The 279,527-nt window shown below is 45.4% G+C and overlaps 20 protein-coding genes across 38 annotated transcripts; 10 read left to right on the top strand and 10 right to left on the bottom strand.

Moving 5' to 3' along the window:
- Window positions 1-7,687: 7,687 nt before the first annotated feature.
- Window positions 7,688-19,457, bottom strand: ubtd1b (ubiquitin domain containing 1b). The gene is made up of 4 exons (XM_079293425.1): window positions 18,745-19,457; window positions 12,758-12,985; window positions 12,500-12,657; window positions 7,688-12,355 (listed from the first exon to the last, which is right to left on the bottom strand). Exons 1-4 carry the CDS (start codon window positions 18,824-18,826, stop codon window positions 12,050-12,052), a joined length of 774 nt encoding a protein of 257 aa, XP_079149551.1. The 5' UTR covers window positions 18,827-19,457; the 3' UTR covers window positions 7,688-12,049.
- A 598-nt stretch (window positions 19,458-20,055) lies between these two features.
- Window positions 20,056-31,307, top strand: mms19 (MMS19 homolog, cytosolic iron-sulfur assembly component). Its single transcript, XM_079293757.1, has 31 exons — window positions 20,056-20,143; window positions 20,612-20,660; window positions 20,981-21,081; window positions 21,255-21,340; window positions 21,530-21,604; window positions 22,092-22,161; window positions 22,981-23,109; window positions 23,245-23,306; window positions 23,598-23,684; window positions 23,804-23,878; window positions 23,991-24,068; window positions 24,526-24,664; window positions 25,181-25,335; window positions 25,410-25,479; window positions 25,855-25,980; window positions 26,086-26,167; window positions 26,309-26,406; window positions 26,511-26,672; window positions 26,817-26,972; window positions 27,077-27,176; window positions 27,327-27,429; window positions 27,685-27,762; window positions 27,840-27,966; window positions 28,058-28,164; window positions 28,300-28,356; window positions 28,452-28,638; window positions 29,009-29,091; window positions 29,205-29,369; window positions 29,606-29,665; window positions 29,830-29,930; window positions 30,275-31,307. Exons 1-31 carry the CDS (start codon window positions 20,059-20,061, stop codon window positions 30,303-30,305), a joined length of 3,084 nt encoding a protein of 1,027 aa, XP_079149883.1. The 5' UTR covers window positions 20,056-20,058; the 3' UTR covers window positions 30,306-31,307.
- A 79-nt stretch (window positions 31,308-31,386) lies between these two features.
- Window positions 31,387-36,915, bottom strand: zdhhc16b (zDHHC palmitoyltransferase 16b). 3 transcript variants are annotated; one of them, XM_079292644.1, is made up of 9 exons: window positions 36,812-36,915; window positions 34,361-34,953; window positions 34,096-34,184; window positions 33,977-34,005; window positions 33,699-33,832; window positions 33,270-33,355; window positions 33,064-33,187; window positions 32,835-32,905; window positions 31,387-32,355 (listed from the first exon to the last, which is right to left on the bottom strand). In XM_079292644.1, exons 2-9 carry the CDS (start codon window positions 34,929-34,931, stop codon window positions 32,239-32,241), a joined length of 1,221 nt encoding a protein of 406 aa, XP_079148770.1. In that variant the 5' UTR covers window positions 34,932-34,953; window positions 36,812-36,915; the 3' UTR covers window positions 31,387-32,238. The 3 variants fall into 3 exon arrangements, with proteins under 3 accessions (XP_079148770.1, XP_079148769.1, XP_079148768.1); XM_079292643.1 differs by having other exon boundaries at window positions 34,361-34,957; window positions 36,812-36,913; XM_079292642.1 differs by lacking the exon at window positions 36,812-36,915 and having other exon boundaries at window positions 34,361-34,555; window positions 34,641-36,672.
- A 533-nt stretch (window positions 36,916-37,448) lies between these two features.
- On the top strand, window positions 37,449-46,298 carry vps35l (VPS35 endosomal protein sorting factor like; the record flags this gene model as incomplete). Its single annotated transcript, XM_079292893.1, has 30 exons — window positions 37,449-37,465; window positions 37,899-37,998; window positions 38,207-38,389; window positions 38,604-38,723; window positions 38,801-38,825; window positions 39,087-39,166; window positions 39,567-39,695; window positions 39,809-39,893; window positions 39,976-40,032; window positions 40,145-40,241; window positions 40,418-40,465; window positions 40,682-40,775; window positions 40,865-41,065; window positions 41,192-41,238; window positions 41,416-41,527; window positions 41,709-41,825; window positions 41,903-41,956; window positions 42,053-42,133; window positions 42,223-42,285; window positions 42,362-42,447; window positions 42,564-42,644; window positions 42,893-42,956; window positions 43,321-43,419; window positions 43,496-43,573; window positions 43,711-43,825; window positions 44,028-44,167; window positions 44,327-44,492; window positions 44,629-44,747; window positions 44,867-45,016; window positions 45,162-46,298. 30 exons carry the CDS (start codon window positions 37,449-37,451, stop codon window positions 45,258-45,260), a joined length of 2,907 nt encoding a protein of 968 aa, XP_079149019.1. The 3' UTR covers window positions 45,261-46,298.
- A 193-nt stretch (window positions 46,299-46,491) lies between these two features.
- get4 (guided entry of tail-anchored proteins factor 4) lies at window positions 46,492-54,703 on the bottom strand. Its single transcript, XM_079292952.1, has 9 exons — window positions 54,554-54,703; window positions 53,583-53,661; window positions 52,958-53,039; window positions 52,201-52,350; window positions 51,728-51,866; window positions 51,264-51,404; window positions 50,888-50,963; window positions 50,330-50,402; window positions 46,492-49,673 (listed from the first exon to the last, which is right to left on the bottom strand). Exons 1-9 carry the CDS (start codon window positions 54,691-54,693, stop codon window positions 49,582-49,584), a joined length of 972 nt encoding a protein of 323 aa, XP_079149078.1. The 5' UTR covers window positions 54,694-54,703; the 3' UTR covers window positions 46,492-49,581.
- Window positions 54,704-66,873: 12,170 nt separating this feature from the next.
- On the bottom strand, window positions 66,874-69,863 carry mrpl38 (mitochondrial ribosomal protein L38). The gene is made up of 9 exons (XM_079293903.1): window positions 69,769-69,863; window positions 69,164-69,352; window positions 68,882-69,013; window positions 68,579-68,781; window positions 68,367-68,439; window positions 68,237-68,282; window positions 67,571-67,729; window positions 67,274-67,410; window positions 66,874-67,134 (listed from the first exon to the last, which is right to left on the bottom strand). Exons 1-9 carry the CDS (start codon window positions 69,851-69,853, stop codon window positions 66,998-67,000), a joined length of 1,161 nt encoding a protein of 386 aa, XP_079150029.1. The 5' UTR covers window positions 69,854-69,863; the 3' UTR covers window positions 66,874-66,997.
- Window positions 69,864-70,307: 444 nt separating this feature from the next.
- trim65 (tripartite motif containing 65) lies at window positions 70,308-75,679 on the top strand. The gene is made up of 8 exons (XM_079293040.1): window positions 70,308-70,380; window positions 70,857-71,308; window positions 71,456-71,551; window positions 71,804-72,034; window positions 72,205-72,373; window positions 72,473-72,562; window positions 72,785-73,002; window positions 73,748-75,679. The coding sequence occupies exons 2-8, from the start codon at window positions 70,859-70,861 to the stop codon at window positions 74,054-74,056; spliced, it is 1,563 nt and encodes a 520-aa protein (XP_079149166.1). The 5' UTR covers window positions 70,308-70,380; window positions 70,857-70,858; the 3' UTR covers window positions 74,057-75,679.
- On the bottom strand, window positions 74,083-80,295 carry wbp2 (WW domain binding protein 2). Of its 2 annotated transcripts, XR_013772942.1 has the most exons (9): window positions 80,073-80,295; window positions 78,973-79,081; window positions 78,663-78,798; window positions 78,471-78,563; window positions 78,203-78,349; window positions 77,958-78,080; window positions 77,686-77,762; window positions 76,914-77,078; window positions 74,083-76,620 (listed from the first exon to the last, which is right to left on the bottom strand). XR_013772942.1 is itself a non-coding variant. In XM_079293041.1 (8 exons), exons 1-8 carry the CDS (start codon window positions 80,129-80,131, stop codon window positions 77,031-77,033), a joined length of 792 nt encoding a protein of 263 aa, XP_079149167.1. In that variant the 5' UTR covers window positions 80,132-80,295; the 3' UTR covers window positions 74,083-77,030. The 2 variants fall into 2 exon arrangements, 1 of the variants encoding a protein (XP_079149167.1); XM_079293041.1 differs by having other exon boundaries at window positions 74,083-77,078.
- Window positions 80,296-82,266: 1,971 nt separating this feature from the next.
- On the top strand, window positions 82,267-93,314 carry unc13d (unc-13 homolog D (C. elegans)). 3 transcript variants are annotated; one of them, XM_079292922.1, is made up of 33 exons: window positions 82,267-82,354; window positions 83,468-83,524; window positions 83,613-83,669; window positions 83,760-83,867; window positions 83,967-84,026; window positions 84,205-84,271; window positions 84,586-84,766; window positions 84,851-84,895; window positions 85,331-85,402; window positions 85,487-85,556; window positions 85,627-85,731; window positions 85,839-85,931; window positions 86,042-86,142; window positions 86,894-87,011; window positions 87,564-87,685; window positions 87,778-87,868; window positions 87,953-88,009; window positions 88,104-88,201; window positions 88,597-88,648; window positions 88,744-88,874; window positions 89,041-89,158; window positions 89,254-89,406; window positions 89,500-89,595; window positions 89,680-89,886; window positions 90,019-90,093; window positions 90,173-90,252; window positions 90,371-90,485; window positions 91,236-91,307; window positions 91,384-91,467; window positions 91,558-91,678; window positions 91,770-91,893; window positions 91,989-92,209; window positions 92,412-93,314. In XM_079292922.1, exons 1-33 carry the CDS (start codon window positions 82,295-82,297, stop codon window positions 92,522-92,524), a joined length of 3,324 nt encoding a protein of 1,107 aa, XP_079149048.1. In that variant the 5' UTR covers window positions 82,267-82,294; the 3' UTR covers window positions 92,525-93,314. The 3 variants fall into 3 exon arrangements, with proteins under 3 accessions (XP_079149048.1, XP_079149047.1, XP_079149049.1); XM_079292921.1 differs by having other exon boundaries at window positions 83,760-84,026; XM_079292923.1 differs by lacking the exon at window positions 82,267-82,354 and adding an exon at window positions 83,124-83,204 and having other exon boundaries at window positions 83,760-84,026.
- On the bottom strand, window positions 93,306-100,134 carry unk (unk zinc finger). The gene is made up of 15 exons (XM_079292925.1): window positions 99,911-100,134; window positions 99,175-99,384; window positions 98,111-98,287; window positions 97,865-97,995; window positions 97,147-97,282; window positions 96,943-97,060; window positions 96,763-96,847; window positions 96,353-96,654; window positions 96,176-96,241; window positions 95,834-96,017; window positions 95,619-95,720; window positions 95,339-95,524; window positions 95,083-95,264; window positions 94,688-94,948; window positions 93,306-94,501 (listed from the first exon to the last, which is right to left on the bottom strand). The coding sequence occupies exons 1-15, from the start codon at window positions 100,057-100,059 to the stop codon at window positions 94,346-94,348; spliced, it is 2,445 nt and encodes an 814-aa protein (XP_079149051.1). The 5' UTR covers window positions 100,060-100,134; the 3' UTR covers window positions 93,306-94,345.
- A 578-nt stretch (window positions 100,135-100,712) lies between these two features.
- On the top strand, window positions 100,713-102,744 carry LOC306794750 (histone H3.3A). The gene is made up of 4 exons (XM_079292943.1): window positions 100,713-100,760; window positions 101,564-101,701; window positions 101,832-101,985; window positions 102,070-102,744. The coding sequence occupies exons 2-4, from the start codon at window positions 101,574-101,576 to the stop codon at window positions 102,196-102,198; spliced, it is 411 nt and encodes a 136-aa protein (XP_079149069.1). The 5' UTR covers window positions 100,713-100,760; window positions 101,564-101,573; the 3' UTR covers window positions 102,199-102,744.
- A 98-nt stretch (window positions 102,745-102,842) lies between these two features.
- On the bottom strand, window positions 102,843-105,259 carry LOC306795512 (uncharacterized protein). Its single transcript, XM_079294044.1, has 11 exons — window positions 105,215-105,259; window positions 105,000-105,035; window positions 104,794-104,846; window positions 104,545-104,677; window positions 103,831-104,045; window positions 103,717-103,762; window positions 103,548-103,613; window positions 103,406-103,465; window positions 103,235-103,317; window positions 102,989-103,083; window positions 102,843-102,901 (listed from the first exon to the last, which is right to left on the bottom strand). Exons 1-11 carry the CDS (start codon window positions 105,236-105,238, stop codon window positions 102,867-102,869), a joined length of 846 nt encoding a protein of 281 aa, XP_079150170.1. The 5' UTR covers window positions 105,239-105,259; the 3' UTR covers window positions 102,843-102,866.
- A 2,399-nt stretch (window positions 105,260-107,658) lies between these two features.
- Window positions 107,659-112,018, top strand: LOC306795135 (butyrophilin subfamily 1 member A1). Its single transcript, XM_079293514.1, has 10 exons — window positions 107,659-107,775; window positions 109,408-109,501; window positions 109,590-109,688; window positions 109,757-109,864; window positions 110,029-110,187; window positions 110,393-110,533; window positions 110,749-110,800; window positions 111,134-111,160; window positions 111,346-111,372; window positions 111,454-112,018. The coding sequence occupies exons 2-10, from the start codon at window positions 109,439-109,441 to the stop codon at window positions 112,011-112,013; spliced, it is 1,236 nt and encodes a 411-aa protein (XP_079149640.1). The 5' UTR covers window positions 107,659-107,775; window positions 109,408-109,438; the 3' UTR covers window positions 112,014-112,018.
- Window positions 112,019-114,784: 2,766 nt separating this feature from the next.
- On the bottom strand, window positions 114,785-141,793 carry itgb4 (integrin, beta 4). Of its 4 annotated transcripts, none has more exons than XM_079293511.1 (42): window positions 141,760-141,793; window positions 136,278-136,360; window positions 135,568-135,650; window positions 134,894-134,992; window positions 134,552-134,756; window positions 134,369-134,465; window positions 134,071-134,242; window positions 133,513-133,776; window positions 133,346-133,435; window positions 133,082-133,201; window positions 132,056-132,223; window positions 131,872-131,948; window positions 131,562-131,767; window positions 131,093-131,196; window positions 130,905-131,000; window positions 130,607-130,739; window positions 130,319-130,444; window positions 129,635-129,753; window positions 129,514-129,547; window positions 129,173-129,367; window positions 128,951-129,054; window positions 128,806-128,864; window positions 128,279-128,302; window positions 128,019-128,167; window positions 127,682-127,861; window positions 127,363-127,511; window positions 127,042-127,249; window positions 126,612-126,929; window positions 126,288-126,457; window positions 126,007-126,187; window positions 125,160-125,297; window positions 124,889-125,071; window positions 124,666-124,794; window positions 118,956-119,171; window positions 118,718-118,864; window positions 118,215-118,349; window positions 116,959-117,108; window positions 116,604-116,792; window positions 116,330-116,485; window positions 116,035-116,199; window positions 115,009-115,128; window positions 114,785-114,921 (listed from the first exon to the last, which is right to left on the bottom strand). In XM_079293511.1, exons 2-42 carry the CDS (start codon window positions 136,351-136,353, stop codon window positions 114,791-114,793), a joined length of 5,865 nt encoding a protein of 1,954 aa, XP_079149637.1. In that variant the 5' UTR covers window positions 136,354-136,360; window positions 141,760-141,793; the 3' UTR covers window positions 114,785-114,790. The 4 variants fall into 4 exon arrangements, with proteins under 4 accessions (XP_079149637.1, XP_079149636.1, XP_079149638.1 ...); XM_079293510.1 differs by lacking the exon at window positions 141,760-141,793 and adding an exon at window positions 138,179-138,531; XM_079293512.1 differs by lacking the exons at window positions 115,009-115,128; window positions 141,760-141,793 and adding an exon at window positions 138,179-138,531.
- Window positions 141,794-143,720: 1,927 nt separating this feature from the next.
- Window positions 143,721-157,336, bottom strand: sap30bp (SAP30 binding protein). Of its 4 annotated transcripts, none has more exons than XM_079293066.1 (10): window positions 157,234-157,336; window positions 156,605-156,741; window positions 155,568-155,612; window positions 152,092-152,131; window positions 148,329-148,417; window positions 147,321-147,412; window positions 146,961-147,073; window positions 146,805-146,863; window positions 146,047-146,137; window positions 143,721-144,431 (listed from the first exon to the last, which is right to left on the bottom strand). In XM_079293066.1, exons 1-10 carry the CDS (start codon window positions 157,325-157,327, stop codon window positions 144,250-144,252), a joined length of 942 nt encoding a protein of 313 aa, XP_079149192.1. In that variant the 5' UTR covers window positions 157,328-157,336; the 3' UTR covers window positions 143,721-144,249. The 4 variants fall into 4 exon arrangements, with proteins under 4 accessions (XP_079149192.1, XP_079149193.1, XP_079149194.1 ...); XM_079293067.1 differs by having other exon boundaries at window positions 143,721-144,428; XM_079293068.1 differs by having other exon boundaries at window positions 156,632-156,741.
- A 9,956-nt stretch (window positions 157,337-167,292) lies between these two features.
- Window positions 167,293-177,731, top strand: LOC306794890 (cerebellar degeneration-related protein 2-like). Its single transcript, XM_079293133.1, has 6 exons — window positions 167,293-167,499; window positions 172,702-172,814; window positions 173,253-173,401; window positions 173,494-173,658; window positions 173,784-173,991; window positions 174,342-177,731. The coding sequence occupies exons 1-6, from the start codon at window positions 167,421-167,423 to the stop codon at window positions 175,110-175,112; spliced, it is 1,485 nt and encodes a 494-aa protein (XP_079149259.1). The 5' UTR covers window positions 167,293-167,420; the 3' UTR covers window positions 175,113-177,731.
- Window positions 177,732-179,398: 1,667 nt separating this feature from the next.
- On the bottom strand, window positions 179,399-181,073 carry mrpl58 (mitochondrial ribosomal protein L58). Its single transcript, XM_079293141.1, has 6 exons — window positions 180,904-181,073; window positions 180,667-180,691; window positions 180,515-180,574; window positions 180,337-180,419; window positions 179,962-180,131; window positions 179,399-179,874 (listed from the first exon to the last, which is right to left on the bottom strand). Exons 1-6 carry the CDS (start codon window positions 181,063-181,065, stop codon window positions 179,790-179,792), a joined length of 585 nt encoding a protein of 194 aa, XP_079149267.1. The 5' UTR covers window positions 181,066-181,073; the 3' UTR covers window positions 179,399-179,789.
- Window positions 181,074-182,031: 958 nt separating this feature from the next.
- On the top strand, window positions 182,032-188,455 carry daglb (diacylglycerol lipase, beta). The gene is made up of 15 exons (XM_079293986.1): window positions 182,032-182,661; window positions 182,745-182,896; window positions 183,301-183,475; window positions 183,571-183,838; window positions 184,023-184,145; window positions 184,237-184,364; window positions 184,540-184,666; window positions 184,786-184,869; window positions 185,529-185,606; window positions 185,718-185,798; window positions 186,016-186,143; window positions 186,333-186,401; window positions 186,798-186,870; window positions 186,949-187,202; window positions 187,525-188,455. Exons 1-15 carry the CDS (start codon window positions 182,567-182,569, stop codon window positions 187,718-187,720), a joined length of 2,031 nt encoding a protein of 676 aa, XP_079150112.1. The 5' UTR covers window positions 182,032-182,566; the 3' UTR covers window positions 187,721-188,455.
- Window positions 188,456-189,067: 612 nt separating this feature from the next.
- On the top strand, window positions 189,068-216,043 carry LOC306794660 (C-Jun-amino-terminal kinase-interacting protein 4-like). 8 transcript variants are annotated; one of them, XR_013772934.1, is made up of 31 exons: window positions 189,068-189,808; window positions 195,153-195,273; window positions 197,077-197,147; window positions 197,700-197,797; window positions 201,174-201,321; window positions 203,092-203,175; window positions 203,995-204,430; window positions 204,537-204,630; window positions 204,819-204,943; window positions 205,472-205,529; window positions 206,609-206,761; window positions 206,887-206,941; window positions 207,153-207,283; window positions 207,874-207,930; window positions 209,251-209,427; window positions 209,601-209,730; window positions 209,887-209,976; window positions 210,268-210,429; window positions 210,518-210,689; window positions 210,852-211,061; window positions 211,554-211,710; window positions 211,904-212,032; window positions 212,119-212,199; window positions 212,299-212,366; window positions 212,471-212,619; window positions 212,797-212,968; window positions 213,057-213,170; window positions 213,483-213,716; window positions 213,871-214,002; window positions 214,074-215,402; window positions 215,437-216,043. XR_013772934.1 is itself a non-coding variant. In XM_079292798.1 (30 exons), the coding sequence occupies exons 1-30, from the start codon at window positions 189,509-189,511 to the stop codon at window positions 214,190-214,192; spliced, it is 4,224 nt and encodes a 1,407-aa protein (XP_079148924.1). In that variant the 5' UTR covers window positions 189,068-189,508; the 3' UTR covers window positions 214,193-216,043. The 8 variants fall into 8 exon arrangements, 7 of the variants coding, with proteins under 7 accessions (XP_079148924.1, XP_079148925.1, XP_079148927.1 ...); XM_079292798.1 differs by having other exon boundaries at window positions 207,874-207,927; window positions 214,074-216,043; XM_079292799.1 differs by having other exon boundaries at window positions 209,257-209,427; window positions 214,074-216,043.
- A 28,622-nt stretch (window positions 216,044-244,665) lies between these two features.
- LOC306795031 (protein Tob1-like) lies at window positions 244,666-247,979 on the top strand. The gene is made up of 2 exons (XM_079293359.1): window positions 244,666-244,856; window positions 245,858-247,979. The coding sequence occupies exon 2, from the start codon at window positions 246,010-246,012 to the stop codon at window positions 247,009-247,011; it is 1,002 nt and encodes a 333-aa protein (XP_079149485.1). The 5' UTR covers window positions 244,666-244,856; window positions 245,858-246,009; the 3' UTR covers window positions 247,012-247,979.
- Window positions 247,980-279,527: the final 31,548 nt, after the last annotated feature.

Below are 279,527 nucleotides of genomic sequence, written 5' to 3'. Positions count from 1 at the left end.
AATTATCAACCAACTCTGTAGTTCCTCTCTGCTGCACGGGGCATTTTAACATCTTTCAGACTCACGCTGTGTTCTTGTGTCACAGTTTTGGTGTTTTTGTCTTGACTTCAGACACATCTTAATCATTGGGTACATCCCAATTCTCTTAATTGCATCCAGGTTTCCCCCTCACGCGGAATCGAGAAGCGTCACTTGAAGCAAAGTCTTTTTTTCTGATGACGGTGGAACGGCTGATCACAGCTGGATCGGCTGTCAGTCGGCTTTAACAGCTGGAGAGACTTTTGATGGAGTTTGTGTCTGCAGACGTGTGAATACTAATACTGATAAAGACACAGTTATCATCACTTCCAGAGCAGCAGTGCTTTCTCTGTGCAGCCTGTAACCTGCTAACATTAATTCTGTATTCATACTGTGTACTGAATCTTGCTTAGAGGCCACAGGATCGATTTGTACCGGCAGAATACGTTTATATGATTTATTCATTATTTACGTCTGTATTTATTGATATTCTGACTGTAAAATCAATATTTAATAACCCAGAACATGATTATAGTATCTTTTGAACACTGGAAAGTATCTATAAGGCTAGATGTGTCTGGGGAAATCGAAATGATGTAACTCATATCAAAACAGGAATTATTAGCCTCACTGAATGGAAATGACGATAAATGATGTAAAAGGTGTTTCTTGCCAACAGACAGACTCTCTCTCTCTCTCTCTCTCTCTCTCTCTCTCTCTCTCTCTGACTTTAACTGTATCCATAACAACAGATATTGAATGAAATATCAGATTATGAAAAGTCAAGTCTTTCTAATAAATGAAGAAAGTTGTTTGTAGGCCTTTTGTTGTTCAGACCTGCAATGAACATGTATTTTAAACAAATGGTGAATCAGAAAACAAATCAGATATAAAGCTGGAGAGTGATACACTTGAGTTTAATCTGTGATCTGTCTTCAGTCTGACATGAAACATCAGTGATTTTTTGCCTGATCAGACTGTCTTCCTAGTTTGGCCTCCCTTTGTTGAAGTGAGAAAACTCTTTATCTTACCTGCCTGTCTATAAGTCAACCTCCCACGAGCGGCTTTGATTTAGCGGGCAGCTGTTTACAGTGAGAAACCCCAGATAACCGCGCTGTACTCTGTCTGCGCAGCACCAAGATAAAGGAGACTGTCTCCATTTCTTCGGCGGGGCTTTTGCAAAGGTGCGTTCGAAGAAGACCCAAACAAAGGGGACATGTAACCGCTGTAAAAGGAAAAGGTAAGAATGAATACAACCCACACATTGTTGTTATAAAGTCACTTTGTGGGCGTCAATGGAGCAGCCACTGGTCAAAAACGGTCAAAAAAAAAAGAAAGAAAGTGAAGCAGCCAAAGAGCCAGCTCTGCTTCGCTCAGCACTGAATGGAATTACAGTTCTGTGATGCAAACGTGGCACCAGGAGCTGCCCTCAACTGCCCCCCTCCACACACATCCCCCTCCTCTTTGCTTCCTCCCGCTTCCTGCCAAAGCCAACGTGACCGCTCAGGCCTCAGGGGCAACTTGTGTGGCACAGAATGCCCACCTCCACCACCAGCTCTTCATCACCTCCTCCCCTCACATGCACTCAGCAAAGCTCTTTCAGATGCAGCTCCCTATATCTCCTTGCCTTTATTCATCCGCTATCTCCAGTTCACAATCTTTGACATATTCACAGTAAAAACTCCATGAAGAACTTCTTGGAACTCACGGAATTGATTCTCTACAGCGGCAAACTGGGAAAACAACATTGTTCTCTTGAACTATCTGTGTTGCCAAATGATGAGCAACTGGACTCTTTTGTGAGGAAACATTGATGGTCAACCAGGTTAAGTTTAGTTGGACCCAGACTGTCTCCAGTAAGAATGATCATACCGTAACAACTTGTGTTACCGTGTAACCCCCTGACCAGGAAGTGGGAAGAGCAAGAAATATAAACAAATAGAGCACAGTTTGTTCCAATACTCCCACACACGTGCATGCGCACACACACACATATGGAGCTTGTTCGCCAACAGGTGACGTCACGACGACTACGTCCACTTCTTATCCATCCATGTCTGTGAATATATCACATACTTTCTACCCCCTGCTGCTTGCTGTCTGTTTAGAAGACTGCACAGCTGTATTTTAAGGAATCTGTATCTGTTAGCATACAGTATCAGCATTGATCAGCTGTTTGGTATGTGATCACTTTACACATGCTATGCAATATGAATATCTATGAAAAAGTATGAACACTAACATCACTCAGGGTAACAGGTAACTGTATTGTATAATTACACTGGGTCTCCAACTGGTGACTCCTTATATTCTATTATAACTTAACTCGTCTTTCTAGCTTCTCAAACCCAGAGATGCTCTCAAGACATTTATTTCAAGTTATTCCAAGTCCGAGCCCCCATCTTCGTTTCAAAGGTCCTGCAATAAATGAATGAAAACTTAACCCCCACCCTTTTCTGACCCCCAAACAAATCATTTGTGTACAATCCCTGAAGAGTTTCTAGACTTCTCCATATACTACACACACCACAGGAACCAGAACACCAACCGTATCCAGCGCTTTAGAGTTTTTGGAAAGAACTGTAGACGCCTGAAAGTATAAAAACACAGAAGACACGACCACAGACAGGGAGGGCATGAAGTGACCAAAAATCAGGGACCGGATGCAAGTCTCACATTTACATGGTGGACACATTAGCAGGGCAGCCAGGACACACAGTCTGCAGTATTTTATGCTTCACTGGGATTTGTTCTCATCCTACAAATGTGCTCATGTGCAAACTTTCCCTTTCCAAATGTATTATTCGTATTGCAGGCCTGGTTTGCATTAAGTCCCCATACCCAATTATCATGCTTATTTATTTCTCATAGAGAGTACATGGAGGAGAACTCTTTGCCTCATGAAATTTCATCTGGCATTTTACCGCTGTAATCCAGCGTGGACGTGATGAAGAGCCTCGGGTTTAGCCTACATGATTGTTTGAACCATGTTTAAACCACTGTGTTTTAGGTTGCGACCATCTCTTGTGTACACACATTCTGACATGTGTATCCAGCAAAGTTACATCCTCAAACAGCTGTTTTCTTTTGTGACCAAAGTAATGCTTCGTGGGGAAACACACAGTGAGATTACTGGTTTCATAAGAAAGTCGGTAAGGAGCTGTCACCAGAAGAGGAGAGAGAGAGATAGACCGAGATAAAGAGAGTGCTGGATCTGAGTAACACCATTTATATTTATAGTCTGAGGAAAACAACCATAGGCTGAAAGAAAAGTGCAAGTGTTGTATGACTGAGTGGAAAATGTGATTGCACACTCTGGAAGTTAAATCTCACTCAAGCCTTAACACACACACCAAGCCGAATCATATGTAAATACCGTAACACTGAGTACCTCGTTGTTCATGGTACGAGTCAGGTGAAATACCATCAGCTGATTATAAGAAAGAAATGAACATCTGTTGTTCACTCCTGAGGCAGCCTTCAGCCCGTTTCTGTCACTGTGTACTGTAATCTCACTCTGATTTGTCCAGTTTCCACAAAATTGAAGCAGTAGTTTGACATTTTGTGAAATACGCTTTGATTTCATGGTGAGAGATAGATGAAGATAAGATTGATATACCACTCGTGTTTGCACGGTAAATGTGCCGGACGGCTGCCTGTTTAGAATAAAGACTGAAAACATGTGGGACCAGCTAGCCTGGATCCGCCCAAAAGCAACTCAATTTGGCTCACTAATTAACTCATTGGATCTGGTGTAATCCCCAGGAAAACCAACATCGTTTGGTTTTATGGGGAGTTATGTGTCTGACAATTTCTTGGCCAGGCGCAGTGACTTCCTCGACTTCTGTCATTGCTGTGGGGTTGCCAGGCAACCAGCGCAGACTCCACTGCAACCTATATTTAGTTTGGCTACCCAGCTGCTGGCTTCATCTTCAGCGCACCGGACACGACAGTGATTTCAAAAGAGAAGAGTTGTACGAGTCGCATTGTGCACAATGTATTTCCTTCAAGGTGATCCTGACATTCTCTCTAGCGGCCGCCAGGGGCGACTCCGCTGCAATGAAGCCCGATTTATAGACGTCTATGAGAAAACGACTCTACTTTATTACCCCAGTAAACATCGTAAATTGTGAAAAAAAAGTGCGTTTCCCAAAGTGTCAAAGTATTTTTGCTGCTGATATGACTAAGACCTCTAGCTTGTATTAATTTTTTTTAATTTATTATACTATATTGATCCCGTTAAGGGGGAAACTTGTCTCTGCATTTGACCCATCCCTGTATAGAGGGAGCAGTGGGCTGCCAATGACAGCCGTTAGGGGCTCAGTAGATTGCTCAAGTACACTCATGACACGTCCCAGTCGAGGATCGAACCGTTGACCTTGCGATTACCAGACAACCCTCTTAACCCGGTGAGCCACAGTCACCCCCATAGAACTTTCTCAGCCATTGGCTCGGCTCCGGACGCGGTGACGTGCTCTGTCAGGCCACGGGTTGATCAGGTTTGAGATTGTAGTTTACGGTATCACATGACTCACACTCCATCGTATTACGTGAGGTTTAGCAGAGCACCAGGTGATTGTTGGGTCAGTGGATAAGAGTCTGGTGAGAGCAGGAATCCAGGGATTAGCTTTAAAGCCACCATAACTCGCCCTGCGAGCACACGTAAGCATGCAAACACACAACACACAGCAGCCACCAACCACTGTGCTGAGAGGAAAGCGCTGTTATTCAGGACAAAAGTCTGCCTTGCATAACAATCCTCTGCATTCAACCCACTAAGAGCACACACTCCCCTCTGCTAAACATGACTCATGGATGATCTCCAGTTCCTGTAAACCAGAGGAGATTACTGTAGGTTCACTTACATCAAAAGTACACATTACACTGAAGCAACACTGTTCCAGGCGCTCTTCCCTGTGGAAAACATGACCAAGATATATCGGAAAGATATTTCATTTTGAGCCGTTTACTGCTGCTGTGAAACAAGTCATGTTGAAGTTTTACACAATCACAATCATCAACAGCTAATTCATTCTTCTTCTGTCCGGCACAAAGTAACCAAATTAAAAATCTAGATTTTACACAATGTGCAGTGAGTCAGTATGTTTACTTTGAAGAAAAAATGAGGGAATACTGAGAGAAGCTGTAAGGTGGTTGGTCATGGAAAGACATTTGAGCTGTGCCTTTTCAACTCAAACAGGGCACGGTTGCACAAGTGGCAGCTTGAAAGAGAGTTTCGTCACTCAGAAATCATACAGGGCCATCACTAAACTAACTTAATTGTTATTTCGGTGCTTTTTTGGGATAGGGGTAGAAATTCCACTAATACTGGGGAAAATGTAAGTCAGTGCTCCAAGCTGGAGACTGTCAAGATTTCGCTGGCCGTTTTTTTTTTCCCCCAAGCCGCAGCTATCTGTTGCCAGCTCTTTGAATATTACATAGCACTACCACCTTTTTATGATCCATTGAAACACATTTGTTTGCCAATCTGTCCAAGAGTGTCCGGCTGCAGACCTCACATCTTGGGACCCAGGTCTGCCCGCCAATGGATGGAGAGGGTCCCCCAGATCTAAGATCCGTTCCGTTAGCCTTTTTAAAAATTATTATTTAAGAATGTCTGAACTGAAAGTTGTTTTTCAAGTAACACAAATGAGCTGGACATTCTTTCTTTTGGTTGGTTTGTGAAAAGAAACACTTTGCTAAATAAGTTGAATAAAAAACACGCCTGGCCCGTGTGATGTTAGCCTGTTAGAAGCTAACCTGTTACTTCAGCTCTATGAATCCATTTGAACAAATTCTTCAACAATATATCCTCTGAGAAGTGTGCTTGAACCAATACAGCCTTCAAAAAGTGTGCATTCAATTGATTATTATATGTAAAATAAAGTTTTCCTGCATATATTATCTCCTTCCTGCTTTGTCTGGATGAAAAGGTAACAGTACCAACACAATATCACCGTACACAACAAGCTAACATGACCCATACGCTTACTAGCATTTTATGTTAGCATTATCTTTTTCCCCCATCTTGCTAATATTAAAATGCAAATATAAATTACAAACATCTTCATGAAAGACTGACGATAATGTTGTTGCTCAGTAGCACTCACTTCAATAGCAAACATGCCTACTGACAGCTAGCTCCAGCTTAGCTTGTGTGCAGTAAGCTAACGGTCAGCGGTAGCCGAACCCACAGAAGTTGTAATTACAGCCGATAAACTGGGACTTTCCAACTGTGAAGGGGAACGTGGTGCTCGTGTCCAGCGGGGGTGAGGAGGAGATTTGCTGGCAACTCCAGCTTTCTTTGGTCTGTTATTATTTTTACACTTCCTGTGGTTGCAGACTCTGACAACTGATTTTTTTTCAGTGTGACAAGCTGGGGTTTTTCTTCTATATGCTGAAGACTCTGTCTTCATCGCTGAAGTTCATCTCTGTCTAACGAATCAGCTAAAAGGATTCATTTCACACAGTACAAAACAGTAAGGACAAATTAAATGATATATAGATTAAAGGGGGAGGCAGGATGCTCAATCTTGGCCTCACTGTACCAGTTGGTGCGCTTAAGCCCTGTATTTTATACACAATCTCCTAAAATTGCAGTCAAAATTTGCGGTTCATCCGGGAGGATTGGTGTAAAACTCTTATGTGTCCACCCTGGTGGTTTTGCTGCACACAGGAAAAAGTGCCAGACGAAAGAAAATTGGATACATACACCATGATGAGGGAGTTTTACAAAAAATATTGAGCAAGATCAAATTGCACAACCAAGCCCGGGAAAATGCAATGTCCAAACCCCGCTGTGGCGTCAGGGTCATCCTGGGTCTGTCAGTGGGGGGAACAGAGTTTAGAATAAGGCTGACTGGACCGCAAACACAGCTCTCCCTGTGAAATCCCACCGTCAAGAGGGGCTTTTTCCAGGCCCGTGCGCCACAACCCTCCGGAGAGCCTGTTTGCAGAGACTCAGCGCGAGAAAGAGACTGCTTGAGAAGTTCCCCGTTCATGTACAGAGAATATGATATTAGTTGCTGCAGAATGTGCAGCAGGACAGTGACAGTGGGCAGTATTTTCACAGCACAGTACCAGCAGAGCGAAGCCTCTATTGGCCATTTACTACCACAAACTACTGAGTAAACATGAGCGCAGTGGGTCCATGTTCTGCTGACGTCCGACATGATGAATTGAACAGTGTTGTGTTATAGAAATGATCACAACCATGGATGCACCAAAATGCATTTGGGGAAATGTAGGAGCAGTTTTCTCAGCACGTGCGCTATAATTCACTTATTTAAGCCTGGAAGTGCAGCTCCAAAACTTTGCCTTTGTGAAAAAAAAAGAGACTTTTCCGTGGTCCATATTTTCCCTCATGTTGGGCACCGCTGCTTTCAAGGAACACACATCTGTAAACGATCAGATTCCGGCCTGAATATGTTATAAGATAAAACAAACAACGCTGTGTGTGTGTGTTCCATCTCCTTCCCTCCTCCCACTCGCATCCCTTACGCAAGAGCAGAGCGCCATCGTGTGGTGAAGATACATATCTTTCTCTTGCGTACAGATTCATAACGCCACTTTATGGCTCATTTGAACATATTTCCGGCGCTTTTATTCAGGAGGAAGGAGAATTACTGCAAGACAATCCTTTTTTTTCACACTAAATTTTATTCAACGGTTTAAAAACATGATTGAAAACAATAATCAGCATAATAAACTGCAGGTATCAACAATCATCAAGAAATGTCCATGTCACGATTAAATACACAGACACCTAACAAGGACATTTTGAAAAACAGGACTTCAGAAACAGGTCGCTCCTCAGTGAGCGCGCGATGGGTGTTCTTATGGGAAAGCCTAATTTGACCGCAATACCTTCTGGGAATTTGAGTTCAAGGAGAGAATCGACGCACGGAGCGGTACTGGTTGTCATGTAAGCATGAAATAAATATTCCCGACCTAGTATGGCTTTCACAACCAGCTTCAAATGCAAGTCAGTTCCACCAGTGTACCATTTAGGAAAAGTCGAGTCTTACATGTGCAAGTAGAAACGCGTGTACATTCTAATGAGTGCAGGACAGTAATGGTTGATGGTTTTCTGTTTGCTCCCAACTGTGTAAAACAGTAGAATACTAAAACTGACAAGTGAATGAAGAAAGAAGCAAACTCCTTCCACTGAGAAGGAAGAAACGAGGGAAGGAGAGGAAGCATTCATGTCTCCTCTAAACGCTCTGAGAAAGATAACTTCTTGTGAATCTTAACTTTCCCTTTAGTCTTTGCTCAGATGAGAGGCGGAACTTGCAGGCTGGGCCAGCGGGCTTAAACTGTAATTTAGACAATACATTGCTGGAGACACCCTGGAGTGAAATTCACAGCTTTAAGGGAGCTCAATCAACACAAGCGAGCGCAGGTGCACCGTCAGCTTTTTCAAGGCTGACAAATGAAAAAGGTAAGATAAGAAAAACAGCTGGAGGAAATAACAGATCCTTTCTCCGAGTGGTTTCTGTCTCTCTCCAGTCACTGTTAACTGGAGGTTGGAAAGGCAGAAGGACACACGAGTCCGGTCCTAGATGTGATCCACTAAAGCAGAATCTGACCGTCAGTGTAACCAGGAGGCTCTGTGGAGTGGAGAAAATCTGCTTAACTGGCTACTTGAGATGTTATTTGGGAGAGAGCTGTCCTTCAACCGATTGTTCATGGTGGGGTTGGACAAAACCACCTCATCTGGTCCAAAGCACATGTAAGGGAAACAGCACAATCCCTCTTTATTGAAGATGATAGGGATGACAGGGGCCAGAGGGACGCCTGAGAGTTCCTTGAGCCCCGTCAGACTGCAGTAATATGTTGGGCCACTGCTCGGGACTAAAGCGAGTGGAAACTCTGTGCGAGTCCAGCGACAGACACACATGAGGACGAGCAGCCCACCACAGCTCAGGCTGTAAGAGGAGCCGCCGTAGACACGTCGTCAACAGACCGAGGCTCAATGACACCCGACCGCCACAGCAGAGACGCTAAATACACGCTGGGAGGAGAGAAGTCGTGTGCTTTTAATGTTTAGATGTTTATTCTGCGAAAGGCAAGAGCCCACCTGAAGACGACAGCTTGGAATACATTTCAAAAGTGACAAAAAAAAAAACATGAACATTTAAAAAGGGCTGACGGAGGCACCTGATTATCAGATCACAGCAGGCTTTTGCACCTGTGGATCTGTGGATTGACATTTCTTTGCTGGCAGCTGGTGCTCTGTGAAACCTGTAGCGTCAGAAGAACACAACAAAAACAAAGTGAGGTCGATGTCTATAGTATTGCACATACAGAGAGAAATGCTGATTCAAGTTTGCGTACAGCGGCTGTGAAACATCCCCACAAGAACAAACAACGAAAGGGTGATTGTGATCAGCCTCAAGGCTGAAACTGGAAAAGTTTTGAATTCTTATCTAAACATCTGCGACGCGGTGAGCTGTGGCTCAGGTTTAACTGATGGCTTAAACCCCCCCCCCCCCCGATCATACTGCTTGAGAATTGTGCGACAAGAGCGGTGAATCAAAACAATGAGCATCAAGCTACAGACGAGAGTACAACAGAAACACAGAACAGGATGTACTCACAGATCAGGTCTGCTTCTCAACCTTGAACCTGAATCTCAACCTTGAATCTCTAGTCGGGGATGTAACCCGAATGTGGCACAAATAGAAGACGCAGAGTAAAGATTAGAACACACGTGGTTTGAATTCCCTTCTTTGAAAGTTATAGTAGGTACCTTCAAGCTGTGCAATTCTTTTTTTTTTTTTAAAACATGATTTTGACTTGAAAAGGTTCACAACTTGTTTGATAAAAAAAAATCCCAAAAATGATTTTAATAAATTAAGATTCTCAAATTCAGTCGAATCATTTTGTTCTAAAAAACGCATGTCAAAAAGTGCAGTGGTTCATGTTGGACACATTCAGGCACAAAGAGCTCAAGATGAAAAATACTAAATGTAAGATCCAGAACAACAAAGAACACGGAACAAGACGTCTGTCCCGACAGATTACATTCTGTCAAGGACACGTTCCATCGGGACGCTGAACCGCCTCAGACATCTTGGAAATTTCCAAACTTGAAACGGAGGGAATTTGTTTGACCCGTTTCCAGAAGAAAAGCTGGCATGGAGTCAAACCGTGGGATATTTTAATGTTCACAGTGCTCAGACAAAACATCTGATATGTCAGACACATGTGATGGGGGGGGGGGGGGAGATATCTAAAGTGTGCCAGTTGAGCTGCAGCGTGAATGTAGCCACGATGTTTCACCACGTAGACCCTCAGGCCTCATGGGAGCTTTGCCTACGAGCGGCCGGCGCAAATTCAAGGCAATTGTGTTCGTGTCCTCTTGGCAGCCGCCGGAGGAACAAAACTCAAAACAATTATCTTCACCGTGCAACGACGATCAGTCACTGCAGCTGTGCTGCTATGTACAGGCTGAAAACACTGCTCAGTGTCAGACCGAGAAACGGGCAAAATGACTTGTTCAAAGACGAAAGTTCATCTTCCATCTTTAACTTCATATTTATTTTACTCAGGCAATGAGCCACTTCCCTACCTGGAGAACTCACCTGACAGGTTTTTAAAAAAATAAAATAAAACACAAAGTGGTTCATTTGAATGCTTTGTGAACAGCGTCACTCCACCCAAAAGGTCTTTGCCTCTACACAGCGGTACAGTGATCCCAGTATGCTGTGAAATTATACTTTTTTTTTTTTTCTTTTTTAAAAAGGTGATGACATCACTCGTCCAGAAAGATGTCTACGTTTAATACTTTCAAATCATAGCGTCATCTTTTTTGATATCGACACTGAAACTAAAGACTTCCTGTGCTGCCGGCTCCATTGAGAACCAACACCCGAGTCTACGGCGCTTCCCTCTCATTGTGTCGGTTCACCGCTCCACGTGGACTCATCTCGCATATGAAACATGGAGGCCATCTGTACGCTGGCGAAGGGAGTCAGACAGATCCATAAAAAAAGGAAAATGAATACTGGATTTACATTCATCGGGTGGTGAAAAAAAGAACGAGCCCGAAGCAAGTGAGCTGAATGTATCAGGGCTGTGTGTTGCTGCCCCCTAGAGGACGGGGTGGGGGGGGGGGGGTCATTAAGACCATTATTCTTACATGGGAGAATACTCTTTCCCTTTACAAAATTACATGATTGACTGCAAAGCTATGACCGGGGAAACAGTCTCGTCTCCGTGAACCACGTCAAACTGCAACGTCATCATAGTCGGCAAACACACATTACTCTCGCCCCAACGCGCACGCCAGATGTTTTGTCTGTAGGATTCATGAAATCGTTTTAAAAAAAGGCAGCGGTTATAGCTTGGGTTGATCTAAGAGTTCCTCTAAAAAAGTACAGAAGGCTTAAGCCTAGCGGTAAAACTAGCCGGACAGTAACCCTTTTTTTGTTTCGTCTTGTAGAAGGCACACAAACTACCACGAAAGTATAGTAATAATCTTCAAAATGTGCAAAAAAGCTCAGTTTACATCGTTTCCTCGAGAAAAGAAAGAAAGAAGGAGAAAAGAAAAGTCTCAGTATCTGCCTTCCCCTCGTGTTTCTGTGGAGAGGAGAAGTCCACGGGCGTCCTATAGAAATGTGCTTTAGAACCACACTCAGGCCTCTCTGCCTCTGCGTTTCTTCCATTGGCACTTAAGTTAGCGTTAGTGCAGATTAAAATAAAAAGTGCGGAGTCTGCACGTGCAGCATGATGTGCACATTCTGTATGTGATCGAAAAGGCTGCATGACAAGAAGTTCTGCTTTTGATTCGAGATGGTTCAGAGAGGCAGGGGGACGAGGACCAGTCAGCGTGGTGACTGGATCCACTTAAAGAGAGAAACCAGCACACCAGACAAAATACAATGACATGGCAGATTAACGAGAGCAGCACTTTCATGCCCCGCAGTAGTTTTGTACCGCCACGGTACCATCTCAAAAAGTTATCCAGAAATAGGAGGCAGCTCTGGTCTTTAAGTGTGCGCCGTCCGCCATCCTTCCGAGTCCTTGGTCATTCAGACGTAGACGTAGGCGAGGAGGCGTCAGCGGTGGGGGTGGCTGTTGGGGTGGGGGTGTTGGTGGGGGACAGCTTGGGGCCTTGGAGGGCCTGCGGATTGACGATGACCTGGATGACAAAGTCCTTCTGGATCTTCGTGTCCTGCAGCCGCGTCTTGTCCGTGAGCAGCTTCCCGGAGAAGAACCAGCGCTGGTGGCCGGCGTCAATGTCCTCCTGGGCCTGCAGCTGCTTCTTCAGGAGCCCGATGGTGTCGGCCATGCTGGCGCTGAGGCGCAGGTCCGTGCCCGTGGACAGCCGCACCTGCAGCGGACGGGGTAGCGTGAAGATTAACGGCGGACAAAAAATACATAAATAACTGAGTTTAATTGGTTGGTTACCTTTAAAAAAACCTCCCAATGACAGAAACAACCAGGCGAGTCTTTAAGGATGCTTGTGTCACAGTACCTTGAGCTGGAACTCCTTCTTAGGCGCCACAGCAGGTTCGGGGCCATCGCTGGGGTCGTCGTCGCTGCGCTCTGAGATGAGGTTCACAGGCGGAGCCAAGCAGTAGACGGGCAGCTGGTAGCGGGTCCCCAGTTCGTCGTAGCACTCTGCGAGAGTTCCTGCAGAAGGGTGTCAAACAAAAACATGACTGGTTGTATTTGTCCGAGACATTTAAGCTATGTAATGCAAGATCCACGCCCTTTTTTCTCCCGTCCTCACCGTGTGGCAGCGTGATGCTGGCCCCATCCACTATAGCCTGGGCCAGGTCGTGGTCGCTGCCCTCCAAGGCCACGGCCGCGGCTTTCAGGGCGTCCCAGATCTCCTTGCGGCCCTCGAAGGCCGGCGCCGTGTCCCAGAACTCGTCGCGCTTGCTCCGCAGCTGGCCCTCGGTCATCGGATAGTCGCTCTTCCACTTGGGACGGTCTTTCTTCAGAGGCTCGTTGCGTCCTGCGATGGGGGGGGGAGCCAGTCGTCAAAAACTCTGCGATTCCATTTGGTTGTTAAAACGGTCCACAACAAGTCACTTTGGATAAAAGCGTCTGCTAAATGACTGTAATGGAACAAGTGCGGTACAGTACCCCCCTGTTTCCCGGGGGACTCTTTTGGATATTCATTCATATCTTCATGCATATCATAAACAGAGCTGGCAGCAGAGAGAACCGCTAGCCGTCACCAGAGACGGAGAACATCTCACCCCGCACCGCCGCGCTACGTCACCCTCATCTAAAAGTAGGTCATTCGGAGTTTGCAATATGCATGAAGCACGTGTGGCCTCAACCTTCCTAGTAACCTTAACGTTGTTTCCCACCATTCAATATTAACACAAGCCCAGTCCAGCACTTTTGTTAACGGAGGCCCGAGGGTCACACAGAGCATCAGGGCAGGGAACTAACATTTCTGATCACCATTCAGTTAAACATCTTAATACTGAACCAGCAATTTACCATACCTGCAATTGTCTAGTGTGGCATTTCCCACTATGGAGTGGTCTCGTGTAGGGCTGGGCGATAAATCGATTTAATCGATTAATTCGAATGTGTGCTTTAAGGCGATGTGTTTTATTGAAAATCGAGAAAATCGCCCCCACCCCTCCCCCCCGTTGGGTTCCCGTAGTAGAGTGCGCGCGCATTGTTTACAAACTAAAACAATGGCGGCCAGCAGCTTCACTGCTGGCCGCCGCCGCCGCCACCTCACAACAACAACCCAGCATTTTGGAGACATTCACCAACTGTACTCCGCATGAGAAGAAGAGTGCCCGGTGGAAAGCCATCACGGATGCAGTCGCGATGTATATCGCAAAAGATATGGTGCCCATATACACCGTGGAAAAGCCGGGGTTTATTCACCGTCTCAAAGCTTTGGACCCCAGGTACGTGCTACCAAGCCGTAAACATTTTTCTGACGTTGCCTTGCCTCGGCTGTACAATAGTACACGCCAAAGGATCTCTGCGGAGCTGGAGGGGATGTCATTCTACTCCGCAACAACTGACCTGTGGTCCAGCAGGTTGACCCAGACACCGATCCACTTGACTGGTGGAAGCGTCACCAACTTAACTTTCCAAGGCTAAGTACTTTAGCAAAGAAATACCTCTCTGTGCCAGCTACAAGTGCCCCCTCTGAGAGGCTTTTCAGTGTGTGGGGGGGGGGCATTGTTACATGCCACCGTGCATGCCTGAAGCCAGAGGTAGTAGACAGGCTTGTCTTCCTGGCAAAAAATATTTAGAAAAAACATGCACTACTGTTTAATACTGTTGGTTATGTTGTGAATGCACTTGATTTTGTTTACATGCACTTATTTACTGTGCAAAATATGTTATGTTGATGTTAGATCAGATGTTGCACTTTTGAAAATGTGAATGTTAAAGGGTCATATACATTTTATTTCATGCTGTGTTTGTATCAGTGTATTCAGTTAGAAAAGCTTACTGTAAAAAGTTACATTTGCACAGTTGTTTACAATGGAAGGCTACTATTTAATGCCATTTAATGTTATGTTTAATTAAATTTTATATTTAAATGATTCAGGCAAACAAAAGAGTGACCAAATACTTTTTGTATACTACAGGCACCTTTCTACAATGTTCAGGTTTTGTTTGCACTTTATTTTTATCAACCTACTTGGGAAAATCATCACAAAATAAAAGAAAAAATTGTTTTCAACAGCTTCTGTCATCTGCAAAAAATTTTGGGGGAAAAAAATCGATTTAAATCGTGAATCGGATTTTTTGTAAAAAAATCGGAGATTTTTTTTTTAGGCCATATCGCCCAGCCCTAGTCTCGTGTGACGTCACAGTTTAGCTGTCGGCCATGTTGGAGTACACACAAAGCCACTGGCATGCACGGCTGAGTCGCATAACCTATCGGTGGTGAACTTTTGTGCTGTCTTTGGTTGTGGCAGCAGAGCTGATAGAGACAAGAAATCATTCTTTCGTTTGCCAGCGGTCATTACACATCAAGGAAATGACACGAAGGAGCTATCCAAGCGACGTCGCGAGAAATGGCTGTCACGCATCTCTCGAGATATAAAGGAATGGAATTTGGAGTACACTCGAGTATGTGCGGATCACTTTATAAGTGGTCAGTGATTTTATTTACAAATTCGTTTGTGAACAGTATTTAATGAAGGAAATATAAATTAAACTTGGACATGAGAAGGTTACCGAAGCTTCATCGGCCCGTGACAGCAGTCGGTGCCAGAGACTTGTCGAGCGTGTACAACAGGCGAAACACAGAGATGCAGCCTCAGCATTGCTTGATATGAGTTTAACGTCAGATCATATATATATATATATATATATATGTATATATATGTATGTATATGTATATGTATATATATGTATATGTGTGTATGTATATGTGTATATATATATATATATGTATATGTGTATATATATGTATGTGTATATATATGTATATATGTATATATATATGTATATATGTATATGTATATGTGTATATATGTATATGTGTATATATATATGTATATATATATATATATATATATATATATATGTATATGTATATGTATATGTATATATATATATATATATATATAAATATAAATATAAATATAATGTGGGGGGGGGATGAAGTTAGTTGAAAGTGAATTCCTACACACACGCACACAATGACATGCACGTACAATGTAAACAAACACACGTGTCTGTTTGCGCTGAGTAAACATTGAATATTGCTAAATATCGGACCAGATCTGTATATATTTACTCTTCCAATGACGAGATGAGAATTCTAGACGACCGTTGCTTTGACGTCTCGGACCCATCCACTGACAAACTGATTATAAGCGTCGAGCCCTTTGTAGCACTCCAGCTCGTCTTTTGTGTAAGGACTGGGGGTGTTCACGAGATACGTGTAGATGTTGGCGTAGTTTACCGATGGAAGATAAGTAGGATCGGCACTGAAACGATCTGCACTCATCGTATAGGGATCCAAGTTACCAATAACCTTCAATTTGGCCAGGTAGCGAATCTTTGATGCACTATCCAGTGATTCAAGGTATGGTATTTTCGCCGCACTTCCTTGTTTACTCTCCGCCATGTAGGATCTGTATGTACTCCAACATGGCGGACAGACCTCGTAACTAAGGAGATCGTGACGTAGGTGAGACCACTCTATTGGTAGTAATCTGAATAGGCTGACGTGAAGTCCTATTTCTTTTTTTTTTTAAATGGTTGTTCATGTATTAAGAAACATCTTTAGTCTAACTTTATATTTGCAAACTGAGAGGCAGAGACGCCACTCACTGAGGAGTGGAAAATGAAGAGTATGAAGGACACAGCACGCATCCAAGAGGTTGCGTTTCTGTTTACACCAATTATTTATAGGGCAAGCGGCTTAGGAGGAGTAATTCGGAGGACACGGGGTGGTGTAGGATTAGCACCTGGAGTGACGCAGAGGGGCTCCCTCACTACCACTCAGCCAAAGTGGGAATGGACGTGTGGCGTCTACGAAGACGACAAGTTGGGTTTAAATATCTATCCTAATGTGGTCCATATATAAAGACACACAGGTACACGCACACAAACTGGACTAAAGGTTTTCAAACTGTGAGACATGCAACTTACGATTAATTTCATGATTCATTAATCTGACGATTATATTCTCGATTAATGGATTAACTGTCTGCTTTATTAAAACATCAGAAAATAGAGAAAAAAAGTCCATGGTGACGTCATCAAATGCCTTTCCAGTTTACTGGAATATAAAAGCCAAGGACAAGCAGCGAACGCTGCCATTCAAGAGGCTGTAACCGTTACATGTTTGAGTACAATAATTGACTGATCGTTGCAGAGCTAAACTCGGAATGAATCAAATTACGATAAGACAACACTGCACAAAGAAGTGGCAAAAATTTAAAGTATGGAAATAAGTGTGCCTCGGTGGATTGCGGGTGTGTAAAGCGGGCCGTGACTACAGGAAGTGATTCAACAAATAGCCCATCGAAACACAGACACAACACTGCAGAACAGACGCATGAAGCAATAGCCGGGTGTCTTCATCCAGCTGGGCTCATGAAGACAGCCGGCACCAGAAATGAGTCATAAACAAAGTACGGGGATCAGGAAGTCGTCTCCAGGACGCGAACACAGCAACAAGCATAGGTGGCTGTTAGAGGATTACCTGCGTCTGGGAAAATAAAGTGTCCTTGGCCCTGCAGAGACACCCAGCAGCCCTCTCACCCCCCCCCCCCCCCCGCATGAGGCAACTAATGAGCGTGGGGGTGTTTTTCTGTGTTCCTCTTTAAAAGCAGACATCAGTGCCCACAGTGGAGACACCACATGAGCTGTTGTGTTTGACGTCTTCCTCTCACAGGGCCGTCTGCCTGCATGAGGGTGTGTCAAACAGGGCCGATCGGGTCCCGTTAGAGAAACCCGTCAGTGACTCAGCGGGACATGATGCGACTTGTTCTTTTTGAATGAAGCGTGGTCTAGCAGGGAGTGGCTGTTGATACCAATCAGGGTGGGGAATCACCACGAGCCGCTGCCATAAACCCAGGGAACCTTGGCCGTGAAGGCTCAAACTTTAAATAGTCCATCCGTCGGCCACATTGACAGGAAACGCAGAAAGACTAATTATTTTGACGGTCATATTTGAAAAATCTATATCAGATGTTCATTTTGGAACACCGCCTTGTGGCCCGGGGGGGGGGGGGGGCATCTAAATCCCTGACACTGATGCACAAAGCTGGATTCATTCTCCACGTCTTGGCTTTCTGAGCAGAGATGTTGTTTCCTCATCTTCAGTGAGTTTATTACGACAACATTCATAAACCTGCTGCAGGTCTGTTACTCCTCTAATAGTCCCAATAAGCAACATCACCGACATTGTTGTCTGGGGTCGAAACTATGCAGAGATTCAGAACGTCTGCCAGTTCAGCCGTGCGGCGCCTGCGTCCCTCAGTTTAGTCTGGTTGCACGTACAACATCTGCTCTCGCTAAGTGCTGAAGCAGCAATCCAAATTCCATCCGTCAGTTTCAAAGACAAGTGCAAGAGGACAAAAAAAACATGGCAGCGGGCCAGTGTTTATCTCTGGAGGAACGTTATCTTCCGGGAAGGTAACGAATGGAAACGACCGCCCCGATGTGAACGATCCACAGATCAGCAACTCCGAGAACCGGCGTTACCTTCCGCTTCAGTGTTGCCATTTACAGTGACGGCAGACTCCTGCTTGGTCACTCCGTCCGCATCAAAACGTCGGTGCGATACGGTGTTCACAGAGCCACCATACATACATGCCACTTGTGGAATAGCCTACCGTCATCAGATTAAGTGCGAGGCTTGAAATTGGTGGGGTGAGCAAATTGCAGGCCTCACTATAGATGCGATGTCAGGCAAATGTAGGCGTAGAAGGCGTGGGTGAATTGGGTAATCTCTGAATGCAGATGGATCCCTGACCATGGAGACAGACACCCTCTGTCCTTCTGCTTAGCGGGCAGTCGGTTTCTCCACACAATAACCTCAAAAGGTGAAACCCAATCACAAGTGGTCACTTGAGATGCATCGGAGTCAGACGGAGGGAGTGAACTGCAGCTGGACACCATTGAGTCTCCACCACCTTCTTACAAGTGCTGTGCTCAACACATGCAATTAAGCAGAACTGGACAGTTGTGCGTGATTTTTTGCAATGCCTTCACTTAGCATAGAAATACATTTGGGTGGATATGACACACGCTGGTATGTCTTACCTCCACGTCCACCGTTCCTGGACGAGCCTCGGCTCTGCGTGTCCTCCCAGCCTTCCCAGTACCTCCCCACGCATCCTCCCATGGTTCAGAGGGCTGCGGATCGTTTCCAGGCGTCGCACTAGCTGAACAGGGGGCCCATCGCGGCAGAAGACGGTGAACCAGGTCCGATGAAGAGGACGGGTCGCAGGTCCGATGCTGCAAGCCTATAGGTCACCCGAGGCGGCGGCAAGGACGGGAACACGCGGATGTTTAATAGCGATGAACGCATATATATATATAGAAATATATAACTGTTATACCATTAAGATCTAGGCTTACTATGCGTTTCCTCTTTACGTATGAGTGCTGTTTGAGTGTGACACGACCCCACGAGACTCAAAGGCTTCAGTTACAAGAGTTTGACAAATCGGCGAGCAACCGAACAGTTTGTTTAAATGTTACAATACAAACTGCAACATGTCAGTCGTCTAACTTGCCTGCTAAATTGGTCTAGTTGTGAAATGTGAAGTCCAGCGTTCCACACAGCGCGCACCTTTTCCTCGCTAACAAGCTAACAGGGCCAACCAGCTAACGACTAGAACACCAGTAAACACAAACTTCCGCGCACTCGTGACCATTTGCATGTTGAGTTTCGTCCAAATGCGGCTGATGGTCGCAGCTTCTCGCAGACGTCCGTATACCACTTCAATTCTTTGCTGCTGTTTCCAGCTTGTTTTTCTTTAAATCCCCCCAAAACGTTACTCCCCCTCTCCGCTGGTAAGAAGGTGACGAGCGGTGGAGCTCGCGCAGCAGAACTTTTTTTTTTTTTTTTTTTACGCCTGCGCGTAAGTACGCAGGCAGGTGCTGTGTTCTCTTACGTCAGGACGAAACGCAATTATGAATGGGCGAGACTGCGAATATATTCGACACTGGCGGATGTATCGCATAGCTACTGTGTTTCTTGCTTTGAATCATATTTTTCACGATTCATTTAAAACTGCAAACAGTACAAGAGCGAGAACACTGTGCTTCATGGTAAGGGGAGACGGCGTCAGGAAGTACCTCACGAATATCAGTCTACCTTTTGCTGAGTTTTGGAATTCTGACTGCACCTGAAGGCATCATCAAAAACTAATGTTCGGTTTTCATTTCAACGTTCAAAAAACATTTCAGTTTCAAGCAACACACGCCTCACGCAATGGCCTCTGCGTAGCATTGCATTGTTCGATAACAGCCCTGTTTTATAAAGGCTTGTGTACAATTTGTCACTTTTGCCTTTCGTCTCGCTCCTAACTTTTCGCGCATGCGTGGTCTCAGTTGAGCTACAGAGGCACGATGGCTGCGGACACCCTGCTGCTGTCTCTGGTGGAGGAATTTGTCTCGGGACTACAGGACAGCAAGGCCAAAGACACAGCAACATGTAAATATGTCTTCCTCATATTTGCTTCGACACTTTTTCCAGAACACCTCGTTGCGAAAAACACGCCGTCGAAGCTTTGCGGAGCTGCCGCTTCAAGGATGCGCAACACGGCGTGGATGGTTAACGAGCTAACTTAGCGCCACAACATCCTGTGTGGTGTCACAACCTCATGAAACAAACACACACACACTCACTGTATCTCACACTTGTATCGCGGTAACAGCACACACTTAATGTATCGCTAACGTTTTCTCGTAATGCCATTCGACTAGCAGCGTGCTAACTAGCTGCTGTGTTTGTGTCCGAAGCAAAGCATCCTGTCAATGAACTGTGGACCTTTGAACCCGGCCGAGATCGTCAGTTAATCTGCAGTTACGCTGCTACCACTTGTTTTCTGCGCGTGTTTGTAACTGGCGATCTTATCAGTGCTGTGCTACGATTCACTCAACTTGGCTTTCTGCTGCTCAGGTGTCAAAGATGGACAGTTTACAATACTGCAGCTGGTGGAGGCGCTGGGGTAAGCTAGCAGGATGTTTCCGACATTACAGCAATAACATACACAGTAGTAGTATGACAACAAAGTCCCTCTGTCTGCTGTGCTAGTGTGTGTTTAGACAAGGGAGGTGGAAGGAATTGAATAGTGATATTTAATTGAGCCAATGTCACCCAGCTAAACAAATACGAGGTCTTTCTCATGAATGGTATTCATTTTCTATAAATGTAAAATTGTATCCACCCTATGTTGCGGTTTCCTATTCATTGATAATCATCACATTGCATACTCTTGTGTTGCTTTTGTATTAATATTTGGTGATGATGAACGTCTTCCCTGTTCAGACTGAGCCTCACCAGCGCCCAGCCTCACACCCGAGCCAGAGGAGTCCAGCTGCTCTCTGACGTTTTACACGATTGCTATGGAGGTCTCACCGAGAGAGAAGGTGCACATCTGCTCCTATGTTTTGTAGATCATCCCACTCTCTTCTTTACACTTTGTTTGTTGTTGTTTGTTAATTGGGTGCAAAACCATCACATACTTGTTGGCTTGTTGGGCTGATAATATATTTTAAAAAGCAAACAAATCAGACCTCTATCATGTCTCTGTTCTCCCCAGTGGAAGTGCTCATTGCCTTCTATGAAGACCGTCTCAAGGACCATTACGTCATCACACCGCCTGTTCTACAGGGGCTCAGAGCGCTGGTGAGTGTTTTCCTCCGACGGATTTTCAGTGACGACAACGACTGAAACATCCTGCAAAAGATGAACTGACTGCCACGTTTGCGCGTTAGTTGCTGCCTGGCAGGTTTGAGCATCCTTTTGAGAAGCTCTCCAGATGTGAGCAGGGAGACCAACCTGCACGTTGTGTGTTTTTATGCTTTTTCTCCGCAGACAAAATGTACAGTGTTGCCTCCTGGCTCAGCTGTGTCCATGCTGAGGTCTTTGTTCCAGGATGTGCACGTTCAGGTGAGACTTGACACTGTGTTATGATTAAGATGTCAAAGTTGTAGCAAGCCAAATTTTATTTTAACGGACACCGTTTTTTAAGTGCAGGCCGGGGATACAATCAGAGGAACATTGCTCTAAATCGTAATCGTTGAGTTTATTCACGAGGAGCAAAGACAGCTGATCAACCTGCTGTACAAGTCTATTATTCATCTGCTGCAACAAATGCGACCCAATCACGTAACCGGCGATCAATGGGCCGTTCAAAACCAATGAGTCAATCAAACGAGAGTCACTCAAATGGGCCATTTAGGAGACACACAGCCCTGATGTGTGAACTCAGCCTTCAAGCGTGTCATGATGTTGTTCTTTCTTTCCCCTGCATGTCTGCGAAGCACTTCCTCTTCTATTCAGTGTGCTTTGTTGGTAACCTTGGCTCATGAAAGTGTTGTTTAATTCTGGGTGTTGTGGGTAAAGAGCTCACGGGGCCTGTTCCTTTTTTCTCCAGTCGTTGATGCTGACCGAGAGAGCGTGCGTCTACAACATGCTCATCAACCTCATGGCGACCAGAGAGGCCGGTAAGAGATGAGTCTGAGTCGCCGTGGCTTAGTTAGCGGAAGAAAAAACAAAGCTTCTGTGTTTGAAAACGTAGGAAATCCAAAACAGCAGAGAGAGAGTTTAGAAAGTCAGAACTCTCACTAGTTGACTTAAACTCTCACCAGCCCTGTGATACAGGAGAGTTGTGACAGCTTCCTCTGCTTTGTTTGGCGGTCGAATGATTTGCATGCACTGCAACATAGACATACTGTACCAGAAGCAGATACAAGACTGACGGCGATCGTGTGTGGCCGCCGGTATTTAGAAAGAACACTGCAGCATGTGTGATGGAACAATGTGACCTCTCCTCTGTCTCCCCGCTGAAGTAGAGGAAAACACAATAATATCACTTAAATAAGAGCTCACTGTGTGTATCCATCGATGAGACGAATCCTCTGAGAAGTTCATATCTGGATTATAGAATCCTCAATGTGGAATATTTTAACTCTAGTTTGAGTCTCACAAACATTAGACCTCAGATTTTGGAGTAAAACTGAATGATCAGCTTTTCATGTGATGCTGAGTGCTGGTCACGGATTCAGTTGTTCTTTCCCTCCATTTATAACGCAACGTATCATTTATTGTGCCGAAGCAATCTTCAACATACTTGTAGCTCACGCCCTACATCCTAACAACTGCCTCAGCTTTTCAGGAAGAGGTATGTGGTGTGATGTCTCCAAACTGGCAGTTGTGAAAACTTGCCGCCACTCTTCACGCACTACGTGTAAAACCAATAAATCTGTCTGCCGTCTAACAGCGCACCCAACCAAACGGTGTGTTCCTGGTTCACTTGTCCACAGAGCTGAAGGGTCTGGGGGCAGACTTTGTGTTTGGTTTTGTCCAGTCGATGGACGGAGAGAGAGACCCTCGCAACCTCCTGTTAGCCTTCCAGATCGCCAGGACCATCGTCCTCCGAGGGTACGATCTAGGTGAGAGCGCATACGTGTGCACATTCAGCGTCTTCCTCTGTATCGCTGTCCCTCTCGCACACGATTGTGTTACTAGCCGTTGCACAGTTTCGAGCACGACTCTTATGTTGTTCATTTCCTGTCCGCTGTCCTCAGGTAAATTCACAGAGGAGCTGTTCGAGGTGACGTCCTGCTATTTCCCCATTGACTTCAGCCCCGTGAGTCCCTGTTTACGCAGCTGCTTTTTGCCTGAGAACTGCCTGAAAGCAGAGCGAGAGCAGCAGACGGAAATGTCATCACCGACTTCCTGTGGCCTCAGACTAACTCTGTAAAAACAACAGTGCGCTGTCGGCCTCCTTGTCTGCTCACGTACATTTCCCGTCTCTACGTCAGTGTGTTGACTCAGTGCTGCTAACATGACGTGGGATTTAGGGACATTCTTCATGAATACGTGAAGGTTTATTCATGGTTTCTGTGTGTTTTCTCTTCTTATTATCCATCCTCCTCAGCCTCCCAACGACCCCCACGGCATCACCAGAGAGGAGCTCATCCAGATGTTGAGGGACGTCCTCACTGGGACGCCGCGGTTTGCAGAGGTAGGACGAGGACCCTTTACATTTAGCTTCTTGGTGCAACGGCGGCCTTTTTTTAGATAACGTCATTTTTCGTTAATACGGCCTAAAGAGAGTTGTGTTTATTACTTCCCCACCTCCAGTTCCTGTTGCCTCTCATCATTGAGAAACTGGACTCGGACGTTCAGAGTGCCAAGCTGGACTCGCTGCAGACTCTGGTGAGACGTCTCTATTAATCTCTACTCTTTCCCTAACGTTTGTTCATGTGCAACGTATGAAGTTGATGCGAGGTTTCTTATCTTTCTCATTCCCACACTGGATACGTTTCAGGTGGCTGGCGTGTCCCAATATGAACATAAGGACGTAGCGGAATTCCTGGAGGGCCTGTGGGCGTCTCTGCGCAGAGAGGTTTGTTTGAGATAAAAGTACACAAACCATTAATACTACTTGGGATTTCATTGGGTATTCATGGCGTCTTAGCTCTGTTCAGAAACATTTCAACATCTTGTTGTGTTTTTGTTCCGTTTGTGGAGATGGCATTCTGCTCGTCTTTATTGCTAGGAATGAGAAACAAGAAGCGTCTTTTAAAGCTGCGTTCACATGAACCAACTTTATGCCTTTATGTCTTCAAACAATAGAACTGATACTCATCAGTATTTACTTTTGTTCTTAACAAGAGAAGAGATAAAAGACTCTCGCTGAAATCACTCATTTCAATTTCAAAATCAATCGCAGAAATGTGTCAAAATACTCTTTTTCATTCCAGTTCGACCGCTTAGATCAAAGTAAACAAACTAGATGTCAGCGCCTCTTTGTGAATGTGAAGAGCCATTTAAAATGTCCCCCTCTTGTTGTTTCCTTGCAGGTGTTTCAGACGTCGAGCGAGAAGATCGAGTGTGCCGGCCTCGCCGCTCTTACCGCGCTCACTTCCTGTCTGTCTCGCTCAGTCCTCAACTCTGACTCTGAGGACTCCCTCAGCACCTTCCTGGAGCTCGTTCTCAAAGGTGAAATGTTGTGGAATCGAGCTTATTCGCACACGAAAACCGTTTTATAGGAAGGATGTAAGAACTCCAGCAGTGTATGAAACATGTCGAGGGAAAGGTAGAAAGGCCGTGAGAGTGGTAGCGGTGAAATGCATGAAAATAAAATAACCTGCATTGAGTGACTGAGGCGGTGAGAGGGTGTGCAGATGTGCAAAGGGCTGAACTAAATAAGAAGTTAGTTAGAAGGTTAGTAGATGGACAGGGAATTGTACCAGAGTTTGTTTAGTTCTCTTATTTCAACCAGCTGCTTGCACACTGCTGTCATGGTAACTGTGAAGGAGATAATGAAGGAGACGGGAGACGACAATGAAGGAATGAGTATTTTAGTGTTGCCTGCTCTTCATCCCAGGGAACCCCTCTCTTCTTTTTGAATCTCTTTCTTTGATAAAAGTCACGAACATACCAGTTTAATGCAGCGAGTGCTCTCGTTCAAAACATTTCGTTGTTTTTTTTACTGAATGTGTGATGTTGTTCCAGACTGCAAACATCACCTTTGTGAGCCGGACCTGAAGCTGGTGTGGCCCAGCGCCAAGCTGCTGCAGGCCGCCTGCAGCGCCTCCGACAGGGCGAGCCACGTCATCACAGACGCCGTCACGCCCTCTCTCATCGAGCAGTACAACAGCAGAGCGCAGGTGAGCGAGCACAGCTGACACCCACAGGGTTGGTTGGCTTTCAAGTTAAGTTTTTAATTGAACTCTTTGTGCAGTGTTCCCACAGACGGACATTGCTGGAGGTGGTGCAGCGGTTTGTTCAGTCAGTGAGAACCTGTGAGAACGGTGAGTGCCGTTTATCGTTGTTTTAACACCAAGAAATTATGACACAAATCATCTACTTCTACTGCAAAGAACACATTTGTTTTGTTTGTGGACTCTGAGAACATCTGTATTCCTCATCTGTTTCACGTCATTGCTGTGAGTGTGTTTGTGTTTGAGCGTATCCTGTACGCTGACGCGTATGAAAAGCTTGCTGTAGTTTATTGTCTCTTGACATTAAATCTGTAATCTGTAAATATACTGTGATAGTCCGTCATAAAGGGACTATTTGCTCGTTATTTTAATGCTGTACCTGTGTTTAGGTGCTGTTTGTGTATAACCATGGAGACAAAAGACAGGATTTGAACTCTTCTCTTCTGTTTCATCCCTCCACATTAGAAGAGAGTGTGTTCTCAGCCTTCCGCCCGTCTCTGTGCAGCATGGTGTTTTCAGCTCTGACGGAGACTAATGCCAGCCTGCAGGTCACGGCCACCTCTGTGCTCACCTCACTGGCGCAGCACACAGGTGAGATGCGATAAACTCTTCCATCCGCAGCCTGCAGCTGAGTCGGGTGTAGTGCGACATTCAGCACTGTTTCAAATCTACCGTCTCGCTCTCGCTCTCTCTCAGGCCTGCTGTTGGACTCTGATGTTGAGCTGGCTGTAGATCACCTGACCAGACTGTTGCTGACGGAGGAGGACCACAGAGTCAGGTCAGCTTCCATCTGCCTCTCCTCTGTCATCCTGTAATACTGTGTTGCTACCGTCTCTGCTGACTGGTAGGGTAGTCTCGGGACTACCCTACTGAACATAAGTAGTACCCGTCTGAGTCTCTGTGCTGTTTCTGCCTCCAGCCTTGCTGTGGTGGAGTGTGCCGGGGCCTTGGCAGGGTTGCACCCTGCAGCTTTTATCACGAAACTGATCCCGAGACTAAAGGCGGAGATGTTTTCTGGTAAGTGAACGCACTAAAAGCATGACGTACGATGCGAGATCCACACAGAAATATACAGATACTGATACTTGTGTTTTGCAAACCTTCTCCTCTCCATTGCTCAGAGCCCATGGATCAAAACGACAACGGAGCAGCTCCCGAGAAGCATTCCCATCATGCAGTGCGGCAGCGCTGTTTGTCTGCTCTGGCTGCGGTGTCCACTCAGCCCAGTGTTGTCCAGGAGAGCACGCCTGTGCTGCTGGAGGTCCTCAGCTCAGCACACACAGGTACATCGGCGTGGAAAGATGGCTTTGGTTGGTTTGGTATAGATGACACCTCCTAGCCGATACTTCGTTGCATCACATGACACACACGTGTGTCCCAGGCTAAGGAAGTGCAGTTTTAGATGAATGCGTTTCTTATTTTCTCAGGTAGTGTCGTTTTCTCCGTGGAGGAGTTGGTGTCGGCGTGTCACAGCCTCCAGAGAATAGCCGAGCAGGTCGAGGACTCGGAGGAGACGGGGCGATGCTTCCATGACGTCATCATCCCGCGCCTGCTGTCTCTGGCGCTCCAGGCAGCACTGCAGGGTGAGCGGTCCTTCGACAAAGAACACTCTCCCCTTTGACCTCGGCTACCCACATCACTTCAGCTGACATTGAAACATTTCGTGCTTCCTCTTCATGTTTGTCAGGCGAGGGGTCACCTGGTCGTCGTAGTCCTCTTCTGGAGGAGGCGGTCCTGTCGGCCATGGTCCCTGTCATCAGCACTTCCTGCTCCAGGCTGCAGCCCACGTCAGTACAAACTCATCCACTCTTAAACATAAAACTACTAGTTCCTGTCTGTTTCTCACATTTTCTTATTTCTCAGGTTTATTGAAGCACTATTAAGAGCGTTGTTAACGAGGTTTGTGCGGTTTCCTCTGGGGGTGTTTCTGTCGTCAGGCTGGCGGGACAGACGGCGTCGAGGGCCGTGTCTCTCTTCCTGGATGGCGATGTTTCCTTTTTGCCCGACAACTCGTTCCCTTCAAACATCCAGCTGCTCACGGTTTGTACCTACACGGATTTGTGTACACGAGTGAGTATTTTGTGGGATTTTATTTAAATATCACACCCCAAACTTCTTCATCATTGCCTCACTGTGCGGTTTATGATAATCAGATACAAAAACACTTGAAGACGGTGTCATAATGATGCAACTGTATTGCAGCATTAGTTTCCCACCACTCGTTTTGATTATCATGGCAGCAGTTTTTAATCTCACTGTAACTTAAACAGTGTGATGATTGTGATGTTTTCCCAGAAGCAGCCGGGGGACTCGTGGAGCCGGTCTCGGATGGTTTGTCTGCTCCTGGGATGTGTGTGTTCGCTGCCTCGCGGTGTGAGTCTCCACACTTACACAACACTCTATCTTCTTTCATAAACGCAGCTGTATTCTAAGTGCTAGGTGTCGTTCAGGTGGAGGTGCCTCGGTTAGATCTCCTGATGACGGAGCTGGAGGAGATGAGCTGCACCTGCAGCTACCCGCTGGCCTACACCTCGGCTGCAAAGTGCTTTGCTGGGCTGCTTAATAAGCGACCACAGGGTCAGTTTAGGGTCTTTATTCAGTTGTTTTATTCCCTCCAAAACCGAGAGCTTCACTAAAAGTCTCCGTGATGGTTTGGTTTCTTCTTCAGGCGATGCTCTCGACAGCCTCATCCAGAGGACCATGAAGAGAGCGTGTAGTGAGCTGGACTCTGCGTCTTCATCCGTACGCACTCAGGCCTTCACCCTCATGCTCTGGGTAAGAGTCCCACTGGTTTGTCATTTTACCGTCGGCTGTCAGTCAGTCAATGAAGTTGATTGGTGACTTAACAGAAGTGTGTCATGTTATAAGTATAAGAAGCAGCAGGTGCAATAAAGTTGCTCTTGTCTCCAGGTTGCCAAGGCTCTGCTTCTCCGATACCACCCTCAGTTCACAACGCTGACTGACAAGGTAAAAACAGCAACTATGTAATATGCTCTATTAAACACAGTTGGACCTTGTGTTCTAATAAAACAAGGATAATCCCCCCCACTGTGTTTCTGAAGCTCTTCTCTCTGCTCGATGATGCTGATCTGGGTCCGGCGGCAGCAGACGGCTTCTGGCTGCTGATGAGCGACTCCGCCGACATCCTCAACCGCGGTTGCCACGCCGATGTTCGCATCATGTACCGCCAGCGCTTCTTCTGCGAGAATTCAGCCAAGTTGGTCCGGGGCTTCAACGCGGCGCCGCAAGGTACGAGGCTGAGGAGATCATCCAGACGTCTCTCTGTGCTGATGAGCACATAAACAGCACTTCAGCAGACAAAATGTTTTTGTTTTACACGACTTGTGTACGGAACAGTTCATCCTTTATTTGTTCATTGTTATTACCTTTGTACAACAAAAGCGTTTTATTTGATTCTACATTTTATTTATTTTTTAAAGACCACATTATTACATATAGTTTGTAACCAAAGAGGCTCAAAACCTCAAACACTTGTGGAGTGTTTGAAAGACATAATGTAAAATCTCCAGAAGAGAACAAATAAATCAGCCACTTGTTATTTAGCAGGTTTTAGATACCTAGGTACCACTTCAATGTTATTGATCTGTCTCCTCTACAGAGAAGAAGCCCAACTACCTGAAGGCTCTGTCTAACATTGTCAATAAACTGCCCAAGCAGGTTCAAGTCACTGAACTACCAGCGGTGAGTAGAGAGCAAACCGCTCATTTTCAGATGGTTTACACTTTATTAGAAATGTAGAGCACCTGGGAAATGCTCTGCATTAATGTGTCCCGTTGTCTTTTGTCCCGGTCCAGCTGCTGTCTCTGCTGTTGGAGGCCTTGTCGTGTCCGGACCAGGGCGTCCAGTTGTCCACGCTGTCCTGTCTTCAGCCCGTCCTCGTCGACCCGCCGCCAGCGCTCATCCAGCAGCTCGAGGCTCTGGTCAGCAGGCTGCTGGCCCTCACCTCCAGTCCAGCCATGGTTAGTGAGGCGACATGATATTTTATATGTTGTATTACTGTATGATGCATGTGCACCCACGTCTCAAAAGAGCTTCATGAAAGTGATGTAAAAAGAATGAACTGACGGAGAGACACCAGGCAGCTCCTTCCTTGTGTTAAAGGTGCCGCGCTGTCTTCATTGGTCTGATGAGCCGCTCATCACGTAGCATGAACGTGTCGAGTCGCTCTGACAAATATTTTGTTTGTCTCTCGCAGAGCGTAAGGACGGCGTCGTTGCGTTGCATCCACGCCGTCTCCTGCTTCCCCGAGCACGAGGTGAAACTCAAAGAATACTGCATTATTAGATGTTGTTTAATACATTCTAAAGATTTCCATTAGAATGTTACTATAGAATAGAAAATATTGCTCTCCCGCAGATTTCTTGAGACTGTATTGTTATTATTTCTGTGGTTCCTTTTCGACATGCTTTACTGTTTCAGGTGTTGCCGTTTCGGGCCCGGATGCTGCGAGCTCTGGCCCGGCCTCTGGACGACAGGAAGAGGCTGGTGAGGAGGGAGGCGGTTCGGGCAAGAGCGGAGTGGTAAGAGAGCGGATACCGCCGTTCAAGGGACACGCTGGAGGAGATTTAAAATCACTAAATATCACATTTGTCACGACAGAGTTCTTCGTTTCTCTGGTGTATGTGCTTAGCGACTGTCCCACTCATGCCAGGTGTTGACATGCAAAGGAAATGTAAATAATCTTAGGACACAGACAAACTAGGAAAGGTTGTATTCTCTTCAGAAGTGGAAAATTAGCAGATAAACGCCCCAAATCTTAACGTTCTGTTCTTTGGAATGCATCTTCTTTGATGGTCATGTGCCAAATGAACAGTTTGTAGTTGGCTCGTCACAAGAAGGTGTCTCTGTCTCGTCTTCCTCACAGGTTCCTGTTAGGAAGTCCTGGAGGAAGTTGATTCTGCTCCTCAAACACAGCCCTAGTCTCCCATCCTCCCTAAACCTGGAAGAATACAGATGTGGGAAAGTCAAAACTCCTGGACCTGGTGCCAAGGATCAAAGCTGCACAATCCACACAACGGCTCTCCTCGGTGCCCCCCCCCACACACACTCCCTCTTTATCCTCCCGACTCATCTTTTCACCAGAACCCCTCCACCCTTCTTCATCTTCATGAACGCACAAATGCGAGTATGTGGAGCGACTGGGAGCATTGTCTAAGTGAAAAAGAATGTTTAATATGTTACACACCACATGGACGTTGTTGTCTTTCTCACTGTTGGAGAAAATGGCACATCAGTGCATTTTAACATCCCCCAACGTGTTATCTCATAGTTCAGCTGTTAAAATACTATTATCAGCTGCTTTCCTGCCAATAACTAACAAAATAATCAAGACATTTAGCATTCTTTTTGCAAGATTTTTGAAAATTGAATCAAACTTGTTTGGGTCTAGTTAGAGTTCTGAGATTCTAAATGGCTGTTGTTAAATAGTTTGTGTGAACTCCCGTACGAAGAGAGGAAACACCGTACACACACACACACACACACACACACACACACACACACACACACACACACACACACTCTGAATGATGATGATGATGTCATAAACTGTGGGGAAAACATTTTCAGTTTTTTTTTTTTTTTTTACTTCGTAACCATTTTGACGGTTTCGGCTGTTGAGTCCTGGAAACATGTGGATGTGCCAATTGTCCGCTGGCTCACAGGGAGGCGTGAATCAACGCATCACACCTCCACTGAGATCATGTGACATAATTAAATACCTGTCGAGGTCAATGTACGTTACCTTAAGATTGTAAGTTATGTGAACAGGATGACGAACATCTGCGTTGTATTTTTTGCAACAGCTGAACAAATATATCGTAGTTATTGTCGAGTCATTGCTGACTTTGGACCTCTCACCAACTGATGCCGAGGAAATAGAGTATTTAAGATGTCATTAAAACCTCTCTTTGTAAAAATGCCTTTAATGTCATTTCTTTAAACGTCATGTGAAGAACTTCAAACTAGAAATAGCAAACTGGTGTTTTATTAAAAACAGACAATAAATCAAACTGGAGCTCAGCTCCCATTGGTTACACACATCACAGCTGCATGTCATGTTTCTATGGCAACTACAGATGCAACCCGTCAGTAAGTTAATGATACAAACGTGTTGCGGTCAAAAATCTGGTTATATTTCACAGTGCCTCATTTTAAATACTGACAACCAAACAAGTTCTTTATCGGTAGTGAACCTTAAAACATGACAATTATTTAAATAATATCAGGACAAAATCATTGAAAACGTACCCCACATGAAGAAACACTTGGGTTTGTCCTCAGCCCAAGAACACAGTTCACATGAACAATGGAAACTGAAATAAAAACCAGACGGTCTGACCTCAACTCTCTGAACACGTTTACCGCCGTCTCATATCTGAAAGACATTGACAATACGACGGCGGCTCATTCTAGTTTACAATGTGCTGCGTTTGACACGCAGCACCTTTAATGTGCCGTACCTGCAGACTGCGGTGTCCTCCGATGCTTCCCGCACTACCTCGTCTCACTAAAGAGGCTGTAGTGTTGGTGCATGACTTTCCGTCAAAGAGAGACGCACATAAGAAGTCTTTGCGGGAGAATGGCGTCGTCTTCACAACTATGCTGGCCAGCAGCACCATTCATGAATCGAATTAGCGCTGCAGTCGCGGGGTCTAGTGAGACCTACAGCTGGGAAATGATAACGGATCCTAGGAAGAGGAACCACCAGTGCGTGTTCCCAGTTTTAACAAAGCAACAACAACCTGTGTCTATTTGTGAACCTACAAAGCTTCCCTTTCCTTGTTGTATGACTGTAGCAGCGGGAGCTTCTCTTCTTTCAGACGTGGTTTAGCGTAAAAGGGTCAGATGGCCATGGGGTCTGTTTTGGTGAAGGTAAAGTCCCACTTGACGCCGTCCCCGTTGGGAAGATGGCTGGAGGGCAAGAGGACCCGCGTGAACCAGTGACTGAGGGAAATGGAAGAACAAATACGTATTGGCTGAAAACAGTTCATGTTGTTGTCAAAGGAGTCCGGGGGCTTTGAAGAGAGAAGGGTTCACAGCGAGGTCAAGCAGTTGCTTTGACTGTGGATAAGTTCCTTATACGACCTCACTTTAAAAAATCCAAACTATCCACAAAAGGTTTTCATGATGAGTTTGACCCAGAGATCACGTCATGTTAACGTGCCCATATTGTGAGCAGCCTCTGGCTCCTGAGCCGAAATGCCCTCAGAGAGCAGTGAGCTGAAACATCCTGGGATCAGACCTCAGTCCGTATTCCCAAGCATGACTATTTTCGGCCTTTCATGGTCCTAATGTGTTTACTTTCTGTCACTACCGCCTCTGTATAAGGAGTTGTGTTTCACCGCAGTAACCACAGCTCGGTGCCAAATCAACTGCGGCCGAAACTCGAATGAGAACATTTTCACAGTTTAGGAAAAACCCACCTCCTTTTCTCCACACCCAACAGTAACCTCCAGTTGTTCACTGGACCGTGATGATATGGATTTTTGAACACCTGCGTTAGAACACAACAGAAAGCCATTTTCAATGTTGTATTTTTATACCAAATACTTCCAGAGTCAACAATGTCATTTCAGTTTTTTTTGGTCTCAAAATGTACGATTGCATGCGCTCCAACTGGTCCAAAGCCGCTTTGCACACGAGTGTTTGTACCTTGCCCTTCTCCCGGAGTCTTTTGGCCTCTTTGTTGTTGATGTGACGCTCCACGCTGGTCTCTCCTCTGCTGATGAGGATACTGTGCCAGAGGGTGAGTCCTCCAAGAGCGACAGACACCGTGCTGCGTGGAGGACATGATGCAACATGATGCTATCAGCCTTGATCTGATGATTAAACGGGGGGGGGGGGGGGGGGGTCCTTACCTGGTCAGCACCCAGAGGAAGATGACACTCTTTTGAGCGGTGGTCTCGGTGTAGGTGTCGGTTGGAGGAGGGGTCTGATAGTATCTCTGCAGGGGGACAGGAAAAATAGTCATGCTTGCGAATACGGACTCCTTTCAGGTCTGATCCCAGGATGTTTCAGCTCACTGCTCTCTGCTCACAATATGGGCACGTTAACGTGACGTGATCTCTGGGTCAAACTAATTGGTATTCAAAGCCCAAAGGTTGTTTGTTTACCAGCCGGTGCGTAAACACCTTTGACATAAGAGCGTCCCGGAGCAGAAAGCTGAGCTCCTTTGCATGTCTCCAATTTCTCCTTTCATCAACCGAGCCCGTCTCGTTCTGACGTGCTACCGTGGGCGAGACGGTGGCGACGCCTCGCCCACGGCAGAGAACGTGTCCCGGCCTCACCTCTACCGCGGCGTAGGCCTCCAGGAACAAGGCTTTGCTGCTGACGCTGCAGTAGAGGCAGCCCAGCGTCATGTACAGGCAGAAGCAGAAGAAGTAGCGCTGGTTGAAGTGGCCCACGCAGTTGTTCAACCAGGCTGGAGGCGTGCTCAGTTCAATGTGTACAAAGATGGTGAATCAACAAACAAAACACTGGAATCACTTTTACAATCGAAAAAGAAAAAAAGCAAACAGAGTGAAGCGTGCCCATGCATTCTGTGTGATGCTTGTCGGAAGGATACGACAGTGGTGGTCCATCTTCAAAACACAGCTGCAACATAAACAATTCACCATGAGGGATTCTTGACATTGATTTTAAACTGAGGAACTGCACATGAGAGTTGTTATTTGATTGGCTTACGTGTTGCAGATGCTGCAGTGGTGCGTCCTGTGCGGTTTGGGAGTGATGCATTTCTTGCAGATGGACACTGAGGGAATATGAATTTTGTCCTAAAATAAACAAAAAAACACAAGTGAGGAGGATGTATTGTTGACAATGTTAAAATAAACAAACAAAAACACCTCTGTTTGTCCAACACCACTTGGCAACAACAAGCGTGCATCACTTTTTAGTGTTACAAACACCGCGTCAGCATTTTCCCTTCGGCCTATCAGGAGTTCAGTACCTTGGGCGAGTGTCCTGGCGAGGTAGTGGTGGCCTTGTAGTAATGGAAGACCACCATGATGAGAAGCCAGTGGCCACAGCTCAGGTGCCAGACGACCCAGTGCAAAGGGTAGGTGCTGAGAATTGTGGGTAGGACGTACAGGTAGATGATGACCACAACCGAGGTCATCAGCAGTACGACGAGACAGACAAACACCTGAGAGAGAGAGAGAGAGAGAGAGAGAAGATGTGAGACAGGGAGGGGGGGGGAGGACAGGGAGGATAGAGATCCAATGGCTCACCGCTCCGAACCAGCGGGTCACATTGTCCACGATCCAGTAGACGGGTTCAAACGCGCAGTCCAGCAGAGTGTCGCTGTTGGTGAGGCTGTTGAAGTACAGTGACTTGAGCAGCAGTCTGCTGTAGCTCCACAGCTCCAACAGCCGGCCGCCGGTCCGCGTCCCGGTCGCCCCGCCTCGGCCTCCTCTCTGCGGGCGGCACTGGCGGAACCAGCGCAGAGCCAGCCTCATGGCCCGGGAGAGTTGCCACCTCCAGGTGCTGCTGCTGCTGCTGATGATGCTGCCCGTACGCATGCCACCACCTCTCCTACACACTCTGCCTTCCAGACACACACACACACACAGACACACAGACCAACAGGTGCAAACGCAGGCCGCGTAAAAGAGCAGGTCTTCGTAGCGCAGCCTGACGGCCGCAGAGTTTTCCGGCGTCATCGCTGCCGCAGCACGGGGGAACCGGCACTCCTAGAAAGCACCGGTATCCTCTGTGTGACACACGACCGTCAAATAAAACAAGGCACGAGCGGCCAGGTATTGAGCTACGCCCCCAGAAATGATGCAGAGTGGTAACCCTGTAAGACGGAAGCGCGACGGGGTGAATATCTTAAGGAAATAAAGTAGCTACCCGATCCAGGGCATCATTTCATGAGAGGATTGGTTTCACGGATAAGGCTTGTTCAGGTTCTCCCAAACAGGATGGCATGAATAATGAGACGCTAATCAGGGACCTTTAGGAGAAAGTAAGGCCCGTCAACAACTTGCCCTCTTTCGGTGCCGTCAGCTGCAACTTGACTATCCTTAAAAAAAGTAAGTGTAATAAGTGATCTGTCATAAATAATGTAAATGTGACACGCGCCATCTGTCGAGGTCGCACACGATGACGCTGTTTTCCTATCGTCATTAAAAAGGTGCTGAATGCAACATTAATAAATCATGATGAACACCAAATTAATTGGAAGCAGAAAAGAAATGGATCAAAAGTTAGGAATCGCCAGAGAACAAGTTATGTTTAGGGCTGTAACAACTCACCAATATTCTCTTTTTTTTAACTTTTGATTCATCTGCAAATTATTTTCTTGAAGAGTCTTGTAATCAATCGATCTCATTTGGCCCATTTGACATGAGACATCTTCAGAAATGCACACAGCATTGTCCCAGTTCTTTTGTCTGACTGACGGTCCAAAGATATGAAGAATAAAGCACCTCATGCAGCAGAGCCTCCGCTCGACGAACTGGGAACCTTTGATATTAATTTGCATATCATATTCAGTGACAGACAGAACACAGCAGGGCACCGCGGTCTCTATGGCAACCCGCTGCCCTGAATCTGGTTTGAGAAGAAAGGAGGATCACTGTGACTCAGTCTCTCTCAAGAGGATCAATTATCGATGATAATCATCACAATGTTCATGCAAATGCATGAATCATCTGAGAGCCACATGCTGGTGTTGAAGTTAAATGGACATTTTTCTGTATTTTATAGACTCAAATATGAATTGTTGACTAGAGAAAACACAGACAGTCTTATTTATGACGAAAACGTGTTGCTTCGAACCCTAATATCATGATTTATCTATTGTAAGTCATATGTTTCCCAGTCTAAATAGCCACATTACAGTCAAGCGGTGCAGCTGTTTGAAGCTATATAATTTAACCGAGTGAAATGAATACAGAATTCCACCATTTGAGCATGAATGTGACATTCATGACCCCCCACCCCCCGGGTTAGATCGTCCACTCCTGTGGGTTAGATTGGATACTGAGTGAAAGCCCCAACAGCCACAGCCAGACCACAGTTATACTGTACAAGTGTAACATGTGTTATGTGGTATTTTGGTTGTCAGTAGCCTACATGCTATTGTCTTTGAAGCGCTTAACCAGCAGAGAATGTCACCTTTGTAGAAATGCAATCGAAGACTGAGATAATTTGACAAATCCACATTACGATAGTTCCCACTGACCGAATGATTAATACTATTCGGTTTCATAATCTTGTAATCTCTCAAACAGTGAAATAAAGCATCCATCCCTTTGCTCCAATGTGTCCTGCTTTGCTATTTGCTGTATCGTTGCTGCTAGCTGCCTCCAGCTACCTACAACCCGCGCACAGTGGAGTCATTTTTAATAAATACAGCTCTCCGACTCGTACTAAACTCGACATTGACGTTCTGTACCTGGTCAGGGGAAGTGTGCGGACAAGTCTGCAGCAGTCCGGTCAGGTCATGGTCAGGCTAAACTGTTAGCCATGGTCTCCACTGACTGCAGGAGAGTTACCCACAGCAAAGAGCGGCGGTGTTTCCGCAGATCGTCTATTGAACAAAGCTTTCACTCAGCAGTGGCAAGTGGAGACGTTTTCCGGTTAAGCTGGTCACTAGAGAACATTTTAAGTTAGTTTATCAGTGGAGGGTCAACTACTTGTTACACCAAGGTTAAATAAGTTTGGTTAAGAAACTCCAATTTGCACGTTATACAACGTAAAGTTCCTCAAAAAGGGGTTTAGTGCCCCAAAAAATAATTCCAAAGTGGGACCTCTTCTTCTTCGACTCGTCGGTGCAGCTTGCTTGAGAGCGCGCAATGTGTTCTGGGTAATGAAGTCGTATTTTGCTCGAAGGGTTCATTAAAACGTATCTTAACTCACGCTGTCGTTGTTATAAGTTTAAAATATCATTCTGTCATGTATTCACAGTGTCAGTCCTGTATGACGACAACAATTCATATTCAACAGATCGCCCATTTGAAACCAATAACGGCGCATTCCCAAAAGTTGGCATAACCAGGAAGTGCTGAGGTGTCATGTGATTGTAAAAAAAAATGGCTGCGGTGCAGTGGTAAGATGTTCTTTTCTATTTAAAAAAACTCCGTTTCATCAACATACACTTCCTTAAATCGTGTATTTTAAGTGCACATTTAGAACGTTCATGTAGTATCGCGAGCTGCATTATAATGATCGTGCCAAATGAAATTGCAACCTTGTTTTTGCAGGTTGTCAACATAACACTACCAATCAAATGCAGAATGAACAAGTGGTATTATAGCTCTGGCCTTGAATCAAATGTCCCCTTTGGTTGCATTCTGGCAAAGCCTATGCTGAAGTGTCAAAGTTGTTAGTGTTAGCATCAGTTGCAACAGCTGTAAATAAACAGTGTGCTCTCTATGGTGAGTGTGTACAGTGAGAGACCTCAGACTGCCAGTGTAAGCGCACCTGGTGATTGGAAGCTGGTGCTGAATCTGGCCTCCTGTCTGTGTGTGTTGTTTACCAAGGCGATCCAGCGGACGCAACTATGACGCAGAGCTGCAGAGGTGCCGTCCTGACGCTGCTCTGGTTGAGTTTGGAGACTATCACCCCCTCAAACCCATCATGGTAGACATTTCATCATACACCCCACGGTCACAACATCACAGCGTCTGCACCCGTTCCACCGTCAGCATAGTTAAACACAATCTATTATGTTATTTGGCAGAAATTACATTCAACAGTTCAGGTTGTTAAAAATGCGATTCGGATGTTTCTTGCATTTACTTTGCTGTCCCTGTTACAGCGCTGACCTTCCCTTCTCTTCTCCACCCAGGTGACCGATACAAAGACCCGCCGCGGGGCTCGTAAAGGCAGCACCTCCTCGTCCTCCTCCTCTTCCTCCTCGGTGCCCCCGGACCCCCTCAGCTCCCTGCTGGACGGGACCGACCCCCTCTCCATGTTTGCGGCAGCCTCGGCCAGTGAGGCTCCTGCCATGTCACACAGCGCCTCCACTGGGGTTTGTAACACTGAGACAGATGCTGTTCCAAAAGCTTTTCTGCTCTGATTTCTTTAATTTTTTTTATATGAAATTGCACGGAATAATTGGAAACATCCGCTTTTGGCAGCTTGGATACAGATTTAGTCAAACTCTATTTACCACAGCCAGAAGTGGAAATAAGATGATACCCACACCTGTTTGTTTTTTTTAAGGAGAGATGTTGTGCTTCCAGGATCTCGGGAGGAAGAGGAATGAGAAGGAGGAAGAGGCGGTTGGACCGGACTTTGAGCCCTGGTTGTCGAAACGCGGGGAGATCCTGGCAAGGTTCACCACCACTGAGAAGCTCTCAATTGTGAGTCGTCCTCCACAACAGCAAGTTGCTCTGGTTCTGTGAACTGAAACCTAATTCCAATTTCTTTGTCTCCACAGAATCTTTTCATGGGTTCGGACCGAGGTAAGACCCGCATTCGTATTCATCGTAACAACTTCATTCACACTTCACTCAACAGCACAAACTCACACACGCTCAGTAGACACACACAGTCAGCCACTGGCTGGTGAACACAGGGGGCCGAGCGGCCAAAGAGCCAGATGTTAGCCGTGTTAGCCGTGTGAACTTAATCAGGCCGTAATGTGTCAGTGTTGTGCAACACAGAGTCTGTGTGTGTCTTTACTTTGGTCAAACGCTAACACGTCACTCCTGTTGTCGCCGTAGGAAAAGCCCCGAGTCCAGGATCCTCCGCTGTTTCAGAGAAAGTTCGAACTCGCCTGGAGGAACTGGACGATCTGGAGGAGGTACCTTCTTGTCTAAATAGCAAAATCATCCGTCCCCAAAATGCTCTATTACTTGCGTTTGCATGCATACACCGTACGTACTTTAACGGCACACTTTGACTGCCTCTGTTGGTGCTTACACAAGCTGCAAAAATCATCAACACAATAGATTTTCATTGAAGTCGACATCATTCTAGCTAAGCAGACAGAATCCACATGAGAGCACCGATGTGTTTTGGACTGACTTGTTTTTGTGTGTGTGTGTGTGTGTGTGTGTGTGTGTGTGTGTGTGTGTGTGTGTGTGTGTGTGTGTGTGTGTGTGTGTGTGTGTGTGTGTGTGTGTGTGTGTGTGTGTGTGTGTGTGTGTGTGTGTGTGTGTGTGTGTGTGTGTGTGTGTGTGTGTGTGTGTGTGTGTGCGCAGGGTTCCCAGAAAGAGCTGCTGAACCTCTCCCAGCAGGATTACGCCAACCGCATCGAGGAGCTGAACCAGTCCCTGAAGGAGGCCTGGGCCTCGGACCAGAAGGTGAAAGCCCTGAAGATCGTCATCCAGGTAACCCAGCAGCAAAACCTTCACGCTCCTTCAGTCACATTAACCACCTCGCTCACCTCTGGATATAAGAAGAAAAACAAACATAAACACTGATCTGCGATCTGTTTTCCAAGTGCTCGAAGCTTCTGTCCGACACCTCCGTGATCCAGTTCTACCCCAGCAAGTTTGTCCTCATCACTGATATCCTCGACACTTTCGGTGCGTAAAGAACACCTCGTATCTCTCAGTTCAGTAAAAAAAACATTGCTCGTTGTCTGACTGCAGTCTCGCTTGTCTGTAGGCCGCCTGGTGTACGACAGAATCTGGACCATGTGTTCAGACCCACGACCGCTACCAGGTACGGAGAAGACTCTGGAAAAATGCAGTCAAACCTTTTTTGTTGTTTGTTGTCAAGCTTCTGAGGTGATGGGTGTGTATTGTCCCGTGTCTGTCTCTGGCTCCCTCCTCAGACTCGTTCACAGTCGACGATGTGAACGACACGGCGAAGGAGACCTGCCTCAACTGGTTCTTCAAGATCGCGTCCATCAGAGAGCTCCTGCCCAGGTTGTATCCTTTCCCCCCCCCCCCCCATCAGCAGTGCGTCGCAGCTTAAATCTGCTGATACATCAGTTTGTCAGAGAGCGTCTTCTACATCTTACCTTTGTCTCCGTGACATCCCTCGATCGTCAAAGACGCACTCCTTACCTCGTGTCGAGATTTGACTCTTTGACCGCTGCGAACAGATACGTCGAGGCTGCCATTCTCAAGTGCAACCGCTTCATGAACAAAGGGTTCGTTTTGTTTCCCTTTCAGGTCTACGCACAGTGCGTTTAGCTTCAATGTTCTTTTGGTATTTCTTCTTTACTTGCTCCAATTCTTCAGTTCAGCAATGTTTTGTATCTGATCCGTCAGAATTACCTTTTGGATGGTTGTTTGAAAGATTTGGGGATGTATCTGTCACGACGGCCCAACAAAGTAGTCCCCCTCTGTCCCTCCACCCTTCACAGCGGGATTCAGGAGACGCTCCCTCGGTTGACGGCCATGATCAGAGGGATCGGAGACCCCCTGGTGGCGGCGTACGCCAGAGCTTACCTCTGCAGGGTGAGACATGCTCACGTCTTTCCATTTTTCTCCCCTGATTCTGAGCCCCCCCCCCCCGGCCCAGAGATAACAGTGCTCCTTCCCTCCAGGTGGGCATGGAAGTCGCCCCCCACCTGAAGGACAGCCTGAACCGCAACTTCTTCGACCTGCTGGGCGCCTTCCGGCAGATCAGCAGCGAGAGCGTCCAGAACCAGCTGGTCCTGCAGAGGGTGGAGGTGCCCGAGTACCTGACGCTTTATTCGCCCGCCATCAACTGGATCCTGCAGTGCATCGCCTACAGAGCTCCAGAGGCACGCAGTCACGCACCGTTTTACTAGAACCTATTTCGCTTCATTTTTTCAAACCCAAAGATATCAAATGACGGCGTTTTCAGTGGGAAAAGTGTGTTTTTAATGCTGTTTGTGTTTCCACGTCAGCCTCTGCTCACGGAGATGATGGAGAGATGCAAGAAGCTGGGGAACAAGTGAGTGCTTTTAAAGACACTCATAATGAGGTGGATTTCATTGGGAGGCTTCTTTCCTGTTGGTGAAAGGTAACGTGCTTCTGAACAGGAAGTACACGTCAGAAAGTACACGTCTTCATGAAATAAAATGTCCCTTTAACCGCAAAGATTACAACGTGTTCCTGTTTCCCCCCACAGTGCTTTGCTGCTGAATTCAGTCATGAGGGCGTTCAGGCCAGAGTTTGTCGCGGCCGGAGCCACCGACTTCATCGGGATGATCAAAGACTGCGACGAGGCCGGCTTCCCAAAGGTCAGAGGGCATGAACACGTGTAATACGCTGGTCCAGTAAATGTAAATATGTGAAGGAATATTACAGCAAACCGTGGGAGGTTATGAAGTTTAAGTCTCCTGTCCCAATGAGGTGTGGGTTTAAATAGTCCAAATGTGCTGAGAATATAAAGTGGAAGCTTGAGTGTCGTCCTCTCTCCAGCATCTGTTGTTTGGATCTCTGGGTCGCAGTCTGGCCTGTGCCGACCCCCCAGAATCTGAAAGGCTGACGATCCTCAATGAAGCCTGGAAGGTGGTCACCAAAGTCCGCAGCCCCCAGGTACTGTAGGAGTGACGACGCTGCTCTCACACAGGCGTGCACATTCAGGCGATGACTGTGTCTGTGATTGTATTTAGGATTACGTCAACTGTGCCGAGATCTGGGTGGAGTTCACCTGCCGACACTTCTCCGTGAGTAAAGCGCCGCAGGGAGGAGTTGTAACACTTCTTGTTCCTTAAAGTTCCCCTTTTCTTATTTATTTATTGTTTTTGTCTCTTGGCCCTCAGAAACGTGAGGTCAACACCGTTCTGGCTGACGTCATCAAACACATGACCCCTGACCGGGCGTTTGAGGATGCTTATCCTCAGGTTAGCAGCTCGTTGGCGAACGGGACCATCCTGCCTCCTCCTGCCGTGCGCTCTGTGGTGACTCTTGTCTTGTCTTGTTCCGCCTCCAGCTGCAGTCAGTGATCAGGAAGATCCTCACCTACTTCTACGACTTCTCCGTCCTCTTCTCCATGGTGAGCGACCGCCTCTTCAAGACGCGCACCGCCAAAAAGTTTATCGTTCCACAATGTCGATTTTTCCGTTCCCCAGGAGCGCTTCCTTCCGTTTCTAGACATGTTCCAGAAGGACAGTGTGAGGGTGGAGGTGTGTCGATCCATCATGGAGATCTTCATCAGGTAAGAGCCACCTCAGAGATGGAGTTTGATGAATGAGATTTATCTGCTTTGTGACAAAAAAAACAAACAACAAAATTACAAATGTTGGACTTCTGATTGGTCTCCATCTGCTGCAGACACCAAGAAGAGCCCACCAGGGACCCGGTTATCCTCAACGCCATGTTGCACATCTGCAAGACCATGCACGACTCTGTCAAGTAGGGTATTTGTGTGTGTGTGTGTGTGTGAGAGAGACATAGGGGCTCGGGGAATTTGTTATTTTGTCATTATTTCAAGAATAACTTTGATTTGAGTTGTTGTCGGTGATTTGAAACCCCTTGTTTTCTTCTTAGTTTCAGTTCTTTAAATGTAGATTGTAAACACGGGCAGATATTTCATCTGCCGTCTGTTGACCCGCCCCGGCAGCAGCCTTCCCTCGGTCAGCTGTTTGCTCTCTGTATTGCAGCGCTCTCACTCTGGAGGACGAGAAAAGATCTCTGGCTCTGCTGATCGTCGGCTTCACCCGCATGGTGAGACTCCTCAGACCTTTGTCTGTGCTTTAGAAATAAGGCCGGTGTTATATGTTGCTCACGGTCAACAAAACCAACGATTCATTCGTAACTTTTACAGTAACATTACCAAATGGTTTCTTTTTTTAAAGGTTAAATGATTTCCTTGAAAAAATCTTTAAAAGTCAATAATGGAGCTATATCGCACAAAGGAGTAAACTGTACCGACAAATATTTCTTTTGAGCTCTAAATGTTTGGAAAATGTTGTGATTTTTGACCAATGCAACAGTCAATTGATGACTATCTTTGAGTAAATCTGTAAGAAGTCTTTTCTCTCTTCTTGACGCTCACACATTCTGTCTGTGTGTCCGTCATCGTGTTCAGGTTTCTTTTGGTCGAGACTTCGAGCAGCAGTTGAGTTTCTGTGTGGAGGCGCGAGCCACCTTCTGTAACCTGGAGTCGGTGCTGGTGCAGCTCATTCACGTCAGTATGAATCCATGTGTGCGTGTTCCAACGTTCATGTGCAGCATCCTCAAGTGTTCTCCCTGTCGTTTACCAGACGGTGAACCAGCTGGCGATGGAGACCAGTCGGGTGATGAGAGGGAGTCACTCCCGCAAAACGGCGGCCTTCGTCAGGGTGAGTGGACACGCATCCGATCACTGCAGGCCACCGCGAGATCCCACGGGATGAGATTTCAGCCGCGGCCGAGTAACGTCGGCTTCAGATGTCGGATGCTTTGACTCAAGGACTCTTATCGTTCCTCTTTCCTCCAGGCGTGCGCTGCCTACAGTTTCATCACCATCCCGTCTCTCAGCAGCATCTTCAGCCGTCTCAGCCTTTATTTGCTGTCTGGTCAGGTTGCGTTGGCAAATCAGTGTCTCTCCCAGGGTGAGCAGCTGCTTCCTTTCACATTTTACACGAGGTGTTAGAATTCGGGGCGCATTCAATTTCAGGTCAATTTTCAGCAATTCTTCACGTTCTTTTTTTGTCTATTCTTTCCTCTTTTCCTTCTTTATTTTCTCTCCTTTTTTATTGTTCCCTCGCGTCCTCGTTCATTCCTTGCTGCCTCCTCCCTCTCTTTTCCCTCCAGCGGATGCTTTCCTAAAAGCAGCGGTCAGTCTTCTTCCGGAGGTTCCTCGCTCCATCAGCGTGGAGGGGAAACATCGCTCTTCTGAGAGCTTCCTGCTGGACTTCATCAACAACTTCCTGGCTACGCTGCTGGTTGTCCCGGTAAACACAATCCCTTCCTCAGCCTTTTTAGAAGAGAAATATGAGGAAAATGATCTAAAGCGGAAAACCAGCAGCTCAGTTAGGAGTTCCGATGTGGGTGTGAGTCGAAGGAGATGAAGTACCAAACCAACATGTGCGTGAGTGTGAATGTGTTTTCAGGACCATCCGGAGCATGGCGTGCTCTACCTAGTCCGCGGTTTGCTCAACATGGTGCAGGATTACACCTGGGAGGACAACAGTGACGCCAAGGTGCGGGTCTACATCAGCGCTCTGCCCCTGCTGGCTGCCATGAGCCAAGAAGCATACCTCTACTCCATCCCTAAAGGTGCATGTACACACACAGCGTCATTGGAATATCTTCCATACAGTGTCACTGTTCCGCTGTTGTAGTGGTTTGTGGAGGGATTTCCTGTGAGCGTTTTTCCTGCAAAATTGATCTTTTTCGTCTTTCCTGGTCCCAGTCGACTCCAATGAGACACTTTACGGAGGAGACCCCAAGTTTCTATCGGAGATCAACAAGCTGTGTGAGACTCTGATCGGACAGATCCTGGACCATCTGAAGACCCTCTGTCGGGACGAGGTGAGGCAGAAGCGGCTCACTGCCACCAGCGAGACCGTTTTCTTTTTTCTCATGCTGCACCCAGAAGCTGATTTCTATCGAATAACGAAAACAACCACCATCGTTTTGCCCTCTTGCAGCAGAGCACACGGCGTCAAGGTGCCGTGGCCTTTTCCCTGTTCGGTGTCCTGCTGGCTCATGGGGACCTGAGGAACAACAAGCTGAGCCAGCTGGCCGTCAACCTGTGGAACCTCAGCCACAAACACGGGCACTGTGAGACTCGAGTCTCAGTGAGTTCACACCCACACCTCCAACACATTCGCCAGGTTTCTCAAGCAGCTGCACCCAGAACTCTTTGAATGTTTTCTGCACTTGGTCCAGATGACGGTCTCAATCATTTCAGTGAGCGCAGCCCGTCTCCTCTCTCTGTTCCAGGGCAGAACCCTTGAGTACATCAAACACCAGGCTCAGCAGGCTGACATGAGCCACCTGTCGGATACGGTCCAGAGGCTGGCCCTTCAGTCCTGCACCTGAACGTCAGCCTCCGCAACCTCTGCAGGATGTTTGTGTAAATAAAAGATAACCAGAAGCACAAAGGAGGAGAAGAAAACATGCCTGAATGCATTTTGCTTGAGGACACTTTGTGAATGTTTTGGCGCATTTTAGCACGAAATATTAACAATAGGTTTGGACCAATATAAAATAACAACGATAATTGTAGACTGAAGTTACAGAAAGAGGGTCTTATGCCATTTTGAAGCCTAAAAATAGGAACTACTTGCACACTGTTATAGGACAATTAAATATGTGTGTGTGTAGCTTATTTTATGTTATAAGACTAAAATGTGTTAATGCGTTGTGTCCATGCAGGTGCTTATGGGAACCTATCGCTTCTGCTGGACTAATTGTGAGGTTACCAGATGACACCACAGCAGAGTAGCTTTAACTGTTTAGTGTTCTTCTGAGAATGGAACCTCTTCCGGCCATCTTAATGGCTGTGAACTGCAGTTAAACTAACTATTGTAGATAGAGGTGGAGCTGCTATTAAAACTAAATGCAAAACATGCAAATGCCTCGCGGTCCACACGGATACCCGGTGCATTAACATGTCTCCTGTCTCCGATGGACCTATCCTTTCATTGTGTGTCTCTTGCAGTGCAATGCCTCACTTCTCTCAACTGTGCAAACATGAACAATACATGTCTACAGCTTCAGGGCTCACAGTAATTAACAAGTAGGTTAAAAGATGATAAAGATTTTGAATTGTAACTATTTATCTCTGTGCATTTTTATTCAACAACAAATGCACTCATCACTTATCCATCTCGCAAAAGCACATTCTGGTCATGTGCCAAATCCAATCCTCTGTATTGTAATGTTTCTTCAATTGTTGCAGAACTTCCCTGTTGTATTTAAACTGTAGCTTATGAAACAATAAGCTCCCAGTTGGCCTAAAAATATTACAACAGGGGTTTAATTAAAGGTTAAACAACTGAATGTGCTTTAATCAGTGTTTTAACATGCTGTCCTCTTCATCCATTGGAATAAATGAACATTCATTTGTGAATGTATTGAAACACACAGTATGAATGTATCTTTTTTGATTTGTTGTACCAATATGTTGCTATTAAGTATCTTATGAACTTAATGTTTTTTTTTGTATATTTTCTTTAATCCTACAGTCAAACATACATCTGAGCAACCCATGCACTTTGTTAATGCGCACCATGAAGCCATGCAAAAAGAGGACAGGACAATATTTGTTTCAAGACATTCTCAAACTCTTCTCAGTTGTAGTTTATTTACTTAATTAGTGAATCATTGACGAGGCAAACACTCCCCTTTAGTAAAAACCAAAAAATATTATCAAAAACAAAAGCAAACAGCTGTAACGTCAGACAGGCCTTTGGTCACACACCTTTTTTTGATTCTTTTTGTTTTACTGCCAGACGATGAAAGGACAATTCTAACAAAACCGACTTTCAGGTTGGCAAAAAAAAAAAAAGACGTGACAATCGACACTGAATAATAAAACTCTTGGTATGCGAGCAGAAGGGCATGTTCTGTCATGTTGTTTGACGGATGGATGTCTTGGGAAATGTGTACTGCTGAGCAACCTGAAAGTCAACTGTTCTCGGATGAGCTTTAAAGCAGGGGTCTCAAACGCATCTTCACTCCGGCCACATCAGCATCACGGTTGTAACTAAGACTGTGTAAATGTAACTACTCCTAACATATTGGTAAATAACTGTCTTTGCATTTGATTATTGTTTATTCAAGTGTAAAAATATTGTACATGCAGTTATATGAATGTACAAATATATTTAAGCACATTTCTGTTATAACTTAAATCCTTTTAATTTAGGGTTAAGAAACCCACATTACTCTATCAAAGATCAAACTATTGAAGAAAATATCAAAGACAAATATCAAACAAGTTATTACAATAACTTTGTTCAAAGCTTAAAATCCTTTCAAGGGTGCGTTTGCACAATCCCACATGAAGTATTTCATGTGTTTTAAAGCCACGTTTAAAGTAGTCTTCAATGTACTCGCAATACATTTCCATGTCAAATGTACAGTAACCAGCCAAAGAGCTGCTTCTATGTTTAAGTATCTCATCATTATGACTTTCTAGCTCATAATTTCGACTACGGGGATATTTTTATTATCAAGTCTAACTTTAAAAATAAAATAAAAAATGTAACTTTTTTTTTGCTGGTGGATTCGCGGGCCACATAAAAGGACGTGGCGGGCCGGATTCGGCCCGCGGGCCGGGAGCTTGAGACCCCTGCTTTAAACGGTAGACCGCTGTGATTTAACGGAGACGCCTGCACAAAGAGCCGCTCAGGAGAAATGGGACTTATGACTGAAACACAATAGTTAAAACGGAGTCTTTAAATATGCATTTGCATTTTTCTTCAACCCCTTGACTGCCACTGTCTCTTTCTCTGCGTCTTCAACATCAGACGCAGTCACAGCAGAGTGCAGCGACAGCACTATTCTATCCGTCCCTCTGCACGGCATGCCAAAATGGCCGATATTAAAGTTTATCAAACAAATAATTACGTAAATGAGTAAAAAGTTAAAAAAGGACCCAAATAACCTGTTACGTACTCAACAGCTAATATTCATTGGATTTCGTCATCCTTTGTTTCAGTGACGTGTTTCCTCATTAATAAAGGAACCCTAGAATAATATTCCCGAATCAGTTCATTTTACCAAGAAATGATTTTGTATATTTAAATGCTTTACATATTCAAACTAGTATCTTTTTCATTTCTTATTTAGTATTGGCCACTTTGGTGTTCAGTCCCACACAGAAGTCAATAATTACTCTGAACCTGGACTTTCCTGGTATTAAGTTTAAAGTGGACTTCAAAGGGGGGGGGGGTATAATCCTTTAAGATTATCTGGAGCACAGTTGAGTCTTTTTACCTAAAATTTGAATCCTGAAACTGACAAGACCTGGACTGATGGAATGTCCCTACGAGGACAAAAAGATGCTGAAGACTGAAATATGTGAGAAAAGAAAGCTGTGAAGAGGAACGAGCAGCGAGTGTTCTGGGCTGATCGAGTGAACACTGATGAACAGCAGCTATTGTTTAAAATCACACTTCTGATTGTGCACTGGCTGAACTGATGTTGGGGCTACTGATCCACTTGTTTAACAGGAAGACAAAAAAAAAAACGGAATGCGACTAAAGACTAAATCAGAAACGGTAAACATCTGGTTTAGATATTAGCATTCTGTAACATAACAAGCTAAACTCACTCCAACAGAAGCTCTCGTTTGTATTTTCAAAGATCACTTTACAGACTTTAACTTTTTATTTTTCACAGCGAAATGCAGACAGGAAGCCAGAGCCGACAAACAGTAGGTGCTTTAAACACTGGTGGACAGTTTGACTTGGCAACTGTAAAAGAACAAAAACATAATTAAAAAGCCAAAATCAGATTATTGTTGTTGTTTTTTTACACAATTCCTCTTGGGGATGCAAACGGCAGCAGTTCAGTAAGTGCACAGTAAAAAGTGGGACCTCTACAATAGAGCTATTATACGTCTGTATACAGACAGCTCTACGTCTGCAGTAATCCACTGAAATAGAAATGACCGCCACCACTATGACCTGTGGGCTTGTTTGGTTGAGATTCAAGGTGCAAGATGACCTCCGATAATGACTGTCGTCTTTTTGTCCATATACTGGACAAAGAGATGAGAAACCGTAAGACGGCATCGACTACAAGTATTTGAATTTACGACCGAAAGAAGAGACTGTTAACAAGAACGTTGCTGAAAACTGCAGCAACAGCAGGGCTCTGATCGAGCTCCGTGTGGCTGTCTGGCAAACAAAAACAGTTCAATACTTTGAGCGAGTCGAGTTGACTAAACCGTCTTCTAATGACGTCATCGTTATGAAGAAGGTGTTCTGGTGACGCTACCCTCTCCACCGGGAGACTAACCTTCCCCGGCTCTTTGGAGCACGTTGTCACAGGGAGAGGGCAGTTTGTTATCTCTCAAAATCATACACCCCACACAGAGAGCAAGAGTCCCACACTAACGAAAGCAATGATTCAAAGAAAACAATATTATAACCTCACAATAATGCAACACGGGAAGAGGTTGCAGTTTGGCGCAGTCAGTCCCGGCACTGCTCAGAGGGATATTTTGGCAGCCTGATACTTGCTCTGATTTTAAGACTGGGAAGGGTTATTTTTTTGGAAACGGCACGCCTCTGAAAACACAGACCGGTGCCATCGCCCAACCCTTTGTTGTGGAGGTGAAGGAGGGAGGCAGCGTGGTCTTCCTCTCTTTGTGTGCGTGTTCGTTTGTTCTCTTTGTCCTGGGGCCGGCTCAGTCCAGCTCTATGGGGCTGCTGTCCTCCTGGGCTTCGTCGGCCGTGTCGTCGTCCTCGCCCGAACCCATCAGGCTGTTCAGCAGGTTTCCTGCAGGACGCGACACAGTGATCATCACGCTGTGCGTGCAATCATTTACACTGTACGACAGCACTTTGTGCCGAGAGCTTCTTCTGAAGGGTGTTTAGATATCATGTGGAGCATTTGAAAAGGAATAGTTACACACATTGCATTGCAGACTGACAGCACTCTCATGTCTGTAGTGAGAAATGTATCGCTGGAGCTAGCAGCCAGTTAGCTTCGTTTAGCATAAAGACTGGAAAGTAGGGTTCCCCCAGTCCAGCCAGCCTGGCTCTGCTCTAAGGTAACTCCTCGAATGCTCACTACAAACTCACATCTCCACTCGTTGCCTACAAGACGAAAGGAAGTCACTGCATCCAGATAATATTTAGCTCCATATTTTCTGTACAGACATGAGTGGCGTCCATCTTCCATCTAACGTTTATCAAGACAGCGAAGGAGCATATTTCCCAAACTAATCATTTAATGTCTTCAATAAACCATCATACATCAATACACGTTTGAGTATTCAATAAATGTAATGCAGCACACCTGATCTGTGATACCTGAGGGGTTTAAACTTGTGATAAGATCATACAGGGAGCTAAATGTAGTTCATCTTACAGACGACCAGTAAATTATGTGAAAATAATGCGCTCCAACGTACAAAGCCTTGGTTCACTCACCTAGCAGTCCACCGTATGATGGAGACTGTTTGGGTGGAACACCAAAGAAAACTTGTCCTATTCTGTCGAGATACTGAGGAGCCAGGAAGTTGTCCCGAGGAGGAGGAGGTAGAGGAAGACAGGGTTGTGAATAAGAGGGTGCAAAAGTACAGCCGAAGACGTGTTTACATGTTATTACGCCCCCGTCTAGTCTACAGCTAAGGGAGGAACGTGTGCCGGTTAAAGGCCACAGAAAATACACAACTACAGATAAAGCGTGACTGACAATATCAAGGGAACGGCCTCGACTGGTGAAAACAATCCCACTTACTTCAATGTACAGCTATTTAGCTAAACCCCAAACAATACAGGTATAACAAATACGTGTCCATCTATATCACTTAAAGAAACAATATGCAGCCCCAGCAAAAAACACACTGAACTACAACTGAAATATTTCATCACAACACATATAAGACAGAATTATCCAACCATTACACACACGGTGAAGTCCCTTTACTTAATGCGTGGTTCATGGGAGGAAGTAGCTGACCATCAAGCGGTATGGTTAACACTCACCTCATTATACATGGGGTCCCTCTTCAGGGAAGGTTGATATTGCTCACATAACACTGTGAAAACTGTTAATTTACCCCTAAAGAAAGAAAGAGAAGGAGGCGTTCTGATACTGTACATTATTACACTCAAACAAGTTACTGCTGTGAAGTCTGGAAGAACAAGCTCGGCAGTGGTTCAGACACTGTTGTATACTGTCGCCTCACTACATGAAGTCTATAGTTGGCTTTGTGCTGCAGTAGGAAGTCAGCTAATGCTAGCTGAGGTGTCTGTACAGATATCCGATAATACATCACAAGACATTAAGGTCATAATTATACACTAACAATATATCTATACCTGGGGTCTTGAGTGTTAACACACAATAAATCAAACTTACCCATCCACTGCCAGCAGCAGAAACCAGATAAAGTTTAGTAGAGGCTGGACGAAGGGAGGGCCCTTCTCTATGGACGGGTGTTTCTCTGTGTACGTGCTGAACACCACAGAAGCGCCGTTTTTGTTCTTTAAGCAGAGGAACCTGTAGGGCGGAGGATCAGAGAAGAGAAGGACAGAAACAGAAAAAAAAGGGACAAAGACAAAAGGAGACGATGGGAAAGAAAATGTGACGGAAAATGGAGAGAGCGAGACGACCAGAGACACAGAGAGATCAAACACTTGAAAGAAACTGCAGCCAGACGGACAACAGATATGACAAACATACTGGAGGAGGATGCATCAATACCACTCTCTCTGCTGCGTGTACAGAGTCGGAATGCTACACCTTAAATTTGCTGACATAGAAAGTCATTTAACCTTTTACATTGCGACGATATCAAAAGCAAACATTGCCGTTTGACTTACTGTAGGACGGCCTGCGCCACAAACATGTCGACCTCGCTGCGGAAGCCTCGTGACGCCGAATACTCCACCAGCATCTGTGCACAGCCCTCACCGTCAGACGAATGCAGGAAGTGGTAACGGGACTCACTGTAGTTTTGCTCTGGAGACACAACAGGTGAAGGATTGAATCGTCTCCATGACATGACCCGGGGAGGACTCCGCCAGACGTTTCTGCGCTGTCGGCTGAGATGGACAGCATAGCGCTGCAACACGCGTCTTTTGCTTTAATTAAACGGCATTGATTTTAAGTATTCCGTTAATGTTGTAGTTTGTATTTTTTATTGAATAAGAAGCATTTTCGAAAAGGTTTAGTGTGTTTGATGCACGTTTGAAATCCAGAGCTGTTATGAATACCAAAAACCTAATACTACACAATTAGTTCAGAATAACTGAATGCGTTATTATCCTCTACATTTAATGAACTAAATAATTACCTTTCCACAAGGTGACAGCTAGCAGCTGGTGTAGTTTTGGGTGACCCAACTTGCCGGGACCTCCTGTGGACCATTTCAAGGCTCGGGACACAAATGCGACTCTCTCTGGAGAGTTCTGGTCCATCCGGCTGAACAGCTCAGCCAGGTTTTCTGCAACAATCACATATGCAAAGACACACAACCCCAACAGCATCAGAGGATGTCCCTTCTATGCCCCTCCGTGGGAAAGGCGGTCTTCTCTGAAAGTCACGACAATTTAATGCTGCAGTATTTATATAATTAAAATTTAAAAAAAATTAAAATTTTAAAATTTTAAAAAAGGTATCACATCACAGACTAGAGCTGTCCCAAAGAAATCCAGCATATCTCTAACAGCATCAAGGCCAATCAATCGTGGATCTGTATTGGCCATGTATGTAAAGCCCAATCCATCACCAACTGCGCTCTGGGTATGCCAGCTGTCAAAAATGCCTCATCGTATTAAAAGACTGGTACTGATTGATCAGGACATACTACTGTAAATAATGTACATCGTTTAATGTACAGAATATCTTCATACATTTCATTCGTCTTGTTAAACAATATTCACTTACACAAAAAGCTGAATTGTATCTTTCAGAGGCAACGGAATCAATTTTGAAAATTCTAAATGCATGTGCTTCTTATTTGTGTAGCTCTTGCTTTGGAAGGTACTGTATGCATGTTTAACAATAGCGCAGTAGCAATACGATGGCAATGGCTTAAGGCTGCCACTCACCTAATATTTCATCTTCGACTTTTGTCTCAGATTTCTCCAACACCTCCAGTACCAGCATGGACAGGTCTGCTGCACTGTTTTGCTGGAGATGAAAACACAATTAAGTGTATCTTTGATTCCATCATTTCTAAAGAATTGGATATTTTTTGCAAAAGCAATTGGCAGCTGGGAGAATAAGCTTAATCAATCATTAAATCATGAATTCCATCACCGAACTAGCAAACTGGTGTCTAACGGATTCCTGGCTTAATTTACAAGCACAATAAATTCTGTCTGGATGCTTACATTAAACTACTACTCTAAAAACAAAGTGTATTCATAGTGTGACCAGTAATAATCTGATGTCAACATCAGCATTCTGCACACAAAGATGGACTCCATACAAAAATTATTCTTACATGTGCGGTTTCACTTGTGAATCACAAGCTTATAGACACTACTCTGGTATTACAACTATACTAAAGTAGACAAATACTGTCCATCAACAATACTGCTTTAAACCATGATATTATCGTTCCCCTATCTGCTATGTGTACATAAACAAAGTGGACACTTTAAAAGCAAAACCTGCCATGGGACATAACAGGCCAGCCAATCGAGCAGAGATCACGTGCAGCATGTATACCTGGTTGTAGCTGAAGAAGAGTAGAGCGCCGTTGTGCATCAGCTCCCTGGCCTCGGCATGTTTAGCCTGCGACATGTACCTGAGGAGGGACAGGAGCGTCAGCAGCATTACACACGAGATAACGGCTGCTTATCAAGATAGACACAAGCCTTATGCATCACTCAAGACCCTCCCTGCATTGGGCTACAAGATAAGATACATGCACGATGGTTTCAATGAATATATAACTTTCTTTGACACCACAGTTCAGCTGCAGCATTTTTAGACTCCCCATCGGGCCCGTATGAGATAATTCCAGGAGATACTATTGTAATTACCAACGTTAGTCATGAGAAAGACAATGACGAAGAGGTTAATAGAAGGGTAACAAACTCGCTCTCTGATACAGAGGATTAGCTTCAATTGGATTGGATTCAGAACAAATCATCTGCGTTATTAAAACTATGCGTCAGGCAGATAAAGTACAATACATACATAAATATACGAGGCAGGAGGCAAAACATGTCTGACGTTAGCCATCATAGTTCAGACTGTGGCGGTGCAGTATGTGGCTAACTGGCTAAATGCTAACACAGCTGGATAGCTTCAACACACGTTTAGGTTAACAACGCAGTTAACCGCTATATTCTGTTAATTTAACGTTACATGTGAAGTATCTTTTCCGATAACGCATAAACACGGGTGCTTTGGCTGTTGTAATAGCAGGTCTGTCATTAGTTGTGCTGCTAAACACGTAGCTAGCAAGCTACTTAGCAGTAGTTAGCAGTCCCATTCCGTGATTATAGATTGACAGCACAAGTGTTCACACAAACCGACGGACCAAGATGAGTGGGTGGGTCCGCGGTGAATTCAGCCAATCACAAACGGACAGACGTGTAAGCAAGGTTGACAGTGGAATGATCTGGAACAGACAGGCCCCAAAGCCAAATGACAGCTACAACTGCACATATTAACACGAGACGAAGTCTTACCTAAAAAATAAAGTCCTGTACATCTGATGCGCTTCATAATGATCCCCCTTTTCTACACTGGCTCGCAGTTTTCCTTCAACCCTCTGTACGCCTCCACGGTTTCTGGCACTGGAGCACCTCAGAGACTCCTGCTCCGACATTGTTGCTCCGCAGCAGCACTCGAGCCAAGTGCTTTCAGTGGGAAACCGGAAAGCTATAAACAAAACAGACCCTCCTCGCTTGCCGTAGCCGGTGTGTTGCGGTTATTTGGTTGAGAGGAGTGTGAACCGCACAGTTCATGAAACCTTGTGACGGCAACATCCATGCCATGCACCCTGAAGGCAGCATCGTTATAAGGGGTTGGGGAAAATACAATTATTTTTGGGTTAGTGAGAGATCCCGGTCATGGTCATGATCATCTGGCTTGATGAGGTGCGTTTTAGTTGTCTCCCCCTCGAGCCAAGCATTATTCGTTCCCTATTATTCAATATAGGTGAAATATTTAGGCGACACTATTCCGTGTGTCAGTTTATGCTCTTAAAAAATCACTAATACTTGTATTAATAATTTTTACCTGCCATGTAGGGGACAGTGTGTCAAAAACACGCACTATTTCGTACCATTTTAGCTGAATTCACACTGTGAAACACAAACAGTTTCTTATCATTTACAAATATTTAGCATACTGTCGGCTACTGTCAAAGGTTTAACTACTTAATTTTAAATCATTCCACTGATTGTAACACTTGTAGAGCTGGGGCACCCACAACAGACTGGTCAAATCCAAGAATGCAAAGAAATTACAGGCATGGTGATGTCACAGAGTAAACTGCTGCTCCCACTGGCCACGTCATGCACCATGAATGATGTTGTAATAAAGACATGAAGAGATGAAGAGTTATTTGAGAGTACTTGCAGAGGATTACAGATGATGGAAACATTATAAAGGTCAAAGACAACCTTATTTTTGAGGTTTTACACCAAAAAGATATGGACTCATTCTAGGTGCTGAAAATCTTTTCTACAATAAATATAAACATGACCCCTTATTTCTTACCCTCACAAGTTATGGAAAATTATACATGAAAACGAGACATTGAACAATTTGCATCTTATTTTGTGAGGGGTCTGCAGTGATCTTTCCAGCCCGTTTCCTGACTCTGGAGGTGAACAAGTCCAGGATGGAGGGCAGGCTGGAACCAATGATCTTCTCTGCAGACCTGACAATCCGTTGTAGTCTGTTTCTGTCTTGTTTGGTGGCCGATCCAAACCACACAGTGATAGAGGAGCAGAGAATAGACTGGATGAGGCTGAGTAAAACAGGACCAGCAGCTCCTGAGGCAGGTTGAACTTCCTGAGCTGGCGTTTCATGACCACAGACGTCAGGGCGACGAGCCCGTAGTCATTTAATCCTGTGATGGAGGATTTCTTGGGGACCGGGATGATCGTGGAGCGTTTGAAGCAGGAGGGGACTTCACACAGCTCCAGTGATCGGTTGAAGATCTGTGCGAAGAGGTGGGTCAGCTGGTCAGCACAGACTTTCAGGCACGAGGGTGACACACCGTCTGGGCCTGGTGCCTTCTTCATCTTCTGTCTGTGGAAGAGCCGACTCACATCCTAGTTGTTTAACTGGAATGAAGGATTCCCTCAGTGTCATCATGACTCTATGGGGATGTCAAAGAGCATTATACATGCAAATTAGGTGTAAATAGCATGAAACTGGCTCCTTCCAATTGCCATAAATGAATGTATGAACTGATTGATTTTTAACGTCATCAATAAAGTTTTATCACTTATATTACTGGCCCCATAATTTCGAGTTATTTCCTGCAAATTAAGTGATTTGTAAAAACGTTTTTTACAAGAAAGTATATAATACAACAAATATGGACACTTAAGTTTTTACTTTAAATTACTGTAAATTACAACTCAATGAATATTGACTTAAAATGACAAGTTCTTTTGAAGAAATGCCAGCAGAAACTAAATCAACACAACTGTTTCAGCATTTTGTCTCTGTTTTCCTTATTACCAAATGTAAAGGTTAATTAAAGTGTATTTTATTTTACAACAGCAATACTTTCCAAAAGTGAATATGTGTATCTTACATATAATTAACTATAGGTGCAATAAAGTATATATTTACACTGCAGTAATGTGCATACAAGCACAATGCTGCACTTGAAGACAAAACCTAACCTTGGAATCCTTCACGTCCATTTTGTTCACATGCGTTCTTACGATCACAAATCTCTGATGTAACGTTTCATCCACTGAGATCAAGTCCACATGTGACTATGATGAAATGACAAGCTTCTTTATTACAGATGGCGCGTTCGTAGCGTTAATTGATGGACGCGCACACACACACATCAGCAAAAAAGCATATTCAGTCTTTTACAGATTAAAATGCTCATCAAAGTGTGGAACATGTCAGAACAAATTCACATCAGTGAGTTACTGATGTTCCATTTGTTCCCCGTTTATAGTTAGCCTAATATTATTTATATTTAAAACAGCAAATTCTGCTGAAGTCCTTCATGGGACTTAATTTCATTGTAATCCGTATAAGAACGTTTTCTTCCCTTGGTTCCCTCATTATGGTCCTTTTTTGGAGATGGTGTCCTTCAGGATGCCGTAGTAGAAAACCACCTGAGGGCGCAGCAGTGCAAGACATGCCAGGGACAGAAGAGTTGCAGCAAAAGCCTAACAAAATTGTAAACTAGAGACTTTATTCTTTTTAATGACCTTATTAGACTGGACACGCAGCGGCCGGACTTCGGCAGCAGGAGGACGGCCACAGAGAGTATGCGTAAACCAACCAGGTGTTTATTTCACAGACAACACAAATACATAACTCTTCTGTAATCCTGTACATTTTTCCACTGCTTGACTACAGTACAGAATCAAATCCCAGGATGCAATTTGTCAGACCCCATTCGTCTTCCCCTCCCCAGAGAAATAAGGAAACCAAAATATCATTAAAGAAGTTTTATTCAAAACAGATATAAGAGTACGGACAAGCAGAAAGACGCTACCGATTAGCTGCCGCCGTCAGCCAGCAGGGAGCCGTTGCCTATCAGGCCACCATCGGACAGGAGGGAGGCGTTGCCCTTGGGCAGGAGGCCGCCGTCGGCCATGAGGGAGCCGTTGCCCATCAGGCCGCCGTCGGCCATGAGGGAGCCGTTGCCCATCAGGCCGCCGTCGGCCAGCAGGGAGCCGTTCTCGTTGTTGCTTTCAACAATAACTTTTAGGGAGAGAGCTGATGCCTCAACATTCACTTCATTGGCTTCCACTTTCACTGAAATAAAGACATCCGATGTGTCACATTATGACACCAGAAACCTGAGCCGTACACAAACTTGCATTTTTCCAACAGAGTTCAGCAGAACCTGCTCACCTTTTTTATACTTTCTCACAGACATGGCCTCACGTGAATAGTGAAGTGTGAGGGCCTTCTTTATGGAGGAGAGGTCATCGGGAGGCAGATCTAAAGTACAAAAGAAATTTGGTGTCAGGAAGGAGGTCAGAAAATCTCAAATGTTAAAATAGTCACCAACATTCTTACCTCTCATTCTCCTCTGTAGCCCGTTAGCGCTGCGTTCAGTTGAGCCACCAACAGGCAAACAGGAGCCTATGGACACAGTAGTTTCTGTTCAGCAAATGTTTTTGCCGTTTGATTGCACATAAGACAAACTTGTCACCGCTAAATGGCATTTCAGGAATGAACATACCTAACTTTAGCTATACTCAACTACCAATTTATTGAATACAAGCGTCAAACAGAACAAATATAAATACCTTTGGTCAGCCAGACAGTCAGCACACAAATAAACAAGGCCCAAAAAGCTCCCATCGCTTCAGTCACCAACAGGAAATGCTACCTGTTGCCACATGGCAGGTTAAATAACCCCATCGTGCAGTTATCACAGCTGTTGCTGATCAGCTCTAATTGGCTCTCTCTTCAGAGAGTCAGTGCTAGTTGAGATGCAGCCTTTCCTGTGAAAAATACTATACAATCTATCAGATCATAAAACTCTGAGAATGTTGTATTTATGAATTTGATGACTGTTTTTTGATGTATGTTAAGGAGCAATCATCATTTTAAATACAATCTCGCTTTAGGTCCAAACACTGACAATGTTCCATCAATGGGGAAAATGGAAGAAGATTTCAAAGACACCCCTCCTTTTCAGACAACTAGTTGCAATCAAGGTTGTATTTGGGAGATGACTATAAAAGATGAACAGCTTCCAACCCAACACACTCTAGATTTCTTTGCAAAATGAAAAGTCTGGCCAAAACAATTTATTCTGATTTACAATACTTCAAATTTTGCATTTCTACTCTACATGTATTCATCTGCTAGTTACTAGTTACTATTATGTCAGAATAAAAGACTGTCTATCACCATCAGCCACCGTCATTAGAATCAAATGTATCCTCTCTGGACATTGGATACATGTAGCTAATTCCACAGCAATCCACCCGATAGATGTTGAGCCACAATGCAGTTAGCGTTAAGCTATACGTGTCAACTTACAAAATATGATTATAGATATTATAACCCTGCACACAGGTATTGTCTGATTAGAGCTCCTAATGTTGAAGGAGCACAAAGCTATTCTGGCATTTATGTGAGGTCACCAACCTCCATGTACAAGCTTTGGGGCTCTTTCTGCATGTGCTGAAGATAAGATGTGAAGCTGCAGGCCTTCAAGGTCAGTAAGCACAGAGACACCTGTGCTCCCAGTTGACCACAAGAAACATCTGCGCTGTATAAATATTCCGTGCAATAAAAAGTCTGTATATAAAATATTTTTACTTGTTTAATGTTCCTGACCATTTATACTTGTTTTTACTAAGTCTCTTGTTTACACCATCTACTATGCTGCAGTAATCCTGTACATTTTTCCACTGCGGGACTACAGTACAGAATCAAATCCCAGGATGCACTTTGTCAGACCCCATTAGTCTTCCCCTCCCCAGAGAAATAAGGAAGCCAAAATATCATTAAAGAAGTTTTATTCAAAACAGATATAAGAGTACGGACAAGCAGAAAGACGCTACTGATTAGCTGCCGCCGTCGGCCAGGAGGGAGCCGTTGCCCATGAGGACGCCGCCGTCGGCCAGCAGGGAGCCGTTGCCCATCACGCCGCCGTCGGCCAGCAGGGAGCCGTTGGACATCACGCCGCCGTCGGCCAGCAGGGAGCCGTTGCCCATCACGCCGCCGTCGGCCAGCAGGGAGCCGTTGCCCATCACGCCGCCGTCGGCCATGAGGGAGCCGTTGCCCATCACGCCGCCGTCGGCCAGCAGGGAGCCGTTGCCCATCACGCCACCCATGAGGGAGCCGTTGCCCATCACGCCGCCGTCGGCCATGAGGGAGCCGTTGCCCATCACGCCGCCGTCGGCCAGCAGGGAGCCGTTGGACATGAGGCCGCCGTCGGCCAGCAGGGAGCCGTTGGACATGAGGCCGCCGTCGGCCAGCAGGGAGCCGTTGGACATGAGGCCGCCGTCGGCCATGAGGGAGCCGTTGCCCATCAGGCCGCCGTCGGCCAGCAGGGAGCCGTTGGACATGAGGCCGCCGTCGGCCAGCAGGGAGCCGTTGGACATGAGGCCGCCGTCGGCCAGCAGGGAGCCGTTGCCCATCAGGCCGCCGTCGGCCAGCAGGGAGCCGTTCTCGTTGTTGCTTTCAACAAGAACTTTTAGGGAGAGAGCTGATGCCTCAACATTCACTTCATTGGCTTCCACTGTCACTGAAATAAAGACATCCGATGTGTCACATTATGACACCAGGAACCTGAGCCGTACACAAACTTGCATTTTTCCAAGAGTTCAGCAGAACCTGCTCACCTTTTTTATACTTTCTCACAGACATGGCCTCACGTGAATAGTGAAGTGTGAGGGCCTTCTTTATGGAGGAGAGGTCATCGGGAGGCAGATCTAAAGTACAAAAGAAATTTGGTGTCAGGAAGGAGCTCAGAAAATCTCAAATGTTAAAATAGTCACCAACATTCTTACCTCTCATTCTCCTCTGTAGCCCGTTAGCGCTGCGTTCAGTTGAGCCACCAACAGGCAAACAGGAGCCTATGGACACAGTAGTTTCTGTTCAGCAAATGTTTTTGCTGTTTGATTGCACATAAGACAAACTTGTCACCGCTAAATGGCATTTCAGGAATGAACATACCTAACTTTAGCTATACTCAACTACCAATTTATTGAATACAAGCTTCAAACAGAACAAATATAAATACCTTTGGTCAGCCAGACAGTCAGCACACAAATAAACAAGGCCCAAAAAGCTCCCATCGCTTCAGTCACCAACAGGAAATGCTACCTGTTGCCACATGGCAGGTTAAATAACCCCATCGTGCAGTTATCACAGCTGTTGCTGATCAGCTCTAATTGGCTCTCTCTTCAGAGAGTCAGTGCTAGTTGAGATGCAGCCTTTCCTGTGAAAAATATTATACAATCCATCAGATCATAAAACTCTGAGAATGTTGTATTTATGAATTTGATGACTGTTTTTTGATGTATGTTAAGGAGCAATCATCATTTTAAATACAATCTCGCTTTAGGTCCAAACACTGACAATGTTCCATAAATGTGGAAAATGGAAGATTTCAAAGACACCCCTCCTTTTCAGACAACTAGTTGCAATGAAGGTTGTATTTGGGAGAGGACTATAAAAGATGAACAGCTTCCAACCCAACACACTCTCAAGATTTCTTTGCAAAAGGAAAAGTCTGGCCAAAACAATTTATTCTGATTTACAATACTTCAAATTTTGCATTTCTACTCTACATGTATTCATCTGCTATAGTTACTAGTTACTATTATGTCAGAATAAAAGACTGTATATCACCATCAGCCACCGTCATTAGAATCAAATGCATCCTCTCTGGACATTGGATACATGTAGCTAATTCCACAGCAATCCACCTGATAGATGTTGAGCCACAATGCAGTTAGCGTTAAGCTATACGTGTCAACTTACAAAATATGATTATAGATATTATAACCCTGCACACAGGTATTGTCTGATTAGAGCTCCTAATGTTGAAGGAGCACAAAGCTATTCTGGCATTTATGTGAGGTCACCAACCTCCATGTACAAGCTTTGGGGCTCTTTCTGCATGTGCTGAAGATAAGATGTGAAGCTGCAGGCCTTCAAGGTCAGTAAGCACAGAGACACCTGTGCTCTCAGTTGACCACAAGAAAAATCTGCGCTGTATAAATATTCCGTGCAATAAAAAGTCTGTATATAAAATATTTTTACTTGTTTCATGTTCCTGACCATTTATACTTGTTTTTACTAAGTCTCTTGTTTGCACCATCTACTATGCTGCAGTAATCCCGTACATTTTTCCACTGCGGGACTACAGTACAGAATCAAATCCCAGGATGCACTTTGTCAGACCCCATTAGTCTTCCCCTCCCCAGAGAAATAAGGAAGCCAAAATATCATTAAAGAAGTTTTATTCAAAACAGATATAAGAGTACGGACAAGCAGAAAGACGCTACTGATTAGCCGCCGCCCAGCAGGGAGCCGTTGCCCATGAGGACGCCACCGTCGGCCAGGAGGGAGCCGTTGCCCATCAGGCCGCCGTCGGCCAGCAGGGAGCCGTTGCCCATCAGGCCGCCGTCGGCCAGCAGGGAGCCGTTGCCCATCAGGCCGCCGTCGGCCATGAGGGAGCCGTTGCCCATCAGGCCGCCGTCGGCCAGCAGGGAGCCGTTGCCCATCACGCCGCCCATGAGGGAGCCGTTGCCCATCACGCCGCCGTCGGCCAGCAGGGAGCCGTTGCCCATCAGGCCGCCGTCGGCCATGAGGGAGCCGTTGCCCATCAGGCCGCCGTCGGCCAGCAGGGAGCCGTTGCCCATCACGCCGCCGTCGGCCAGCAGGGAGCCGTTGCCCATCACGCCGCCGTCGGCCATGAGGGAGCCGTTGCCCATCACGCCGCCGTCGGCCAGCAGGGAGCCGTTGCCCATCAGGCCGCCGTCGGCCAGCAGGGAGCCGTTGCCCATCAGGCCGCCGTCGGCCATGAGGGAGCCGTTGCCCATCAGGCCGCCGTCGGCCATGAGGGAGCCGTTGCCCATCAGGCCGCCGTCGGCCATGAGGGAGCCGTTGCCCATCAGGCCGCCGTCGGCCATGAGGGAGCCGTTGCCCATCAGGCCGCCGTCGGCCATGAGGGAGCCGTTGCCCATCAGGCCGCCGTCGGCCATGAGGGAGCCGTTGCCCATCAGGCCGCCGTCGGCCATGAGGGAGCCGTTGCCCATCAGGCCGCCGTCGGCCAGCAGGGAGCCGTTGCCCATCAGGCCGCCGTCGGCCAGCAGGGAGCCGTTCTCGTTGTTGCTTTCAACAAGAACTTTTAGGGAGAGAGCTGATGCCTCAACATTCACTTCATTGGCTTCCACTTTCACTGAAATAAAGACATCCGATGTGTCACATTATGACACCAGAAACCTGAGCCGTACACAAACTTGCATTTTTCCAACAGAGTTCAGCAGAACCTGCTCACCTTTTTTATACTTTCTCACAGACATGGCCTCACGTGAATAGTGAAGTGTGAGGGCCTTCTTTATGGAGGCGAGGTCATCGGGAGGCAGATCTAAAGTACAAAAGAAATTTGGTGTCAGGAAGGAGCTCAGAAAATCTCAAATGTTAAAATAGTCACCAACATTCTTACCTCTCATTCTCCTCTGTAGCCCGTTAGCGCTGCGGTCAGTTGAGCCACCAACAGGCAAACAGGAGCCTATGGACACAGTAGTTTCTGTTCAGCAAATGTTTTTGCTGTTTGATTGCACATAAGACAAACTTGTCACCTCTAAATGGCATTTCAGGAATTAACATACCTAACTTTAGCTATACTCAACTACCAATTTATTGAATACAAGCTTCAAACAGAACAAATATAAATACCTTTGGTAAGCCAGACAGTCAGCACACAAATAAACAAGGCCCAAAAAGCTCCCATCGCTTCAGTCACCAACAGGAAACGCTACCTGTTGCCACATGGCAGGTTAAATAACCCCATCGTGCAGTTATCACAGCTGTTGCTGATCAGCTCTAATTGGCTCTCTCTTCAGAGAGTCAGTGCTAGTTGAGATGCAGCCTTTCCTGTGAAAAATATTATACAATCTATCAGATCATAAAACTCTGAGAATGTTGCATTTATGAATTTGATGACTGTTTTTTGATGTATGTTAAGGAGCAATCATCATTTTAAATACAATCTCGCTTTAGGTCCAAACACTGACAATGTTCCATCAATGGGGAAAATGGAAGAAGATTTCAAAGACACCCCTCCTTTTCAGACAACTAGTTGCAATGAAGGTTGTATTTGGGAGAGGACTATAAAAGATGAACAGCTTCCAACCCAACACACTCAAGATTTCTTTGCAAAATGAAAAGTCTGGCCAAAACAATTTATTCTGATTTACAATACTTCAAATTTTGCATTTCTACTCTACATGTATTCATCTGCTATAGTTACTAGTTACTATTATGTCAGAATAAAAGACTGTATATCACCATCAGCCACCGTCATTAGAATCAAATGCATCCTCTCTGGACATTGGATACATGTAGCTAATTCCACAGCAATCCACCTGATAGATGTTGAGCTACAATGCAGTTAGCGTTAAGCTATACGTGTCAACTTACAAAATATGATTATAGATATTATAACCCTGCACACAGGTATTGTCTGATTAGAGCGCCTAATGTTGAAGGAGCACAAAGCTATTCTGGCATTTATGTGAGGTCACCAACCTCCATGTACAAGCTTTGGGGCTCTTTCTGTATGTGCTGAAGATAAGATGTGAAGCTGCAGGCCTTCAAGGTCAGTAAGCACAGAGACACCTGTGCTCTCAGTTGACCACAAGAAAAATCTGCGCTGTATAAATATTCCGTGCAATAAAAAGTCTGTATATAAAATATTTTTACTTGTTTCATGTTCCTGACCATTTATACTTGTTTTTACTAAGTCTCTTGTTTGCACCATCTACTATGCTGCAGTAATCCCGTACATTTTTCCACTGCGGGACTACAGTACAGAATCAAATCCCAGGATGCACTTTGTCAGACCCCATTAGTCTTCCCCTCCCCAGAGAAATAAGGAAGCCAAAATATCATTAAAGAAGTTTTATTCAAAACAGATATAAGAGTACGGACAAGCAGAAAGACGCTACTGATTAGCCGCCGCCCAGCAGGGAGCCGTTGCCCATGAGGACGCCACCGTCGGCCAGGAGGGAGCCGTTGCCCATCAGGCCGCCGTCGGCCAGCAGGGAGCCGTTGCCCATCAGGCCGCCGTCGGCCAGCAGGGAGCCGTTGCCCATCAGGCCGCCGTCGGCCAGCAGGGAGCCGTTGCCCATCACGCCGCCCATGAGGGAGCCGTTGCCCATCACGCCGCCGTCGGCCAGCAGGGAGCCGTTGCCCATCACGCCGCCGTCGGCCATGAGGGAGCCGTTGCCCATCACGCCGCCGTCGGCCAGCAGGGAGCCGTTGCCCATCACGCCGCCCATGAGGGAGCCGTTGCCCATCACGCCGCCGTCGGCCAGCAGGGAGCCGTTGCCCATCACGCCGCCGTCGGCCATGAGGGAGCCGTTGCCCATCAGGCCGCCGTCGGCCAGCAGGGAGCCGTTGCCCATCACGCCGCCGTCGGCCAGCAGGGAGCCGTTGCCCATCACGCCGCCGTCGGCCATGAGGGAGCCGTTGCCCATCACGCCGCCGTCGGCCATGAGGGAGCCGTTGCCCATCACGCCGCCGTCGGCCAGCAGGGAGCCGTTGCCCATCAGGCCGCCGTCGGCCATGAGGGAGCCGTTGCCCATCAGGCCGCCGTCGGCCATGAGGGAGCCGTTGCCCATCAGGCCGCCGTCGGCCATGAGGGAGCCGTTGCCCATCAGGCCGCCGTCGGCCATGAGGGAGCCGTTGCCCATCAGGCCGCCGTCGGCCATGAGGGAGCCGTTGCCCATCAGGCCGCCGTCGGCCATGAGGGAGCCGTTGCCCATCAGGCCGCCGTCGGCCAGCAGGGAGCCGTTGCCCATCAGGCCGCCGTCGGCCAGCAGGGAGCCGTTGCCCATCAGGCCGCCGTCGGCCAGCAGGGAGCCGTTCTCGTTGCAATCAAGGTTGTATTTGCTAGCGTTAAGCTATACATGTTATCAACTTATAAAATATGATATATTATAGATATTATAACCCTGCACACCCACGGAGGTGTTTGCAGTTATTGTGTCTGATTAGATCGACTCATGTTGAAGGAGCACAAAGCTGGGATTCTGGGATTTATGTCATCAATCTCCATGTATTAATGTGTCGTGATGTTTGTATGAAAGCTTGCGACGCTTTGGGGTTTTCTTTCCGTTTGTGCTGACAAGATTTGAAGCTGCTGGAGCCATTTAAATGTTGACAAAGTGGTCAACCTTTGACCTCTATAACTGTCAATGCAGACTGCACCAGAGTAACAATCTTAAATTGAGTCGTCCTCACAGCTTACCATACCGTGGTATTGTGTTTTATCTTATACTTTAAGGACTCTATGATGAAAACCACAAGTTATACTCCTCAGTCAGTCGGTACATACAGTCAGGCAGTTCACATGAACATGTTGACGATGATAATACTGTAGAATTATCCCAATGAATGATTGAAAGAGAATGAACAAAAATTCAAAAAACAAACCTTGGCATGTTTTGGGTTTTAACAGCGTATTGAAGAGGCATGTTGGCCTAACTTTTCAGCATCAAGAAGGGTTACACTGTCCAAGTACAAGTTCACATCCCTCTTCCAAGGATGCTCAATCCTCTAAATCTATCATTTCAACAACAGAAATTATATTTTCAAAACAGGTTAAAAATATTCTTGGAATACTTTTGCCAGACATCTCACAACTTTTCAATTTGGATTCTAGATCCTGGGCTTGTTTGTATCACACGTCAAAGGATTACACTTAAGCGTGCACTTAAGTGGCAGTTTAAGAGTCAAAAAGTTTGTTTGTTTGGTGTGAAGAATGCAGCACATTTATCAAGTGACATCCTCACAGCGAAGTGTAGGAGTAACATTTAAGAGCAGTTCTGTGGCGATCACGTCGGCTCTGCAGAAACAGTCAATTCGAGACAAGGACCTGTCGGCCACATTGCTCATGTTTTTATTAGGTGTATGAGAAAAAGTAAAAGTGAAGGAATTATATCTTTCACTTTAAAGGGTAGTATTCCCAAGACCTGTGAATACATGTAAATTATGTGGAGTTCCCCTTTAAGTCCAAAATATCTGTTGTCAGTTTCCAACTAAAACACAGACATAACATCCAACAGGACTAAAAAATAACCTCATTCGCAGGTTTTAACAGAATTCAATCTCAGCAGTTTAAAAAAAAAAAAGCTTTATTTTTATTTAACATAAATAAGCAAACTGTGACATTTGCAAGGAAATGTGTTTTCTCCACTCTGTGAGTGCGTGTGTCCTTATCAATATATTCCATAGCTGTGCTTCTTTCCATCTCTGTATCTGTCCAGGTAGCGTAGGGGCTGTCGATGGGGGTATTTGACCTGTGGAGGGTGGTACACTGGAGGCCGGATGAACTCAAACACTGGCTCCCTCATGTCTACAGGGAGAAGGAACAGCAGAGAGGCTTCATGGTTACCAGACATGCGCACACACAACCTTGTTGTCCTAAAAACTCAGAAAGGAAAATGTCAGAAGACCAAAGTTGCGCTCGGTCTGTGAGCGTTAGCGTGACTCACTGAGTGTGGTGTGAAAGGTGTCGGTGACGGATTCGTCCCACTGGCACTGGAAGAAGGACAAGCCTGCAGGTGTCATGTTGTCCTGGTGCTTTCTGTAGAAATCCATCGTCTTAAATGAGCGATCCACCAGAGAATGGCTACGGGGGAAGAGCCACACATGCTTAGTGTCTAAGATGCTATACAAGAACATGCACTAACACGCCTTAATGTTATGCTTGAGAATACAGTTCATGATCCTGTGCAGCAATGAGTGTACAAGTACATGTGAATAATGCGGTTATATTTCATATAGCTCACCATGGCGACGGCCTGACCTCCTCCTGGAAGTTGATGGGTCCGTCTTGCTTGAAGAGGACATAGATGTAGCGGTGGAAGCCCGTTCCTCGTGCAGGGAACGGGGGCATGTAGTGACACAGCTCTTCCCCGGCCTGCACTGCTCCGCCCGGTATGTTCCCCCTACAGAAACACAGGTCGTTTAAGGCGGTAGTCGTTGAAAATTCTTTAAATTGCATTTACTCCCAAGAAAATCTAAATCAATGGATATGCAAATGCCGTCAACGTTTCACTGTTGGCCACAAGAGATCTCCTGCTTCCCTGAAAAGTCCACTCTTAGCGTCTGTGCACCGGAGGTTTCAAGTTTCCACATCGCTCCGATCACACCGTCAGCTGCATACTGGACCAGGATTGGCTCCCAAAATCCTACTTTAAAACGCTCTTCTAGTTTCCAACCCAGCACTTACATTATTATGCACAGTGAAGCTCAAATATTCAGTAAAAAATAAAACTAAAAAAACATTTTGGGGACTTTTATTTCAACTGAAATTGAGCATGAATTGAAAAAAGGTAAATTGATGGCAACTGTAATTTATGTTTGTCATCAATTATATAATCACATTTTTAAACCTGCCTGTAAAAAGAACTTGTGCTGCACAAATTAAAGCACAGTTGACTTTAAGTACTCACACTTGCCAGTGGACGTATTCTGCCTCGTTATCCAGAAGATGCTCATCTGAAAAAGACGACATGTTTTTTTTAGGCGGCCCGTACATGTCGATTCATTCCTGAAAGGCCTCCTGTTGTAGCTGACGCTGACCTGGACAGGTGAGCAGAACGGTCCACAGGGAGCCCTCCTCCGCATCAAAGGCGATTTGAGGGACAGAAGCTGCCTAGACATACAGAATACAGGGAGGGGGTGACGTGTTGGAGGACGCAGACAGAAAGTTTAACTTCAAGGGACCTTGGTCTTTACAATATCAATTACAGGCTATATTAGAGCCCTGTAAAACCGCCAGTCCATTTACGTACTTCTGTTGGTGTCAGCCGATTCCCATAATGCACTAGACCACTGTTGTCCTGGCTATAGCAGACCCGGAGAGAGACTTGAGGAAGGAAATATGCCATGGGGAAGAGATCCCTGAAGACTCCGTAGTGGTCGGCCAGTCTCTTTATATGAAACGGACCGCTGCTCTTCTCCCACCTTTCCTGCACTCGATCCAGAGGGATCTTAACTGGTGGGGTAAAGATAGGGAAAATAAGTTAACGAATATATTCACTTATCAATTAGAAACGCTTTGGTATTCCTCGTATCGTCAAAGTGTGTCAGCTTACAAGTTCGCAGACGACAAGCCCTCTCCAGCTCCACGTTCTTCTTGTTCTCCTTCATCACCTGCTTCCGCTCCCTCGCTTCTTTGGTCCTGCCGGGTCGATAGTACGGAAGTCCAATGTCCACTTTCTCAGCACCTGCAAACAAAGCAAAACCCTCATTTGCATTGTTGACTTCACAGGTTTCCTCTGGGACAAAACACAATTCTTGACCAATCGTTTTGCCATTGACAAGTTCCCACCACTGGAGAATCCCCGTCAACAGCAGGTCCCTCCTTCGTGTCTCACCGTGCTCAGGGTCAGTCCTTTCCACGTAGCTCTTGTAGGTCTTCCACCAGGCAGGCTGGTTCTTTGCCTCCTCAGCTTGTTTTAAGTAACGCGTGTAGCTGCGATACTTCTCTACTGACTCCAGGTTTTGAACGTCAATCTCGTCATTAGGCATTGGACCCAAAGGTGGTACCTGCCTGCAGAGGAATGCTGTCGTGTGGACACATCCCCACCAGTCAGTCAGTTAGTTAGTTACACAGCACTTCCGTCACCTTTCATGTTTGGTTCACACTGGCGGTTTATCACACACAATATAGGATGCTATTTTCTTGTTGGTTCTTGTAAGTAACCGCTATGTGAGATAGGTAACCATGTCAGTACTGACATTCACTATTCCCGAGCTGGGTTTTGTATCTTGTTCTTATGTTTCCCTTTCAAAACAATACACCACGTTAAATTGTCTCATTTGTCTTTGTCAGTTCGCGAAATGTCTTTCTCCACAGAAGAAGAAGAGCAAGAGAGCGTGGTAACGGATGTAACCTGTCGTACACGCAATACTGAATGGAGCCCGGACACGAATACCGGAATGTGAACATAAATAGAATTTAGCAATGTCGTTACAATACCTGTCGAGACAAATGTCCTCGCATTATTGACCCCTAAATCTGTCCCAGTTCGCAGGGCAGCGACGCAAACTGTGCGCAGCGCCATCTTGGAGTGATTTATTTTTCTTTTTTCCCCAGAAGATACGGTGGCCGAGAGAAGCAAAAAGAGTCCGCGCAAACGTAGCTGTATTTGTTTTCTGTAGTATTGACAAACCGTAGTCTGCTAGCAGACACTAACGACAACATATTATGTTACATTTTCTGTATTTTAGCACACATCTATAGTCTGGAATCAAAAACAGAGCGGTATAGTTGTGGGTTTGTGATAATAATCAGTTACTTTATACCAAACAGATTTGTCTGCAATGTTACAAAACAGCAAATGAATGGCAGCAGACATGTTACTGTAAAAAATATAACACTGTAACAATAGCAGTGTTACAATGTATCTCCGTGTATTACATGGTAGTAACAATGTAGTTAGTGTTAGACTCTAATTAAATGCGTTTCTCAATTTTCCCAACAGCGCATGAAGGCATCATTTTTGCGTCTGTCGTCATCAGGGAAGCTTCGTCTGACGACATTCAGTGTTCACACAAATGCCGTGCACGAATGTATTTATCTGTTGAGAGGGTAAGGCAATATATTGTGTCGTTTTATATGATGTATAGGGTTGTGCTTAAAAGTGAGCGCTTATTTACAGTCGTCACCAGACTGTTGTGACGTGTTGACGATTATTATTTGTCCCTACGTTCTACAGCAGCTAACGTCCACTGACCTGAATCCAGGCTAATGTTAGCAAACGTTAGCTCTTCTTTCTATTTGGCTGAGTTAATGTGCGTTACCATTTGGACTGAGCCTTGTATCGCTGCTTGTCCGTGGCTTTGATAACTGGCACTAACAAAAATTGGGGCTGTTTAATTGTTTTTTTAACCCTTTTGGGAAAGTCCTTCTTCATAAATGGCTTGAAATGTGATACTAACCTGTTAATACAGACATAATACACAGTTATGTTACATTACTGTCATGGTGCACGCATACGATACACTTATACATTGGAGTTCTATCACATCATGACCAACCTCGTCCTTCTGCTCTCTTTTTCACAGAGATGGCTGCTCATCCTTCAGAGATGGAGTCTCAGAATTCAACCCTGAACTGCATCGTATGCCTGGAGCGTTTCCGGATCCCCGTCACCATCCCCTGCGGTCACACCTTCTGTGAAAGGTGCATCACCGTTCACTGGGACACCAAGAGCAAGGCCGATATCGGACCTCGGTGCCCAATCTGCAACGAGGAGTTCGCCACCAGGCCCATCCTCAAGCGAAATGTGTCCATGTCGCTCTTGACGGAGGCTGCAAACAGCACCGGCCCCTCCTGCAGAGAGTCGCTCATGAGGGGAGGCGAAGGGGCGAGACCCATGCTGCTGTGTGACCGCCATAAAAAGCCTCTGGTTTATTACTGTCGGCAGGACAAAATGTCCGTGTGCTGCGAGTGTGGCATCTCAGAGTGCGCGAATCACGAGAAGGTCTTGTTGGAGGCCGAAAGGGAAAATCAAGAGGTAAAGTAACACGATGCCGCCACGGTTGTGTAGCTGGTGTTGTAACATGGATCGCCGTTCCATTCACGACTCACTGCGGTATCAAAGGGCACTGTGATTGTGACTGTGTGAAGTGTCCAGTCTGACTCTGACGTGTGTTCTTTACAGCTGCTGCTGGAAAGGAAGAGTAAGGAGGTCGGGAAACTCATCGAAGAGACGAAGAAAAGTATTGTGGACTTGGCTGAGAATATCAATCAATCTAAGGTAAACAACGTCACAAACGTTTCCCTCTGTGAAAGTGGGTCCAAGGCTTAATCCAACTCCTACTGTGTGTTAAAGTGATCCCACTGTGACTTTTCATCAAATGTTTTTCAAGCGGTGTTTACTCTGACCTCCTGCTGCTTTTCTCACACACTATCTGGGAAAAAAAGAATTCGGGCTGGACACCGTTAACCACATGAGGCCAAGTTCCTCAAAGCAGGCTTGGGAAATGATTCTCCACTTTCCAATCAATAGGTGACCCTTCAGCAGACTTCTTCCTGGGTCAGTGTCAAGTTCTCCTCCCTGATTAAAACACTGGCTGAGAAGCAGGTGGCTACAGAGATCTTCATTGAGGAGCAGAAAGAAGCTGCCATCGCCGAGGCGGAGGCACGGCTAGCTGAACTCGAGCAGCGCTCCCAGATACTGCGAGAGAGCCAGGGACAGATAGCGGCGGTGCATGACCTCTCTGATACCGATCTCATCAAGGTTTGTACCTTTACGCAACCATTTGGCTCAAATGGAAAGACTGTGATGTCACACTACGGCTATATTGCACTGAAACAGTGAGATGCCCCCCTATCTGCTGACATAAGGAGAGAAGAACATCAACTGCTAAACCATCGAGGCTTTCTTTTCAAATGCATATCTCCTCACAGGAATCGATGGTCCTAGAAGTTCCACGTTTCAAAGATATTCCCACAGATGTAACGCCAAACCTCCCAGAGCGATTGAACGCCGTCACCGACGTCCTGAGCCGAGTCTCTAAGCTGGTGTTTGAGGACCTAGAGAAAGCCGTGAGCGCCGCCGTGGGTCCGGACGAAGACGGTAACACGATGTTTCCCTCGGTGGCAATTTAGCTTGAATTGCCAGCGGTTTGTTCCCCGTTCTTCGCTCTGTGTTCTTGAACTTGTCTTTGGCCTCCAGGTTTTCCTCAGGACAAGAAGCCGATCCTAGCTGTGGTTCCCAGTCCAGCCACTCCGTGCCACCCGGGTGGGAAGGAGGGCCTCAGCGCTTGTAAGTCCTTAGTACCAATTATCAACCTGACTCTCTGGTTCTTCTGGATGTAATTCATGTGCAGAAGCGCAGCAGGGCAATAAGCTCCAGTGTTTGGATGACAGCAATGTTATTCCTGTGACCATAGATTGACTTTGTAAGTCGAAACAGAAACGCACGCTAACACTGTGGATACATCTGTTCCCGCTTCAAACCATCTCATTCCTTTCTTCCGCATGACAGACCGGTGCGCTCTGACCTTTGACCCCCGCACGGCCAACGGGCACCTGTTTCTGTCCCAGGAGTTCCGGAAGGCGGAGCACCTGACCTCCGGGCCACGCCCCGTCCCGGCTCATGAAGCGCGCTTCGACCACACGTGGCAGGTGCTCTGCTTTCAGGGCTTCACTCGTGGACAGCACTACTGGGAGCTGGCGGTGTCCAAGCCCTGGGCCTACCTCGGGGTAAGGAGCCTCGCGTGTCGTGTGTGTACGCTGTTCTTTTGAGAGCGGTTCATTAAAGCTCCGATATTCAGGAACACTGGCCGAGTTGAACAGGAATCACGATCTTAAAGGGTTCCCTCCAAAATCAAACATCCATGTCTTTCCTCTGACCCGTAGTGCCATATATCATGCCATGTTTCGGTGTGAGTTGCCAAGTGTGCCGTAGAAATGTCCACCTTCTCTGAAATATAATAGTAAATATTACATATAATAAATATGTTAAATGTATATTTGTTTACATGAGCACCAAAAGGACACAGGCAGCGCTGCTCCAAAAATCACGTCCAGTGTGAGCCCAGTGTTGCAATGAAAACCCCGACGTGCATACAGTTACACGTGGAAACATTCGGGTTTGCAGACGACGCGACTCCGTTTTCCAGAGCCAGTAGTTCTGATTTGATTGGCTGATGGTCATGGATGAACGGGGGAAAGTCTGACAAACTTCATGGATTACAAACAATTATAACTGAGTCAGTTAAGAGGTACAGTTGCTAAAAAAGTATTTTGCAGGTGAAGCTTGTCTGAAATCTGCTGAGTGGTCATTTTGGAAGACCCAGCCATTGCCCTTTTGTCATTAATATTGGCGTTGCTGCACAACAGGGTAGCACTTCATTTCTGTAGGTGATCATCTGACTTTTCCTCCAGGGTCTGCTTCCTTTGTGAGGCACACAATTCACTCCCCCCCCCCCCCCCCGCTTCTCATCAGGTGACCTACGAGACCATCCCCAGGAAGGAGAAGGGCAAGCGGTGCATGGTGGGTATGAACGAGCTGTCCTGGAGCCTGCAGCTGGACCAGCATCAGCTCAGCGCCTGGCACAACGGCCGGCGGGAGACTCTGGCCGGCCTCTCGCAGCACAGCCGCATCGGCATGCTGCTGGACTACGAGGCGGGGACGCTCACCTACTACGGAGACGGGCAGACCAGGCTCCACGCCTTCCACTGTGCCTTCAGCCGGGAGCTGTTCCCCGCCTGCTGGATAGGTGAGGGGGTCAGCGTCACGCTCTGCTCCACATGAGCGGACTCATAAAAGGGAAGAAGGGAGCTCAGTAATGAGAAGCACTATCAAACACAGGCACTCCCAATCCCCTCAACTCAGCGTGTCAGACTATTGTACTTTCACGACACAAAATTCATTTTCCTTGTTTCACTGCAACACACATCGTTATAAAATCCATCGAGGGATTAGTTAGAAACCAGAGAGTACAGTACGGCGCCCGACTCTGGTCACCTCTGAAGAAATAGTTCGTTTTTGGGAGATGTGCTTCTTCGCTTTCTTGCTGAGAGTTAGATGAGAAGATTGATACCGGGTGGTGAAGAAGCTACAGCCAGTAGCCGGTTAGCCTAGCTTAGCATAAAGACTGGAAACTAATTAACGCATTACCTGGCAACCAGTGGAGACTACAGGAAGTAGAATAAATAGTCCACAACCTTCCGTAAAACTACAACCTGTCGTTTTTACACTTTTCTTTCAACGAGTTAAAATCGGTGAGCTTTAGAGGTGCTGGTTGGTGACTTTTGTTACCCGTTAGGACAGAGCAAGGCCAGCTGGTTCCAGTCTTTAAACTAAGATTAGCTAACGTCTGATTGCTGTAGATTTATATTAAGCTGACACACTTGAGTTGAATCACTCTTATCTCAGCCAGGAAGTGAATAAGTGTATTTCCTCCAGGCGTCTCCAACTGACCACTGCCGAGTTTGTTTATATCAAGTCTGCTCTTCTAATGTGGGGATGGAAATAGATGAAATCCTGCCTGGGCTACACTGGCACACACATATAGCCGTATGAGAAAGCCAGAGACCTTCTTGCATTGCTGCTAGAAGCCATTTCTTGAGGAATTCAGTAATACATCACCCTTGCTGTCTGGAAATTCTGGTTCTACTTGAATTTTTTTAATGTTATGTTCAAGTACTGGCCTTCAAGTGGAAAAAAAAAAGAAAGAAATTGCTCATTGGTGCACAAACCTTTCACAACTTTTTTGGTTTCTGGGCAGAATTCCCCCTCAGAACGATGTGAGCCAGTTCATAATGTGCATACGGGACAATAAGCCACAGCAGGGTGTCGTGAATATAATTCATTTTATTCGACACTGTCCCTTTAAAAGTACAACGCCCTCTGTTGTACCATGAGCACCGTAGGTGGGCTGAACATTACTACTGAGACTACAGGGCTGAGAAAGGATCTTGGGATTTTAGCACGAATGCACAAACGAGTCGCCGGCCTGTAGTTTTAAACCGTTGATGCTGAAAGTGTTGTGATGGAATCTGCTGTAATGTACAAATGTTTTTAATGGACTTTGGCCTTTTAAAAAAAAAATCATGAGCACTTAATGTGCTGAATAGCTGTGACTTTGAGGCACTTGAGGCTCAGGACGTCATGCGTCAGGATTTGGGAAGCTGCTGTGGATTTGCACAAGTTGTCCGAGACGCAGACGAGGACTACCGACTCGGAGAAGGGAAGAAGCACACTTCCAATGCTGTTTTAGCCTCGTGGCATGAAACATAACCCCTGGTGCAGACTCTCGAATATGTTTATGTTGAGTACGCTGATGCACCGCGCTGTGTTTTCAGTGGAATAACCATCAATTTGTGATTTCGCAATGCTCGGTGTAGAAATAAAGGCAAAGAAAGTGTTTTTTCACATGAATCAAGATCCATTTAATAAAATCCAATCCAATGCATACATGCATGAGTTGAGATCATGCTTTGTTTTCCGTACTTGAGCCATTTTACATGAATTATTCAATAAATTAGTTTGAAATAAATACAGAGCTTTATTATTATTATTATCGTACACACAGCCATGACAGAGCGAACAGGAGCCCGATGCATAGCATTCTGAGAGTGCAAAGAATCAGCCACGGATGTGCCACAGATACAGGATACAGATAAGTGACGAAGGAGGATGGAAGCGGAGAGACTCCGATACCGAGGTGCTCAGATCAGATTTAAAGACCGACCCCAAACTGGGAGGAGTCAAGACCACAACCACAGGAAGTAGAAACAGTGAGAAAGATCTTGTTCGTTTCTACGATGTCTAAAATGTACATAAGAAGAATGAGAGGTGAAGCAGGCTGGCGGTGAGTCTGACCATTTGTTTTCTCAAAATGTTCAGAGGCATGACAAAACAGGAAGTGACATCATTGGGTAACTGCTCTGCTCTTGCACATTGTAAAGATAATCCCTCCTGGCAGTGCGGCCGCCCTCGCTCTCTGCTCTAATCCAGGATCAGGGATCGACTGCGTGGGCTCGACGCCGCTCTAATCTTTGTGGTCCTCTCGTCCACTGAAACACGTCAACGCAGACCAGGCGGCACTGCAACCCGCTCCCTTTACAAAAGTTCGTTTTTCCTCTCGGTTAGTGTTCTCGAGAAAATATCTCATTTTGAAAAGTCAACATATTAAACGCCTGTACACACAAATAATAGAAAAATAAAACACTGCATTCAGCTGGCCTCTGAATAGACTAATTAACATTGTTAGATCCATTCTAGTTTAATAGACAGTCATAGAAAAAGTCTAAGTGAGTGTCACAACTCGGCTGAATCTGAAGTTTGGAGTGGCGGTATGATTCTTGGGACACCTGCAAGACAGTAGAATGGTAAAATAGCTCGTCAGGTTACAAAGTTTTTGTCAACCACATTGAAGGGAAAAAAAGCCTCTAAATCCAGAACAACCCTCTTGTTTCCCTCAAAGGTCGCGACCAATACTTCTTATTTCCATCAAGTAAAAGGTGCTTCTGTAGAGAATGGAAAATATTACAATATAGGAATAATTCAAATGAATGTGAGAAGGTGTAGGCTGAGGTGGGAAAGCAATGGAATGAAAAGGTGGAACCACACGGACTGAGTTGGAAGGTGAGAAAGAGGGACCCACGGTGAAAAGGAAAACATTGGCCTTCCTGATGTCCGGTTAATGGAATGAAAAACAAGGTGATCCAGTAGGACAGCGATAACAAGAGACAGAGAGCAGTGAGGGTGACATCAAGCAGGTCTACTGGTTCTTCTTGTCTTCTGGTGGGGAGTAGGGAGGAGGCTTGTCCTGTGGAGAGAGCAGAGTTATCAGTGAAATCTGGTCTGCACTTGCTGAAAGGGCCACTAGCTGGCGCTCGATCGCAGAACTCGAGGAGGATCGATTCGTTTCACTGAGCCATCCACAGGGAGGGTGCTTTATGGGTGGGAATTACAATTATGCAACTATTGAAAAGGTCTTTAATAAAAGACCAGAAACAAATCTGTCTGTTTAAAAACGTTCTATTGTATCTTGAACGCCATCCATTCAAGCATTGCAAAAAAGGCCCGTCAGGTCGAGAGCACCTAAAAAGCACCCGAGCGGACGCCATCCCTTTATTTCTAGCGCCATCTGCTGGAACACTCCAACACCACAGCTTCACTGATGCTATGCATTTGTGATAGCGCACAGCTTTAGACCGTTTCCCAGCCTTCATTCAATTTGTTGCTCCATTAACAAATGGAGAAACGTAACACACACTGGTCACTCTAGAAAGGGCACAAGTGGCAATTCAACAGCTACTGTGCAAAAGGTGAGTGATGCTCACTAGCTCATACTAATATATAATAAATAAATAAGGTGGTAGGTAAATCAATGCAACATCAGATGTGCAGCAGAGTGACGGAGAGACGCCTACCTGTGGCAGGTACACATGTGTAGGAGGCAGTGTGGCTCCGCTGGCGCTGGCTGCTGCCTCGGCTGCTTTGGCCTCCGCTGGGACAGAGAGGAGGAGTTTACGATCAATACCTGGGATATATTAGAGGACTGAAGCTAAGCAAGCCTGAGGTACAAAGGGTGGTATAATGTGAGGGAGGGAAAGGGAATTAAAAAGGCATTGATCATTGGCTGATCAACGCATTAACACCTGGAGTCAACTGGAGTCAGAGACTCTTTGCCAGGGAGCCTCACCTGCTGCTGAGGAGGGGAGGTCAGGGTCGTGGGGGGGCTGCTGGCCTAGAGGAGCAGAATAAGGAGGCGGAGGTATGTAGGCCGCAGACGCTTCAAACGCTGGAGGGTTGGGGTAGAATCCACCTGGATAGCAGATGCACATAGCTGCAGATTAGACCAGCTATACACTGAACACTCTCACACGAGTTGAAGGAGATTTGTATCCAGGTGACAATGAGAACGGCTGCGATTATTACAGCCCCTACCCGGTGGAGGAGGGTTGGGGTAGGAGTAGCCGGGTGGAGGTCCAGCAGGGTACATCCCGTTAGCAGGGGGAGGAGGGTAAGCGTAGGCCCCGTTGGCCATGTAAGGGCATCCACCAAATCCAGCAGTCACTGGTTGACCTCTCGACGCTGCAAGACACAAAGCAGCAAGAGAACGCAAGACATGAAGAAACAACGGAGACCAGTCCGCCAAAACATCAGTACGATAACAAGAATACAAGCTACTGGTAATGTGGCTTTGGAAGCATACCCTGAGCTGCGACCTGCAGCATGTACTGGCCAAACTCTATCGCTCCTCCAGCAGCAAAGATGAGCTTGAACATAGCACTGCCCTCCCAGCCACCTGGAAGCGACAACACAAGGAGGGAATCCCTGGAGTTACTGTGTGCCCCACAGACTAACAGACGCAGAAGACCACATATACCTGCACACATATACCTACCTCCAGGCTCTGAGCTGACGGTACCCTTGATGTAGTTAGCTCCCAATACAGGTTGCTTGATCTCACAGCCCTTTATTAGGTAGAAGGGCATCATGAAGGACTGCAGCGTGTCCCGCCCTTTAGCCACAAAGATCACCTGAAAGAAAACAACAGCAACTAACATCATCTCAGCACTCACCTGAACCCATGAACCCCACTCCCTTATGAGACTTGGGGAAAGCTAAACAGATTGTTGTGTACAAGCTGTCAACGGTGGCAGTAAGAGGCTGTGGCTGAATCACAGATAGCACATCTGGGTCATGTCTCTCACCCGGTATGGAGTTAGGTAGATGCTTCCCTTCTTGCTCTTTCTGAAGGCTTCAGGCAGACTGTCCGCATCGCAGAAGACAAGCTCCACGTTATCATAGTTCATCAACACACTGGGGACAGAAACAGACACAATCAGTGGATCACACGATGATTTCTATCACCTCCTTTTGTCAATGTACAAAAAATAAATAAAATGTATTTGACTCAAACACCACAACCATAATCTTTCACTTTAAACAGCTTAACACATTAGATCACTGGGTTATTGTGCAACTGTCCAGTTACTAAACACGGCCCATGAGTTGGTTTCAGCAAACAGAACCAGCGTAAAAGGATTAGGCCATCAGTGACAGGGCTCACTACTGGTTCTGGGTGAGCTGTAATGTGTTTATCATTGCGCTCCGCTATGTTCGAGAAGCATCTGTCACCGATGTTCACGTAAACGACTCGCTGTGACTTGGTCTGGACGGCGCAAAACAAAACAAAGGTGTTATAGTAGCGCGGGACAGAGGACAGGCGGCAATGCAGCAGTTAACGCTCCGGCACAGTTACAAAATGATTCAGTAACATCTCGCCCTCGACAGGTTTGTCTAAATGTAACGTTTCACAAGTAAACATGGATGCAACCACGCGAAGCCTTCTACAGCTGAGCGCAGTGACGCTATAACAGGTTGAAGGCCACGAGTCCGAGACCCCGGTTCCGTAAGAAGCAACCCGAATATTCTGTTAACAAACATGGCGTTTTAAACATATATGTGTATGTTCGGTGTCGTTTTGCACTGATCACAAGCCACTCTTCAATTCTGCCTATGTACCATAAAGCACTTTGTTAAAATGACAATTAACGTTATATAATGACAGAATTACACCAGGTTGCATGACAAATAAGCTAACCGATGCTAAAAGTTGCCGTTTGGCTGAAGTTAGCGCAGAGTTAGCGGTAGTTAGCTGTCGTTACTGGATATAAATGTGGAATTTAACGTTAAAGTATCTTCTCCGAGGAAGTTATCAGAGACACGTGTTTGTCTTTAGTTTTACATGAGTATGGTGTGGTCTGTCTAGTTGACGGTAACCGCTAGCTAGCCCCGTTGCACCCGCTACCTTTCACTGTTGTTGATGATGACTCCGCCGGACTCCGAGTGGTTCTGGTTCAGAGTCATGTCGACCGGCCTCCAGACTCTCCGACGACTAAAAGATGACCGGTTGTGTTCCTCTGCCAGACAACGTATCTACGGGCCTTTCTGCCGCCTCGGTAGCTTTCCTCTCTGCGTTGATAACGGTTGTTGTGAAAATGCTGCTCGGTTCTGATGTTGGTGCACCTGCCCTTCCGCCATTCGCGTGAACCGCCCACCGTGTGACGTCACGCGTCCTTAAAAATGAAATGCGTTTACCTGTTTGTTTTTTTTACAGTCTGTTGTTTCTTGAAATAAAATGTGTTTTCATTTTTCTGAAAAAGTACCCATTATGTTTATTTAATAAATAGTGAGTCAGTTTAAAATGTATTCAATGAATGGTGAGAAATAATGTGTAAGGTGAGTTAAACAGTCAGAGAAGTCTACACCGAATACACCAGTATTATCCTGGAACCTTTATACACTTAATATTCTGGAGGGATATTTTGAGCATTTTACAGACACAGATATGGACAAAGACATGGACATATTGTTTTCTTTGCGCAGTTGTTAAGACTACTACTATTTAAAAAATAAGAAAAAGAAGAATGAAATTTGTAATTTGTACTCACAGTTACACATTCTGTTAATCAAATAGGAAAAAAGAGAGGCAAATGATACTGTGTTAACTTACATTTCATGTAAACTTTAAAATATGCCACAAAATGTTTCCTCGTAATGCATCTGAATACATTTGTATGTACCAAAGTTTCTATTCTGTATGTGTGTTTAAATGCATCTATTTTTAGTTTGACAAATATCGGCGCATAACAGTTATTGATATATGTTTAGTGCATATCCAGTAGAACGCATGTGCCTCTTAAGTAACAGCTCTTCTCAGAATGAGTCAAGGAAAGGAGAGCAGTCAGGTTGCAAAAGTACCCACGTGCTTGTGAAAGATGCAAGAAGATGCAACTTCATGGCGTGGGTTGGCAAACAATAGTGGAGGTCTTTGTCTTTCTGGCCGTCTCTTTGTCTCTCTCTGACACACACACGGTCCCAACCACAAAGTGGGACTGAATGGAACTGACCTTTTTCTGTGTAAAATTATATAAAAAATGTAGAGTAAGTTGTGTCAAATTGAGTGGGTTTTGGACTGATGGTCAGACAAAGCAAGCCATTTGAGTATGTCAACCTGGGCTTTAGAAAATTGTTGCGGCCATTTAAAAAACAAAATTTCAATCAGACATTTTATTGACCAAACAATGAATCAAGAAAAATAATCAACAGATTCATGAATGATGAAAATCGCTAGTTGGCGCCAAAATCAAAATAAATATTTTCTATTTTGTTGTCATTTTCCAATAAAGATTCCATAAAGATGTATTTAACATCCTGCTCTATGCAGCTAAGAATTCTCACTTTACATTTGCAGTATATCTTCGATTTATATTCTTTTACATCAATACACTCACACTACTTTTTTTTTAAATGGTGAAGGGTTAGTGTAAGAGCCAGCAAAATGAACGAAACAGAATCAAAAAATGTATTTAAATGCGTATAATACATGTAATTGGTCATAGAAAAGATGATACTGATATACATACAGAAATAAATGAATGAAGAAAAGATATTGAAAGCCTTCGGATAAAGATGTATGTGTCGATAGATGTGTCTGTAATTACATGTTAGAGTATTGACAGACTTTACATCTCAGTGCAGTGGCCATAATAGTTTCATGGAGTAAATCAACTTTGGAACAGGATACATCCTGAAGGAACACAGGTAGGGCTAACAATACACAACCCGTCTCATGTTACACGTTTCATTCCCTCATTCAGCTGCAGTTCCTCATGTGTCGTGTCAGACCTCCACCGAGGATTTAGATTCACCACGGTCCGTGATAACACTGTAAAACAATAAGCTGGGCACGGGGATAAACAGTCGGGGTTTGTGCTTCAGCTGTTATTTTAGAGACAAGATAAGATAATCCTTTATTTTGCATCCAGACACAATGTTTGGGGGAACCGAGATGAATAAAACACCATAAGTCACAGTTATTGACGCTACCACCTTCTACAGGAAGTGATGGCTTCCGGCTGCTGTGTGATAGTTCATCGAAACACACAGCTTCCCCATATCACACACACACACACACTCACACTCAGAGCACAGCAGGCAGGAGCCTGGTTGTCAAATATTACCATCATCATGTCAAGTCAAAGCGAGCCCACCAGCACAGGAGACAATCTACTGCAATCACCTGCACAGGTAAGGACTACCATGCACTTGTATGTTTTGATAGGTCTAAATCACAGTACATGTTTGTTTCATGTTGGCTCTCTGACTGCCAGTTGCTAACCACAAGGTTCTGTGACGCTGTGGTGACGGGCCAACAGGATGAAGCTGTCAAGTATATTCGTCCATTAACTTCTTTTGCTCTGAAAGTGTTCGTTTCTCACGCTTTCAGCTGATCATTTTCTTTTCTTCTTTGTGAAATCCCCCAAAATGTACACTTGTCGGATGGGCTACAACAGAGTTAAAAATCACTCAGAGACACTGAGTCATGTTTTCCAAATGGCTATTTCAAGATGCTGTGACTATGATTCATAACTGCTGTGGATGTATGCTTGGATCATATGACGCAGAAGTGTTTTATCACGGAAAAGACGGCGTGTGTACACTGTGTTTGTGTGACGTTAAATGAGCACACAGCAATTTGGTTGCTGTATGCAAACATTATGAAAATTGTTGTGTGTGTGATGCAGTTGGACACAGGTGTATTTGTATTCTTATTTGTTTGTAAGATTCCTTAAAGGTGAATTCCCCTGTTGTGATATTAGGTGGGTTGTTGCTTCAAAGGCACTTTCATGATCAGCAAGAGAGGAAGTCCCTTACAGGGGGGGGGGGCCTTATCTGCAATCAAAAACCCTCTTGAACCAAGTGGAGGTATTTTAAGGTTTCTTGCATTGTAAAGAGCCGATGATGGGATGAGGTCACCTTTAAATACCCTCTTCACTCACCAATGCACTTTGACATCATGATTCCGCTCCCTGTATTTTAAACATCAGCACCTGTACCGTCTGTCTTCCAGGAACATGGCTCGTCAAGACTCAGACAGGTAAAACACACCAGCCGCTGGCTGCCGCCTTCAAGCAGTGGTTTCTGTCTGTGTGTCTGACAGAAGATGTATCATTGTTGCAGGAAGGGTCAACCAAAAGACACTGTTGCGTTGCATTGTGGGAAATGTAGAATCCAACGTTTTTTTGGAGCTGGGGGTCAAAAGTCCACTGATCTGTAGTAACTGGTGTACAACATGTGAAGTGAATGGTATGGTCCTGTAAGTAAGTGCTTTGTCCCGGCTGACTTTCTTTCTCTTGTCAGTTGTCGCCTGGCAATGTACGAAAACTGGGGTTGACGAGGAAAATGAGAGAAAGGAGGGTAGGCGACACTCTGGACCTTCAAATGCCATCAAATCAAATGACTCTGACAGAACGGTGTAGAAAAATGTTCTGTTCTTCTCCTTTAGGATTTCAAGGAAGATGAAAACCCAGAAGAGAAGGCCCGGAGACACAAGGAGCTTGAGGTATCGCCATTCATGTGCTGTACTTCACAGAAATAAACGTGGTTGTTTTTTCCCAAACCGAGCTCTCACTCTGTTTGTTTCTGTTTAAAGCTGAAGCCTCTGTATAAAGAGCTGCTGTACACCGTCGCTCATAAGATGGGTAAACCGTCGTCAACCGAGGTCTTCACAGACAGCCAGCTTCACCAGTACATCCGGGAGGTTAACACTTTGGCTTCACGCGTTACAGATAACACCGCTGCCGTGTTGTTGCATGACTGTTTACGTCGATTCTCTCGCTCCGTCTGTCCTATCTACCAGGCTTTCACTATGACGGAGTCAGAGCACAGCAGCCTGACGGAGAAAGTGCAGCGCACAGAGGTGAGAAAAAGGATGTTTGCTCCAACAGCGAGCCCTAATATCCATCTGTAGCATCTTAACTTTCCACCAACTTCTGTTTAGTTCACCAGTGGCAGAAATGATGTCATCTGCCATGTTTGAGGCTGCAATAAGTGTCTGTCTGTGTACCAACATATCTAAATAGCTATGTCCATTTCAGCCTCCAGTATACTGCCTCATGGCCACTATAAAGGAAGCCAAGGAAATCCTGGGAAAAGACATCAGTGGTGAGGATGAATCCGAATGACTCAGCCACAGTTATGTTGACATCTACTCAGTGGATTGCAACAAAATCGGGTGCTGACATTCATGGTTTCCTGATGCTACCCAATGATATTGCCGTACCTTAATAGAGTTACTCTCTGCAGATGTGTTTCTGTTCTCATGTGGACATTTCATCTTCTCCTTTCACTTCATGTCAACGGTCTGCGGTCTATGGGCAGAAGTCTCTTGCTACCTCTGAGATATGAAACACTGTCGTGGTGCAAGTCATCGCACTCTGACTTCAGTCTACTGCAGATGTTGTTTGTGTGTGGAACAGGTTTCAGCGACCCATACTGCCTGCTAACCATAATGGAGGACGAGGAAGAGAGTCGGACACGCCGGTCCAGAGCCAAACCCTCTAAATCTATTCTAAAGGATGCCGTATCCAACGACAAAATCTACCAGTCAGACATAAAGAAGCAGACTCTGAACCCCATTTGGAACCAAACCTTCATACTGTGAGTCTAAGTGTGTATTTGCTGTATGCCGGGTGAACCAGGTAGAAGTTTGTTTTTCTCATTGGGTTCTTCTTTTGGGTTTAGCGAGTTCGAAGACATCGCCGATGCCAGTTTCCATCTTGAGATGTGGTGAGGAAGACATCCAGATGAAAAACAACCACAAAGACACGCAAAACGATGACAAAAAGGGACAAAACACCACGGGCAAAGAAACCTAGAAAATACCAGAACAAAGACAAAGACACTCAAAATGACTTCAGAGAGACAGAAATTGACTGGGCAAAACTACAAAACTACCAAAACAATTAGAAAGTGGCACAAAATAACAACTACGACAGAAAAAATGACGACAAATGGACAGGAAATGACAATACAGAGCCTCAAAATGACACCACGGAAACCGCAGAGAGATGTTTAAAGACTACAAAGAGACACAAAACAAGAACAAAAAGAGGCTGAACAACGATAATATCTGGAGACGGTGGGGCCTTCTGCATGTCTGTGCCCAAGGGCCCATCGTCTCATAACCCGCCCATGACCCTAACAGTGCTCTTTTTGTTTCAGGGATAAGGACGAAGAGGTTTCCCTCACTCAGAAACTAGAGGACATCAAAACCAGCTTCAACAGTTTAAAAAGGTATTAACGACACCATCTCTGTGACCCACACACAAACACATGACCAAGCAAAGCAGGTCAACTTTCCCACTTGTACCTGTTTAGGATGATCAAGGATGCCAAAAAGGAGAAAGGCACGGACGACTTTTTGGGGAAGGTGGTGCTAAAACTGCAGGTAAACGTTCACATTCTGCTTTTTGACTCTTCTTCCCAGTCGAATGCTGATTTGCATCATCTCACTTTAGGATCTCCACTGTACTGAAGACAACTGGTACAATCTGGAGCCCAGAACAGAGACGTATCCTGACCGCGGCCAGTGCCACCTGAACCTCAAGTTCATCCATAAAGCGGTAGAACTAAGTGCATTCATGGCCTCCAGTGAAGTTAATGACGCCAGCGTAACAGGTGACACGTTGGGCACAATATTGAAACTGGATTTGTGTTTCGTGACCGACAGAGAGACGGGACGCTGAGTGCCGGTCGTAACGCTTACATCAACTACTGTGGGATTCTGCAGCAGTTTGTTCAGGCTTACATCTCCAAGCAACAGGTAAAAGGACAAGCACGCACTCTTTCCTTTCAAAAAAAATCCCCATTTGAGTCGCTCACTTTTCGTTCTTCCTCCTCAACTGCCCCCGTCTCGTCTCGTCTCCCTCTCAGAGTTCCGCTCCGTGGAAAGGGGCTCTGTGTGGCGAGGCGCAGACTCTGCTGGAGCTCTACGCCACGCAGAATAACCTCTCACCCTTTCTCCAGGACCTGGCGTAAGCACAATGTTAACATCTCGCAGATTTATAACAGATCATATGAGACGACACCAGTGTTTAGACCGGTTTGTGAGCCCTGTACACACTGGAAAGAATTGAAAATATAGAAAATGCAATATAAATAGACATTATATTGCTTTTCATTCTTCAATATTATAATACATCAGCTTTCAGTAGTATTGTATGAGTTGATATAACATATTTTTACAAAGTAAACCACACATTATCGATACAAATATTACCTAGAATATTATCTCAATTTTCGTTGGGTGCCGTGGAATCTTGCAAATGTCATAAAGAGCACTGAAAGGAAGCAGAGAAACGTGATCTTTTCACAGATTATCTCGCTCGTGTTCTACTGGCAGGATATAGAGACAGTTTGAGCAAATCTGACAAAAAGTTATTTTTACTGAAGTTACGAACAGCAGCTTGAAGCTTTTGCGTTCTGCACATTTGAGGAGTTCTGCCTGATGTAAAGCACAGCAGGGGAACGCCGTCTAACACAGCGTCGTGCACCAAATATGATTACACTTCTTAGAATTGGCATTCAAATTTTGAAAATGGTGTTTGTTCATATCCACTTGCCAATACACATCAATGCACATGATGATATCATGATTGCGGTTTGGAACATGTCTTCCAACTCTTTGCTACCACAGCGCCGTGTCGTCTTTCTGCTGCACGTCTCAGTGAGAGAGTGTGTGTGTGTGTGTGTGTGTGTGTGTGTGTGTGTGTGTACCTCCAACAGGAAGTGGGTGGCTTACAGCAAGCTGTACCAGAGTTTGGAGGTGGACTCGTCTGTGCTGCTCCAGCAGCTCACCAGCGTCGAGTACCACTGGCATCAGCAGGAGCTGCCGTACCAACAGGTACGAGCGCTGGCGTCACCGTCGGGGAGGAAAGTAACGAAACACCTTCAGTCAAGTAGTTTGATCCTGTACTTTAACTGAGTACTGTACGTCCACTTTACGCTCCTTTAAACTTCTACTCTGCAACAGTTGAGAGGCAAATGTTGTCCTTTAAAAAAAACAACTCTATTTGTTAGATTTCTATAATTACTTGTCAATTTGCGGATGAAGATGTGATCTGTTGATGAAATAGGATCCTTGTTACATATTGCACTACTCAGATTCGTACAAATTAGACCTGAGTAACGTTCAAATGAAGCGTACATGCTGCTGTTCCACCAACAATGACTCAATAGGTCAATAGGTGGCCATGAAGAGCATTTTATTTTGAATTCTTGAGTATGTATGAATACTTCTATTTACTTTCTTATTTCTCTCACATCTTTTTCACTGCTCTTTCACACCAGACTTTCCTGGTTCTATTCACTAGAACGTAAAAAATAAAAACAGAAACAGGAGTTGATATGTAAGCATGCATGAGATTGTGGTAAAGGTGTTGCACTCTGTTTACAGAAACAGGAACTCGGGGACTCTCTTCATGGCTTCCTGCAGTACGGACTGTGTCTGGTGGCCAAATACAGAGACATCTTCCTCCCGACTCCCAGCTCCACTCCCAAACTACACACACTGCTCAGGTACACCTGGTTGTGTTTGAACGGGAGTTTGACATGCTGGTTGGGATTGAACACACAGATTAAGCAGTACAGGAATGTGTTTTTTGTCTCAGAATCTTGGTCCAGATCTGTAAGACTCAAGCGTTTCAGAAACTGAACCCGGCTCAGTTTGAGTTGCACGATGAGATCACCGATGCCATACAGGTCAGTGGTAATACTAATGAGAGTGTTACCATCAGTATGTGTACCAGAAGCCTTTAATTCCTCATAATATGGCTTCTGTATCAGACAGGTACACAGGAGTGGTTCACCATCAAAAAGGGTTTGCATCAGCCGATGACTAAGGTGAGGACAAGCACAGGGTGGAGGGCGATATGGTTTCTCTCTTGTATTTTACAGGACTACGGTCACATTGTTTTTGCACGATGCTGCCATACAGGAGCTGTCAGAGACCGTGAGCGCCCTCTCCAGGTTGATTGTTGAAGTGCAGGAAGACATCAAACACAACAAGGACGTCTGGAATCGGGTGTTTGTCAGGTGGGGTGGGACAATTGGAAGGACTGGAAGTACCGGCGTTGACTTCTCTTCATTAACAGACAGACATTTTGACTCGGTGTGGCCAATACACATTGATCATGGCTGCGTTCCATTCGGGTCGGTCTGGAATCACTGGAGCACTGAAATGGAACGAGGCCATCGTTAATGTTACTCATTATTAAACCTGTGCTTTTCCTGCGAGAACATGTCAAATTCTCAAATTGGGTTTTAATGGATGAGAGGGAATTGGGTGGCAATATTAATAAAGTAAAAAAATAAAAAGTCCTGTTAAATCCTTTAGTTTAATGGTATTAAAAAAAAAACATCAAATCTTCCAAAAACAAACAAACAAGCAAACTAAGGTGTATTTTCTAACGTTTCTCTCATTACTATAGTGCCGTGCAAGTGGATGTGTTCACTGTCACCTACAAGAGGTTTGACTCCTTGGTACGTGGCCTCAACCTTCGCTCTTCTGGACAAACCTCTTTCGAATCGTTTGGTCTTGCTTCATATCTTCTCACCTGATTTTCTGTCCTCCGTAGCTTGCAAAGGAAGTGAAGGAAACCTTATCCCTGATTGAGGGTCAGATGGAGCAGGCTCTAGCCAACAGCCTGTTTCCTGTGTACCTGAGCCTGCAGGCCATCCACAAAGACAAGGCTTTCTTACAGACGAGGTCAGTTATCAGACTCGCATCACAATCAGCAGCACTTATTCCAAGTCTTTTCCTTCCCGACAGTGCTGTCCCCACTCCTGTAGGCCCTTCTCTCTTTGGCCAGACGAAGCTGAGTTTCACACTGAACAAACGTCCAAATGTCAGGAGTTCTTACTTGTTGTTTCAGGGGATCAATTGAGTTGACAAACTTTCAAGAGGGCTTCAGAGAGGCTCTGCCCCACTGGCTGAACCAGGCGTTCAGCACGACTCAGGACAGGGTGGAGAGGGCCGTGCAGGTAGACCAGGTAACACTCGTGATTTTGATGCTTTCCTATTATGATGAACGTAGTATATTTCATCCACAGGTAACATCATCATATGCTTTAAACTCTCCTCTCAGCTCCAGCCCCTGCAGTCTGGTGCGGTGCCCATAAAGCACAGCTCCTCAGCAGTGGACCTGGTGGCATGTATCCAACCTGTCTGCCAGCTGTGGGAGCAGCTGTCCTGGCCCGACCCCGAGGAGGCCTTCATGCTCATGGTCAAACTCACCGAGGTACAGTACGCAGCCGTCGACTTGGGCCCAATCGCATGCTATTCTGGTCACATTATCTGAGTGAGGGAATCTTTGCTTTCTGTGTGTTTTCAGGATGTGTGCAAGATCGTGGTGAACTACTGTCACACGCTGAAGGAGAGGGTCAGGCTGCTGTCCGAGAAGTCCGACCACGGCAGGGCCATCAACATGGTCAGGAGGCAGGCCAGGAGAGGGAAGAAAAGAAACATTTAGTGGTATACACCAAACACATCTCCAATCGTCCTCTCTCCGTAGTTGTGCGTGGTGGTGAACGACTTGGAGCACTTGCGCTCAGTGCTGAGCCGACTTCCCACACAGCTGAACTGGGCAGGGCTTCGAGACCGGACCCAGAATGTGATCGGGGAGAGCCAGTTCCACAACACCCTGCACTCACAGCTGCAGCAAGCCCAGGCCGTCCTCGGCCGAGAGATCCGCTCCGCTTTAGATACTCTCGGGAAAAAGGTGCGACATTTAACACGTGGCATTTGATCGTCAGTTAAATCCTTAAAAAAAAGAAACAACACGATGATATCGAGTCGAGAGAAAGCTCTTCAACATGACCTCTCCGATCTGCCTTCTTGTCTGCCCTTCCAGTTGAACATAGACATCGAGACTCATGTCCGGAACATGTCAACCAGGCGGAGGATTCCCTCCAAGTCCACGGAGGATGTAGGCGACCGTCACTGCCAGTGCAACACAAATACAGATGCCTTTTGTGGATGCCTGATATCAGCCTCTTCTCTTTTAGGCCGCAGACCCTCTGATGCGCTACCTGGAGCAGGAGCTGAAGTACATGAATGAAAACCTGGTCCAAGAGAACTTCAACAGGTACACAGGCCGCGCGTCACAATTCTGTCATCAACCACGTCGATTTAATCCAGTTTCCCCCTCTGCGCCGCTTCATCAATTGTGTCGCGTGTTTTGTTTTTTTACCTCTGGTGTCCAGTCTCCTGACTCCTCTGTGGAATAACTCGGTGAAGATCCTCTACCAGGTGGCTACTCAGCATCCGCAGCAAGGAGGGCTCATGGTGTTCTGCCAGAGGCTGCTGTACACGCTGCAGGTCGGTCCTTCGGCGGTGTGGTTGTCTGAAGCTGGCAGGGCAGAGGAAAGCGTTTGTAGTGAATTAGCTTCAGCTGTGAATGAATTCCACTTAAAGTACCAGGTTCGAAATTTCAGGAAATATGCCAAGTCAGCTTTAAAGTGCAGCAGGGGTGAGATATTGTTTTTAGGCCAACCCCGGTTTCCTTGAGGGGAAAAAAATCCAATGAGATTTTTTAATTGGATTCTTGCAGAAAATAAGATCTGTGGCAAACAACAGGTTCGTGATACTTACACAATTTGGTCAGCAAGATAATCTTTACAACTTAACACCACTATTTATGATTCATGAAGCATGAATGCAGTCGGCAGTAATAAAAAGCTAACGTCAGGCTATAAACGCCATGTAGAAACACAACAGCGGCGTAATGGCGGACTAGTCGGCGTGACGACGGCGTTCGGTGATCTCATTTAGCCACTTGTTAGCAACCGGCTTTATGAGGCATCGAACCAAAAACTCATTGCCTTTGAGACGAGGGAACCAGCTATTTTATTCCTGCCCGGTAGGAGACTTTTAGCTTAGCTTAGCATAAAGACTATGAGCGGAGGGAAAGAGCTAGCCTGGCTCCGTCCAAACGTCGAATAAATCCACGTCCCAGCACCTCTAAAGCTCACAAATTCACATTTTATATTGTATTTCTTGAATCTGTACAAAGACAACATGTTGTATGAGCTTCGTGGTACATTATATTGTGTGCTGTGTGAATTGCAGTGCCTGCAGCAGTGCTTCCTCGCTGAGGGAAACGGGCTCCCGCTGAACACGCTCCACTCTGAGGAGTACAAGGTGAGAAGCTAAAGGCGACATTTCATTCAGCCGTGTGACAATACGCTTCATTCACATTTCTTCTTTCTGTGTCCAGGCTCTCAAAGTTCACCTGACTCACAACTCTCTGAGCAGCTGGCAGCTGGTGGAGAAGTTCCTTGAGAGGAAAATATGGGAGCAGGTGAGAGGCGGGAAACGCTCCTCCGGCTATACGGTAAAACTCATGCTGGTTGTTCAACCTTTCTCTCTGTTTCTCCCGTATGCGCGACAGAACGTGAACAGTTCGGAGAAATACGGTGCGGTCACCCTGCTGGCGTCCTACAGCAGGTCAGACCAAAGACTCAGAGTCGAGGTGTTGAGTGCGGTCAACCTGTTACCAATGGACTCCAACGGTATGACCATGCAGAACAGCTGCAGACACCAGAACCATTACAGGTGAATGCAACCTCTCCAGAGGGCCTAATGCTTCCATGCCTTTGCCAGGTCTCAGCGATCCGTTTGTGCAGCTGTGTCTGGAGCCGAACCACGTTTTTCCCGAGGTGGAGCCTCGCTGCACTCGCATCAAGAGCTGCGATCTCAATCCGCTTTTTGACGAGGCCTTCGAATTGTAAGTTGTCAGTCTTTGTGAACGTGTACAGCCACGCAGATGTTTTTGACCTCTCTCGTCGCCATCCTCTGATCTCTGCCTCCTCTACATCACAGTCTGGTGTCCCTGGATCAGTGCCGGGCTCCGGGGGCTTGCCTGATGATGACAGTTCTGGACCACGACACCTTGAGGACGGATGACTTTGAAGGCGAGGCCTTCCTGGCCCTCAAGGCCATACCAGGAGTCGCTGGGGAAAGTGAAGGAGATGTACTCAGCTCACAGCCAGACGCCATCCCTGCTCAGATCCGACTGCCTCTAATGCACCCTAAACCTAATGGTATGATCCGTCAGCGGGTTCAGACCAATGAAGCAGGTTTTCATTTGATCAACCTATTAACCAAAGGGGTCCAGGGCAAAAGGATGACCCGCTTTGGACCCTATCTGACTCCAGATGCGAGATAATTGTTGTGGTAAAAATATATATTTTTAAATGAACTTCAAGACATAACCTAATCCTGAACCTGTCTCTCATTTTCCAGAGGACAGCATTCTGATGTTACTGGAGTCCAGGAGAGGAGAGCGAGAGGCTCAGGCCTACGTGAAGAAGCGACGGCAGCGAGAGAAACAGTCCCAGGAGGGGATTCATCCCTAACAGACACACAGACAACTTCCTCCTTCCAAAAATATACAATTTATTTGTAATGATCTGTACCAAAAACAAAGAAATGTCCACTCAGAAAGAAACACTGGTGTCGGATGAGTCGTGTGTGTGTGTGGACAGTATGCAGAGCACGGGTTTACCAAAGACCATCACAGCGATCATGAACACTTTCACATCTGCATTTAAACCCCATGCACCTCACACATCTGTCTGCTTCCTGATGTTTGGTCTAATCAGTGCAAGAGTATGGCATCACTTAACTATGTGTATATATATATAATATATATATATTGGAATACATTTGACACACTGAGAAATGTCAGATTACTACAAATGTAAAAAAAAAAAATGTTGGCAGAAACCTGTCAGACATTGATTTTAAACAGAAAGTGGGCGGGGTTATAACAAGTTTACGTCTGAGTTGACATGAAAAGCTTTTAAGTAAAATTAAAAAATATATATAATTTCAAAGACTACACAAGTTGACTGAATACATTTGCTTTGATTGTGTTAACATGCTTTCCTCTTCCAGTTTATGTCGAGGAATATTAGAGAAAACCTGAGAGTTTGAAAAGAGGCCATCTGTTGTAAATTTAAACATATTACTACATTTTGAAATGTCAGTTATCCAACAGTAATTGACCATTTTAGGTTTCTTTTGCTCGAAAAAACGATGGAAAAAAAGTGTAATTAAAGAAGAAATCATGATTATAACCTTGACGAGCATCGGCAGCAGACTGGTGTGACGCCCCCCCCCCCCCTCCCTTCCCCCTTTTTTGTCTGTAGCAACACAGGATCATTGTCTGGATGATGCTGACTATGCACTGCAAGTGTTTTCACTCTGACCTCTTGATTCGGTTAAGACCGCTCATAACCCTGCTGCTAATCCACCGTGTCATCCATCCACCGCGAAGGTTTTCAAATCTTTGCTGTCAAGCAAATAAATTTGCCTCTTTTCAGAAATCACAACAGTTACTCGCGGTGCCCTAAATAGGATGCAAACACGCAGCAGAGTGTGCCACAGTGATTCAACCACTGCAGCTTTACATTCACATGTGTTCTCACAAAGGATAATCATCTCATCCATGGCTCCTGGTTTACGTCATTCTATATGGCACACACAGTTAGTGGGCTTGCTTAAGTAGAAAATAGCGTGTAATGTAGATTGCTCCCAACTCTGGATGATGATTATTGTGGTTTATGAGGACTGTAGATTATCACGAGTAACTGTCACGATTTCCAGAAAGAGACTGAACTGTAAAATGTTTTGGAGTTTTGAGCACCAAAAACCAAATGCCTTCGACCTTTTTTGGTGACAGCAAACATCTTTAAAACCTCCGTAAATCACACTGAGGCTATCCAGAAGCCAGATAACACTCCGGAAATGTTCTTTAGGGTGAGCTTATACTTTAAAACATATCAAAATATGATTGAGAACAACGTCTGTAAATGGTTTATCGGCAGGGTTAGAGAAGAAATAACAGCAGGTCTTGAAGTTATTTTCACAAATCCAGAACAGGGGTAAAGAACAGTGTTGCTGGTCAAGAGCATTAGTAAAAAGGTACTGGTGTTCCGCAGGTAACCACTAGAAAAATTATTAATTCTAAATTCCACATTAAGAGCTTTCACTTAGTGACCTGTGCTGGTCATTCGTCTTCAAAATACAAAACCAAATCAGCGCATGTGCTGTCACCGCATCATACAAATGACCTCGACATGATTTCGAATGGCGGTTGAGATCCAAGGCTGGTGTCTGTGGAATCAGGATCGACTGGTTTGGAATCTGTGGTGGTCCGGGGGGGGGTTGGGGGGTCAAGAGAGCTGCTGCTCCAGGGTCTGTTCGGGGCAGAGCGGGCACTCCGTCGAGGCGGAGCAGCTCTCACACTGTAGTCCGTGGCCACAGGTCAGGGACACCGAGCCCTGCTCGCCACACGTCACACAGCACTGTCTCTGTTTCCTGTACACCACCTAGCAAAGCGCAGAGCAAACGTCGGACGATTAAGGGGAACGAGACACAATGTTCGCCGCTATTCTGTGAGCAAAGTAAATCTAAAAATCCGTGGTTGAGGAAACAACTGAATCAGAACCTGTTGAGGTTCATACATGTTTGGGTTTACCATGCGGGTCTCACGTACATGCACGTCGTGGCATTACCTGTTCCACAGCGTGTAAGCAGCTGCAGAGCTGAGCCTTCAAACTGAGGACTGACTCCAAGGGCAGCCGGTGTAGCAGCTGGAGCTGATGCAGTGCTAGATGGGGGTTGTCGCCGCTCCTCAGGCTCTCCAGCGCCTCCTGCAGGAGAGACGCCTGTCTCTGCGCCCCCTCCTCGGCCTGCTTGGCTCTCTCGGCCTCCATGGTTAACCGCGCCGCGTGGGCTCTCGACTCCTCTGCGTCCGCTTTCACCGCGGCCCACGACTGCAAGACACGGAATGCTCATTTGAAACTGTAATGAATTCTACCCCAGTCGTTGCAAGGTGTATAAACACGCGGGTGTTTATTAACAGCACTGTCACAGACGCGTGTGCACACGTGCCCCGCTACCTACCTACCTGAGCTGTGTGTCTCCAGCTGTGACCCCACTGCTTCAGGGCCCTGTGAGCTTCCTCCAGCTCCTGCTTGAGCCTGGAGGTCTCTGCACCGGGGCCAGAGGGCAGGAGGGTGGGGGGGGTGCCGGGGGAGCCCTGGCCGGAGGGAAAATGCTCCCAGATATTAGTGCTCATACCGTTCAGACCTGCAAAGAAAAGAATACATATAAGCAAAGTCATATTATCCCTCACTACCCCACTCTAGCCAAATTCTGCCAACCTAAAGAGCTGTGGGACGGTCCCAAGAAGGTGCTTTCTGATTGGCCGGGTTGTGACAGGTGAGTAGAAAAGAACGGCGAGGTGTGCGGTCTGATCGGGGGAGACGGCGACGGGGAGCCGAAAGGAGCGGAGCTGCTAAAGGAGCCGGGGATATTGACTGGGGCAGAACTCTGGAACTGGCTTCCTCCTATAAATGGAGACAAATAATGAGTTATGTTTATGTCCATGAGGACACGGCTGAATGTTGTGTTCATATTTGCATTCTTGTGTCCTTGAAATACCCAGCATCACTCCCACACTGGGCAGAGCAGAGCTGCTCTCCAAGCTCCTCTCCAACACCGACACACCAAAATCATTCAGGTCTAGATCGTCCAGGGCTGACTCTATAACACACACACACACACACACACACACACACACACACACACAGTTATTTTAGACTTGTATCATCACAACCGTTTCAAATGTGGATTCAGAATTTCTGCACATCACCGACCGACGACTGACTCCACGGTCTCACTGGTGGGGTAAAAGGGCAAGGCGTTGGCGTTCATGCCCGACGAGATGCCGGACCCCGGGGGTCCGAGAGTGGCGGGGCTGGGTGGGGTGGCGGCCAGACTGGAAGGGATGCTGGAGGACAGGCTCAAAGGGCTTCCCACGGGCAGAAACACCAACAGGTCCTGACGGAGAACAAACATTCAACGTGGTTTTTGAAGGAACGAGTGTTACGTTTATTCATGCGTCCTTGCAGCAAGAATAATATTAGCAAGTATTAACAAGCTGGAAGAATTTAGAGAGCATAAAAAACAAAACAGCTTGAGTTTGAGATTCACTTTACCTGTTTGCTTTGTACTGTTGCCAATTCCCAGTTGCGCTGCTCGAGAGCAAAACTTCTTTGCTTCGCCTGAAACCACAAGCAATATAAGAGTGAATGTGCCATTTTGTAGGAACTTTGACATGATTCAACAGGTGACTTTTCTCATCTCAATCCCATTTCTTCGTCTGTCCTCCTCACCTGATCCTCCCTCTCAAATCCCGGCGCCCTGCCGTACCCTCCCTCTCCTGCCCAGGGAGACAGAGGCTCCGCTCTCTCGCTCATGTCCTCGCACAGGGACAGAACACTACCCAGCAGGCCGTGCTCCGCTATGCAAGGCCCCGCGGGCAGGGAGAAGGGGTCCGAAACAGAACCAGGCCCGTGCCCCATATTGTGTCTGCTGGGACTTGAAGAAGCTTCCTGGGCAGGAAGAGGGTCTGGAGGTCTGGGGGGTGGAGGGGAGCTTGGCGAGGGGAATGGGGGCTCCTCTGGAACAAAGGGCCCTGGAGGAAGGTTTGCAAAGCAATGACGTCAATCAAGAATATAATGGTGAATCGTAAACTGAATCATCAGACTTGAGAGGATCTTAGGAATGTATGATGAGGACTTACTTTCAACATGAGCAAAGGCACAGAAGGGCCCTCTGGGACAGCTGCCACACTGCTGCATGTCATTACACTTTGTGGATTTATAGATCTGTGACAAACGGCAGCAAATCAACACACGTTGACATTCATCTCTCGTGACTTCTGGTCTAAATTCTATTGAGGTCTTTGCTGAGGCAGACAAACCTCTGGGTGGAACTGCTGTTCGGTTCTCGTGTGGCAACACTGGCATCCCTCTGCTCCCTCACATTTACTGGGATCCCCCCACTCCTCACTCTGTTTCACAGCTGGACACGGCAACGCTCTGCGGCAGCAAACAACACATTTTGTGAAACGCAATCGCAACTGGGCAAAAACCAACGCCACCATCGTCAGATGTTTTCCTTTTACCTGTATTTGTGCTTGTGCGGGCTGCGCCTCCTGTCTTTGCTGTTGTGGTAGTACGGACAGGCGTAGCCTTGACGGCACAGACGAGGTGGTTTCTTACAGAGCTCCGTCTTGTAGTGGGACAGCACGTAGTTGTTATCTAAGGAGTTGAAACACAAGAGACGCAGAAGGAGACAATGAGGCGAGCAGATGATCAAGAGTCACCTGATCAGATGATTCACAGTAAAAGGATCGGAGATCCTTCAAACAGGGAAAAAGGACTGAGGCTGTTTTTTTTGTTTTCTTTACTGCATTTAAAGGGTTAAAGGGGAAGACCACCTTAATTAACCATTACCGTGTTATTCCCATGGCCTACAAAGGTTCAACCAAAGCTGTGAGCATGAGCTACTCTCTCTCAGGTAGGAAGTGTGGAGCTGCTCCACAGACGATGAGTGGGAGACCCACAGACGGTTTGATTTTTTTTTTAAATATATGCACGAACGCCATATTTCTACTGTTTACCTCGCAATTAAAGATAACATAGTAGCCACTGTGTAGAGTCTTAGATATCGGTGCACATTTTAGCATTCGGATAAGCCTCCACACTCTACAGTCAGGGATCAGTTACTCAAACTGGACTTCCTGGTTCATATGTCATGTGTCACCGGTGCCCGTCAGCAACACGTCCAGTGTGGACACGGGGCTTTTCTTCGGCCTGAGCGTTAAAGTAAACCGGACTTACCTTGCCAGCGTGGCTCCTCACTCAGTATCTTCTCTATGAGGGCCGTGCTTGCCGCCTGTCCCGACTGTCCGTCTCCTCCACCTCCCTCTGTGGGCCCCGAGCCTCCCTGACACTCCATTACCTGCACTTCTCTGGGAAATTCACAGTGTAAAGAGATCCCCGTCAACAACTACAGCACCAAATAAAGAAACTGATAGGAGGTCAAAGGTCGATTGGTTAGGTGGTGAAATTAATTGATTTTGGCACCTGATGTCATAAACAGGGCTGCGCAGGTCATGTGACCCGTGGGCAAAGGCACAGTGGGAGCCGTTTTTGCTACAGTGGCCTTTCGCGTCCGTTTCATGAATACACGATCCCGTCTTGTAGTAGCGGAGGTGGTACCTTCGCTCTGTGTCACCTGCTGTCCGATGTAGAAATGGGCATCTGGAACACAGAGACAACATGGACACAAACGTAAAGACACGCAGTTCTTTTGCGGCAAATCATTTACAGTATGCATACACAACATTGTATGATTCTTGCCAGAACTTACAAATACAAATAGCACTTAACTTTTCCTTTATAAAGTCTGTAATCAATTCCCACGCTCTGTAACTAGGCATTTTAAGACAGAAGCTGGAAGAGGAATCTTTCGCAATGTTCCCGTAGCGCTCCACCAAGTGGTTCATTGGCACGTATCGTAGAGATCACACCTCCCTCCATCCTTTGTTTACATTCCCCTCGTCTGTGATCGTCACCAATAGGGTGTCAAACAGATCATAACGGCTCTGCACATTCAAGTCTAAAAGAATCATACGGAGTGGGAGAATGGCTTTGTTCAGGTGCTAATGCTCACTGTGAAGACTGTCCTCCAGCTCCACTTGTAACTGAGGACAGGGTGTGTCCTCAGCCGTCTTTCACCCAAAAGGCCCTTTGACATGCAATTTTCCACCCAGCCTGGTGATTCACTTGAGCAATTCAGGATTCAAATGTAAAAGCGGACAAATGTTACGAAATGAGACATAGACAAGGCTTTGGATAGCAGCAAGATTTAACCATTGAGACCAAGTAATTAACCGTAGTTGACTTTTATACTCAAATACCCACGACAAAAAGGGAAGCGGTGTGTAATTCACCCAGACGTATCACACTCAAGTCGCCATTTTCATCTTCCCTTGTACAGTGTGGGCCGGTTTTTGCAATTCAGTGCAAAAAACAAGACTAACACAGAGGTCCCTGATAGTTTATGTTGAACGCGAGGCTCTGTTGAGGGAGGCTCGTGATAAGCAGAGCTAACGCGATGTGAAGCGGCGTTTGTACGTCACACTCACTCATCTCCATCAGGGCAGGTGCCCGTTCCCTCGTCATATTTGGTACAGTACACATCTGGGCTGTAGTTGAAGGTCCCGTCCCGCCTGCGGATGGGTCTGCGGCGCCGCTGGTTCAGGAAGTGCCAGTGGAAACAGGAAAAGGGCCTATGTTGTGTACACTTGTGCTGGACGAACAGGGGGCACTGCTCAGTTCTGAACTCCTTCAGGTATCTGGGGGAGAGGGGCGCAACAAGAGTGAAACACATTTTTTTAGAAAGTGTAACCGCCTTTTGAAGTTTCTTAAGCAAGTAACAGTGTATTTATATTCATTTACAGTGTATTCAATAGCATTGCTCACAGTGATGCTTTTCCGAGTGATCCCTATATGTCTTATTCTTCCTCTTATTCTCTGCTACTGTGACAAACGTGGTCCTCCGGAAAGCTTACATGCAATGTAACTAAACTTCCATTAAGTCCATGCAGCAGTGAGACACATTCACAAACTTAAACGGTGCTGTGGCACAAAGCGTGTAAGAAACGGCTACTCTTAGTGAGTACGTTAACGTTAGGCCTCTTTTATCGAGACCTGCTGCAGTTAATAAGCACTTTATCGCTCAATAGGCTTGGCCCAGTCATGTTAAAGAATGTGAAGCTCATAACTCACTCGTTAAACACAATTCAGCTGTGGTTTGGCGTAAGCAACTACACGTGAGGTTGTGTACATTTGGCATGCTAACCCAGCTAACTAGCTACGTACGTGTAATGTTGAGGTTTCTCGGGCTGCACGTTCAACACGGTTGCGGGAGACGTCGAGCCCCCAGCGGGCGAAGACGAAGAGGACGAAGAGGGTCCCCCGGTAGTCGTCACTGCCGAAGATGGCGGGGGCTGTGCGTGTGTTTTAGACATTTTTACCCGTTTGAAGCCCGACAACAAGAAGCTTGTTTTTAGCTTGCTGGCTAGCTATTCTTACTAGCGTCTAAATCCGCATTCTACAACGATGTGAGCTTGCGCAAGGCAGGAGGAAGTAGTAGCAGAGGGACAAGCCGGAACTGTGGGGCATGAAGTCATGGCTGTATGAACAGCAATGATAACTTAACTAATGTTTGTGAAGATCTCGAGACACGTACGAGATTAGATCCTTCACTGTGACACTGCATAACAGAGCTACATACTCATGGGTTGTAGAAACCTGGGGACATTAAAATGTTCACTTGTGTAGGTTCTTCTTCTTTTTTTAGGTTGGCGATCAACGGTTTAGTGCATTACCGCCACTCACTGGTATGGAGTGTGGATCAGAATGGCTAGTATTTACAATATATATATAAAAAACTCCCATCATCTCAATAATATTATTGTGTGTATAATACTGAAAATTGTCCTCTTTTTATCTATTTGTCCAAAGTGCGCTTTTCGCTCGTTGTGGTTTATTATTTGCTTTATCGTATTTACTGGCTGTCGCCACTGACGTATGTGAACCAATGAGGGCGTAGTGTTTCACCACCATGACGTCACGACACAGTACTTATACTCGGCCTCAGCCCGCTCTCGTCACATATTGTTTAACAGCCACAAACCGCAACTGTCTCATATCGACCGACGGCCTAAAGGTAAATATCACAATCTTACCCTGTCGATAATGTAACGTTACGCGAGCTACTTGTCAACAATAATGTGAATTGTATTTGCGGTTTAAGTTTTTGTTTACAGGCATTGTTTGTCAAAACAGGCCAACATGGCGACATGCTAACGTTAGCGTTAGCTCGACGTAGAACAATGGATTATCTTGCAGTTCATGTTTTGGACTTGAATGTCAACGTTGGCTCGTTAAAACGAAACTAGACTTAGTTCACGAGTTTAATTACTAGAGTAAACCGTCGAGATCGAAGCCGGATATTGCATACAGAGACAGCTGATGAAGCGTTAATTGTGTGTGTGTGTGAGCTAATGTTGCGCTGAATTGATGCAATGTCGCCTCAGGGTGAAATGAGAAACTTATAAAATGGCGAGGCCGAGAAGCCCAGGCTCACTGGCTTGAGCTGTTAAACGTTTCTAGGACCGAGAGTTTTGACTCTGATGGCGTCTGAATACGTGAGCGCATTGTAACTTAAATGGCCACGGCGCCAATTTCAAAACAACTAACTGATATGTGCTCAACGCTGATATGTTTATTGTGCTTTTATTAAGGCCTTACTTGCCGTTGCGCTGATTATGGCGGTAGAGCGTAACGTTACCGGAGCAAACACGACGCCTCCCAGTGGTGCAGCCTGGGGGGAGGGGAACTATTAGCCTGTATGCTAGGCGGGTTAGCATCTTAGCTTGGTACTCAACGGCTTGTTGCTGCTGCGTGAGCACGTTGCCGAAAACCATTGCGACCGAATTTAATTCCACTGGTTATAATTTTCATTTTTAGCAAGCACGAGATGGCACGTACCAAGCAGACTGCGCGTAAATCTACTGGAGGAAAGGCGCCAAGGAAGCAGCTCGCTACCAAGGCAGCCAGGAAGAGCGCACCGTCCACTGGAGGAGTGAAGAAGCCCCATCGTTACAGGTAGGGTGTAATGACTGCACGCCACAAACCCTAATGTGTGACATACAATCTTGGTTCCCGTTTGTCATAATATTTGACTAAATTAGTGCTAATACTTATTGTTAATACTGTGCTAAAATCTTTTGTGTAGACCTGGAACTGTGGCTCTGAGGGAGATCCGTCGTTACCAGAAGTCCACGGAGTTGCTCATCCGCAAGCTGCCCTTCCAGCGTCTGGTCAGAGAAATTGCACAGGATTTCAAGACAGATCTGCGTTTCCAGAGTGCAGCTATCGGAGCTCTTCAGGTAAAAACCCAGATCAGTCATAAGCATGTACGTGGGGCAAAGGTAGTTATGAATCTAATCATTTTTTCCTTTCTCTTTCAACAGGAAGCCAGCGAGGCTTATCTGGTGGGTCTGTTTGAGGACACTAACCTGTGCGCCATCCACGCCAAACGTGTCACCATCATGCCCAAAGACATCCAGCTGGCTCGTAGGATAAGAGGAGAGAGGGCCTAAGCGGCAAATTATCCTATTTATCGTACCATTTTTGTGGACATTTTATTTCTTGGGTATTTTTTACAAGTTTTCTTTGGAGGTTTTTGCATTTTAGATCAAGATCGATCATTCCGCAAGCCCGGGTACACTTAAGATAGTTGGAAATGTTGTGCAGTTAAGAGTGTCTTGCCTAGTATTCCATCCATTGGGTCATTACTCCAGCCATCGCATCACCCTTCGAGCTCATTGTGGACATCAGGCTCCACCTTGGAATGGGAGTTGTCTAAGGGATAAATTCGTCACATCTTCTTTGGGGGGGTCCAGGGTCTCTTCACCCGCCTACCACTCATCACAAAATGCCAGCATGTCCTGCTCAGCCGGTCTCACTGCAGTGTCGGTATCTGTTGATACTCTACACTCTGTGACTGGGAGCATGGCACCCCGCCCTCCTGTATTTTTCTGGACTGCTTTTTAAATGTTTTTCAACATAAACCTTGGCAGCTACATTTAATACTATTTATGAAAATGTTGTCGCGTGTCTTTCTATTAAAGGTCTATGAGTAGAAAGCTTTGTGTGCTGTAGTTCATTGAAATGAATTTGTGGAGATAAGTCTGTAATGTAGTCTTGACATAAACTTTACATTTATTTACAACCAGACATGATGCAGGACTTTGACTTCACTGAGTCGTCATACAAACCACTCTGTATGCTTGAAGCCAGTAGCTGTAAGAAAACACATGGGCATACAAACATCTATTAGAATGTAGGTTACAATTTGCCTCCGTAGAATGCACAGCTGCTGTTCCTCACCAATACGGTAGACTATCTCCTCACACTCCTTTGTGCTGCTTGCTCTGAGTGCAATGCAGCAGAAGCCTGTGGACTGAGAGGTCTCTGGGGAGTCTCTGTGAAGCGAGCCAATCACACGCTTGAATGAGAAACTCAACCAATGACAACAGACTTGATGGCTTACGTATTGCATCACATGTCTCTATGGAGACCTGTGACTAATATGGCTGTGGGATTGAATGTGATAGTGGCAACGGTACTACTTACGCCATGCAGAATGCAAATATTGTGTAGTCCGGTTGACCAGATCGCCCTACGCATGACATCTCTGGGTAGTGGTGCTCAAACACCTGATTTAAAAAAATAAAAGCATTGTTCAATCTGACCATGTCGCGCAATAACAAAGACCTGCTGAACAAGTAACAATCGCATGCTTACCAATTTACTGTTTCTGTCTGTGCACGTCAAATGTGTTTCCTTCACTGCTAAGAGCGCGTCCTGTGGGAGAAATTACACTGAGCTCATGTTGACGTGTGCTGTAAGCCAATGTGCCCTGAGGCGGCGTGTGCAATAACATTACCTTGCTGGGCAGGTTTTTCTGCAACACTTGTATAATGGCGAGCTGCAGCACCTCTTTGCCCCCACGCTAAGAAAGGATAAAATCGGATATTGCAGCAGTTATAGAAAAGACCAGCACAGCTGCAGAGATTGAACGTGTATTTAATTGTAAAGCAGTGGTGATTATTTACCATTCCAATGTTTACTTTTCCCAAGTACTGCACGGCGTACACAGTCCTGTTGAGGGGTAGGTCAGTCAAGAGTACACCTAGCAGAGTCTTTCCTAAATTTGATGGCCAACTTGCCTTCTCTCTTTGGGGCCCTGTAACGGAGAGGTTCTCTGGTCCTTGGGGGGTGACTGCTGGGAGGGAGCAGGACCGAGCTGCATGGTGGGGTTCTCCGTCCTCAGGGCCCGCAGGAGCTTGACAAGGGGCCGGTACACTGTCCCATCCTGAGCCCGCCACCGCAGAACACCGATGGAGAGGGGGCAGCCCTTCAGCCGGGAAAGAACCACACCTGCCTGGGAGAAACCGAAAACCAGCAACCAATCGTGAAGGCTTGTCCAACAGCAAATGTAAACCCTTTGAGAGCAGCAGGTGTTTTTAAATTATAATTACTGCAAACTCCTATAGCGTTTGTCAAGGGTGTGCCTGGCCAGTGTCTCATGGGTTCACGAGAGAATGCACAGAGAATGTGAGCTGTACTATCTGTCTCCAAAGGCATTCTCATTGGTACTCATTGGTTCTCTGTGCATAGAATCGAATGTACTAACAGAGACCTCACACACCGTCATAACGGACCTGTGTGACTTGTTTTTTTTGCACCTGTTTAGAATTTAATGAATGTCCTCTAATTACATACTTATAAAAATGATAACGTGTAAGTTAGTTGGTGCAACCTAGGGAGGTGTAATGGAAATAAGTGCTATAGGAATTATTAAAAAATAATACCAGCTACACTATGGTGACATAGAAACAGACGTGATGTCTATGAGCCTTATGACTTTAATATAAGGATACCTGTTTATTCTTGGAATTCCTCAGCGAGGTGCCGTTGATCTCATCAATGATGTCACCAGGGGAGATAAACTTGTCGACGTGAGCCTGACTGCCGGGCATCAGGTCGAGGACGAAGATGCGCCCACTGAGATACCTGAGAGGCAGACAGAGACGGAGGGAGGTGATGCAGCCGGTTGGACGGATGACTATATATGAGTAGATATGCTTGATGGATAGGAAGTACTTTGTAGAGCGGCGGACGATACAAACCTCAACACCATCCCCAGCTCCCGACAGGGCACCACTTCATATGTCTCACACACCTGGAAACAAATAGAAACAATCAAACGACCGTCTCTCACATTCTGCTGATCATCTCTCTGCATCTTAAAGTTCCCATTGCGACTAAAATCCAGAGTAATATTCTTGTGATGCTGAGTGTTCCGAAACAATAATCATTGTGTTTTTTTTATTACCGGTAGGAGCCAGCTCTCATCCAGAAAACTGCAGTTCTGTGTAAAGACACCAGAGGTGAAAATTAGTTTAGAGTCGTTTGAAATCAAAATTATTTAACAGACAATGTCGTGTTATATTTTGGAGGAAAATCCTGTGTGGCTTGAAAAGTTTGAAAAATGTTTCCTCAGCGCATTTGCAATTTTTAACGGCATAAATAAAAAGGAGCTGAACTGACCTCCATGTCCAGTTTGAAGTCCATGTGAGAGAGGACCAGCAGCAGCGACATGAAAGGCTCTGGAAGGGAGAGAACAGCGGTGATGATGCTGGACACCGGATGCCAGCGGTGACAGGAACTTCCCCAGCTTTGCTCAGCGTTAGGTGAACGCAATCAAGTAAAAAGCCTCACCCATAAATTGCTCATTCCTGAGGATTGACACTTCCGGGCTGTACCACTGGAGGGGAGAGACACAGTATGAACTGAAGAGAGACACAGTCTGAACTGAAGCGGTTTCAGTCTATGAGTGAGACTCAGCCGCAATGGGCATCTAACAGTGCAATAACTAAATATACTGTATCACAGAAAATGTATCTGACCTCCAGGACTCTGGGTGTGTGCAGCAGGTGTGTGATGAACTGTGGCAGAGCCTTGCGGACGAGGGCCAGTCTGAGCAGGTAGCGGCCCCGGCCCTGAGCTGAGAGCAGCTTCCTGCACACTCTGGTCTGCTCCACCACCAAGGACAAGGCAGACAGCCTGCATGCACATCAGCACAGACAACGGCTATTAGCAAGGATTGAAATAGTGCTATTTTTGTATTGTTTATTCCGGTATAAAGTATGGCGTTAAAGCCAGTTAATCTAAACAGGATGTTGTTACCTGCCACAGGCATCTTGGCGAGTGAGCTGTTCAAAACACTGCCAGTAGTCTCTGTGCACCAGACTGAGAACTGGTTCTGTAGGGAGAGCAAACATGCACTCAGTCCGTACTGCAAAGATGTACTTTACATTTATTATTGTGTTTCTATAAAGATTTTAAAAATACATCAAACTCTGCCCATAGTATTGTGTTTTACAACCACGCAAAGCATAAACTGACACCCCAAAATATGCATGCCAGGTATACAAGCTTGCAATATAGCAATTTGCTCTCAGCAATATGTATCGCATTGGAATAAATAAACATCGAACAAAAAGTTCAGAAATTATTGTTTGGTAGATTATTTCTCTCTTGTAAGAAATAATCTACCAAACACTAATTTCCGAACTTTTTGTTCGACGTTTATGTACAAATGTGGCATTTTTTCAGGTAAGTACATATTATGGGATACTAACGTTGGAGCCCCTTCCTGAGGACCAGCTCCAGAAGCTCACAGCAGGAGGCGAGGTGAGGGTTGGTGTTTGACACAGTCCCGCCACTGGACTGCAGGTTCAGGACACACACTGGGAGGGGAAATATAAAGAAAAAGAATTTGAATGTCGATCTGTTGCATGACCAAAAATATGCACATTTTTCATTTAACCTGCGTGGTCATCGACATTGCACACAGCAGTGAGACTACAGAAGATGCTGGGCAGAAGATAAAACGGACTGAAAAAAATAATAACATGTTTTTTTTTTGTGTGCAACAGAATTAAAACTCAAAGTCGTTTGTTTCGGCAAGCATTTCGGCATAATACGCGCGGATATTAAGCAATCGGCTGCCTCCGAAACATGCATCCAGTATTAACGAGCACGTTTTTATTGTGCATTCCATTATAAATCCCTACCTTTGAGAGTGCCGAGTAGCGGGTCTTTTGGAGCCATGTTTGGTGCACCAGCTGTGAGTCAACAGACACACGAAGCCTCCTGTCATTAAAGCACAGCGACACGCGCTGTAATTCTACTTCCGTGAAGGCTCGCTACCTGCCACAGAGAGCGGGGGTGAACTGGATAAACCACTTTAGTTTGTGTTTGAAATAAACAACGTAGGAGGCGTATAGACGCCCTCTGTGCCTCGAAATGAAAACGTATCGACATATGAAGTGTTTATTGGCTGTGGCGACGTCTGCTTCCACACCTAAAAGCGGTCGTGCTGCCTTCAGAGACTCAGTATAAGATATACAATGTAGCCGTATATATCAAAATGAGCGCGGTTTATTTGCTAATGTTTTATGTTAAACTGAAAAGTAGCTAACACAGAGCTATGCTTTGCTGCAGAGGCTTATTACATGTTGTAATGGTTGTTGTACAGGTTTTTGGGTTGTTGTTTTTTTTACAAAAATGTAGGACTGTTTAAAGAAAAAGTGAAGTAACGTTAGGCCTATCCACCACCACTACAAATTCACAGCTAATTAAAAGAATACATAATGATAGGCTGTATAATACATTGCTTGAAGCTAACCCACTTTCTTTTTATTTTAGCTAACCGCCATAGGCACAAGACATCGTTAGCACGAGATAGACATTGTCTATTGGCTAATGGCGCTTCAAACTGTTGACTGAGAGCTTGTAACGGTGCTAAGTTTTGTCAAACATAAACCAAAAATAAATATACAAGACAGACTGTGGGACTACCTGGCAGGAGGTAACGTTATCAGTGTGGGTGAAGCTATGGCGGCCTCTCGCGGCTCTTCTTTCAAGCTGCAGCTCGGTGGCAGATAAGAGCGCGCGCTCCGTCTCACCCGCCTCAGAGGCAGAGCGGATGCAAGCGGCGCATCTCCGAAGGAGCTCGGAGCGCCGAGTGAGTCAGAGTTTAGCGAAAACATCTCCGAGGAGCTGCGCAAAGTTGTCTGCGGAAAAGAACATTCTCCCATAACAAGGTCAGACTTTAGCCTTTTTTTTCACAAAACGTTCATTTTAGCAGCTGCCTCTGGGCGTAATTAAATCACAATGAATTGTCTGCGTGTTCGTGGTTGTTGCCCATCTTTGGAAAACAGTCTCATGCGCACGAGAAATCTTCATTCGTAGCATTTGAAAATGACACCTTTTGACGAGGGAACAATAGAGACTAACCCCAAAATGTAGATGTTGATATTTTAACGGTCTGTCAGATATTATAGAATAATACGTTCCCTATTATGTGTTATGTTTGTTGCGCACGGTGTATTACGGTATTGTTTTGACGCTGGTCTGTCAGTCCCAAGATAGAACGTCTATACGTGGCTGTGTACAGCAATAGCACCGGAGGTAATCCTGGATTTCCTCTAAATCTTCCTGCTCCTCTGCCACATACAAGCTCTCCCTTCACTGCCGAAACAATAAACCCATATGTAACCAGGAGTTATGGAGACTTTCGATAGGCAAGTCATGCTGTGGTATACTCCCTTCTTTTTCACGTATTTCACATTGAGCAATAGGCCAGTTATCTACTAAATCAGTAAACAGGCTCAGTGGCACGTGCCATGGCCTCTTAAATTCATATGGACCACTTGCATTGACACATTACTCTTTCACATTTTCCAATTACATAACAAACGTTGAGCATAGTGCCCTTTCAAGTCGTTGTACTTGGTGACCACCATCATGGTGGAAAATAGCCACAAACTTCATAAAAAAACATTCATGTTTGTATCATATTCTCACAGATGCGGTCTAATATTGCTCACTAAAAGGCAAGGCAAGTTTATTTGTATTGCACATTAAAAGGTAAACTCTCAGTCCTGACCGTCCTCCAGTTAGATGCATTTTCTTTGCCAAAAGTCCTCAAACTCTCTGTCTCATATATTCTGTCTTCAGCCCTTGGGAAGTCAATACCGGCATCCTTTGGCTCGGCTGTCGCCCCTCCATCACAAGAAGCAACAGCAAATCCCCCCCAGCGCCATCAAACTGGCATTCAGGGGGGTGGACTGCTGAATCAACAGCAAACCGGTCCAAAGCACCCCCCCGCACCCTCCGCAGTGATTTCTTTTTTTTTTAAAGTGCTCTGCGCTGCTGTCTCACATCTCCTTGGGAATACATTTGCAATTTCAAGGCCATGATCGAGATGCATCGACCCACACACAACAGGGAATCCTGTTACTGTGCACTTCATGTCTTTTTTTTGGTCTGGTTTCTACATTTTGCCTCTCTCTTTCAGGTTGTGTGTGTGTGTTTTGAGTGGGCGGGCTGTCTCCTTTTACTCTCTCACCAATGCCTGGGTCCTCTTCCCCCCTTCTTCACATAATGATAGCTCAGAGTGCCTGATAATGAGCTCTCTGAGGACTGCCAGTGCAGAGCTGTGATGAAAGTTCTGCAGTGTTTTTGTCTCTCTCTCTCTCTCTCTCTCTCTCGCTCTCTCTCGATCTCTCTCTCTCTCTCTCCACGCATACATACCTTTTTGCCACCTCTCGTAAATTACAGATTTCTGCTCTCTCATCGATTTATGTGGGTGAGCTGCACTTCAGCTCCAGCTCTGGACAGAGTGTGTGCCAGCGTACTAAAGCTTGTTTTTATTTTTTATTATTGTACCACAGGGCATCCGCCTCCCTCTCCGGCTGTACCAGCATGATGAAGGACTGCCTGCAGTTCCTCATCGAGCCGGCCAAAAAGCTCAAGATCCGACTCAAGGTAGGGTCATGTGACTCTGTTCTCCTCCAAAGGCACAATATTTGTTGCAACTACATTTCTTAAACCTGGCTGGTTTTCTTTGCTCCAGGAGTCTCGTAAGCGAGTGAAACTTGAGAGGAAGGAGCCGCTGGTGGAGAGTCAGTTATTTATCATGGAATTGGCCAGAGAACTCAACAAAATTTGCCAGGTGAGCTCTCCTCCTCCTCGACAAGCATGCATCCGCAGGATATATCTCATCTATATTATGTGCCCCAGAGGTCAAACATCCTCGGCCACATCTGGACCAGTGAGGACATCTGGCCGGCCGGTGTGTGTCGCGATTTCATCGTGGAGTGGGCCGCTGTGTTGGAGAAGAGAGTACAGGTACGATCTACAGTTGCTGCTGTTGACGTCCAAATAAGTTGATCAACTTTATTTGGTTCCGTTTTTGCACAAAAATGCCTCGAATTGAAGATCAATAACAGTTGCCGATTATGTTTGCGTCAACCCGCAAATCGTTGCGGCTCCACTTCAATGTTTGTGTCCAGCCGAGGATCATCCTGTCTGACTACCAGCATGAGAAACCACAGAAGAAAGACTGGAAGGGACACCTCCTCTGCATGCTGGAGGCCGGGGGGGAGTGCGACATGGGGCCCCACAAAAGAGTCATCATGGACTGGACGCGGGGGATCAAAAGCAGACCTCAGGTGACTGTAGGATGGCGAAGGCCGATGCGCCGACGTGGCCGGTCGGCGATTAAAGCCTGACCCAGTTCTGATAAAGATGATTAAGCTAAACCTCGCCCTTGACAATCATCCCATCATACTCAGGTGCACGCTGGTGTTCATAGTAAACACCTCGATGAGTAACACTGACCATGTTCGTTGTCTCCAACTCGCTCTCCCGCTCCAGCCCACCGTGTGGCCGGGCGAGCCCGTGCTCATGATGCTGGACGACCTGGAGTTCCAGTGGAAGAGGGGCCGTCTCCCCAACCTGCTCCCAGCCGTGGAGCTCGTCATGCTGGCCGTGATGAACGCCGACAGCCCCGTCAAGGTCTGTCCACAACATACCCCCCCCTGATTACATTTGTGTTGAACATTCTCCTGGAGAAGTTGGTTTACTCTTCTCCACTTGAATCTATTACCGTTGATAAGATAAGCAGTGTAATGACATGACATCCAGTCTGGCTTATTTCTCCATCATCATTGTAAAGCCCACCTTTGTGCTGCATTGTTTTTATTCACGTGCCTTTACGTGTGCGTTTTTAGGAGGACGTGACTAAGCAATGGCTGGTGAGGAAGCAGAGGAGCCAGAAGATCGGTGAGTGCATTCTAAAACATCTCTTGTTAACTCGGGAAAGTGTTGAAGATAAAGAAGCCTGAAACAAAACCAAGTTATAAAGACGTCCGTCAGCGCTGACGATACTGAAAAGCCCACCACAATGTGTGTGTGTGTGTGTGTGAGTGTGTGTGTGCTAATCAACCTCTTTAGCAGGAGTGGAACTTGATGAGTCACTTTCATTAGAGCTAATCGGGATCGATATGTGATTAAAGGATAGTGCGTGAAAGCAGGCTGGGAGGGCAGCATGAGGGAGGATGAATGGAACTCTTGATGGCCTCCTTGTGATCACAGAAATCCCTTTCTTCTTTTCAGACGCTGTCCGCTACATCCCCCACAGTGGTGAGTAGAACTTACATCACCAATGTAGGGGCTGGGCTGCAACTAACAATTAGTTTCATTGGTGATCAATCTGTGGACTGTGGTGATATGATCTAAAAATGACTATATATCACAATATATTGTCGTTTACCTGAATGATGAACATGATTATAACATTTTTTTAATGAAACACTTCTTCTTTACAGTGTGGAATTGGATTTGCGATGCTGCAGGTATGAAAAACCATCAAATCCTCTCTGATCCTCGTTATAATCTGTTGTCAGATTTGTAATATGCTCCCCGGTCTGTAACAGAGGACGTCACTCTGGACTCTGACTCGGCCAACGCAGACCTGCTCATCTCCGGTGACGCCAAGCGCATGCGCTACGGCCTGGAGCGCCGCGAGGTCCCGAGGTGCCGGCGCCGCTTCGACGGCTGGTGGTGCGCCGCGGGCCGGGAGGGCTACGCCTCCGGACGCCACTACTGGGAGGTGGAGGTGGGCGAGCGGGACTGGCGGCTGGGCGTGGCCAAGGCATCCGCCAAGAGGCAGGGCTTCCGCTCGCTCACCACCGACACGGGCTACCTGACGCTGCGGCTGGAGAGGGGCACGGATCTTAAAGCCCTGACGGTGCCCGCCGCTCCGCTGCCGCGGAGCCTGGTGCCCCGGAGAGTAGGGGTGTACCTGGACTATGAGCTGGGCCAGCTGTCCTTCTACGACGCGGAGAAGCGCTCCCACCTTTACACCTACAACGAGAAGTTCACAGAGGAACTGTACCCCGTGTTCGGCACTGTGGAGGTGGTCAAAGACCTGGTGATAAGGCCTGCGGACGTCAGACAGCCGTGCCTCTGCCCCGGGCCCTGCCTCTGGAACTGAACCGCTCAACACACACACACACACACACACACACACACACACACACACACACACACACACACACACCGTCCTCAGTCCTGATCCTCAGCAGCCCGCAGAGTCTGTGCTTTTATTCTGGTCCGGTGTAGTGATTTTTGAACCTCATGTGCTGGTTCTGGACTCAAGGCCGGACTCCTCCTGCAGGGGTCACCGTGTGAGGTCACACGGACGAGAACCACCATCATTCTGCACGTTCTGTTATTCTGCTTTCATGGAGACAGTGTTTGACTATTTGTATTGTAAGGATGAAAAGTCCTCACTGTCCAATGAGCTTTGAGAGGGTTTAGAAGCCGTCAACCCAAAAGTTCTCAAACCCACAATGCAGATATGGATGGTTTTTTAAAATTACTTTTTTTAACTACTTCAAGCTGAAACTTGCAAACTAGCTTCACAAATGTTATGAAAGCATGACGGCACTGTGACAGGATGTGCCACCAGCTACTGTTGTGGAATATTTCTCAAACTATTCGGGAGAAAAGTGTCAAAGTGTTTTCAAATCAATGTCAAATGAAACAGAGTCTTGATGAAGGATCAAAGTGGTAATAGTCAATTTATTTGCTTGCAAGCAAATGAGAGAGCAGTTCTCAACGGACACGTATCGCAGAGTCTTGTGAGGAGTATCCTAAAATCATCCTCATGCATGCTACCTTCATACCCACAGACAAGAGCAAACAGCTGAAACAGGCAAGGGAAGAATGATGGGAGTCTGACATTTGTGTAAACTGCAATGTCTGGTATATTCTCTGCAACAGCAAAATAGGCCTGCTTCTATGTCGAGGACATACATGGCCTGCAAATGTCTCCTCCTGTGCTCTTTGACCTATGTGAATGTATATGTTTATGTTACAGCAGGCGCTGTCCGTCTAAGGAGAACTAAGCAGCGAGCAGAATAAAAACATTTTTTCCTATTACACTACATAGAGCTTCAGTGCAGTGAAACTGTGGGCTTGCTAACGTGCAACAGGCAGATAATTACAGACTGGGTTGATGCATGCGATGAGTTAAGTCTTGCTCTGTTTGCTTCTTTGTCTCCTGCATTATTAAGATGCCCCCCCCCCCCCAAAAAAACACCAGAAATAAATGAAATGCAAACGCTCCAGCTTGTCGTCAGTGGTCACAGATGCAGATCTAGAGAACCAATCAAATGTTCGGCGAATGTATTTGTTTCAAATCTTTATTCTGCAATCAAAGTGACAAGCCTGTGCTCAGATGCTTAAAGGTAAGTGATACATGCTGATTCATTTTTGGAGAGGTTCATCCACTTATCCACATCAGGGTTTTTCTAACAAACATTTCCTCTCAAAGTATGTTTTACAAAAGCCTTCTCAACTTGCATTGAAGCAAATACAATCTTTCTGTCTTTTCGTAACCATTTCTCTAAAATATCAAACTCATTGTTCGAATGTTGATCCATCAAAACATGTGAAATACAATGGCCTTGCAGAGTAAAGAAGCATATAAAAAGAATCAACTTGAAGCAGTGTATACCACGTTGTTAAGTATAAAATATCTTATGAAATGCAAAAAACATCGAATAGATTTCTTAACGTGTGTGTGTATTGTAAAATCGTTCTTGTCAGTAAGGAAATGTGCATATAGATGACGAACACATGCACCAACCTGTGTTTGAGGGAATACTTCTATATTTGGCATTACATTTAACGTCAGTCTGCTTCAGTGAAAATCTTAAAAAGTATTAAATATGCTTGGAACATGTTTTTTTTTTAATCACACTTTAATATAATACAAATCTATGAACAAAAGTCCCAAATCCACCACTTTTATGTTTCCTCTTGATCACTCAGGATAACACCACTCAGGTGAAAATATGATGGACCTCATGAAACATCCACAACGATTTCAAGACAATCTCCTACACCTCGAGAAGACGGGGAGGTTGAAATTTGGTGGGTTTAACCTGAAACAGTCAACACACCTCTTACAGACAGGTGGAGGACGGGAGACAAGGGGCCACGGTCACGCTGGATTACTGACCCACAGCCAGATTACTGGCCCCGATTTAAAGCTGTTGTGACAGAGGGGCGGAGTCTAAAACTAAATTATTTGTTCAGTCAGTGAAACTCTACTTACAATGCAGAGATACAGAGACGACCATTCTCCAATTCAAAATTCAAATACATTGATTAACGATGGGATATTTTGTTGTACTTTTAACAAAGAATAAGGTGCCAGAGTGGATTTTAAAAAAGCATCAAAATAGACAAATAAAGCTTGTTTATAAAAAACAAAGTGTTTATTAACACAAGAGACAAGAGGATGTCAAATGTGTACATATTGTAAAGCCCTCTGAGGCAAATTTGTAATTTGTGATTGTGGGCCATACAAAAATAAATTGAATTGAATTGAATTAACTGGCCCCTGACCTATTGTGCTTTTGAAAAAGTGGCCCCCGGGCAAAGCAGTTGAGTGTGGAAAGAAACCTAAATGAAATATATCAGACGCAACCGTGAAAATGAACGTAAATGTTGAAATCATCCTCATCAATGGAGGAACGTGGCCATGGTTTGTAACAGACATGAGCGAACGGCCTCCTCTCCGTCTATTTGTTACATGAAATCGTTTTTTGGGTTACAGAATCCACGCACGCATATAAAAACATAGACAGATTCGCGCATGAGTACTCTGAAGCCGACTCTTTTTGAAAGAGAATCTCAGGTACGGTTCGTCATCGTGGTGGACCTTTGGCTGCTGGATTTTGCGCGTCGTTAAATAAGACCCTACGATTCATAAAACATCTTCTTTGTGACCGTGGTTCCTCCCATCATGCTCCGCTGAACCACTTCCTTGGTGACTTGACGGGTCACCATGCCGCTGATCTCTGTGTGCTGTGTGGTCATCATCGACCCATCTGTTAGAAAAGAGCAGTTCATGTGTGAGTAGATTTTATTTGTGTTCGTAAAGGGGGACAGAGCTGAAACTGAAGCTCAGTTTGTACCTGAGAAGAAAGGGTCCTGCATCATGGTGTGGGAGACGTTGGTCCGCGTACTGACGTCTGTCGGCATTTGGAAAACTTCCCTCCTCGACATTGATTGGCTGTTGTACTGAGACAAATCACCTACATGGAGCGAGGGATGAAATTAATACTTAGAATATTGTTAGCTAAATCATCACAAAAATAATGGCCTCATTTCTACAACATTTGCTGTTGAAATTCATGGTTCCCAGAGGATGAACCTTAAGGTTTTTGGTGCCCCTTAGCTGTTAAAGTGTGTGCAGCATTCAGGGGGATCTCTCAGCAGAAATGGAATAGAATAGTCATAGCTATCTTTTCATCAGTGTATAAACACCTGAAACTAAGTTGTGTTTTCGATCTTAGAATGAGGCCTTCATCTCCACAAAGGGAGCAGGTCCTCTTCGCGGAGTCTACTGTGTCGCACCGCCATGATTCTACGGTAGCCCAGAACGGACAAACCAAACACTGACTCTACAGAGGACCAAATCATTCACACTGTCCCTTTAAGTACCATACTCGGGTCACTTCGGCAGATATTTTACACAAGATGTTAAAATCGAATGGCCTGATTTTCGTCAAACTTGCTGCAAATATTGATGATCCCCAAGATGTTTTCTCTGGCGCTAACATCAGGCTCAAAACTTTCCGATGACTTAGAAATTTACCGAACACATTCAGGTCCCTGAGAGGATGAACACTTTCCATTTTATACACTCTACAAGCTCTGCTCCAGCGTCCCTGTGCAGATGATGTCCCATAGTTTAATACATTCATGCTCCCACGGGATAAACCGTCTTGTTTTAGGACCCTATGGTCTTTCCTCTAGCGCCATCACAAGGACACGGTTTGCGATTACATTCCAACTACGTTTACGGCCTAAGAAACAAAGTACATCAGCATGGTCGGCATGTCGTATTGTGAGGTGTAATTAACATTTCTCCAGCAGTCCCTATTGGGAGTTTTTAGATGAATCTGTATCAAAAGCTTTGTCGGTAGGATTCATCTTACTTCCATCCTTAGACTCGATGGTGATGATGCCCTCCCTCTCAGGACCGAAGCCCTGCGTGGTTCGAGCCTGAACTTTGAACTTGTAGGGAACGTTCTCAGTCAGGTTCGGGACGGTCAGACTGGTCTCAGCACTGTCCCCGCTCACTTCGAAGGAACGTACGTCTCCTGGAGGAAACAAGAAACACAGGTCAGAAAATAATTAGATAATTTCACAACAAGGATTTATGGGAACCGAGAAAATGCACAAACCAACCATACAAACATATATCGTTTCTTTCTTTCCAGACGGCCTCACCTCCATCATGCAGCTGTTCGCAGGTGACTACATATCCCAGGATGTCTCCGTTGGGTTTGCGGGGTTTCTCCCAGCTGAGCTGCAGGGAATCGGGGCTCAGTGCGGTGAAGACCAGGGGGCCCGGGGCACTGGGAGTGCTGAGAGTAAATGGCGAGCCTACGGGGAAAGACGAAACAGAGAACAGAATAAAAAGAGAGACGTTGTATATCTGAAACGACATAAAAGCAGTCACCGTGTTGAGAAGTTGTGAGACAAAAATCCACAGAATCGGTACCTGGCATCGGGCTGAGGGGAGACTTTGGGTCGACAGCGGACTCGATGGTGATGACCCCCTCTCTCTCTGGACCCCAGCCCTCCTGGCTCTGAGCCATCACCTTAAATAAGTAGGAGTGGTTGGGCAGCAGGTCCTGGATGATTACAGAGTTCTCTGCTGGGTTCGTCACATTAATACGCTTCCCCTCACCTTCAGGAGAGGACACCGGTTGTTTAGCATCAGCATTAAATGCTCAAAAAACACATTCATAAAAAGATTCAAATGACGTTTATTCATTCTATCCTAAAGCAGCAAAATGTAAGTTCCTTATCACAGAAACGATGAAAACAAATGGTCCTTGCAGGGGTTCGTTTACCTCCACTGAGCAGCTGGTAGAGGACACAGTAGCCCATGATGTCTTTGTCACAGCGGGGCTCCTGCCAGCTGACTTTGAGGGCAGTGGGACCGAGAGCAGAAAACACCAGTCTGCTCGGGGTGTCAGGTACACCCGGAGACAGTCGAGCATCTGATGGATCAAGACGCGAAAGGACAGGGAAGTATAGATTGAATCTATTCACACAAATGGCACTTTGCAATACTTCTGACCCTTTTCCAAAGCATTTCGTTTTTGTTTTCTTTGATTGTTTGAACAATGTGTGGAAGCCTTGAGGGCCAAGAGAGGGAAAAAAAAATGATTCTGTTGATCCATTTTCAGTCCAAGGCTGATCGAAATGGTTTTCTTTGAGCAGGGAGGAAGAAAACATGAATGCTTTTAGTTCTCCAGCGCTCATGCACTTGAGCCTCGTGTGGCCAAAATGAATATTACACGAACAAACACTTTATAAAAATATTATCCAGACAACAAAAAAATGTTTCACATGCCAAAAAAATTTATGTATGAAGAATATCCTGTCAAAAAAGTTTTTCACCTGTTTTAAGTCATAAACTCAGGAGGGAAAACAATTTAGATTGGATTTAGAGAATTATTTGTTTTCCTCTCTTGACTCTCAGGGCTTCCGTAACAATGAGCTGAAAGATACTTTGCTTATCATTTTCCGTGGGTTCCTCATTACAAGCGACCCCTTTCACATTAGACAGTCGTTTGATCCGTTGTTAATACAAAGTCAGTGATTAGTGCAGCTTTAAGAAATAACCATATTAACTTTGCTTTTGGATAACGACCATATTTGCCTGCTTTTTTCGGTTTAACTTGTCGACTACATAGCTGAACGCTTTGCTTTCATTGGCCTACTCTCAAATCTCTGATGTCACAGCATACAGCTTTTCTACCCGACTGAATTACCATATAATGTAACAAAACATGGATTCAAAAAAGCCTATTTTCACCGGGAACAGGAATGAATGAAAACAAATGACAATCTAAAAAGCAGAGTACCAACTGAAAACATATGGTTTGAAAAATAGTTGCCAGTATTGTAAAAAGGAGTGATTTGTTGTGTCAAAAACCCATAAAACAGCAAGGTGAGATCTTTAAAGAGGAGATCAAGGAGGGTGACAAAGTATGAGACCAACACAGAGGCGGGAAGAAAGATGACTGAGGAGGAGTCGCATTCGGCGTCACACCCAGCAAACACACCCAGTGCCTTCATGCTTGTGTTGCCACAGACTCACCATAGAGCACCCTGTCCAGATTAGAGAGGGCGTCATTGACTTCTGAAGACTCGGTCCTGGCCCTCGGGCCCGTAGACAGGTTGTAGCTGAACTGGCTCTGAGAGCTGCTCTGCATCCCAGCGTAGCTGAACCCACCTGATGGCGCATTGAGCAGGGGAGGGGGCAAAGGAGGAGGACGAAGGGGGGGGGGGGGGGGGGGTAATGAGAAGAGGCACAGGAGATGAAGGAAGTGGCCCAGTAGGAGAGAGAGGTGGAGGGAGGGAGAAACAGCGATAGTCAGCAGAGCTCCTGCAGTGTGGATAAGCCTGCTGTGCAGCCAACAGCCCCAACCCCGCTAACAGATGTCCAAGCCGTCGGCCTCATGTGCGTGCAGTTTACCTGCCGAGGTGTCTCAACTATTGCACTCCAGAGATCTGGAGATCTTTCTTTGACGAGAGAGTCGAGGGCTCATCTAACGTTCGCTTTGGGATGAATTCAAACCCCTGCGGAGGTCCGACGCTTACCTAGATCTGGGAACTTGCTTGACGCGTCTCCCATGATGATGGAGTCTCGGATGTTTTCATCTGCGTAGCCCCTGTTCTCCGAGCGCTTCCTCATGACCACCTCTGACGTGTGGACTCCTCCGATCATGTCAGTTCTGCGAGAGCCTCCTGCCAGAGGAGAGCCGGATCAAAGATAAAGACAAATCAAATCTTGACCTTTTGTCCACGTTTTTCTCGATGCAGTTGCTGCCGTCCCTACCCGACATGTAGGTGGTGGATGTGTCGGTCATAAAGGAGCCGCCTGCCCCTTTGTAGTTTGAGCTCATGGTGGATGTGTCGGTCATAAAGGAGCCGCCTGCCCCTTTGTAGTTTGAGCTCATGGTGGACATTGGAGAGGACGAGGAAGACAAGTTGCGCGTCGCTGATCCCCCTGAGAAAAGGAAGTTCTGGTCCCATTTCCCATTCATCATGTAATCTGTGAAACACCACAACAGGAGCCAGGGGAGTCAACAGACAGAATATAGGAAAACTTAGCAGTTAGCATTCGAGCATTCTGACACTGACTGGTAACAAAACAGGGCGATTGATGTCAAGCACCCAAAAACCAGGCTCGGCCAAATCTATAGAGGAAGCACCAGCAGCTCGAGACCTGTAGCTCTCAGTCCTACTTGTGCCACTTACAGAAACAGCAGCAACATTCTAGACTGGCAGATGTGTGCCGTCTACAGGCCAGGAAAGTAGCAGCTTCTGGAATTTTGTCGATGGTGAAACCTGCAGCCAGTGTTACAAATGCAGGTTTCTTTCTTTCTTTCTTATCGCAGCTGCTGAACTGTTCGTCTCATCTGTTGTTTTAGTAGAATTGTCACTATTTCTCCACATAATTTAAACGTTGCACTACTCTTGTGGGTCATAGATGGTTGGAGAGGAACAGTCATTTAAATTAGTAACGAAGAGTCTACAGCCACTTTAGCGGCTCTGACTAAATTCTATCAGCATACCCGTGTTCATCATATTAGCATGTCAGCTAGCTAAAGTTACCAATTTAGCTCTGAGCAAAAAGTGAAGGCTGATGGTAATGTCTTTAGTCAAGGCAAAGCTGAACCACAATTGATGCCAAATCAACCAATATTGGTGTGAGAACTTTGAATGGTGATGGCGCAAGATGAAAAGTTAGGAGACTGCCATGGACACATGGGTGCCATGGAGATCTGAATGCTAATCCATCTAATAGATGTTGATTCATCAAAAATGTAAACCTCATAATGGCACTATAAGACAAAATAACCAAAGTCATGAGGATTCATCCACTTGAGGCCGTGCCTTTCGGCCCATACTGATTTTTCAGTCTGCACAGAAGTAGTTTGCCAACTTGCCATCCCTTAAGCCACGCCTCCAAATGCAGCTGCTGCTCGAGAGACAGCGAGATCCTTCTTGTGGCACTGGCACCTCTGCGTCACTCAGTGTCAGTCTGTGGCACGCAGCGTCACACAGCGTCCCTCTCTGTCTCTCAGCGTCCCTCTCTGTCACTCAGCGTCCCTCTCTGTCACTCAGCGTCCCTCTCTGTCAGTTCAGCGGAAAGATTCAGCTGTGGCACGCGAGCATAGTTCGGCAATTGTCAAGAAGCTGCGGAGCTGAGGGGGCGGAGCCACATTTCCTGAGACATTTCCTGAGAACACCCGTTGTTGTTACGACAGATCAGCTTCCATAAATCAGTTTTATGATTTTAGTTGAGTCACAGGAGCCCCCTGTTCTCTGTATGCATCCTTAGAGTAAGTACGTTGTACTTTTTTGTTTCTCATTCATTTTATTTCAGTATGATTTAGCTGGTTTTGCAACAAAATGGAACATAATACACTTTCTAAATTATTACTTTTATAGTCACTTACAACAATCGGCTACAATAATGAAAATAAATCATCCGTTTTAGAATCATTTAAAAGTATATATTAAAATTAAGACATAAAATGTCCAATCCAAAAATACATGTTTGAAAATATCTTCACTCTTCCTCTGCTTATATGTATATGTATGTCAGTAAGACATATGTTAACTGTTAACAGTTTACAGCATACTTAAATAAATATAAATAAATACAAAACACACGCACACTTTGTACACACACTGCAGCAATTCTTTTGCAGGAATATGAGCATATTTTCCCCCTCTGGCAAAATACAACACGTCTCATGCCTTATTTTATTTTACCAGTTGGTGGCGGTAATGCGCCAATTCGTTTGCCAACCGCCAGTACACCAAAAGGGAGGAGAAGAAGAAGCTTTCCCGTGCCTGTGTTGTTGTGCTCATGAGCGACAGCGCTACGTACCCCGTTGTAATAATACTATGAGTGAGGAGCGGAGGACCCAGTCCTGCTGCCAGGACGGAGTCATCAGGGTAGTGTAAAAAAAGTATTTCAATCTGCGCAGGAAGACAGAGGGTTACGCAGAGTAACAGAGCGTGAAGCAGTGTGACGGAGCTTGAAGCAAGGTGACGGAGCGGGACGCTGGGTGACCGAGCGGGACGCAGGGTGACCGAGCGGGACGCAGGGTGACCGAGCGGGACGCAGGGTGACCGAGCGGGACGCAGGGTGACCGAGCGGGACGCAGGGTGACCGAGCGGGACGCAGGGTGACCGAGCGTGACTCAGGGTGACAGATATTTGATGTTGATGGTTAATTTGCAACCAAGTTGTATACATCATGTATTTACTTGTTATTTGTATGTAATAGAAAAGTGAGCATGTGTACTTCATGAAGCAATAAATAATGACAATTGAAAAATATAGAGAGATGTTTGGTTCATTCTTTTCAAACACTAAGCCTAATTTACCTGAGTCATTGATTTAATTGTCACACTTAAATCCTGAATTGACTGGTGAAACAGAAGAAGTTAAAGGCCAAGATGAGAAGATATAATGTTGGTCAAATACTGTGGTCCAAATTCAATTTATTCAGTTGTATTGGCATTGAGATATAGAAAGTTTGACTCTAGAATATTCAAACAATTCCGAATCTCACAAGACAAGAGCAAAAACAAGATGAATGTGTTCTCCTTTCTTCGTTGCTGTCATGTTAACTGTCTTGTGACTGCTAAGATTGATCTCTGGAGCTGTAGGTGGAGGCAGACTGTCAGAAGTGTTACTATTTTGAAAATGTATCACTGATTGTGTTACTATGGTAACTGAAGCAAGGTCCACTGGAGGCTGTTTAATAATAGAGTGCAGTGATGAGATTAACGTGTTATACATTCATAATATCAGCAATTTCCTGCCACGTTTTTAATATTTTGTGATCCTATATTGAACGTAATTTTCTTTTCTTTCTCGGAACTGAATCACGCCGCTCGTAGATGAAAAGCAATACGTGTTTGGGATCGTGTTATAAAACGTGTTAAAGGGAACGATCTACGTGGATAACCTGTGGATACGTATAGTAGGTCGAAGTAATCAGCATACTTTTAGGAGAAAGGAAGTTGATTGACTGACTTGTACGAAGGAAATGGATCAATAAAACACGTATTGCTTCTTCTTCTCCTCCCTTTTGGTGTACTGGCGGTTGGCAAACGAATTGGCGCATTACCGCCACCAACTGGTAAAATAAAATAAGGCATGAGACGTGTTGTATTTTGCCAGAGGGGGAAAATATGCTCATATTCCTGCAAAAGAATTGCTGCAGTGTGTGTACAAAGTGTGCGTGTGTTTTGTATTTATTTATATTTATTTAAGTATGCTGTAAACTGTTAACAGTTAACATATGTCTTACTGACATACATATACATATAAGCAGAGGAAGAGTGAAGATATTTTCAAACATGTATTTTTGGATTGGACATTTTATGTCTTAATTTTAATATATACTTTTAAATGATTCTAAAACGGATGATTTATTTTCATTATTGTAGCCGATTGTTGTAAGTGACTATAAAAGTAATAATTTAGAAAGTGTATTATGTTCCATTTTGTTGCAAAACCAGCTAAATCATACTGAAATAAAATGAATGAGAAACAAAAAAGTACAACGTACTTACTCTAAGGATGCATACAGAGAACAGGGGGCTCCTGTGACTCAACTAAAATCATAAAACTGATTTATGGAAGCTGATCTGTCGTAACAACAACGGGTGTTCTCAGGAAATGTCTCAGGAAATGTGGCTCCGCCCCCTCAGCTCCGCAGCTTCTTGACAATTGCCGAACTATGCTCGCGTGCCACAGCTGAATCTTTCCGCTGAACTGACAGAGAGGGACGCTGAGTGACAGAGAGGGACGCTGAGTGACAGAGAGGGACGCTGAGAGACAGAGAGGGACGCTGTGTGACGCTGCGTGCCACAGACTGACGCGTGCCACAAGAAGGATCTCGGCCCTGCTGTGCTGCTCTGCGAGTGGCCCAAGGTTTAAAATGGGAGAAGTTTTAGCCTTCTTAGCCTGTAGGTGGCGACATCAACGTGTCTTCATCCGCAGATCTAAACAGTTGCTGCTGTTACTTTGGCATGTGGAGAACTCATTTCACACTGGCTGTACAGCTGGCCGAATGTGAAAAGGTTTCGTAGGGTGCTGTGCATCACACAATAAATACGAATATAGCTGCGAGGAAAAACAATCAACAGCTGCGAGGAAAGGCGTCGTCATTGAAACTGCGCTGCAGTGATGTATTTGAGTAAGAAGGCGTTATTTCCATACAGCCGCACAGTACCTAAGCCTTCACACACACCCGACAAGATGCCTCCAGATCACTACCTCCCCAGTGGGATGGAGAAAGGACAGACAGAGAGACCTGGAGAAGCCGGCCCTGCCCCGATCGTCACCTGGAGGTGGGGCAGTTGATGCCAGTGCTCCTCTCTGGGCAGGTGGCGGGAATACAGATGGGAATAGGTGCCAGCTAGGGGCAAGGGGACAAGGACTGAAGCCCGAAATTGAAATGATGAGACAAATGTTGATATTTCTGACAGGATCGAATCACGAAAAGGCAGAGAGAAACGCCGGCTGGCTTGCCGGGCACCTGGCTGGCCGTGCATCATAGCTGACATGCTAGCTGCCTGTCTGTCTGTCTGTGGCTCTGATGGAATGGTCTTCACCTGGCTGGGGCGTTTGGGCGTAGCTGGGGTGGGGGGCCTCATCTGAGCTCGTCTCTGTGTCTGTGCTGAGCCGACTGGAGATGACGTCCACCCGCTTTTTCCACGACACCTTACGGAGATCCAGGTTGGACCCCACCAACTTGACATATTGCCAGCCTTGTGTTTGGGGTCACAGGGAAGAAGCAAGCAGGCGAAGGATGGATTTGTAGCGGAGAAGTATCAAGGCTTGGCTTTACTATACATTACTTTCCAAGAAAAAGCGATCAAACACATAAAAGGGATTATAAGATACACTATGGAAGTATATATATGTCGGTTTATGTCACAGAAGCCCAAATTGTCTTCGCATTAGCCTCCAGAGAAAAGAGCACAAAAAAAGGCTGCAGAAAGCAGGAGGGTGACAGCAGATTTGACGAGGGAAGGCCTTGCAGTCTGGGATCGTAAATCTGGGGATATATTGGAAGCACATTTTGTTGCTGCCTGGAGGCAAAGAATGCCCGCCAGATGACGCGAGAACGAGGCCAGCCCCGAGCTTCACAACTCCTCCAGCTCTTCCTCAATGCCACTCGTTTAAAAATTAGGAAGAATATTAATGTCACAGAGAAAACACTGACAACTGCGAAAGAGCCAGAAATCCTGAGGTTTTCAAAAAAAGAGTCTCACAAGCTGGGTGATTTCCGACAGCACAGCTGTGACCAACTTTTCGTTCCCTCTCCTTCTGACGAAGCAACGACACCACAACGCATACTGCATGAACGCGTGGGCTCAACACTTAGCTACAAGAACAAAGCAAGGTGCACGGGAGCACGAGCAGTCTGACATCCATCTTTCCAGAGCAGAAAATATAGAGCACTAGAACAATGACTTTACGCTGTCAGCTGTTATAAGCAGCTGGGTACCCACCTTCACCAGTGACGCTGGGTGTCTTGGAGCCTGTAGGGGACCTCAGCACCTCATCGCTGTACATCAGGTAGCTGTCATACTCGTCTCCTGCCTCTGCATCCACAATAGGGATATCTGGAATGATGGGAACTGTAGGGACAGAAAGAGAGGAAAATGACTCTTTTCGGGGAACGACAGATCGACTGGAAGTGTTCCGGAGGTGTGCTTGCCCCCCCTGACTTACTGGACAGAGGTCTAGCAGGCTGTGACGCCAGGTTGATGGTGGCATCTTTGAAGGGGCCCCAGCCTATGCTGTTCATGGCACGGACCTTGTACTGGTAGGTCTGAGCGCTCTGGAGGTTTTCAATCAACAGCATTCGCTTCTTGGGGTTGTCGATCTTTACTTTCTTAGCGGCGCCCACCGCCTCTGTGAGCAAAGCATTGCGAGATTGGTGAAAATGACATCATGCAACTTTCTGTAGAGCGTTTCCTGATTTTTCAGGTCGGACTCTTACTCTTTTCATCGTCGATGGGAGTGTAGATGACCTCGTAAGCCGTAATTTTGCCGTTGGTCTCTGCAGGCTCTGCCCAGCTCACCTGAGTGACAGTCGGACTGATGACATTAAAGGCCAGACGTCCAGGTTCGCCGGGCGCTGGAGGAAAAACGGAATCGGGAGCGATTGAATGTATGTATGTAACAGTATGTTCCACAGGATTGGCAGTTCACTTTAATATAATATTTGTCTCCCTGAATTGTGGAAGTTATGGTCGTAATGCTACTACTGATTGTGATGCAACATTGACTTCATGTCGAGTCAGCACGACAGATACACGGCAGTTTCCAAGCAACTGATTTAGACATTGCTAACGTCTTTCCTACGTCTTGCATTTAAAGTCATACACTACAGCCGTTTAAATATGCACATGAGGCATTGTCTTATTAGATATATGCAAGTTTGCATAACTTTCCAGAACAGAAATATGAACATTGGATGAAGCCAGGTCCAAAATTCTTATTTCATTTTGTTTTAGAGTCCTAGATTAATACAGAGGCCATGTTTTTGCCATGTTTTCAGTTATTAAATGCTCTGTATAACAGGCTATGAATGATATATTACCAAATCCCTCTATAAAAACATTCAGACGATAGACAGGAATGAAATGGAAAGTTTGGTGTAAGTAAGAGCTCCTGAAGTGGAGATTTCTGATTTCTGAGTCTGAGAAAAAACATGAAAAAAATATGCATTGTAAAATGACACACATTTTGAAGACAGCACAGGTGAATAGGGTAAAAATCTTAAACTAAAATATATCAACATGAAACTTGCATGAACAGCAGTTCACTGAATTCTCAGTAATTACCATCCTCAAGTGTTTGACAGGGAACCATTTCTGTGTCGTAGCCATCTCCCATTGCGTTGTAGCTGCACACTCTCGTCTCGTAGTCACAAAAGGCGTACAGGTTGGTCAACTCAGCTTGAGTAGTCTTCACATCTAAGACCTGGGCATCTTTCTCTGGGTCGCCATAGATCCAATACTTCACCTGAAACAAGGAAAGATAAGACTCAGCGTTTCAGTGCTCATTGTTAATGATGGTCGTGAACCCAAGTTGAAGCATCTCAACATGTCGATTCGATTTGTACCTTGTACCCCATGGGGTTACCAGACGCCGGGTCCCAGTTGAGGCGGATGTTTCTGGGTCCAGTTGCTTTGGCCTTAAGGTTTGCTGGGGCTAAAAGGCGACCGCCAGGAGAGGTGACTTTTGGGCTTACGAAGCCCTTCCGCTGCACTTGGGAAATCTCTGGTGCAGGAACTGGAAGCAGTGACAGGATGAATCAAACATTTACCAGCTACAGTACCTCTTTTTCAGAATGCTCCCTTCTCTCATCGTCTAAAATCTGAAACGCCACCACGACAGAAACTCCACAAATTGCCAGGTTTTTGCAACGAATGACTCCGGGTCTTACCTCCGTCAGTGACATTGACAAGGGTGGTCTTCTTGTCTCCGACAGAGGCGTTGCTACTTGGGTCATACAGCTCCAGTTGGATGGTCTCTGGCTGGATTGGGCCAGGGTGGGCCCTCGGGTCGATCACTATGTTCTTCTCCGTCTCTCCAGGACTAAACTTCAGAGGGCCGGATAATTCAAAGCGCTTGGCCTTCTTGGTGCGCCACTTCACTGTGGCGGGGCTGTCCTGGTTGCGAGTGCGGACCACGGGGATGGTGTAGGTGGGATCAGATGTGCTGAAGGTCTGGGTGCCCTTTTTGAACATCATCACACTGGGCTCTGGGTAAAACAAGATAATGTAAAGGAAGAGAAGAAACCACAGCAATCAGTGCTTTGGGTCGGAACAAAGGTTAGTGGCGCTGCTGTAAAAGCCTCTCGCGTTGCTTTGCACCTGGCTGGTCTGTGATGGTGATAGTAGTTCTCGGGTAGCGTCCCAGCTTGGCGCCCTGCCGCGGGTTGCTGAGATCCATGACAAACTGCTTCAGCTGTTTGTCTTCCAGGAGGCCATCTTTCTCGCTCAGCTCCATCAGACGAACAGGCACCATTTTCTGGGTCTCATCAGGATTAAAGATCAGGTCTCCTTCCATAGCCGCATAGTCCTTAAACACACAAAAAGAGCAGATTAGGAATGCAGTCCTAGTCCTCTCACTTCACAAATGCCAACTATAGATAGCAAGCCCAAATGTTGTTGCAGGTGAGCACACCAGCTCACCTTCTTATCCTTGGCTGTGAGGTCCCGTGTGTGGTAGGTGACCTGTGAGCGTCCATTTGATATGATCTCCCTGCTGATCGGGATGTTGGCAATTCCGTCCAGCCTGCTGTAGGTGTAGGCCGGCTGGAGGAACGAGAAGACACCGGTGGCTGGGAAAGAGGAAGAGGAGACTCCATTAGAGCAATTCACAGTGAAGACGATACACTTCTCACGCACCTCCCGTCATGTCAAATTCCTTGTATGTTCAACATACAATGCCAATAAACGGTTCTGATTCTGATTCTACTTCTACTGACACGCAAAGTCCGAGGTCTCTCACCATGCTCTTTGATGATGGTGATGTTGACCAAACGTTTTCCAATCTCAGCGATGCCCAGTGGCACGTCATTGGCCTCCACCTGCAGCTGCTTCTTGTCATCGTCTTCATCCTTGACGAAGAGCGGCACATGGACGTCTACCGACTCCACACCTTCTTGGAACTCGATGGCTCCTGCGGCCTCTGCAGATGGGAGAGCAAATGAGACGAGAAGATTTATCGCGAGATTGATAACACAGGCATGTTCAGTTGAGATCAGGAATTGTTTCGCTTAACGTCGCAACAAACGGAACATTTGAGTCGTTCATTTCATCCCCACACGGAAATAGTTAACAATCACCTCGGTCTGTGGCCACAGTGTAGTAGCCGGGCACCACCATGAGATCATGCATTTTTCCAGACTGGACGTTTTTCTCCGTGAGCTTGACGATATCAGGGTAGCTGCTGCGAGGAGCAGATAGGACGGTGTCCATGATGGCGTAGTCCTGCCTGAAGAGCACAGGAGGGGCAGAGAAGTTAGAAATGCATGACCTCCGCATCCTTCAAAAGAACTCTGGCGATGTCCTGTACTGTATTTCATTGTGTCAATCAGAATGTTACCTTTTTCCGGCATTTCTCTGCATTCTGCAGGGAGTAAAAAGTATAAATTAAAACTTGTTTTGACGTTGTTATGGTATTGTGATATGTTGGAGCAAAGTGCTGTCCCATTCGTATTTACACCATTTAAAAAAGCCCTGAGCCTCACACTCAACCATTGACATCACTCCCTGAAAAGGCATCCTAAACTATGAGCGCAGCAGATTTAATGGACGAGGCAACATTTTCCAGTGTTTTGGCTGACTCGGCTGTTCGGATGCATTTATTTGAGCCAGAGTTTACGGCCGAAGCAATGCAGCGGAGAGAGGCCAAGGCTGCGTCAGCCATGCAAGAAGATATGGCCGGCAGAAGCTCACGAGCAATGCATCCTGGTACGTGTAGGCACTGCCGGCACGGCTCTGCATACGAGCAGGAGAACTCGGCTGTCTCGCTCAATGCAGCCTTCAGTCGACTACATTTACCATCAACACTGATTGGACATCCACATGAAAATGTTTCTTTTTCAGGACAAGTCGTTTCACACATCTTACCTGAATGAGGTTTTTTGCACCTTCTGGGCGCCGGGGATCTGCTTGTAGACCTCATTTAGCTGGACGGAAGAACAAATGAAGTACTCAGTGATGCAGTCATCATTCATACACTCATGTGCCCACGGATGAACGAAAACACACTCACGTTATCGGCAACTTCCTTGCGGAGCTGTTCGGCATCTCTGGATTCGGGACGAGACAGGTTCTCAGCGAACAGCCTGTTCAGTCGGAGAGAGATCGGGAACTGGACTACAAGGGGAGAAAGGAACCATGAAAACAAACAGAGGTAAGAGTAACATAATCTTTAAATTCAGCATCATCCTTGCCCCTAACTTCTTTCGTAGGTTTACAGTTGCTGAGCACTCACTGGTCTCTTTAGGGTTGGGCTTGATCAGAGCCTGGGGGTGATTGGGTGATCGGTGTACGTTATCTGTGACCTTCCAGCGAACCACATCGGTCCCTTTGGGTGGGCCGGTCCTCACCATTGGCGTGTCCAGATGGTCTGAGGTGAGTAGAGACTGGCGGAGCAAATACTCATCTTCCTTGAAGCCAACCATACGACCTGGAGAGAACGCAACATAAGGGCGACGCAAATTCAACATGGTCCCCAGATGGGAGGATAACGCACCTAAAGCAACATTGTCACGCGTGAGTCCTAAGAAGAAGAAGAAGAAGAAGAAGAAGAAGAAGAAGAAGAAGAAGTCTTACCTGTCCTACAGCAAGGCAGCAGGGCAAGACAGCTCTGTGTCAAGAGAAGACAGAGGGCATTACTTCCACTGAGACTGAATAAATATTCATCATCAATGGGTAGAAATGGGAGTGTTTTTACCTGGCAGCAGGTTTTGCAGCAGGCGCAGTATTTCCAGCAGCAGAGCAGCAGAAGTGCCAGCAGCAACAAGAGGAACAAGAGGAGCGGGAGCAACCACAGGAGGCTGGCAGGGGGACAATCTGAAGGTTGGGCACAGAGAGTCCGATCATACAGAGCGCCGCTGGCTCACATCACTCCCGTTTGAAACTCATTGCGCTGGCTTCCAGTTTTGGGTAGTTTCAGTCTTTTCAGACAGCGAGCAGTTGCTGCTGCTTTTTACTTCCCGGTGGCGTCGAGCTATGCATACAGTTTAGGTGTTAATTGTCCAGGTTTTAAGATGTCCATCCTTCACCACAACTACAATGGGGTATGGTGCACAAGGTTGTGCACGTCCCTGTGCTCACACCGTTGTACTGCAGGCATATGTCAGCTTTCACATGTTAGATATTTCTCTATATCGTTAATATCAACACCTAAATGAGCCACGATCAAAGTAAGAAAGAAAACTATGACCCCATTGCTCATGGTAAGAAGTTGGAATCTAAGTATTGAGATCTACTTTGAGCACTTAAGCTTAATTAAAAAAAAAAAAAACACTTTCTAAAGCACAAAATGACAACGGTCAAGTGTTTTAATAAATGAAACATCAGCTGCTGAAACGAGAGCGCAGAGCATAATGCGATACATATCCAACCTGCAGCTCACCTTTCTTTTTGAGCACCTGGACCTCCAGGGCTTTACCGCGGGAATCTTTCAGGGTTTCGACAGTGTAGTTGTAAGTACAGTCGTCATCCTCATCACGGAAACTGCACGATTCTAAAAACGTCTCCGCTGAAAGCACATACATAGACACACGTGAATGTTTGCAGGCAACGCTGATATAGTGTCAAAGGTGGCATCGTCATAACAACCTCAAAGACGATGATGTGCATCGTGTAGTGGATCATGTATCACACAGAAACCGGTCCGTTTGCTCATTTTAGATGTGCGTACCTTTTTTGAGTTCATCCACCAAGACAATTTCGAATGGGCACTTGTCACATTGCTCTTTGTCTTTCCTTTCTCCTGTCTTCCAGGCCTTACACTGGACACAAGACCTCGTCCCCTCGCACACGGCCATCTGGGCCTAGACACGACCCACGAACACACACACACACACACACATCAAAAGAAGGCCAAGCGGGACTCAATGAATGAGGCATTGAGTGTAGTTGAAAAAGCAAAAAACACGACAAGAAATAGTCGGAGCTGACGTCATCAATACACATGTCTATACATTACACCCACTCACCTCGAAATTTGGCTCACAGGTCGCAGTCAATGCCATATCGGAGTCAACACACTTACAGAGGCCGCAGACACATCGACCTCGCCCATTGCAGACGCCCTGGTGCGGATAAAGACACAGTCAGGCTCCTGAAGACGTGTCCGGTGACATGATAACGTCCTCTATTGACGCGAGCTGTTGGCTCTACTCACACCCCCGCTGTCCAGACAGGTCTGGGTGCTCTTGGGACACGCGCAGGCATCGCCCGTCCAGCCCGCAGAACACGCACACCGACCCATGACACAAGAGCCCCGGTCTGATGAGAGACGAAAAGAATGAGCTTTAACTGCATTATGAGTGGTGTGGGGGCAGAGGTGTTGTTGAACAATAAATGACTAATGATAGACAGAAAAGAAAAATGAGACAAAGGCAGCATGATGAAGACTTTATTTGAATTAACATTATTATTTGTATGTTTTTTTAATTAATCAGTTATTGTAATTATTATTGTTTTAATTGATTTAAGTTTTCCCAATTGTATTTATTTATTTAAATTTGTCTTGGGTCTTTCCACCTGCCCCTGAGGTTATGCAAACATACAGAACATACAGGCGGTGAAAGTGACACCGTACCCATACATTGACCCTCAATCACCAATTAAACAACCACAACTTGTCGTACCATTGCAGAGGAAGCCGCCATATCTTTGACACTGGGTCTTGTCGTACTGACAGAATTGTCCTTCGAACTGATCCGGGTTGTTGCACACGCAGGTTCCACACTCCTGGCACTCCCCACGGCCTGAACACGGGTCCTTCATTTGCGGACCAATACACTGACTCTTGTCCACTGAATGTGTTTTTGAGCAGTTACAGAAGGGACCCACCCTGAAGGAGACACGGAGACAGACAAAGACCTGATTGAACCCAGAGGCCTGAAACAGTCCCGCTGGAGAAATATTCCCCGTAAGAAATAACCGTTAAAGTCTCACCAGCCACCACTGCACTGACACTTCCCACACACAAGGTCTCCCTGATGGCTGCACCTGGCTGCATTAGGGCTGGGAAACTGGAGGAAAGGTAAAAGACACTGGGATGAGTCCGTTGTACAAACAGGTGTGTAAGTGGCTTCACCTCACCTTTTTTGTGCGCTTCGGTGTCAATCTGTGTGCCTACCTTCTCACATTCGCAGATTGGACACAAAATCGAGGCCTTAACTTTGAGGGCAGCGTTGAAGGTTGTAGGTTTGACTGCCATTATCCCCTCTTTTATGCCCTGATCCATCTGGCAGACAAGTTGTTCATCGATCATTCGCTGGGCTGTGAGCCGCATTTTGAAGTTGCCCTGGCGCGCACACACACACACACACACACACACACACACACACACACACACACACACACACACACACACACACACACACACACACACACACACACACACAATGTTAGAGCGTCTGTGTGCACTTTAAGCATTTAGCTGTCAGAGTCTAAGCACTAACAGAGTTAGATCAACAAGTTTGGACAATATTGGTGATGAAAAGAGCCTGTAAAAGCTGCGATAAAAAATAATTGAAGTCAATCATTAGTTTAATTGGGCAACATTTTGCATGAACTAATTATTCATTTGATGGCTGTATTGTATACACATAGACAACAATTCAAATGCTGGTAACAGAATGAATCCCTGCCATTTTTGGCTACAAAATGACAAGATTTGAGGGAACATACATGATTTATATTTCTACATTTCTCCAAATCCAACACTCTTTGAGTACAGTTGTACCTGATACCGTTTCCATATTTAGTTGAGTTAGAAGACGGGATAATAGAAAATCTACATATCTGCTTACAATTCCAGGAAGAACTTGCTTTTTGTTTTTGTTTCTTTGAAATAGATTAATCGTCTTTTTTAAACTTATTGAGCTATTTATCGTTTGTCTTGGAGTTAAGGGAATAGAGTAGTATTTGTAATTATGAAAAACAAAAATTGTATAACAAGTTTTTCTGAAATGTTATATGTAAATATGCAAATGAGGCATTATCTATTGCTGAAGAGAAATCTACAGACACAAATAGAGAAAGTAGAAAAAAAACACCAAAATATGTAATTGTGGATGTTTTCTTTCCACTGGTCTGAAAGAAGACGAAAAGTAGCCCCAAAGCTGAAAATTGTTTTTCAGTTTCTTGTTCTTCTTCTTACTATTTCGCCAGGCAACAAAGTAAAGGCCCCGTCTTGTTCGCTTCCAGCGAAATTGAAGAACCTTTCCTTGATAGCGCCGGGTGTGTTCTCTGCACGGATGCTCATCTTAGAACGGATACTCTGTAAGGACAAAGTAAAAACGTCAGCAAGCAGAAGTTTGCACAGCCACTGGACTCGATTGTCGACAGAGTTGCCATCAACTGCAAAAAGCCACCAAAAAACGTCCTCTTCTGCCGAACAATTGTAGAGGAGGGGACGTTTTACCTTGAAGGCAGTCTCCATGAGTTCCAGGATGTTCTCAGAGTTTTCTTGCAGCAGACCGATTTCAGCAATGGGGAAGTACTCTTTGAGTTTCTAAACAGAGAAAATAAACCCATGACCTCAACTCTGATCTAAAACCTGACTCCATGTTTCAATGAAAGCCCACTGACCTCGTAATAATCGTAGGAGTGGTCGGTGACAGCAAAGATGGGAATGATGTTGTGTTTGCCCAGCAGACGGACCAGTGTGGGTATTGAAGGGTAATCCTGGTCTACATCCTTTGTGTATTTGCCATCGTTGTCGAGGTGGCAGCCCTCGTCGTTGCGCTCCAAGATGCCAGACAGCACGTTGGCACCGTCTGACTCGTAGTGGAAGGCTGACTCGGTGGAGAAGACCAGGAGATGCGTGCTTTGGTTACGCCAGCCGATCTGCTTCTACAATAAGAATATCAATAAAACGTGAGCGGAAGAAACAGTGGTTAGTAAAGAGATTCAAAGATGCAACCGTTGCTGAGCAGAAGCCATTGTGGCCAAAAGTAACAACTACAATCACGACAGCATTGTGTGAACTCGCTTGGCAAGGGCTTGAATGTGACAGATGTTCATTTATATTTAAAAGTCTGCCAAACAGAGAATTAAAAGGCACGTTTTCGCCTTTTTTATCATCTGTTTTTGCCACCCACATGTAAGCACTGCAACATATGTTTTGTATTTAACATTCTTACAAACCCCACAAACTGTAGCCTGCAATATGGCATCAAAACCTCCTTCAGGGGCATCCAGGTTGCCAGATATCTTCTCATTCTGGAGCTTATTGCTGAAGACATTCTCGTCGCTGGTCAACGGGATGACGTTTTGGAAAGAGAACGGTGGGTCGCTGTCGGGCCACGGCTTAGCCAGTCTGAGCAGGTGGAAGGAGGATGGACGTAAAAAGAAGAGAGAAAAGAGGGAATGGCATTTAGGTTAATCTACGGTATGGCAGTGCTTAACTTTATTCAACGTGTTCATGTGACGTTTTCCCGCTTACTTTTCGGGTCTCATGTCCGTCTGGGGCTCGATCACTTTGTCCACAAACTTTCCAAACCCGATGGTGTAGTCTTTTGACAGCGTCTTAACAAAGGTAGCTACAGGAAACGCATTCGCCATCAGCATTAACGCGACAACTCGCTCGACAGTCGGCACAACAAGTTGCCAATACAAAGACGCTCACCCAGCCCCTTGCCCATCCTCTTCAAGTTTTCCAAATCGTCAGCCATAGAGTAGGAGAAGTCCATGAGAATATATAGGTCCAGGGGGCCTTCGATCGGAGCAAACACTTGGAACTCAACCGTCTTCTCCTCTCCTGGCAGAAAGCTCATGCTTATCTGCTGTGGATACACTTGGGACAGCTGAAGGTTGGTGTTGATTTGTCGCTTCTGAGCAGCGAGAGGGGAGACGGAGAGGAAGCACAAGGGGAAAAACATCACGACGTCATACTTTTTGATTTAGAACAACAGCATACATTTGAGACTAAAGAATGATTGGGAGAGAAAAGAGAGTGATGAAGACTTACTCTTTCAATCTTCATGCTGCTGTGGTCTCTGATTACAGCAGGACTGCAGCCGTGGGCAATTATATTCTCGTACAGGTCGCAGCGAGGGCCATTGAAGGTCTGAGCAGACGGGAAGTTTGATTAGTGAGTCCTGTTTCCTTCTCCGTGCCGAGTCTTTGCATGACAATCACTTTTGTTTCATGCAAAATGAAGATTGATTTTGTGCCTGGAAAATGGTAGCAAACTCCATCCACTGGTGCAGACCAGGCGATACAGGTGACAGCTTGAGTTAAGTTTGTTTTTTTTGTCAAAGAACGTTCATCACAACGTGACTGTAGTTTCAAACCTAGGTCATGTTACGACAAGTACTCCGCCTTCAGATGCAGACCATAACATGCAGCTGAAAGCTCCCCCCCCCCCCCAAAAAAAACGAGTAGTTTGCGGTTAAATTGTCAAATTATAAATTGGAATTCTGTGGTCTTGCTTTCATGCAAATCATTTCAAATCTTTGGACGTTAGCACATCGTACCAGGGCAAAGTACGTAGCTACCATCCAAGATTCAAAATACGAATCAAGTACATGTTTTGCTGAAAGAAAAAGGCAGTATTTCTCCCTGAAGAATGTCAGGATTTGTCTCAGGATTGACAGATTTGAATCCAGTTATTTTTCTACTCCTGCTGGTTTGTGCTCTCACCTCATCAGGGCAGTAGGCACAGCCTGTCCCCACCTGCAGGCATTGTGAACAGTTCCAGGCCCTGGCAGCGAAGCAGTAGTTTTCTGGAGGGGGGGGGGGGGGGGGGGGGGGGCAACGAAGTGAGAATCAAGCACATGAAGCATCGCTAGAATACCTGCAGTAACACTGAACAGGCTTGTTTTTTTCCCAACAGTGTTCCAGACTAAATCAATGCAACTGTGATGCAGTAAACAAAAAGAGAGATCAAGAGATCAAACACAAATATCTTCCACTAATACCAAATGTCATACACTGTTGCCATCAATAATATTATAATGTTTGCCAAACACACAATAGCCTAAAATCGTGAGAATATTATATTTTGGATCAATCAATTATTTCGTCTATATAATTCCCAAAGTTAGTGACAAAATCAATCTTCAAAATGTCCCAGATTTTTTAATGTATAAACAGGAAAGGAGGAAATAACTACATCTCAGGTGCTTGAAACAGAGACAGTCACAATCTTTCTCTGATAAATGACTCAAACTAATAACTCATGACTTACGTACTGTAAACTGCAATCTAACCTTTCATTAAAAACTCTAAAACTAAACAAATATGGTAAGCGATCGATCGCCAACTATCCTGTTCAGGCAACTGCTTGGATACAAAATAATAATGATTAAATAACTTGTAGTGACATAAAGTATGACTCAGGGCTTTCTCACCTTCGGCATAACAGCCGGTCAACAGGACGGCTAGCAGCCCGAGCCCCACTGAGAGACGTAACGTCCGTCTCCCCATCGCCTTCCTGCCAACACAAACACATACTGTCATACTTTCACATGCACAGTGTACAGCTCAAACCCACTGGTGGAGGGAGGGAGGGGGAGAGAGAGAGAGTAGACTAAAGGTGTAACTTGAACCACCTGTACTTTCCCTCAGTCAAGCCCCGGTGAGAGTGAACAGGCCCAAACACTCCCCTTACCTTCACCACAGTCTGTGTAAAAGAACAGTGGTGCAGCACAGAAAGACACTCTGTACGTTCAGAAAACAACAGGAAACCTTTTCAAACACTCCCCTCGTCAATAATAATCATTTTCTGTTAGAGTATATCTCGCCATGTGGACAGTTTTGGTTCTCAAATGTTGATATACTGTCTATATGTATGTACGGTATGTATATGAGATTTCTGCTTACACCCCAATACAATGGAGGTAAATGGAAATTTGCACTGAAAACGCTGTCGACAGATTTCTTTGAAACGACTTTCTGCGAAATGGTCACTTTGGAAAAACTGTCGATTACTCACTGACGTGGTCGCAACAAACCTCCATTATATTGGAGCTGGAAGCAAAAATCCCAAAGACAGACATCTCAAAACTTGGGCATATAAAATGGCAAGACATCTCTTTTTTTATTTGAAGTCAAATACGACCGTGCTCTCTATATCTGGATTGAAGTGCTAAGTACTGCCTTTCATATAGAGTTTTTAATTGGTGCACCATCTGCTGTAGCTCATTTCAGATAGAGACCAACTATAGCGAGCCTGTTGAGACATGATACAATGAGATAGAAAAATAAGGACGGGAAGAGACCAATGCAGGGTGGGACCTGGAAATATACGGGGCAGCATGCCGCGTCGACTCTCCACAATAAAACCACATAATACTTTGATGCTGGAATCTTGGATAGAGAGCAATCTGATAAACAGAGAGCTGCAAAATGATAAAAACAATCAAAAGATCTCCAGTAAAGACAGAAGGTGGAGAGCGAACAGAAGTCACTATGTGGCATGAAATGTCTCGGTAATTGTCTGAGTGGGCAGAGAAATGAATAATGATGATTTGTACTCTGAGGATTTACAACACCAGAGAAGGAATTTCGACTTGAGGCGAGAGAAAGGCCTGTCCGAGTTAAAAACACAGTCTGACAACACATGGGAAAGGCACCGTAGCACCTCGCTGTGAGCTCGAGCTGACTACAGGTGTGTGTGGATGAGTTCATGCAATGCACTGTCACATAAATCACTGACTGAGATGGCTCGGGGGGAAAGAAAACCAAAAAAACAGAACAGACCAGCTCCTATCCTCTAAAACTCGACCAGTCACGGAATAAAGGAGCTGAGTGGAGAGAAAAAAGCACTTTGTATTTTCCTCTCCTTCTCTGACAGAATCATCGGCACGCAGGCGTTTATGACTCTGACAATAAAACTGGGAGACACAAATTACAGTAAGCAAGAGACAGAAAATAGATCTGTTATTCATGCTGCTTTCTCTCTTTGGTCTGGCACAAAGAGAGTAGTTGGTGTCAGTTGCGTTCACCTGTGTTGCATTGTAGAGTGCGCTTTGATGTGGGCAGCCACGCAGAAAGAAATAATAATTGAAAAATAAATCTGTCCAGAGCCTATCATGTAATTCTAAAACCACATGGTGAGATATGAAGTTACACAACGCGCGCTTTAGAACCAACCACCTCGCTCAAAAGTTGCGCAAATGTGAGCCAGCAGAATAATCGGAACATATTACGGGAGAGAGAAGAACGCGTTTAAAGGTGGATGGTGTTGAAAACAATGGAGCCATTCGGAAATGTGGCGACTGGATACAAAGAGATTAGTGATCAAACAAACCTCTCACTGCGCGCGCTCTCGCCCAGTCCAAGTCCAAAAGTCCGACAATAAATAAGAAAGAAAGAAATTCCTTCTTGTTTTGTTTGACCCAAAAGTTTGGGAAAAGTTTGTATCCACCTGCAGAGAAATAAAAAAAAACTACTTCTCCAAGTCCTCCAAGTTCAAAGTTCCAAAGATCAGTATTTTGTTCCCGTACAGTCCGTTGAGTTCTGGTCAAATATTGACCGACTTGTCCTTAAGTTCAGCTGAGTCGAGAGTGTGTGTGTGTGTGTGTGTGCGCGCGCGTGTGTGTGTGTGTGTGTCTCCGCGTGGGTGCAAGAGTTTTTGAGTGTGTACGGGAGAGAGATATGTGAGAGAGTGAGACCGAGAGCAACCGAGTGAAAATGACTGTGTGCTGTGATTGTATCCCTACTTTAGCTTCTGCACACACACACACACACACACACACACACACACACACACACACACACACACACACACACACACACACACACACACACACACACACACACACACACACACACACACTCTCCCTACTTTATCCAGGTGAGCGGCTGTGACGGAGAGGGTTAACTCCCTTCCTCTATCTCTCCCCCGCCTAGAAGTTAAAAAAGCTCCACACCTCTGTGTGTCAGGGCCCCCCTCCCTTCTGCATTCCACCCCAACAGGAGTTCACCTGTATGGGCTTGAGGCTGGGGAGGCAGGCCCCTCCTTCCATGGCCTCCTCCCAGGCTCTTGGGAGTGGCACACAGAGCAGAACACTGCCTGCAGGTGACGGGAAACGGCTCCGTGACTCCTGCGTTTACACAATCACGCGCTCGCACCAACGGGCACATTTTCTGCTTGTCAAGTATTTGAGTTTGAACGTCATGATTGCCACGTGTCTTTTCTCCCTTTTCTTTGAAGTAAAGACACTTACAAGCTTCCAAGGCTAGTGGCTCTGGTGGCCAGTACATCTTCTGTCAGTGTATCAGTGTATATGACCATATACACTGACACACTGGTCATAGCAGCCACTGGGTTGGGTTTAGGAAGTGGCGAAAGAAGGACTCAGATTTTTACTTAAGTAAAGTAATGTCACAATGTAACTCTGTTACAAGTAAAAGTCCGGCATTTAAAATCAAACTCAAAGTAATACAATTAAAACATACTAGAAGTCTCAAAAGTATAAGTTCTCATTTTGTTGCACAGCCCATATTATATCATTGGATTATAAATATCAATGTCTAATGTACTACTTCACTTTACGCTTTAATATTCAATATTACAGCTGGCTAATTCAAATTATATATTCACCCGGGGATCAATAAAGTCTTTTTGATATTTATTTGTTGATTAGTATTTTGATAATATTTTATATTTTTAATCTGAATCTGATGTAGCGTAGAAGTATAAAGTAGCAGGAAATGGAAATACTCCAGTAAAGTACAAGTACCTAAAAATGTACTTAAGTACAGAACTTGAGTAAATAGTTACTCTCCACTCCTGGGTTGGGCAACTAAAACTACACAGTTAGTGTTCGGGAAAGACTGTGGTCATGGTTAGAATATATCAAAGTTAGATACTTCATACACCCGTTCAAATGATACCAATCATAAACAGATATTTCCTCAATTTAAACTCCAAACCTTTAACATAGCCCTTTTTATTCAAAGCAATTTTTGACGAGCCACATTCCTCTTAATTATGTCTGAACCGAGCCTGGTTGGTGAATCATTTTGCGATTTCCCTCTGGCATTGATAACTGGTATTGTGAACGCTCCTCCTGGAGGTCGACTCAGCTCATACTCATCTCTATGCAGATGACACACAGATGTACATTTCTTCACCGCCCACTGATGGAATCAGACCTGTTTTAATTGGTTTAGTGCACTGATTATAGAAAACGTGTGGATGATACAACACAGGTAGTAATTAGGGCACCAAATCAAGTTTTAACTCCTTATAATTAATCCTTCTTATTAAAGTTTATACGGTGCTGGTCACATGGTACATACTCCTTAATTAAGTTGCATCTAATCAACTTAGCACAAACATTTACAAGCTGAACACATGGGGCAAGTCGTTATACTTTTGGTCTTTTCTTGGTTTTGGTAATCAGTAATGACCCGACCGATTTATATTTATTTTGCCCGTTGGTCGCTCTTGGAAACCGCCTTCTTTTAATCCTTTTCCTGGAACTAAACCCTTCATCTATTTTGGTTGTTTCATAATTTCTTTGTGTTGCAATCTTGGAAGGAAGCAGGTTAGGGGTTCGGGGTTAGTTCCAGTGAGCGTTTACTTCTCTGTGAAGGCCTTTCCTCTCGTCTCCAGCAGACCACACATCAGGTGTTAAAAGGTTATTCTCAACCGCCGCACTGCACCCCATCACACACCTCGCAACTGGACTCACAGACTCTGATCCGTAACCATGGTGAACCTGGGACTCTAATCTGGGATTCGAGGAGTTAACATGACTCAGAGGAGAAAACAACCTTTTCCCTCTACACTGTACATACCACACTGGGCAATTCCAACGGGGACATACACAGTCAAGCTCCTAGCAACCAGATCTGGTTTGATACAATGGCTAGCTTCTGTCGAGGAGGGGGGGGGGGGGGGAACAAAACCTCTGCAGAGACAACCCCCCCCCCCCTCCTCCTCCTCCTCCTCTTGCTTTCTTGGCTGACACTTTGGCAGTGATGCCAGTCTAAACAGCCCTTTCTCCTGTTGAAGGAGGAGCCGAAGGGAGTGGCCCACCTACTTCATCATTTTTGCTTTCAGTAAACATGACTCCCAGCAGTTAGTGTGAGCAATATGGGACATATGTGCCACATATTACATGGTATGTCTATTGCAAATGTGGGAAATAGAATCTCTTGTACTTATGATATAAAATGCATCACAACACAGGAGTTCCTACAAGCAAAATATGATTGAATCAACAGTAAATGACTGTAATAAAGAGCTGTAATCATTCACTATTTTACACTTAAACTTTCAAAAAGTTATGCAATGTAATTTGTCTATAACCCACATATGAGGCGACGTAGTATAAAGGGCGACAAAGTCGGCATAGGGAGGACGGGTGAACGGGTCAAGCAAACGCAGGACTTTCACCCAGGAGACGGTTGTTGGTGTCCCGTCGATGTTGACTTATTTTAACAAATACAAGTAGTGTTGCCTGAACAACAGGTTCGGCACTGCAGGGGCTTGCAGAGGCGTTGTAATGGATCGTGTTGCTGGACTTTTGTAAGAGACATGAAACATGAAAAAGAACTTTTCGTAAGACATAATACGTACAGTATGAGGATGAGGATACGTGCACATTGAGACAATATTGATGACATGTTTCAATGGTGAAACATGACGCTTAAACAATGTGAATTCACTGGCTTTTTGTTTCAATATGAAAGCTGTGACTGCTGTAAATATCCAAGTTTTATTTCCAACCTCAACCATATAGCAACCTTTTTTCTTATAAATGAAAGACATCAGTGCGTGTTAAGAATCCCCAGAGAGCCAACACGAGACCACAGTGATCTCTTTCATCTGAGCTTTTATCCGTCCAGTGAATACCTGCTGATCATGACGTCACTTACTGTGAACGAGGTGCTGCCGAGGTGAACCGGACCTCATCAGCCCGTCGACACGCATTCTGTTGGGAAACCATAAGAATCCAAAAAAACAAAAGAAAAGAAGAATTGTAGAAGTGTTTGGATACAAAGTGAAATCCTGAACATAAAGTGTCCACTCTCAGCTCCCCTTTAGTTCACTTCAAACTGAGTCCAGTCCTGAGTCCAGTCCGTGGCCAACTCCACCAATTTACATGACAAAAACTGCACTTCTTTGGACCAGTGAGGTCATTCAGTGCATGGCGTCCCCCCCCCCCCCCCCCCTCAATAAATCTGTTACAATGTAGACACAGAGGAACACCGACGACATTTCAGGGTGAAAAGAGTGAAACTTTCAGACGGTGTTGCGACTCAGAATAATGATATAAAACACGACTAACGTGAGTATTTTACACGGAAAAAGAGTAATGTGCAAACTAAAGTTGTATGTGATAGCAAACAATGTCCCAAAAGGAAAATGCAAAGTGTTTGTGGAGTTGCATATGATAATTATTACAACCCCATGAACATACCATAGTAGCATAACAGAGGGTAGCTCACATATTTGCTATGCTATCGATGCTACATATGTAAATAAAGACCGATAAAGAAAACAAAACGTTTTTATTGAGTTGGGAACGGACTCGCATTGAATCCTCATATTTCTAATAGTCTTGTGTACACACCTGAGTCAAATCTGCGTGACGACAGCGGGTGGATGGAGAGCTGGTTGAGGGGAACGTTGAGACCTGTTCAGTACAAATTGTACAATTGGGTGTGTCTCGCGGGCTCACCTGCAAGGTGTGCGCGCGCTCACAGGAACATAAGACACAAACGCAGTGTTGCGGATTTCATAACGGTGAATCATCCCGACAGCATTCCTTCAAGGACATCCTGTGTATCTGTTGCACACAGCATTGAGTTTACACTCTCTATGGTACCTCATGGTGTAAAGATATCATATTTATACTGGAACTAATCCACTTCACTTGTGGAACTAATCCACTTCACTTTGTGGAGAAAAAGGAAATTTGCCGATACATTTTTAGAAAGTGGCTTAAAAATACAAAACACCTGAATTAAAGCATGAACAGCATACATAATTATATGCAGTAGTGTCTCAATCATCATGAATGTATTTATCGTGAATACTTTCAGAACTCCACATTAATGCAACCAGCCAGGTGTTAATACATTGAGAACAAACACCAGTTCACTATAAAAGTTACTTTTTTAAATGTAGTAGTTTGTGAGGAAGGCAATTCTATGCATGTGCGTCATGATTAACTTTCAATAATCAACCACAAATGTAATTCCTGTGAGGGAACCGTCCACAGGTTGTATTTTCTCTCCTGAATCAATCCAGCTGGGAGAGTCTTCATTCTGCAAATGTGGCTGTCATCTAACCATAACATACCAGACGGTGTGTTGAAGAGACACTGCATTTTTCTCAGTGCTGTATTTGAATTCCGGGCTCTGCAGAAACATGCTAAGAAACAACAACATGGGCAAGCAAACAATTTGAGCACATCTTTGCATATTTTTTTTGGTGTTTAGTCAAAAGACTGCACCCACATTCCCTATCTTACAGAGTGAAAAGGTCATGAAAAAATCAAGTGGGAAAAGCTGTGCTTCAGAGGTACTCTGGCCTCTTACTGCCCCCCCCCCCCCCCCAGATGTGGAGACTGAGGTGAGGAAGAGCACCTGGTGCACACATGCATTCCCTGAGAGGAAAGACAAACGGTGTGTGTGTGTGTTTTTGAGAGCCAGAGATTCTTCAGTCTTCATCCCGTGTAAAGCTTAGCTAGAACGGTGAAACAACAGAAGCTTTTAGGTCCTCATCTGGCCTGAATAGCGGTTCCATGCACTTCACCTTTCAGATAAAGTCACTTCAGTGTGCTGGTCGGAAAACAGTCAGAGATGACAAGAAAAACAGACAATAATCCAACTGAAAAGACAACATCTGATCAATTTATTCCTCTTATCATCAATACATATGTACAAGTGTAAAAAATATCTTACTTTATAGTCGGTCAATTTGCCAATGATGGGAAAAAAAGCTGATGCACATATCGAACTACTGCAGCAAACCTATGGACACGTTTACAGATATTTCTACCAGGTCTGTTTGGGACCTTCTTATGCAAACACATATAGAAAATACATAATGAATGTTTTATAAGCATGAGATCTGCATGCACCACACGTTCAGGTTTTCAGAGGATCTATTGAGTATTTTCAGCAAACTGCAAATTTGGCTTCATGAGGCAACAGTGCAGATACAATCCCAGAGATAGACGGCAGTGACGTCTTTAGATCAGTCCACGTGTAACAGAGGGGATTTGGAAGTTGGTTGTAAGAGTCCACGAGTTCATTTGAGCTCTCTCTCCGCTTCCTTCCACATACGTAATGAGCGCAGGACAACACAGGCCTTGCAGCTTCCTGTCACTCTTATAGACTAACACAAACACAGACAGATCACTGCTTTGCCTTCTTTAGGATGGTGCCCACCGCAGAGATGACCGTGGTCTTGGTGCCGCTGGCGGTGGTCGTCACGGAGACGACGGCAGGCAGGGTCGCCGTGGTGGTGATGAGGGCGGGCTGGGCCAGGGTCACAGGGATTGCAGAGTCCCACTTGCTTTTCCTCTTCTGGGCCTCTGCTGAGGAGAGGAAACACGGGGACGTGAGCTCAGGATTTAAAACCGCCAGCTGCACAGGACGAGCTGCACGGCACGATGCCGAGGAAAGGCCCGGTGTCGCTTCAGGTAAAGGTACCCAGTGGAGTTTTGACCACTAGCAGCGCTATGGAGCAGTGTGTTTAGTGTAGTTTGTGCAGACATGCGCGAGTCCGTCCCGACGTCAGCTTCCACACTACTCCGCTGACGGTAGCGGAATTGACCCTTCGCTAAGTCCCGCCCCTCGAACACAGATTGGCCAATCATAGCGTAATATCGGCCAGCTCAAACCGGGGTCCGACATCTATCCGGCTCTGCTCCATAGACTCATGCACCGGCCTCAGATTTTCTGCTGCTTAACGTCGTGTAATAGTGATACTCGTTACCCGGACAGTTTGGAAGTTTCTAAAACGTTACGCCTCCAAGTAAACACCTGTGGAGCTAACATTAGCTGAGTACGTTAGCACATCTTTAACTAGCGTTAGCACTTCTACGCTATGCTAGCTACTGATGGTATACTGAATGTCTACACATGCAGCTTTAGCTTTATAATGATTGTAACAGTGAAATAAGATCCATTACAGAAACAGTGTTGTTCCTTAATTCCGTTGTTTTCTGTCTGGATCTCCAGGTGATGTGGAGGTTCACTTTTACACGGTGATCTGTAGCTTTAGCGCCTATCTTTATCGTTTTAACTTGATTTGCTGATGAATGTGTTTGACATCATGGATATATCCTTCAAACACATATTGTTCACCCTTCTGTCTGCTTCTCTCCAAAATTGCTTTGTTGTTTTTTCATGAATGAGATATAGATATATATATATATATATATATATATTCAGGGAGTGCAGTTCGTGACAGTGTGGGCTCCATGGTAGCGCTGAGAGCTTGACGGAGCGGTAGCGGGGGGGAACGGAGATCAGCGAAGGGTCAATAGGGGTAAGAAACGTAGCAATGCACCAACCAAGGCAGCGTGAATAAGACTGCTAGCTAGCAAACATGCTGTGAAACAATGTACAACTATTATTATTATTATTTAATAAAACCAACTTAACTCCACAGGGCCTTAAGTAACATGACTTCATCTTTCCGTATGAGTAATTGCTTTCTGGCATTCAAACATAGGTCTGTGTTCCCTAAACGTTGCACAAAGACTATTTAATCGTGACAGGATTATTGTGCAATGCACAAGTGATATTTGTATAAATTATACAAAATATCAAATAGCCTTGGCATTAAGGCAGAATATAATTTTCCTTCAAAAAAGAAAGAAGTATAAACTCATACAAAAATAATCGCTGTTAATCATCACTCAAGACCCACTAGAAGTGCCTGCACCCTGCCTGTATTTTCTTATTTTGCTGTGTGCGGGATGTTTCTGGGCGTCGGCCTTCATGAAAACAAGTGCCAGATTGTCACTCATTCAAGAGGAAGCCACGAAAACGGCAGACGAAGCTCATTTTGTTCCGAATAGTTTTGCCGACAGATCTTAAAAACCACTTGGTCGTGTGACACAATCGCCGGGACGTTTATGTAGCACGGTGCACTTCTGGAAGGAGCATAATCCGCGAGGCGCTGCGGTCATGGCGGATGTTTACCTGAGGCCGTGGTGGTGGCGGTGCTGCTGGTGGTGGAGGCTGCTGTGCTGGAGGGGTTGGTGCCCTTCTTAGTCCCTGTGACAAACTCAATCTGTGAAAACGCACAGAACGTTAGGCCGCTGATTTAATTACTGGCGCTGCTGGATGTGTGACAGTTTTGTTTTGTTTTAACCAACAACGACAACCTATTGCTGCTTGTCAACTCAAGGGGCACATCATCAGCGACACCGTGTGCAAACGAGGGGTGGGGGGGGGGGGGGGGTGGGGGGGTGAAATGACTCATTCCCTCCGTCTCCGTGTCATCCTCACACCAAAATCTCCCTCCTCGTGTAGCCTGCACAATAAAGCAGCTCCTGTAGGGTACATGTTCCTTCGAGTCCAGTTTCTAAACTAAGGCGCAGGTGCTGGAATGATGCTGCTGATCGTAGCAGAGTGCATCACCTCGGAGTGATTATTCAGCGTAACTACCATCAAGCAAAAATAGCAGGCAAAGAAAGACACACTCAGGTGTTTTTTTGGAAGTGCATTCGTACAGAAAAACTGAAAAACAGGCACGGGCACGGCTCGGCTGTGAAGCTGTACCGGGTTGGGCCTGAGCTGCAGCGACGAGAGAAGAACTTGGCAATGCAGTTTTCTGCGTGTGTCTGATGGAGGACGTTGGGTAGGAATTAAGTGCAGCTGGTGGAGACTTGCCCGTGACGCAACAGAGAAGAGATCCGACAGCTATTTTTTTGTTTTGTTCTGATAGTCAGACTCACCTTGGTCCGCTCCTTCTTGGCTTTCTCCAGTTTGTCCATCTCCACTTTCTGGGCTTTGGCTGGAAGGATAAGACACACACACACACACGCACGCTTGTTTGTCGAGTTGTGTTCACACGGCGCTGCGAGAAAGAAGTAAAAGTAAAAGCAGCTCACCTAGAGCTTCGTAGTAAGAGTCCTCTGACCAGCCGTGAGGATCAAACATGTCTTTCGGGTAGTTCGTTCCCAGTTCATCTATGCTGCAGAACTGGATGAGCTTCTCGTAAATGCTAAAACACAAACAAAGACAAAAGCTGATCAGACACTTTGTGGTGCATTGTTGTGTTGCAGGTGGAGACAATGAGGGAGCTTGTTAAGTGTTTACACCAGAAAGTGTTTCTGGCATCACGTGTACGTATCATTCCGTGTGTGTGTCTGTGTCTTGGTTTGGATGTGTGTGTGTGTGTGTTGGTTTGGGTGTGTGTGTGTTGGTTTGGGTGTGTGTGTGTATGCGTGTACTTCAGCTGAGCTGCGTACCTCGGGTTTCTAAATTCTTTCTTTTTCTGGATGTGGTTGTTTGTGTCAAAGTCTCCATGGAGCTTCCTCTCGTACAGCTTGTGGATCTTGTCCTGTTGCAAAAAAAACAAAAAACAAAGCAACAAATCAGCAAAGGACGTGAGCAGACAGCGGGTCGTCATCAACAGCTTCCTGCACACTCTACCAGTGTCAGTGTCACCGGATAAACAAAACTAGATGTGATCAGCTCGAGCTGGAGCGAGGGTCAGCGTGAATGGAGCTAGTGTGTGGAAGGTTTCTGATACCTTTGGGGAAATATTTGACAACCACGTTCCACTGAGCCACAAGGAGCTGGCAGGTGTGGCCGGGGCACCAACAGTGATAACTGAGGCCCGACATGGAACAAGATGGAAGACAGGAATGCTGCTCAAAGGAGACGCTTATTACTGCTTCGCCATTGTCTTCCATAATGAGCGTTTTCTGATCGGCTGTATGATAAATTACATTTTAAACCACATGAGGACAAGAAACCTATTCGAAGCATGCCTCCGTTCCTCCGTGCCAGCGATATCCAGGCTGTTCAGGTGAAGGTGAATCATTAGTTGCTCATCTGATAGGCGGGGGAGTGTCGGCCCCGGCGGGGATCTTGCCGAGCTGTGCGCTTACTAAGTCAGCAGTGTGTCCTGACCTGCCTCCGCTCCTCGGGAGGAGAACAAGCGTGGCTGCAGCGAGACGCACCGAAAGAGAGCAGCGCTGGGCGACCTTTGACCCTTCGGAAGTATAAATTGACTAACTGCAAAGTGTTTCTCCAGCACACACAACAAGCCTCCAGACATGTTAAAACACAACACTGTGCACGGGGACTATTCCAGCAAGCTCACAGTGAAAACCCACAAAACCCCGGCTACATTCACACGCCCTCTCTCCTCTGGTCTGATTAGCAGACACAACTGTGGCCTTTAGTGGTAGATATAAAAAGCCGCTCGCAGGAGACGGCAGTGCAGTGTGCTCAAGTGGAGGCGTGTCTACCTGTAGTTGGCTCGAGCAGCGTCCAGGGGGCTCGGGGGGGATCCGGATCTCGTTGGGCGACATGTTCCTCACCTTCTCCGAGAACAGAGCTGGCAAGAAGAGACAGAAACACAAAACATGAGCACTTGTGCGTTCTCACCTCGGCGGCTTTCCCCTCCACGCGCCGAATAAGAAGCCGTTGTTGTGCTGAAACAAAGTGAAAGTGTTTCAGTGTTTGAATTAACAGAAGGTTTGGGGGGGGGGGGATGTGCACTGGAGAGCAAAGTCAAGGTAATCAAACAAGGGTTTTCACTGTGCGATAAGCAAACACTGCTTGAGGAACTCCTGAGCATCCTTGGTGATCATTATAATCCTGTGTGTGTGTCAGTGGTTCTTTTAGGGCAGGGTGTGAGGAGTGAACGTTCGTGGCCAGGGAGTGGCAGTTGTTTGGGCTTGTGAGGAGAAGGGAGGCGCCCCTCCCTCCTCCCCTCTGGACCAGTCTCTTGTTTTGCTCTCCCTGCTCGACTTGCCTCACTCCGCTTTCTCTGACTGCGGGCCAGGCATTCTTCAGTGTCACCATACATCCCAATCAGACACAGAGTCTTCACCGTCGTTCAGCAGCCATCAATCACGCTCGGAGTAAGTGCTGCAAGCTGCGTGCTGAGTGTGTGTGTGTGTGTGTGTGTTAACGCAGGAGCTTGGCCCTGCTGATGTTCTGCGCGGATCGTCAACAAGTCGAAACTTGCCGCAAGTAGAGCATTTTCTGTCTTTTAGCCTTGCTGAACACGTTCTCATGAAAAACACAAGAGGAACATTCCAGTCACGTACTCTTACACTTTAAGTGGAGTATCATCAGCAAGCTGAGCTGTGAAGTGTCCAGAAGGTTTTCTTTTCTTGTTTGGGGATGAACAATACTGATAACGAAAGACATGGTTAAAATTTCAAAAGTGACCCAGCTCTACCCACTGACAATGTCTCTGAACTGCGTTGGCACTTTTGCTACGGTTGACGGACAATTTCTTTTCTTTTTTTTACGTAGCCGACATGGTTCAGTCCAACACGTTCTTCAGCAGCTGTGCTGCCGGCCGTCTCTCTGTGCTGGCTACAATCTGCCCGCTGACATAAACACTGCTGGTCCTCAGGGGCGCCGTCCCACACCGGCGCTCTCTTCCCAGCAGTCCTCCCTTCGGTATGCATGCATGTATGTGGGTTCGCACACGTTTTTTGACAGCAAAATAAATGGTTCCGTGCATCTAAGTAGTTTAAAGAACCCATATTTTAAAGCACAGAATATACTGCGGCCTCCAACGATAAAAAGCTTGACAAGGCACGTCTGGTGAGTCAGAGGCATTAGGCGTGAGCTTGGTATTTCAGCTAACTCTCACAGACAATTACACACTGTAGCTGCAACAGGGGGCTCAGCATTGTTGAAGCCCGCTAATCTGCTCTAGACATCGGGGGGATTTAGTGGATCATTTTAGAGCCTTCTTGGACAAACTCTAATTTAAACACCAGAATAAACTCTGGGGCCTCCCCAGCAGCAAAGGAAGTGTGAATAAACCACAGCGCGTGCGATAAACATCCCCGTTTATAATTCGGATCAGTGTGAGAGGAACATCCTCGTGTAACAGCAGAGCTGTCAGGAAGGACGTGGAGACACTGAGCAATAAACAGACAGAGAAAAGATTATGTCCCTGCAACAGAATCGCCATCTGTCCTCACGGAAAAAAACTAAAAAACTGACAGAAAGTCACAGCCTGTGCCCCGAGGGCTCTTTTGGGACAGACGGACAATGTCTTCAGTGAACGGACAAAGAGCCGTCTTCAGCCTGCTGACGGGAGGCCTTTTGCCAGACCCACTGTGACCCACTGTGACATTTACCAACAGACGACACAGAGCAGCCAAGCTGCGCTGCTGAAATGTGACGTGTCAGGGCCGGGAGTCACAGCCAATGGTGGCCGTTTGAAAGCTAAAAATTGCTCCGGAGCGTTTCCCCTTTTCCTACGAGACTTCTTTTTATGGCTGCAACAAACCGGAGGAGTGGAAGTGGCGATGATCCGTGGGCAGAAGCCACCAAGTTCACTCGGCTACTCGCCTGTCGGGAGTCCGAGAGGAAGGCTTCTTACCAAAGTACACTTTTAGACCACAACAGCAGCGCTCAAGAATGCAAAAAGCTGTGACAATCTCCCCTTTTGTGCAGTTTTGGAACAAACTAGTTGCATTAATCATCTCCTACTTGGATTAATTCAGGCATTCCCTTTCAAAATAAAACCATTTCTCGATGGGGTTCAATCAGCATCATATTATTTTGATTATTCTAATCAGGTCTCCACCCTCATTGCAACACATCGTTACATGTTTAGTTGTCTGGTGTTATTTTGCAGTGACATGACGGATGAGGATGAGTGCAGCGTGGTGTAATCTGTGCATCTAGCTCCGGGCTCGTATAAACAGCAGTGTGGGCCGTTCGTGGTGTTTCTCGGACCGGTGTGTGAAAAGCTGCTCCCTGTATCACTCATATCCTGTCTGATCTGATGCCCACTGAACACACCTGTACAGGTCAGCCATTACTCACCAACCGTGGGTCATAACCCACCTGTCAGTCAGTGGACAAAGAGGCTTTGATAACTCACCCGGGTCTAGTTAGTGATTCATGCGTTTAGTGCACCAACACCCAACTGGCACAATAAAATGTAAAAGTCTGGTTCTTACGCCGTGCACTGCGTCCGTTTTATTACACATGCACACCGATCCAGAAGCGGGCGTCATTCTGTGTGGTTCTTATTGTCATCAATGACTAAAGGCGCAGTCATTTCCTAAAACAGCTGGGCACTGTAAACACTGTAAACTTCACTAAAACAAGAGTAAACAGGGCATTTATTGGGACTATTTTCTGCTGCAAATGAATACAATGTTTCTGCAGGGCGTACAAAGTTAAATTTAGGACTGTTCAAGACTTTTTTATTACCAAATAGAATGCGAAGGTTTCAGGATGATACTCGCAAAATATAATGAAGTATGATGGAAAATCAGTAGGGCCAATGGGGCCTTGAATTATTTATTATTATGTCACATTGCACAGAACTTTCCAGCAGCAATAATTCTTAATCATAGAATTCATGAAGTGAATGTGACCCCGGGAAAGCAGCTAGCAGTTGTAACAGTGTTTGCTACCGGTTTAATGCTGCCTTCACAATCCACTGAAATAATACATTTTAGTATTATTTAGTTAATTGGTGTGTAACACCTCCTGACAGCCCACAATCAGACACACGAACATGTGATACCGTCGGGGCCGGACACATGTCTGTATTCCTGTGAAGCGGGCAATGAACGCATGGCCTCAACTGTACGATCAGCTAAGCAACATCAGGAGCAACCTGCCTCTGCACCCTTTAATGTGGCCTCGTATTTTACCAGGACGGTAAAAGACGCCACATGTATCCCGGGCTTTACATTACTGCCTATGGCAGGCAAGAGGCAATACTAACACTTGTTTTAACATTATATATATATCATACTTAAAGACTTGTAATACCTTCTGAGGCCTTTTTTCGGAGAGACTTCTCAAGACCTGCCCATCTTCATATTAATAAAGGTTGAGCCAGGTGCGTTCACACCAAACGCGGCGCGAATTATTCGTGCGAGTAGATTACATACAAAGTCTATGCACAGACTCGATGAGACTGGAGTGACGTGAATTCGCGATGGCGCGAATTCACGTCAAACGGCAAAACGTCCCAAATGTATGCATGTGTTTTTGTGTGTGTGTGTATGAACTCACCAACTAGCTCGTTGGGGTCCTTCCTTTCTACTTCTGGGATCTGTAAAAAGAAAAGAAGAAGAGTGAAGAGAGGGAAAGAAGAGAGAAACAGAGATACATGGGGTGTTTAAATCTCCTTTGAAAAGGGAGATTGTGATCATCAACAGCACCAGTGGAAGAGATTATCAAACCATGTTCCCAGCTTGGATATAGTGGTGGATTACAAGTGGGTTGGTGAGGTGAACTGGCCGTTCTTGTGAAAGATGTGGAACTGGAAACAAAAGCTCATTCCATAAGTACCCGAGTCCTACAAATCACAGATGCTAAATGCAATAGACGGCACCGAATGGAAACCGAAAGGTGAACAGTTTCTAAGAAGTAATAGAAACCAGAAGAGTAAATGTAGGCAGCTTCCAGTGAATGCCTGAGCTCGGCAGCAGCAGCAGCAGCAGGAGGAGTCTTGTACAGCAGAAATATGCCGCCTGTTGTGCCAGCTCTGTGGGCAAAACACAGGTTCAGCACAAAGGAACAGGGCTGGTATTCACGGGCATCATGTCGTCACTTAGCAACCGCACGGGCACATTGAAGAATTGTCCTGAACAACACGAGGAGGACGACGAGGAGAGAAAGACAGCGGAGCACGCTGGCAGAAATCCAAACCAAAAAATTAAATAAAAAATGTCACCTGCTGTTTGAGAACGAGCCAATAAGATACTCTTCAGTTCACTGATCCACAGCTGAAGGAGGGTCAAGAGGTCACGTTAAGCTATAAACCTAAAGAATTTAAACTTAGTCTTAACCAACACCGACCCATGTCAGGGATCAGTTAAGAGCATCGACTCGCTTCCCTGTAAACTGCACAACTTCATCTGAATATGTTCGCGGTCGATGGCAGTGACAACAAATGAGTTCCGCTGTTCTTCTGAGTGCCTAATTGTTGACATCAACATTTCAAAAATGAAATGAAATCTTTATTCAGACCAGAAGCTTTGATTGTACACTGGAGCTGAGAAGACCCCATACAAATAAATAACACTAATCAAGGTTATAATCTTTTATTGAAACCACTCAAAGGAAGCACGAACAGAAAGTTACAACAGATCGCTTTCTTGCCGCTTTCCTGCCATTGTATTGGATGTTAAAAGCAGCCGGCATTTAATAGGCGTGAGGGTCTAATGAATGATGCTTTATGGGAAACAAACGGTACCCCTTTAAACATGCTATGACACCGAATTACCGTTTATTCCCTAATTACAGAACTATAAGAGCATCCTAGTCTTAGTCAGTGGGTGCTACATGACGAGTAGACGGCTGCAGACGTAGAACCTCACACATGCTTCCTTTTATTTTCTATTAAATAAATAAATAATGGTAGCTCAGTTGGTCATGACTTTTATCCAGGATAAACACCCGTCTTGCTCAAACGAGATGATTTTACAGCTTCGAGTTCAATGCTAACAAAGTCATGCTAACACGCCCACGGGGACAACATGCTGATGTCATATTTACCAGCTTCAGCAGCATTAAACACGTAGTAAAGTTACGGTCAGTTATGTAGTCATTTGGTCGTATACTCGGCATGACAGCGCTATACCAAAAGTTAAGGGATCCTTAAAGTTATATTCTAGAAAGATTTAACATCGGATTCCTTAGCAATCCATCCAAGAGCTGTCAAGATATCTCACTCTGAAACAACAATGTAAAACTGCTGGTGGTGCTCGGGGAAAAGTCGGTGATCAGAATTGATCGTCTACTTCGGATCGTGAACGTCTAACAGAAACATCATTCCAGTCCATCAAACAGCTGTTTCACTCTGGATCAAAGGTGTGGTCCGACACTTGGCAATGGACACAGGAGCTCTGAAGCTCAGGTTAAAGGGAGACCTCCCTAGTGCCCACTATGATGGCCTGCTGCCCAACTACATCGAAAAGACAAACACTTCACAAAGAGCCCTGAGATCACAGACAATTCCATCAACGTAAGTGTTTTCACCAAGCAAACAGAAACCATTCCAACAGCCCATAAATAATGCATGAGCAGCAAAGCTCTTCTCCAAAGGAACCGGGCAGAGGGCCACAGACACATTTCAGAGATTTCATGAGATTCCATTGGCTCTGGTTAAAGGAGATCAAAGTATTGTGAGGTGACCTTCTTATCTGCAGTTAGCCAGAACGGCATCAACACACCAACTGCCGTTCAGAGCCAATAGATAACATAGATGAGAAAATACAGCGGGAGGACAGAATGTCAACCAATACATCGGAATCTGAGCCAAAGCTAAACATCATCGTGTTATTCTGCTGCTACAGGCTGCAAATGAAATCATAGATCAAGATATTATTATTGGGCCTGTCACGATAATTACGTTTTAGACTTATCATACGATATATGGATCGGACCGTGATCACTTTTGCTGACCTCGATATTGCCCATTGCGTTGACATAAGAATGTCACAGACATCTTAGCCGGCATGCTGCCAGAATAAACAGCAGGGTTCCCCTCCCGTTACAACACTCGGGCATCTTCATGAACAAAGCCATGGAGTCCATTTCATTAATTGTTTTGGTTGTGTGGATTTATTTGCTTTCGGTTTAATTTCTTTAGATTATTTCACATTCCAATGTCTGAATATTCTTAGAAACGAGTCACTGCTCTCAGGGTAAACTTGCATTATTAAGCTATTATACATCAGTGGCATAAAATAGATGGGAGATTTTTGCCATATCGCCAAGCCCGGGCTACAATACACACCACGCGTGTCAGTCAACCTGTGGGCTGAATAAAAATCTAGTAATTCAATTATTGAATATAATTTTTTTCAAATTACACCACATCGCTTCCATTACTTCCCTTGAACTGTTGTTTCTCTTTCATGAGAATAAAGCTCCACATCCAGTCCTGTTGGGAAATCACATCATGACACACGGCGTCACAATTACAATATCACAAAATCTGTGCATTGCCAGCGCTGTTATCTCGGCGGCATAATGAAGAGACAAAACTCTCCCGGACCCGCAGCTTATCAGATTATAATCAAGCAAAGCCTCACACAGAGTGCCGGTAGACGTCTTCTGACTTGTATTGTTTCCGCTTGTTGGGTTTGTGACTCACTCTCACCTCACTGACCTGCACCAAACAGTGCATGCAGGAAGCGCACATGGCTTTACCGCACACACACACACACACACACACACACACACACACACACACACACACACACACACACACACACACACACACACACACACACACACACACACACACACACACACACACACACACACACAGGGTGGGGTTAGTATGGTGTGCAGGTTCAAGTCCATGAGCCCTTCACTTCAGAGGAGGTTTCGGTTCATCTGACATACTTAAGCCCACAGCACCACCTGGTGAGCATGCTCCTTCATAGCACAGCTTTAAATGTGCCATCCCGTTTTGGTTAGTCAAGAAACAAATGGGATCCTTTCACAAATCCCACACCAGGCGGGTGTTCAAATACCTCAACGTCCTCTGCGTCCCTCCCCTCGTCGGAGTCGTCCATTTCCTATAAAAACAAAAATGCAGAAGGTTAACAAGGATCAAAAGGGGATCAGAGCAGACTGGGGGGGGGGGGGGCAGCACAGACCGGATGACACCCAGCAACAGACTGAAAAACTGTCTATATATACTAATTCTAGTACTACAAAGGTACATTTTGGGTGTTTGATGCCTTTAAGTATTTTCACAAAAGACACAATTGTTTATTTGGATTGCGAGAGTTACAATCTATAAGTAAATATGATATGAAATGTAGGTCCTCTGTCATATTAGTCACCGTCTGTGTAATTTCCAAGATGTCATTAAAAATGAATGTTTGGTGTTTTAGCTAGACTTAAATGATTACTTGATTTAATTTTTTTGTATTAATTTAATTAATATCAAAAACAATAACTAGACCTCGAGTGCAATTGTGGTTGCACTTCAATGTAGGAACATTCAAAAGATATTAGTTTCCAAGTTGAATTGAATTCTGTTGTGATGTTTGTGTTAGAGAGTCAACTCTGATGGATTAATAAATGTAATAATACATCTAAATCTTAATGTTGAACAAAATAACCTTGATTGTAAACACAGTACAGCCCTGGTTTTGTGTAATAACAGATATTTACAACTAAGATTATCGTGGGCAAAAAAATCCATTCTGATTCATTTTCAAAATACTTTGCAGTACTAGTACTAGCTGTGTTTCACATCAAGGGGGGTGATGTGACAAGATCCCCTTCACTCGACACGATTACAGACATGTTGCAAGTTGATGATTACACATTCTGTGCAACACGTCTGATCTTGAATATGATGTGTTAATAACAAAACCAAACAGCATTGGTGCGATCCTCTCAAGTTTTTCATTCCTCCCAAAGTTCAGTGAAGACTCAAGTGTGCAACAATAGACCCCCTCACAATGACCATGTCAAAAAGCATCAGATTCTCTACCACTACACCCAGTTAATACGTTCACCCAAACACCAGTGGAATCCAACTGAATGGTCAACTCACAAACATGTTTTGAGCTCCGGTACTGACCGAGTGGCTCTCTCGGCTGTCTTCATCTGCGGACACCTTCACTTCCGCACCCTCCGTTCGGTTCAGGTCATCGTCCCCATAGCTGTACACCAGGCCACTCCCACGAGCCTCTGGTGATGGAGAGCAAGAGACAGGGAGGCAAAAGTGTCACCACACAGAAAACATGTCAGATCACTAACTACAATTCATTGCCAAATATAATAAATCTAGTACGAACACATCATAACATTACACTCTTCTGTTAGCCTTAGAGCTAAGAAGTGAAACCAGTAGCTTTACAGGAAAACAAAAGACCTCTGTTGTTGAGCGCCTCACGTTTTTTCTATGTTATGTGCCAGGTAATAACATCAACAAGACCAAAACAAAACCAACACCACCCTGTTGAAATAACTTTGTATTATTTAACTTCGTAGGTTAACGGGTTTTATTTCACAAACACATCTTGAATATATTCGACACTTTGTCTGTAAACTAGCTACGTTCACTGTTAGCTACAAGCTAACGTTAGCTAGCACATGACCACATAAGACTCCCACAGCAACATAGACAGCGTTTTACAGCCACATAGGACCAACGGAACTATTACATGTGTTATAATGTACCTGTCTCTTCTGATTCGGGGTCAGAGTCAGGCTCTGAATCGTCTCCATAGTCTGCTAAAGAGGAAAGCAGAGCGCTCTTTTTACCGCTCGCCATTGCCGTGTCGCCTTATGCGTCGCATAAACCCCCGGTCGCAGAGTAATTACGTCAGTCACATTGTACCACGTAAGAGACGGTGTAGCACCGGGAGATGTAGTCCTCATGTTTATTTGGCGACGCTAAAAACCTACAGTCTGTGGCTTAACTTAACAAGGGGAATACTGTGAATATTGTTGATAAATGAGCAACATTTAAATATTCCATTTTAGACCATAAATTGCTCCTATGAAGCCAAAACACTGCAATTAGCCAACAGAAACAAACCAAATAGGAAAATGCTTTGACCCCCACCCTTGAAAGAGTACACAAGACAATAAACTACTTCTACTTTTGAAGCTCCAAAGCTCCTCTGAATCAGCTTAATCGGAAAACATGCGCTCACAACTTTCATATTATGATTATTAATATTAAAATTAGCATTATTTTCTGCAGGTGTCAACATTAACTATTAAAAGTAGTTGGCAGGCTGGCAACCGGGCATCCGCTTTTGGCTGCCCAAACTAAAATATAGTTGCTATTTTCAGTCTACTTATATTTTGAGTAATTAAGATACTATGCAGTTGTATGTCAGCTTAATAATGAAAATGTGACACATATACATGTCATGTGTATGGATTGTTCATGCTTTTTAATTTTCCATCCAGCTCAAAGATGTCGGAACACTAAGACTCCCAAGACTACACAAATTTCCTTTTTGTTTTTCTTTCAGGGTCGCCTGGTTCTTTGTCAGTTGATCTAATTTCCGTATATGTTTGTGATGTGGCAGGTTGTTGAACTTTTCCCGGCACCAACTCACATGCAGCTTTCTCTGGTTCTTTTTTAAATATCACTAAAGTAACAAATATTTAAAAATATGTTTTTGAAGGGTGCACGCTTTGCAGTTTGCTGTCCCTATTTTTTATATTTTAAAAGAGTTTTTTTCTAAAGTTTCTGAAGGTTGTCCTATGTTCAAGTATTTATTACATAGGCAAATCTAAAATAAAATATGAAACAATCACTTATTTTGTACAATGGTTATGAGTAAATTAATATCAAGTGCTACAAGTCAAACAGTGAATTCTATTTGAAAAATACATTCAACAAAAAGTTATGTTACTGTGGGCCGATAGGAAAGTATCATGTTTCATATAATTTAGTCAAATCTGTACCATTATGAGACATCACTTCCTGCCATGGTTTGGAGCTGCTACATAATACTGAAGCCTGTTGGCTGAAGAGTTCATGAAGCTAACTGACAACACATTTAAGTTCATGTGAAATTTAATGACGGAAGATTTCATCACAACGATGAGGTCCCACTCTCTTTATGGCGTCACCCGGCACAAATACAGAAATGGAAAAACAGCAGAGAAATGGGTCCCACTTCCACCACATCTCAAAAGCGTGGACAGGTATATTTTGACAAATTCTACATCAGGTCGATGATCATTTAACAGTATGAGTCAGTTCTCTTCACAAGCGTCTAGATCACCCCATCCTTCTTCTTCTTCTGCTTCTTCTTCTGGTTCTCTCCCTGTTGGCCGCAGCAGCATCCGTAAATCAGAGCGAAGACGACCAGAGACAGAGTTCCGAGCACAAACACTCCTATGACCGCAGCACCGCCCAGGGCCCAGGGCTCCTGACGCAGCCGGTGCAGGAACCATTCCACCCAGTCCTCAGGCCACCCTGTGGGTGTCTGCTGCTCTGAAACACTGCGCCGGGAAAATCAAAATACAAGCTCAAATGGAGAATCTGGACGTTCGACTGATGAGGTAATGTTGTTGGATACCATCAGCTGCCACTAACAATGCTTTCATATAACCCGCATTACATGCTGCTGATTAAAATGTCTGAGCTCTAAAGCCTTTCAAAAGCTGACATGTTTTGATCGGCATGCGCCACAGAAATCTGCTGAAGGTAACCACCATTGTCACCCAACACGTTCCTGTTCAGGAACTCACCTCTCCACGGCCATGTCCCGCTAAGTGGTCCTCTCACGGCTCGGTGACTCCTAACAGTGGCTGAATATACTGTGTGTGAGAACAGGTGGTTTCAGCTACGGCTCCGATCCACTGGCAGCCCTGGAACTGTCCCAAACATTACAGTTTACTACCAGTTTGTGCACCGCAGAGGCATTCTGTGAAACTCCAATGGCTCCGACTCTGCTGACACCTTCAGTGCCTTTGTGTGGGCAGGGCAAAGTAAAAACAGCAGCTCCTGGTTAATGTTTACTCAAAATATTGACTGGTGATAAGGTATGCACACAGAAGTGCAGTGTTTTACTGGTGGGATTTAGAGCAACGCTTATCTTGAAGCAAAGTAGAAGCAGTTATTGGAATAAAGTCATGCAAACCATGCTTAGATAGTTCAATCTGTACATTTGATCGTGTAATAAGAAACTAGTCCGTATATTTGTTTTTTTAATATATATTGAACATTTTTTTACATTTCAGTTGCATCCACAAATGCAATATTGCAATGCCTCAGTTAATAAAAACACAAAAAAAACACAACAACTATGTTATATAACAAGAACACATCTGTAACGGTTGTATGTCAAACAATGAACGGGTCATATTTTCAATTGGCACATTGAGGAAAGCCCTTCACTTGGCCACCAGAGGGCGCTCTGTCTTTTTTTCACTGGCAAGTTTCTATACTACACAAGTTGGAATGTCTCTGCATGTTGTTTTTCTAATTCCCTTGAAAGTTTTTTTGTTGTTGGGGAAAGGCCTGAGATGAATCTGCTGATTTATAGTGGCATGGCTCTCTGGATGAGGATCCAAGTCTTTATCCCGGGTTGCTGGAAACATCATGTCCCCCCCATCCTCCTCCTCCAAGGAATTCAACTACTCTATAAAAGAGCATTCCCCGTTGTGTAACTGTGTGCGTGGGATGGGAAAAAGGATGGAGGTTGAATTTACTTGGGGAGTCCGCTCTCTGTCTCATCCTAAGACAGGCTGTACTCTGGTGGCAGGTTGTTTTAGCTTTCCACAGCAGAAGCATTGGGCGCAGGACAACACGATCAAGAACAGGAACGTGGCTGAGAGGGGAGACAGGAGTAATGTAATGTGAATAGGGGGTCACCTGTAGTGACGAACCCACAGAGAAATATCAAGTGACCCTGCAGTCCCCCTCAAATATTTTAGCTTCTTTCTTTGAACATCAGTGAATGCATCTTTGTCATATACTTCAGCTAATTAGACAAAAACTCACCAACAAACAGGATGATCACAAGGAAGGCGCCCAGCTCCAGATAACTGGCCTGTGGGAGCCCCTGCAGTTTGATCCACACCTTCTGAAGAATATCCAGCACCTCCTCTTTCACCTCCGCCATGCTGACTCCCAGATGCAGGTCCCACGAGCAGATATGACAAAAAGCCTCAGGTCTTCACAGAACTAGCACAGCCGCACCTGAAAGACACAGAGGGCCCGCTTGCTTGAGAAAAGATGGTCCGAATGTAGAAATGAAGATGTTATTTTCATCCACAGCTCCACCCTTCGCTCCTGCAATTTTATCCTTCCACCCAGCAATTACCCCTCAAGCCTGGTAAGCACATATGCCCTTCATCCCCAAATACTCTATGTGCTTTTGTGAGTACCCCCTCATTATATATCAGCACCCCTAATTCGTCTACTGATTAACTTAGGTGGGACGGAGGTGTGTGTGGCTACACCATGTACCCACAGTGTATGTGATTCCCTGCTCCAGGCTGGTTACATTTGTATCCACACACGGGAGTCACCGTCCTGCATGTTCAGTGTAATTATATGCAGGGCGGGCTATTTCAGGACTGGCATTTCAAGACTCAGGCCTGTCATCATCAGTGGAGCAGCTGTGTGTGGGTGAGATCCCACAGGCGGATGCTAGACGGGCTGCAGCGCACCAGATACGAGATATATCACAGGGCTGTGAAAATGGCAACAGGACCTTGAAGACATCCAGTCATCAGAGGGTCGACTTTGAGCTGAATGGACACAGGGACTGGTTTGCCAAATAAGTCAAGTGTTTCATGCATTCATTTTTTTATATCTTTTTTACACATTACCTTTAACTTCAAATAAAGGAGTAATGGTCAAACCAATACGGTGCACTCTACAATGCACACTGTACTAAGTCATACTCTACTGGCCTACAAAGGAAGAGAGCAGTGACTACAGAAGAAGTGAAGATGGTAAAAAAGGGTTTCAAGTTTGCAGACTGGCCAGAAAACTGCATAACACACAAAGAGCATCTAATGCCTCATTTTAGGCCTTTTATGCTGATTGTTTTACAACATTTCCATAGAACCTGCAGCACCTAAAAAACACAGATAGTCCACCCTGACTTCTGATACATCTTTAGGGAATGGCAGCGGTAACCGACAGTATGTTTGTGAATATAAACTATATCTTGTTTTAGTAAGAGCTATCATCCTCTATTAATGTATCAAAATCATTATAATAATACCTAAATTACCAATTAAGTAATTTTACTTTGTGATTGAACAAACCCAGTTGAGTGAACTCCACCAGAATCAATGGAAGTTACTATTAACTAACGCTAACTAGCAGGAGTTTGTTATCGTGATTGTATTTATGCCAGCTTACTGTTACTGCCTCATTTAACCAACGTTGTGTTGTGGAAGAGAAAACTAACTTACCAAGATGGGGGTCCGTCAAAATAGCACGTTCTGAGTTACAAATAACGGCGAGGGGAAACAATTAACGTTACGCTCGGTTAAGTAACGTTAAATGAGTGTTAGCCGAGGCTAACCTAGCTTGATATGACGTTAAAGTTCAAATAAAGTTAACATTAACGCTACGTCTTGTTCGCCCGAAGCAAAGCGGGTATTATACCGCTGGACACATATGTAATTAAAGTTAAAAAAGTATCAGTCGTTGCTTAATTAACAGTCTATTTTTTTAACATCAGGAAAAATAACGTTAGTTACTGTACCTCAGAATTCCTGGCGTTGCTAGGCAACAGTTCAATAGGATGGAGTACTTTCACTAAGGCGTAGCTAGTTTAGCTAATGTAGCCTGTAGTAATACTGTACTATACTACACTACACTATAGGCTACTGCAGTACTACTTTCTCACTATATGAGCAGGAGAGTAACAGTAGCCTGACATAAATCAACAGACTAGAAGTAGACACATACAGCACATGCAAACAACATGGGTAATCGTCATGTTGTGTTATGTACTCTTAATTTATTTGTGTTAAATACACTGTTATTAAACGGAAATACATTATTTTAATTCATTTAAATGAATCTAGACGTTATCAATTTGTTCAGGAAGCGTCGGCTATGTCTGTTACCAGACACCAGACTGCTTCTTTTCATTGATTTCAGAGGGTTTTTCGTCGTTGTTGTTTTTTGTGGTTGGCACACTGTCACCATTTTTGTAGATGAAAGAGTCTGCAGCTCTTACAGGAAGATCTACATTTCCTGACATGACCTACATAGTGCAGAAATACTGTGCCCACTGGATAAACCGTTATTGAAGCTCAATTTGATTTCCAGAAATCACATCCCAATGTTTCCTCAAAAGTGCATTAAAATAGCTATATATGCATACACATAGTTGTGTATTTGTTCACGGGTGTGTACATTCGTGTTTGGTTTTCTGGAAGCCTCTCATGCTGATTGTGAGTTAGCCTGAAGAATGTCTGACCTGTGCTGCTGACCCTCTCTGCTCTGCCATCATCTCCTCTGGTCTTTGTCCTTTTTTACTGCACTCCCACACCAAGTTTCACAATCAGCAGAGAACATACAGACCAAAAGAATGCTGCAGAACTCTTACTGTAATGAAGAAGACACTCACTTCTTTGTGTTGAATCTTGAACTTTAAGATGGTGTAAATAAGCGTGTGCCACTGAAACAATCTTCTCTTGGTTTTAATTCAGCTACTTAGATGTTTTATTTTACTTGCTGAAAATGACAACTGCCTTTGTATGCAAAAAAAACAACCTCTGACTCTTTATTGACAAGCAACATGGAAGTAAAAAACAGCCTCTTACCTCTGAAGTGAATGTGCTTCACTTTAATAAGAGCGTCACTGTTTCCACATGTCACCTCTTCTGTGCATGGAGAACCCAACTCAGCTGTATACACAAAACCGTCCCCACGATGTTTCACAGACCACTACTTCTTCTTCTTGTTTTCACCCTCCCCCTCTTCTCATTCGTTGTTATTCTTTTCTGAAGTTTCTTTGCCTGCTGGTCTCAGCCTCCTCCTCATCTAATTAGCTCTGATCCAGTTCAGACCGAGAGACCAGCACTGGGTGTTTGGAGGTAATCTGACTCTCTCAGCAGACCAGCAGCCGTGCATGTAGGACTGCAACTGCTCCTCCTGCGGTGCCTGTTCACTTTCCCCCACTCACTGACTCCTGTTCTCAGGGAGTTTGTGTACCTCCTCCCTCTCCTCCTCCTCCTCCTCTTTTCGCCCTCCCTCTCTCTCCTCCCAGCCTCCCTCCAAACAACTTCCAAAACACAGCCGTTCACTGCTGCTTACGCTGTCCCCCACTCCCCCTCACCCTCTGTCCAGTCTCTCTCTCTCTCTCTCTCAGTTTGCCAAAGACCAGCTGTGCCAGGGCCCCTTTTTTTGTCTTCAGTCACCGTGGAGGCGAGGCTCCCTCTAAAAGGAGTAGGGGGTGGGTGTGCATCCATCTGGTCTCCCTCCAGCTGACTGTTTTTCAGGAGCAAGTACGTTTGCATTTGCTCCTGACTCACTGTTGTTTCCCTCAGCTGTGCACTCATGGGAAGTTGTACAGTATACATGTTCAGTAACGGTAACGCTGATTTGCCCCTCGCAAGTCCTGCATCTACGTAAATCAAAGGAGGGGGGGGGGGGTCTATTTCACTACGGAAAGGGTCTCACAGAGAATGAGGGAAAGAACAATGAGGCTGCTCCTTTCTCTTAGTTGTTTGTTTTCTGTCCTAGCGGCCTTTCTGCTGTGCGGTTTGATGAAAGTCAATTGTGTGGGTGTTCACATGCATTAGAGGATATTTGGACTTTCCAACTTGATCCCATGCATCAACAAATGGCTATTACTCATTTCCCAAAAATTCACCAGAACACTCTGCAGAGTTCCTGCTATGGAAGTTAAGACTAAAGCTATGCGTCTCGGACAGATGTGGTCTTGTCGTGTAAAGTAGTTCATACAGTCCTGGAACTCTGTCCACTTTTCTCCTGTTTGACAAAGACATTTTCCACCGGCGGCTCCCGCTTGAACAGCAGCCAGTGTTGTGTCATGTAGCCTGTACGTACTGTAAGCAGGTGGGATCTACCTGCTAATCTTATTGGACACTTATACTGCTTATTGGTGATACTTCTCTGTGTGTTTGTCCCTTCAAGCGACAACCTCCGCGTTACACTTATCATGTCACAAATGTCCTGATTTAATCAGTTGATTGTCATTCAGTAATTCATTGTAGTTGATGTCTTTTTGGAAGATCTTTGCTTGTCTCTGTGTGGGCTCTTCACACTCATTTCTCATTGACTCATCAGCACATTCATCTTTGGACGGAAGAGAATTTCTTACAGCTAAAGAATGAGCTTCATACAAAACCATCGTTTGTAAGTGTTATAACCCTGTAAGTGTTATAACTGTCCTTTGTAGCAGTGGCAGTTTGGATGTATGAGCTTGAGCCTACAGCCATTAGTCGTGACTCATTAGCTCATCATCAATGTAAATCTCCATTCTAAATGCTGGAGAGTAAAAGACTGATTTGTTGTGGGGATGCCATTGACATTAATGCTGGGTCAATGGTTTATGAGTAAGTAGGGAGCACAGTGTGCAACAATAGGCTGATTAGCATCGTTGACGCCCGTGTGATAGGATGTGAGGAGGCCTTGTGAATGGAGGAGGCCAGTTGAGTTCAGGCTTTGTTTGAGGCAGAATCAGTGTGTAACATGATAGCACTTTAACCCTGTGACCCCCGACACTGTCAGACACAGAGTGCCCTCTACACCCGTTACAGCCTCATTGAGCCGTGTGCACATAGCATCGCTGCATTTTATGTGCAGCATACTGAGTGGGATGGAGAAAAAAAGAACGGCATGAGTGATCTCCTTGATGTGACCTGGAACGATAATTGGTCTCTTTCTATATAACTGTCAGAATATAAAAGAGATGGATTTATAGACAACAAAACACCTGTGTTGCAACGTATCGAAGCAGTGCGTGTGTTTGTTGTACTGTGTGATGGTGTGATTACGCAACTGCTAGCATACATTTTATTGCATGTGTTTCCTATGTGAGGTAGAGGAAGGAAAGGCCTGAGTGTGAGTGAGAGAAGTGTTCTGAGAATTGTGTGTGTGTTTGTGTGTGTGTGTGTGATTATGATAACAATAGTCCAGGTTTTAATGGTCTTTAACAGCCCATATTCCTCATATCATATTATGCACCACAGCCGTGCCATTAGCTGCAAACAGCTCATCCACGAACCCACATGGTCAGACATGGAGGGTATAACACACACTGCTTTCATCACACAAAACACACATTTGAATTGCTAAACTGGACATTTTTTCCTCTGCTTTCAACTGTAGGACAAAGCTGCTCTGGAATACTGAGCAGATGTCTGCTTTCAATCAAATCTCTGTCTTGTTTAACTCCTTGAGTCAAACCTGTTTTTTTTCTCCATGTTGTGTAACCTGTGTTCTAGTTAACTACTTGATTCAACTGTGGAGGGAGGACGACGTCACTCTTGCAAATGTCTGTCGCTGATGGTGTGTTAAATGTCATGTTGAGTACCAATAACTGAATTCACTGCAGGTCAGACATTCACCCCCCCCCCCTCCCCCCCATTGCTGCAGCCTAAAGATATCCCATTCCAGTCATCACAACAACAGCTGGTATTGATAAGGAAACTATTTCAGCCACAATCCTCAGAGGGGCTTGGTTGGCTCACAGACAACAATCCCTGTGATGCAGCAGACTGCCATGATGTAAAAAAGAGAAAAGAAGTAAAAACACCTGTTCTTTTCTGACTGCCATCTCCAGCTTCAGCATCCAGGCTGAAGACATCCATATGTGAGTCAGTAATGTCAGTGGATTTAAAATATATTGCGCAGAAATTATGCCACAAATGAATATCAAATAACACAGAAGTGTTTCATTACTCACCTTTCATAGAACTGTACGGCACAGAAAGGTCTTTCAGTCGTGGAAACAATTCAGTGTTTTTCCACAGGACGTGCTGAGCGCACAATGCGGTACGCCTATGTGTCATTTGCATTTATTTCAATTTAATTTATCCCAAATTTGATCCAGTGTGAGATCAGAGCATGTGACTATTCTGATGAGCAGTTCCTTCCACTTGTCTACTATATTAAGCTTGTAGTTCATCATATTTAACAATCATAGGATGGAGCTGTGGGGGGACAAGATGAATTCCTGCAGTATGTAAACGGAGCATTGGATGGAAGTTTTAATTTAGAGGGGCCTCTCATTGTTTTGTGGCATGTATGAGACTGGAGCATGCCCTCTAGTGGAGAAAATAACATATGACAAGCAGCTTCCAGCTGGGAAGCTCAGATTCAACCCTGAAGCAGTTGCATTTCAAACTACACAGGATCTTCACCTCTGGCTCCAAGTCAGATGTGTGAGGTGATGTAACGTTTATATGCAGTCAGAAATGTAAGACTCGTTGATAAAGTGTTTGGTTAGATTTAAACATGTGGGTCTTTATAATTAGTGGGTCTAAATGAATGGTGTCATCCCGTCTTTACATGGAGTAATCTAGAGAGCGCGCTTGACAGAAAACTAGTAGAATGGAAACAAAGCAAAACACTTGCAGCTCGCGAGCAGCACGTGAAGGCATCGCGAGCGTGCTTCTGATAACAGGCAGAGAGGAAGTGCCGTTGCAACATCGCTGCCACGTCTGTAGGATCCTCTGCAGCAGCAGCAGGAGCAACGACGACGGGTGTGAGGACCGGGATGGGCCGGTGGGGGGGGATGAGAGGGAGATAGGTGGGAGTGACCGAGGAAACACAGAGGAGCAGACGGAGGGAGAGAGGAAACACGCAGAGCCACATCACTCCCTGGCTGATCGAGGACGCTCGTGCGCAGCTGGAGGAGCCGGAGCGGCTTGTTTCTGGAGGAGAAGGGGGGTCACCCATGCTAAACTCAGGGGGAATGGAGGAATTCGTGACCGAAGAGGAAGAGCCGTGGTACGACCAACAGGACCTGGAGCAGGGTAAGAGACGCCATCCTCTCTGTCTGCCCGCAGCATCTTCTATGTCGGCTGCTGCCGACCGGCCGGTTAGCTAGCTAGCCTCCACGTAACAAAGGCTCTCTGTGATGCACAGAAACGGCAGGGACGTCTTTCACAAGTCTTTCCTCCATTTCAACGCAACCAGAGAAACGCTGAAGTAGTTTCTGAGGAGCGAGCCGGGCTTCTTTGGCAACAATGCATTGACAGCATGCCAAACGGGGCCTGCTATGGCTGTCAGCATCAAACTGTGTGTCGATGACAATGTTATCAGGGCTCTCGCGAATGGGGGTTTAAACATGACTTCATTCATTATATTCACAAAAAGGATGAATTTTATCATCAATTATTTGTTTATCAAGCTGTGAGGATTCTTTTTTGCTGCCTTTATCTGTTTTGCGTCACTGTGCATTGATTATGTTTTGGTTTTTGATTGTCGCCTTAGGCTCTGGTGGACATTTCCCCCAATATTTTAGTATGACATGTCACAATTCCATAATACGTAGCCTAATTATGATAAAAGGTTTAGACTCTCGGTCGTGTATTCATTATTTTGTCATTTTAGGCTGACGTAAAGCCTGAATGCACAAGATAAGCAGCAATGTTGAAGCGGTGTAAGTTAAGGATTTGTTTTTTCTCAAGGCAAGGAACAACCTCAGAATCTGTTGTGAACAATGAGTAAAGAGACAGCTGTAACCATCTTCCATATCATTTGATACGGTGCTCGTTAGAACTGCAACTAACGATTGTTTTCATTGTCGAGTGACAGTTTTCCATTAATTGATTGGTTGACGTTTGATGCTCATCATAGTTTTCTGGACCCCGAAGTGATTGTTTTGATGTTAAATTTACTACAATGTCAAGACGAGAAAAGGAACCCACCGAGGGATCGCTGTTCAGTCTTTGTCTAATTAACCTAATTCAGAGCCAGCTAATTACCCAGCTTTCCATTATCAGGCCACCTGCTGTATGCGTTAACAGCTATACGGCTGAATCGATGGTCTACACACATCTTGGTCATTCATGCTCCTAATATTTAAATATCTGAGGACCAATCTCAGCTGACCACGCAACAACTCCTTAAAGGTTTCCAACTTTATTTCAGTATTGATAACTAAAAAAAACAAAACATTTCATCTCTTTTATGTTATTCCAGATGGACTTGCTACCAGCCAATTTCCATATTGACGAGGAGTTTTTATGTTCCACTTAAGGGGAACTAATAACAGTCAGTCACACACTGAAATGTACATTTTGGATGGTGTCACTTAGTATATTGCACTGAACATCTGTGAACACATTCCTCTGCCAATTTACCATCAAATTAAATATATTACCAAGAAAAAAGATTGGGATCCTCTCATGCTGATATGGCTCCTTGAAATGTTTTTAAAAAAAGTCTGATCACAGACAAAGACTCCTCGCTGTCCTCTGCACCACTCATTCCATTTCCTGTCTCCCTTCACCTCTCCATCGCTCGTGCTCGTGGCGAGTAATTATAACGGTGCGTTCCCGGAGATGAAAGGGTGCTGATGCGGTGATTTATACGCGCACATGCACACACACGGGCATATACGGTAAGTACCTGCAGTCATGACGAAATGTATTTGTGAGACAACTTCATTTGTCTCACATCACTGGACCCGAGCATTAAAAATGGATCTCCACTGGTCTTTATTTCACAGAGCAGGAGCGAGTAAAAGAGACGGCAGCAGACGGGAGGAACTCTCGGAGCAGAGCTCATGTTTTGTTGTTGTGCGACATTTCAGGATGCCACCAATCCTCCAGAGAGCGAGAGAGAGAGACTGTCATTGTGTTACAGTACTGTAGTTGTTGTCCTGCCAGAGTCGCTGGCAGGCTGAGCAGTCTGACCTCAGTGCTGTGAGAGAAAAAGGCTCGAGGTTTATGGAGGAAATGTGGACGAATGAGAGGAGCAGCAACATTTTATTTCAAACACTGTGCAGCAGAAACAACGAGTCGATGAACTGAAAAGTCGATCAACGGAAAAATTATCGGCGACTATTTCACTCATCGTTTCGCGGATTTTAGGGCCGTCCTCGACCGTAGAGAATTCTTAGTCGACTAACACTCGTACGACTTCGTCGACGAATCGATTACTTGATTTAACCGACGGTTTCGCCTCAAAGACTCACAAAAGAACAACTTTATAGCTTCAGTCTTGAATTGGAAATCAGTCATTCAGCAAGAAAAAAGCATAAAAAACGCTTCATCAAGAACAGGATAATCAATAGTGAAAATAATAATTGTCAATTAGCCCGACTCTGTCCGAAGGTAACACACACTGCCTAGCAGCACCTCCAGAGCTCACCTACCAAAGCGTTACATCTTCACACGTACACATCTTCATCTCTTCCTTTAAGTCATCTGAGAATGAAGCGCTTCATTTGTATGGAGATTTAGCAGATGTCAGACTTGGAAAGCAGACTCCCCCCCCCCCCCCCCACTGTGGAATGTAAGAAAGCAGGAAAACAGGAAGTGTGCAGACATGTCACTTTTGGGCCCATTGTGTGTTAGCCTGAGCCTTTACTGGCCCAAGTCCAAGAGGTAAATACGTGGCCCTTACCAGCTGAGACTGGAGTCTCTGATGAGACTATTTAAATGCTCTTGTTACGGCGTGTTGTTTACACCACCCAAGGACGCAGCATTAAAGAGCAAAGGTCCCGGTGTTGACCACATTAGTGCAGTTTAAGGACAGAAAAGCAGTCCGCCATCGCACTAAATAATTCATTTCTGGCCACTGGATGTTTCTGGAACCTTTTTTCAGAAGTCTGGTCTACAACACAGGACGAGAGGAGAAGTCTTGTTTTCCACATTCCAATAAATCTCATGGGAGATACGCACCTACCAGAACAACACTGCCTGTGGAAGAGATCACCATCACACAGCACATTAACGGATATGTCCACATGTGCACACAGTGTCCACGGGTTTTCAGTAGCTGGTTGCATTGAAAACATTTCAAGAATTTAAAATCTGGCCTTGCGCTCACTGCGCGAAGAATGCAACCGATTTCTGTGAACACGCAAACACACTCCCATGTCGTTGGAACTGGCTCTCTGGAGCATGTGGGAAATATGTTTGTCATACATGACGCGATGAGGCCGGAGCTCGTCTGGGCCCGGCCTCGTGTCTGTGTGGACCAAACAGACAGCTGTCTGGCTCCATAAGTCGTTTGCTGTCGCAGTGAGTGGTATCGATCAGCTCTCTTCTCCCACGATCTCTTTGTGTTCCTGCTACACTCTTGTCACCGAGTCTTCTTCCCCAGCTTATTACAAAACAAATCACTTCCTGTTCCTGTGTGTCTAAGGATTTTTTACTGACAAAAAAAAGAAATGCAATCCCAGACACCAAGTAAACTTGCATGAATTGATGTTTTCGCCACTTGGGGGCAGCGTAACAAGCGATCAACAACATATTACTCCCCTCTTAAGTTGACATAAGTTAAAACCAAAACGACGAGCTAAAAGATGCTACAGCGCTCTGTAGAGCCGAGAGGAACTGTGAGTGAGGTGGTAATTCTCTGTCACTGCGAGTGACAGCTATCATGCAAATTCATTAGATCCTTTACTGACATAGCAGATATTATAACTGCTTTAAGCTGTAGTCGATGCATTACTGACATGGACATTTGAATGAAAATTTGCCTCTGAAGTTCTATCTTCATCTCGGAAACGGTTCAAGTTCAAGGTTCCCTCACCAGCTGTTTTGCATGCAGTATCTTCCTCTATCTTACCTTGTACCACGACCTGACATTCATATTTTGAAGGGTCATCATATTTGTTCCTGTTAAAGTTATATACTTGGGTCACGGGATGACAACTGAGGCATCTCTGTGGCCACTGAGTGAACTCTGGTGAAGAAGATCGGAGGAAAAACTTGTTTTCGATACCTGACTTATAAATAAAACTATGATAAATCCAGACCACAGCTGCTGACGCTCGCGCCCCGCAGGGATTCATTCAGGTATCCGCACAGAGGGAAGTGTGTTAATTAATCCATATGGAGCTGTTGGCAACAGCATGCTAGCTTGCTACTCATTAGTCTAATTGAAGGAGGGGCGGACAGGCCTGCCAGGTCGAAGAGGAGCTTTGTTTCAAGACATGAAAAATAGACGCGACTGATTGATTTTTAAGGCCAGTATTGAGATTTGAGGGATAATACAATATATCAGTCAATAATTTAGTCAATACATTTATTTACATAAATACATCAAATATTTCTAAATGACCATAAAACTGTTTGCATTTCTGTACTGCGATTTATCTCTACTTAGACGCTAACGCTAGCTCGCTAGCTAGCTTGGTTAGCAGGATGGGACCGTAATTTGCTGAACCAACATTTCAAAATGTTAGAAACTCGGAAGATAACTTGCTTGGTAGAGGTTCGGTGAATCCAATCTGAGAATCACAATTTTCTGACTCACTGAATCTTTGTGAGCTGCTGGTTGAGTCCTCGGTGTCTGTATTTACTCCATCTGAAGATCAGCTGGTGGATGTAGCAGTAACGTACAGCTCGGCCAGGACTCTGCTTCCCTCCCAGTCATCAATATTCAGCATTCATTGGCTGCTCAGTTCAGTCCATCTCGCTGACTCAGGCCCAGCGATGTCGGCCGTCAATACCGCTGAGTCAGAGCACAGTCGGAATGAAGAACGATGGCAGTGACTCGTGTTGCTTTAACGGTCTGCAAATACAAATGGTAGAGTGGGGCGCAATAAGGTAAAAGCAATGGCTGGTGTTCAACAACGCACTATTATTCAATACTTTAGATGACCCGCAGGGAGACATGCCGCTCTGCTCTCCGTATAGTTGAACTGGTCCACTGCAGACTGAGACGTGTGATGGAGCCTTTAATCATTCTTTTCCAGGCCCCGCTATAACCTCCACCTGAAATAGAACGCGCTCCATTCATCAGCGGCTGATCTAAATTGTCTTCTTCCGTGAGATTAGGTTCCCCGTTCTTGTCCTCTTACTCCTTCCCCTACTTTTTCTTCCACACACTTATAAATGACCCTATTGTCTTCATCCATCCCGCCTCTCCAGCCTCGGCCTTCTTTTCCCTAATCCTCAACTGTCGCTCTTTGTATCCGTCTTGCTAAATCCAGGTCTCTCCGTCTGCACTCGTCACTTATTTGTTCATCCCTTTCTCGATCTCATTCTGCTTTCTAGACCTCCACTTAGCGGCGGAGCTGGGAAAGACTCTGCTGGAGAGGAACAAAGAGCTGGAGGATTCCCTGCAGCAGATGTACATCACTAATGAAGAGCAAGTGCAAGAGATCGAGGTACGAAAGATGGAGCGCTGCCAAGAGATTTATTTATCTCACTCATTAACCTGAGCCATGAAGTGAATTCATAAAGTACAGTTAAAGGGTGGGTCCATTGTTATTATTTTAGTTTTTCGTCATTCTGTAGCTTTCCAGTGAAGTCCCTTATGTATACAAATCCTAACAGTCAAACTTTGGACCCAGGACACATGTTTTAGTGTTATTTTCCCTTCGAAAAACAATTTGACCTTACGCGAGTTTCTGACGCCGCTCCATATACAATATATAGATATATCCTTATTCATACTCCGGAAAGATTTTACATTGCTCTCTTCAAAGCCACTAGACTGCATTGACAAAACCAGTCATTTTACCTCGCAGACTACAGGAGTATGGATATGAGGGGACTGTGTACAGGTGTACTAACAAGCGCTCGTCAACTTGTCTGTCCCGTAGTACCTGTCCAAGCAGCTGGAGGTTCTTCGGGACATGAACGAGCAGCACGCCAAAGTGTACGAGCAGCTGGACGGGACCGCCAGAGAGCTGGAGCGCACCAACCGCACACTGGTGACGGACAGCCGGGGCTCGCAACAAAAGATAGAGACGTGAGTGGGCCTGCAGGTCTTTCTTGCCCTCCGCTCCTTCACCCTCCTCCCTCTCGTACTCGTTTTAACACCTTCTCTTCCTCCCGGACCAGGTTAACGGGGACCATCGATCATTTGCAGAACCAGGTGGATTCTCTCTCGGGGCAGGTGGAGCAGCTTCGCTCCATGGAGCAGCTCCGAGTCAGGAGGGAGAAGAGGGAGCGACGCAAGACCATCCACTCCTTCCCTTGCCTGAAGGAGCTTTGCACGGCACCCAGGTCCTTGTCATTTCCTTGTTTTTTGTTGGTTTTTTTAAAAGGAAAAAAAAGAAGAGCAGGTGACAAGTCATCGTCACAACAATGAAAAAAACACTGCCTGTGATCTGTCGGTTTATTTTTGTCAGGTACGAGGACGAGTTTGTGGTGGGCAGGGCCGAGAGCTTCACCGTGGACGTGAAGCGTCCGCCGTTCGAAGAGGAGAACCAGCATCTGAGGGAGGCGGTGTCGGCCCTGAGAGCGGCCGCCCGGACCGAGAGGGGTCGTAGGGAGGGGGTGGAGAGGGAGTGCAACCTCCTCGTCGGAGAGTTCTCCCGCCTGCAGACACGGGTGCAGGTGGGAACATTTCGAGATTTTTGGGCGATTATCAGACGAGTGGAGAGAAAATATCCAAAATACTCGTGATGCTGTTTATTTTTATACTTTGTCTATTTCTCTAGATTTCTCCTAAATTCACCAAAAGTTAACATTAGACCTCATTTGCATAATTAAACCGAACATTTCCAAAAACTTGTAATTCAAAAAACAATTGTCTTCATGTAAATAATCAACTGGGGAAGAGTCATCAATTACTTACTTTTTGGTGTCACCCCTAATGTATAATACACCCGTGAAGAATATACAGATTTATTTTTTCATCAGATAATTATAATAAGCGACAATGTTTTGATCGTCTTTGCTTTCAGGATGCTGAGAGCTGCCAGGCGCGGGTACGGGAGCTGGAGGTGGAGCTACAGGAGCTGCAGCAGCTGCGCCGCGCTCGGACGTACCTGCTGAGCAGCGAGGACGACGGCGTGGCCCTCACCCAGACGGTCCTCAACAGCACCCCGGAGACCGACACTTTCCTGGAGGTCGAGGTCGGGGAGACGGGAGGGGGCGTGAGGGAGGCGGCCGAAGGCAGCGGCCGCGGCATCGGAGGGGAGGCTCTCCCCGAGTCCAGCCCGGTGAGGAAGAGCTGCAGCGACACGGCGCTCAACGCCATCGTGGCCCGCGATGCCTCCGGCCGCCGGAGGGGCAGCTACGCCCTCCACGCCAACAGCGTGAGGAAGAGGGGGATGTCCATCCTCCGGGAGGTGGACGAGCAGTACCACGCCTTGCTGGAGAAGTACGAGGAGTTGCTGGGGAAGTGTCGCCGCCACGAGGAGAGCCTGTGTCACGCCGGCGTCCAGACCTCCAGGCCCGTCTCCCGAGACCCGTCCATGAAAGACTGCGCCATGGGCCCCACCCCGGCGCCTCCGCCTACCCCCACCCAGTCGCCCTCCACCCCCGAGGCCATCGAGAGCATCAGCAAGCAGGTGGAGGCGGTGGACAAGAGGCTGGGACAGAGCACTCCAGAGTACAAAGCGCTTTTTAAAGAGATCTTCTCTCGTATCCAGAAGACCAAGATGGACATCAAAGCTACCAAAGCTGCTAAGGCCAGCAAATCTAGCAAGTCTGGCAAGTCTAGTAAACAGTAACTGGTCCACCGTTTGGCTCCGTAGAGGACGGTAACGCGCTATCGCAGTGTTAAGTGCTGGAGGGTGTGAACAGTCTACAGAGGGTGCTAGCTCGAGTACAGCTCAGTTCAGTTGGCGCACGCGTCGTCATCCAACCGTACACAGAATCTGATTTGCATGTGATCAATTCGAAAAGCTTTGCAGAATTCAGTCCGACTGAAATGAAACTTGAATGACATTTAGTTCAGCACTAGATCGAGTTCACCCCTCGTACTCTTACTCGGCGTTCCTACTCGATATGCTGGCTTCAGTGCCCGACTGCTGTCGCCGGCTACCACAATAATAACGCGGTAATAGCAGTATGCCTCTCATGAGCCTCACAAGTGCACTAAATGTCAAAGCTTCACAAAGTAACTCTCTCTGATGAAATCTAAGTATTATATTAACATGAATCTGTATCTTTTACGTTGATTATAATGGACTCTACTAACATTTGCATAGTTACAGTTAGAAAGACAAAGATGGATCCTCTCAGGCCACAGTGCTGTCTGTCTCAAGGATATTTAACTCGAGGTGCCAATAGTTCTCCTCTCGTGTCGCTTGTGGACAGTGCTTTAAATTTAAAGAAGCCTTGAGTGTGGACGACATCGCTGTCTAGCGCCGGTCTCTGTGTGTGACCTCACCACCGGTTCGTCGTGTGCCTCTCCTGTTTATCTAGAGATTTTGGAGGACGAGCTTTCTTCCTGTCAGTTTGTCCCAAACATTGCTGCCACCTTCCTGTCCATACGGTGAATTTAAAAACTCCAGCCAGCGGCCGGTTATCCTAGCTTAGCATAAAGACTGGAAACGGGGCGGGCACCTAGCCATTTTGTGGTTTTGCTTGTGTATGGGCCAGACTATTTCCTGGTCAGGAGCAGAGCCCAAAAGCTGTTACTTGAACTTAACGAGATATAATGTGATAATAAGGAAGCGTTAGAGGATTGTTAGCTTTGAACATAGCCAGGCTAGCTGGTTGCCCCTGTTTTCTGTCTTTAACTCAGCAAGCTAACTGACTGCTACCTGTGGCTTCATATCGATATTAAGAAAGCAGATAAACATATTTCTCAAAACGTTCAACGATGTTGAACTCGTGTTCAGGCTTGCCACGATAATTACTTTTCTAGGACAATATGTTATCGTCATTTTAAGAGCGTTCTATTCCAGTGATGTAATATAATAGCATAAGAATGCAAGTATACCCTTTCAAACAGCAATGACATTTTAATTATTTAGAATTTTCAGTCACTGGAATTGGAATGTGACAAAAAAAAAAAGAAATATTCTAAATAAATAAAACAAAAATAAAATAAAACCACAAGACCAAAACAATGAAATAAAATCTCGCTGTTAACAAAAAATACATACCTTCCCCATCTGCGTGTTAAAGTCACTGAGTGCTGAAGATTGTCTTCAACTGAGCCCAACACTATCACAGCTCTATGAGATAAAGGAAGCATTGTTTATTAATAATAGTGAGTGATATCCACAGTACAGAATATAGTTTAGAACCAATTGTACCAGTTGTTTTGAATGTGTAAGACTGATGATCCACTCAATGCTAAAACGCTGCTGTCTTGCTAAAGACAATCTCTGCAGATTGTTATTTTCACTATTTCCTGGGCGTCAGACACTCGTCATATAGAATATACAAATCTTTAAGGTCGTGCATCATATGCAGCACAAGCATTTTTGTTATTTGGGGGGAGGGAACAGTTGGTTGTCATTGGGGTGGAAAATGGTCCAGTGGTTGAATTATAATTCCTCCTTTTTAGATATTGCTATTAGAATATTTTCCCTTTAGTTATAGCTGGACAGACAGACGGTACAGCAAACGTATTGCACCTTTTCTCACAATATACGCTACATATGCCTTTTTCTCTGGGTAACCTGCCACGTGTAAACCTGTTGTTGTATTGAATGTGACTACAGCTCGCTCATTTCAAATCCGACTCTTCGGCAAAGTTGAAGACCAAGCGAGCTCGAAACCTTTTCACACGCGTGTCACAGCCGACACCCGAGGGACCTACGCTCCTGTTTGTGGCTAATGTCTTTAAAAAGAGCGAAGGATGTATGAAAGCCTGCAACCTGGTACTCAAATCACAATCCTGCCCCCCCCCCCCCCTGATGAAACAAAGGTTTATTGATTACTGGACTATTGGTATGGAGTGCATTTGAGGTCAACGCTCATGTCTTCTATGGTGATTCACGCGTACGGAGGGAGTAGTGTGTGTTAGCGGAGACGAAACGAGGCCAAACCAGCGCCTGTGAGCTCCTGAGGCGTCTTTACTGTAACGTCCTACCGATTGCACTTGAACATGTTTGACGCCTCATCTTTTGTATGTTTAGGATAGCTGATATGAAATTGTACCTGTGTATTTATTTGCGTTTGAATGTTTACACATATATTTTGTTTTTTTTACTTTTTCAGTGCCTATACGTGAATGTCACTAACAAATTGTCAGAATGAACCTGTTTATTTGGCTTTACTTCTATTATCCAGTTTATATTGTGTGCATTATTATTTAAGATACTAGCATTAAAGTTTAGCCTCCTCTGGTCATTACTGAACTAAGACCTACTGTTAATAAAGCATTAAGTGAATCCTGTGTTGTTGTATGTATACTGATACTCTGGGTCATCTTCAGAAAACGTTGGCTTTGCCACCAACATGTAATTAGTTTAAACAAATTAATTTAGACTAAAATCCACCTTCTGCAGTGACCGCCATACTCACGCACACATTTTCCATATTTTACATTTGATCCAGCGAGAAAAAAGATGAGAATTGTCTTTCACACAGTTCGTTACTAAAACATTGCTCTCCAAACTTTGTAAAACAAAATGAAACAAAAAATAATCATCAATAATCAATGCTATATCGGCATAACGTGACGGATACCTGATCCAGCTGTTTGAGTCAGTATTGGGCTGATATCAGATGGCTCCCTGACGACTGTTAGCTTTTGCAGCTTGAAGCTCGATGTATTAACGGTTGTAATGCATTTACTTGGCATAAAACCTTTGAATTGCAGCTTTGTTTGAAAGGTGCTGTGACTAAATAAACCTTCTTGCCTAAAGTTCTTGAGGCTCTTTAGACTTCAGACGAGCCAACTGACTGTATATGTTCAGGCTTCATCAGTGCTTGTCTCTTGATTTATACGTCAAACTATTTATTATTACAGCCCCAACATTTGGATGAATCTCACACATAAAGTACAGGACGTCCACGTTTGTAGACTTTATTATTAAATAAGAGAATTGCGTCTGATGGTCCTGAGAGCAAGGTGTTTCTACAATCAACACGTAAGGAAACTGTTACCATCACCAGGAAGGACGATGACATACTAATAAATGCACACAAAATATCTATAAATACAGAATAAAATGTTGAAATGAATATGGGATGAGGTTAGTAGGTATTTCCTACCTTATTACCGTACAATAACAGAAGTATATAAATGAATGTAGGTGGAAATAAATGTAGAAATAATTCTACAATATTTATTTATGTCTTGTTTAATACAAACGTTTATTCATTTTTGCATTTATTTCAGCATTTATCAATTTTTTTATTTAATTATCCCTGGTTATATGTATGGATTCATGACTATGTCGTTATTGCGATCTTCAAAGTATACAGGGGTAAAAACATAACTGACTTTCCATTGTAAGAATTTCTACAAAACACCGGGTATTAGCAGTGAATCCGACCGCGTGGCCTAATGGATAAGGCGTCTGACTTCGGATCAGAAGATTGAGGGTTCGAGTCCCTTCGTGGTCGTCTTTTACTGTCAGGGCGAGTTTTTTTATGCGATTGTATCCTATGGTTGTATCTGGTGGCTTAAAGTCAAACCAATAGGTTGAACCTAAACGTTTTGATGCTCGTACATTGTATACTAGACTAGTGTTATCATTCATAACGTGCATTAAAATAACTGTTGTTACTAACACTACACTACTGCCATCAATGACATGCATTAAGACAGCGTTAACAACTATTGTTAGCTAACGTTATAGTCAAGGTAGCTAACCTAGCCAGCGAATGTAATTATTAACACGTTCAACGAAGCAGAGTGGCGCAGCGGAAGCGTGCTGGGCCCATAACCCAGAGGTCGATGGATCGAAACCATCCTCTGCTAGCTTTTTCTGGCTGAATGAGACTTCCTAATCATCCTATTTACTTGTGTTAACTCATTCATTTATTTCAGCATGTATTTATTTCATTCTTTATTTCTGTATGTTTACATTCATTTATTTATTGTTGTTTAACTCATTTCCCATCCTCCATAGAAAATGACCAAAATCGTCATGATACACGAGTTTAAGTTTGTGCAATCACGGCTATCCCCCCCTTATACCTAAATATATAAGATCACAATATTTAGTTAACTATTAAAATAAAGCAGGCAATAGATTATGTTTACAGCGGTAATGCAGTGGACCTTCCTTTACAGTGAACAGAATCTGATGTGTCACAGAATGCAGTCAACACAGTAGCAGTATTTATTCAAAACAATTATTACTGGTTTGTATGTTTCTGGTCTTTAGTGACAAAAATGTTTCTATTTACTTTTACTGTACAGGAAATTAAAAGACAATATAACTAAGGCTGTACATATAAACTATACGTATTGACAATACAATCATGGGAGGTAGCAATCAGTCAAAATCCACCCGTCTGCTCTTCTTGGTAGCTGAATTCATCTTCTTCTGTTTGAGTCTCTCCTTGTCCCCCTTCTCCAACCTGCATGAAAACACATTTCACATCAGAGACACAGTTCATCAATCAAGGTGGGTGTGAATCTGTGTGCTCTGCCGCTGGGTAAAGTACCTGGCTGCCCTTAGGGCCACGTCCTCTGCTGTCGGTTCACGAGGCTTCTCGCTGGCCTCGGACAGGATGGCAGAAATCTTCTGGATACAATCAGAAAGGTTTCTGTGCTGACTCCTGCCCAGCTCGGAGGTCACCAGCAGCTCCCCGGCCTTGTTGATACGGTTTTTGTTCTGCGCCAGGAAGCAGGAAAATGGGAACGGTTGGTTTTTAAACTGTTACAGATTCACAGCAAAAATCTGATAATTGGGAGGTCACTCAAAAAACTAATTGTACTGCTTTACTGTTACACATGCAATGATCCATTCGTAGAAAACAAAAGATCAAGTATAGGGGCATGACTTCTATTTGGGAACTACAAGAGAGACAAAAACAGACCTTTTCAAAGATATTCTGTCGAACATCTTCTGGGATCCAGTCGGCTGTCTGCACGTGGAATCGAACCTGTGCTTTTGTGCTGACTGCGGATAGAGATGTCATTACACAAAAGGAACTTACTGTAACAGATTCAACTGTGCCAAATATGTTTTTAACAAAGAAGTTCAACTTTGAGCACCTTTATTGACATGCTGGCCACCAGGACCACTGCTTCTGCTGTAAGATACCGTCAAGCGGTCTAAGAACCAGAAAAAGAACAAATACATTATTGTTGAAGAACAGAATGACAATACCTTATTTTTATGCTTGAAAATACATTTGTATATTTACCCACTGGAATGTGCACGTGGGCGTCCTGGAAAACGTAGGAAATAAAACACATGCTGAGCATCCTTGACATTAAGTCCATTGTACTGTCAAAGACGTCATCAGTCTACGACACAGTACTTTTACACTGTTTTATGAATTTTCATTTGTTGGCTTAGTACTGCTCCTGTCTAAAGTCAGCACACCCTGCTATCATTCTCAACACACAGTTTGCTCCCCCGTCCTGAACACTTGACTAACCTGCGTGGAGTCTGTCCCTCGTGTCCCGTAACCAACATCCTGCTGCAAAGTGTTGTTAATGTCCCTTATTAACACATTCCTTGGTTTTCCGTGCTGTGGAACCACATGTTCTCCAGCACGACGACATAGTAAATAACAACGTCGTGCTATGTGGACCGCCATGTTGGACTGACGTCGGTATGACTAGTTGGGTAATGTAGCTAGCTGCTATAAGCTAAGCAACGCTTCCGATTTTCGGGTAGGTTCTGGAGAGGCGATTAACCTGCATGCTGCTTGGACACACAGCCTTTACATTTGTGGTGAAGGGTACAAAAACAGCATAAAGACAGGTTCCACCGAGATTTGAACTCGGATCGCTGGATTCAGAGTCCAGAGTGCTAACCATTACACCATGGAACCTTAAATGTGCTTTAAGAGCAGTTAGAAATATAAAGAAACATAACACGGAACTAACGACATCAATAATGGATATTTAATTTTATGAGCAGTAGCCTACCATGAAGACATTTCTTCAGCAAGACAGCTAATTGTAATTATAGAAGAAAAATATCATACGAGCTAGCTATTGTGCAACACCAGTGAAAGATTAATATTGAATTAATATTCTTTCACTGGTTACAGCGAGGGGCTCATTTGACCCGGGTCCGATTTGGACCAGTTCATGAAGAGAATCCTTTACTAAAAACCAACTACATAAATATCTCAAATCAAGCTGACCAACATCTAGATTGCTCTATTAATAATAAGATGTGTAATTTATTCAAGACTTAAAATCTAGTTACGCTGGAGAGTATAAATTCGTAGTTTGTGTAAAATCCCAGGTGCAGTTATATCCAACAGTGGACTCCGCAAGTAACAATAAAATCCTATATTAAGAAAAACAGCCCTTGTACGTTTACTCCAACCCCCCTGGATTTTGTTAATTCTTTCTCAGCTTTATACTTGCTCTTTATCGCAGTATAGTACACAAAAGTCGTATTTAAAACTCATCAACATTTGCCATGAGGGGGCTTTGTTATTGGGTGCTTTAGAAAAGGGGAGAAACACCCGGAACCTTATGTTCCGGGGTCTATGTTGCAATAGGGTACCATTAGCGGACGAAGCCTGCTTGTTTTTCTTTTCAAAACAAACCAGCTATCTACACCTAGCTGCGTTTTATATCACCTAAACCTCTGAGATTAATTTGTCACACAAGCTTCAAATCGTTATGTTGATATATTACGAGCCAAAGAAAGGCAGTGTTTGTCACGCGGGATTAGCTATCATTCTCGGAGTAGCTCTAAAGTACTTTTAGCTTGGTGGCAAACTAGTCACGCAATGGTAGGCTACAGCTAGCTAGCTGCCGTTAGCCGCATTAGCGACATTACCTAATGTTATTAAAGCTGTGCGTAATGTTGAATTAGGTAACGTTAGCGTGTCGCTATCTTACACCGTTAGACTCAGATATGTTTGGCTAATTAAGCAACGCGGGATTGACGTTAGGATGTGACAACGATGGACAGAGTTCGTTGCCAGTCGGTGTAAAAGGTTAGCTTCTGCTTTTCCGGTGATGTCATGCGTTACTTGAAGTGGTCATTGTTGCAGAAACCGCTATCCGCTTCACAGTGGTGAACACTACGGTACACTACCGTCAGTGGGATATTTGGGCTCGTTTACCCGCGAGATGCCTGGAGTCGTGGTGTTTGGTCGGCGGTGGGGGATCGCCAGTGACGAACTGGTTTTCCCCGGTGTCTTTGAACTGTTCGTCCGTGTAATCTGGTACGTTGGTTACCCGTGTGAATTTCTTTGATTTTTCTGAGGGTTTGTTTTGCCAACTGACGTCCGGCTCTTGTCCTCCGCAGGTGGATTTGCACCATGGTCCTGTTCACTAATCACAAGGGCCATTTCGATTGTAATGGGAGAGGATTCCTTCACAGCTATCTGGTCGGACTGCTGGTTGTGCTGGCGCTCATCATCCTGTCACTGTGTGCGATTGTCTACGTCAGTGCCCAAGGTAAAGCGGCTGTGGTTTGTTTATGGGCTCGCCTGCCTTTCTAAAATTCAGTCAGCATAAAATGTAAAGATGACTGAACAACCTTTTTGTAGGGGTGGAATCTGCAGGATTACAATGCATTCACATAACTTTGCACAAGTGCCATCCGTCATACGTAAAACAGCTATACACTTGCAAAAGGCATAATTATCGTAAGCACAACTGTACAAAGGAAGGAAGGAGAAACACCCTGCCTCTTGCTTCAGTGCACTCTGATGAAACATTGATAAAACCAATTCTAACCATCAGTTTACCCCATCACCCGTTGCAACATCGCAGTCTTCCTCTGCGTGGCAGCCCGTCGAGCATCATCTTTTAACAGATGCAAAGCACAGGTACATTTACGTTTGCCGATTGTTTCCCAGGTACCATAACAAACCCCGGCCCACGGCGCTCCATCCCTGCACTGGTGTACCTGCGAGCTCTCCTGTGCATCCCCGAGCTGGTGTGGGCCTGTCTGGGAGCCGTCTGGGTGTCCGATGGCAGCAAAGGCTGCGATCCTGCCACGGTGGGCGCCGTCATCACAGCAGTGGTTGCCAGGTAGGTCATTTGGGGGTTCCCAGAGTTCATAGTTTTGTAATTTGTCGAAGATGCTTTTTGATTCAGCGTCTTTTTTTTTCTCTGTTTTACAACAGCTGGATCATCCTGCTGTTCACTGGTTTGGGCGTGGTGTTTGTGTTCGACCCGCTGGGCAACACCCGTCCTCCGCGCGCTGCCATGGAGCCGCTGGGAGTGAGAGACCAGCAGAGCAACGAAAGCACCCAGTTCCTCTCCACGGCTCGCTCCCTCGCCGTCAAGGTGTGGGAATGCCGGCTGCGGCTGCTGTGCTGCTGTCTGCCGCAGGACGAAAGCCACCGAGCAGCCTTCTCCAGCATATCGCAGCTCGTCAGCGGGTTCTTCTCCGTAAGGCTCTGTCTGTCTGTGTCTCTCTCTGTGTCTCTGCATTAAGCATTAAGTCAGTGGACTTAGTAGAATACATCAAGAAAGACTATAGTGAAATATACAAGAACTGTCTAGTGGTGGTGTGTGATACTGCTTGCAAAACAAATTGTGAGATGCTGATTCCGGTCTGGTCTTTGTGATGCAGGACACAGACCTGGTCCCCAGTGACATAGCAGCTGGTTTGGCCCTGCTGCACCAGGAGCAGGATAAGATGGAGCAGAGTAGGGACCCGGACGTCGTGGTCGATCACAGCCCTTCCTCTCCCATCGTAAGTACAGAACTCTGTGGGTCATGTAGGTACAGCAGACCTAAAAGCAGCCATGAATGTTCTCACTTGTTTGTCTTCTACCGTTCTAAAGGGAGAAGATTTGGAGGCGGAGTTGGGGAAAGCAGCTCACTGCATGCGGTTTGCCGCGGCAGCCTACGGCTGGCCCTTGTACGTTTACTCCAACCCCCTTTCTGGGCCCTGCAAACTCAGTGGAGACTGGTAAGATGTACTCTTTTATATTGTGTGCACAGATTAATAAATTGTGGCCACAGTATATGTATATTTTCTTTAGGCCTCTCCCGGGCTCCATAGGCCTACAAGTCCATTTCAGCGTCTGAGAAGAAAACTTGATCACATTCCGATTCAAATCCAAACGTGTGCTTGTGTGCATCAGCTGCAGAAGTCGCGCAGCCGAGTACGACATCGTGGGAGGCGACCACCTCGGCTGTCACTTCTCATCCATCCTGCTCACCACCGGGTTGCAGTACAGAGACTTCATCCACGTCAGCTTCCACAACCGGGTAAGACTTTCCTCCTAGTTGCCCCTGTCGGGTAAACGCCTCTGTGTTCAAAGTTTAGACTCTTTTTTTAGATGTCAGCACCCTTCCAACAGTCTCAGCGACTCTCGTCTTTGTCGCAGATCTATGAGATCCCGTTCTACGTGGCTCTGGATCATAAGAGGGAGGCTGTTCTGGTGGCTGTGAGAGGAACGCTGTCACTGAGGGTGAGCTGGGACTTTTTTTGTGTAGATAATAGAAAACACTGAATTGTTTCAATTGTTTGCTTGTATATTACATTTCTAATTCTCTTCTTGTCAAAGACGGTTGATGTTCTTATTTGCTCCTTACTTGGTGACCACGAAAATAAACTTCTATCATCACACATTCCCTCTAGTAGTACACATCAAATCTGACACGTAAACGAGGTTCTTTCCATTTGCGTGCATGAAAAAGGAATGCGATTATTTTTCTCAGTTTCTTCTGAACAACAGCTGTGCATTTGCAATTCTTGCCATTGTCCTCTCTCCCAGTTCCTCCTACTGTTCATAATCACTTCCCTTTTTGTACCGGGGGCTTGGGTAACTGATAGAATAGTGTTAAAGGTGACTGATGACATGTAGCGAATCCTCCAAATTAGAATAGAGCTCGAAATAGAAAAAGAAGTGTGGTAAGGGAGTGTGTATGAGAGTCAACACGCATCAACGTAGAGAGGTTTATTGTGGTAAATATTAGAATCTTTTCTGCTCACATTTGTCCCAACATCGATTCTGATCAGAGCTTTTCATTCAACAACCAAAATAAAAGTTCTCCACATGTAGCCTTTGACTCGAGGCCAATCAGTGTTCCAGTTTATTGTGACTGACACTCTGCGTCCGTCCTGCAGGATGTCCTAACAGACCTGTCTGCTGAATGTGAGAACCTGCCCGTAGAAGGCGTGTCTGGAGCTTGCTACGCTCACAAGGTGAATGCACGTCTAAACCCGGCGCCCTTCACCCGTCTTTAAGCGGAGAAGCTTCTTCCCGTGTAGCGTGTGCGTTTCAGTAGAGATTCACGCTGCTTTTTTCCCCTGCAGGGCATGTGCCAGGCGGCGAGTTACATCTACAAGAAGCTGGTCAACGACGGCATCCTGAACCAGGCTTTCTCCATCGCACCGGTAAGAAGTGTAACCGGGGTTAAAAGCTACATTTCACACGGTACAGACACAAGACAACACAGCATGTCGTCCTCAAAAACATCCCACACAGCACTCTTCCATTATGTACATCCTGTGTCTGCTGACCGTTTATCTTCAAGGAATAACTTCAGCCTGTGCATCAGTAATGGATCACGAATAATCCTCTAAGTATGCATTGTGTTTCTGTGTTTTTCAGGAGTATAAACTGGTCATCACTGGTCACAGTCTGGGTGCCGGCACGGCCTCACTGCTGGCCATCCTCTTGCGCAATTCCTTCCCCACCCTGCAGTGCTACTCATTCTCTCCACCAGGGGGCCTCCTGAGGTAAGGAACGCTGTGCTGTGGATAGACCTCTTTTCATTTGTTCATAGACATGTGTAACGATGACATGCTTATCAACACTGTTTTTAAATTATCAGTGAAGTGACGTATGAAATGTTCACTTTAAGTATAATGTTTGATGATTGGACCAATCTAACTGTGTGTTCTGTTCTGTATTTCCTGTAATTGCAGTAAAGCGTTGGCTGATTACTCCAAAGACTTTGTGGTGTCGGTGGTGCTGGGAAAGGATCTGGTTCCCAGGTAACACTGATGGCTTCATTCATTATGCGTAATGCTTCTTAGCCTTTTGAACACTTTGTTTAATCAAAGTGACAATGCATGTTATATACATATTGTGCGTTGATCCTTGCAGCAGTTTGGTTTATTGTGACGTTAGTTACTGCGGATCACTGAAGGTTAAATATATGTTCTCTTTGAAAGGCCAATATGAATGTGCCGCGGTGCACAGACTATTATAGACGACTGCGTGATGGAGACGCTATATTTGGCTCTGCCCTGTTATTACAGCCACAGAGAAGGAGAAAATGAGAGCAACTCACGCGCTCCTTTTGCTCAGTTTTTTTTTTTTTGTTAAAGTTGTGTTTTGCCTTTTGCAGTAGCCCCTCCTTCTTTTCATCTGTGCATCTTTTTCTCCAGATTGAGCATTCCCAATATGGAGGATCTGAAGCGAAAGATTCTTAAAATAGTTTCAAACTGCAATAAGCCCAAGGTAAGAACCAATCAAAGCAATGACGGTGGCCCGGCGGCTGTGCGAGTCTCTAAAGATGTTCCCCCGTCTGTGTTTCAGTACCGCATCCTGCTGCACGGGTGTTGGTACGAGCTCTTCGGAGGAGACCCGGACGACTTCCCCACCGAGATGGACAACAGGAGGGAGGAGGAGCTGAGCCAGCCGCTGCTGGGGGAGGAGTCGCTGATGATTGGCCACTCATCATCCTATCAGAGCCTGGCGTCTGATGACTCGCCCGCCCGTATGGCCGCCCACTTACCGCTCTTCCTGCCCGGACGCATTCTGCACATCACGGAGGATGGGCCGTCGCGGAGGTTTGTCTACAGATGTAGAAGTGTTTGTGTGACTCTCGGTAATGCAGGTGTCCTCGTAAAACCAATTGTTTTCCAGCACTCGCACTTAAAACTTCTTTCAGCACTTCCGTTTCGACCACTTCTTCTGGAATTGTATTTGGTTTGCCACGTCAACGACGAGTGTTTCACAAGGATAATGCCACCACACCGATACAAACATATCGTTCTACCAGACCACCAGATGTGTGTCAATGTTGGGTGGAAAGAGACTCTTTGAAAACAGGAATTGCGAGTTGGATTTGCCACCAATAATCTGTCTTTATCTCTCCCCCCCCCCCCCCAGATCCTGTCTTTCCCAGGTGCGCTACCGTGCCGAATGGTCGACTGAAATGGCGTTCAGGAGTATTTTGATCAGTCCCAGGATGCTCGCAGATCACCTGCCCGACGCTGTGCTGCACGCACTCAAGAGTCTGAGCAGCGACAGGCCCTTCTCCCTCTGCCCGTCGTCTTTAAACGGCAACCAGCACAATGCCATCTGAAAGGCGTCGCAGAGGCCGACTCCACGGTCGGTTAACATTTCGTGCCGCAAGAACTTTTCTGAAACTGCACTTTTAATTGTTTAATTCAAACCATTTGTTTTACTTCAACTCTCTGAGTTACTCCATGAGCAACTTTATGCCATGATCTTTGAATGTGCGCTGTGCATAGTATATTTGACAGTGCTGCAGTTTAACTGCAATCAGTCAGTGTTCTGCATTTTTATGCTTGTGTGAGTGCCGTCCGCCTGGTTCGAGGCTAGTCACTCAGAGTGTCAGAGGCTGTCGTCCTCATCTGTGGGGACGACTGAGGAGCAGTGGGATCCAGGGTGCGAGGATACAGGGGTAACTTTTTTTACCTCAATGTGCATTGCGTCTTCATCGTGCAGTAACTGTGGTTAGTCTGTCTTGTGTTTATAGTCTTGAAACATCAGGGTGAACAGTGCCTATGCATTACAGAAAAATAAGTCAACAGAATTGCTTTTACAGAAGATGGCAGTGACGAGTATATTGTGTTTATGTTCTGCATTTAAGTACGATGCAGTTTGAATAGTGCATGGTGTACTGCAAAAAAAGATGGATGTAAAGGGTAAGAAAGATTGTACATTGTGTTGGATGATGTTTACTTGCCATGGATATCACTTATTGTTTCAGGGAATGTATGATGTTTAAGTTTGAATCAAATTATGCCTGCATAACTATTCCAAATTCTCAATCAATTGCAATGGACGCCTTGATGCAAATAAAAGCTCTTGTGAAGCACATGCTTTGATTTCTTTTCTTCTAAGTTTCACCTGACAGCCACCTGTTGAACCAAGTCAATGTATTTTTAAGGAACATTTTACAAGGCTTACAAATGGGATTCATCTCTTGCGTGAAGACATACGAGCCAATGGAAGCGGTTGTAATAATTATGAAATGTCTCCAATGAATAGATCACTGAGGATTAGCTCCAGTTTTTCCTCTCTATCCTTCATCGGCCCTGTTTAGCATGTGACGTAACCGCGACGTCCCGTCGCCAGCGCATGACATCTTCAAGGGATCCTCGTTCACTCCCAATTCTAAACTCGGACTATTCAGATCCCAGTGCAGATAGTCTGTACATTTGCAACATTTGCGAGGTGAATAAATGTGACAAAAGTGGGACATTTAATTATTAGGGTGAGAGATACAGCTACAAAATAAACCAGGATATTTTTAATCCGTTGTTGAAACGTTTTTTTCTCCGCCCCTTAAACGTCACATAAAAGCAGCTCTACAGCTGTATGAGCAAGAGGTCACATGAAATAAACAACGTTCACTGACGGGCTGACAGTGTTCACACTCATCCGCTGAAGCGTGGTGCTGTAGCTTTTGTTTTGTCGTCTTCTGTATATCCGGTAACCTCTGAAATAAACGACAACCCGACGTTCTTTCTACAGTGTTTACTACTTTTCTGTGTCGTTTAACCGCGTTCATCGCAATCTTTCCGACGGCCCCTGAAGGCAGCAGCGGGAGCTCATCTGTTGGACACGGGGAAACTAATCAGCAGCCAAGTAAAGACTTTTCAGTCCTGTTAGCTGCGAGGCTAGCGAGCTTATAAAGTCAGCCGTCCGGACGACCACGGAACACAGACTTTGTTTATGAAGTACACTGTCTCTTCTGTACAGTACACACCGTCCGAGCCATGTTTTAGGAACGCCGTTTCGTTGCACTGAAAGTAGCAAGGTGGACAGCCTTTGGCCGGCCGAAGCTTGCGGCTAGCTCATTAACGTTAGCTGGGGACCGCAGTGCAAGTGGAAGGCAAGAAAAATGGAGCTGGACGACGTAGTCCTGTATCAGGACGACTCGGGCAGCGCCACCATGATGTCCGAGCGGGTCTCGGGTCTGGCCGGCTCCATATACCGAGAGTTTGAGCGGCTTATCGAGCGGTACGGAGAGGACGTGGTGAAGGAGCTGATGCCGCTGGTCGTCGCCGTGCTGGAGAACTTGGACTCGGTGTTCGCTGTCAACCAGGAGCACGAAGTGGAGCTGGAGCTGCTGAGGGAGGACAACGAGCAGCTCGTCACCCAGTACGAGCGGGAGAAGGCGCTGAGGAAACACACCGAGGAGGTGGGTCTCACCACGGAGCTGCCAAACTCATGTATAACCCGGGATTATGGATCAGAGGCTCGTATTATGCACTTTGGTGTGATTAAACCCAATACCAATATCTGGCAATACGCAGTTCTTATCGACTAACGCCACATATTATATCTCATTCAGCACGAATTAGTACTTGTTTAATGAAATATAGCAACCATTCCTGGCATGCTTGAAGGCACCTTAAAAAGTGGTTGTTGATACTTTCCTCGGCCCACTATCGGTCATTTTGCCAGAGGCTAATTTAAGGAATCGTTACTTTAAACTCTGTTTTAAAGAAACACAGCTTGATGTGTTGTACTCTTCAGTTCCTTGTACCAGAGAGCAGCTGACAGTGTTTTCCACATCTGAAACACATACTGTACTTGAGCTTCAGGTTCACACCACCATGGACACCAGCCAGTCCCTGGACCCACAGTTCCGCACCACTGTAGCCTCAGCTCCTCAGATGTGTATATATATGCAAAACCAAATCAGTGATTTGTCTGATTTCTGCCGCTTCCCATTCAAATGTGAACCGTGGTGATCCTTTAATTTGATTTCCACCCAAATGACTCACTTATTGCCACGCTCGTCATTACTTCACCACTACAGGGGGGTCTGTGTTCGGACAGTGACACATTCGCTGTGGTACTCCCGGTGACGTTCTACTGCACTGTATGGAAGTCTGGGTGATGCTGTATACACCGTCTCCTGTTCCACAGCGGTGATGATGGACTCTGTAGTTCCTGTACTTTGCCATCACACATAACTGTAAATGAAGCAAAATATGAATTGCTTTATGACGTGGATCTTCCCTTTTAACATTTAATGTGGTATGCTTTAAATGCTCTAAAACATCCTGTGGTTTCAGCTGTAGTCGAGGTTCAAATCTGTGATCCAGAAAGCTGCTGTTTGAATGTTGAATGTGTCGTGTGGCGCTAGTGCTGAATGCATGGTTTGTTCTTTCCAGCTTAAGATCAGTGCTGTGAGCACGACTCAAAGTTCAAGAAGTACACGCTTAACACAGATCTAAACTCATGGTCTCCAGATGATATAAACCGAAACGTGAGCTGCACCTTGGAAACAAACTAAACAGAAGTTCAGATCAAAGATTCTAAAATATATCTACATAAACAACTTATAATTGCCCTGTTATCCTTTAAATCAGAACGGATTGTAGATATATTGCCTCAAGGCTATTTTTCAATATTTTAGGTGTGTTTTTTTGTCACTTTTAAAGCTCAAACCCACAGTGTTTCTCCTCTTAATCCTCACCTACACTGTTCCTCATGTTTTGGTGTTATTCGCACGAGCGGCCCCTCATATAAGCATATTTAATTAATAACCCTGAACTCCTGCAGGGGTTTCCACATAATCTGCTCAATTATTTTACCAACCTCCTGCGCATTTAATCCCAGCAGAATTAACTGTTGACAACATGATTTAGACTGGAGAAATGATTGAAATATTTTACTGAATTATTGTGAAGAAAAAAAACCCAACATGTCACAAAGCGGTGTGTTCATAATTTATGTCTTGTCGTAACACGTTGCTGAGGCTCTGGATAGACTCGTGCACATGGGATTTTCCATTGCTATGTTACGGGCTTACGTACAGCCTTGTTCCCTCTCGCTCATGTGTGTCAAATACCTGACGCCTTGAAGAACTAGTTCCTCACTCAGCGAGCCAACCTGTTAGCGTGATCAGTAATATTCTCATGCCGGGACGAGGTCCTAGGTCTCACCCTCTGACTCTACATCCTCGATGAGGTCAGAGGTCAGCTTCTGTTCCAGTTTAGGAACTTGAACGATCACAACTCAAGATGTGGCCTTTATGGCTACAGAGGTCACAATGAAGATGAGGAGCATATCTGATCAATGAAGAAGTAAACAAGCTTTAAAATCTGAGCAAGCATTTGATGCCAAGGATGAGGGGAATGTTAGTTATTTTGATCATGCTTTCATTCATGGAAGTCAGTCAAACTTTTAAAATTATCTTCATTGAAGCAAATGAGAATTGCATGGAAACATATCTATAGAGCGGTGCTGTTGCTTGTGCATACTACCTGGTTCCTCTGTTTATCCGCGTAAAAGTCACTTAAGCCCCGGTCAGAAACTTGCAGGCGGCAACCTCTGCTTTGAAAAGTGAAGCCACAATGATGAAGTGCCTTGAACCTGCATTCTCTCTAATGTCCAGCAGGGGGCGACTCCTCTGGTTGTATAGAAGTCTATGAGAAAATGACTCTACTTCTCTTGATTTATTACCTCAGTAAACATTGTAAACATGAGTTTATGGTCTCAATCTCTAGTTTGTCAGGAACGTACTACCAAATACTTTGCGTTTACTGAAAATAACAAAAAATGTTATTTGACACTGTTTTGTCAGTCCTAGAGAGCGAAATGGCAAAAAGGTATGAATAATATTGCTAGTAGGAACTTAAACGGGTGAAGGTCAATGCAAGTCTGTGTGCACCGACATGTAGAGACAGACACACAACCTTGCCCCGCCTTTCCACATCTCCCTCATTTCATAATCCCTCAGCCACTCAGACAGCGGTGTTGATACCAGTCGCGTTTCACACGGCTAAACTGTCACTTAGTCCGGAACACACTCAGACTGTTTGAATGCAAAGCGTCCTCCCAACAACACCAAAGCAGCTACTTACAGACTGTTACTAAGCTAAACCCATTTGGGTGAGAAACTACTCTTGAAGCAAAGAGGCACATTAATCTCACCAAACACATCGTACGAGCCAAATCCTGCTTTTCTCTGCTGCGCTCCCGGAGGAATGCCTCCTCGTAGTAGTTTGTCTCAGCGGAGGAAAAGGCAAGGCAGGAAATTCTTGGAGAGAAACCGCACTTCCCTCCGTTCTTTTGCCCTCTCGGGGCCGTCTGCTGACCTGCAAACAACCACAGCCTACGAGCACATAATGCCAGCTGATTGATCATAATGGACCATTAACATGACATCTAGTAATGCACATGAGTCACACACTGTAGCATAGCCTCATACGACAGCAGCAGAATTGTGGGTGAAAGATTAGAAATCGGTTGGCCGCATCACTTTGATCCAGAATGAAATATCTCAGGTACTCCTGGAGAGACGTTCATGGTCCCCAGTTGATGAATCTTACTGACGTTGGCGATCCCCCTGACTGCTGTCCTCTCGTCAGCTGTACTTTCGTGCTAATAAGCCAATGTTAGCATGCTAACATGGTAAACATTATACCGTGTGAAACATCATCAATATATGTTTTTGGGGTGGGCGGGACTAAGGCCTTACTGACCCGTGTTGTCCGAGATGCCCCGTTATCAACCCACAGCCAGAAACACATGAAGGAGTTGATTTGACTCTCTGTCAATTGAGTGCCAATACAGTGGAGCCCTGTGTGTGTGTGTGTGTGTGTGCGCGTGCGTGTGTGTGTGTGTGTGTGTGGCACTCAGGGACAAAGGGAGCATTATGCATGCAGTGTAGGGGGAAGAGTGCATGTTAAAACGCTGGAACACTCATTCTCTGGAGCATTGTCATATGATGAGCAGCAGGAAGGAGGAAGATGTTGGGAGTTGAGACAGAATGTGTCGATACAATCGGGTTTAGTTACGTGTCAGCATGCACCACCCATGCAGTGTGCTACTCTTTAATGGTGTAAATCTGAGGAGATTCCTGCCTCTTTCATCAAATCCTCCTAAGGATCAGAAACTAAGTTCAGTGACTGTTTGAGTTGTAGTTCTGTCTAGTAGCAGATTAGGGGGCAACCCCTCCTGTCTGTAGTCCAGCCCAATGCTATGCTAACGTAGATTTACATGGGAAATGCTGCATTATTACCAATACCTCAGCACTCGAGATGCTCCCAGGCCCCACTGGGCCCCCGTAAATCTTCCTCCCTCAAGACCCAGATAATCACAGTAAGGCAAAATCTATTCATATAAAAGCCCAAAGGCGGAGAAAAACATCTTGGCCCATCAACGACTGAATTGTGTTTAAAAAAAGAATCGGATCAGAGTTCAGATAAGCAGTTTGAAGAACCACCTTTGGTAGACTCCTCCGGTCCTAATGGGACGTGCGTATGAAGAGGCTTTTTGTATCGGGGAGCTCAGGTGATCCTCATCTCCTTGCAGATGATATCCATCCGCTGCCCACGGCCCACATCACAAGACTGCATGTTTACAGGCCTGTCATCAGACACCTGACTCCGCCATCAGCTGAGGCATCAATAGATGAGCTCCCAATAAGAGAACCAACCAAACAAGAGAGCAACAGAAACGCATTTCATTCTTATTTTTAGAATTCAGTATTTCTAGGCCATTCACATTTACTCGTCTGAACAGTTTGAATGTTACTTTGCACTTGTATATCCTCTTCATCATCAACAGTCAAACCAGCAGTGTTTGTGATTGACCTGTAGATAACCGTGAGCACATTTCAACTGTTAAAGATGTAAACCAACTCAAACCTCGAATCAAACTTCACTTGATATTTCATCAGCGCTGTCCGCACCCCGGAGCGCAGAGCAGAGACCGAAGTACCGACACTCGTGATCAGCTGATGAGATGATCGTCATCTGTAGAACACCGTAGCGTTAAAGAAATGCAGAACAGAGCGTCATTAGTTTTTAATAATCTTCCAATGCTGTGCAGATATCCACCAAGTACGATTGTGAGTTAAAGCTGCGGTGACCGCAACTTTATTTCCTCATTCATGGTTCATATTCAGCATACTGAACACGGACCGACTGTGAACAGCTGATGAGTGTCAGAGCTCACTGGAGCAGAGGCGTCACCATGGTGACTGTCACACACCTTCTCCAGTCACCTCGCCTTCATCTTCATCACCTGCACATAAGGATTGTGTAATATAGCACAGTGTGGAAATAAAGCCAGCGATGTGTTGCTGTCAGGTTAACTTGCCCATGAAACTGTGTCTGCACACACACACACACACACACACACGCAAGCTGTCGTCTTTTCTGTTTTGGTGAGAAGCTGGCGATGTGCACCTGTTGTGCAGAGAGCTTAAATGACTTTCACAATGGACCGATGCTCTATTTTCGAATTCAGTCAATAACGTCTCCATTTCAACCCTCACGCACACTGGAAGGGCTCGATGTCATCGATGGTGACGACTGTGGTCACTCAGAGCTGAAGCAGATGTCAGACTGGCTAAGAGGAGCCGACACGTCGGTCTCCTGCTGCTGCTGCTGCGATACACGAAATCATCTCATCGGCCCCTCACTGGGAGTTTCACAAGTTCAACGGCCCTCGTGTGAATTCCAGCGCGTGGGTTTAATAAATGCCGTGTTCTCCTTCCCTCCGCTTCCTGTCTCTTTCTGCAGAGGTACATCACCTTGGAGGACTTCCAGGACGGCGAGAAGAAGGATCTCCAGTGTCGACTGGTGGTGTTGGAGTCGCACACGCGTCAGCTCGAGCTGAAAACTAAAAACTACGCAGATCAGAGTAAGTCCACAGACGCTGGTTTCTACTATACTTTACCACTATTATACTGGGAAGTCTAACACACACGCGATACCCTGTGAGCAGCATGGACAGTTTGCAGGCCTTGTGACTGTTAGCCTGATGTGCTGGAGGGCTGAGTGACTCCCTTGAATAGAGTCCATAAGTAACATACAATGAGTGTTTGCCAGCCGTGTCTGCTAAATATGCTGTAATAGAATAAACCAATCATATTCCGAACACAGAAAGGTTTAGTGTGGAGTACAAGAGGAGTTTAGGGATCTAAAGCTCTTACTTCCTCCTACATTTCTTTCTTTTTTAGTAGCATTCTGTCTCTAAATCAAAGGAACGGCTAAATGTCTAAAACATTCATATAACAAGTGAGCGATCATTCTGTCGTTCTCTGAGGAAAGACTTTTAATTGTCCAGGACAGACTTTAGTCTTCCTGAAGTCTCCAGAGCGTGCTAATCTTACCATTTAAAAAAAGAAACGACCTCATGATGTCTGCATGACTGCACTGTTGACTGTGTGACTGCTTGTTTTTCCTCCTACATGCTAAGGGAAAATTGAGAGCTCTCAGCGAATGTCTTTTTATTTCTTTCGATGTGACACTTCCTCTTTTCTGTCTTTGAGTCACACACGGGGACATATTTGAACATACATATTTGAACACACCGTCATCTTCATTTTCCTATTTCATTACATACGGGTTGGTAATATTCCTCAAAAACATTTTTTGTTGAAATTCTCATCACATCCCGACACCAATCGATAACTCAGAGAATATATGAATGAATACATATTCAGGCTTTTGGTGTGGGGCTTTCCTGTAGGACCACTTCCTGTTACTCTACACACCTCCGTATGTGACCTGGGGTATTTCTGCTCCGCTCTTCAACCACTAGTTCCTCTATCAGCCCATCATAAGCACACTGAATCACGGGTTACATCGCTCTCTGCAGCTGCTGTTTGTACTCTCACTCTTCATTGCTCAGGTGTTTTTCTCTAAATCCTGTACTTGGTTCTCGTTAAACACCCGAGAGAGAGAGAAAAGGTTATTTCTGACTTAAAAACTGAGCTGCAAAGCATGAAGTATGAAGGGTCCTGAGCATGAGTTACGGATTAAGTCGACCTTTTTGTTGGAGAACGTTTAGTTTGGCTGGGATCTGAGATGGACAATGGACTACAACTGAGGCTGATGGTGGCTCTGTAGAGACGGGTGGATTGTTTATGACCTGTTGTTTTTCCTTTTGAGTAGATGGTAAGGCCACATTCACTTCCATCCTTCACCCCGAGGTTGCTCTTATCATTACAAACCACATACGTAGTACATTGAAATGAAACCTTTCAGACCGCTGTAATCAGAGACGCAGGGAGCTGATCTGTCGTTTGGCATCGATTTAAATGTTTTGCATCATTATTGCTGTCAAAGTCCCATCAGCCGTTGATGATGATGAGTGTTTGACATTTTAAACTGGGTTGAAGATGTTTGATTCCGTAGCTGAGCCTGTGATTCAGAGCCTCTCTGCTTCTTCAGAGGGGTTTGTTGGTGCACGGTGGCCCTCCTCTGGCTCTGACATGTTACTGCAGCTGCTGCTCTACCACCACATCCACAACCACAGAGTGAAATCATACAAAATACAGTTTGGACAGTTTGGACCACGATTTGCCAAATAATTCCTGTATTTATATTACCGGCAGTCAGTTGCTACAGAACAATTGCCGTTTTGTCAGTAAATCTCGCTGCGATCCTGTGCCTTCTTTCATCATGTGTGCTTTAAATAAATGTCTCTTTTGTTGTCCAGTTGGCAGGTTGGACGAGAGAGAAGCGGAGCTCAAGAAGGAGTATAACACCCTTCACCAGAGACACACTGAGGTATGCCCGTCTGGTTCGTCAACAAGGTGGTTCAGCTGTGCGTGTGCTCACTCATGCACACATACAGCGGCTCCTTTCTCAACACCATAACCAATGATGTCTGAATGTCAAAAAGCAAAATATGAAATAATAATGGGATATATTCGAAGTGGTCTCTGACTCAAATTAACCAATCGCACAAGGACCTGGGTGGTTGAAGATGATTCAAACATGAATTATGTGTCTGCTAAACCATTGGTCCGCTGTGGTCTGTTATACATTATGCATCACTAACAGATGCTCTCAGGCCTCAGCAGCAAACTGCTGCTCTGAATAACATTGAATAGAGAAGCTGTCACCTACACACTGTTGCTACACAGTCTACCTGCCACAGCTGTCTGGACACAAGTCTACTTCATGTGAGTGACTGTTAAAGATGGCAGGAGTTACAATCAAATATACCGTAGTTTGGTAGCAACCTTTAGTTTTGTTTGCAAAATGATTGCACAAAAATGTAACCGTCATCAATATCAGCTCATTCCCCCGACTCTGTGTGTGCTGCCTACCTTCCAGATGATCCACAGCTACATGGAGCACCTGGAGCGCACTAAACACCAACATGCAGTCACAGCAGCTGAGTCCTCGGAGGCAGGCGCGCCGGCCAGAACACGGTGAGACGTCTTCAATGTGGTGGTTGTTCATTCTTAACATGTGCGCGTTCACCTGAAACCTACATGACAAGTCAGTCGACGTCACGGCCCTCATTAGGGAACACTGACTTTCTTTGAAAGACATTTAAAGACTTTTCTACACTTTGGGTCGACACAGTTTTAAATACGAATTGGTAGATTGGAGTTTCTATTGGCCGAAAGCTAAAGTGGGTGGGAGTAACGGACACAGATTGTTTTATCTGCGTAAATGGTCCAGATCTCTGACATGGACTCCACTTTGAGAATCACTGTTTTAATGTACCATAGCCTCATGTGCATTCAGGCAGCCCCCCCCCTGTATTTCCTAGCCCTGCACTGCCCCCCCCCCTGTTAATGCAGACAACACTGCCAACCTCCCTCCCTCTTTCTCACGCACATATGCACTTTTTGACCAGTCCCCCCTGCGTGGCAGCCAATAAGCTGCAGCCTGAGAAGAGGCACATGAAACGAGCTGCCTCAGCACCCAAAAGAGAGATTGGGGGGGGGGTTGCCATCAGAGCGAGAGAGGGAGAGCGTCGGGAGTGTTCTACACTGACCAGCGGCAGTAGCGTCGCATCTCGGCAGAGGAAGGGAAACGGTCTCGGGTGCTGGATGAAGACACTGGAGGAGAGGAGCTGCTGCCAGCCCCTCCCGTCCCTCTGGAGGATCCACTGCTCTGCTCCGTGTGCCGCCGCTCTGCTTTTCACCAACCGCTGCTGCTGAAGCCACCGGGATTACTGTTTTGTGACCGCTGCTGTTTCTGCCTCTGACCCGCTGCTCTGCTGCTGACCGCCGGTTAGACGGACAGAGCGTCTTTGACCGCCGCTGTAGACTTACTTACAGCGGTTCTTGATGTCCAATCGGAGGTCTGCCAAGAATTTGGTGCTTCAGTGACCCCCACACACACACACCTCTTCTGCTGTCATCGCCTGAGCCCTCCCCACCCCCCAACCCACTGGTCGTGCGTTGAGGCACCGGGCCATGATCTGGGGGGGGCCATGAGCCCCGGGTGTATGCTGCTGTTTGTTTTCGGCTTTGTCGGGGGAGCGGTGGTCATCAACTCTGCCGTGCTGGTCTCTCTGTCAGTGCTGCTGCTGGTTCACTACTCCGTCGCCACCGGCAGCTTACCTGCCCTGCCTTCCTTACCCTCCTTACCCAGAGCCAGCAGGTATAACGTGTGTGTGTGTGTGTGTGTGTGTGTGTGTGTATAATGAATGTATCTTCCCCGCTGTGATCGCTGTCCTCCGTAGCACGCTGCCAGCTTGTAGCCATGCTGGCAGCGTGCTACGGAGGACAGCAGTGTTGCTGCCATGTGGGTGTGATATTGTCAGACAGTGTGAGACTGCACTCTAAAAGTAGGTCAAGAGAGAGACGGGGGGGGGGCAGCAGAGTCATGTGTGGGAGACTACAGCACCTTTTTAGATACGTCACCACAGTTTAAAGCTGTTTATGATTATTCTCGTGTTTTCCAAGATGAAATGGTAGTGGAGGACCGATGCATGTGTTTTTGTTGTTCCTCCTCACCCGCTCAGTTTGAACTGTAAAAGGCAGCATTGGTTACCATCAGTGGCCTGCATGTGACCTCGTCCTCTCAATATGGTGGCGTGTCCGTTGTTTTTGGGCTGCTGCCGGCCTGCTGCTCTTTTCAGTGGCAGCCATTGTTCTGCTGGACTGTACAATGTTGTTGTTTTTCATAGCGAGCCACTGGAGTGAGAAGAGCTGCCGGTGTGTAACCGATCCGGTGCAGTGGAGGGTGCAGGGTATTTATATGAGTGCGTTTTTTTGCATACATATTATTAGACTTTCAGTTAGGGCTGGGCGATATGGCCTAAAAATAAAATCTCCGATTTTTTTACAAAAAATCCGATTCACGATTTAAATCGATTTTTTCCCCCACAAATTTTTGCAGATGACAGAAGCTGTTGAAAACAATTTTTTATTTTATTTTGTGATGATTTTCCCTCGTAGGTTGATAAAAATAAAGTGCAAACAAAACCTGAACATTGTAGAAAGGTGCCTGTAGTATACAAAAAGTATTTGGTCACTCTTTTGTTTGCCTGAATCATTTAAATATAAAATTAAATTAAAGATAACATTAAATGGCATTAAATAGTAGCCTTCCATTGTAAACAACTGTGCAAATGTAACTTTTGACAGTAAGCTTTTCTAACTGAATACACTGATACAAACACAGCATGAAATAAAATGTATGTGACCCTTTACCATTCACATTTTCAAAAGTCCAACATCTGATCTAACATCAACATAACATATTGTGCACAGTAAATAAGTGCATGTAAACAAAATCAAGTGCATTCACAACATAACCAACAGTATTAAACAGTAGTGCATGTTTTTTCTAAATATTTTTTGCCAGGAAGACAGCGTCGCTTGTGCTCCCGCGGTCCTGCTCCCTCCTCAGGGCGCAACACTTCTCCCACTCGGCGGCATGCCTCTGTTTGAGGCTGTTTGTTCTGTGTCAGATGACACGAACCCGAACCATTTCCAGACCACGGAAGACACATTCTTCCCTCTCTTAAGAACGAGAGCTTCACTGCTGGCCGCCATTGTTTTCGTTTGTAAACAATGCGCGCGCACTCAACTACGGGAACCCAACGGGGGGAGGGGTGGGGGCGATTTTCTCGATTTTCAATAAAACACATCGCCTTAAAGCACACATTCGAATTAATCGATTAAATCGATTTATCGCCCAGCCCTACTTTCAGTGCTCGGAGTCGTTGTGAAATGGCAGCTGGAACACGAACACCTCCATGCAAGAGTGAGCTGGTGTTCTTTATGAGAGCCGGAGAGGGCGACAGATATTTGTTCATAGTCAGTTCTTGGCTGACCTCCTAATACCACACACACGGCAGAGTGCATCTCATGTCCCATGGAGACGGACACAAATGGGTTTGTGTTATTGCTGGAGCTAATAAGTGGGAGAGGACGGAGTTTAAGAGGTAGCTTTATTTCTCTTCCCATCGCTTCAGTGTCGAGCTCACGCCTCACCGCAAAGTCTCGACTCCGACCCGTCACTCCTAACTGATTACATTATTCTGCTGATCTGCTTCCACTGTACCGTAAAATGGACGGTGAAGGCTGAAAAGGTTGAACTACCTGCCCATTTTAATTTAGCAAAAGCAAATTCAATGTATAATCTGTCACGCAAGTGATTTCCGGCTTTTTGTGAAGTACAGTAGCTGTTGCACCAGACTTTCTTCATCGCTTCACACGAGAGCCTTTTCTAGCCTGTGCTCAAAGCACAGGCCGGTCTCTCAGTCACTTGTGTTCTAACTTCTTACAGAATTGCTCGTTTCCCTTTTGAATCGTCCCTCCTTCCTTATGTCCCTGTATCCAGAAAGGAGCGTCCCATCTCCATGGGCATATTCCAGCTCCCTGGGACTGATGGTATGACCTCTGACCTCCAGAGGGAACCTGTGGACACCCCGTCTGAGCCGTGGAGGTTCAACAACCTCAGCCACCCGCGGTCCAACACCAGCCTCAAGGTACGACGCGCAGCTCCACACACTGTGATGAATTTAAACTGAGACTTTTCTTTTTCCCGTTGCCGTCTGAAGTTGGCTTGTAGTGCTTCCCACGGATCGGACTAGTGACATCATCCCCATCTCACTTAAAAAGAGGTTGTGGAAAAACAAACCGCAAACGCTCCCATGCCAGGGCAACGCCGCAGAAAGTGGTACATTTCTTTTCAGGGAGAAAGAATAGTTCAGTGTGACCAGAATGTTTAGCAGCCGTGTGTGTGTGTGTGTGTGTGTGTGTGTGTGTGTGTGTGTGTGTGTGTGTGTGTGTGTGTGTGTGTGTGTGTGTGTGTGTGTGTGTGTGTGTGTGTGTGTGTGTGTGTGTGTAACGGGGTGGCCTGGAGCCCAGCGAGCGGAGGAAGTGGTGCCATCCGGGGGCCTGCCTTTAACCTCGGGGGAGGGTGGGAAGGACAGAGTGTCTTCACATTGTTGCTGTTGGAAACCATGCTGCAAGCAAAGGCTCCGTCGTGAATATTAATGAGCGCCTAATAAGTATTCGTTTGCCGTTATTTCGCTCGTACAGGGTCGGATGGCCGTTTTACAGCTTGCTTCATAGTTGGCAGCCAAAGTGGTCGATGAGTCCTGGAGTACAATACACGCGTCGCAGTACTTCTTTCTCACACAACTTCTTCTCGGAGGCACCAGGCGCCGTCGGTGCAGATGTACAGCGGTGCCTTTGTGTTTGGTCCTCTGACTTGACATTTCCCAAAGATTTACAGTAAATGATCCACTCCCCCCCCGTCACTGAGGGAAGTGGCATGTTTGTGTGTGTGAATGTTTTTGGAGGGTTGGGGGAGAGCCGGCTATTATCAGCAGAGCAGCAGTGGACATACTTCTATGACATACTTCAGTCAAATGCAAAATGTGAAGCTTTTACATGTCTTAAAAAAGGCGGTTGCTACCAAGTGGCTAAATGAGACGACAAAACGTCATCACAGCGAGCACCAGTTCTCCTTCACGGTGGTGGCGTGAAGTCATGTGACCGTCTAGTTCCTTTATAGCTTAACGTTTGCCTTTCTGCCTATTGTATTCACGCTTTAAAATTCATAAAAGTGACGCGTAAAATGTGTAATCATAAACTTCTGTTTGCCACAGAGCTTAATTTCCAGCCAATATAAAAGCAAAAAAAACATTGGATTTTAGTCGAGGGAACCAGTGAGATGCTCACTGCCGGGTCAGCCGACAAAAATAGATCATCTCTGCAGCGCTCTATATGATGATGGCAGCATGCAGGTATAAAAAGGAAATAATCCCATCAGCGTTCAGAAAACGGCTTTATTCTGTAATATTATCTCATTCAATGTCTGTGTTCAAGGTGACCGCGGGATCCTTCCGTACGCATGCTTTGTTGATGTCCTGATTGATCCTGTTCCATCAGGCCCTGTGCTATTTATAGGACTGAAGCCGCCGGCATTAACGGATCAAAACAATGAAATCCTGCGTGCCACAAAGGGCTGCTGAGAACTGATGAAATGTTTGATCAGTGCTGGATATCCTGTTCATTTTCATTCATACGGCCTTACTGAGCCGGTCACCTTGTGTACTGGAAGAAGCCATGAATACAACACCGATCGCTCTCTGAGTTCAGGCTTTGTTTCACGTTTCAGACCAGTGACTGAAGGAAAACAGTTGTTCTGTATAATATAATGAAATATGAACCTTTTAGTTTTTTGCTTGAAATAAGAAGGAATGAATGTTAGGACATATTAACGAGCAAGGTCTTTAATATACCCTCAGTTTGAGGACCGCTCCTCTCCAATCAGAGTGGAAGGGGAACGTTGGAAGGAGAATTTGCCCGATCGGGAGGCTTATCAGGACCAGGTAGACTTGCCTGTCACTCGTGGAGAAACTCTAACCGAACTTACCGAGTTCAGTGGTTGTTTTGCAGACGTTGCTGTGGTGTTATTAAATGCAGCGATGCTGACATAATGGCTATACCTCACAGCTAATAGAAACTGCATGATGCTGACCTGTTCCCGTTTTGTATTTCAGCTGGCCATGAAATGTACGTTTGTTTTGGGTTTTTTTTGGCATGTTTTCGTATGGAAAAGCAGATGTGTAATCAACAACCGTAAACAGACTGCCTTCCATTTAGGTGGTTATCAGTGGCGCACAACATCTTATAACAGTCAGGATTTACATGCATATCTTAAAGGTAACGTGTAGGATTTTGGGGGATCTATTGGAAGAAATGGAATATGATATTCATAACTATCGTCAATGTGTAATCACCTGAAACTAAGAATCGTTGTGATTTTGGTTATCTTAGAAGGAGCCCTTCATATCTACACAGGGAACAGGTCCTCTTCACAGGGATTTAAAGAGAAGAAATGTACATTCATGTGTTAATGCATTTTCCTGAAATAGCTTATTTCATGAGCATATCATTTAATTTTCGCGGTTGTCTTCATGTGCCGTAAGTATGGAACTTGAGTCATATTTGAAAACTCTGGAAAAAGCTCGTACGAAATCAATGTCAACTCTGACGCTGATTTCTTGATGCTGATTTATTTACAGCTTAAAATGCGGCAGGTTGATATTAATAAGCAAATAAACACGTGTTGTTGGCTTGCTGAAGATCATAGTTTTGTCTTTTGTATTTCCCCTGGCTCTCTTCTTCTCCACTTCCTCCGCCTTAAGGATGAATTGTCCGGTTTCAACCGCGGAGGCTCCAAGTCCAGTACGCCAGCCAACAAGGGAAGTGTGTCCAAAAGTGGAACTCCCGTGTCCTCACAGGGTGGAGCCTCCAAGTCCAACACCTCCATGTCCCCTCAGGGTGGTACCTCTGACTCCAACACCCCCACGTCTACACGCGGCGCTAACTCTCAGTCCATCGCGCCGCTATCGCCGCGCGATGGAGCGGCCGCGGGAATGAGTCCGGCGTCCAGCCCGGGTGGAGGCTCTGCCTCCGTCACACCCCTGTCCACTGCTGCCGCCGATGTTGCCACGGAGTCTGCGGGACGGGAAGTCTCAGACGGGCTCAACGAGAACCTGGACTGGAGCAGGGGAAAGCCAGAGAACAGTAGAAACAGCGCGGCAGTGCAAGAGGGCCAGCAGAGTCAGCATGGGCGTGATGGTCAGGACTCTGCCTTTAAAACACATTTATCATGTTCATCCCCCTGTTTGAGTGTACTAGCTCACTCATTCTTCTTCTTTTTCCAAATCTCTGCTGGTTGTGTTAGATGGAGCAGACAACCGGGAGACGTCTGAGGTGCAGGCCATCATAGAGTCCACCCCTGAGCTGGATATGGACCTCGATGGCTTCAGAGGAGCAAGGTACAGGACTCGATCAGACGTTTTGTCATCATCGAACTATAAAGCGAGGAATCTCTCTGGTGTTTCCATTTATTATGATGCCAATATTTTGCTAATTATCCATCTTGCAATATCATTCCCCCTTCCTCTCGATGATCCTCATTTCCTCCCCTTCTTGTTCCACATCTCCTCCTCCGCGCTCCGTCCAGCACACCAACTAAAGGAGGCATCGAGAATCTGGCCTTCGACCGCAACACCGACTCTCTGTTTGCGGAGCTGTCATCCGCAGGCAACGACCTGATCGGAGACGTGGACGATGGAGCCGACATGCTGGGTAAGAAGCCTCCCGGACGTGATTTTTTTTTAATGTCAGCGACGTCTTCACTTTCACAAACCGTTATAATCTCTGGATCGTCTTTTCCTCCGGCTGCCGGGGCTTGTTTCATCCTTACAGATGAGTTTTCTGGTGTGTATCAATAGATCTCGTTACCAGCTCCTTATTCTCATCATGTGTGTCCTCGATTCTGTGTTCGGCTCCCTCTGTGACTTTCTGATGGATGTGCAGAATAGAGAATAGTGCTACTGTGTTGTGAAGGGCAGTACCACCATAGACTAGAGATTGAGTACAAATGAGACGATTTAACTTACTCACAGTCTCGTAAACCTCTTCCTGATTTGTTGCATGACGCTCAGACTACAACTTTCTAGGTAAGACTGAGAACAATATGCCACTGAGTAGGATAGACTAAGAACCACTTCTTTGTTGAGATCTTTCAATATCATGTTTTATTTTCCTCTTTTACGATGGAGCACACGATGAGACGAAACGGTCTGTATTCACATTACGGGTGATCATTTTCAGGTATGGGTCGGGAAGTCGAGCATCTCATCCAGGAGAACGCCCAGCTGCTGGAGACCAAGTTAGTGATCAGTAGAACTTTCTTCTTCTCTTTTTTTAAAGCCATCTTTGACTCACGTGCCCCGTTAACAAAGACAAACACCTTTACTTTCACAAAGGACTGTTAACACTGAAGTAACTCCATTTCCTTTGCAGACATTGCTACATCTCAAGGCACTCACCGGCCTTTTTTATTCAGCCTTTATTGAACCAGGCTGGTCCCATTGAGATCAAGGATCTCTGTTACATGGGAGACCTGGTCAAGAATAACAGCAGCACAGAGTTTAGCATCAACAATAACACATGCATTTCAGTCACATTAAAAATGGAATAACAATAAAACATTTGCAAACACTTTTATTAAATCAAATATAAATCACGCGGCAGCAACTCAATGCATTATGTAGCAAATCATGCTCTAGGCGTGCCACCTAGATAGGGGTGGGAACAACATATATTGCGATTTATTACTTTTTTCAACTTCAAATTATGTCCCCAAAGGAAAACTGTGTCAACAACATGTTTTATCGGAGTTCTTTCTCTGATGTCTCCATCTTTGTTTCGACCAACTTCCTACCAATCACGCAGGCAGACCCGGCACCTCTGCTGACCTCACCAGAAAACAACTCGGCACCATCTAGTGGACAGAAGAAGCAATTGATTTGATTTTTATTTTTATTTAATTATTATTTTTTTAAATAGTTTATATCATAAAATATCGATACTTGGCGTCCGTGTGTCGATATAATATCGCCACGCAAAATATCGCGATACTATGCTGTATCGATTTTTACCCCCACCCCTACACCTAGAGCATGACTTGAAATCATTGCACATCAAACCGCCAATTGACATGTTGAATGGTAACAGATGCTGTTGCTTGGCATTGAGCCTAACATGACCCACCTCTGTATCTGTGCTTGTAACTGTGATTTAAGTCCTTTTCCAGGAGGTGCTGCTGGCTGTGGGTCTGCGTCGCGCTGCACTTTATTCTAAAGATTGACCTTGGTCTCAATGCAATGCTGAGAAACGAGACAGTGCTGCCACCCTGTGTTTAGTGACGGTATCACATTTAGAATGTACGCGTGTATTTGTTTCCAGAAATGCTTTGAACGTGGTGAAAAATGACCTCATAGGACAAATAGACGAGCTGTCTTGTGAGAAGGAGGCCCTGCGAGGTGAGCTGGATGCCGTCACTCAGGCCAAGTCCAAACTGGAGGACAAGAACAAAGACTTGGAAGACGAACTGAAGAAGTGCGTTGGTTTGGCTTCAAAACACATAAATACATGTCCGTATATACGTGTCCACATATTGCATTTGAGTGTCGACTGTTTAAATGTGGTGGCGAAAGACTTGGGGTTTGTGTGCTCGCTTGCAGGATTCGAGCAGAGCTTGAGGCCAAACACAACGTCAAGAATGACAACGAGGATGATGTGAGTCCTTGATGTTTGTTTTGATCTGAGAGAGTGACACCTGTATGGATTAGTGGCAGTAGAAGTTCCTTGAACCATTCGTGGTCCCTTTTTGAATGGCTCCGTACGCCTCATATTGGTCATCTGAATTTAAATAAAATGCCCGTGTGTCGTACATATTGTGTGTGTTGGATAGTGGTTTGGCGTTCTCATGCTGGTGTTGTGCCTGCAGAGCGATGTGCCCACAGCACAGAGGAAGCGCTTCACCAGGGTGGAGATGGCCCGGGTCCTGATGGAGAGGAACCAGTATAAGGAGAGGCTGATGGAGCTGCAGGAGGCCGTCCGATGGACAGAGATGATCCGGTAAGACGGCAGCACCGGAGGCAAATGGTGGACAATATCAAGTACTCTAGGGCTGAACAAATGGACGGACATATCTGGTTTCAGTTTCTCTGATTCGTGGGCTCCATGGCATTAAAGGAGATTAGATTGCAGCAGTTCTAATGACTTTGTATCTGTTGTTTCTACATCTAGAGAAACGTCAATGCAACTCGTTTTCCATAGAAGAAAGAATCAATTTAGCTCACATTTATTACATTATTGTATGCTGGACAGTAAACAATAGTATTCTCATATCGTGATGACATTCAAAAGTGGAGTTGTATACAAGAAATAAGGTTTAGTATTTGTGTTGCCAGAAAATTGCACTCTTTGAAACAGAAACAATAAATCATTCAGTCCTAATATTCAATCTGTGTGTCATCCTACACTGCTGTGATTTGATGATTTGATCATGAAGTACCGCTGCAATTGAATACCGTTGCCCGTTTCTTAACGCACCACCCACCAAGGGGAAATGCAACCGAATACGGTTTGAAGTAGCAATGTAGGAACCGACTGTGACGCTCCCTCTAAAGCATTCGCTTTGATTCAAAGTGAATTGTCTCTCTCAGGGCGTCGAAGGAGAACCCAGCTCTTCCAGAGAAGAAGAAATCCAGCCTCTGGCAGTTGTAAGCTCCTCTTTTCTCTTCACTTGAGCTCTCAAATACCAACCGCAGTGCGACTGCTGTGTGATCCATGCGTTTCATTTTGCTTCTCTTTTGTATTCCATGTTGTGGGGTTGTTTTCCCTCCAGGATGTAGGTAAATCTTTGACATGTCAACTGTGTCTCGCTTAACTTCCGATTGTTTTCCTCTTGAAAACAAACTCTTAACAGAGGAGAGCCAGCCGACCGTCTCAGATTGTTGTCTGACAACATTATGGGAAGAAGCCCACAGAGAAATACAACGTGGACAGTGAGGGCTTTTCCCCGATCGATTACACTCCGGTCCGTTTAGCGGCGGCAGCAGCGCTCTCACTTAATACTGGACTCATTTCACAACTTGTTCCCATTCGTCATTTGGAAACAGAAACATGAAAAATAGGATCTGGGTTAAAAAAAGTACAGAAGTAATCGTTTTCTGTTGTAAACATCAAGCGTGACAGAAGCTTTTCAGAGACCTGAGATTGGGGGGAAAATGCACCGAGAGCAACCAAATTAGAAAGAGCGAATCTCTGTGACGTGACCCCGGCTCTCCTTCGTTGAGTTTCATAAGGAATGGGTTTGGTTTGGTTTGGTTTGGAGGACATTGTTCGGGGCAAGTTTTTGGCAAAGGGGTTTGGGACAAACTCTGATAAATCCACTATCTCTCCTCTTCTGTTTGTCCCTCTATATTCTTCCTTATTTTGTGACGTCTGTGTGCAGGAGGTGTGTGGGTGTGTGTGGGAGGGAAGGCAGGAATCTGGGTGGGAGCACGATAAGATAAGATAATCCTTTATTAGTCCCACAGCGGGGACATTTACAGCAAATGCACTCAGAAAGATAAACTTACCAGAGCCGGTTTCTTCTATTTAAGTTACAGACGTGAAGTCTCTGCTATAAACGTATTCATTTGAAACATGCTTAGCAGCTGTTGCTGTGTATAAACTGACGGATATAATGAGATAAATAGCGTGTGCTCTCACTGTAGAGTCGGGGGAAGTGAAACGTGTCTTTGTCCAGTTTTGCCCTGTGTTGTTGACTAACGTCCCAGTTGGTGCACAGTATTAACCCTGCACTCAAGCGTGCTTTGCTGCTTCGGAGACAGATTCATGTAATCAATGTCTGCTCCCCGTATCAGCTCTGGCATGGTGTGTTGGCGTGGGAAAATGAACCTTTTTGTTTACCCGTACATGTTGAACCTCACTTCTGCCGCTGGAGCTACTGCTTGTGTCCACCCCTCTATACGTTTGTCTGTGTGCTTCTTTCTCTTTGTCCCCTCCCCACTTCCCCCCCGCCCTTACACTTCCAGTTTCAGCCGTTTGTTCAGCTCGTCGGGCGCGCCCAAGAAGCCTCTGACGGAGGCCCCGGTGAACGTCAAGTACAACGCACCCACCTCTCAGATTCAGCCGTCCGTCAAGAAGAGGAGCAGCACCCTGCAGCAGCTGCCCAGCGACAAGAGCAAAGCCTTCGATTTCCTCAATGAGGAGTAAGTCAGTCGGGGGGGAAATGTCTCCGACGACAATGACACTCTCAGGGTACATTGGGTTTGGTAGACTTTGTCCATTCGGTACCTTTCATTGCCGCGGTGTGTGAGAAGATGATTCAAATCAAACACTTGAATTCAAGTCTTTGTCAGTGAGCCGCTGTTCTGTCCCACAGAGTGGCCACCGATAACGTGGTGTCCAGGCGGCAGCAGAAGAGGGCCCAGTACCAGCAGGTCAAAGCCCACGTTCAGAAGGAGGACGGCAGAGTGCAGGCTTACGGCTGGAGTCTGCCGAAGAAACACAAAGTAAGGAGATGAGCACAGACGCTGGGGCAGTAGCCCTTCTTGTCTCCTGTTGTCACGACTACGGTTTGTCTGCTCTTCTTCAGGTGACGGTAGAACTGTTGTGATGTTAACTGTAACAGAAAGAAGCTGTAATGCAGCGGTGCCGTTGTCTTTCAGTCCAACGGTGGTCAGACGGAGAGTAAGGTGAAGAATCTACCTGTTCCCGTCTTCCTCAGACCACTGGATGAGAAAGATGCTTCTGTGAAGGTATTGTTACTGGATAATAACTAATAACATACAAAATGTCTTCAACATGTATGGGGCAGTGTGTAGCATTCAGGGGGATCTATAGGCAGAAATGAAATATCATATACACTTTGTTTTCTTTCGTGTATAATCGCCTGAAACTAAGAATCGCTGTGTTGTTGTTGCCTTACAATGATAATCCACAGACCTTGTGTGCAGTTTAATGTAATTGTTGCCTCCTCCTCGAGTAGCTGCATGCATACACGCAGTGATGCATCTCCTGCTGTCTCATTGTATCGGTCTGTGCTCCAGCTGTGGTGTGCTGCTGGTGTGAACCTCTCCGGAGGTAAAACCAGAGACGGTGGTTCCATCGTTGGGGCCAGCGTGTTTTACAGTGACGTGCCTGGACCAGAGAGCCCGAAGAAGAAGATAGGATCTCAGAGCAGCCTGGATAAACTGGATCAAGACCTCAAAGTACACACACACACACATGGTGATGAAGCTAACCCTATAATGAAATGCCAGATAATTCTCATCTCACTTCTTTCGTTCATGGTGTCAGGAGCAGCAGAAGGAGTTGCGGCAGCACGACGAGTTGTCGTCGCTGGTTTGGATCTGCACCAGCACCGAGTCCACCACCAAAGCTGTGGTCGTTGACGCCAACCAGGCTGGAAACATCCTGGAGAGCTTCTTCGTGTGCAACTCCCACGTCCTCTGCATCGCCAGTGTTCCAGGTCAGCGGACGAGTGCATCAGACGGCTGCGGCGAGAGAGAGATTTTATTCCTGGCGTCTGTTTGCAGCTGGCTCGCTCTGCGTTCAGCGGCCCACAGAGGAGCTGCGAGGGAACGTCGGTGTCTCATTCGTGATTTATGCTCGTGTGCTTTTATTTATTTAGGTGCAAGAGAGACGGACTACCCAGCTGGTGAGGAAGTCGCTCCGAACGCCGAGACGGGACCGGCGGGTGACGCCGGCTCGCCGGCGACCGACAGCAGCTCGGCGTGTGGCGATGGCGTGCTGGGAGGCATCACCGTTGTGGGCTGTGAAGCAGAGGGAGCAGCAGCCGTTCCTCAGACAGCAGGCAGTCCAGGAGAAGAAGGAGAAAGTGGTCAGAGATGTTTACTGTGTGATTCCTTGTTTCCCCACCGAACACTGTTCTCTGTGATCAGGACCAGTATTTATCTATTCATTCATCTTCTCCGACACGCCTACAAATCGCTCCGACAGTGAACCTTGGATGAAGAACACGTCATCTCAAAATGATATTTAGTCACGGGTTAAACAATAGATGTGCATAATATAAAGTAGATCATTTGATTCAGCCCCATCCTGTCATGTTGTCTGCATTTGCACCTCCTCTTGCATGTAATGTGCACGTTGCACGTGCACTGAGGATCATTAAAAACAAGGGATTTGTCACCTTTCAACGACGCCTCCTGTTAACTCATGCATCATTTCTGTAATCTCGCCCAGTGTGGTGGAAAATATTCTGCAACAATAAGAACATATCTCTTCAATACAACATCGATAAGTTTAAATGAATTGGTAATTAAATAGTAAATGCAGCTCGTTGTTCTCACGGAGATGATCCTCTCCACAGACTCCCGACCAGCGGAGGAAGCCACCGAGGCGACGGAGGCCAGTGCCGGGCCTGCAGACCAAAGAGAGAGCCTGCGGGGGGCCTACACCGAACACGTCTTCACTGATCCACTGGGAGCTCAGCAGACAGCAGAGGCTCCAGCCAACTACTCTCAGAGGTAACAGCGGGAGGCCCAATGTCGTTACGAGTCCGTCTGTCCAATAGAAACGTGCAATTTCATCAGCACGACCATAAACAAAACCCCACCGAGCAACAGCAGCAAAGCACTGTAAAAAACATTTATTTGTGTGATGGTAAATTATTATTACAAAGCATTAAACCTTTGAGTCAAAATCTCTCTTCATGACCAGGGAGAGTGATCTGTTGAAAGACGGCGTGAGTTCAAACCCCGACCCGGAGGAGCAGGACCTGATGAGAGAAGAGGCTCAGAAGATGAGCAGCGTCCTGCCCACCATGTGGCTGGGGGCGCAGAACGGATGGTGAGTGTCGACGGCGGCGCTGCCCCGGCGCACTGCGCCGCAAGTCCAGAACAACTGATGATGGAGGAAATGTTTTCTGATTGCAGCGTGTACGTCCACTCCTCCATGGCCCAGTGGAGGAAGTGTCTCCATTCGATCAAGCTGAAGGAGTCTGTGCTGGGCATAGTGTAAGTACGCTGGACGTTTTACCGCTTCACTCTCCTGCTGCTGCTGCTTTTGTTTTTTTTCAAGCTGTGTTTCGGAAGCATTTGTTTCTCTTCCCACAGGCACGTGAAAGGCCGCGTACTGGTGGGTCTCTCTGATGGCACTTTAGCCATTTTCCACAGAGGAGTAGGTAAGGGAACACGAGTCCTTCTCCAACAAACGAGCGATATCGACCCGATGTGTCGTTTATCTGTAAATATAACCGTGCATCTTGACGCCCTTCGTGTGTGGCAGACGGACAGTGGGATCTGACCAACTACCATCTGTTAGACCTGGGGAGGCCGCACCACTCCATCCGCTGCATGACCATCGTACACGACAAGGTGTGGTGTGGCTACAGGAACAAGATCTATGTGGTGCAGCCCAAAGCCATGAAGATAGAGGTATGACGAGTCTTAACCCTCAGACATTTATTTCTATATTCTATTATTTAGAGTTCTGCACACACGCTGCAGTCAACTGAAAGCATGTCATACGACATCATCTCAAAACAAATGATCTGCCTCACTGGTTCGTTGATCAACGTCGCACTGAAGTGCATATTTGGTTCCCCTTTGCAGAAGTCGTTTGACGCCCACCCTCGTAAGGACAGCCAGGTCCGTCAGCTGGCCTGGGATGGTGACGGCATCTGGGTGTCCATCAGACTGGACTCCACTCTCAGGCTGTTCCACGCTCACACCTTCCAGCACCTTCAGGACGTCGACATCGAGCCCTACGTCAGCAAGATGCTGGGTCAGTTCGCCGCTTTCTTTGCAACGACGGCCTCTCGTCAGGCGCAGACGGACTCTGATGAATCGGCTCCGATCTTTTCTTTACGCAGGTACGGGGAAACTAGGTTTCTCATTTGTGAGGATCACGGCGCTCATGGTGTCAAGTAACCGCCTGTGGATCGGCACTGGAAACGGAGTCATCATCTCCATCCCTTTAACAGAGAGTGAGTTGGGGAGCTAGGCTGGTATCTTTTTGTTTTTACGGGGATAAACGTCTGGTCGACACATTCACGCCGTTTCTCTTGTGGCAGCCTGTCCCTCATCACCACGATCACTCCACATTTTGTACTAATTCAAGTCTGAAAATACTTAAAGGGATAGTTCAGATTGTTTGAAGTGGGGTTATAGAAGTACCGAAACATGAGCAAAGCAATGTACTGCTGTGGATATATCACGGTAGGTCCACACACAGTGCGTATTGAATGTTGTCCTGAAGGTGGATTTCACCGACTGAGCGTTTTGTTCTGCCTCTTCAGTCTGTGTCTGTCTCTCTCTCTCTCTCTCGCTCTCTTCCACCGCTCCGTTAGCAGCCGACAAGGTAACCAAGGCAGCGGCGAGCAACCATCCAGGAAGCGTGCTTCGTGTCTATGGCGACGACAGCAGTGACAAAGTGACGGCTGGGACGTTTGTTCCGTACTGCTCCATGGCTCACGCTCAGCTCTGTTTCCACGGTCACAGAGACGCCGTCAAGTTCTTCACCGCCGTCCCAGGTAAAGACACCCGGCCGCTCCTTTACATCCCAGTGGTGTTCAGCAACTCTGCTGTCAAACATGTTCAGACCTCCCAAATATATCCTTTTGTACGCTTGCAAAACACAATCTGGACTCGCTTGGTGTTATTTATTTTGCGGCTCTGTGCTCTCAGGTCACGCAGTTCCATCTGCGTCCTGCGGAGCCGAGGCAGCGGGTGACAAGACGACAGATGCCGCGGCTCAGGAGGGAAGCAAGTCCGTGCTGGTGATGAGCGGAGGAGAAGGCTACATCGACTTCAGGATGGGTGAGTCTTGCTGCACGTAGTGGATAAAACCTTCCAGAGACGCGCGTGACCGTCTCTCTCCGTGTCTTCAGGTGACGAGGATGGCGAGGCGGAGGAGGGCGAGCAGCCCCCCGTCGAGCTGCAGCCCTTCCTGGCTAAAGCCGAGCGCAGCCACCTCATCGTCTGGCAGGTCCTCGCCAGCGACGACTGAACTCTGACCTCGGGGACCCCCCCCTCGAGGCCCGATTTGCCTTTTCTCTCAAACGGGCCGCCGTGGATGGAGGAGTTAATGTGGACGACTCTCCTCTTCAGACGGAGTTCAATCAGCACTTTGTTTCTCCCTGAACGATAACGAGCAGAAACTCGTTCTCAGTGGTGGACTGGAGCAGCGCAAACAGATTCACACAAACTGCATGTTGTTGTTTCTCTTATTTGTTCCTTTGAAAAAAAATATATTTTCTGAATCTGAATCTGTTATAATGCCTCTTCTCTATCTTCTAATATCCTTTGAGGTAAAGCTGTTATTGGATACAGAACTTTTTGTTCTAAGTCCTCCTGATATTTCCGGGTTCCCTTCACTCGGTTCACTTGTGTTCATGTTGGAGTCGACATGAAGAAACAGAATAATCACCTGTTGCCTCTAATAATGGAAGACTGGGGCGATCATGCGTTGGAGCATATCATGAGCGCTTCTTGATGAATCCAAAATCCTATTTCATGTTGTTGTTTTTTGGGGGATTTTTCATCCTTTGAGAACTTTGCTTTTGATTGTATGCAAGACAAATTTAATTGATTGCCGGTTGTCTCCTGGTCAGGACTTGTTTAAGTCGAATGCAATACATCAGCTTCCTCTGGTCAGCACGCCCGCAGTGATCTTAACATTCAGGATGCAAGTCCCAGTTTCTGCCTCTCGTGCCAGCGTCACCATATTTACATTCCAGTCACAGAGCAAAGCAGCCGATATTCTGAAAAATACATGATTGCAATGTTCTGATGAAGCCCAGAGGGCACCTCCGTGACTGACAGAATCCCGTTCATCGAACCCTTAATGCTGTCGGTCCTGTGCTCTCAGTCTGAAAGCTAGCCGGTACACTTTAAAACAAGGCATCGAGGCTTGAAGAGACTTGATTTACTCTGCTTTTCTAGTGTGACAAAGTATTTATTTTTCCTTGAAAGAATGTTGCTGCGCTTGCTACCAAAGTACAGAGAATTAAGGACTGCTGGTTTCTCCACATGCTGAACCAATAACAGCGTCTCGCCTACTGCAGAGCAGCATGTTTGAGTCTGCTGCCTCCGTGCCCGTGAAATGCACGTTTTTTGTAACAGAAATCCCGGTGTATAGATACCATATATTTTTAGACTTTCATATTTTGGGAATTGACGTATTTTCAGGGTGTGAGAGAAGAGATTGCGCTGGACCCGTTATTATGAGAGGATAAAGACGCCACGCGTAAGGATTGCGTAACCCCCCCCCCCCCATTCATCCGTATCCTGATGGCAAACTGATGTTTTTTGTGTGTGTGTGTGTGTTCCTCTTCAAGAGGAGTGAAACGTTACTGCAGTTTAGCCATTTCAGTATTTATTTACAATGATTGAGCCTTTGCGAGTCAGAATGTATCTTTGTACATTGAATATATGTATGGACATGAAAGGGTTTGTTGCTTTGAAATGATATGAATTTGTGTTGTGGGGGGGCCTTACTCAGCGATGCACCGTGTCTGGGGGGGGGGGGGGGGTTGCTTCGCTTCACTTCAGGAGGTTTTTATTGAAAGTAGAAAGCCTGCAGCCTGTCCACGGACTCTGACACAATCAGCTTTGGGCTAACGCAGGACAAAGTGACGTCAATGAGCGAGCGCCCCACTGCGCGATGGAGCGCCTCGCCCTCCTCCACAGGTCTCTCCGCCCTCTCATCTGCATAAGAGTGTCTTTAACTTGGCAGGGCCTTTCTGTCTTCCAAGTCAGCGGTACACGCACACACACACACACACACACACACACACCATCTTGTACTTCTGCGGCATCTCTGGCTTTACGCAGTTCTAACAGTCAAATTAAAGCTACTTTGTGGGCCAGCTTCGTCTGCTTGTAATGTTTCATGTGTCTGCATCAATGATATACAGCTCGTCTTCAGGTTTAAAGCTGAAGCTTTATACGTTTGTCTTTGACTTGAACCTCGCAGCACCACAGTGAGCTCACCAGTAAAACAACAAAAACACCAAACCAGCTTTATTATCCGTTCCATCAGTTAAAACAAACACCCAGAAATCTATTTAAATGCAAGAGGATCACACAAACAATCTGAATGCATTCAAACAATTCATCCTGATTCCTGGTCACATCTCCTTAGACACTTTCCTTTACCAGCACTAGGTGGCGAGCTTGCGCTGCACTTATAAGCGCTGTTTTTCCCAGTGACCATTGGAAGGACGGAAGCTCTCCTCCCCTGCCTGTGATTGGTCCACCTCTGCTCTATTGGAGGCCTTGGTTTCAGCCCGTAGAACGAGGCTGAAGCGGTGATGAGCAGGCTGAGAGACCGATGGAGGCTTTAATCTCTTCACGAGCTCTCAGGAGAACACCTGGCTGTCATGGATCACAGCCGTGATGGTGGAGGAGCAGCTTAAGGAACTACTGCTGAGAACAGTATTCGGCCTGTGCTTTCTGAATTGTCTTTTAATAATAACTTAATAACTTGCATCCATTTCAACACTACCAGTGTCTGAATGAAAGGTCGCAACATCTAGCCTGCCAGTTTGCAGTACCATGTTACAGTCCGCTCCTCGGTTATGTAAGACAGCCAGATGGTGGCTTGGAGGCCGGCGGGGTATCCAGGTCTCACCATAACCTCTTGTTCCTGTTGTGGAAACTGCTGCCCAGGATGCTCCAGGTACTGACCTACTAATGCCACTGCACCTGTCGGTTTACTGGAAGTTGCTCTGAGGTGAAATCCTGCAAAGAACACGCTGTTAAAATGATGCTGTGTGTGTGTGTGTGTGTGGTTATTTTATACTTCACAAAAAAGGTCACACAGTTGTATGGAGGTGAACGCTGACTTTGCGGCGTGCCCCTATTTTCACCAGGAGAAGGCAAAACGCATTGAAGTCAAAAAATCGCTGCTGGCGTAAATTCACCCTCTCGAGACAGATGTGCTGTGGTGCATCTATTCAGCATGAATCATGAGGAACTCAGGAATGCAGACGCGCCCCTGAAGAGCAACGCAACGCACCTTCTTTTTTTTGAGTGTGTGTTTACGCAGCCCATCGTCTGCTCCGTCATCTCAGCTGGCTCGACACAGTCTTCCCTGGTGCAGGATAAACACACAGCTGGAGTCTCCTCTGATTCTCTCTCACACACACACACACACACACACACTCTCACTCACTCACTCACTCACTCACTCTCTCTCTCTCTCTCTCTCTTACATCACTTAGAACTGAGGATCGAGAACTGAGGATTGTAAGTGGTCGTTCTGGTCATTACGGACCCTCAAGTAGGACAGCAGGTTGGGGTCATTTTATTCATGATTTTACCATAATTAATGTTCAAATTTGTGATGACAAAATATAAAATATTGACAAATGTGGCTAATATTCTTTTCGGCAGTTTTTAACAAAACAAAAGGTAATCTATAACTGCCACTGTTGCTGTCTGAAAATGTGTTTTCTTCTATCACAGATGTAGGCAATTTGCTTTAAAATATTTTTAGACGGCTGGAATGGACTCAAAACCACCCAGAAAAGGTAAAGTAGCATCAGACATGCCCTCGAAACACAACTTTTGACCACAAAACATCAAAGACGACAGTTATGTCTGTACAAAGTTCAGTTTCTCTTCTCTTCTTTGGCTGCCGGTTCATTGAGTTTTGGTTGCAGAGCGATGGGACTCAGAAGTTGGAATCATTGTTTTTGCTTCTTAGTTAATTGGTGTTTCAGATAAAAAAAATGATCATGACCTTTTAGACAACCTTCTTCCCAGTATGTGGGTATTCAGGATGAATATGTTGTTACAAGTGAACAATAGGTTTATCATCTTATTTGTTGTCATACTGATATCTATCTTTGGGGAATTCTCTTATCAGTACCACAGATGCACCTATCTGATGAATAACAACAGCTTCTGATGGTCTGATCTGATTTTACAATGACAGTCATATTGAGGACAGTGTTGGCGTGTTGCTGAGTTTTGCTGACATGAAAATGCGGAGTCATCTACTGATCTCACTTCAGATACTGGGTGTAGATGACCAACAGTCTGCAAAAGTATGCAAAAAACCAGTGAGTGTTCTATGTCCAGGGGCCAGTATTTGGGGATGGACTGCTAAGTGGCCACCAAAGTTTGGTGAGCAGGCATTGAGAAGAAACGGCGAACTGGTTTATAATTAAGGATTTAAAGTCCACTCGTCAGTCAATCGTCGACACACCATCCCATAATGAGGCGCAAAGCTGATTTCAGTGTGGCTCCTTCATGAGCTGATGAAATGAGCAGACGAAAGGTGAGGATGGGAAAGAGGTGTATTTTGAGAAGCGGAGCCAGTGGGCGGGATGAGTCACCTCGCCCTCCCAAGCGCAGCCTGCAGACACACACACACACACACACACACACACACTTTCCAACTTCCATCCACGCGCAGGTGTGCACACTTGAACGTACACAAAGGGCTGCACTCAACCTGACAACTGCACAAAGTGCTATTGTGGCGCTCCCCCCGAGTCGCCATTGGCAGTGTGACCAAATGTAACCGAATGACGCACCACATGACCATGAAGCAGAAATATATTACATCTGCAGAGTCCCTTTTGACCGGCAAAAATGAGCCTCGCTTTCATTATGAGCCACATTAAACCGTGAATATCATGCAGTCTAATCCCCCGGGGAGGATTTTTGCCTGCGAGTTATGCAACACACAGAGGACAAGCACAACCCCCCTATCACAACCTATCGCATGACAATGATTTAGCTTTTTATTGAAATGTTTTTCTCTCAACTCACACTAACCCCAGAAATATCGGCTGGCTGAATCGTCCCTGAGCCCTGTAGGTACACTGTGAGCTCTGTGAGATCGGGATGACTGTGACTGTAACAGTAACAGTTTCTCATGTTTCCATTTCCTCGAGGCCAGAAGCTGTCCGTGTCGTGCTGCATGTCTTTGCAGATAGAAAGGTTGTGTGAAGTTAGTCTCCGTCTCCCATGAATATTTGCCATAAGACAAAGAAAATACTATCGCAGTGTAGATACTCCAATGCAGAACTGTGTTCACAATACCATGTTGTTTTTGGTATGGCCGGCCGGAGGGAGCTGAGCTTGAGCACATGTCTGAATCTGTAAACAGAAAAGTTTAGGATGGCGGGGGGTACAAGATCATCCATGTGGAGTTCAGGCAATAGATTCAGGATGTTCAGTCGTTTGGTTGCCTGCTGAGTCACAGCGATGCCGTACTTAAGCTCCAGTTTGCAGAGAGCTCTGACTGTAAGCCTCTTATGAATGCTGCGTCTCATGTGCACCATACTGCCAAGCATGTTAGAGGAGTGAGTCTTCTGGAACTGTTTGCAGAGCACACGCAAACATCCTCCTTTCCTTTATGTACTTACTGCTATTTCGGGCATTCGGAGGCTGTCCCAGCATGCACTGGGCATACAGTCTGGATACTAACAAAAACATAAGCGGTCACATTAAGGTATTCAGTGATGAGAAGACACGCTCACAATGCAAATAGTGAACATGTCGAATGTGACGGGTGACGCTCGTAGCACAACATTATCACCCAACTCTGCAATCCCCACCACAGTGTTTGAGGCTGTTTTTTGGTGACCGGTCGTTGTTTTGTTTTTTCCACCCTCACATCTCAATGACTTTTACAGCAGCAGGCAGCTGTATTTCATGAGACAACTCTCCATACAGGCAAAGTTAGCGATGAGCTAGGGAAGAAAATCATTTCTTCATTAAGCAGCTTGCGAGCCGGTCATTTTTCTCAGGAGTTGGTGGAGACCAGACCACAGCTCAAAGGAGAGCGAATATCTGCCAAACCCAGGACTGCTACTGGAGCTCTGTGTCTGCTGGGTGTGTACGTATACAACTACAATGTTCACCGTAACAACTTTAAAAGGTCATGACGTATTGGGATTTGGTGGAGTTTTTCTGTCCCTAAAGTGGCCAAAAAAATCAATTCATGCAGCTTTGACACTTTTTCATGACCTGATTCTGGTGTTTCCACAGTGATTTATCGGCACACATGGATTCTTGTGATGGAACTCCAATTCTGAGGGTAATGACACTGTTTGAACTGTAGTATTGACCCACTGTAGATATTATATCAGTAACTGTGAGGTGATTCCTGAAAAAGTTACTCTGTTAGAGGAAAACGGAGTGAAGGTAGTTATGTGCTATGTCTATTAACAACCACCAACACTGGCTTCGAGGCCGTAAAGTGTTGTGTGTTTTGAATCCATCACTAACGGAGGTTCTGCAGCCCAGAGCAACGAGCTATGACCCGCATAAACACACTGAACTCAAATCAGCATGATGAGCCGCTACACAATCACTTGCCCGGAGTTGGAAACGTGTGTTATTGACCCATCAGCCGTTTCCAAATCTCATCATTTATGTTAACCGCTCCGAGGTTCGGAGCAGCACTGCCGACGGTGGTTTCTAAATGTCTGAGCCAAAGTCTGATGTTTGAATCCCATTCAAGGCCCCGAGGTCCCGACTCTCGAGCTGAAGTAATGGGAGCCGCCCGCTGGCCTCAGGTTCACCATGACCCAGTTCTGTCTGGCCTCAACAAACATGTATGAGCAATGTAAAGAGAGACTCCTTTCAAAAGCAATTCATCATTTTTGCACCAGATACTGGATTACTTTCCCTCAAACCTGCAGCTGATGCTGTCTTGCTTTCATAAATGAGGGCAACAGTTTCCTCTCAGTGTCAGATGCACTTTTTGTCAATAAAACTCAAAAGACTTTTTCCACCTGGAGATTTCTGTGTATTCAGACATGACACATCTAAACCAGCGTTGTGCAAAGGGACAAAAAGGGGACAAATATGGACAAAACATATCTCATATTTAGAGGGAAGTGTTTAGTGTTATTGCTGAGAGCAGCTGGTGAAATGGATCAGAAAATCTTTATTGACGGAAAATGTTAAAATCCTATCGTTCTAACAGAGAAGTGTGTTTTCGTTATCAATGAGAAGTGGTCATTTTTAGGGGGTTATATGACTTTACCAACCGTAGTTACCGCGATCTAAACACAAAACAGCAGGCGTGCAGGCAAATTAGTGTGTTTACTTGAGATCGGGCTACAAAAGGTCAGTGTAGAATGCCTCACATTTTCCACCTGCAAAACATGCTCTGTCTAATTCGGGTCTTAGCCAGAAAAAAACACTGGAATTCCACAGGGCTCTGTTGTTGGCCCACTTCTCTTCAGTTGATGTATAAATAACTGCGTGAAGCGGTCAGACTACTTTTGTTTGTACGTTTCTTCCCTTCCGTTGCAACACACACAGCTCAGCATGGTCTGACATTTCTCTTGAATTTAAAGGTTGGACAATGGTCAACAGGTTGTAAAATATCTGTATTTGAGACGTTAACATGGTGAGCCTGGTCGTGAACTATCACACATTTAGTCTCATGAGAGACTGTTTTTCGGCTACAAATTAGTTTCATGCATGGCATGATCTTTTCACATTTAAGGTATTGTTTAACTTCTTGGCCACAAGCAGCTTCTAATTCTACACTCTTAAGATGGTATATAATCGGGCAATTACATTTATGGGTGAAAAGTTGATTAGATCTTCCCACCGTCACATTCTTAAATGTATAAGTTGTGATCATTTAATTGGATTTAAAGTCATCTAAATGCGCAAGTAATCAGACTGTGCTATACACTTGTCCCCATAAAACTAAGCATTCACACAAAGAAGTTCAATAAATGAATTTAATATGAGCACAGTGACATAATGCAGCTTTGTGTAGGTGTAAAATCCATTCTAAATGAATTAACTCGTGCAAATAATAAATATAGAAGTATCGGGCACTTCACTTTCAAACCTTTGCTCCTACAGCAGCACAGTTGTTACCAAAGTGTGACTCATGTGCACTCATTAGGCAGCAGGTCGGTGTTGTATGGAGTCTCCCCCGTGTTAGCAGTCCGTCTGCAGGCCTCTGGTCCGAACCCCCTGCACCATTTGCATGATAAGAGAGAGAAGTGCACGATGCTCCTGAGATTGTTGCTGTGACGACGCAGAGGACATATGGCTGTTGCAGAGAAACCGAAGGGTGTCAGGATAGGTGGAAGCTTTCGCTGAGCGTGTGTGTGTGTGTGTGTGTGTGTGTGCAAGGCTGGAAAAACGAGTGAGAGCGATGCTTTGGTCTTTTTTATGTGGCAAAGCTTCCTGGCGCACGTTAGAAATGTCTGTGTGCGCATGTCAACAACATCCCCACCTCCTCAAACGCCCAGGAATTCATGATCAAGGATGCTTCTCTCTGCAAAAGAACAAAACACCCTCAAACAATAGAAGAGGAAGGCTGTAGAAAATGAAATGTCTGTGCACAAAACCAGCCAGGGTGATCTGTGTGGGAGGAGAAGTTGCCCACACTTCATTTGTGAAAGTTTGTCTAAACGACTGAGACACTGTTGTTTGCTGCGTGTGGACACAAAGCAATGACTTCATATACATCTAAAATAGCACCGTCATTGCACGCCTCATGCTAAGCAAAACCCTTATTATGAAAGTGCCCTTTTTTTTGTTTTTAACTATCATACAAACACATGCGTGCTGCTGTTGTTTTCCCAAAGTCCTCCCGGGGCAAAAACAATGCAGCGCCTGTGTTTGTGAGCAGGAACACGTGCCGCCCTCAGACTTAGAGAGCAGCTGGCAGCACCATCAAACATTCATGAGAGAGAGATGGAAAGACTGTGACGGACAGCGTGGACCCAGGGATACACAGAAAGAGAGCGAGAGAGAGAGAGAGAGGTAGGCACAGATGGAGACTGTGATCTCACAAAGGTCAATGGGACTTATCTGCATTAACTCTGAGCTGCTGTTGTTTTTAGGGGCCATCGTTTGTGCCCGTGAGGTGGGTCGAGGTGAGCCGCAATCCAGTTTCTGTCGCCGGTGATGCCTCTGTTCCGTCCAGCCCACCGGCTCGGTTCAATATAAAGGAGGGATACCATCACCAGTCTATTCTCATTGTGTTTGTTGAGTATCTTTTAAAGCGCTATACAAATAAAAGTGGGAGCAGTCTTCACTAGATTTAAGTTTTGAAAAAGATATATATGTAGCAATGTTGCTTCTCCCAGCGTATCCACTCAGGATTGGTTGACGGCGGACAGGCGAACACGTGGAGCTGGAGGAATCGCAGCAGACTGACCCGACTTTACATCAGATGAAAAGGGTAACGGCGAATTCATCTGAAGGAATGTGAAGGAACATAAAACCCTCTCTCCTTCTGTGTGTGTGATAGTCTCCTCCATTGCCGGGGTCTCGTAAATTATTTTCACAGTTTGATCAAGGTTACGCATAAAACGCACAGATGAACCTGCTGGCAAAGGAACCGGCTGTGGTTTTTCTTTCTGAGAGTAGAAATAAGCAACGATGGATTCGAGGCTTTTGGTGTTTTTTTTTGTCTTGGTGGCTGTAGAGATGCAATGATGTGAAAAAGATGCTGTGAGCGAAGTAAAGCTGCCTGTTTAAGCAGTGCAGTGCAAACATCGCGATCTTGAAGCTAAGTTATGCTTCCCACACGGACATGAGCTGATGCCGAATCGTGACGGGAAAATGTTTGAATCTTTTACACTCCGTGCCGGTTTCTGCTTGCGGTAAAACCGATATTCTCCCAAACTGTAGGGGGCAGTGTATCGAAAACTCACAGGTTAAAGTTTCATTCATTTGAGTGCATGACGATCATTATCAGTGGTTTCCACCTGTCGGCTCTGTTATTGTTTAGCATAAACATGAAATTTCTGCCGTGGGCCGGGGAACGGCGCTGTCTGTGCTCTGTGCAGTGGGACTTCCAATCACATGATGGTTATCGAATGAAGCACTCTGCTGGTATCGGTATCACTTTGAGGGTGCTGGTATTGGTACTGCCATTGTAATTTAAAACAATACCGAACCCTAGTTGAGTAAGAAAAGTCCAGGTTGAAGCTTGACGTTTTGTTTATAATGTTAGTTTGATTATTAGCTTGTCGCTAATCACATGCTAACATGTAACAGTTGCTAAAAAGTGACTTTCTTTTTAACAACTTCTAGAATAATCCCGCGACAGTAAACTATTTTCTATGTGACCTTTGGCGAAACATTTCCCACACTTTGACGAGCGCTAACCAGTTTAGCCTTGTTCGTATTTATTTCACTCCGAGCCGATTGGACCCATATTCTGCTCGCTTTCTGGATTTACCGTGTTACCTGACAAACAGCATTACGTTGCGTAATGAAAACCTGTGAAAGTCTGTCAGAAAGGCGTTATTGCCCAATCTTCAAACATCACAACGTTGTGGGATGGATGAATTACCTTAATTCATTCATTTAGCCTCAAGCTCAGTATTTATGCTCTCTTTCCATTTTTATCAGCAAACTTTTATGTTCTGACAGCTTTTCCCTTTTAGAGTTTGGATCACGTCGTGTAAATATTCATGATGTGTATTTTGACTGAGATGAGGAAGAAGAGGAAACCAGCAGGGTTACAGCAACCGAGCAGTATTTCACGCTGCTCTGTAGAGCATTTCTCTCTCACCTGCCGCCTCCCCTCACACAAATGTGCTTCTTTTGTCTTAATCTTGCCGATGACTCGAGGGGAAAAGGGTCGCTGGTCATATAAACCTCTCTATTTGGGCTGTGGTGTGCTGGCCACACACTTTAATCAAGAGTGCCTTGAAAAGACAACCGTGGATCCATAGGGACCCAGAGATGGGGGATTGAGGTCAGCTTGTGTGTGTGTGTGTGTGTGTGTGTGTGTGTGTGAGAAGAACATCTTAGAAAGTTAGGGCGATTAGCCGCGTTAGTGTCTGTGCTAATACCGGCCCATATCTGCCATTGATCCTCGTCAGCCCATATGTTCCCAGAAAGGGAAGCGCCAAAGCAGTTACGCGCACTGACCAGGTTAAAGCTGCGTGTATTGACAGTAATGCATTGCTATTCACGGCGTCGATGCCACTTTATCTGGCCAGCCATGTATGGCACAGTACAGTAATAGGCCTAACACTAATGCTGACCCTTGTTTGGTTGAGCGTGCAGCAGCATATGCACTGTGCTTTCTCTCGCCACGGAGCCCTGCCGCTGGCTCTGTGACACGAGCGTCTCTCATGGAGGTGTTCAGGGGGGATGATGATGATGATGACAAATGTTCCTACAAATCAGCTGTGACTGGGAACAGGGTGCAACGCGGCCTGTGTTATGATGAAAACTAAAGTGTGCGCGTGTGTATGTGTGTGTGTGTGTGTGTGTGTGTGTGTGTGTGTGCGCCGTGCTTTGCATATTAGTCCAGATGGTCAAGGAAGGCCTGGTTGAGCCCTATCTGTTCCGGCTGGCTGTGAAGCTGAGAGCTCCTCTCCCTGCCTCCATCTGCTCGCGCTCAGTGGAGGATCCAGCTCGCTGCAGTTATTAGCCGGCTGGGTCTCGGGGACGACAGTAATTAAGAGAAGAGATGGACTCGCCCCCCCCCCCCCCGTCTCTCTACCCGCCTCGCCTCCAACAACCGTTCTGTTTATATAGCAGGTCAGAGAAAACAGGTCAAAACAGACAGACTGCACAGGCCTCCGTCACACTCCGTCACACTACGTCAATGATGCCGGCCGCACCGCAGGGAAACTTAAACTTCGCCGCCGAGGCCAGATTGAGCCGCAGTGCCCTGGAACTTGATGCAACGCAGCTCTATTGATATGCAGTGCAATTTAGAAGAAGCGCAACGATAAAATAAGATTTCATTCCAAGATCATCGACGTTAAAAAAGGAGGGTAAAGGTCATGGCTTTGATGCGCCTAAAATATCCCCATGAGGATCATCGTGAAACAACAAAGAAAAGAAAGATGAAGGCGATTTAAGTTTGAGAGAGCCAGTCGAGCGAGTAGAGAAGAGTCATGTCTCTGTGAGAGGAGGGCGACGTGAGGTATTTCTTGAGCAGGTTCTCAGCTGATGACAGAATGACTGTAGCACCAAAAGGTGAAGGCAGTAAATCACGATGGCGATGGCGGTGTGGAAAGTGCAGCGTAGATTTTTACTTCATCACCGAGACACCGAGTTTGAGGGCTAAACGCCACGTCGGACGAGTACATAAGCCGGCTGTATGTCGCTCACAGTCCAACACAGACCGACAGACAAATCCCATCAAGTCACGTCTCACCTTGGTAAAAGACACCGAGTGGAGACTGCTGCTGAATACACAAGCAGACACCAAGCATTGCAAAGAGCTGCAGGACAAAAGCAATCAATCTGCTCCCAGCTCAGTCAGGAGCTTTCCTCTGCTAAGTGTATTAACACGGTGAGATCTTTGACTACGGAGCCAAAGATGAGATTTGAAAGCGCGACCTACTGCGCATGCGTGTGTCATGTTTATTATTTGACCCGTCCATGGGATGCACAGCTGCTCCGTGTGGGGGAGGCGGCCCGTTAGTGAGGGCTTCTCTCGAGACTTTGACCTTTCGGCCGCAGCGCCACCTGACTTCCCTCCTCATTTCCTTTCCTATATGAGGAAACCCTGGTCCACATTCCAGCAGCCGTGACGGTTGAATTTTGGTGTGACGACACCTAATCCCTGTGTGTGTGTGTGTGCGTGCGTGTGTGTGTGTGTGTGTGAGTGCGCGCAAGCTCGCTAATGGACTTGTGTAAGAGGCTCAGAACGCCACCAGGCTGCCGCGCTATGTGGCCCGTAACTTATTCAACAATTGTTGAAACATTTCAAGATGGCACGAGAGGAAAAGTCAGAGGATTACCAAAGTCATTGGGATTCATCCTCTGGGGACCATGAATGTCTATGAACTGTTTATGACAATCCAGAAGTTGTTCTCCCAACTGAGCTACAGACCAACGAGGAGAGCGACGTTGCCGTCCCTTGAGCCATGTCGCTAGTGAGGCCAACAGTTAAGATCAATTCATGTGGAACAAGTTTCATAATTGAATGCCTGTACTGTATATCTTTAAATGGCATTTCTTTCTTTAATTGATATTTCTTGCAGTGCACTGATCAATAAAAAGCCAGCCCAGCTTGTTGTTTGTTCTCTCCACATGTCAATCAAACCTGCCAGTCCCCGTGTTCAGTGACTTCTACCGATTAAAAGATTCACACGTAACAAGTCCTACATCTGTTGAATATCTCTGCAGTCATATGATTACATTTGTCCACGCTTTACAGCGTCCATTTGGCTGTGATTCCTGGAACATTCACGCGCCACAAGTCTATTTGAGGCTGGTGTGTAGGTTGGAATGCCGATCGGTCATAATATATTAACCTCTCGCAGCGCTGCAGGTCCTGCATGCTCCCTGCACGTGTGGGTGTGTGTGAGAGAAAGGGGTAAAGATGGTGATTGTGGGATGGCGTGTACTTCCATATATCTCTTACATAACGTCCGACTTCGTGCTTCCATACAGCGATCTGCTCTCTCTCTGTCTAGGCCTGCTCGGCTATCGGTGTGTATCCACTCAGGCTTTAAATACAGATTCCAGCAGCATTACCGTAACACCCAACACACCCCCAACACACAGGATGTAAACTAAGATCGATGTTCACGACAGTTTGTGATTTAAAAAATAAAGATGTATTTTTTACCAATCAATTACCTTTGGTTTCTCTTTGAAATAAGTTTGGCGAACCTTCTCAATGTGGAGCGACTCGTTTTTTCTGCTTTGTTGCTTTGCTCTCAGATCTCAGCGAAAAACAACAACAACAACAAGTTGCATGCAACTGAAATCGTCCTGGATGCTTGTGTCGCTGTCAGAATAATTCTGCTCATCAAGTGTCTGGCGTCTCATTCAGATGAGTTATGTTCTCATTTACCACGCCCCCTCTCTCCCCTCTCTCCCCCCCTCTCCCCCCTCTCTCCCCCCCTTCCCCCTTTTTTACTCCACTCTGTAGCTCTCCCTTGCGTTTTTTTCTCCCCCTCCTCATTCCACCGAACGCTGCTGGAGTAAGGCAATACATGCTGTCAGCAATAAGAGCAAAACGCAGTCAAATGCTGTCCTTGCACAGCTAGAGAAGCGTCACCGGAGCACAAACACGTGTGACGCACACTCCTCATTATGGCCCTCTTCTGGTCCGACAGGAATAGCTTTTTCCCTTCACCCTGGTCCCTTTCATTTCTTCATCGCACAAAACAAAACAGAGAGAAGGGTGAGCTCGGGGAGGGCCCTGAGCTCATGGATAGAAGAGACAGACATAAAGAGATGATAGCGTTGATAGCCATTCATGTGCTAATGTGGTCTTTTATGGACTCAATGCCACGCTGATGAGACGTACGGTGTTTGCTCAAACCGGATGTTTGTTTGTGTGGGAGTCCGTGTGCTGCGGAGTGGTCGGGAGAGAGGCCGCGTGCTCGAGAGCTCGCAAGCAAACAAGACAGGGTCACATATCGGTGTTCACCAAACAAACCGCCACATACAGAGAGAACTGATTGGTCAGCGTTTTGGGTTTCTAAAGTCACGTGATTTATGGCTTGGTAAAGTTCAGAGTGTCTGAGACGTGCACCCCAAAATCAGGAGAACATCTGGGACCCTCACCTCACCTGGATTACTGGGTCAGGCCGGCCTGGCCGTCCAGGCCAGCCAGGCCGACAGCCAAAAACCAAGATGGCGACGGACAAAAACCAAGATGGCGACGGACAAAAACCAAGATGGCGACGGACAAAAACCAAAATGGCGACAGCCAAAAATCAAGATGGCGACGGACAAAAACATGTTGATGGCCAAAATGCTGAAGGCAAACCAATAAGTGACATCACAGTGACTTCGTCCACTTCTTATATTCAGTCTCTTTGTCTGTGACTGTTGTTTGCTGGACTTTGATGTGGATGCAACTGTAGTCGGGCTTGCCATAAGGGCAACTCTTTGGAGCATTAAATCCAGTTGTTTACTTGTACATGTAATCATGTTGCTTTCAAAGCAGGTCATTTTTATAAACGCTCAGCTTTAGTTCCTGTCAGCTGCTGCCGGTCAGCCTCGCTGACTATCTTGTTAGTTTGCAACCTGCAACTGGCCGGTATGTTGTTGTTGTTGAGCTGGTCACATGTTGACACTTTACCCTCCAAAGGCCAGATCAAATCAGGTTCTTTTGTGGTGAGATACAAGGAATTTGTGACTAATTTTAACGGTTAGTAGATAACAACTTTAGTCTTAACATGAGTTGTTTGTCAGTATGATGTCATTAATAAAGTAAAAACTAGTAATGTGTGAGACTAATCAGGCATGTGAAAAGCAGCAATGATAATGAGCACACAACACGCTTCATTAAGACTTTATTCATGGGACAATATGCTCTTTGTAGATCAAAACTATATGTAAAGCAGGAAAACACTCTCAGAGAAGCTGGCTTCATTACTTCTGACAAGTGGAAGACAACTGTCACAAACATTTCCACGGCTTAAAATAAGCAGCCTTTGTTTCATGTCTGTTGCAGACACGTAGTTCAAATTAGCCGACATCTCTTTGAAGTCACCCTCCACATTTCTACCAGGAGCAAAATTTCTTCAAATGCGTTCTGCTCATCCAATTAAAGCGTTGCCTTCACAGACAGGCTGGAAAAAACGGGGACTGTTGACATTTCATTCTTTGCTCTTCCTTAACGGGGCCTCGTCACATTTGTGGTTCACCTTGTTGCTGCGCTCTCTTTTTCTCTTCGGACCGCTTCCTCAGAGCCTGAAGCGCCGATGAGCCGCTGGGACGAGACAGAGCTTCACTCGCGTCCCCCGGGGAGCCCAGTGTTGTTTTGCTTATCAAACCGTGAGCCAGCAGATGTTTATTTCTGGTGTTTGGAGGTGGCACTGGCAGACGGGCCTTATTTAATCAGTGACCCTGGAGGCACTTCTGATATCTGTGCTGCACGATGCCTCTTCTTGTACTGTGTGATATTCCTCCAACGTCCAACAACAAAGTAATTTTCAAAGTAATTTCCTGTCCCATGCTACACATGTGATTTATTTCAGCTCCAGCTGTTGTTACTCAGCCTGGAAAAGCTTGATTTATTCTTGTGTCTGGTTGAAAAATAGATCAAATACTGAGCTAATGTGCCCGTAGACATCTGTTTTACTTAATTTTCCAAATTAATAAGAATCAAATCTGTATTTGATACATTTTTGGTTGCAGCATTTTGTGGGTTATTTACATCTGGTGAAGTTATCTTTTTGAGTCGGAGACTGGAGCATGACCCTGAGGTCCGCAGCAGAAGAGACGACATCAACACTGGGACATGAGTGCGATGTGGGGAAGGAGTCCTTTTTTTGAGGAACATGCTGTGGGGAAATGACAAAGACGAGTGTCACTGTGACTTACCAGAGGAAGTGACAGAGGCCGGAGAGGATTTCAGAAACTTGAGCACCATTACGGTTATGCAAAAATGTGTGAGTGGTAGAAAAACAGGAACATGCCGCTTCGTGTTTTGTGATTTGATTCTGTGCTTGACCGTGACGATGGCCCCCAAGGCCTGTCTGGACACATCACACAGGATAATGGACCCTTCCTAAGTCCCGCCCTATTTCGATCTGTGCTCCAATGACAGTTGAGCAAGCTTGGAGCCTGGCAGATACGTAGATACGCTACGTCTGTTCTAAGGTAACATAACAAAGTTGCAAAACCTCCCCGTGTCTACTTCTTACTTTCTCTCTCAAAATATTTTTTTCATTCAGGTTGGAAGTTTTGCTGCAGTCAAATTGGATATAAGTCGAGCTTCTCCCGCCCACCTAATATGTGAGCGACAGAAGGAGTATAAGCCTCGCAGCTTTCACGTGGGTTATTTCAGCCACGGTGCCATCATGTGCCAGGAGACTGGCTCTGAGGAAACACGGCAACTCTAAAACGCAAATGACTTCTCAAACAATCCGAGAGGAACACCGAGCGCTTCGCTGCCCGCTATTACAGTTTGCACACAGCATATGGTCGTGGTGTGCAGTGACATAACGTCACGAAGCCGTAGCTAATTGCTCTGAAGAGCTTCTGAGTCCAGTCCTTCTGACGGAGTCGATGTGCCAAATGCAGCTCTTTAGCGGGCCCCCGCTATCTGGCTTGTGTCTCTACAACAGTTGGCTGCCTCGCTCAGATCTCCTGGTGCGACTGGAGGCCACGGTCTCCATTCGATTTGTGGATGTGCCGATAATAGACATCCTAAGCGGGAGCCAGATGTGGCGAGTGTGCGTACATATTCGCCTGCACGTGTTCATCACTCAAATCGTCAAGGTTTGGTACGCAGCATCGCATTATGCATGTTTTTTAACCACGTTGTCCACGCGTTTCCCCTGTGGGTACAATTCAAAGAGGTCAACAAGTTACTCGGCGGAATGGAAATGAGCTGTCAGAGCCAGGCCTCTCAGGTCCGTCTCCGCTAGTATTGATCAGGGTCTGATCTGCCGGCCTGCGGCACACATGATGATGCAGAATCTCACCGCCGTCCGCTCATAACCCGCATAACTCCTGGAGACTGGAGAGATTAAGTTCCAACTCTCGAATGATTAATCAATTTCAATTACCCCCCATGTGATCAATCATATTCTCATTAATGTCTGAAGCGTTGCCCACAGCTGTGCGCAGCCGATTACCACTCCGGCTTCCAATGTGAACAGCTTTATCGCTCAGGTCCTCGTAGGGAGCTCAAGCGGCTGGTTGAGAGCGGCGCTGCCCTGCTGTGTCAGCGGTCCCTCTGTGGCATCTTCTGCTGCAACCCAAGAGATCAGCGCCAAGAATACTCTTCTGCCGATCCGCTTCGCCTCCCCATCTCCATCCTGCGCCTTTAAAACACAGCAACAAACCTCCATCACGCTCTGAAGTCCAGAAATCTGTTCATCCGTCCATGAATTCCCTTCAAGTGAACTATTTTCCTCATGCTTGGGGAACAGAGGTTACAATTAGTCGCTGTAGAATACATTTTTTGTTAAAAAAAACACCAGCGTATTCCATTACACGCTAAGGTAATCGCTCCAGCGTGTTTATTAGCTGGTCACGTTTTCCGTGTCACTCCCTCCGCCGGTGATGTTTGACCACTTCCTGTGATGAAGAGCAGCGAGGCAGAAATACTCGTCAAGGGAGCTCACCTCTCACGTAACCAGAGACTGACATAGAGATGAGCTGAGCTGCTTCAAAAGCTTCTAAAACCAGAGTGACTGCAGAAAGCCTTTGGCAGGCCATTGGCAGTCTGTCCTGCTGTCTGATGAGAGAGAGAGCGAGAGAGAGAGAGAGAGAGAGAGAGAGAGAGAGAGAAAAGTGCAGGTGACCTTGTAGCGCTAACTATATAACCGCGGCTAACCGCGGCTAACCAGCGTCCCTCTGGAAGGCCGGGGATAAATACTGTCTTCAGTCACCACAAGGTTTCTCAGGGTTTCTCCACCGCAGACGACCAACGAACAGCAAAAGTGTGCGAGCAGAAGACCGTGAACAGGCAGAATAAATATGTCGGTTGCCAAATCGGAATGGAGTTTTGGGGGGAACTTGTCTTTCAACTCAGCCAGGAAAAAACAAAAAGCACTCAAAGTTACTGTCTGCCTGACCCTCACACACACGTATGTGCACACACACGCACACACACACACACACACACACACACACACACACACACACACACACACACACACACACACACACACAGCAGGCATTAAGACCTGGTTCTGTATTGTGCTGGGACTGCAGTGAAGGCTATTACACGCCCTGGTTCTGTCTTTCAATAATGCATGATTCATCAGCCAACTGTGAAATAGAGTGAAACTGAGCACAGGGTGGAAACTAAAGAGGGACTCAGTCGGTAGCCACGGCCTCACACAGAGACCTGTACGCACACACACACACACACACACACACACACACACACACACACACACACACACGGCGTGCTCTCACATACACAAGAGTGTGGTGCTCAGATATGCGGAAAGTCGTGTTTTCTAGAGTTTTTGTCTCAAGCTCAAAGAAACTCCTGAGGACTAGAGCGGAGGCTTGAGAACTAGAATAAACTTCGTGTTGTACTTAGTGCGTTCTGCACAAGACGCCTCAATAAATACTTTCAAACCCACAGAGACGTATCACCTGACTGCAGTTCACACTCACCTGCTCTCATCAACCGACTGTCATTTGTAGCCGTAGCTGTTTTCAGTGAAACATAAACCCACTGCCGCCCCCATATGAATAAGACACTCAGGATGTGGTTTGCAGTGACCTCATCATCTTTTTCATCCACCTCTTCTCCTTCTTTACTTTGGACTTCACTTCATGTGTGACGGTCCAAAAATGGCCAAATTTGGTCAACATGCTGTGAACTTTCCCTCCCGACTTTCAGTAAAGAAAACAACAACAACAACAACTCCATCAGGTCTGCCTCTGGCAACAGACAGTTAACGTGTTAGAGAGAGAGAGAGGAAGAGAGAGAGAGAGAGAGAGGAAGAGAGAGAGAGAGAGAGAGAGAGAGAGGAAGAGAGAGAGAGAGAGAGAGAGAGAGAGGAAGAGAGAGAGAGAGAGCGAGGGGGAGAGAGAGAGAGAGAGAGAGAGAGAGAGGGAAGAGAGAGAGAGAGAGAGAGAGAGAGAGAGAGGAAGAGAGAGAGAGAGAGAGAGGAAGAGAGAGAGAGAGAGAGGGAGAGGGAGAGGGTATCACCATGAATAGGCAGCATTCAGCCTCTGCCTCATTCCCCACAGAGACGAGGCCTGGGCTGGAGTTTCACTCCTGTCTGGCCGGTGAAATACAAACCTCTCTCATCACAGACCCTGATTCCCACTAGAAACACATTATTGATTCCTCTCGGCGACCCCTCCATATTTTATTGTTGCTAAGGTGAAAACGGATTACAGGAAAGCTCACATCAGCACGCAGCCCAACAATACCGCATTGTGTTAACCTCGGCTCCACTCCGCTGAGGAGGACAACTCCTGAAATCACTCGCAGCACCAGTGGCTGCGCACAATTATGATCCTGTGCTCCATCTGCCCTTGTGCCAAGAATGAATACATGGTTTCACAAACACAAGATGGGATTGTGAATGAGCATTGGACAGCAGCTGCCGTCGAAAGTGGAGCTATGCTTGCATAAGCTTCCCACTGTCTGAGAAAGTGTGCGGCTTCACTGTCGTGCTCATCGGGCTGGTTTCCCCCGAATGAACATTGAAAACATGGCGGCCGTCGGCTCTAGCAGCATTAAAACAAGCTGTCAGCTCGTGGGCTGCATTTCCCGCTGGGTCGGCATGTCTGGAAAACTTGCAGTCAGATGCGGATCCAGAATTCACACCTCGGGCTCCAACTTCGAAACAGGGGAAAAGAGCTTTCTGTGTATTGTTACAAATAACAATCAAACTCTTGTGTCAGACTTTGAGGGTGTGGATGATGATGATGGCCCCCTCGCTTCCTCTTTCTCTCACCTCATCTCTCTCCGGAGTTTCACGCGATGACTCACCGTTGTTGTTGTTGGAGGAGTGTTTTTTTAAGCAGCTTGAGCGACATCCGTGCATCAGTTTTGTGATTTCTTTGTGCCTTGCATTAGCGACAGCAATCTGTCTTGTTCAGGAACACAGATGCAGGTTTGGATTTGGAGGCAAGCTGCAGATGCAGTGTGATTAGGAGCCGCACTCATGTATTTCCATCATTATTTCCACAATAGACGGAGCGGGATGATTGAGAGGCAGAATTATCTCTGGGGAAAGATGAGAGTGCCAACATCTGAGCTTCTGAACTATCCTGCAGAACTCCCCTTGTAGGCACAATCAAAGTGTGTGTGGTTTAGTCCTTTATGCTATTTCAAATTAAGAAATCTGCCAGTGAAGGGAGCATGCTCAAACTCAAAAATAATTACTGAAACATCTACCACTACAACACACAATCTGACCCTAAAACTAATAAAACAATATTTGATTTACGCCGTTTTAGCTCAACGTGAGCAATGGAACTGAAGTTAAAGGCACTTGAATTACACTCAGCTCAATTCAAGGAGTACTAACGTACAAAGATTATCATGTCGTTTCCTCTAGATGCCACTATATGCTCCAAGCTGACACCGCACCCAACCAGCAGGAGTAGCACCATGATCCCTCAGCAGCTTCTCACCATCAAACGCAACGAGTCTGCGTTTTTATGTTCACAATAGAAAAAAAGACCATGTGCAATGAGGAAGTTTTGTAATATTTTAGATAAATTTAAAGCATGTGACAATGTCAAGTCAAATGGTACAGCGTGGTCAGTACTATTCTTTTTTAAACAAACAAGCCCTTTTTCATAATCTAAATATAAGATTCGTGCCCTCGTTTTTTATCCTGTTGATTTAGCTACAAGCTTATCTTGGGAAATGTTCTCCCTTTAGATAAACGAGTGATTGTGTGCTGCTGGTACTGCATGTCTTATCGCCACACCGCTAAATTGGTAGGCAATGAGCATGCCTCAGATCAATTATCAATAACACATCTGATTAATGCCGCATGTGTGTGCAACGTGCCGAGATGTTGGTGTAAGCAGACGTCATGCCAAGCCAGTGAAAAGGGAAAGCATATTTGAGTGGTTTGTTCATCCTGCCCGATTCAAACCGAAATACGGATCTGCATGTTGACCCCATAGACACATGGCACCGTGTCCTGGACTCAGTCATCTGAGTGCTTCACGCGTGCGCACACACACACACACACACACACACACACACACACACACACACACACACTCTCTCTCCTGTGATCTCATGCACCCTGTTCTGAAAGCAGGTTTGCTGTTTGTTTGTACTGGCATCGCTCCAGACTTCAGCCACTCACACTGTGACTGAATGCAGAGAAGGGGAAAAAATATATAGAACATTTTATGGAAAGAAGCACAGATAAGAAATGCAATCTGTCTCAGGGGGGGGGGGGGGGGGGGAAATAGCAAATATTACAGAGCTAAGTGTAAAGAAGGAGGCTTTTACACAACAGAGTGAAGAAATAGGAACAGAACGGAGCGAGAAGTGGTCGGTGGGGGGGGGGAGCACAGAGAGGCGTGTTTGGGTTCATTCTTTGACCTCTCGCTTCAATCAGGGGCATGTCTGGGATTAATGGATTTTCACACGGACACAGAATCGCTCACCACTTCCCTGTGACGTTCTTCCCAATCTGTCCGCTGTTACCGGGTCTGATCCCAGTTCAGGGCTGTGGGTGTCTCTCCGCCCACACCGGAGGTCACGGCAGACAGTAAACACCGCGCTGAGTAAATGCCTGACAGGACTTAACTCAGAGGGAGACGGTCAGCCACGCTGGGCTGTGCATACAGAAGCTCATTCATTTGGGCCTCGGTAAGCCGAGGCACACACCGAACGCTTATTAACTCGCCTTGCAGGTTGGACTGGAGACAAATCTATGGCCAAGACGTTTTTTGTGTTAATGTACACAAAATAGACAACGGGCCTTTTCACACCTGGAAGTCTGAGCCAAGGCCAACGTGTTTTTGTTACAAAGTGAAGCCAATACGGAAGTTTATGGTGTCAATCGCAAGATGTTTGCAAGATGTTCATTTAATATATTATGGTCCCATCTGGAGTCAAATAGACAATAAAGCAGGGATGCTTTAGGGTGAGGCTACCCTGTGATTGACAGGTCGCTACCACGGCGTTGTCTTGTCTGGTAGTTGTTGCGTTTGTATCTTAACACTTTAACCCTTTCACAGTGTGTTTTCAGTTCATGAAAGTTAATTGTAAGCTTTTTTGGTCACCTAAAAATGTCTTATTCATTGTTGAGTATTACTTAGCTCCGCCCTCTTATGTCACTCCTAATTGCCTAAAAACCAAGACAGTGACGGCCAAGGAGCCGAACTCGAGTTTTGCAAATGGTAGTCCACAAATCAACGGGTGACGTCAAATGTCTACATTCACATCGCCGTCAGACTACTCTCTCCATGGACACCGCGGCTCATTTTGTTTGGTTGCAAACTATTCCTTAAAGGTGCTTCATGCTACTCTTAGAAGACGGTGACAGCCTGCCGGAACATTCGTTATTGGTCTGAAAGTCCGGACCAGTAATTTTGGTTCGGATCAAACGGAAAAACTAAAAAAGTGCTGACCACACAATGTAGGTGTGAAAGGACCCCAAGAGTCTACAGCCATGCTAGCAGCTTTGTGAGGCTGCATTTGAATACATCGCTTCCTTGTTTGATGTGTTTGCAGAATAAAATGAGCTAATAAGCACGGAACACAAATACAGCTGAGGCTGATTGGAATGTGGTTCATGTTGACCTGATGGTGACCCGAGATGAAAAGTCATCACAGGATCACCGCGGTTATTACAATCGGGGGACGTGTGTGAGTGTACGAAATCTCACGACAATCAATCCAACAGTTCTTGTAGCTGATTTTACAAAGAATGAAAGGATCCAACTCTTCGGTTATGCCACAAATGATGTGTGAATAACAGCTGTGAATGAAAGGAGTTCAACCCTGTGGTGTGTCTACAGTAGTGTTTACTACAAATCGTATTACATCAGTAACCAGGATGTCGGCATTTTCCCAGCTCAGCTGTTGGCGTTGAGACTGGGTCTCTGTGTCCCACTGGGCAGTGGGTATTTCCCAACACCAGCAGCTTTGTGGGATTGACACAGCTCAGCTTCATTGTGGCGAGTACTGGAGTGGCCTTGTGTGGCCTTTTGTGTTGTACTTATAGGAGGTGGCTTCACAAAGGGACACATGACGTTGGTTTTGGATGGCGAGAGATAGGAGGGAAGCTGACCCACCGAGGTCAAACTTCAGATGGTGCAGAAGCTTATCTGCTGACAAACTGTGAGCAACGTGGTCAACAAGTCACCGACCCAGAGTCCTTACGGCTAACAGAGAATCCACACATTTGTAAAAGCTGTTGTGAGGTGTAAATCTGAAACTAATGAAAGGAGAAGTGGAGTCAGTTGCTACAATACACCATCTGTTCCTCGGAATCTACGGTGAACATGTAGAACAAAAAGAAGAAAAACAAGCTTGAGAAGAGTTGACCAAAGAATAACTTTTCCTTTTTAACAATGATAATGCTGACAGAAATGTTGATCGCTGCGTCTGTGGTTCAGGTTGACGATAACCATTAACGTTTATTTTTCTGTTGATGGCAGTGTATAAGGGCCATTGTAGGTAAAGAAAAACGAATGATTATGGAATCGTCTGAGGGGAGGGGCTTAATATTCCAAGAAAAAGCTCAGAATTCACAAGGAAAGAATTGGGTATTGGGCACCGTGAAACACTATGGTAATGTGAACATACAGCAGGTCCAACATAATGATCAAAGACAATGCAAACGTATGTCAGCATCATGTTGATAAAATAACACAGGAGGAACATGAAAGAAAATGGTAGCTACACGTGTGCCCTAATACAATATGAATGGAATAAACAAACATGGACAATATGTTCGTTGGTAAGCTTTGGTGGAGTTGGTGCATTTTGGAACTAGTTAGCGTTCCTCCACAAATGACATGAGACGTATTTCAATGTGTTCACAATATGAAGCTATCATTTTTGTTGCTAATGTCATTCATAGAATACATAAATATATGTATAGCACAAGACCCTCAACGAGAATCCAGGCTGAGGGGGAGCCTATGAGGAAAAGCTTTCCTTTATCATTCATGTGTATTCCAGTTTGCCATTTATCATCCAAACCGCCTGAATTGACTGGATTGATCGTGTTGAGTATTCACCCCAATGCTTTCTGATTACTGGGCTGAATTGCACTGACTAGCAATACCCAGCCAAAGAGCAATGTCACAATTACCCCCCCCCCCCCCACACACACACACACACACCCCCGCAGCGGGCCCTGAAAACACTCTTTTTTCTGCACCGCGGCTAATTTTTGTGTTCTCACGCTCGTTTTTTGCCCAGCCTATCACCTTTCTCCATTTCTATCAAAGGACATCCATCAGCGAAATATGGCTCCACCTTCTCTCGTTACCCCAACAGCACTGTGTCAGCTCTCCGAACCAGAGAGCACTGACTGCTGCTGCTGCTGCTGCTGCTGCTGCTGCTGGACGTGGAGGCGAGGTTACAGACAAATCACATTTGTCTCCATCAAAATCATATGTCACTTTTCCTGAGTGAGTCACTGAATATTCAGCATATGAAGCGATGGCCTCTTGTGCTCCCATGAGGGTGTTTACAATACATATATGGAGTGAGTTAGTGAGCCATTATCCTGTCCGCACATGAAGGGTCGTGACTTCATGCTCATTATTCCGTTTCCCCATCCTAGTTTGCTGTTTGTGAAGGCGGAACGAAGCAAAGGATGAACCTTAACAGAGCTGCTTCCTCCATCACGTCTGTCTCTGTGGCCCGGTACATTACTCTCCTTCCTTTGCATTTTAAACGACCAACATGTGAAAAAAGAAAAAACATCCTCATTGCCATTTAAGAGATGAGAGCTGACATTTGTCAGAAAAATAGCACTTGAGTGCTACTCTTAACTGTGGTAAAGCATGGGGTAACGTGTAAGAATAGTTGCCATGACTACATTGACATTGTTTCTGGGAACCAGCATTGAGGGCTTCTCCATAGAGGGTCTGTGCAAATTCTGGCTTGCGCTTAACGCTTCGACGGGAGTTCACGTGAGGGAAAGCAAAAGCAACATTTCGAGGATGCATTGGATCTCGTACATGCTCATGGTTCCTGTGCTGACGATGTTGCTCGCATAATCTGACATCATCCATCGCAGAGCCTGCCCAGGGACGGATCTCACCCACACAGGCGAGGGGATCTGCTTTAAGGAGCATGCGGCGGAGGGCGGGGGAGGAGGTTACAGTCCAAATGGAAGAGGAGCAGAGTGGAGGGGGCAGTGAGGGGGGGGGGGGGGTAAAAATACAAATCACAATGACAGGGACGGCCTGCCTACTGTGGCACACTCCATTCACTATGCATGGAAATGTGACACATTCACACTGCAATGGATGGCTCTCACTCTGAAACCCATTCCATCCACAAGCACTGGCGGTTCGTCTCAGAGCGTAATTGAATTTCCCGAAAAGTCGATGGGACTGTGCGAGGGCAACAGCTCTGCCATGCAGCGAGCCGTCTGAGGCGGGACGGCGGCGTGAAGAAAAGAAGCAAACCACAGGGCGATCTTGTGTCCGTGCCATGGCCGTGTCAACAAGCTTGATGCGACTCTATTCTGCCCGGTTGGCCGATTCATGACACAGCACATGCTAAACATCATCCCCCCCCCCAACATGAAACCAAATAGTAGAGCAGAATGGTATTTAAATAGGAGCTGATCCCCTATTGTGTAACCTTCCTTCTCCTCCAGATGGCTTGATATGAATCTGTCCAGGGGTCACGACAGTGTAACCATCGCTCTCTGCCCGCTTTCATCGCCACAGTCGAGTGTTTAAAGACATTTCTGTTCGGTCATTCCTTTTGAGTTTTAGCGAAGAATAAAAAGCAGGTGCTTGAGACTATAAATGCTTGAATGCTTGAAACTATAAATTCCAGCGAGTTTGCTTAGATTGCTGTCGCCACAGATCCGCTGTGAATACTAATTGAGCGCCACCTCCTCTCCCACATCAGGCCAAGACTGCATTTCGATAACAGAGCAGTAGAACTTGTGTTCCACGCGGGATCACACTAAATGATACGTATGCACAGAGAGAACGGATTCAATAACGAAAGATCGCTGCTGAAGAGAACCTTGTGTTTGGAGGGAGGCTTGCAAGAAACTGTATTGGTACAAAATGATGCCGAATGTGCACTGATATCAACCATGAACATAATAATATTATGTTAGATCTGTTGTATTATTTGTTAGCATTTTTGAGAGATCATGATGTCATATATCATGTAATAACTAGGCTGTTGATGATCATTTCATTTTTAGCAAAGGCAGGAAATTGATCAAATGTCAATAATGTCAAAACTCTTACAGTGTTACATGGTTACACTGTCATACTTCCTTCACACTTTCAACATCTAAAGATGTTGATTTCATCTTCTTACATCACGACATGCTGTTCGACTTCATTTGGAGCAGTGGTTCTGGACTCCTGTCAGTCCAATATTTACCTTCTTGTAGTTTTAGATCGCCACCAACTCCTAAGAAAGAAGTCCAGCTCTTGAGCTCTTAAATGTTCATCTTCATCAGCTCTTTGATGACTTTGTTTAATTGCTGTATAGGGTGCCGGGCAAGTAGCATACAGTCGGTTTATCAGAGCCTTTTCGCTCAAAGTATCGGACGGTAGCTCCATGTGTGCCGTAATACCAAAGTGAAGTATCGTGACAGTTCTCCTAAACCTGACTGAGCGGTCCTGTTGCCTAAACCTAACTTTCGTCTTGTAGCGTAACGTCGCAGTGAAAAAAGAAGTCGTGCCGAGCAACAGGAAAGAGACGGGCAACTCGTGTCACTCGGCGCGGAACCAATAGGGTGCGTTTGGTGACCGTTGAGTGAAGTCACCTCTCCTAACACTGTTTGAGCTTTGAAGTCCACTGGAAAGAACAGGATCTCATAAATCTATCCGAGCTCTCTCGCTGTTAGTCAAACAGCCAAAAGAAATGAATGCTGTGTCTGTGACAGCTTTCATTATCACGCTCACATGAGCAATGCTTTCAGTTCAGTAGGCGAGAACCCAATTTCTTTCCTTATAAAACGGCTGTTTCTTGTCATTCTATTCTTGGTAGCAAGCAAACAAAGAGTGGCACATATTCATATCTTTTTTTGTACTCTTACATTTAATCCCCCCGAAGTATTGAGCATGTGATGTTACGCATATCAAATTAATATCCAGTGACCACATCTGGGATTTGAACAGAGCTCTGTGTGCAGCTACAAAGCCAGAGAGAAGAGAAAAGGGCCTCACAGCTTCGTGAAGAGAAAGCGTAAAATGTCCATGTGGACCGACTTCACTTCGAAGTGTGCATGAGTCACGCGAAAACATCTCGCTTTGTTTTCCACGTAAACCTCCAGGTCCCCACACGGACTCACAACAACAGGAGGAAACTTTCCGCCGCTCACCAGATCCATACTCTGGTGGAGAATAACAAATAGGTCATTGTTAAGCACCGCCGATACCCGCAGCCAAAACTAACACTTACTTACCGAGGAGCCGCAGTGGGAGAATGAGCAGAGGGTTTCTGGACCCGCTCATGGTATTTCTTACGGTGCTGGGGAAAATAGCGATTCGGCCCATCGTGCAAATTGAAACATGTTTTGAACATTTGGTCGTAGTCACACATTTCCTGTGGCGTGGGGAGAAAAAAGATGGCCTTGGTGTGTGTCCAAGGCCGCCCGCGGCGTGTTAAGTTTGTGCTCGGGTCATCCATCACACGAGATCCCTGTTGGTGAAGAGAGACTCATCTCTCACACCTGCTGAGACTCAATCTGGAGGCTGAAAGAACTCTCCGTTGTGCCCTGCAGCGTCTCCCGCAGCCCTCCGGCTGCATTTTATAACACTTTGATCACTGGAATATGGTACTGAGCTAAACATCGACCGTCGCATTGTGATAAGCCACAATTAACCACCATAAGCCTAAATCCACCCACTTCGTATTTTTGAAAAATGCAAAAAGCCACGCACTCTTCCGTATGAGGAACGCCTGGACGCAACCTCCGGTTCTACTTCGTGAAGCCGATGCGGACGTGTCTGAAAACCTGCATTCTCTTTACTGACCATCAGGGGGCGAATCATTCGTTTGTAAAAAGAAGTCCGATTTTATAGAAGTCTATGAGAAAATGACTCTACTTCTCACTTGATTTATTACCGCAGTAAACATTGTAAACTTGAGTTTATCGTCTCAATAGTTTCAACTCTTCTTCAATACAGCACGATGTAAATTATGGTCCAATTTAGAGTAAAATATGGTGCGAAAAAACAACAACTTGGCAACGGCCGCAATTCAAGATGGCAACAGTGAAATCGTCGAACTCGAGGCTTCAAAACAGCAGTCCACAAACCACTTTTTACAGTCTACAGTCAAACATGTCGCTACAGTAACTTGGAAAATAGCAATATGGGGCACTGAATTTACTGTTGATAAGACCAAGAATTTAAATTTCAGCAACTCCAATTCAGCCAGCTCAAACCGCAGTGCCTCCGTCTCTGCAGCCGCCTGCTCTCCTCCCGGCTGTAGTCTCCTCTTCTCTTTGTACTCCATACATTCTCTTCAAGCCAATATTCACATGGGGGGATATAGCCGGCTGTCCAAGGCGAGTCTGATGTTTGCTGTAATGTATAATGCACTTTGAAACATACACATTCACTTTAGCTCAGTGGAGAAAGAGCAGAGAATTGTGTCCTTTCTTCCCTTTCATGACGACAGGACAACAGACTATCTAACTTAATTAACATTGATTCAGACCAATCATATACGCAACTGAAATGATATCGACTCCTCAGCTGTTCCCTCTAGAGAGCCTGTATGTAGCAGGCAGACAGACTGTAAATCAGCTGTCAAATGTAGCATTTACAGATATGACATGCAGTGTTTTGAGTCAGGGAATACTTTTTGTCTCAGCTCCCCCGCCTCCTCCACAGGGACAGCATGTCTTCTCTCCTCCCCTGCCCCGCCACTCCCCCTCCCAGCTGTACAATTCATGTGGCATTATATTTATTGTACAAACACACAGTGCGGGGAGCCCATGTTAGGTAAGAGCAAGCTGTGGTGTCAAACACCTTAGGCCTGTCAGGGGAGAGCTTAAGCCTTGCACTGTACAGCTGCTGAAAACAAGAAGCCAGCATTCAGGCACCTGGAGAGCTGCCGGGGTCCATTTCGTATATCAATGCGTTTCCACAGTCGACAGACCTTATAATGAAGAGAGATGTATCACAGGTACACAGTGGGGATGTAATGCCAATATTCACTTTGATGGCAATTATGAGATTCCGACCGTTTTGTTTAAAAATGGTGGAAATTGTGCTGTGTCATAGAACACCATGTTCAATATGCAAATACTGTTAGGTCTAGTTACACAGCTGCAGCCGGCTCAAGGAACATTAAAATGTTATTGGTGAGAAGCCGGAACACGACCAGTGACAGGTGTGTCCCTCCGCCACAGTGGCTGTCGAGCTCTGTTTTAACCCTGTAGTGGGAGGATGTGTTTTCATTTTAGTGTCGACTCTTGCCGGCAACGGTAATTATACAGACTGCTGAGCACATTTGTCTCAATAGACTCCTTGTTCAGCCATAGGTTTCATGCACGACTGAGCACAGCCTTTGAGCACAGAGGATGTTTGTGAAGGCTTGGCTTCACGTGAAACTGTCACTCTTTTACCCTTCAAACATGATGGTGTTAATTTGTTTCGTATTTTGCCCCGAACAAGGCTTTCAACATATATTTAAAGATAGCTAAAAAACCTGCTCGAATCAAATAGTCCAGAGCACATGAAAAGCAAACACTACCGTAAATAGAACCATACGGTTGATTGAGCTCAAAATCACCCAATCACAGCTGTAGTTGTGGTGGGTGTTGATGACGCGGCCGCGCTTGGCCAATAGAAACACGTTACTGGGTGTCGACCTCTGTGAAGCCGCATCACCACCTCATCCACGTCCGTGGCGGAGGACTACTATAAAAACCTATCAGCCCAAGTTTTAAAGGGCAGAGTTGTAAAAACTCCCAGGCTGTGGGGAGTTAGCGTGCAAGCCTGTTAATTGGAATTCAACTGTACCCCACGGAAGCATCGCCTGGACCATTATAAAGACGGCCACGTAATTTTGTATCTCCTTTAGAAAGTAACGCTAGAGCTGTACAAGAATAACGCCTGCTGGACCCTGGCAATTGAAAGAAAAAGCTGTGAATTTCCATGTAAGTAAATATTAACTCAACATCTGCATAACATTAGTTTATTTGTCGACTGAAACAGTTGTGCGTTATTTTGTCGATATCCTTTAAACTCAAACCGGCACCTGATGGTGTCATTGGACGTTGGTCTTACGGTTATAGTCCGTCTGTCCAGCAGCTTTAACGTTAGCTAAATTGGATGCTAAGTACTGTAGCCTTGCTATCTGGTAGTTAGTCCAGATTGAAGCGGATTTTCTTATTTTCTCGCCGTTACCGTGACGTTACGATTTTGCTCTCAGTGTCCGCGACGTGACACCGATAACCGGCCGGTCGAGCTAAACATTAACAGTATCTGGCTTTCTAGATAGCAAGCGACGTATCTGTTCATACCCTTCATCAAGTTGGCCAGCTAATGCTAGCTTGTCGGTTGTATCGAAGCCGAGCGTGACGAGAAAGAGAGCCGTGTTTTGCATTCATTGCCACTGTCGTCGTGTAGTTCAGCGAGTGTCTTCTGCTCTGTCCTAGAAAGGGCTTCATAGTCGTGGCTGGACTTTGAATGTTGATTATGTAACAGCAATTTGTCAGTGTGTAGCTCAGTCGGTGCACTGGAAACTACTGGAATAGCCCGGTTAGGTATTCATTTTGCCCGAACATGTCCGTGCGCGAGACTGAGGCAATCTGAAAAATCATTGTGACTTGACAGAAGGCTTCAGATCCACCACCCTCCGTAGAGGTCAGCCATTGCTCGCGTATTTGTGTCACACTCGGACCGCTGGGAACACACGCTGCTGACACCGACTCTGAGTCAGTGGCCTCTGTTTATTTATAGCTGTTTCTATTGTACAGCTGATCTACAGCACTGCTGTGGCCAGGGAGAGTGAATGGAGAGTTATCAGAAGATGAAACGTCATTGATCGTAATGATTAGTTTTATATGGAATTTGAATAAAAGAATATATTTTATTATTTTTTGCTTATATACCAAATGGCTTCATCTAATGCTTTCCTCTTTTTGCTCTGTTTCAGGATCTTAAACCTAACTCTGTTGCAGGAAGGATATTCATTTTGGCAACAAGCACTGAGGTTTTTGTTTTTGTCATTTATCTGATCACTGCTACCGTGGAGGTTTTTTTTTTTTGCGAAACTGGAAAAAGAATCGTGTCTCCTCTGAAGCAGCTATGCAGCTTGAAATTCAAGTAGCACTCAACTTTATTATTTCCTATTTATACAACAAACTCCCCCGACGACGTGTGAACATCTTCGGCGAAGAACTCGAGAGGCAGCTGAAGAAAAAATATGAAGGCCACTGGTATCTGGATAAGCCATACAAAGGTTCTGGGTTCAGGTGCATCCACGTAGGGGAGAAGGTGGACCCTGTGGTGGAGCAGGCAGCCAAAGAGAGCGGGCTGGACATCGAAGACGTCCGGAATAATCTCCCCCAGGACCTTAGTGTGTGGATCGACCCGTTTGAGGTGTCCTACCAGATTGGGGAGAAGGGGCCGGTCAAGGTTCTATATGTGGACGATAACAATGAGAACGGGTCGGAGCTGGACAAGGAGATCAAGAACAGCTTTAACCCCGAGGCCCAGGTCTTCATGCCAATCAGCGACCCCGTCGGGGCTTCCTCAGAGTCCAGCTCCCCCTCACCTCCTTTCGGCCAGTCCGCTGCCGTGAGCCCCTCCTTCATGCCGCGCTCCACCCAGCCCTTAACCTTCACCACTGCCACCTTCGCTGCCACCAAATTTGGCTCCACAAAGATGAAGAGCAGCGGCCGCGGCAACAACAACAACACCACCAGCAGCAGCAGTAGCAGCAAGGTGGCCCGCACCTCCCCCACCAGTAACTTGGGCCTGAATGTCAACACCCTACTGAAGCAGAAAGCCATCTCCACCTCCATGCAGTCACTGTACGGGCTGGGCCTGGGGCAGCAGAAGGCCTCCGCTCTCTCCCCTAACGCCAAGGAGTTTGTGTTCCCCAGCCTCCAGGGTCAGGCCAGCCCTGGAGCCGTGTTCCCCGGGGAGGGCTCCCTGGGTCTCGGCACCCTGCAGTACAACAATGCCTTTGACGTGTTTGCGGCCTACGGAAGCCTCAACGACAAGTCCCTTATGGATGGCCTCAACTTCAGTCTGAGCAACATGCAGTATTCTAACCAGCAATTCCAGCCGGTCATGGCAAACTAAACTCATCAGAACGATGTTATTTATGGATGATGGTGGCTCAAAGAGAAGGAAAAACAAAACGCAGACTTAGAAAAACTGGACTTTCATGGATATAGTGTCTAGTCAGTCAAGCGCATGTGCCCAAGGGTGTTTTTACTGTACCCCCATGAGTTTGTTCTACTAAAAGCTTGTACAAACACATCCAAGCTTGGTTACTTCAATTCAACATGCATCGTTGTTTTTCTTTCTTTTTTGCCAACCAAGCACAACATTTTTTTACCATGTTGAGAAAATACTCCAAAAAATGTAAAAAAAAAAAAAAAAAAATGTGTAAAAACACAAGCTTCAAGTTTTGGCCTCTTACAGTATTTTACAGGTGGTAAGATGAGGCAGATTTTTATGAATTGGCACTACTAAGTGGGGTTACTTGGTCTTTTTCTAATTGTATAATTTAATTTAGTACAGAGTTTGTAAGATATCAGAGTATATATTGTTTCTATGACATGGTGTTGCATTTATATCTTTTTACTACTCCAGTGATCTGTGATGGCTGCAGCAGCTTCTCCTTTTTCTTTTTTTAAAAAGATAATTGTTAAAGAAACCCATCTTAAAAAAAAGTACATCAAATATTCTCAAGATTGTGTACAGAGTATTCCTTAGTGGTGGGATTCACGTGTAGGAATATTTGCTTTTTCTGAAAGATGAATTGTATTTTCTGTTAAGAGGTTAAAAAGATTTTGCTATACAATGGACAAAATGTAATCGTATGAATATTAATTTTGTACCTACATTGTGCAATACTTGATAAAAAAAAAATACGGTATAACAAAGTATTTTGAGTCAGTGTCTTACATGTCAAGAGGGACTGAAATAGTTTATATTGTTAAGTTTGTATTAAATGCTTAAAAATGATATGCTTGTCTTTATTTTTTTTAATTTCATATTTGCACCCTGGTCTTTTTAATAAAATAAACTCCAGTTGAACATGATCTGTGGCGAGCGGACTTGTTTATTGCTTGTTAAAACACTATTTCTTACATTCTTTTGAAATACTGAACCAGTAGCAGACTTTGCCATTGGGCAATCCTCTGCCTGAGCAGATGATGGTATTGACAGTCGCATGCTAGGAGTTGCCGCTCGGTGTCATGAGGGCAACTTGAGGTTTAAAAAAAATATATATATGATTTGACTGGGCTGTTTGTCCATGTGGCAAACACGGCGCTCGTAGCGTATCGACGGTAAACTTTGGATCAGTTCAGGGTTTGCAGGCGGAGGGGGGCGGGTCTTACTGTCGTAGCCACGTGACATCACAGCTGTGGAGAGCCATTCATGACTCACTGTAGCCTGGCTTTGTTTATTTCAGGGTCTGTATGATTGACAGCATCCATTGCTGTAACAGTTTGAGTGTCTAAATCACGCTGCGTGGCTTCTATGGGTTAGGGTGTCCTATGAAGTAAAGAACAAGCAATGCTCCAATGTTTGTAGTTCCAAAACTCTATTCACCAAAGGCATTACATTTGCGTATGACTCAACGGTCTGAGGATGTGGCTTTGTGTTTTTATGCTGAAACAATTCTGCCTCCTTTGTCAAAGACTTGCTGTGTACACAGGGTTGCGCAAACCTACCGAGCTAAACACACCTAAAGCCTGTTACAGGTGCTCTTAAGCTCATAAACTACTTTATTATGCAAGTGTTTCCTTTCCTAAATACTTGACCGAATGTCAAATACTAAAGTGCCCTTAATAGCACCATTATGTCGCGTAACTCTGTCGTTTGGTTCACATGAAGGGCTATATTAAGTAACTGTTACACGTCTGTAGTGGTGGTGCAATCGCTCATCCTGTGTCTTGACTTAAAGTGTCAATACAATAATGTAAAAATACTTAAATGTGGAATATCAGTTTAAAGTAACGAATGTACCCGGTCTGCCCTTGAACTCATTGTTGGTTAATACTGGTGCGTACAGGAAAAGCAGAATGAATTTTACTGGTTGACATGGTACTAATTTGAACGCTTAATGTAGTTTACTAGCTGGAGTAAATCTTCAGGTTTGTGAGATTATTAATGCAGGATTATTAAATCTGGAATAAATGTCTAATTGTGAATTTTAAATACAATGTGGCCATTTAATGGAAAAGTTCACTATTTAGGAAAGTATGCTATTTGCTTTCTTGCATAGGAATGGATGAGAAGAACTGTCATGTCTGTACAGTAAATATGACACACGGGTCATCAGCCGGTTAGCCTAGCTTAGCATAAAGACTGGAAACGCTGCTGCTCTGTCTGAAGCTTAAAAAAAATGTCACTACCAGTGCCATTAGGATCTTGTTTATTAATTTGCACATAATGTTGGGTTTGTACAGGGGTTATGTGCTGTTTTCACTCTGAAGGCGAGTTGTTTTTACACGGTTTGGGCAAATTAAACAAATGAGATGTGAGACATTTAAAAAAAGCTAAATGTTCAAATTTGTATTCATTTTGTGGTCCTCTCTCTAATATTTGAGAAGTTTGGAGGAGATATCATAGATATCTAAGCTGCAACTAGAGTGGAGTAGTCGAATGGAAATACCCAAGTAAAGCACAAGTACCTCAATGTTGTACATTGTACAGCCCTGGTGTGAATGTACTTCGTTAATTACCACTATTACATTTCTGTATCATCATGCAGAAGTAGACAGTCGTGGCTTCCCATAAGGCCTTAGCAGTGATGCAGCCTATAGAAAGATAAAACACCTGATATGGCCTGGAAGGATACGTGTAGTTCTGAATTCTATTTACAGTAAGAGTCTCAGTTTAGATTGTTGTACTTTGTACTTCTGACTAAACCGATCTCGCAGACGTTTTTCATTTGGGTCAATGTATTTCTCGGTCAGTTCAGCACCATGTAAACAATTACAACAATGGAGCGTGGGAGAAGTTTATACAATTTGATTTTGAGATTGGCCTCAAATGTAGAGACAAGGCAAAAGAGGCAAGGACCAGCCATGCTGGCAGCTGAAGGCTCCGTCAGGAGGAGAAAGAGCTGCAGCTCCGAAAACTGACCTTTAGTCAGCGGCTGATGCAAATCGAAATGGCGGCAACAGTTCTGCTGATACCGGACCGCTCAAGACTCCGCTCTGGATCAGCTGGCTTTCTGTTGCTGCTGATGCACAGGTTAGACCCAGGGGTTCAGGGGTTTGTTCCGGCTGAATTTGAGTTCCTCCCGGTGAAGTGGCCATGGATGTACAACGTTTAAGACCCAATGATAAGTGTTCAAACTGGGAATTTGGTTTACCCAAAAAAACTTTACACGGTATGGTCACGGTATGGTCACTATGAAATTGGCTTCAGAGCCCAATACTCTTTCTGGGGTCTTGAGTGCCGCAGTAGGTGCGCTAGCTAGCTAATTATTGTCTCACTTGTGGTACTATAAACAGTCAATTTATAAAATTGAGTGCTCCATATTGCTATTTTTCAAGCTACCATAGCTTGAAAAACCTTTGCAAAATCATGCAAAAGTTTTTTTGCATTTTATTATTTATTTTATATAATGTATTATTGATTGATTGCTGTTTGATTGTTATTTGATTATTATTATTTTTGTCCCTTCTGAGGCTCTGTATAGTATTTAACTGGGTCAGTCTGTACCAGATGAACTATTTCAGTCCTCTTCTCAAATTGTCACTTTTCAATAAATCTCGCAAAGCCCCTGCAGCCTGAGTGGTAAACTATATTCAAAACACATTCACACACACATGCACATATTTACACACAGAGACACACAGTTCCACACGACCACCTCGGCTCTCTCGGCTCTCTGGGATAAACAGGTCCACAGATGGTCTGGTCACACCAGCTGGGAGACTCCCAGGGTGTGGGGTGTTGCCTCGCTGAGACTCCATCTTGTCGGTTCCAGAGTGCGCTCTCCCCCCTTTGCTTCAGAGAGATACATTCCTGACTCGAGCTTCACATATTACACACTCCTGATCATTCTCTCTCACACGCCCAGCAGCGTCGTACACTCGGCATGCAGGACCTGTGTTTTTCTCTGAAGGGTGTTTTTCTCAGCTAAGAATGGAAGCAAAGACAGGCCATAATAGATTTAATTTGACAAATACCTCATTGTGACATTTAATCACGATGTTGACATTATCGGACAAAAATATGCTCATTCACTTTTTTTTCCCGAGAGTGAGATCGAAAGACTCGCATCACTCTCAAGTCTTTATGACAAATATGAAGCTATAGTCAGCAGCCCGCTAGCTTAGCTTAGCATAAAGACTGGATATATGGGTAACCGGCTAGCCTAGCTCTGTCTAAAGGTAGCAAAATCCTACCACCTAGCACCTTTAGAGCTTCAAAGAAAGGCAGTGATTAGTAGAATGTCTGAAGCACCGGAATATTTAATTGTGAAATTTAACCACAATTAATATGAAGGAATAGTTCTACATTTTGGAAAGTATGCTTATTCGCTTCTTGGCGAGATATAGATGAGAAGAATGATGTCACTCTCATGGCTTTACAGTAAATATGAAGCCGCCGGTTAGCTTAGCCTAGCATAAAGACTGGATACAAGGAGAAGCCGCTAGCCTGACTCTATCTGAAGCTAACAACAACTAACAGGAGCTAACAACGCTTAAGAGGTGCCTACCAGTACCTCTAAAGTGTGTTGTTTTTACCCCTCTGGTGTTTGTTGAAATTAAACAAATAAGATATAAGGTTTAGGGGTGATGGTTAGTGGATTGTGTTCACTTTGGACAAAGGCATGCTAGCTGTTTCCACATTCTTCCAGTCTTTGTATCAAGCTAAGCTAACTAGCTGCTGGTTGTAGCTACATCGTGTACAAAATGTATCAATCTTTATCAATCTTCTCAGCAAGAGAGCAAACAAGCCGAAACATACTTTTTTTTCCAATGCTGGGCAGTCTTAAAAATAATACTTGATATCAAGTTTTTGAAATAGCACATCTTGAAATTACCTACTGGGCATATTCAGAAAGAAGGAATCTAAGAGCAGTTGTTTTTTTTGCCAACAGTTGGATGAGAAGATTAATATCAATCTCATGCCTGTACACTCCATATGAAGCTCCATATGAACGGCAATGGAAAGAATTAGGCTGAATTATGTCGCCCCTTTGGCAGACTTCTTTCACTTGTTCAAACAAGCACTCATATTAAGCGTCTGTTGGAGAACCCAAATGACTGATGCGCTGTAAACACAGTGTTTACAAGGCAAAGGGCAAGCCGCAGTGAGTCATCCTGAATTGCAGATGATACATCTCAGTTGCGTTTGGACTGCGCTAGTTATCGCTTCACTTCAGACAGATGGGGTCCAAGTATTTCAGCCCAATGCCAGGGAACAGAGAGAGGAGCTGGGAGCGCAATCCAGAATGTTTTGGATTGTAGTTGATAGCAGATGAGGATTTAGATCAGTAGCCCAGAGGTGAATCTTGTAATCTGGTGTTATATCATGAAGAAAATGACCCATTTTCCATGCTGTCGTTGAGTGTGGATGGGTGCCACTAGGTTTTGATCTTTATGCTTCTATATTAATTCTATATTAAGCCTGTGATCAGGGCTGTTGCCTTCATGAACGCTAGGAAGTGAGCTCAGCGCCTGTTCCTGGTTATTGAGTTCGGCCTGTACAGCGAGGCGGTGACATTTCAAAGGCTCGTGGTCCAGAGATACCACCACATGAGCGGGAAGCACATCTGCAATTCAAGGGAGCTCAACATTTCACTTGATTGAAAGAAAAGAAAGAAAAAAGGACCAGAGAGAGGGGAAGATAAAGAGGATATATTAAAAACAGCCCCATCCAGTCTGTGTTGTTCGCTGATAAACCCGTAGCTGAGACTTTAATGAATACAAGCTGTGCTGTGCTTGGCCATGGACAGAACCTTCAGTCAGCCGCTGCTTTCAAGTGCTGCCAAGTCATTTTAGTGGAGATCATCCATTCGGCCTTATTCTTATTCCAAGCCAGACAACCTAAAAGCACCACGTCTCAGCAGTATGGAGTCATAATCCATATTTCATTGTGGCTCTGTGAGCTTGAGAAAAAAAGAAGAAGTGCCGAGATGCATTGTTGCCATTGCACTTCCATGCCTCCTCGTCGGCCTCTCCGTCTCTGTTTGTTTTGGTTTCGAAGGTGCAGTCGAAGGTTGCGGTGCCGAAAGGGTGTTGCACACTTCAGTAGGTTTAAAAATAGCCCTTGCAGGGTGTCTGCGTCATCGCAGGAGAATCCTCGCTTCTCATGCTACCCCTCCCCCTCCCAGCAGCCAACCTGTGCCAGACACTTCACAGCAGGGACGACTTGTATGCTAATACGGCATTGGAACAATCCTTTCCGCTCGCACCTGCATCATAGCCTGCGCTGACGTAAGGCCTGAAGAGAACGAATACTCCTTTTGAGGAAGGCGGGTTGCTCCTCTGGAGCTATGTAGGGTACCCTGCCCTCTCAAGTCACGAAGAGAACCCGGAGAAAGAGACGCGTGACTAGAAAGACAGGGACAAAAGGAGGGAGATACACAGATGTTTATTTCTGACTGCGCTGATGGCAAACCATGTAGCCATGACAACACATTTCCTTCACCTTCTCCATGCTGGTAATGGCTTGCTGAAGCAGAAAGGAAGCTGATGAATTAGGGCCCAGCAATTCACCAAAGGCAAATAAATGCAATGTGTGTTCGAGCTAGATGTTCGAGACATTAGCTCTTAGTTTGTTTTAGCTCTTTTTGGTGAGACATAAAACCAAACCGTCGTATGAGGATATGATGAACACTGATATGGTGGGAAAGTCCAAGTGAGGCACAGGGGATACAACAAGTCTAGCACTGAAAATATTCGTTGATTAATCAACAAGTCAACAGAAAATGAATCAAAAACACACTTTCATCATCGATTTAATCTTTAATCGAGCTAAAACGTGCACAGCCTCCAGCTTCTCAAAAGTGAGGATTTGTCCCTCGTCACTGGTTGGACGACCAAAATAATTCTTGACATTTATATAGACTGAGTCATGAACGAAAAAAGTGTGTCGACAATGAAAGTAATCGTTAGTTGCAGACCCAGTTCTAACACAATCAGAAGAATGCAGCAGGGCAGAATAAGTAGTGAGCAGCTGTCTGTCAAGGAGTGCTCGTCACTGTCAGGCCAACAAAGGAGAAGGTGCAGAGCACATGTTTTGAATTTCAGTCTCGGTATGTTTCTAAAGAAAGATACTAAAGTACGATGAACTGGAACTCCTTCACACTTTCAATACGACGTATACAAGTTGTAACATTTTTGGAGAAAATGTGTTTTTTTCTACCTTTGGTGAACCAACGCTTTAGTCTTTAAGACAATTCAAAGGATGCGTCTATGACACTGGATGGTATCTAAGCCTTTAAACATCCACATTCTCTCTCTCTCTCTCTCTCTCTCTCTCTCTCTCTCTCTCTCTCTCTCTCTCTCTCTCTCTCTCTCTCTCTCTCTCTCTCTCTCTCTCTCTCTATTCCCGACTCGTCCTGAACCCCCATCACTCTCTCCAGGGCCTGGGAAGTTTCTCCTGTATTTGATGTTCCCCCGTCTGTGTAATTTAATCTCAGCGATTCCCTGCTGCTCTCTCCGACCATAAACCTCTGCTCTAATAATAGGAAGCCCGGGCACTGTCTCCTCTCTAATCTCTGCCTGTGTGTGGATGTTTTGTGTGCGACTGCTCCTGCCTCTGCACCGTAGAGATAAGGCTGCATTTGTTTCGGCCGCCGCCAACTTGCCCTCACAAATTGCAATCGTGATACCGAATCAGGGCAGGTGGTTAGAATAAGGAACACCAGACCATTAAATGATTTCGCGTTTGGTGCAACTCTGCTGTTTCTATGCCGACTTTCTATTGTGTGCTATCAGGGGACTGACAGGGCACACGGTACCAGTGTTAGTGTACCGTATAGTGCAGCATTATGACACAAGAGAGGAATTTGAACTGATTAAACGGTTACAAAGCGTCTCTGTTGGCTTTCAAAGCTCTTGTCATACGTGTCTGGAGCAGCCTATACTTCCCACGCTCAGCTGAGGCCTATTCGGGACAAATTAAAACGTGTCTTCCAAACAAGGTTTTCTCACGCTCAACTTTTTTGTAGTGACATGGATCTGGGGGATTCGAGTCTAGAATGACGTGTTTTGCTCTTTACTGGAGTTGAGAACGCTTATACTCCAACGACCAGGCCGCGCTACGTTTGCAAAATTCATCAGTGAGTTCTCTTTCTTTTTCCTTACATATGGTAAACACTTGGAAATACGAGCAATACATCAGAAGTTCAACCTTTGTGGTTGCTTGTTCAAGTGTGTTTTCTTACAGCAAACATCCAAACACGGTTATATTTGAACAAAAACAACACTTTCATTGATAATACTGCAGTATAATAATAGCGCTAACAAGCTCACTGCATCACAAGAACAACGCTGCTCATTTAACGCGTCTTACATGGATCATTTACTGGTGAGCTTAACCGTTTAGCTACTGCCGGCGTACCAAAGGTCAAGAAAACTGTCCTGCCAGCAACTTTGAAAGCATAGCTTTTGAGAAGTATAGCATCAGCTTTCAGCTGTAGGTGGGTGATTTCAACATATTGACCCGGGGAAAAAGCATTGCCCAGAATATAAAACATAGCTCGCTTTTTTGGGACGGTTAGCATTCTAGCATATGATAGCATTATATCATGTAAACAGCCCATTTAAGTGCACATTTAAACCCTTTTTGCAGGGTTCTGGTTTGAAAACAAGTCTGGAAACATTGAAAAGTCAGACTGAGACAGAGTTTTGAGCCAACTCATTTATTTCAGCTAGCTAGCTTCAGCTGATTAGATCTGCTCGTGACATTTGAGACGAAAACACAAGAAAATTAAGAATTATTAAGGATTGTTTTGTAGATTTTCAAGTGGTAAATCTGTCAATGTTGTGAGTGTAAACGTTGTATACGGTACTAAAATGAAAAGCTTTAATGCTTTTTTTTCCCACGTCAATATATATATTTTTTAACGTTCACACAGAATGCAAAAAGGACACATTTTTTTCACAACAAGATCAATTTTTCTGAGCTTTTTCACCACAAATAAAGGCCTCAACCGCTTATGTTGTGCGGAACGGGTTGAGATGCGCCTATATTTATGAAAAACAATACTAAGGCGCTGTAGTCTGAACCTAGACGGCAAACTTCATTACTTAATTTCCTTCTTGACTGCGCAGTCCACAGCCACTTCTTTCGGTTTTTACCTTTCACAATGAAAAGCCCTGGACATATGACATATGGCAGGCAAGTATTTTGCATTTGTGTGCCCTTTATTCGTCACGGCCCTGGTGTGTAAACGCGTAGCAAAAGCTGCTTAGTGGGCAGGGTTTGGTGAACCGTCAGTTTACGAGCGTTCGGATCACGTGTCAAATGAAAAGGGAGGACGAACATCAGTATTGTGTGCTGGTGTTGCCATGTGTTTCTGTACGTGACGTGAGCATGAGCAGAGAGAGAGCCAACCACCCTAAGATGACTCACCACTGGAGAATTCCTCTCTGCGATAGATAGAGGCAGTTAAAGTCAGTCAGTTGCTGTATGAGTATTAAGAAAACCGTCCATCTCTATTCCTCCTTCTCATGGTTTTACCGGCTGATAGGATGAGAAGTGATCAGGAGGACAGATGAGCTGAGGACAGATGTGAAAGCTGCCTGCTTCCAAACATAATCAGTGTTTGCTCTTTGAACAGAGCAGGTGAGGTTGTTTGAGTCTTGATCGCAAAGGCAGTAAATCACAAAAGCAAAGGCTCTTACCGAAGTGCTCTTTGTTTATCCATGTTGAGGCGCCATCACCCCAAACGGCATGTTTGATTTATGGCTCTGATGAAATGCGGCTCCTGCCGCTGTCATATTCCTCTCAGAAAAGAGAGGCGCTGCACTTCCCACGCTTTGAATACGTCACCAGCCCAGAGAGTAAATGGCGTTCTGATGCGCTGCACGATATTCAGCGAAAGGTCAAGGTGGAATGGAAAGATTCGCATCTGTGCTGTTTTAAGGACTCCTCACGAGCAAGCCTTGCTGGGAAATCTGTCAGCTGCAGTAACATCAGCCTCAGATCATTGCTCTGCGGGGTCGATACAGCTTTCATTCCTCTACTCCAACTCCAAGCCTTTCAGCAGCAATATCGATCCAGCTGATGTCTTCTTAGACTTGAGGCCCCCGAGGATGTACAGCCCCCCCCCCCCCACCTGCTATTTAACTTTGTAATATGGTTTCTGATATTTAACATTGTTGTCACAATTGTTGACAATTGAATGCGCACAAGCGTTTGAAGGAGTTCCAGTTCATCATACTTTAGTATCTTTCTTTAGAAACATACCGAGACTGAAATTCAAAACATGTGCTCTGCACCTTCTGCTTTGTTGGCCTGACAGTGACGTGCACTCCTTGACAGATTGCACAGGTTACAGCTACTCACCTACCTATTTTGCACCGCTGCATTCTTCTGATTCCTTAAAGGTGAATGTTTGACAGGCTCAAAGGAGGACACGCATTCGAGGCCAACACTCACTCGTCCGCATGTGGTTTGGATTGGAGTCTTTCAGCGGCCACACAATGTTTGACTGCTGCTGGGAACCACGAGGGGAGTTACTATACGGGAGTCAGATCGGCTGGCTAAAGTGCGACTGTTGTAGAAATGCTCATGTCAAGTGCAACAAGTGCTATTTTGAAGGCTATTTGCAGTTTATTACAACTTGGGTCTCATTTTGTTAATAATCTGTTCGGATGACGTTGCTTTTCTGTTACTCTTCATGTTGTACATGGTGTTCTTTCTTTCTTTTGTTATTCATTTCTGATACCTGTGGTTTCCTTGTAACCAGCATTCAGAGGGGAAGGCAAAGGAAGCATTCCATGCAACTGTGCATGCAACCCAGTTGCCAGAATTGTTTTGGGGTGTTGTATGTTTCTGCAAACCAAGGGATACGTTAATGTAGACATTTCTGGACCAAAATAAAGCGTTTCATATCAGCCTCGTATCGCGCTTACAGAAACGTACGATGACACGTGGTTAACGTTGTGAAACATTTGGTTAGGTTTAGGCCACACAACGTCTTGGTTAAGGTAACGTAACGATCGTGTAGACAACTAAGACCCTTAGAGGACATTCTTACATCATGTTACACAACAAGCTTTAACATATACTTTTGGTTTCACACCCGACACGAACATCGGTCTCCTGGGTGAAAGTCCCTGTGTTTGTTTGACCCGTTCACCACAACTCCTGCTCGGCCATTGAAGACTTTCTGACTCATTATCATAACTGGACATAACATTCAATAACGATCGCTGGATATACTTCCTCACTTGCCCTGCGCGTCGCTCGCTGTACTACGTCACTGACACTGAAACAAAAATAACGGATCCGCGGTTTGCGGAAAACTTAGTTTACTTCTGTAAACAACTCACCCAACATACACATTCAATCCATCCCCAAGCGAGGAGTGATATTTTGAAATTGCATAACCACTTTAACTCAACCTTCCTGCGGCAGCAGAATTTTTAAAATAGCTCACATTAGACATGCAGTCGAGCTGTGAGCCGAGCAGCACCGTAAAAATCACTTTTTCAAAAGCCCGCGAGTGTGTGTGTCTGTCTGTCTGTGCCTGTGCGTGTGTGTGTGTGTGTGTGTGCCTGTGTGTGTGTGTGTGTGTGTGTGTGCCTGTATGTGCCTGTGTGTGTGTGTGTGTGTGTGTTCGAGCCAAACTGTTTCTCGGGCATTAAGATTCTCATTACAGGATCAGCTCTTTCATCCTTGGGTTCAAAGCGCCGCCCTAGCCAACGGCAGTGGGCGAGCAGATACATACTACCATTTGATGGGGGGGGGGGGGGAGATCAGAGGGGAAGGGAGGGGACACGGCAGACCGGAAGGAGAGATGAGGGAGGAATATGAGGTGAGAAGAAAGAGGGGGAAACCCTGCGGTGGGCACGCGGGCGGTGAAAGAGGAAGTTGAACGTCGGGCAGAACCAGAGGACCAGTTTCCGGATCGTGTAACCGCAGCGGTAGGGGTGAGCGCCCGAGTCTGCATTCGGGCATGTGCCCCCTCGCACGTTGCTAAGTCTTTGGCGGGTGACGAACAGTACCAGACACCAACTGAGAGGCCTTTTAAAATACCGTGTGACTATTATTCACACGGCGGCGGAAGAGCAATTTGCTCCCGCCTCTTTTCATCAGCAACTTGGTGCGATCACGTCGCACATCGAGTGTTTTCATCCAATCGGTGTTATTTCCACTCCTCCTCACAGGTGTTTTTCTCCTTTTAACAGCATACCGTTCCTGCGATCGCGAATCAACGGTGTTACATTTTGCTGCCGGGGCCTTCGGTGGGAAGATGAGCAGCTCCGTGCACATCTGCTGACATCTGCCTGACGATGTAATGGAGTGGATGGGATTTCAGCTCGACATCAACCTGAGACGTGAGAGCATGTTTGGATGATACTGATTGGGATTCTCTTTCTGTGTGTGTGTGTGTGTGTGTGTGTGTGTGTATCTGTACCTCATCATTGTCCTCACTGTCCGGCTCTTTTGTGAACAGGGGATACAGACGAGGGGGCGGGGTCTGTGTCAGGAGGTGTCACCTTCCATCTTTCCACACACTGACCTTCTGAGGTGACGCGCTCGGGCCCCACATTTGTGTGTGTGTGTGTCTGTGTGTGTGTATTGTCCTCACTTTGTGAGCCAATGAATCATTCGCAGCGATGGCTGCGAATGATTCCTTTGATGTCCAGAGAGCCCCGAGAGAAGGTCAATTCTCTCAACGGCAGGTTTTCAATCAAGACCAAAGGCCCATCTATCTGGCTCTCAAACGTTCTTACAGAGAGGCAAAAACTAAAGGTGTGGATGTCAACGTTCAATGGATAGTTTGGATGTTGTGTAGGGGGGTGGTATGAGGTATGTATCCACATATCACCTACCACCTTGTGTTTTTTGGCTTTGATTTGTCAGCCATATGCATATTGCCACCAAAAAAAGTCACAGATGAATGTCAATGGCAGTTTTGGAGAGGGTGTGGTTGCCTTTATCCTTGATCCTTTATTTTCACAGGTCGTACTCTCTGTCGGGACCTGATCAACCAGCTGAGTGTCTGCAGTGTTTGATTATCACTGCATGTTCTGGGAATCCCCTCACATGCATCCCGTTGACAAAGAGGAAAGGGTTGAACGTGTGCAACATGTACTTCCTTGACGTTGTTGAGGTTCAAGCCGATAACCGGACTGCAGGCGTACGTACTGTACGTACTTACACACGTGAGCATTCGTAACGGCACACGCCATTTCTGATGATCAACTATTGTATGTACTTCTCTGTATGAGTGTGTGTGTGTTTTTATCTGCCGCTCTCAGCAAAGTGGATTGTGTTCGATATTGATGCAATGCTCTTCACGCCTTCACCGAGTGTAAAATGAACGAGCTGTCGGCAGTGCGGATGAGATTAAATGTTGTGTGTGTGTGCGTAAGAATGTGCATGATTCATTGGTGGTGGGCATTCGGAGAGCTGCTGCACTGCATGCTAAACTGACGCCACAGGCTGTGCGGGTCTCAGGAAAAGGACGGCATAGTTGAGAGGAGAAGCTGGACTGCGGTCCCTTAGGCCGACAATAACACTCTTGTGCACTCATATCAAGGTCGACATCAGCCTCACTTTCCTACTACTGCTCCTTCACATTCAAAGAATTTAACTGCCGAAACACAGGGTGACGTCTACGGTGACGCCGTCACAGGAAATGGAGCAAATATGTTTACAACCAAGACAGAAATCCTACATATCATGCAAAATCATCTTTACTGTAATCTGCTTACAACTAATATGGTGGTATGAGTGTGCTACAAATCATTTTTCAATTTGTTTATAATGTGGTTAAAATCAATTCTAGCGCCACACAGCCGACATGAGTAGCATTATCGATTGTCTGCCTCGGTCGTTCGTGCTGATAAATCCCTCAGACAGAATCCGTTGAGTCAAAGCTGCCGCTGTCTTGAGTTATTGTCCGGGTTCATCTTTCCTAAGGCACGTGTTCACTTAGCAGAGCGTTGCCGTCACTGTGTAGCTCGTTTAGCTTCTCGCAGCAGAATAATTCAAAACACACCAGTCTTTGCAAACATGAAAAATTCCTACCCGTCTAATTAGAGGCCTTAAAGGCAAACGGCACTGAGGGGGAAAAAACGACTCCAGACTGTGAAGCTAAAGCCGGCTGCTGCTGCTGCTTAATGCAGGAGGTATTTTGGGGTGTGGGATGAATAAAACATCAGAGCACCTTGTTTATTTCCATCCTTCAACCGTAACTCGTTCTTTACATAATTGAATTCTAGTCCGTTCGAGGCGGTGCATCTAATTGAACCTCTACCCGTTGGCCAGGGAATGATTTGTTTCCACGTTGACTCTGATCCGCGGAGGGCTGCTCCTTACCGAGGAGAGCGCCTCTCGATCCCTGAACGGGGTTGGGGGGGGGTCAGCGTTTCAATCCTGGTTCGTGGTAAGAAAAGAGGACTGTTTGCGTCACCTTCCCTTACTTGCGTGAGGATTTCAAGCTTGTTCTTCTGCCTGTGTGCATGCCTCTATGTATCTCAGTGTGTGAGAAGCTGCCCTCCTGCCTGGCAGCCATTCAACCTGGATGATTTACCCTCTGAACTGAACCCCCCCCACCCCCCTTCTCCAGGTCAAAGTCTCCCTGTCTTCCTCTCCTTTTGCCACACGATGTTATTTTGTTAATGTGTGATGTGTTGCCTAATCTGTCATGTTGCACATTACATTCGAGAGTGCCCGCCCCCCCCCCCCCCTGCCTTTACAGGCTTCGATTGTGAGAGATGTTTAGCCGATTGTGCACCGAGGTTCTTTATGCACAGCCATGCCCTCCCCATATGGACGCCATTGTGGCTCGCAATTAATGATCACATTCAGCTCCACTTCCGCTTCCTCACATTGAATGGCAGCACATTAGCATTCTGCCCCCAACATGTAGCCAGTGGAGCGGAGGGGCTGCAGGTAGTGAGCACGGTCAAACGTAGGAGAAGGAAGTGATATTTACTGTCAAAGATGTGAACAAACCATTATGCTGTCAGCTTGTAAGTGTTTCGGTGCAGTTTTATGGCCCTCTGTCGCTGTGGTTATTCTTAGCTCAATTAACAGACGGAGTTTTATGGAGTGAGGCAGTGAGGTCTGCGTAGGTCCTGTTAGGCCAGTTCAACAGCCTGACCCTAAATTGAAATATGACTCACTTAATGGACAAAATGGCCCGTGTGAAAAGGCAGAATAGCAAGCTCTGCTTCACAATGGCCTGCAGCCAAAAAGCATTTTGAGGATCGATGGATAGCCTTTGTACTTTAGTCAATGTCATGCTGATCATCATTTATACTGTAGGTCTACACATGGACTCTCTTTGGACGTTGTGGGAGTTTGAAGAAGTGAAAAAAGGTCTTTAGTTGTTGTTGACCTGAGACGTGAAAGGGTTTGAAGTGTCAAAGTGCAAAGACACTTGAATCTTCTGCGGAGCTGAAGCAGGAAACTTGAACTGCGAAAAAAAACAAAAAAGCTGGACGAATACAATAAAGTAGGATCGGTGGCAACTGGTTAAAAGTTGGAATCTCTTGGTGAAGTATGAATTGAGTACGAAGAGGTTGAAGAGAAGGTGAAAAGGTTCAAAGATGTTCAAAGTCTGAGCGCTGCGTTCATTGATGTGCCTGAGAGAAATGTAGAAAAAAACCCTGAACATTTAGGTTTGAACTTTTCAAAAATCGGAGTCCTAGCTGAGTGTTTTAAAGTTGCAGCAGTGAAGTGAAGTTGGGCACACTTACTAGAACATCAGTAAACCCTGCTGCGGTGAAATGTACTCTTCTGTGAGTAAGGGGAACTGCAGAGATTGGCTGTGTGGCAGAGCTGAGCTACTCCAGTCAGCTGGACCCTAATACACCGACCAGGCCCTGTCGCTCCCAATTAGCCCCACTGAGCCGCTCACTGCTCCTAATACAATCCTTCTGCTGAGCTCAGCCCGGAGTAAACTACTCACACACTTCACGACTTACTGCTAACACGCTAACAGGAGGCGTGTACGCCCTCTGCTAACATTTCTAACATTTCATTGTCACCAGCGAAAATGTTCACGTCAAGTAGCAAAGCAAGCGTCATAGCTTACGCGCTCCTTCCTACCAGGTGAGTTTGTTTCTGTTTGTCTTCCAGGAACATTATTACGAAACCAACCACACCTTAGTGTGGAAGTCAATGAACGTGTTTGTGACGTCTGTCATTGGCCTGTCACTCCTTCCGATCGTGAATGTTTCCAGAAAAAGCTTTGGCTGTGTTTGCTGTACTCGAAAAGCTCTCCAAGTGCCACAAAGCAATCTCTGTGGTAATCCATCACATTTCCAGTCGAGTTCCACCCTAAAGGCACATCAATCATCAGATTATTTAGACAACAATTTGGCCCCTTGTACGATCAGTAATTCTAAAAAAACGCAGCAACTATAACCTGCGACAGCATCCACACAGCACACTCTTAGATTCAGGAAAACATTGTGGTTTGTGTTGAAATAACTACGGAGGTCACCATGGAAGAACAGCTGTGGTCTGGTTGCGGCTGCACTGAGGATATTGTTCCTTTCATTTCTGACGTTGTGATTGACATTATAACCATGACATTATTATTATTATTATTCACGGATGCACAGCAGAACACCTGTCGGCCCATATCGTCGTGCTGAATTAATGAGTTGCACTTCTCGCTGCGGCTAAACTTTGGATATTGTTAAATTCATTTCTGAAATGTGACATTTCAACGTAATAACTTGTGGAGCTTACATGAGCAAAGTGCGCTTGCACATCATTAACTAGCGTTAGCACTTCTGTGCTACGCTAGCTAGGCTTACTGACGTTATACACATGCTGCTTGAGCTTTTTAATGACTGTAACAGTGAACGAAGAGAATAAAGACCTATACCCTGCTTCACATGGACACCGTTCCTTCATTTCATTCTCTCAATTCACTTCTGCTCTCGGGAACATTGCCAGCTTCGAAACCCTTCCATCTCCAAAATGCATTCATCGAAATGCAGTGTGTCTTGTCAAACTGCCAATAAGCAAAATACTGAACTTATCTGCTCATTAATTGTAAGTCGTTCCGAATAGGTGCATCATCTAAATCAGTGATTCTCAACTTGTGGGCCGCGGACCCGTTTTCAGTGGGTCGCGGGCGTTTGCCTGGAAAAAATACAATAAAATCCAACCTCGATGGCCCGACCTACAACATGTTCCACCAGCCGCCACTGCCTCTGTCAAATGACACTGTCAGTAGAGGAATTGAAGACATGTCGGATGACATCAAACAACAGACCACAGCTCGAATTTAGGCACGTGGTCATTTTGCATTACCAATGGACGAATCTGCTTTCTATCAGCTTTCTATCAGCTCACTTATTGTAAGCTGCTCTCGGGAACATTGCCAGCTTCGAGCCGGAGATGTAAATGTGTGTGTGTGGATGTGTGTGTGTGTGTGTGTGTGCGTTGTGCAGTGACGGACAGCGGGTTTCAAATGAACAGGAGGGAAACCAGAGACGAGGAGGCCAACAGACACTGGGCTCACTGGCTCAGGTTAATTGAGTCTGTTTCCACTCATCATCCCTCGACAGACTACGCTGAACTCCCCCCCAAAGAAAAACTCATCTGAACAAGTCCGTTTATCTGCAGGGTCATAGAGAGGAGAACAAAGCTGCCAAGAATAGGTTCAGCCTACATCTTCATTTCACATCAGTGAAATACACCCAAATGACATAATGTAGAGGTTTGTCATCGTTGTGCCATTATCCCATGATGCCTGGCTCACGGAAAGAACGCTTACAGAAGTTGATACCTACACGGCTGTGATGATTGCGAGGGATCTTTACAGGGAAGGATTATGCAAATGAGATCTCGCTCAGCGGCCGAGGATGAGGATACAGGATCCTGGGGAGGAAGAAGCCCAGGGCGGCAGCAGTAAACAAACGGAGACGTGACACTTAGACACAGTGAGAAACACCCACAGGTCATATCTGTCACCACTACTGCTCTGTTTTCCTGTTTACTGTTTCTACCTATTCCTACCTTTCCCCCATGCACAGCCCTGTTCTGTTTGGAGTTCCCTGGGAGATACATTGCCCAAGACAGTGAGCCACTATATTTGTGATTGGTGTTTATCGGGCTTTTTACGCAGCCCCACCCCTGTGTATATATACACAAACATGCACACATATGTGTGCGTTTCCGCCCCCCCGTACAGAGGTGCATGTCGGGTCCATGGGAGACTCGATTTGAATTTGCTTCATTGAATTGAGCTGCAAAGACGTTTGTATTGCCAAAGCAAATGAAAGAAGAAAACAGACAAAAAAAGAAAATAATTGTAATTACAGTGCAAAATGTTTACACTGTAAAAGACAATTATTAGCAACAGTGAACAGTTGAGGAAATCAACATGTATCTTGTGGATCTCGTAGAAAGCACATCAACTATGGTTCATATATCTCTTTCTCACCCACACACGCTCTACATGGCTTTTGGCAAACAAAACGACGTACAGTAATATTGTTTGTGCAAAGCCCATATAAGACACAGAATATGTCCTGATTTGGTTTCATAAAGATAATGCATTATGGTCATTTCAATACTCCCCATCATTGAATGTGCAAAAACCGGTCATGAAAAGATACGCTGGACTAAAAATGACTTGACAGTAATTACATAATACACGCTGAAATGAACACAGAAATAAATAAATAAAACAACAGAATGAAACAAAGATATAAAAAGCTGAAATGAAAACATTCATGAGTCATTTTTTACATGTATTTATTTCTGTACTACTACATCCGTGGTACTACCCTCACTGTAGAGCATGATCGAGGTCATGAGCGAACAGGCTTACAGGCCGACTGCAACCAAGAGCGCAAGCAAACATACGTGTGCATTTTTGAGAACCGTGCTTGAAGGTGCAGGCGCTCACGCGCACAGAAACGAATGGGATCTCATTATATCCCGGCTGTGCCTGCAGCAGGGTGAGTATTTCGACAGTTGTTCGTGGGAGTGACTGTGTTAGATTGTGAGCAAATTAGTTTGGACCCTGAGGGCTAAGTCGATGCCAGCCTCAGGGGTTCTGTGTGTGTGTGTGTGTGTGTGAGTGTGTGTGTGTGTGTGTGTGTGTGTGTGTGTCTCTTAGTGCTGAGCAATACATTGTAACAGAGAGTGAGTCTGGGTTTACTCGAGGTGGAGGACATCACACGTGTCCCTGTGCATCTCTGCCAGTGGGCAAAAATAAATGGGCGCCTGTGTTGACCCCCGGTTGAAGAACTCATCAGAGGGCAAAGGTCGCCAATGTGTCAGCAGTTTGTATCATGTTTGTGCCCCTTCTCCTCTGCTCTTCCTCTTTAGTCTGACATTAACTTTAATACACATTGTTCAGCTCTTTACATTCCCCTTCTCATCTTCCTCCTCTCCCTCTCGCTCTGTACTTGCTGTGGCAGCTGTTGCTCTTTTTCATTTTAGTCGGCCCGTTGGCTGCCTGCTGATGAATTGGACGGCCGGGCTCGGGTTGTAAATAGATGTTCTATTCCAATGGTTGTTTTCCCTGGTTTGGAGACCACGCGGCTGATTACAATACTCACTGAGTATGAAACACAGCAGGTGCCAGCAAGCCCAGAGTTAACACGGATAACACGCAAATACAGCTGTCTGTGCTTCCTCTCGTGTGTGTGTGTGTGTGTGTGTGTGTGTGTGTGTGTGTGTGCCTCCATATATGTCACCTGGCTGCAGATCAGGCAATAGCAAAGAAGACCTGAATCTACACCAACACTAAACACCGATATACATTGGGTTTCAGCTGAAAACATCTCTGTAGGGATCTAGTTCCTCTTTAAGTACCCAACTGAGCAGGTTGTGCTCTAAATAGATACTGTAGCAGCTACGAGATGACAAAAGTCTGTTTGTTTTGTTGTTTACAGAAATGACATCTTAAAATATGAGCTGTAGTCGTGCATTGATCTGAGCATTGCTGCACACAAACATACAAGCAAAGAAACACACCTGCTGATCTACAGGCCACAAATAGACATGTCCACGCTGCATGTGTGCAGGCGAGAGTATGACCTACTGATGCAGCGACGCAGGAGCTAATTATGTCTTCCTGGTTCGGGCGTTGATGACAAGAATATAACCCCAGTTAGTCTGCACACCAACAGGACAGAGACATGTTAATGTGTGAAAGGTTATCTCAACGTACGTGTTCTTTCAAGCTCATATGCACTCTGCACATTGGCGCCTACGCCATAGAGTCCTTCTATAGATGTGTGTGGTTGTACAGAATCAGCAAATTTAGGACTATTCTGCAGTTATTCAGGGAGGTTCCTAATGCTCGAATGTCCCATAAAAATGCAAATCCAGTCCCATTTTAATTAAGCTTTGTTTGTAGGGAAGACCCTCCAACCTCAGATGTGGATTTATTGAATTAAAAGTGAATTCCCCAGCACAGCAATTTAGCTTTTCGCACTAACAAGAAGAAGAAGTATATTTCTGCAGTTGTGTGAAGAACTACTCACCAGTCTAGATGAGAAAGTTGGGGACTGTCCACTTCATGCACCAGCCACAGTACTCTAATATCCATCATGACCACTTCATTCCACCAAAGAAAACTCACCCTCATATCGTTGTCATCAACAGGGAAATTGGCTATAAAGACCAAACACGTTATTTTTGTAAGCATGTTTATTTCTGCTGTAAAGTTGAGCATTTTAATGCAGGTTTATGGGGATGGACTCGCTTTTGGAGCCAGCCTCAAGTGGCCATTTGAGGAACTGCAGTTGTTGACACGACCACGTTGGCTCCAGTTCTCAGCACCAGAGGTTGCTGCCTGGCTTTTATTAAGGTCAGTATTCCTGAGTGCTCACTCACACCGGCAGACGAACAAACACACACACCACCCAGCAAACAAATACACACACAGGCTTATTATAACTTCACGCCTGGGTACGATAAATAATCACTCCAATGAAGAAATATCAGCTGCGTGAAGCTTCAGCTATATGGGGGAGTCCAAGTGACACAAAAACAGGAAAAAAGAAAATGAATAAATCCCTCTCTGGAGTTGTGTTTTTATATTTTATGACACGCTACCATGGACAAGAGTTGCTGTAATGAACTTCAAGCAGAGTGGAAACAGTAAAATGTTCAAAAGACTCATGCTAAAACTCCTCCAGACCCGACTACGTTCTGCTGATTAAAGTGTTGGGGTGATGTAGCAACAACAATGACTGTTTTTATTTATCCCCCCGAAAGCACTATATAGTATCTCGGCTGAACAGTGAAGATTCTTTGTGCTTGCCAGCCAATAAATTAATTAGAATTTGATCGCTGGCTCATTTAGCCGAATGGGATTCTTGCTTAGCTGGGAGACAATTAGAACCAATCAGCTATGAACACAGCCATGAATCTTATTCCCAGGCTCATTCCAGTCTTACCTCCAACAAGACAACCCCCCCCCCCCCACCCCCCCACCCCTTTCCCTGAAAGGAACTGAGAGTATTGATTTAGCTGCGTGATAATTATAGCTTTCATTAACAGAGGCTGCAAAATATTGCATTTCCCCCCAAGGACGTGTGTGAGTGTGTGTGTGTGTGTGTGTGTGTGTGTGTGTGTGTGTGTGTGTGTGTGTGTGTGTGTGTGTGTGTGTGTGTGTGTGTGTGTGTGTGTGTGTGTGTGTGTGTGTGAGTGAGTATTGTTCCATAAATATAAGTTGGATTCTGGGTGTGATGGGAAGCCAGTGTGACGATATGAAGATCAGTGTCTCACGAGAACTCGACAAAGCAGACAAAGCTTTCGATGAAGTGGTATTTGCAGGTGTGTATTATTGGATCTCACTTCCCACGGATCCAAACAGTGTGCCCCGCTTGGGGATTTTTTTCAGGGGAATGTCGCCACGGACCCGCTTCTCCATGTAAATATGAAGGGCTCATTCTAAGCCAATGAAAACACGATTCTTAGTTCTTGGTCATGAACCAAAATTGGACAAATTGAAAAATGCACCTGATGATGGAGCTGGAGGAAAAGTCGGGAGATCATCAAAGCCATTGAACCTAATCCTGTTTTTTGTTTTTTTTAAGGAGATATTTCAGTCTGGATCGAAGACAGAAATTCTGAATTTGGTGTGGAGCACTGAGGGCTTGTACCTCAGCACAGGAAGGAGCTGGCTCAGGAGAAACATTGGGATTCAGCTCCAGTCCTCGCCCTCTGTTTTCTGTTCCGTCTGTGCGGAGCAGCCAGAGCAGGAGAGGCCGTTCTCTGTATCAGCACTCCAGGGGCTGCATGGCAGGCGGACACAAGTTGCCAACATTTTCTCCGTGGCATGGAGAGCTTCTCCTCCTGTGTGTGCGTTCAAAACAGCCTGATATTTGAGAAATTTAAATTAGCCTTGGTATGCTTTTAGTGAAAGTGCATGCTGGTGCAATATTTCAAAGTGACACGGCATCCGAGAGCCTGTAGCGTTCTAGCACAGTGAGAGTCAAAGTGGCGGATGAGAAACATGTTTCAGTGCGCCACAGTTAACCTTGGCTAGTCAGTGGAGAGGTTTGTTTTGGGCTATCTCCTGTGTGTGTGTGTGTGTGTGTGTGTGTGTGTGTGTGTGTGTGTGTGTGTGTGTGTGTGTGTGTGTGTGTGTGTGTGTGTGTGTGTGTGTGTGTGTGTGTGTGTGTGTGTGTGTGTGTGTGTGTGTGTGTGTGTGTGTGTGTGTGTGTGTGTGTGTGTGTGTGTGTGTGTGTTAGAAGGAGGTACATCATCCCTCCACTTGAGCAGCAAGCTGCCCTTGGGTTACTGCAGTATTTCTCTCTCACTCTCTGGCCCTGTATTACTCTCTCTCTCACCATCTTCCGGGTTGTATCGGACATAAACATGCAGACGTGCTTACTAGCATATGCACGCGCCGCTGCAGTCACACACGCACACACACACACACACACGCTCTCTCACACACACACACACACACACACACACCCTCTCAGGGCAGATGTGCAGGCTTGAATGACCCGCTGCTCTCGAGCAGTTGCTAAAAAAAAGCAGCTCGCCCTGCCCCGAGTTGATGGAATTGCATAATGAGTGTGATGTCAGCATTGTTCTTCCCACGGTAACAAGTGACGCTGACGGGCCACGGAGGCGAGGAGCGGGCGGCGCGAGAGAGTGAGAGAGATGTAGGGCGAGAGGAAAAGCAGAGAGTGAGGAGAGAGTCAAACGCTGCAGGAAATGAGCTTCTTTTATGTCACCACACGCTCGGCTTAAATCACCAAAGTGAGACACTGCAAGAGAGAGGAGCATCCCATTAACACTAACTTAGAGCCATATATAATGTGAACCCAAATTGCATTCTGCTGTTTGGTGCGGACGCTCAGAATCGAGAACGAAATACGTCTTGTAAAAGCGGCCAATTTGTGAAAGTCATCGTAAAACACTTGGCCTCTCTCATCCCTCTGGTGTCTGCTGGTATAAAGTGTCACTGGCCGAGCATAAAGCATGCCGTGTGCAGCGTACTGCAGTGGGAGAGGAAGTACTCCCACAATGTAGAAACACTCCTGTGCAAGTAAAAGTATTACTGAGTCACTTTCACAGCACTTTGCCCCAGGAGGCCGCTGTTCGTGTCCTGCGTGAACGCAAAAGTCAAGGCTGACTTATGTTGAAGCTGACTTAGTTTTGTTGCCTAAACAGGTTTTGCTCTGCAGGGACTCGAGCAGGCGCACTAATCCTCCACGTTGCTGGAAGTTCGTAGGAGAACGCACAAGAAATAACCTTTCTTTAGATATCATATGAGCTGTTCCATGAGGATATGTTGACCAACAACATTATTTAGCTCCTTGACCCTGCTTGCTTTGAACTCCATATCCCTACAAACTCGGGCAAAGGAGAGGATGGGGGTCGGATTAGGGGCCCAGGGCCCTAGGTGCATTAAACCGGCCCTGTGGATTTTGTAAACTCATCATAAGTTTTCTATGTAAAATCCAAATCTGCAAAGTAACTAATAGCTACGGCTGTCATGACTCTAGTGCAAAAAAAAACAACCCCCGCACACATTTCCCCTTGAAATGCGGCAAAGTATAAAATCGGTACACAGCAAACCTACTCAAGCACTGAAGTGCTGATGACACGTTGCAGGATTTAAAGTTTCCTGCCAGAAAGTCACCTGTACGGTATATCGCTCAGCTTTGAATCAAGACAAGAGTGAAAAGGTGGAGGTTGTTAGAAACGGTGACCACAGTGGGCCGTACCACTTTCACAGCGTTGATTTTCTGCTTCGCCAGCTTCATTTGCGGTCATCCTGCTTCAGTATCCGCTGTCAGCTGAGCTCATCCTCACTCATTCGTCCCAGATGGTCCCCCTCCCCCGTTCCAGGGGAACACTGTGTCTTCACCCTCCGTCCATACGGGATGGCACCAAACACGTAAGACAATATGATCCTCTGGTGATTGAATATGATATATTTAATAGAAGTGTTTTGCGTCTCCTGTTTTATGTAATGATTCTAGTAATGCATGTAACTATAACGATAATAATCTATTCTAAACTTGAACAACTCTCTGCGTAATCAGCCAGTAAACTCTCAGCCTCAGCTAATCTCACCGTCCTGCTCTTGTTCAGTAAAATGACATCCGGTCCCATGTGAGTGCATCATGATGGTGACCGGGGTTGCTTTTTATTGTTGTTTAAGCCCTGAATGCCACGCTTCCTCATACATACTGCATATCGCCCACTGCTGTGTCACAAGCAGCCACTTCTCATCCTCGTGAGGATCTGACTCAGTTGAGGAGAGCATGAGGAGGAAGCTTGCACCGTTGATGTCACAAGACATGAGAGAAAAAGCATCCGCTACCACCAACATGTCAGCACGCAGTTTCCTTTCACATCCAGCAGACACCAAGCATCATCAGCATTCATTTTGAGTGTCTCTTAAAATGTCCAACAGCAAATCTCCTTTTAGCTTTGTTGTCTCCAGCAACACCAGAGACAAACACGTCGCTCTTTAGCCGCTGAATGCTACACTGTGCTCACCAGCGAGTCGCTAACTTTGTCTGCGGTGTCGCGCACCAAAACAATGAGCTGGACGAGGCTCGCAAAGGTTCCGTGCAGCTGAGGAGGAGTGCAGAGTTGGATAATTACTCTTTGGGCATTAGTTGCTTTAAGCGACATATTTAACAATGCAAGTAGCATTGTGATCGATTTTAAATGCAAAAATATGACATCGTGCAGCTTTAACACCAGAGAATTAAAGCTATAGTGTCAAAGTAATAAAAAAAGGTGTTTGATCTTATTTTATGTAAACAATATTGATTAGTGGAGCTTTAATTATGATGTTTCAGCTTCAGAAAACCTCAACAGAATATCGTTAAAATAGTGAAAAACAAGGAAGGCAAGATGGACCAATCCATGCAGTTACATACACAACAAATCATGACAAATGTATGTAAGAGAGAACAACGTTAAAAGTGAATATGAAAGAAATATACATTTTTTGGGAACTTTTGGAAACTGGATTTTTTTACCACTGTTTGTCCAGTCTGTCCATCTCCAGCTGATGTCACACTGACTGTTAAAAGCTCATCGATGCGTCATCATGGCTGTGCAGCGGCATGGAAACATGGCTTTGTTCCATCGACAGACACGTTGCCAGCATTATCTTGACAGCTTGAACAATAACATCTGGTTTGGTGCTCATCAATCCCTGAAGGCATTTCAATGAGATTCACTTGACAGTTGCGGAGAGACACATAGCTGGTGTACAACTCTCTCAGTGACGAGTTTTGATTTATTTGAGTTATTTTATGGGGCCAAACATGTTGTGACATGTTCGTTGAGTCGTGGAAGTAGAAGGAGGACGTTTGAGTCCGACTGGTTGATCAGTTACCAACTGAACTTTCCTGTTGGAAACTGTTTCCAGTTTTAAATCAAAACTTTCTTATTTGATTGGACCGCTAAAAAGTGGGCGGGCTTAGAATGTAGCTACAGGGGACTGTGGCAGACTGATGTCATGATGTTATTGGGTGGAATTGATGCCTTTATTCGCGGTGTGAAAGCTCAGAATCAACCTTGTTGTGCACAAAAATTATGTTGCTTTTTCACCTCGTAATATTCATGTTCTGCGTGAAAGTGTGCATGACAAAAACAACAGTTCTAAAATATATGTTGACTTATACAACAGTTTATTAACTTATGCAAATAAATACAGTTTGGTCTGATCTTTGTAGATACATTGAAAATGAGTTTCAAACAGGAGCTTGTCCTATAAATAGATGCTCAGATCATGATGTAATATCACAAAGGCAATTGTGTGGCAGTGTAATTGCGATGGCATTCTACTTGATGGAGTGATAAGTGCAGCAGTAATGACATCACAGTGCAGCAGTAATGACATCACAGTGCAGCAAACGTCACGAAGCAGCGCGGACCACAAAGTGTTCACACAGTAACCGCCTCTTAACACAACCTCAATTTCCCAGTCGACAGGTTTGAAGCTGAAAACTGATAAATGGGCCTTTAAGTGCCCCCCCCCCCCCCATACAATGATTGCACTGCAAGAGAGACCAAGGGTGGCAACATCGATGTATTTTGGTCACATTTAAAAGGAGCGAGCATGCTGACCTGGAGGAATAGCCATCTAATCACTGCGTAGTCTCGGGAAAAACAATAACGAGCGTAAGCGCTGGAACGCAGCAGGAGGGGGAAGCAGGTGCCGAGGCCTCCATTGTTCAGAGCTGTGGAGAGTCTGAGTCAACCAATAGTGGACTGAGCTGGAGAAAAGTGTTTCAAATAAAACTTTGGAATGTATTTTCTGCCACTGGTCCTCAATCCCTCACCTTCAGATCCCGTCACACAGTTTACCAGTGAACAGCAGGAAGTGTTGCCAGTTGTGAATGTCTCATAGTTGCTGCATTGGGGATATTTGACATGGTTACAGTCAGAACCAGAACCAAACAACATGCGTTCGGTTGTTTGACAGTGGGGCTTTGTTTGGTTGCTGTAACAAAGTTTTTATTATTTTACGTCACGTTTTCATTATTACGCTGAAGTACAACTGCATTCTTAATTACTCAAAATATCGGGACCCTAAAAAGGGCAACCGTATTTTCAGTTTTGGCAACCAAAAGCGTAGCCCTGGCATCATTGTAATATTAAAGATGAATCACATGAAGTTGGAATGCAGAATGAACTCGACGTTAAAGGGTCAGCCAGATGCAACAAACTGTCCAAACTCATGGGCACTGCTGCTTTGTTGAGAGTAAAAAAGGTTTCATCTTTAATAATGCATTGCATGTTACAGATGTTTTTCTCGCTGTTGTTTTTGTCATGAGTACCTTCACACAGAACGGCGACGTGCAGACCAGATCCTCTTCCTCTGTTCTTAACTTTAACTATAAAACCGTAGACATATAAACTGCATGACTGTTGACAAGAGGGAACTCCGTTCATCTACGTGTATAGGTCGGAGGCAGATGTCTGAAAACCTTGTTGAATACAAACCAAAAACATCTGCATGGCTTCTCACTAGCAAAGGTAAACTTTCCGTAATTCGGGTGACGCTACTCCTTTAAGGACGGAGCAGATTATCGTGATAAATCATCAGGAATAAGATTATTCAACCTCCAAACATGCACAGGCACGCACTGGAACATAATGTGCCAAAGCCTGTATGATCACAGAGCCGCCAGCATCAGCTGTACTGCAGCTGGAAGGAATGCAGGAGAATCGGATAGAGTCAGGAGAAATGTTACAAGAGCGGCCCGAGGACAGCTTGGGAGGGAAAAAGAAGAGAGTCATATTGGCAGCTTCCCTCGAGATGAACCTTAAACCTCCAGAAGACAAGATGAGAAACACAGGCGGTGGCCTGTGTTTCTCATCTTGAAATGGAGCGGAGTGTTGTGTTTTTTAAAGACTCATTTAAGTTTCATCAAGCTGCTCTTGAGGGGCCCATGTGGGAGGGAGTCGACTGCAGCCGGCGGGGAGGAGAGGCCATGCGGCCGAAGACCAAATCGAACAGAGTCGAGCCTTTCTTCATACCGTCCCTCTGCGCTTCCCTTCATCACATTATAACCAGTGCAGAGGGTGTTTTAAGTGGAGTGTTTGCCTCACTCAGACACACGGCAGGGCTGAGTGAACATCCAAGGTGGGCATGGGGTATAAATGACCAGTGAGCCACCCCACCCTTCCTCCCCCCAGTGGCTCGTCCCATGATACTCTCCGTTTATTTGGTACATCTCGCTCAAATGAATCCAACAGTACTGCAATAAATCCGTGGTGCTGTCGACCTGCATTGCATTATATCAATAGGTGTTTTTATTATTTTGTCCACCTCATGTATGTTAATGAGGGCAAGCCAAATAAAAGAAACAATCTCCCATATGCCAAGCATGGTTCAGGTGCTCCTCTAACAGGCACGATTAAAGCAATATGTCCCACAGTGCTGAAGCTGCAAATCAAATGACCAAAACTCTGAGTGCTTCACAAGCACTTGCTCAATTTGGAATCTGCTGTAGATTTTGTCCCTGATTACAGTTTACAGGAGGTAAACAGCCAGTGTGTGTGTGTGTGTGTGTGTGTGTGTGTGTGTGTGTGTGTGTGTGTGTGTGTGTGTGTGTGTGTGTGTGTGTGTGTGTGTGTGTGTGTGGCTGAACAGATTGTTTTCTGTGTTTAGGCTGTTATTTGCGTCAATATGTCTCAGCAATTCCGAACAAATTTGAGCGTGGGAGTGTTGTCAGGCTGGTCCGTGTGTGTGTGTGTGTGTGTGTGTGTGTGTGTGTGTGTGTGTGTGTGTGGAGAGAGAACTGGGAGAGTGAACACGATGTACCCAGGCACAGTTTTCCTGGGCCGTGTCCAAGTGTCTGCTTGCAGATATGTACTTGGTGGACACCTCCTGTCACGCCCCCTCCTCCCTATTCTCTGGCCTTGCCCTAACCAGATCTACCCATGTGACCCTAACTTTACCCCCCCAGCACATTCTGCCACTGACACCCCTCCATTGCCCTTGGCTTCTTTACTCTCCTTCAGCCCTTCTAAACCTGACCCGAGAGGACTTTCATGGTTTTCTGCAGCCGCCTTAAAGGTTTCTGTACAACACCCCCCTCCAACCATCCACGCAGGCTCCTCTCTCTCTCTACTCGCCTTTCGTCACTCCATACCATCCACTTGGCTTCTGGAAGCTTAGTGAAGTAGAGGGATTTGTCATGTGAGGTGAACACGGTCTTCTGTGCCAAGCCTGCAGGCTGGCGCCAGTGGTATCAACACCAAAGAGAACCCCTAAAATACACACACACACACACTCTCTCTCAAGCGCTACACCAACACCTGCACTGAGAATTTAAAGTGACAATCCTTGAGATCCTCTGGTTTTTATTTTGGCAACACTTCTGGCGCTAAGCGGCCATTACCGCAGTGTTTTGGCTCTGTGACCCAGATCTTTGTTTTTCTAATTACATTCTGTCCTCTATTCATTCATTTAAAAAACTAACTCTTAACCCTAACCCTAACCCTAACCCTAACCCTAACCCTCTATTCATTCATTTAAAAAAAAAAAAAACCTAACTGTTGTGTGCCGGGGATATTCTTCCCAGGGAGGACATTTGGGTAGCTATGGTGTGGCAATGTCAGCGTTGTTATCAATTTGTCCCAGCGGTCAAAAGTAGTACTGCAACGAAATAAATCCACTGAACCCTTAAAGGTGCACTGAACCCTTAAAGGTGCACTGAACCCTTAAAGGTGCTCCATATGAGGTTTTATTTATTGCAGTAGAGGCTCTACAGCAGGGGTGTCCAAACTTTTTTCAAAGAGGGCCAAATTTGATAATGTGAAAATGCCCAAGGGCCAACAGTCCCTGCTGACATTATTTTACGTATTTAAAGTAACTTTGAGAATATAGTAACTAAAAAACTAACTTTGAGAATATAGTAACTAAAAAAGTAACTTTTTTTTACAAAGTAACTAAAAAAGTAACTTTTTTTTACAAAGTAACTAAAAAAGTAACTTTTAGAATATAGTAACTAAAAAAGTAACTTTTTTACAAAGAAACTAAAAAGTAACTTTTTTACAAATAAACTAAAAAGTAACTTTTTTACAAAGAAACTAAAAAGTAACTTTTTTTACAAAGTAACTAAAAAAGTAACTTTTTTACAAAGAAACTAAAAAGTAACTTTTTTTACAAAGTAACTAAAAAAGTAACTTTTTCCCAAAGTAACTAAAAAAGTAACTTTTTCCCAAAGTAACGAAAAAAGTAACTTGTTTTCCAAAGTAACGAAAAAAGTAATTTTTTATCCAAAGTAACTAAAAAAGTAACTTTTTTTACAAAGTAACTAAAAAAGTAACTTTTTCCCAAAGTAACTAAAAAAGTAACTTGTTTTCCAAAGTAACGAAAAAAGTAATTTTTTTTCCAAAGTAACTAAAAAAGTAATTTTTTTTACAAAGTAACTAAAAAAGTAACTTTTTTCCAAAGTAACTAAAAAAGTAACTTTTTTTCCAAAGTAACTAAAAAAGTAACTTTTTTTCCAAAGTAACTAAAAAAGTAACTTTTTTTCCAAAGTAACTAAAAAAGTAACTTTTTTTCCAAAGTAACTAAAAAAGTAACTTTTTTTCCAAAGTAACTAAAAAAGTAACTTTTTTTCCAAAGTAACTAAAAAAGTAACTTTTTTTCCAAAGTAACTAAAAAAGTAACTTTTTTTCCAAAGTAACTAAAAAGTAACTTTTTCCAAAGTAACTAAAAAAGTAACTTTTTTCCAAAGTAACTAAAAAAGTAACTTTTTTTACAAAGTAACTAAAAAAGTAACTTTTTTTACAAAGTAACTAAAAAAGTAACTTTTTTTTACAAAGTAACTAAAAAAGTAACTTGTTTTACAAAGTAACTAAAAAATTAACTTTTTTAACAAAGTAACTAAAAAAGTAACTTTGAGAATATAGTAACTAAAAAAGAAACTTTGAGAATATAGTAACTAAAATAGAAACTTTGAGAATATAGTAACTAAAAAAGAAACTTTGAGAATATAGTAACTAAAATAGAAACTTTGAGAATATAGTAACTAAAAAAGAAACTTTTTTTACAAAGTAACTAAAAAAGTAACTTTTTTTACAAAATAACTAAAAAAGTAACTTTGAGAATATAGTAACTAAAAAAGTAACTTTTTTACAAAGAAACTAAAAAGTAACTTGTTTTCCAAAGTAACTAAAAAAGTAACTTTTTTACCAAAGTAACTAAAAAAGTAACTTTTTTTCCAAAGTAACTAAAAAAGTAACTTTTTTCCAAAGTAACTAAAAAAGTAACTTTTTTTACAAAGTAACTAAAAAAGTAACTTTTTTTACAAAGTAACTAAAAAAGTAACTTTTTTAACAAAGTAACTAAAAAAGTAACTTTGAGAATATAGTAACTAAAAAAGAAACTTTTTTTACAAAGTAACTAAAAAAGTAACTTTTTTTACAAAGTAACTAAAAAAGTAACTTTTTTTACAAAGTAACTAAAAAAGTAACTGTTATTTGGATGTAATTTATAGATTCTTTGTTTATTGTATTTGTATGTTATGGTGCAATTAATGAGCTACTAGAAAATTACCTTTTAATGACATACCATAGTCTGTTTATTATGTATTTCTTGTTGCATATTACGCTATGACGTTTTAATAAATTCAAATGAAATAAGACCTCTTTGACAACCTTTTCATGACATTTCAGACTTTTTTTATCACATGCAACACTCTTCACACTTCTTCATGCCATTTTTTTCACACTCTTACTTTTTTATTGTTACATCTGAATAAGACAAATAACAATTAATCAACATGCTATGAGGACACACGCTGAATGTTTCATGACTAGAGTTTCCCTGATACATAGGTGGTGTAGTGGTTAGTGTCGCTACCTCGCTGCCAAATAAACTGGGTTCAAAACTTACCTGTGGGTGTCTTTGTTTCGAATTAATATACTATGACTATTTTTTCATGAGTTTTTTCGACATACTCTTCTATGACTTTTTCAGGATATCCTTTAACAATGAATCAGTATACTATGAGGACACCCTGAATGTTTCATGATACACAGGTGGTCTAGTGGTTAGTGTTGCTGCCCCACAGCCAAATTCAGTCTGTGTTCGATACTTACCTGTGGGTATCTTTTTTCGACATGCTATACGATAACGTTTTTCAACATGCTATAGTATGATTTTTTTCATTACTTTTATAGACATACTGTTAAATGTCAGGCTTCATCACAAGCATTCCAGTTAGAAATCACTCTGGAGCTTTTATTTTGAAATGAGAGGGGGGGGGGGCTCTAAAGATAAGACCTGAATGACTATGATAGAGAGAGACAGACAGACAGGAGGTCCATGCTGCCAAGTCATGTGTGTATACAGCATGGAAAACTCCAAATGCTCATCTGAGGGAAACGTCAGGAAAGAAAAGTGCAAAAAGAGAAAAAGAACACTTTTGTTTTTGTTGGTACAACAACATTGGATTTCTCCTCCGAGTTGCAGTTGGTCTCTTTCAGATTGTCTTGGTTTT

The sequence above is a fragment of the Melanostigma gelatinosum genome, assembly GCF_949748355.1.
Source record: "Melanostigma gelatinosum genome assembly, chromosome: 21".
Taxonomy (NCBI): Eukaryota; Metazoa; Chordata; class Actinopteri; order Perciformes; family Zoarcidae; genus Melanostigma; species Melanostigma gelatinosum.
Note: the sequence above shows the minus strand (reverse complement) of the source record. Positions and strands in the feature narration are given on the sequence as shown.

What these genes read in the sequence shown, in the direction of transcription:
- LOC306794660 (XM_079292797.1), top strand. Translation starts at nt 189,509, where the DNA reads ATGGAGCTGGACGACGTAGTCCTGTATCAGGACGACTCGGGCAGCGCC. An exon ending in GAGTCAGCATGGGCGTGATG is followed by an intron (nt 204,431 to 204,536) that starts GTCAGGACTCTG and finishes TGGTTGTGTTAG; the next exon opens with ATGGAGCAGACAACCGGGAG. An exon ending in GCCCAGCTGCTGGAGACCAA is followed by an intron (nt 205,530 to 206,608) that starts GTTAGTGATCAG and finishes ATTTGTTTCCAG; the next exon opens with AAATGCTTTGAACGTGGTGA.
- mrpl38 (XM_079293903.1), bottom strand. Translation starts at nt 69,853, where the DNA reads ATGGCGCTGCGCACAGTTTGCGTCGCTGCCCTGCGAACTGGGACAGAT. An exon ending in GAATACGTCCACTGGCAAGT is followed by an intron (nt 67,730 to 68,236) that starts GTGAGTACTTAA and finishes GTGTTTCTGTAG; the next exon opens with GGGGAACATACCGGGCGGAG. An exon ending in GAGGTCAGGCCGTCGCCATG is followed by an intron (nt 67,411 to 67,570) that starts GTGAGCTATATG and finishes CTTCCCCCGTAG; the next exon opens with CCATTCTCTGGTGGATCGCT.
- zdhhc16b (XM_079292642.1), bottom strand. Translation starts at nt 35,072, where the DNA reads ATGACGCCGGAAAACTCTGCGGCCGTCAGGCTGCGCTACGAAGACCTG. An exon ending in GAAGATGGACCACCACTGTC is followed by an intron (nt 33,833 to 33,976) that starts GTATCCTTCCGA and finishes GCACGCCTCCAG; the next exon opens with CCTGGTTGAACAACTGCGTG. An exon ending in TTGGGTGTGGAGAAAAGGAG is followed by an intron (nt 32,356 to 32,834) that starts GTGGGTTTTTCC and finishes CATTTCCCTCAG; the next exon opens with TCACTGGTTCACGCGGGTCC.
- LOC306794750 (XM_079292943.1), top strand. Translation starts at nt 101,574, where the DNA reads ATGGCACGTACCAAGCAGACTGCGCGTAAATCTACTGGAGGAAAGGCG. An exon ending in AAGAAGCCCCATCGTTACAG is followed by an intron (nt 101,702 to 101,831) that starts GTAGGGTGTAAT and finishes TCTTTTGTGTAG; the next exon opens with ACCTGGAACTGTGGCTCTGA. An exon ending in CAGCTATCGGAGCTCTTCAG is followed by an intron (nt 101,986 to 102,069) that starts GTAAAAACCCAG and finishes CTCTTTCAACAG; the next exon opens with GAAGCCAGCGAGGCTTATCT.
- itgb4 (XM_079293511.1), bottom strand. Translation starts at nt 136,353, where the DNA reads ATGGGGAGACGGACGTTACGTCTCTCAGTGGGGCTCGGGCTGCTAGCC. An exon ending in GTGCCTACTGCCCTGATGAG is followed by an intron (nt 134,993 to 135,567) that starts GTGAGAGCACAA and finishes CCGTCTGCTCAG; the next exon opens with ACCTTCAATGGCCCTCGCTG. An exon ending in AAGCAAGTTCCCAGATCTAG is followed by an intron (nt 118,350 to 118,717) that starts GTAAGCGTCGGA and finishes ATGCGCCATCAG; the next exon opens with GTGGGTTCAGCTACGCTGGG.
- get4 (XM_079292952.1), bottom strand. Translation starts at nt 54,693, where the DNA reads ATGTCGGAGCAGGAGTCTCTGAGGTGCTCCAGTGCCAGAAACCGTGGA. An exon ending in GGGACCCCATGTATAATGAG is followed by an intron (nt 50,403 to 50,887) that starts GTGAGTGTTAAC and finishes CTGGCTCCTCAG; the next exon opens with TATCTCGACAGAATAGGACA. An exon ending in ATCATACGGTGGACTGCTAG is followed by an intron (nt 49,674 to 50,329) that starts GTGAGTGAACCA and finishes CGCGTCCTGCAG; the next exon opens with GAAACCTGCTGAACAGCCTG.
- wbp2 (XM_079293041.1), bottom strand. Translation starts at nt 80,131, where the DNA reads ATGACTCTGAACCAGAACCACTCGGAGTCCGGCGGAGTCATCATCAAC. An exon ending in ATCATCAACAACAGTGAAAG is followed by an intron (nt 79,082 to 80,072) that starts GTAGCGGGTGCA and finishes TTCTGTCCCCAG; the next exon opens with TGTGTTGATGAACTATGATA. An exon ending in GCTGCAGGTCGCAGCTCAGG is followed by an intron (nt 78,350 to 78,470) that starts GTATGCTTCCAA and finishes TGTGTCTTGCAG; the next exon opens with CGTCGAGAGGTCAACCAGTG.
- mrpl58 (XM_079293141.1), bottom strand. Translation starts at nt 181,065, where the DNA reads ATGGCGGTCCACATAGCACGACGTTGTTATTTACTATGTCGTCGTGCT. An exon ending in GAGGGACAGACTCCACGCAG is followed by an intron (nt 180,692 to 180,903) that starts GTTAGTCAAGTG and finishes TACGTTTTCCAG; the next exon opens with GACGCCCACGTGCACATTCC. An exon ending in TGGCCAGCATGTCAATAAAG is followed by an intron (nt 180,420 to 180,514) that starts GTGCTCAAAGTT and finishes CTCTATCCGCAG; the next exon opens with TCAGCACAAAAGCACAGGTT.
- unk (XM_079292925.1), bottom strand. Translation starts at nt 100,059, where the DNA reads ATGTCTAAAACACACGCACAGCCCCCGCCATCTTCGGCAGTGACGACT. An exon ending in AGCCCTGTTTATGACATCAG is followed by an intron (nt 97,996 to 98,110) that starts GTGCCAAAATCA and finishes TGAATTTCCCAG; the next exon opens with AGAAGTGCAGGTAATGGAGT. An exon ending in CCGCACAAGCACAAATACAG is followed by an intron (nt 97,061 to 97,146) that starts GTAAAAGGAAAA and finishes TTGCTGCCGCAG; the next exon opens with AGCGTTGCCGTGTCCAGCTG.
- LOC306795512 (XM_079294044.1), bottom strand. Translation starts at nt 105,238, where the DNA reads ATGGACTTCAAACTGGACATGGAG. An exon ending in ATGAGAGCTGGCTCCTACCG is followed by an intron (nt 104,847 to 104,999) that starts GTAATAAAAAAA and finishes ATTTGTTTCCAG; the next exon opens with GTGTGTGAGACATATGAAGT. An exon ending in CAGACAGAAACAGTAAATTG is followed by an intron (nt 103,318 to 103,405) that starts GTAAGCATGCGA and finishes TTTTTAAATCAG; the next exon opens with GTGTTTGAGCACCACTACCC.
- ubtd1b (XM_079293425.1), bottom strand. Translation starts at nt 18,826, where the DNA reads ATGGGAGGATGCGTGGGGAGGTACTGGGAAGGCTGGGAGGACACGCAG. An exon ending in CAGCATCACGCTGCCACACG is followed by an intron (nt 12,658 to 12,757) that starts GTGAGGACGGGA and finishes ACCCTTCTGCAG; the next exon opens with GAACTCTCGCAGAGTGCTAC. An exon ending in AGAAGGAGTTCCAGCTCAAG is followed by an intron (nt 12,356 to 12,499) that starts GTACTGTGACAC and finishes CGTCCGCTGCAG; the next exon opens with GTGCGGCTGTCCACGGGCAC.
- mms19 (XM_079293757.1), top strand. Translation starts at nt 20,059, where the DNA reads ATGGCTGCGGACACCCTGCTGCTGTCTCTGGTGGAGGAATTTGTCTCG. An exon ending in TGGACTCGCTGCAGACTCTG is followed by an intron (nt 23,879 to 23,990) that starts GTGAGACGTCTC and finishes GATACGTTTCAG; the next exon opens with GTGGCTGGCGTGTCCCAATA. An exon ending in TCACAACGCTGACTGACAAG is followed by an intron (nt 28,357 to 28,451) that starts GTAAAAACAGCA and finishes GTGTTTCTGAAG; the next exon opens with CTCTTCTCTCTGCTCGATGA.
- trim65 (XM_079293040.1), top strand. Translation starts at nt 70,859, where the DNA reads ATGGCTGCTCATCCTTCAGAGATGGAGTCTCAGAATTCAACCCTGAAC. An exon ending in CCGAAAGGGAAAATCAAGAG is followed by an intron (nt 71,309 to 71,455) that starts GTAAAGTAACAC and finishes TGTTCTTTACAG; the next exon opens with CTGCTGCTGGAAAGGAAGAG. An exon ending in GAAGGAGGGCCTCAGCGCTT is followed by an intron (nt 72,563 to 72,784) that starts GTAAGTCCTTAG and finishes TCCGCATGACAG; the next exon opens with ACCGGTGCGCTCTGACCTTT.
- unc13d (XM_079292921.1), top strand. Translation starts at nt 82,295, where the DNA reads ATGTCAAGTCAAAGCGAGCCCACCAGCACAGGAGACAATCTACTGCAA. An exon ending in AGCTTCAACAGTTTAAAAAG is followed by an intron (nt 85,403 to 85,486) that starts GTATTAACGACA and finishes GTACCTGTTTAG; the next exon opens with GATGATCAAGGATGCCAAAA. An exon ending in AAGGCTTTCTTACAGACGAG is followed by an intron (nt 88,875 to 89,040) that starts GTCAGTTATCAG and finishes TTGTTGTTTCAG; the next exon opens with GGGATCAATTGAGTTGACAA.
- LOC306795135 (XM_079293514.1), top strand. Translation starts at nt 109,439, where the DNA reads ATGATGAAGGACTGCCTGCAGTTCCTCATCGAGCCGGCCAAAAAGCTC. An exon ending in TGTTGGAGAAGAGAGTACAG is followed by an intron (nt 109,865 to 110,028) that starts GTACGATCTACA and finishes GTTTGTGTCCAG; the next exon opens with CCGAGGATCATCCTGTCTGA. An exon ending in ACGCCGACAGCCCCGTCAAG is followed by an intron (nt 110,534 to 110,748) that starts GTCTGTCCACAA and finishes GTGCGTTTTTAG; the next exon opens with GAGGACGTGACTAAGCAATG.
- LOC306795031 (XM_079293359.1), top strand. Translation starts at nt 246,010, where the DNA reads ATGCAGCTTGAAATTCAAGTAGCACTCAACTTTATTATTTCCTATTTA.
- LOC306794890 (XM_079293133.1), top strand. Translation starts at nt 167,421, where the DNA reads ATGCTAAACTCAGGGGGAATGGAGGAATTCGTGACCGAAGAGGAAGAG. An exon ending in CCAACAGGACCTGGAGCAGG is followed by an intron (nt 167,500 to 172,701) that starts GTAAGAGACGCC and finishes TCTGCTTTCTAG; the next exon opens with ACCTCCACTTAGCGGCGGAG. An exon ending in GAGCTTTGCACGGCACCCAG is followed by an intron (nt 173,659 to 173,783) that starts GTCCTTGTCATT and finishes TATTTTTGTCAG; the next exon opens with GTACGAGGACGAGTTTGTGG.
- sap30bp (XM_079293066.1), bottom strand. Translation starts at nt 157,327, where the DNA reads ATGGCGAGCGGTAAAAAGAGCGCTCTGCTTTCCTCTTTAGCAGACTAT. An exon ending in GGGACGCAGAGGACGTTGAG is followed by an intron (nt 152,132 to 155,567) that starts GTATTTGAACAC and finishes TTCTTTTTACAG; the next exon opens with ATCCCAGAAGTAGAAAGGAA. An exon ending in CTCTTACTACGAAGCTCTAG is followed by an intron (nt 146,864 to 146,960) that starts GTGAGCTGCTTT and finishes TTATCCTTCCAG; the next exon opens with CCAAAGCCCAGAAAGTGGAG.
- daglb (XM_079293986.1), top strand. Translation starts at nt 182,567, where the DNA reads ATGCCTGGAGTCGTGGTGTTTGGTCGGCGGTGGGGGATCGCCAGTGAC. An exon ending in TCGTCAGCGGGTTCTTCTCC is followed by an intron (nt 183,839 to 184,022) that starts GTAAGGCTCTGT and finishes TTTGTGATGCAG; the next exon opens with GACACAGACCTGGTCCCCAG. An exon ending in ACGTCAGCTTCCACAACCGG is followed by an intron (nt 184,667 to 184,785) that starts GTAAGACTTTCC and finishes TCTTTGTCGCAG; the next exon opens with ATCTATGAGATCCCGTTCTA.